This window comes from Dama dama, chromosome 12 (assembly GCF_033118175.1).
Source record: "Dama dama isolate Ldn47 chromosome 12, ASM3311817v1, whole genome shotgun sequence".
Lineage (NCBI taxonomy): Eukaryota > Metazoa > Chordata > Mammalia > Artiodactyla > Cervidae > Dama > Dama dama.
The window spans coordinates 82,102,287-82,390,644 of record NC_083692.1 but is presented as its reverse complement, the minus strand read 5'-3'; the positions used below and the strand labels follow the sequence as shown (position 1 = coordinate 82,390,644).

Sequence of the window (288,358 nt, the reverse complement as noted above, 5' to 3'; positions counted from 1 at the left end):
GGATCGAGCCTGCATCTCCTGCATTGCCTGGTGGATTCTTTACCACTGATCCCACCAGGGACGCTTACCACCTAAGTTCAAAATACAAATGTGTCATAAGAAGCCCTCACAGTCAAAATATGTTGATTTTATCTCCATGACATGCCTTTTGCTTTCAAGGAATATAGGGACTCATGTTATTTCAGGGGGAAGGAGGTCTAACAACCCAGATAAGAAGAAAAACCAGACTTCAGAAAGAGCAGAAATCAAGGGCCTGACTACGCTCCCATCTCCCTCTCCTTTATGACTTCTGTTCTCTGAGTATAGACTCCGCTGGTCAGTTTTCTCTTCGCTTGTCAAGTTACTTGAACTTCTTTATAATCTCTGTTCCCCTGTGACTTGACATTCATTGCACAACACCCAAAATTTTCCATGACTTTCCATTTCGAGAATCCTCTCATTCTCCTATCTATGCCTCTGGAGATCCCACTATTTTCTAAAGCTCTGTGCAAATCAAGATTTTTTTTCATTGTGCTTTCTTTTCTTGCCTTGCTGTGCAGCTTGTGGGATCTTAGTTCCCTGATGAGGGATGGAACTCGGGGCCCGGGCAGTGAGAGCACCCAGTCCTAATTACCGGATCACCAGGGAAGTCCCAAATCAAGATTCTTCTGATCGCCCTGGAAGAATAGTGTGCATGTTTCATAATCTAACCAGTTACCTACAATGCACACCTAAGTTGCTTCCAAGTGTTCTCAGTGCCACAGGCAGTGCCACAATGACATTTGTACACTGTACCCTCTACAATTTTTAGAGGGTACTGGTTGCCGAGCTAATGTGTTTTCGTCCTTTCTCACCATCAATACCTTGCTTTTCATTTGGAAATTTGATCCATCAGTTTGGTAGCTTGGATGAGGCTGAGCTAGCCCTGGTTTAAGCCACGTAATTAGGGTTACCTCCCCACCCCCTCAGTATATGTTGAGCATCTTTTCATGTGTTTGTTAGCCATCTGTATGTCTTCTTTGGAGAAATGTCTGTTTAGTTCTTTGGCCCATTTTTTGATTGGGTCATTTGTTTTTCTGGGATTGAGCTTCAGGAGTTGCTTGTATATTTTTGAGATTAATCCTTTGTCTGTTTCTTCATTTGCTATTATTTTCTCCCAATCTGAGGGCTGTCTTTTCACCTTACTTATAGTTTCCTTTGTAGTCACCCCCTCAGTATAAATACTGAGAAGCGTAGGATAAGAATGTACATTTCCACCGATAATGTGTGAAAATGCTTATTTCATTACTGTCTTCCAACGTTAGTATTTACCTTTTCATTGATACTGTTGATGCCCTGAAATTAATTTTTAGCTTTAGCAAGATGCATGACTTCTACATCATTATAGAAAAAGAAAGTGGGTCATTCTGGAGAAAATAAGGAGATAGGAAGAAGTAACATGAATATATAATTAACCAAAAATACAAAGAATAAATGGATAGAAATAAGCCCAAACTATCTAAATCTATGTAAATAGGTTAAAATGAAAGTGGCTATACAGTCCATGGCATTCTCCAGGCCAGAATACTAGAGTGGGTAACCTTTCCCTTCTCCAGGGGATCTTCCCAACCCAGGGATCAAACCCAGATCTCCCACACTGCAGGCAAATTCTTTATCAGCTGAGCCACCAGGGAAGCCTAAGAATATAGGAGTTGATGGCCTATCCCTTCTCCAGCGGAACTTCCTGACCCAGAAACTGAATCAGGGTCTCCTGCATTGCAGGCAGATTCTTTAAATCCCCCCATTAAAGGACAAAGACTCTCAAACTGAGCAAAAAAAAAAAAAAAAGCCTAAATGTTACTGTTAAGAGACACCTTATTTTGTTTATTTTTTGGTGCCTGGACAGGGACTTGAACCCTGGACCCTCAGATTAAAAGTCTGATGCTCTACCAGCTGAGCTACCCAGGCTGTTAAGATACATTGTAGATGAAGTCAAGATGATGACACTGAAAGAATGGTCAGAGATATACCAGAAGAATGCAGACAAAAAAGGGAGCGAGGAAGGCATTTATTAACATGTGAAAAGAACTCAAGACACACACAAAATTGAATAAAGCAAAGATGAATATTTTTAATGATAAAAGGTACAACTCACAAAGAAGATAGACATCAGAAACTGTTAGACACCTAACAACAAAGAAACAAATATACCTAAAGCAAAAATCAGAAGAAATATAAGGGAAAAGAAAAAGTTATAATCATAGTGAGACATATGAACATTTCTCTGAGATTATTTTATCAAGTGTAGAAAAAATAAGAGCATCTTGAATGATGTCATTAATATTTTAAATATAATAGATTTAGACTCTTATATCCTACACAGATATATAAAAATTTTGTATCTCATATGCTGTTATTAGCTGTCCATAGGACATTTAGAAAAACTGACAAAAATGTAAACATTACAAAAAGTAAAATTCTTTTTTTTTTCTTACTCAAAGTTTTCCAACTCATTTTGCAGTGTTTTTTTTTTTCTTACCCAGAGGTTTCCAACACATTTTGCAGTTTTTTTTTTTCAAGTAGAATTCTTATGGGATAGGTTCTTTGACCATAATATATAAAAATTGAGGAGGAAAAATCTAAACATGTAGATATATTTTTAAAATTTCAATAATTCTCGGGCAAACTATAAAAACAAATATGTGGTGTCCCAAAGACGAAAGAACAAGGTGAACAAGGAGGATCTTGGGATGCAGGAACAGAAGAAAAACAGATCTTTATCGTCTCCCAGGTTGTTAACTATTTAAGAATTTTTAGGCCCTCCTGAGCAGTATAACCTGTGTCCCCTCCTACCCCATACAGGGAGAAGGTATTAGCTTTACTCTTCCCCCACCCAGTATACTATCCCACTCCTTGTACCGAGGCTGTAAAAATGGACCAAGGACCCATGTTCAATGTCGGCTCTCCCAGACTATCAGGAAGCCGGCCCACTGTGCCAGCAGTGACTCTCCCTTCCCCTACTCGAATAAACTTTATTTTCCTTTCATTCTGCCTCGTGTCTAGAATTCTTTTCTAACCCTGGCATGGACCACAGCAAAATACTCCTAGAAGCATATCAGAAGAATAATGTCTCCTGTCCAAACATTTTATTATAGGAATGCAAAACTGGATAAACAATAGAAAATGCATTAAGGCAAAGTTTATATTAAATAGCTTGAAAGAGAAGGACCATATTCTAGAAGTTAAGAAGGAAGTTGAAATGGCTATTCTAAATTAGACATCTTGATGAAATAAAAATAGAATGGAACTTCTTTAACAAGAAAATGAATGTACATATGAAACAAAAGGCAATAGAGTTTGTTCCATGAAAGCCAAGAGTCAAGAGCCACTATCCTTAATAAAATGGACTGGAATGCATGAATTTAACTCAGGTGACCATTTTATCTACTACTGTGGGCAGGAATCCCTTAGAAGAAATGGAGTACCCATCATGGTCAACAAAAGAATCTGAAATGCAGTACTTGGATGCAATCTCAAAAATGACAGAATGATCTCTGTTCGTTTCCAAGGCAAACCATTCAATACCACAGTAATCCAAGCCTATGCCCCAACCATTAATGCTGAAGAAGCTGAAGTTGAATTGTTCTATGAAGACCTACAAGACCTTTTAGAACTAACACCCAAAAAAGATGTCCTTTTCATTATAGGGGACTGGAATGCAAATGTAGGAAGTCAATGGAGAAGGAAATGGCAACCCACTCCAGTATTATTGCCTGGAAAAGTCCATGGACAGAGGAGCCTGGAGGGCTGCAGTCCATGGGGTTACATGACTGAGCATGTGTGCACGAGGGTGGAGGGAGATGGGTTGGTAGCAATAAAGTGGTAGAACTAAAAAAAAAAAGTAGGAAGTCAAGAAACACCTGGAGTAACAGGCAAATTTGGCCTTGGAATATGGAATGAAGCAGGGTGAAGACTAATAGAGTTCTGCCAAGAGAACACACTGGTCATAGCCAAACACCCTCTTCCAATAACACAAGAGAAGACTCTACATATGGACATCACCAGATGGTCAACACCAAAATCAGACTGATTATATTCTTTTTTTTCCCATTTATTTTTATTAGTTGGAGGCTAATTACTTTACAATATTGTAGTGGTTTTTGTCATACATTGACATGAATCAGCCATGGAGTTACATGTATTCCCCGTCCCAATCCCCCCCCACACACCTCCCTCTCCACCCGATCCCACTGGGTCTTCCCAGTGCACCAGGCCTGAACACTTGTCTCGTGCATCCAGCCTGGGCTGGTGATCTGTTTCACCCTAGATAATATACATGTTTCGATGCTGTTCTCTCGTAACATCCCACCCTCGCCTTCTCCACAGAGTCCAAAATTCTGTTCTGTACATCTGTGTCTCTTTTTCTGTTTTGCATATAGGGTTATCGTTACCATCTTTCTAAGTTCCATATATATGCGTTAGTATACTGTATTGGTCTCTATCTTTCTGGCTTACTTCACTCTGTATAATGGGCTCCAGTTTCATCCATCTCATTAGAACTGATTCAAATGAATTCTTTTTAATGGCTGAGTAATATTCCATGGTGTATATGTACCACAGCTTTCTTATCCATTCATCTGCTGATGGGCATCTAGGTTGCTTCCATGTCCTGGCTATTATAAACAGTGCTGCGATGAACATTGGGGTGCACGTGTCTCTTTCAGATCTGGTTTCCTCTGTGTGTATGCCCAGAAGTGGGATTGCTGGGTCATATGGCAGTTCTATTTCCAGTTTTTTAAGAAATCTCCACACTGTTCTCCATAGTGGCTGTACTAGTTTGCATTCCCACCAACAGTGTAAGAGGGTTCCCTTTTCTCCACACCCTCTCCAGCATTTATTGCTTGTAGACTTTTGGATAGCAGTCATCCTGACTGGCGTGTAATGGTACCTCATTGTGGATTTGATTTGCATTCTCTGATAATGAGTGATGTTGAGCACCTTTTCAAGTGTTTGTTAGCCATCTGTACGTCTTCTTTGGAGAAAAGTCTGTTTAGTTCTTTGGCGCATTTTTTGATTGGGTCATTTATTTTTCTGGAATTGAGCTTCAGGAGTTGCTTGTATATTTTTGAGATTAATCCTTTGTCTGTTGCTTCGTTTGCTATTATTTTCTCCCAATCTGAGGGCTGTCTTTTCACCTAACTTATAGTTTCCTTTGTAGTGCGAAAGCTTTTAAGTTTCATTAGGTCCCATTTGTTTAGTTTTGCTTTTATTTCCAATATTCTGGGAGGTGGGTCATAAAGGATCCTGCTGTGATTTATGTCGGAGAGTGTTTTGCCTATGTTCTCCTCTAGGAGTTTCATAGTTTCTGGTCTTACATTTAATCTTTAATCCATTTTGAGTTTATTTTGGTGTATGGTGTTAGAAAGTGTTCTAGTTTCATTCTTTTACAAGTGGTTGACCAGTTTTCCCAGCACCACTTGTTAAAGAGGTTGTCTTTTTTCCATTGTATATCCTTGCCTCCTTTGTCAAAGATAAGGTGTCCATATGTTCATGGATTTATCTCTGGGCTTTCTATTCTGTTCCATTGATCTATATTTCTGTCTTTGTGCCAGTACCATACTGTCTTGATGACTGTGGCTTTGTAGTAGAGTCTGAAGTCAGGCAGGTTGATTCCTCCAGTTCCATTCTTCTTCCTCAAGATTACTTTGGCTATTCGAGGTTTTTTGTATTTCCATACAAATTGTGAAATTCTTTGGTCTAGTTCTGTGAAAAATACTGTTGGTAGCTTGATAGGGATTGCAGTGAATCTATAGATTGCTTTGGGTAGTATAGCCATTTTGACAATATTGATTCTTCCAATCCATGAACACAGTATATTTCTCCATCTGTTTGTGTCCTCTTTGATTTCTTTCATCAGTGTTTTATAGTTTTCTATGTATAGGTCTTTTGTTTCTTTAGGTAGATATACTCCTAAGTATTTTATTCTTTTTGTTGCAATGGTGAATGGTATTGTTTCCTTAATTTCTCTTTCTGTTTTCTCATTGTTAGTGTATAGGAATGCAAGGGATTTCTGTGTGTTAATTTTATATCCTGCAACTTTACTATATTCGTTGATTAGCTCTAGTAATTTTCTGGTAGAGTCTTTAGGGTTTTCTATGTAGAGGATCATGTCATCTGCAAACAGTGAGAGTTTCACTTCTTCTTTCCTATCTGGATTCCTTTTACTTCTTTTTCTGCTCTGATTGCTGTGGCCAAAACTTCCAAAACTATGTTGAATAGTAGTGGTGAGAGTGGGCACCCTTGTCTTGTTCCTGATTTCAGGAAAAATGCTTTCAATTTTTCACCATTGAGGGTAATGCTTGCTGTGGGTTTGTCACATATAGCTTTTATTATGTTGAGGTATGTTCCTTCTATTCCTGCTTTCTGGAGAGTTTTAATCATAAGAGGATGTTGAATTTTGTCAAAGGCTTTTTCTGCATCTATTGAGATAATCATATGGTTTTTATCTTTCAATTTGTTAATGTGGTGTATTACATTGATTGATTTGCAGATATTAAAGAATGCTTGCAATCCTGGGATAAAGCCCACTTGGTCATGATGTATGATTTTTTAAATATGTTGTTGGATTCTGTTTGCTAGAATTTTGTTAAGGATTTTTGCATCTATGTTCATCAGTGATATTGGCCTGTAGTTTTCTTTTTTTGTGGCATCTTTGTCTGGTTTTGGAATTAGGGTGATGGTGGCCTCATAGAATGAGTTTGGAAGTTTACCTTCTTCTGCAATTTTCTGGAAGAGTTTGAGTAAAATAGGTGTTAGCTCTTCTCTAAATTTTTGGTAGAATTCAGCTGTGAAGCCATCTGGTCCTGGGCTTTTGTTTCCTGGAAGATTTCTGATTACAGTTTCGATTTCCTTGCTTGTGATGTGTCTGTTAAGATCCTCTTTTTCTTTCTGGTTCAGTTTTGGAAAGTTATACTTTTCTAAGAATTTTTCCATTTCTTCCAAGTTGTCCATTTTATTGGCATAGAGCTGCTGGTAGTACAGACTGATTATATTCTTTGCAGCCAAAAATGGAGAAGCTCTATACAGTCAGCAAAAACAAGACCGGGAGCTGACTGTGGCTCAGATCATGAACTACTTATTGCCAAATTCAGACTTAAACTGAAGAAAGTAGGTAAAACCACTAGACCATTCAGGTATGACCTAATCAAATACCTTTATACAGTGGAAGTGAGAAATAGATTTAAGGGACTAGATCTGATAGACAGAGAGCCTGATGAACAATAAACAGAGGTTTGTGACATTGTACAGGAGACAGGGATCAAGACCATCCCCATGGAAAAGAAATGCAAAAAGGCAAAATGGTTGTCTGAGGAGGCCTTACAAACAGCTGTGAAAAGAAGAGAAGTGAAAAGCAAAGGAGAAAAGGAAAGATATTCCCATTTGAATGCAGAGTTCCAAAGAATAGCAAGGAGAGATAAGATAGCCTTCCTCAGCAATCAATGCAAAGAAATAGAGGAAAACAACAGAATGGGAAAGACTAGCGAGCTCTTCAAGAAAATTAGAGATACCAAGGGAATATTTCACACAAAGATGGGTTCGATAAAGGACAGGAATGGGATGGAACGTAACAGAAGCAGAAGATATTAAGAGGTGGCAATAATACACAGAAGAACTGTTCAAAAAAGATCTTCATGACCCAGATAATCACAATAGTGTGATCACTCACCTAGAGCCAGACATCCTGGAATGTGAAGTCAAGTGAGTCTTAGAAAGCATCACTACGAACAAAGCTAGTGGATGTGATGGAATTCCAGTTGAGTTATTTCAAATCCTGAAAGATGATGCTGTGAAAATGCTGCACTCAATATGCCAGCAAATTTGGAAAATTCAGCAGTGGCCACAGGACTGGAAAAGGTCAGTTTTCATTCCAATCCCTAAGAAAGGCAATCCCAAAGAATGCTCAAACTACCACACAGTTGCACTCATCTCACACGCTAGTAAAGTAATACTCAAAATTCTCCAAGCCAGGCTTCAGCAATACGTGAATTGAGAGCTTCCAGATGTTCAAGCTGGTTTTAGAAAAGGCAGAGGAACCAGAGATCAAATTGCCAACATCCGCTGGATCATCGAAAAACTAAAAGAGTTCCAGAAAAATATCTATTTCTGCTTTATTGACTACACCAAAGCCTTCGACTGTATGGATCACCATAAACTGTGGAAAATTCTGAAAGAAATGGGCATACCAGACCACCTGACCTGCCTCTTGAGAAACCTGTATGCAGGTCAGGAAGCAACGGTTAGGACTGGACATGGAGCCACAGACTGGTTCCAAATAAGAAAAGAAGTACGTCAAGGCTGTATATTGTCACCCTACTTATTTAACTTATATGCAGAGTACATCATGAGAAACACTGGGCTGGAAGAAGCACAAGGTGGAATCAAGACTGCCAGGAGAAATATCAATAACCTCAGATCTGCAGATGACACCACCCTTATGGCACAAAGTGAAGATGAACTAAAAAGCCTTTTGATGAAAGTCAAAGAGGAGAGTGAAAAAGTTGGCTTAAAGCTTAACATTCAGAAAACTAAGATCTTGGCATCTGGTCCCATCACTTTGTGGGAAATAGATGGGGAGACAGTGGAAACAGTGTCAGACTTTATTTTTGGGGGCTCCAAAATCACTGCAGGTGGTGATTGCAGCCATGAAATTAAAAGACGCTTACTCCTTGGAAGGAAAGTTATGACCAACCTAGACAGCATATTAAAAAGCAGGGACATTACTTTGCCAACAAAGGTCCGTCTGGTCAAGGCTATGGTTTTTCCAGTGGTCGTGTATGGATGTGAGAGTTGGACTGTGAAGAAAGCTGAGTGCTGAAAAATTGATGCTTTTGAGCTATGGTGTTGGAGAAGACTCTTGAGAATCCCTTGGACTGCAAGGAGATCCAACCAGTTCATCCTAAGGGAGATCAGTCCTGGGTGTTCATTAGAAGGACTGATGCTGAAGCTGAAACTTCAGTACTTTGGCCACCTCATGCAAAGAGTTGACTCATTGGAAAAGACCCTGATGCTGGGAGGGATTGGGGGCAGGAGGAGAAGGGGACGACAGAGGATGAGATCGTTGGATGGCATCACTGACTCGGTGGACATGGGTTTGAATAAGCTCCGGGAGTTGGTGAAGGACAGGGAGGCCTGGCGTGCTGCGATTCATGGGGTCGCAAAGAGTCGGACACGACTGATCGACTGAACTGAATAAAGCTGTCTAATCAATGAAATAAGATACATTTTGTAAAGGAAGAAACAGAATTATCTTTATTTGCAGATAATAGTGATGTCTACTTAGAAAATTCGAGAATTATCCAACGAAACTATTAGAATGAAAATAATTTCAGTCAAGACCTGATAAAAGATAAATATATAGAAAAAGAAATCTTTTATATTTATATGTTAGCAATAACACATTAGGAAATCAAATGGAAAATTTTGGTTCACAAAGTCAAGTAGGTTAATATATGTAAAACACCTAGCACAGTTCCTAGTAGATAAGGTTATATGAATAATCTGTAACAATAAAATATTGATTTTATAGATTCCTAGAGGTGAACTTACCAAGACAAAAGATACATTTTAAAGATTCTTGATTTTAAAAAAGATTCTTGATATATGTATCTAACTTTTTATTAAAGTATAATATGCATATAGAACTCTAGTAGTCAGTGTCTAGATCAAGAAATAGAACATCTCCAGCACTCCAAAAGTCCTCTGCATGTCCCCTCTTGGTCCCTAGTCATTCTCCTCCCAAGGGTATCTCTTTTTTTTAATTATTCTTTTAATAGAAGATTGATTTTTCTTTTTTAAAATATTTATTTATTTATTTGGCTGCACTGGGTCTTAATTGTGGAATGTGGGATCTTTAATCTTCCTTGCAACATGCAGGATCTTTAGTTGCAGCAGGATTTTTTTTTTTATAGTTTCAGCATTTGAACTCTTAGTTGTGGCATGCAGAATCTAGTTCCCTGACCAGGGATCGAATTCGGGGCCCCCTGCATGGCGTCTTAGTCACTGGAGCACCAGGGATGTTCTGCCACAGTATTTCTGACTTCTGACCACACTGATTAGTTTTGCTAGCTTTAGACTTTATTTGAGTGGAATCATACCTATGTACCATTTAAGTCTGGCTTCTTTTGCTCAGCATTACATTTATGAGATTTATTCATATTTCTCATGTGCTTGTAGATTACTCATATTGCTATATACTATTTCCTTGCATGAGTTTACCACAAGTTTCCATTTTTCTACCCAGCTACTAGTACTTTCCAACTGGGGGCTATTATGAAAAGTACTAAAAAAATAAAACAGTACTGCTGGGAAAACATATGACATGTATGATACCTGTCTTTTGGTAGACATGAGGACAATTTCCTTTTGCATACCTGCCCTACCCATGGCTTCCCAGGTGGTGCAGTGGTAAAGAATTTGCCTGCCAATGCAGGAGATGCATGAGATGCAGTTTCAGTCCTGGTCCAGAAGATCCTCTGGGGAAGGAAATGGCAATGCAGACCAGTTTTCTTGCCTGGAAAATTCCATGGACAGAGGAACCTAGCGGGCTACACTACAGTCCATTGGGTTGATAAGAGTTGGACACAACTGAGTGACTGAGCACACTCACACACTAGATTGAAAAGGAAATGTGCTTATTCACCTCCAGAAGATACTGCCAAGCAGTTTTTCAATGTGACTATACCAATTTACACACCAAAAGACACATATGAGAGTTCAGTTGCTACCCATACTTGCTGATGCTTTTTCATTTGAGTCATTCTGATGGAAGCGTAGTGTTATTGCATTATGGTTTTAGTTTGCATTTTCCTGATGACTAATGAAGTTGAGCTCCTTTTTGTATGTTTATTGCCCATTTTGATATATTGCAAAGCATCAATTGCCATTTTCCTAGTAGGTTGCTTTCTTTCCTATTGATTTGTAAGAGTTTTTTTTTTTTTCCTTTTGGTCTGCATCAAGTCTTAGTTGTGGCACACAGGATCTTCCTTGTGGTGCATGAACTCTCTAGTTTGGCTTAGTTGCACCTCGGCATGTGGGATCTTAGTTCCCTGACCAGGATTGAACTCTCATCCCCTGCATTGCAAGGTGGATTCTTAAACACTGGACCACCAGGGAAGTCCCTTGAAAGAGTTCTGAATATATATTCTTGCTACAAGCCCTTTGTTAGATATAAGAGTTGCAATATTTTACCCCACTCTGTGGATTGTCTTTTTTCTCTCTCAATGGTTATCTTCTGGTGAACAGAAGTTCATAATTTCAGTATAATCTATCAAAATTTTTCTTTGTAGTTAACACTTTTTCATGTCTTGTTTTTTCCCAACCAAAATTGTTTTTTCAGTACCATAAACTTATTTTATATCTTTTTCTCTGCGACTAAATACACAATGATAATGAAAGTAATGTGTTTTTCTGTTGTCAAGATGGGTGCGTGCTAAGTCACTTCAGTTGTGTCTGACTATTTGCAACCACATGGACTGTAGCCAGTTTCCTCTGTCCATGGGATTCTCCAGGCCAGAATACTGGAGTGGGTTCCCATTTCCTTCTCCAGGGGATCTTCCCGACCCAGGGATCGAACCCACATCTCTTATGTCTCCTGCACCAGCAGGCAGGTTCTTTACCACTAGTGCCATCTTTGATGCCAAGATGGATAGAATATGTTAAAATCCACCTATTTATTGAATTTCTTTAAATAGTCCTCCAAAGAATCCTGATAAAAGGCAGGAAGTTTTCACTTTTGCTTTTGTGGAAGGATCCAGAATGCCTTAAGTGCAAGTGTGCCTGGCTAGTAATGACATATATTATGTCTCTCACATTTTTATCATTGGTCCTTCTGTAGAAAGTTCTCTTGTGAAATACCACATGTTGTATTCATCAAACACACGAATATCCAAGGGAAGGAACATCATCCTTCTGCTACTATGATAGTACATTGCTCTTTCTTTGTGTGATGCAAGGACTTATTGCAGTGGCTTCTCTTGTTCCCCAGTACGGGGCTCTAGAGCACACAGGCTAGTTGTGGGATGCGGGCTCAGTAGTAGCGGCTCCTGGGCTCTAGAGTGCAATCTTGATAGTTGTGGCATATAGACTTAATTGCTCCGTGACATGTGGGATCTTCCTGGACCAGGGATCAAACCTGCATTGGCAGGGGGATTCTTCACCGCTGAGCTTTTGAGAAAGCCGATAGTACTTAGCTCTTAAGCATATGACAATACCTTGTGCTTTTCCAGTGTCATTTGCAGCGTGAACTGCACCGAGACTATATACCCAGTATTTCTAGTGTTAAATAAAGAAGAGAGCTCTGTGTGTTTTCATCCTAATTTTCCGGTTTCTACATATTATTATATACTTTGTCATCCAATTTTTTTCTTCTTCATCAATAATTTTTAGAAGCCATTTTTGATCAGATTATGTCTTTTGACAGCAGCCTCCCATCCACTTTTCCCTCTCAGTGACCAGTGTGGGGGCCTGGTTTTCTAACCTTACTGGGGCTATGTGAAGTCAGTCTGGGGCCCAGAAACAGGGCCTGCTTTGCTGGTGCGCAGACCTTCCACAGCTCAGTAGCCACAGGCTAATGGGGTGGATTATCACAGTATATATAGTCCACAGTTTTTGTTTTGTTTTGTTTTGCTTTTCAAAACTGCATTCGCATCAGTCCAATTGTTTCCTCAGAGACCGAGTCTTTAACCAGCCTGATCTAGTTCTGCATTGAACTCACTCAGTGCAAGAGCAGAGCTCTGGGATTCTGCAGGGAGCAACAGGGAACATAAGCAGCCATCATGATATTGTTTCCACAGCTGCTCCAGGTAGTAGCAGCCTATGCTCAAGCCACTCGCTCCACTGGCCGTGGCCATGCTCCTCTCGGGTCCCATGAGTCTGGAAGGTGGAGGTGGTAGCACACACTGGGGATCCCAAATTGCTGCTGCTCTTTTTATTTTTTTTGGCTGCACCTCGTGGCATCTTGGTTCCTTGATACCCACCCCTTGCATTGGAAGCATGGAGTCTTAACCACTGGATCACCAGGCAAGTTCCCCAAACTATTTCTTAAAGTAGGTGAATTGCAATATACACAGTCATTGTTGTTCAGTCACTAAGTCATGTCTGACTCGTTGCGACTCCATGGGCCGTGGCATGCCAGGCTTCCCTGTCTTTCACTATCCCAGAGTTTGCTCAAACTCATGTCTATTGAGTCAATGATGCCATCCAACCATCTCATCCTCTGTCTCCCCTTTCTCTTCCTGCCCTCAGTCTTTCCCAGCATCAGGGTCTTTTCCAATGAGTCGGCTCTTTGCATCAGGTGGCCAAAGTATTGGAGCTTCAGCTTCAGTCATTAGATGTGAATAAATGCTCATTTTGTCATATTCATCCCAGGTTTTAGCAAGTTCCCAGCTGGCCTGAACATCTTGCCTTTTGGTAGTACTGAGACTTGAATGGTGCCTGACTTACTCTGTTACTAGCTAGAGAGTTGCATCATTTACCAAATCAGATACTGTTCACAGAATGCCCACCTTACATCAATAGCATCTCTTTGGTAATGTGCTTCTCCAGGGCTACTTCTGGAGGGGCGAGAGGTTGACACATTCTTTCCATTAACATATGTATGTCATGTCTCAGAATGGCCTGTGCCAAGACTGTGCTTGAGGAATCTTGGAAAGACAGTTTAAAAATAATAATAGTATTTAGCAAGCACTTATTAATTGCTCACTATAGATAGTATATTTATCAGTAATATCAATATCCATCAATGATAATATTTATTGTGCAGTTATTAAGGCACTATGCTCAGAGCTTTGTGCGTGTTATTCCATTTCATCTTCACAGTAATTCTGTGAGGCAGGAAAGCTTTTTATCCCAGTTTTAGAGATGAAGGAACTGACGTTCAGTGAGGTTAAGGAAATTTCCCCAAGGAACTTGGCCTGTAAGTGTTGGAACTAAGTAAATGCCCAAACAGGATAGAAATGCAGGTCTGCCTATTCACAGCCTATATTAGCTCTCTGGTCATACATGTGTATCTAACAGATGTGCTGTGCAAGCCAGTTTGATGCAGCTGGAAAAGTCTTTCCTATAATTTTTGCAGTAAGGTTAGAATATTCCAGCAATTAAAACTTCACAATACTACTCTCCCAATTCCTCTCACCCTCCCCTTCTCCTTCTGCATCCACAGTCCATTCTCTACAGCTGTGTCTCTATTCCTGCCCTACACATGGGTTAGCCACTACTGTGGATAAAATAGATAGTGGGAAGCTGCTCTTTAGGAGGGAGCTTAGCTCAGGGCTCTGTGATGACCTACAGTGGTGGGGTGGGAGGTGGGGAGGGAGACTCAAGAGGGAGGGGATATATGTTTACATATAGCTGATTCACTTTGTTGTATAGCAAAAACTAACACAACGTTGTAAAGCAATTATACTCTGACAAAAGACAAATAAAAGGCACTGAAAAAAACTTCACAATACAATTGCATAGCATGGCATAAAAGACTATTTGTGATGTAGCCCCGCCCCGCCCCGCCCTGCCAATAGAACCACTCTGCTTATAGTGCCTTCAGAACTTCATGGTATTTGTGGCTTTCTGCCTTGAGACAGAAAGGGCATGTTCTGTTTCAAGTGCCCTTCCACGCAATTATTTGTCAAATTCCCTTAAAATTCAGCTTAGACAGCGTCTTTTCCATCTAAACCTCCATTTAAACATCTAAATCTTCCCTAATTTCCCCCTGACAGCATTAACTCTTCTGTTCTCTGTATCATCCTCTTGCATGCATGCTAAGTTGCTTCAGTCATGTTTGACTCTTTGCAACCCTGTGGACTATAGCCCACCAGGCTCCTCTATCCATGGGATTCTCCAGGCAAGAATATTGGAATGAGTTGCCATGCCCTCCTCCAGGGGATCTTTCCAACCCACAAATCAAACCCCCATCTCTTATGTCTCCTGCATTGCAGGGGGGGTGGCTCAGTTGGTAAAGAATCTGCCTGTGTTGCAGGAGACCCCAGTTCGATTCCTGGATTAGGAAGATCCCCTGGAGAAGGGATAGGCTACCCACTCCAGTATTCTTGGGCTTCCCTGGTGGCTCAGCTAGTGAAGAATCCGCCTGCAATGCAGGAGACCTGGGTTTGATCCCCGGGTTGGGAAGATCCCCTGGATAAGGGAAAGGCTTACCTACTTCAGTATTCTGGCCTGGAGAATTCCATGGGTTGTATAGTCCATGGGGTTGCAAAGAGTCGAACAAGACTGAGTGACTTTCACTTCACTGGAGAGGCTGATAGACTTCCTAGGTAGGGCACTACTGGTAAAGAAGTGAAGTGAAGTGAAAGTCACTCAGTCTTGTTCGACTCTTTGCAACCCCATGGACTATACAGTCACTGGAATTCTCCAGGCCAGAATACTGGAGTGGGTAGCCTTTCCCTTCACCAGGGGATCTTCCCAAACCAGGGATCGAACCCAGGTCTCCTGCATTGCAGGCAGATTCTTTACCAACTGAGCTAGCCGGGAAGCCCCTCTACTTAATATGAAAATGTGTTGCTCACTCATTCATTCGACATGAAATACTATTCTTTTCAGGCAGTAGGCTAAGTTTTAGGAGACAGAGAGTCAATTAACACTTTTGCAGAAGAAGGACTATATGCTAAAGCACGGACAAAAACTAGCTATTAATAGTGGCTCTCACTGGCTGAAATAAAGAATAGGTTTCCACAAGTTGGGATGGGTAGGGAGAGCATATGGTAGGAGGAAAGTGTGTGGGGATATTCTGATTCAGCCCAAACTTTGGAAAACAAGAGCTGGTGATCCAGCTGGGCATTTCCTGGAATCAAAGTTCACGCTGTGCAACAGGATGACATCTGTTCAGCATCTTGGGTTGGTTTTGAGTCCTTGTGAGGAAAGGAGTTAGGACCAATGCCGAGAGTTGTCTGAAAAGGAGACTTTGAGATACTCTGGGCATATGTTGTGCTGGCTGTGGAACCAGGGAAAGGCTATTCTCCCCAATTCCACGTGGAACTCAACACTGCTGTATTATCTTTCAGCACATTGGCTGGTAGCCCCCTGGGGTAGGGACACTGGCATTTTCACAGAGCCCTATCTGCAGAGGCAGTGGCAGAGGCTGCACCTTGAATGGCTTCATGAGTAGAGGACATTGAAGAGGGGAAACTAGAGCAAAAAGGAAGAAAAAGGTGGATGCTGAATGAAGGACTGTGGCTGACAGACTGATTCCTGCATCTATTGAGACACACTGAGGTCTTCCACTTAAAATGGGGGTGAGAATATGAATTCTGAACTGCTGAGATATCTCTATACATAAACATATTTATATTCCGATCAGATATATAATCTTAAATTATAACCACAAACTACTGAGTCCTGGAGACAACAGAGTATATTTTTTAATTTGCTTTTAGGGAACTACATCTCACTTATCTTTATGTCCCAGGACCTATCACAAAACTTGACATGTAGCAACTGGTGACAAAATAATTGAGGATTTATTTAACAAAGGAGTTGGGAGGGGTCAGAGAAGGAGGGTGCAGAGCATCACACATACATGCTTAACACTTGAGGATTTCTTCTCAATCTGAGCAGACCCAGAATATGAAGCAGAAATGGAATGTTTGCCAAGGGGTTTCCAGCCCCCTTTGAATTCTGCCCAGTGTGTATGAGGACGTACCGAGACAAGTTCCGTGGCAGTTAGAAAGTGAACTGGCTGCCAAGATGGAGAGGGAGGAGCAAACAGTCTTCACCTTCTACTATCCCGAGGTTCCCAAAGTCAAGGGGGACCGGAGATACAAAAGGGTGAGGAGATACCTAGTTGTAGTTCAATGGGAAGAAGAGGACTTGTTTAGAGGTGGGTCTAGACAGAGTGTCCTAAAGACAGGGAAAAGATGACCCTGACCTGTTTTTATGGAAGGGGTAGGGAGAGATGTCCCAATCTCACATGTGGGGGTACTTGAGGTAGAGAAGAGCAGGAGACCCAGGGGATTAAGGGTTATCTTCTTGGGTAGGCAATATCTCCCTCATCCCTCGCCCTTGTAGCCTACCCTCCCCACGCAACATCCGAGTGCCTTGATGCCACCCAAGAGGCGACAGCAGCATGTGGATCAGACACACGGCTACATCCGAATGTTCTGTGGCAGCCTCTGTGGCTTTAGCCTCCTAGTGCTGATCTGCATGTCCCCACTGAACTGGGTGCAGTTCCTGGTGATCAATGATGGCCTTGAGCTCTACGCAGGACTCTGGATCTCATGCAACCATGAGCTGTGCTGGAGCCACACACCCAAGCCACCCTGTGAGTGTCACTGAATTGAATGCTGCAGGCCCCACAGTTCCAGAATTTTCTGCCACATTGGCTCTTCGTCTTTTTTCCTCCAAGATCTTTTGACCTTCACCTCTCTGAGTCCAGAAGGGATCTCAGCCAGACTGTGAACATGGACGTCCTTTTCTCTGGTATCCTCGGTGTACCCTTTCTCCTTCATACCTCAGGTCATTTCCTCTCCCAAATTATGAGCTGATAGTCTTTTACTCTCTGGGAAGAACTTGTTTCTCATTTATGAGCTGTTCTTGTGATGCAATGAGATTGTTAGTCTAATGTGGTTTGCAGAAATAGGAGTGCTGGATTATAGCTGGAAGATAGAGCAAAGTGTCTCAGCCTCCGTCAATTTTAACTTTCAAGGTCAGTTTTTTCTGCTAACTGTAGAAGAGAAGTTGAATGTATATCAGATATGTAGTATATCAAATGCCAGATATTTAGAGAATAAATTGTCAAATTTTTGTGAATTTAAGTAAATCTGAAGATGCAACACATAATATTAAAAAATAAATTTCTAGAGGAACTTCCCTGGTGATACAGTGGCTAAGAATCCCAATGCAGGGGGCCCAGGTTCAATCCCTGGTCAGGCTACAAGACCTTGCATGCCACAACTAAGACCTGGCACAGCCAAAAAAATAAATATATTAAAAATGAATTTCTAGGGCTAGAAGATACCATATGCATGAAGTTTTTCAACCAGAACTAAGACTTAGAGGAAAGCAAAAACTGTACTATACAGTTTCCCCAACATCCACCAAGAGATATATTTATACAAAAAAACAGGTACTGTGAAAGAAAGCATACATGAGTAAAGTGTTTATTTCTCCGAAGATGAACAGGAGTCCAAGATTTGGGGGGAGGGGGCATCTATCCAACCCTGAAGTGGAGTATCACCTATTTGGCATGGGCTTATATTTAGTATGGGTTTCCCAGGTAGCTCTAGTGGTAAAGAACCCACTTGCCAATACAAGAGACATAAGAGACGTGGGTTCCATCCCTAGAGGAGGGCACAGCAACCCACTCCGGTATTCTTGACTGGAGAATCCCATGGACAGAGGAGTGTTGGTGTGCTACAGTCCATAGGGTCGCAGAGTCAGACATAACTGAAGCAACTTAGCATCCACGCACACATATTTAGTATCTGGAACTAAGGGATAGGATCCTAAAATGAGATCTTCAGAAGGAACTAAAATGAAACACAGGCAGAAAATTCAGCTACATCTTCAACTAAAACTAAAAACTAGAGAAAATAATTGCAACAAATATGAAAGATAGAAGGTTAATGGCCTTAATATATATTAGATGATATACAAGTTTTTATTATAATAAATAAAATACCTCCATAAATAAATTTTTTGTAAGTGATTTACAAAACAGACACTACAGATGTCTAACAAACAACCTCGATCCGTCATTAAAGAACAGCAAATCAAATGAACAGTGAGATAGGTTGTTTAGCCATGATATTAACAGAGATGTGTAAATGGTAATATCCATGCACAATGCACTCTCACATCATGTGTGCACTCTCACACCATGAGGAACAACCAAAGCAGATGATAAGTGCATCCAGAGATTTACGCTCACTAACTTCATTTCCAGAGAAATAGAGTGAGAGATACAGGCATAGCGACTTCCCTAGTGGTCCATTGGTTAAGACTGCTTCCACTGCAGGGGACACGGGTTCAGTCCTTGGTCAGGGGAACTAAAGATCCTACATGCCTCATGGTGCGGCCAAAAAAATAAAAATAAAATAGGTATAGGCATAAACATTAAGCTGCAATTGTATTTATGTTACTGGGTACCCAGGCTAAACCTCAGGCTTTGAGATTATTGTTTAACATTTTTTAATAATTTGATTGGTTTATTTTTGGCTGTACTGGGTCTTTGTTACCATGTGGACTTCTCTCTAGTTGCGGTGAGTGGACATCTCATTGCAGTGGCTTCTCTTATCGCAGAGCGTGGGCTCCGGGGCATGTGGGCTTCAGGAGGTGCTGCGCATGGGCTCAGGAGTTGCAGCTCCCCCGCTGCAGAGCTCAGGTTCAGTACTTGTGATGCCTGGGCTTGGTTGCTCCACGGCCTGGGGGATGTTTCCAGACCAGGAATTGAACCTGTGTTCCCTACATTAGCAGGTAGATTCTTTACCACTGAGCCACCTGGGAAGACCCTATTTAAATCTTTAGTGAATCAGAATCTTGAAATGTTGTCACTTAAAGCAGTAGTTTATTTCTTGGAGCCTTGAATTCACCTATGAGGCCAACTGTTGTTTAGAGAAGGTCAACCGAGTTCTTTAAGTACATAGTTGTTAAGTCAAGTATCCACCCTATTTCCAATGTTGTGCTGTGCTGTGCTTAGTCGCTCAGTTGTGTCCGACTCTTTGCGGCCCCATGGACTGTAGCCCACCAGGCTCCTTTGTCCGTGGGCATTCTCCAGGCAAGAATGCTGGAGTGGGTGGGGATCTTCCCAACCCAGAGGTCAAACCCAGTTCTCGCGCATTGCAGGTGGATTCTTTACCAGCTGAGCTACCAGGGAAGCCCATTTCAATGTTAACTAGTCCTAATTCTAGGTCAGTAATTAATCTGCAATACAGATTTCATCAGGAATGCCCCAAATGTTATCAGTATGTCTAGGTTTCATCAGCCTGTAATAATAACATGCAATTGTAAGGCAAGTGCAGAGAAAAAGGGAGCGAGCCAGGCAGTCAGGCAAGAAAAGGGAAACTTATTAGAGGGAAAAGAGAGGGTGAGTGGCCCTTAAGGAGAACCAGCATCCTCCCTTTCTGACGGGGTCCTTCTTATACCCCACCAATGAAAAATTCTCTGAAGGGATGGTCACGTAGCTGGAGGTCTGGAATCTGGTGGTCTCGCAGCTTTGAGAAGATAGGCACCAGTGAGATAACAGGATGCCACTTGGGGAATTTGGTCAATCTCAAGGATCACTGTGATTTATTCTTTGATTGCGAGGTCGACATAATGAGCCATCCTATCAATGAGACTCCATGTGGACTCTATCATTCCAGCCTTTTTGATTTAAGATAAGGGCCGAAGGTCAATCTTCTGTAACTGCTTCCTGCAGGACAGAGACATCGTGGAGGTGAGATAAGAAAAGGCTGGAATGTGGGTCAAGGGGATTTGTGTGAGGTCGAAGTTTTTGATAACCTGAGTGAGAAGTAATTTGTGGATAGCTGGGTTGGTGAAGGCTCGTAAATGATCCTGCCACTGTAAGAGTTACACTGGGCTCCATAGAGGTGATAAGAGTTGGGGTCTGGGGCCCTGGGCACCTTCAGTCTTCAGCGGTGAGTCTGAGGAGGCTGAGCAGAGCTGGGTTGAACTCCTGCTCGGGACCAGGAGGGGATGTCCGGATCCCTGGAGAGGGAGTTGGGCAGTGGACCTTCCAATGTCCCTTGATGCCACAGCTGGGACATGGACTTGGAGGAAGCCTTGGCTTTAGGCATGAGCGGGCCCAGTGGCCTTTGCTGCATTTGAAACAGGGCCCAGGTGGCTTCCTTTCTTTGCTGGTTGATGGAGGCTTGGAGCTGTGTAGGACAGTGGCTAAAAGATAGTATTTGGCCTGATCTTGTTGGGCCTTTTCTAGTTTTGCCTGTTCTTCCCAGTTATTGAAAATCTTAAAGGCTAAATTTGAAAGGTCTCGTTGAGGGGTTTGAGGGCCTACTTCTACCTTTTTTGGTTTCTTTTGGATATCTGCGGACGACTAGGAGATAAAATATGTCTAATTTTGTATATTTTTGTAGCGCTTCCATTAAGCTGGCTAGAAATTGTGCTGGGTTTTTGCCTAGTCTTTGAGTTATCTCCCAGAGCTGAATCAAAGTTGATGGCTTTATGCCCTTCCTTTTGAAGGCCCACAATGAGGCAAGCAATCATATGATTACAGGCTGCTCCTCTGGGTCTCCCTGCCTGATAATCCCAGCTGGGATCATCTCGGGGGCGGGGAAGCTGTGGCCCCTACAGGCTGAGTGTCCTCTGTCCTGTGTATCTCATCAGCATGCGCCTGAGAGGCTTGGGCAAAGAGTCGGGGAAAGGATGATGTAAATATCATGCCAGGTTAAGTCATAAGACTGGGTAAGATACTTGAATTCTTTTAGATTATTATCAGGGTCTGAGGAAAAGGAGCCAAGACGCTTTTCAACCTGAGATAGTTCGGTGAGGGAGAATGGGACATGAACCCCAACAAAGCCTTCTGCTCCAGCTGCTTCCCATAAAGGGAGGAGTGGGGCAGGGGAAGGAGTGGGGTCCTGCGGTGAAGCTTCCTGTTTTAAAGTTGTTCAGGACGGGTACAGGGAGGGGATCTAGGGAGGTAAAACCTTGGGACCCTCAGGGTAGAGGGTGGGGCTGAGGTCTGGGGAGGGGGGTTGGGAGCTGGAGGCCTGTGCTTGAGAAGGAGGAAGGTAGGAGGGTTTGTAAGGTAGAGGTTGTGGAACTGGATCTGGAGCGGCTGCAAGGGGATCGGGAGTGCTCGGGGGTGGGTTGTGGTCAGCAGGGTCGAAGGAAGAAGAAAAGTCTGAACAGGGATCAGGAAACATTGTATTAGGAGGATGTGGCCCAGAGTGGGCTAAGAGTATTTGAGAAGTAGAACAGGATTCACAGAGGGGGTCAAGAGCGAAGAGCAAAGAAAGCCTGGACGTAAGGGATTTCTAACCACTTACCATTGTGGCAGCAGAAGTCATCAAAGTTCCGCAGAGGGTTTTCATTGAGAGTTCCATTTTCTGGCCATTGGGACGTGTTATCAAGTCTGTATTGTGGCCAGGCAGTGTTAGAATAGTAAATAAGTCTTTTTGGTCTGATCTCCCCTTGGAAGCCCAAAGCTTTTAGGTTTCGGTAAAAGGCATCCTAGAGGAATAGATTTTGAGGGCAGGGATTGAAAATTTCCCATGCGGCTGAATAGGGAGGTTAGACAAGGGCGAGAGAAAGCGAGGAGAAAGATCCGAGAGAAAAGGCATCCCCATTCTCAGGATTTTCTCTGAGAGTAACAATAGTCTGCTTTGAAATGGGCGTCCCCTATTTCAGAGTCAGACGGGGCACAAGGTCCAGGGCACAAGGTCCAGGGCCCGAGGGCAGTGGGGATCCTCCCGCCTAGTACTAGGACTTGGAAATGAAGTGAGAGAGAGAGGATCCGAGGGAATGGGATTTCACTCACCCTTGTAACCCATGGATGAAATGTGGGCTGGTGTGTGGATGTCAGTCCAGCAAGGCACGTGGAAAGTCCCATCCCGGAGTTTGCCTCAGTTTCTCGTCCAGGTCCAAGGGAGGGGTGGGCTTGTGACAGGAGCCCACCCAGTTGCGGTGGATCTTCCCTCCCCGCTTTCGGCGCCAGAATGTAAGGTGAGTGCAGAGAAAAAGAGAACCAGCCGGGCAGTCAGGAAGAAAAGGGAATTTATTAGAGGGAAAATAGAGAGTCACTGACCCTTAAGGAGAACCAGCGTCGTCCCTTTCTGACGGAGTCCTTCTTATACCCCGCCAATGAAAAATTCTCTGAAGGGATGGTCACATAGCTGGAGGTCTGGAATCTGGTGGTCTCGCAGCTTTGGGAAGATAGGCGCCAGTGAGATAACAGGATGCCATTTGGGGAATTTGGTCAGTCTCAAGGTTCACTGTGATTTGTTCTTTGTTTGCAAGGTCGACATAATGAGCCATCAGTGAGACCCCATGTGGACCCTATCATCTATTATTGCCCAAGTTCAAGAACTACAAACTTTTACCTACTGAATTGCAAAAATTTAGCCACCTCTCCCATGGTGTCCCCAGTCAATTCTGAGACTTTCACTGGGGCTATCTCAGATGGGCTCAAAAGCGTGTGTGTTCATGCTCCTCCGTCCTAGACTTACTTCAGGCCGTTGTTACTCTACCTCTTTCCCTGGTTCTAGATAACTGATAACCTCTGTGCTGTATTGGTGATGGGATGAAGAAAGAATGGGGGTAAAGGATGCAATCCTTCATTTCTACTACTAGGTCTCAGCATGCAACAGACCTTTCTGCTAATTTCCTACATAACATAAGTGAGATCAGACCATAACGTAAAGGAATGTGTGTTGCCAATGAGAGGAACTTGAACTGTTTTGCAGAGGGTAGAGAAGAAAGCCTGGGTCTTTGGTCCAGATCCAGGACTCTGGGAACCGTCACACAATAAACACCCACAAGCTGTGTAGGGATGTTGATTCTGGCATATCAACCAAGTACGAGTGAATCTAAATACAAAGAACGTTTCAGAACTTCCTTTCCAGAGTGCTAGGTATCCATCCAATATCTCCTGTGTTCCAAAACCACCTCCTTTGGGCACTTCCCCTGAGCCTGGGGGAGTTTTGATCTTATGCTCCTGGAATGAAGGCACCATGGCAGCAGCTTGGAGGCTTAAATTTGGCTAAATAAGTGGACTGATTCCTCTGCTTGTCTCTGGCAGCACCTTCCTCATCCTCAAAGTCAATGTCTACTTCCCATCTCCATCCACTCAATCTGGCTCCTTCAGAGTTGAAAGGGGCTAGATCCCTTTGGAGCACTGTACCCTGTCCTGGCTTTGATTTTTGCTGAAGGAACTAGAGTGAAGTGAGGGGAGCCCTCTTGGAACATCTCATTACCAGATGACTTCACTACTCTGCTCTTTCTTCTTCTTCTTTTGTTGTTGTTATTGTTGGAAAAGGAAGGTTTGCTTTATTGAGGAACCTAGCAACCTGGGGAGAAGGTGGACATGTGTCCAGACACCAGCTCTGAAGATTCCGCTCCACCATGAAAGCTTCTCAGATGGTAAAGAATCCACCTGCAAGGCAGGAGACATGAGTTCAATCCCTGGATCGGGAAGATCCCCTGGAGAAGGGGATGGCTACCCACTCCAGTATTCTTGCCTGGAGAATCCCATCGACAGAGGAGCCTGATGGGCTATAGTTTATGGGGTCGCAAAGAGTCAGACACGACTGTGTACATAATTTATATATTTTATATCTATGAATGTTTCTAAAGGGAGAATCATTTGGGAAGGAGGTCAGAGTCTTCATTATCTTCCACTGTGTGCAGACTTTTTTTTCTGATTGGTTGGTGCTGAGGTAACAGGGTGGTGTTTTAGGAACCTTGTGCTCAGGCTGAAGTCACTATCCTCTATGTGGGTGGGGGCCTTAGTTCCTAGTTTCAGGACTTAATGAAGCTCAGGTTCTTTTTTTGTTTGTTTTTTGGCTGCACTGGGTGTTTGTTGCTGTGCGTGGACTTTCTATATTTGCGAAGAGCAGGGGCTACTCTTCGTATGGGCTTCTCATTGTGGTGGCTTTCTTTGTTGTGGAGCACAGGGCCTAGGGCACTCAGGCCTTCAGCAGTTGCTGTATGTAGGCTCCAGAGTGAAGGCTCAGTAGTTGTGGCCGAGGGGCCTAGTTGTCCCTTGACATGTGGGATCTTCCCAGACCAGGAATCGAACTGGTTTCCCCTGCATTGCAAGGCGGTTCTTAATCACTTGACCACCAGGGAAGCCTGAAGCTTGGGTTCTTGACATCTCATCACAGAAAGAATTCAGGGAAAGACAAAGTGATAGGTAAGAAGTGGATTTATTTAGAGAGAAACACACTCCACAGACAGAGTGTGGGCCCTCTCAGAAGGCAAGACCAGCATGCTCTTTCATCTCGTGTTGTCTTTACTTCCCCACTGCTTCCTTTTGGAGTGTCAACAGCCTTAAAAGTGATGAGCATCTCACGTGAACCAAGCCTATTTGTTCACAAGAGTGGGGTGGCTTACAGCCCTACACCTCTCACTTTCCAGAAACTCTTGGGCAAAGTTTTACTTTCCTAATAATGGAAGGGGATCTTGCCCATCAATTATAAGCTGCCAAATGGTTTCTCAATTCACTGAGAAACACTACTTCTTTCTTGTTGGCTAGTGCCCCCTCCTGTCCTGGCAGCTTTTACATGCTACCTGGTGGTGCTCTGAAGTACAAGAATCACTGATTGGGATGATACTAAGAATACCAGCAAGGGTCTTACCAAGTTTTTCAAATGATTTGGACTTCTTCTCTGCCAAATTGAAAGTGATGTCTCTTCCAGCTAACATCTTCCAGGATGTTAGCTTCATTGTCTTCCTTAACTGGGAGGCTTGTTTTGCTATTCCTGCAACCTAAGTCCACATCAACGCATGTCCTTAAAGAAAGCTTAGAAATGTTTGGGTACAGGTGACCCACATGGGTGCTCCTTTTATCTAGGGCACTCCTCTGTGGACCAAGATTTCTTACTGACATGTACAAGTAGGGACTTTTGTAACCAGTTCTAACATTTTTGAAACATTAACAGATAAGTTGCCATATACACTGTTGGTTAGGGCTTCCTTGGTGGCTTATTGGTGAAGAATAACCAGCCAATGCAGGAGACACGGGTTCGATCTCTGGTCCTGGAAGATCCCACATGCCATGGAACAACTAGGCCTGTGTGCCACAGCTACTGAGACTGTGCCCTGGAGCCTGCAAGCCATGCCTACTGAAGCCCACACACCCTAGAGCCGAAGCTCTGCAATAAGAGCAGCCACCACGTTGAGAAGCCTACACGCCACAATGAAGAGTAGCCCCTGTTTGCCACAATGAAGACCTAGTGCAGCCAAAAATAAATAATTTAATTTTTAAAAATTGTTGTTTAAAAGCTAAAATATGATTTCTTCTTACAGGATGTAGAGGTTTGAATTCAGCTTTCAGACCTTGGTTTTGTTACATGAATTTTTAAAAAAGGCTATGAAGTTAGCCAAATGCAGCTGTTTTAGACTCTGAAGCTAAGTGCTTAGTTTGGTTAGATAATTTGTTGCGTATCATTATGACTGGTAGACATGATTCCTGTAAGGGTTTAGACTATACTATGCTGCACATCTTTAGTTGTTCTCATGGAATTGTGAGTGATCTTGTTTATGGAGTTTTCAGGAGATGAGAAATTGAGACTGAAAAGATGGTTAAGAAGAACGTGAAAGTAGTCTTCCCCTCGTGGTAGAAGAAAGACTAGACTGTAACATCTTAGACAGGAGTTGGACTGGGTATCTTAGTCCTCTTTTGTGTTTTAAATATCAGAACTCATATGAACCAGCATAAGCTGAAGAGTGAACTTCTTTATAGAGATTCAGAAGAATCTCATAACTCCCAAAGGCAGGAAGTTTTCTGGACCTCAGGGGATTCCAGAGGAGACTGTGATCTCAGGCAAAGAAAATCAAGCCAACTAGTCATTCAGTCTCTCCTGAACGCCTTTGTCACGTCACTTTGTTTATTTTATCTCTACAGCTCAGTTTTTCCTGTTTTTTAGTATATAAGTGCCTGGAAAGAGGGATATCCCAGGCTAGCTTTATATCTTCTTGGTTCAAGCAAGCAAAAGAGGAAAGTAGTATCAATCAGTCCCAAATCCAGATATCCAAGGAATTATACTGGTACCTTTCCTTGGTCCTACTAATGATAGTCAAAGGAGTTGTAGGCAAGGGTCCAGGGCTTGAGACAAGGGCTGTGAGGGCCCATGGAAGACTACAGGCTCGATACTGCAAAAGATGCTTATCACACTGGGCTTCATGCAGCTCAATCTAGCTGATGGCTCTAGCTGGCTAGTTCTGTATATAATTTTATTTATCTATTTTTGGCTGTGTGAGTCTTTGCTGCTGCATGGGCCTTTCTCTAGTTGTGGTGAGTGGAGGCTACACTCTAGTTGAGGTGCATGGACTTCTCTTTGCGGTGGCTTCTTATTGCACAGCACGGGCTCTAGGGCTCTTGGGTTTCACTAGTTGTGACACAGGGGCTCAGTAGTTACAGCTCTAGGGCTCTAGAGCACTGGCTCAATAGCTGTGGAGCAGTGGCTTAGCTGCCTCCAGGCATGTGGGATCAGGGATTGGACCCACGTCCCTTGCACTGGTAGGTGGATTCTTTACCACTGAGCCACCAGGGAAACCCCTAACTGGCTAATTCTGAATGACCTAGTTTTCAGAAAATGTGCTGCCCTTGGGTTATCATGTTTTAATGTGGCTAACTTGTTGGGGCCATATAGCACCTGACCTCTGTGGGTAGGAGGGTGAAAATGAAAGTGAAAGTGAAAGTTGCTCAGTCTTGTCTGATTCTTTGCGACCCCTTTGGAATTCTCCAGGCCAGAATAATGGAGTGGTAGCCTTTCCCTTCTCCATGGGATCTTCCCAACCCAGGGATCAAACCCAGGTCTCCCACATTGCAGGTGGATTCTTTACCAGCTGAGCTGCAAGGGAAGCTCAAGAATATTGGAGTGGGTAAGAGGGTGGTTTCTCTTAATGGAAATTACTGTTATTGATTTTGTTAGCCAGTGGTATGTTCTAGACAAAATAAAACTTAAGAGGCAGTTTGTGGACTAGGATAAGCTTAGTAGTCTTCTCTTTAAGGTTACTTCGAAGCTGGACTTGGCTTTTTAGGCATAAAAGTGCTTAGAGAACTTTTCCTGGTAGGGATGAGCTGGTCCTTGTTACAGTGAGACAGAAAATAAGCTAGACGAGGAAGCACCTTATAAAGAAATTGAAGATATTGGTAGATCTGCGGTACCTCAGTAAAGATATATCTACTTGTAAGTTACTCCATTTCTTAATTCTTCTGTAAAACTGGGGAAGATAAAATACAGAAGATTTCTTCTGTATTGCTGAGGAAGTCAAGCGAAGGATCTATTTCATGTTAGGGATATAGTAGCAAAAAGTAAGGGTTGGCGGGGCTTCCTAGGTGGTCCAGTGGACCTTGCAATACAAGGGACACAGGTTCAATCCATCCCTGGTTCAGGACAATCCTGTGCTGAGGAGCAACAAAGCCCGTGAGCTGCAACTACTGAACCCATGTGCTGCAACTACTAAAGCCCACTCACCTAGAGCCTGTGCTCTGCAGCAAGAGAAGCTGCCACAATGAGAAGCCTGCACACCCCAACAAAGAGCCCCCACTCGACTCGCCACAAGTAGAGAAAGCCTGAGGGCAACCATGAACACCCACCACAGCCAAAAAATAAAATAAATAAGCAAATAAATCTTAAAAAAAAAAAAAGTAAGGGTTGGCATGTTCCCTCTTCTTTCTTACCGAACCCAGTCTGAAGGGGCAGAACCAAGGAGATCAGTGCCCTGGAGCCAAAAGATGAGCGAGAGGAGTGTTATGGCACCAGGGTAAGGGCACTGGAGCAAAAGAACCTTAGCAGACCTATCCTCAAACACACATGAGATGGGGCCTTGAGAGACTCAGAAAAAAAAAAGGAGATATTTGTGGAGTGTTAAATGCCTGCAATCCAGTCAGTTGGGGGCTTGAAATCATTATGATATGGGAGTTAAGGTAAATGTGATTTCATTTTATAGTCACAGGATGATTGTTCATGCCAGATACATTTAAAAGAGAAAAATAAATAGAAACGAACTCCAACAATGGTAAAATCATTAAGCAAAGTATGTTGATATGATAGACTATCTTGTAGCCATTGAATGTGATGTTTACAGCAGATGATCTGAGAAAAATCTTACTGCATAATCTCTTTTAAAAAAATCACTATTCAGTATCATGTCGACTATGTACAGGGGATAGAAAAATACCAGAAAGAAACCAAATAAGATGCTAACAATGGTTGTCTGTGGGTAGCTGGAATAGGGCTGATATTATTCCTGCTTCTTGGCACTTTTGTAGTCCCGCCAATGTTATATTGAGTATGTATCACTTTTAGAATTAGAATTAGGAGCAAGAAAAAGTTTAAATATGTGTTGTAATATTGGTCACACCTCTTATAAGCTGGTCTACATCTAAGTTACTGTGTTAACGTACCCAGAACTATTTTTATATTATCTTTAGTTTTACAGTGAAGGTTTTGCCTTCATAGTAAAAAATTCCAACTATCAATGAAGAGCTGGGAAAGATTCTTACTTGTGCCCTGGATGCCACATAGCAAGTTCAGTTTCATCCTCTTTAGTCTTCACTCCCTTCTCTAAGACTGTCTGGTTTTTTTCAGGAGAGGTTCCCAGCTGGATTAACCAAGCCTCTCCTTCTCTTTGGCAGATTACCTCCAATATTCCAGGGCCTTCTTCCTCATCTCTGTCTTCACCATACTTGTTGTCCTTGGCTGGCTCTTCAGTTCTTGCCTCCCTAGAAGAGGAAGGATGACTGGTAACTTGGATCTGAAGGTATCCATGCTCAGCTTCATCTCAGGTACAGACCTAGATGGCAGGGTAGTACTGTGGCAAAATTGTTGAGGGAACAAATTTCCTCTGTGTGGGTTTTTATCCTCTTTTTCTTGTTCCCTTTCTCTTCTTCATTCCATCAAGTTGCCAGCTACCTGCCCTGTCTTACTGTATGAAACACATTAGTTAACTTAACCCAGGGAAGAGGCCTCACCTTGGTCAGTCATCTTGGTTAGATTTTATCTCTTTGATCCTTTCTATGTAATATGGTGTAGGGGCTTCTCCAGTGGCTTAGTGATAAAGAATCTGCCTGCAATGCAGAAGACGTGGGTTTGACCCCTGGGTGGCGAAGATCCCCTGGAGGAGGAAATGGCAGCCCACTCTAGTTATTCTTGCCTGGGAAATCCCATGGACAGAGGAACCTGGCAGGCTACAGTCCATGGGGTTGCAAAAATGTTGGACACGACTTAGCGACTAAACAACAATGACAAATAATATGGTGTCTGGAAGCAGAAGAATTGAGGGTAGCAGTCAAGGCAAATTAAAGACACCAAGGGATGTGACATGTTTTCTTCTGGTCCTAGCCTCCTGCTTGCTGCTCTGCCTCATCCTGTTTCTGGAACAGGTCGACTTGTATAGTTCGGAAACGATGGAGTCAGCTCTCCTATGGCCCTATCAGGTTAATTGGGGGAGTGACTTCATATACTTGTTTGCGGGTGAGTCAGTCCCCTTCCTGCCTTAAGCTAGGAGGATGGAAGGGAAAATCAGTTCTCAAAAGGGAGGGGGAATCTAGGAGAAATAGAAGCACTAACCGTTCCTATTAAGAACATTCATACCTCAAGAGGCAGTGTGGTATGGTAAAGAAAACATGCATTTTGGAGTCTGAAAAAAATCTAGAATTAGTAACCTGTTCTACTAACTGTCTTCTCTGCTGGCTCAGACGGTAAAGCGTCTGCCTACAATGCGGGAGACCGGGGTTCAATCCCTGGGTTGGGAAGATCTCCTGGAGGAGGAAATGGCAACCCATTTCCATTTTGCCTGGAAAATTCCATGGTCGGAGGAGCCTGGTAGGCTACAGTCCATGGGGTCGCAAAGAGTCGGACACGACTGAGCGACTTCACTTTCACTTTTCTACTAACTGAGGCACAGATGGGTTGAGACACTTGCCAACATCATACAGAAAGTAGGAACTATGATTTGCACCCAGGAGGTTCAAGCTTTTTCCTAACCATGGAAGAAGTACAGAAATGAAATGAGAGTGCTGGCGTGGGGCAGGGGTGGGCAGGGGATTGACTTCACTGAAAAGAGCCCTTGTGAGCTGAGTATTGAAAGAATGAGTTAGAATTTTCAAAGCCAAAAGACCATCTGTCTCTTGAAACTCACCAAGAATTCTTCTCTTCCCCTAGGGATTGTCTCCTTCCTCAATTATATAACTTCCAGATCTCCTCCTCTGGATCAAGACATCACTGCAGTTCCTACAGAAAAGTCAAGGCTGGGATTTGGTCCAGTGACTCTGCCAGTTGAAGATGACCAGTCAGAGCTTCAGACAGAATCTTTGAGTGAGACCAACACCCATCAAATATAGAACTGTGACTGATAAGACAACCGAACTATTGCTTGACTTAAAAACAGGGGAGAAGCTAACTGAGTAGGGAATGATTGTGCAAATTTGAGAAAACTCTCCTAATATCATGTCCATATTACTGAAGGGGACAGCATTAAAGCTGATGAAATGTCCTTTGTGTATGTTGCATCCAAAATGTGTATGATAGTCATAAAGCAAATAATGAGAACTCACAGAAGAAAAAGTTGCTAAAAGAAAACATCAGTGTTTAGGTACATAGATGAAAGAAACTAGCAATAGATGGCAGTGCATTGAATCAGAGCTCTCTTGGGAATCAGGGATTTCACAGACCAGAATGGTGCATGCAGGAAAATGTCACCAAATTTTGTTTGAACTTTTCTTTGCCATGTGTGGCCTTGGGAATACTCAGGATGGAAGGCATTTGCACACTACTGTTGAATCTGAATTGGGCATCATTACCAGAAATGGAATGAATATCAGTGGAGATATTACCTACCACCCAAAGGAGTTGAGACGTGCTGGATAGATTTAGAGGAATTTATGACAACCCCCCCTTTCTATGAGGAATGGTAATTTGAAACCCTTATAGTCTATTCGGTAAACTGACAGCTTCTTTCTAAGCTGTGGGATATGTGAACCAGACATCTGTAAACTCTGAAGTTCTTTTTTTTTTTTTTTACTCTGAAATTCTAAACAAAATTCTTGTGTGCTCTTTTCTGCGAAGAGGGCCATACTGTCCTTTTTAAATTTATTTTTAATTGGAGGATAATTGTTTACAATGTTGTGTTAGTTTCTACCATACAGCAACGTGAACTTCATCAGATTCTTGATAGGGCTCTGACCCTTCTGATTCTTTAGGGATCTATTATGTCTTTACAAGTTAAATGAGGCTAAAGGACTTTCTTTAGCCTAAGCATATATGTGGACCAAGTTAAAATTTTTCTCCATGTTTTATATACTGTGTAAGACAAGTAAGGGTGGGGGCATTCAGGTAATCACATGAATATTTTGATGGCTAGAGATCCCTTTTAAACTCAGACCAGACTCCATGCAGAAGGTCCCGGGACATTCATCCTGTCTTTTATTTCTTTAGTAGCTGCTGCTACGCTTCCGTTAGTTGAGGGCCATCCTTCTTCTCCTCAAGCCTGGCAATAAGATGGAGTAGTGGCCAGTTTCACCCCTTGCTGCTCTTAAAGATAAGCCTTGGGATCCTTTTGTTTTAAAGATTCATTGATAATCATTGTAGAAAACAAACATAACAGCTCTAATAATCCTGGCACCCCCATCAGTAATTCCCAATCATTTCCAGATGGTAACTGGAAGACTGTTAGGTTAATACTTCTGCTTTTATTCTTAAAGGTCAGAGTTAAGCAGCACATGCATGTGTATACCCACCCACAGAGACACACACAAACGCATGTATATAGACACACCTCATTTTGACTCTGCCTTAGAAGACCCTTCTCTCCATGTTGGTGGTCTTAGTTATGGCAGAGTCTAGTGTCTCCCTACTTCCAGGGGCCTCATTTCAGAGGCTCTTCAGGCTATTCCTAGGCCTTTGTCTGGTTATTAGATATGGAATTCAAGTCCAACTCCCCCTCCTCTTGTCACCACTCACACTAAGTATACCCCACATGTTGACTAATTCAGAACTTGGTGTGTTCACAAGTTTTATTTATTTGTATGATTTGAAGACTGTAATTATATGACTAAACTGACAGGGAGTTGAGTACTGGTGACTCTTCAGGGAATCGAAATTTTAAGTGCAGTGAGAAAGAGGAAGCAGGTGTGAATGAGAAGGAAGGATGCTAGCTATTCAGAAAGTAACCATCAAGGCCCTGGTTATTACCAGAGGATAGGAACTAAGTTTTCCACTTTGCTATTAGAGAACTATCTTTAAGCATAGAGATCCCTTCATTGCTCCTTTAGAAACTGAATGCTTGGGACTTTTCTGATGATTCAGTGGTGGTGGGATTTTTCTGATGATTCAGTGCCTTCCAATGTGGGCAACACGGGTACCATCCCTGGTCAGGGGACCAAGGTCCCACATGCCATGGGGCAACTTAGCCTGTGTGCTGGAGAAAAATGGTGCACCACAATGATAGATCTTGTGGGCCATAACCAAGACCTGACTGAGCCAAATAAATAAGAAGAAACTGAATGCTCTATTTTCTTCTTACTCTCTTTCTTTGCTTGCAGAGAATCCCTTTAAAAAGCTTAAATAGACTTCCAATAAGATAGCTCACAGGGGGCTTTCCTCATGGTCCAGTGGCTAAGACTCTGAGCTCTGAATGCAGGGGGCCTGGGTTCAGTCCCTGGTCAGGGACATAGATCCCACATGCCACAACTAAAGAAGTCACATGACACGAAGAAGTTCAAAGATCCCACTTGGCACAACTAACAGGTGGTGCAGCCAAATAAATACTAAAAAAAGAAAAAACAAAGGTGGGGGATGGCTCATTAAATGACCCTTTGCTACATCCCCTCTGCTCCAGATACATTACATGACAGATGAAGGGAGAAGGAGAGAGGGAAGGGGGAAATACACATGTATAGCTAGGTCAAAACAAGACAAGCATTTTCAAAAAACAGAAAAATAACAAAACCACAATGCAGTGATTGAGTTAAGCCAAAGACTTATTGGGCTCAAAGTCCAAAAGTTTGGCAGAGGTGAACAGGAAGACAGTTCCTGTAGAGTGAAAAGAACTAAAAGTGCTTCTCAAGATATGGACTAGAGCCAAATTCCCAGCTCTAGTTCAAACTAGGGACTTAAAAGAAGCTGACGACTTCCCTACTGGCGCAGTGGATAAGAATCTGCCTGCCAATACAGGGATCATGGGTTCTATCCCTGGTCGGTGAAGATCCCGCATGCCGCAGAGCAACTAAGCCCCTACACCACAGTTACTGAACCGGCGGTGCTCTACAAGGCCATGCTCCCGAGCCTGCCAGCCTCAACTACCAAGCCTGTGTACCCCCGAGCCTGTGCTCCACAACAGGAGAAACCACGGCGATGAGAAGCCCATGCATCACAACTAGAGAGTACCTAGAGCAACTGGAGAAAGCCCAGCCCATGCAAAACAACAAGGGCCTAATGCAGCCAAAAAGGAATAAATAAATTAATTTTAAAGATATTTTAAGAGAAGAAAATCAGGGCTGCAGTTTATTTGGAACTACAGGACCAAAGAGGTAAAAGGACACAATTACAACGTTGCTTTACGAAGCGGTGCATTGATTCATTAACTGGGTCATAACAGAACAGGAAATCTGAAACATCTTATGAGACCTGAGCCTGTACTGGGATCTTTGGCCAAAATAAGGAAATCCCAAAACTGTCAGATGGAATGAGCATACAAGAAGAAAAAGAAACAAAAAGAGCTAGGAAAATTTTTTTGGTGCCTGAAAATAGGAATTCTAACCATATAAAGAAATGTTCATTTCATTTCATTGATTATCTGCTCTAAATTTTATTAATTTTTTTCTTCGATTTACTTTGCATTTAATTCACTGTTATTCCAGTTTCCTAAGGAGCATAGATTATTGATTTTAGATCATTTTTCTTTTTTTTTTCATTTTTCTTTACTAATATATACACTCAATGCTATAAATTTCCCTCTAAACCCTGCTTTCGCTGCACCCCACAAATTTTGGCAAGATCTATTTTTCATTTTCATTTAGTTCAAAATATTTAAAAAATTTAAGTTCTCTTGAAGTTTTTTCTTTGATCTCTGTGTTACTTAGAAGTCTGTTATTTAATCTCCAAGTGTTTAGGGAATTCTCTAGTCATCTTTCTAAAGTTGAATTTTAGTTTAATTCCATTGTGATTTGAGAGCATACACAGTATAATTTTAATACTTTTAAATTTGTTAAGGTGTGTTTTATGGCCCAGAATGTGGTCCATTTTAGTGGATATTCCACGTGAACTTAAGAAAAATTCTCCTGTTGTTGCCCTGAAGTGGTCTATCATTGTCAGTTATATCCATTTGGTTGCTGATGTCCTCATTAATGTTCTACTTGCTAAATCTGTCCATTTTTGATGAGGAGTGTTGAAATTTCATGGGAAACAGATGGGGAAACAATGGAAATAGCAACAGATTTTATTTTTGAGGCTCCAAAATCACTGTGGATGGTGATTGCAGCCATGAAATTAATTAAAAGACGCTTGCTCCTTGGAAGAAAAGTCATGACCAATCTAGACAGCATATTAGAAAGCAGAAACATTACTTTGCCAACAAAGGTCCGTCTAGTCAAAGCTATGGTTTTTCCAATAGTCGTGTATGGATGTGACAGTTGGCCTATAAAGAAAGCTGAGCACCGGAGAATTGATGCTTTTGAACTGAGATGTTGGAGAAGACTCTTGAGAGTCCCTTGGATTGCAAGGAGATCCAAACAGTCCCTCGTAAAGGAAATCAGTCCTGAATATTCATTGGAAGGACTGATGCTGCAGCTGAAACTCCAATACTTTGGCCACCTGATGGGAAGAACTGACTCATTTGAAAAGATCCTGATGCTAGGAAAGATTGAAGGCAGGAGGAGAAGGGGACGACAGAGGATGAGATGGTTGGATGGCATCACTGACTCAATGGACGTGAGTTTGAGTAAACTCCAGGAGCTGGTGATGGACAGGGAAGCCTGGAGACCTGCAGTCCATGAGGTCGCAAAGAGTCTGACACAACTGAGTGTCTGAACTGAACTATTGAAGTTTCCAGCTATGATAATGAATTAATCTATTTCTTCTTGCAGTTTTATCAGTACGTAGCTCATGTCCTGTTGTTAGGCACATACACTTTAAGGATTGCTGTGTATTAAGGGACTGACCCTTTTATCATTATGTAACATTCCTCTTTATCCCTTACAACTTCCCTTTTTCTAAAGTCTGCTCTGTCTAGTTTTATTAAGAAACTATTACTAGTAGTAGTAGGAACTATTACTTCCTACTTTCATTTGATTAGGGTTAGAATGGCATATCTATCTTTATCCCTTTACCTTTTATCTATATGTGTCTTTATTTTAATTAGGCTTCTCTTAGACAACATAGAGCTGGGTCTTCTTTTTTGACTCACTCCAAAAATCTCTGTTTTCTGATAGGTATATATAGACCATTGATGTTTAAATTGATTATTGATATAATCGGATTGATATCTACCATATTTGTCACTATTTTCTACTTGTTGCCCTTGTTCATTGTTCTTATCTTTGTCTTCCTCTCTATTTTTGTCTTTTGTGGTTCTAATTGAGCATTTTATGGACTTTCCAAGTGGCACTAGTTGTAAAGAACCCACCTGTCAATGCAGGAGACCTAAGAGATGTGGGTTTGATCCCTGGATCGGGAAGATCCCCTGGAGGAGGGCATGGCAATCCACTCCAGTATTCTTGCCTGGAGAATCCCATGGACAGAGGAGCCTGGTGGGCTACAGCCCACAGGGCTGCAAAGAGTTGGACATGACTGAAGTGACAGCACGTGCATGCAAGAGCGTTTTATGTGATTCTGTTTCTGTCTTTTCTTAGCATATTAGCTATACATCTTGTATTTATTGCTTTTTTTTAGTGGTTTGAGTTTGCAAAATCCATTTACAACTAATTCAACTTCCATTTTCAAATAACACTATGCCACTCACAGGTAGTGCAAGTACCTAATAATAACAAAATAATCCTAACTCCTCCCTCCTGTTATTTATATCATTGCTGTCATTAATTTCACTCATACATGAGCATATATAAGTGATACATTGTTGATGTTATTATTTTAAACTATTATCTGTGAGACCAATTAAGAATAAGAAAAATGAATGTGTTTATTTTACCTTCACTTATTCCTTTTCTTATGCTTTTCCTTTCTTTATATAAAGTTTCTGACCTGTATCATTTTTCTCCTCTCTGAAGAGCTTCATTTAAAATTTGCTGCAAGACAGGTTTATTGACAACATATTCTGTCAGTGTTAGTCTGTCTGGGTAAGTCCTTATTTCTACTTCACTTTTGGAGGTAATTTCACAGGTTGCAGAATTCTAGGTTGGGTTTTTTTCTCAATACTTTAAATATTTCACTCCACTCTCTTCTTGCTTGTATGGTGTCTGAAGAGAAGTCAGATGTAATTTCTTTGCTCCTTTATTGGTAAGGTGCTTCTCCCTACCCCACCCCTGGCTTCTTTCAAGATTTTTTTTGCTACCTTTGATTTTACGCAGTTGAAATATGATATGCCTAGGTGTAGTTTTTCTTTTCTTTTGGCATTTATCCTGCTTTGGATATTCTCGGAAACTCCTGAATCTGTGGTTTGGTGTCTGACATCAATTTGGGGAAAATTCTCAGGGTTATTGCTTCAAATATTCCTTTATTCCTCTTCTTTTTCCGGCATCCTGACTTCATGAATGGTACCTCTTTAGTAAGGTGTCCCACAGTTCATAGATATTCTGTTCCATTATTTTCAGTCTTTTTTCTCTTCGTATTTCTTTTTGGAGGTGTCTATGATATATTCTCATGTTGAGATTATTTCCTCAGCCATGTCCTGTTTACTACTCAGCCCATCAAAGACATTCTCTGTTTCTATTACTGTGTTTTTCATCTCTAGCATTTCTTTTCAAATTTTTTCTTATGATTGTGATCTCTCTGCTTACATTGCCCCTCTATTCTTGTGTGCTGTCTGCTTTGTTCACTAGCACCTTAGTGTATTAATCATCTTTGCTTTAATATGTGTGATAATTCTAACATCCCTGTCATATCTGAGTCTAGTTTTGGTGCTTGTTTTGTCTCTCCAAACTATGTTTTTTGCCTTTTAATGTAGCTTGTGATATTTTCTTGATAGCTGGTCAGGATGTACTGGGTAAAAGGAACTGTGGTAAATAAGCCTTTAGAAATGTGATGATACCATTACAACAAAAAGAATAAAATACTTAGGAGTATATCTACCTAAAGAAACAAAAGACCTATACATAGAAAACTATAAAACACTGATGAAAGAAATCAAAGAGGACACAAACAGATGGAGAAACATACCGTGTTCATGGATTGGAAGAATCAATATTGTCAAAATGGCTATTCTACCCAAAGCAGTCTATAGATTCAATGCAATCCCTATCAAGCTACCAACGGTATTTTTCACAGAACTAGACCAAAGAATTTCACAATTTGTATGGAAATACAAAAAACCTCGAATAGCCAAAGTAATCTTGAGAAAGAAGAATGGAACTGGAGGAATCAACCTGCCTGACTTCAGACTCTACTACAAAGCCACAGTCATCAAGACAGTATGGTACTGGCACAAAGACAGAAATATAGATCAATGGAACAGAATAGAAAGCCCAGAGATAAATCCACGAACCTATGGACACCTTATCTTTGACAAAGGAGGCAAGGATATACAATGGAAAAAAGACAACCTCTTTAACAAGTGGTGCTGGGAAAACTGGTCAACCACTTGTAAAAGAATGAAACTAGAACACTTTCTAACACCATACACAAAAATAAACTCAAAATGGATTAAAGATCTAAATGTAAGACCAGAAACTATAAAACTCCTAGAGGAGAACATAGGCAAAACACTCTCCGACATAAATCACAGCAAGATCCTCTATGACCCACCTCCCAGAATATTGGAAATAAAAGCAAAACTAAACAAATGGGACCTAATGAAACTTAAAAGCTTTTGCACTACAAAGGAAACTATAAGTAAGGTGAAAAGACAGCCCTCAGATTGGGAGAAAATAATAGCAAATGAAGAAACAGACAAAGGATTAATCTCAAAAATATACAAGCAACTCCTGAAGCTCAATTCCAGGAAAATAAATGACCCAATCAAAAAATGGGCCAAAGAACTAAACAGACATTTCTCCAAAGAAGACATACAGATGGCTAACAAACACATGAAAAGATGCTCAACATCACTCATTATCAGAGAAATGCAAATCAAAACCACAATAAGGTACCATTACACGCCAGTCAGGATGACTGCTATCCAAAAGTCTACAAGCAATAAATGCTGGAGAGGGTGTGGAGAAAAGGGAACCCTCTTACACTGTTGGTGGGAATGCAAACTAGTACAGCCGCTATGGAAAACAGTGTGGAGATTTCTTAAAAAACTGGAAATAGAACTGCCATATGACCCAGCAATCCCACTTCTGGGCATACACACTGAGGAAACCAGATCTGAAAGAGACACGTGCACCCCCATGTTCATCGCAGCACTGTTTATAATAGCCAGGACATGGAAACAACCTAGATGCCCATCAGCAGATGAATGGATAAGGAAGCTGTGGTACATATACACCATGGAATATTACTCAGCCGTTAAAAAGAATTCATTTGAACCAGTCCTAATGAGATGGATGAAGCTGGAGCCCCTTATACAGAGTGAAGTAAGCCAGAAAGATAAAGAACATTACAGCATACTATCACATATATATGGAATTTAGAAAGATGGTAACGATAACCCTATATGCAAAACAGAAAAAGAGACACAGAAATACAGAACAGACTTTTGAACTCAGTGGGAGAATGTGAGGGTGGGATATTTCAAAAGAACAGCATGTATACTATCTATGGTGAAACAGATCACCAGCCCAGGTGGGATGCATGAGACAAGTGCTCCAGCCTGGTGCACTGGGAGGACTCGGGGGAATCGGGTGGAGAGGGAGGTGGGAGCGGGGATCGGAATGGGGAATACGTGTAAATCCATGGCTGATTCATATCAATGTATGACAAAACCCACTGAAAAAAAAAAAAAAAAAAAGCTTTTGCACTACAAAGGAAACTATAAGTAAGGTGAAAAGACAGCCCTCAGATTGGGAGAAAATAATAGCAAATGAAGAAACAGACAAAGGATTAATCTCAAAAATATACAAGCAACTCCTGAAGCTCAATTCCAGGAAAATAAATGACCCAATCAAAAAATGGGCCAAAGAACTAAACAGACATTTCTCCAAAGAAGACATACAGATGGCTAACAAACACATGAAAAGATGCTCAACATCACTCATTATCAGAGAAATGCAAATCAAAACCACAATAAGGTACCATTACACGCCAGTCAGGATGGCTGCTATCCAAAAGTCTACAAGCAATAAATGCTGGAGAGGGTGTGGAGAAAAGGGAACCCTCTTACACTGTTGGTGGGAATGTAAACTAGTACAGCCGCTATGGAAAACAGTGTGGAGATTTCTTAAAAAACTGGAAATAGAACTGCCATATGACCCAGCAATCCCACTTCTGGGCATACACACTGAGGAAACCAGATCTGAAAGAGACACGTGCACCCCCATGTTCATCGCAGCACTGTTTATAATAGCCAGGACATGGAAGCAACCTAGATGCCCATCAGCAGATGAATGGATAAGGAAGCTGTGGTACATATACACCATGGAATATTACTCAGCCATTAAAAAGAAATTTGAACCAGTCCTAATGAGATGGATGAAGCTGGAGCCCCTTATACAGAGTGAAGTAAGCCAGAAAGATAAAGAACATTACAGCATACTAACACATATATATGGAATTTAGAAAGATGGTAACGATAACCCTATATGCAAAACAGAAAAAGAGACACAGAAATACAGAACAGACTTTTGAACTCAGTGGGAGAATGTGAGGGTGGGATATTTCAAAAGAACAGCATGTATACTATCTATGGTGAAACAGATCACCAGCCCAGGTGGGATGCATGAGACAAGTGCTCCAGCCTGGTGCACTGGGAAGACCCAGAGGAATCGGGTGGAGAGGGAGGTGGGAGCGGGGATTGGGATGGGGAATACGTGTAAATCCATGGCTGATTCATATCAATGTATGACAAAACCCACTGAAATGTTGTGAAGTGATTGGCCTCCAACTAATAAAAAAAAAAAAAAAAAAAGAAATGTATGCTCCTCCAGTTCTGGAGGTTAGAAGTCAAAAAAAAAAAAAGAAATGTGGTGATAAGGTGTGGAGGAAGGGGAAGCACCCGATAGTCCTGCGATTACATCTCAGTCTTTTGTTTTTTTGTTTGGTTGTTTGTTTTGGCCGTGCCACACAGCTTGTGGGATCTCAGTCCTCAGCCAGAGACTGAACCCACGCTGTTGGCAATGAGAGCAGAGCCCTAACTGCTCAGCCGCCAGGGAATTCCCAGCCTTTCGGTGAACCGATGCTTCTAGACTGTGAGCTTCATAAGTGGTTCTCAGTTCCCCCTGAGGTGCAATCGGCTGATCTGAACGGGCTGAAGTTGGGAATTTCACTTCCCTCACAGGTCAGAACAGGCTGGAGTTTGACATTTCCTTTCCCCCAGATTGGTTAAACTCTGATAAAACCCCAGCAGTTTAGGCTCTGATCAGATAGTTTCTCCTCAGGGAAGTCCTTGTTAAGAACAGAATGTTTTGGTACATTTTTGTAAAAAGTATTTATTTTTAAACTGAAGAATAATTGCTTTGCAGAATTTTTTGGTTTCTGCCAAATATCAACACGAATCAGCCATAGGTATATACATGTCCCTCCCATCTCCCTCCCCACCCCACCCCTCTAGGTTGTTACAGATCCTCTGTTTGAGTTTCCTGAGCCATACAGCAAATTCCCATTGGCTCTCTATTTTACATATGGTAATGTAAGTTTCCATGGTACTCTCTCCTTGCCTCTCACCCTCTTCTTCCTCCCCACAACCCTGCATGTCCATAAGTCTGTTCTCTATGTCTTTTTCTTCATTGCTGCCCTGCAAATAAATTCACCAGTACCATCTTTCTAGATTCCATATATGTGCATTAGTGTATGATATTTATCTTTCTCTTTCTGAATTCTTTCACACTGTGTAACAGGGTCTAGGTTCATCCACCTCATTAGAACTGACTCAAATGAGTTACTTTTTATGGCTGGGTAATCTTCCATTGTATATATGTACTTCAGCTTCCTTATCATTCGTCTGTTGATGGACATCTAGGTTGCTTCCATGTTCTAGCTATTGTTAAATAGTGCTTCAGTGAACATTGGGGTACATGTGTCTTTTTCAGTTTTGGTTTCCTCAAAGTATATGCCTAGTAGTGGGATTGCTGGGTCATATGGTGGTTTTATTCCTAGTTTTTTAAGGAATCTCCATGCCGTCTTCCATAGTGGCTGTATCAATTTAAATGGTTCCTTTTCCCCTCTCATGGGCCAAAAGTATGGGATTCTCTAATATTCACTGCAAGAACCTAGTTAAGTTGCTGGAAGTAAAAGCCACTAAAGTGTGTGGACGTCTCTATGACTGGGTCCCATTGTCTATTTTTTCTTTCTTTACTCATGGTTAATGGTTTATTACAAAGGATAATAAAGGACAGGAATGGATAGTCAGATGAAAAGTTACTCTAAGACCAGGTAATAGGGGTTTCTGTCCCTATGGACTTTGGAGTGCACCACCCTCCCAGTATGTGGATATGTTTTTTTTTTTTAATTGATGTATAGTTGACTTACAATATTATATAGATTTCAGATGTACAACATGATGATTCACGATTTTTAAAGTTCATAGTTATTTTAAAATGTTGGCTATATTTCCTGGCTATATTGCTGTACAATATACCCCTGTACCTTATTTACTTGATACATTATACTTTGTAAGGGAGCCATAGTTTTTAATCTCTCAGACTTGTTCACACTGAACCTTCCAGCGCAGATTTTCCTATTCTGGTACTAATTTCTGTAGCTGTTTCTGCTCTAGTAAGTTTTAATTTCCTATATTTGCTTTCTGCCTCTCCAGTTCTGCAGGGTCACAGTTTGTGATCTAAGAAGAGTTGTTGATTTTTTTCAGCTTGTTTAGCTTTTTTACTTGTTGTTATAATGGAGGGACAACTTCCAAGCTCCTTGCATGCCAGACTGGAAACCAGAAGTCCAGTCTTTCTCTTTTACGTTTCTAATTTTCAATCAGGAAGCATCACCTATGGACTTCCCTGGAAGTCCAGTGGTTAAGACTCTGCACTTCCCCTGCAGGGAACAAGGGTTCCATCCCTGATCAGGAAACAAAGATCCTGCATGCCACGTGGTGTGGCCAAAAAAGAATAATTTTTTAAAAAAAGAAAAGAAACAGCACCTAATCCTTATGATGTTCCAAGCACTGATGTTGAGCATACACAGCTGAACAGGCTGTGTCCCTGCTGCTGAAGGAGGCTGTAGGCCAGGAGGAGACACAGACAGACAAATTGCGAAACTATGCGATGAAGGTTATGAAAGGCCAAGTACAAAGTGCTGTAGGAGCATAAATTCTAGGATTGAGGGCTGGTTTCAGAGAAGGCTCCTCTCAAAAGTTAAGAGTAGAATGACTTTTTAAATTTATTTTAAAAGTTTTCATTGAAGCACAGTTGCTTTAAAATGTTGTGTTACTTTCTACTGTACAGTAAAGTGAATTAGCCAAATGTGTACATATAACCCCTCTTTTTATGGATTTCCTTTCCATTTTAGGTCACCACAGAGCACTGAGTAGAATTCCCTGTGCTATATAATAGGTTCTTATTAGTTATCTATGTTATAAGACAAGAATGACTCTTGACTAAAGTTAATAAAGATAGGTTGGGAAGTGTGATAGGCACCATGTGCAAGTTAGATAACATTTGTGCCAAGTGCAAATGAAGGACCATGTTGGGTTAGGAAACTGCAAGAAGAATAAAATGATTTGGAGTACAAGGTAAGAAGGAGGGAGAGAATGAGCCTAGACGTCACTAAGCTTTTTGTTCCATGGCATTAAGGACCATGTCCAGTAGGAAACAGATGGCTTTGCTCAAACTGATTCTAAAAGACTTAAGGGACTATTTACAAGGACCCCTAGGACTGAAAAAGATTTTGGAAAACCATCAGTGAGAAGAGCCATTACCACCCCTAAGACTGATCATGTAAATGAAAGGAACACATGACCAGAATAGAAAAGGGTGAGTCTGTGGAGAGGACTAGCCTATCAGGAACTCTCCTTAGGGAAAGGGACATGGACAACCCTTGTAGTACTCTGTTAAGGAGAGAACCGGTGAAAAAACACATCGATCTCTACACCTCTGATCTTCTGCCCATGCCTGCCATTGGTCAAACTTAATCAGAGGCTGGATGGCAAGAAAAGCCCAAATTGGTCAGCTCCTTGAACAATGATGGGAGCGGATCTGTAGGGGCATGTGGAAGATCTCCAACAAATGACTGCATCTCCCAGTACCTGACACAATACCTCACACAAATGAGTGATTGGATGACTGAATGAGGTTGAATAGTGAGCAGACACTCCATCTTGTTGGATTTCACTGATTCATGCGAACATAATTTTACTACACAGCGGTGGGGAACAATCAGAGAATTTAAGCGAAAGAGAGACACAATCAGATTTGTATTAACAACATCAATCTTGGTAAATCAGAAAAAACTGAAGGAGAGCAAACCTGGTAGCAGAGAGACCAGGTACAAGGTCGTTGCAGCAAATCCAGGACTGAGATGACATATCCTAAAGAAGTGGAAACAAAAATACAAGGTGGGCTTGAGAACATTAAAGAGGTAGAATTGGCAGAACACATTATGATTGACTGGTGGGACATAATAAAAGGCTGTGGGGGACTTCCCCAGTGTGGTGCAGTGGCTAAGAGCTGAGTTCCCAATGCAGGGGACCTGGGTTCAAGCCCTGGTCAAGGAACTAGATTCTGCATGCTGCAACTAAAGATCCCACATGCCCCCAATGAAAACTGAAGATCCTGCATGCTGCAACTAAGATCCTGTGCAGCCAAATAAAAAGAATAATAATAATAAATAAATATTTTAAAGAAGAAAAAGGCACAGGATGGGGGTTCAGGATGGAAAGAGGATGACTCCATTTCTTACAGACCTCTTAGGTGTTGATGTGTCTGTGAGAAATCTGGGGTCAGCGTGCAGATTGCTGTAGACTCTGGAGTTCAACAGAGACCTGGGTGGGAGTCTTGGACTGGATCAGATCTGGCAGATGAGACAGAGACACAGTACCCATGCTTTGCGTTCTGACTCCTGCTGTTTCTGTCCCCTGGGTGGGGGAGGGGCAGGAAAGGGTGTTGGGAGGGGGCTAAGTTCTATGGCAGTTGACTAGAGCAGTGAGCCAGAAGCCAGGATGGAGAGAAGAGAAGGAAATGAAACGGCCTTCCAGGGCATTTACGTCAGCAGAATGAGCTACCCAACCTACAGGGTGTGTGTGTGTCTGCATGTGTGCTCAGCTGTGTCTGACTGATTGTGACCCCATGGAGTGTAGCCCACCAGGCTCTTCTGTCTACGGGATTTTCTAGGCAATAATACTGGGATGGGTTGCCTTCCAGGATGGGGAAAGCCTTTTGTGAGCCGGGTAGGGGTTGAAGTCCTTTGAGAGGCAGCAGCTTGTGTGTGTCATGGGGCAAGTGTCGAGGTAGGAGAGGCAAAACTCACTCCATTTTTTAAAAACTGGGGAGAGATGGAATATTTTTTTAAATTAACTCAGTATTGAATGGGGGATTTTTGCTGAAACAAATGCCCGTGGCGGGCGATTTGTTAGGGAAGTGAATGTTGAAACGTCTCCAGTCAATAAAGTTCAGGTCAGGAAAGATGTATTAATACATCTCGGGTCAATAAGTTGTTAATATTGAAAAACGGTTGTGGGAGGCTGGGGCCAGAGGAGAAAAATACCCTGAAGTGTGGAGGGAGGAGGATTTATCCCCAGCACAAGTCAGGGCTTGACTTCTCTGTAGATGGAGATGGAGACGCCTGGGTTGAGATTCCTTCCGTGATGTCTTCCTCCCTTCCACACCGCAGCCAGTTCTCCCCCAATCGCACCGCTTCTCTTCCATACCACTCCAGCAGAAAAGCCGCAGCTACATTCGCCATCTTTGTGTTTGCTCAGCGGGCTTCAACTGCGTCCTGCTGCTCTGCTTGTCCCCTTTACACTGGGTGCAGATCGGGGTGCTGAAGCACAGGCAGAAACTCTTGGCGGGGCTCTGGACCTTATGCCACCATGATCTCTGCTGGGGCAACACTCCGAAGGCCCCCTGTGAGTACTTTCCAGATTCCAGCCGCCTCCTTTGGTACACCCACCCTCTCAGATGCCCCCACCGCTCACCACTCCCCTTTCTCCTGGCAACCCTGACCCACACCCCCTCACTGATTCACAAGCATGTATGGACAGCGCCTCCAAGCAGGGCACGCTTGCGTGAGTTTGTCTCATCCAAGCTTCCTCAATGACTTAAAAGCCAAAGCTCCTTTATTATTGGAAGCTAATGCCTACTGACCTTTGCACTCACAACTTCCCTCAAAAAAAGAGATATTAGGCATTTTATGCCTTTATGTGAGAGTAACTTCATAACATGCCCCTTAAGGTTGTGGTTCTAATTTCAGCTTTTCCCTCCTTGTGGAGTAAATTATTTCTTTCCTTGTTAAAGGAATTCCATATGTCAATGAGGAGGGCGAAAGAGGGTCCTTTTGGGTGCCTGTGAAGCATCCCCCCACCGCCCCAACTTGGGGGCTCCTTACTCTGACTCCATTGCATGTAAGACAAGCCCTGATTCCGTCGGCCTTTGTCCCTCACCCCTTCCCAAGACCCTGTCCAGCCTTCTGTAAGGGCAGGTGTCCTTCATGCCAATCAAGCCTCTCCTTTTCCCCTTCCCCTGGCAGACTACCTCCAGTTCTCCAGGGCCTTCTTCCTCATCTCTGCCTTCACCATCCTCGTTATTATTATATGGCTCAGCATCTCTCTCACCAAAGGGCCAGGAGACAAAACCTACATAGATCTGGGCATATCCATCTTCTGTTTCATTTCAGGTACAACATGATGACATTGGAAAAGTTTGTCCCTAGAGTCCTTGTATTTCTTTCCCTCCCAGTGCTATCATTCCAAGCCTTACATGATACTGTTATCATAAGACCCTCATCTCTTCCCAAAGGGAAGAAAGTTTTCAATAAACTTTTACTCCAGACAGGGCTATTACCTCTGGAAGAAGGGATCCAGAAAAGATAATGCTTAATCCAATGGAAACATTTCTAAGGGTTATCTGTGAGACTACAGGGGAGATACAGGCTGGAGGCCCTTCTGGCACCCAGAAAATTACCATGTCGCAACTTGCTACTTGTTCTGTCTCCATTTTCTACAGGCTCCACCTTGACAACTTTACTCCAGTCAAAGCAGGAGGCCTTTGCCAAATGGGTCTTCCCATGACCACTACCATGTAATAGGTCTCCATGGCATAATAGAGGCAGTTGAGGGTGACAGCAGGTGCAAAGAGAGGGAAGAGGGTGGAGGCAGAAGGAGGGCTATCATAGGTAGTAATAGCTTTCATTCTGATCCCAGGCACCTGCCTACTTTTCTGCCTCATCTTTTTCCTGATGCAAGTGAAATTGTACAGTAAGAATGCCTTGGAAGCCCGTTTCCTGATAGTCTACCGCATCAATTGGTTGGGCAGTGTCTTCTACATGATGATTGGTGAGTTAAAGCTCTTGTTAGCTAGGGAAGGCACAGAAAATGCAATTTTACATGATTGCTCTTCTATCTCCTGTTCCCTTTCTTTGGGTTGTTTGTTTGGTATATTAGAATCTCATAATTTGGAAGGATTCTACAAGTGTCATTTTCATGTCAATGAACAATCCTAAAGCAAGAGCTTCCAATTTATCTAAAGCATTTTTTCAATAATGATACCTGACCCTGAACAGATGTATTCAGGAAGTAGAGAAGGTAAAGATATAACTGAGCTATTCATAGTTCTGCTCTTTCAGAAGACAGTCCCTTAGTTCCCCTCTCCCTTTGTCATAGCAAATAAACTCTCTACCTTTATGGATCTCCAGAATAAAGCAGAGCAAAAACACTGAAGTTTGCCGATGTGACACTTCTCCTATAATCTTTCTAAGCCACCTACTTATCTTCATTAACTGCAACAGTAGTCTCTAAACCATTGCCTCACACAGTCTCTTCATAAGACCCTTTTTAGCAAATATTCCAAAAAGATATAGGTTTATAAAATATGCACAGGTACTTCATTACTAATATAGGCATTACATTGTAAAATACACTAAAAAATAGAATTTAAACATTATTTGTTAAAAATATAAAAATAAATTATTATTTTCTTCCTGTGCCCCAGTAAGCTGGTTTGCATACTGCTGGAAAACATTGTATTACAGAAAAACTGGGACTAATGTTTTGAATTCCAAGCCCCTAAAGATAATGAACAGGATATTCAGAAATGTATTATTAATCAAACCCCATTATAATTAAGTCAGTGTTACTCTTCATGGGTGTTTGATGACTTGAGATTTTATCTATTACTCATCCACAGTGCTGACCTTGACCTTTTCTTTTTCTCTAGGGTTCCTCTCTGTACTCAATCACTTAAGTTCTCAACTTCCTCCTCCAGATCAAAACCTCCTCATGATCCCTATAACAAGGATAAGGGTAGGAAATACAGCCAGAGTGAAACTGAATCTACCTGTGGGACACTCAGGTGTTTCTTCATGGGTGAGTAAGGCAACAGAAAGACAGCTAAGTTCAATGGTAGAATCAAGGGCCCAAGCAGAAGCCGAGACAGAGACAGAGCCAGAGCCAGAGACACAGACAGGGCCAGAGATAGGAAGTAAGTCAGTAACATGGGATGGGTTAATAGTTCAGGCAAGGTCAGCTACTGAGGTAGAACCAGCTGACACAGCAGAGCAGAGGATTGAGACAGAGAACACAGTAATGACTGTGAATATGTCAGGCAATAGACCTGACATTAATGAAAAGAAAATGAAGACCAGGGTGATGAAGACAGACTCAGTTGAGAAAAATGATGATAACAAGACAAAAAAAAGTTAATATTCGATCCAGGGTAGTAGAGGGCAGAGAAAAAATAAAAACAAAACAAAACCCTGCAGAGAGATTTCCCTTCAGAGCTGAAGATATTTGGCTGATTCTGTTTGAAGACAAGTAGAGTATCAGAGGTAATTCTGAGAGGACAGTAGGATGACTGTTGAACCCCCCTCCCCCAACTAGATTATGCCTCACTCACTGAATAGGTTGATATTATGGATGAAAGAGAGTCATTGTATGGTTTAGGTCAAAGATGCCAACAACCTACAAATCACAAATAAAGCTTACTAAAAAAAGTTTCCATGTAGTATTGTATTCTGTGACTAAGAAGGGCTGCAAAAGATGGAGCACCCAATCCTCTAAGCCTTTCCAGATTTCCATGGCCACAAAATGGAACATCTCAGCAGAGTGGAAAGAGCACTGGGTTCGGAAATCCAAACTCTCATTTTGGGACCTCCCTCCCCTAATGAGCTAGACTGACTTTTGGCAAATATTTAACTTTCTTTAGCTTTGACCTGCAAGGCTCTGAAATTTCTAGTGCTGTTTTGGCCATAAATGGTGAACAATAGAGAAATGATTCCTGTTGGCACATACAACCCAAGGTTATTTTAGTAAGTAACTTTCTAGTCAGAGTAATTAAATTTAGTTCTCTACCTCCAAGGCTACTTTTGGCAAGTCACTTCTTATTTTTATTCAGCTGGCCCATTAAAAAAAATGTAGGTGATTCCCATGTTTTTTGACTATTTTTAGGAACTGGAAAGGAAAGAAAAAGATAAAAGCAAAAGGAAAACAGACTCTGAAAGAGAGTATACCATCTAGACTCAGAATTTCATCGAGAGTTTAAATGGTTTTGCAGAGGAGTTGTGGCCTTTAAAATCAGAAGCTAGTTTTTTTGGTTGCCAATATGAGTAGTTCACCATGAAAACTCACTCTTAACTCCTTAACCAGTCAATATTTTACTACTTCTGCCTGCCTGTACCTTTGTGCCTGCACAGTCACGTCTGAGTCTTTGTGATCCTACAGACTGTAGCTCACCAACCTCCTCTGTCCATGGGATTTCCCAGGCAAGAATATTGGAGTGAGTTGCCATTTCCTTCTCCAGGGGATCTTCCCAACCCAGGGATCAAAGCTGTGTCTCCTGCATCTCCTGCATTGCAGGAGGATTCTTTACCATTTGAGTCATTGGGGAGGCCTGTACCTCTTTCTAGCTAAATTCTATGGCCTTTAATTTTACCATTTAAATATGGCCTCACTGTAAAGCAATTATCCTCCAATTTTAAAAAATGACCCCTATTTTAGTACTTTTATTTAAAAAGCAATATATTTCTGGAAAACAAAGCTGTTGATGAAATAAATTTAACTGCAGCAAAAAAAGGGGCCTTAACAAATAGTATCCCCATTCCACATATTTTACTTTCTAGAACATTAGATAAGGGACCAGGATTGAGAATAAAGGGTGAAAAAGGGTAGGGAGTATTAAAAGTATTCCAGTATTCTTTCTGAAAATAGGAATTAGCAGATGTCCATATGAAAGAACAGACTCTGTGAGGACAGTTAAAATTTTAGATTACTTAATTTAGATTACTTAAATCGATTAGATAATTACATAACCAAATACTACTAAGCAGATGTTTTCATGGTTGAGAAAAACCATAGAGAACATTTAGAGATACCAAGGGAACATTTCATGCAACGATGGGCACAATAAAGGACAGAAATGGTACGAACCTAAAAGAAGCAGAATAGATTAAGAAGAGGTGGCAAGAATACATAGAAGAATTATACAGAAAAGATCTTAAGGACCCAGATAACTGCGATGATGTGATCACTCACCTAGAGCCAGACATCCTTGAGTGCGAGGTCAAGTGGGCCTTAGGAAGCATCACTACCAACAAAGCTAGGGGAGGTGAAGGAATTCCAGCTGACCTATTTCAAATCCTAAAAGATGATGCTGTGAAAGTGCTGCACTCAATACGCCAGCAAATTTGGAAAACTCAGCAGTGGCCACAGGACTGGAAAAAGTAAGTTTTCATTCTAATTCCAAAGAAGGGCAATGCCAAAGAATGTTCAAACTACTGCACAAATGCACTCATTTCACACACTAGCAAAGTAATGCTCAAAATTCTCCAAGTGAGACTTCAACAGACATGAACCGAGAACTTCCAGATGTTCAAGTTGGATTTAGAAAAGGCAGAGGAACCAGAGATCAAATTGCCAACATCTGTTGGATCATAGAAAAAGCATGAGAATTCCAGAGAAACATCTACTTCTGCTTTATTGACTATGCCAAAGCCTTTGACAGTGTGGATCACACAAACTGGAAAATTCTTAAAGAGGTGGGAACACCAGACCACCTTACCTGCCTCCTGAGAAATCTGTATGCTGGTCAAGAAGCAACAGTTAGAATTGGACACTGAACAATGGACTGGTTCCAAATAGGGAAAGGAGTATGTCAAGGCTGTATATTGTCACCCTGCTTATTTAACTTATATGCAGAGTACATTATGCTAAATGCTGGGATGGATGAAGCAGAAGCTGGAATCAAGATTGCTGGGAGAAATGTCAATAACTTCAGATATGCAATGACACCACCCTTATGCAGAAAGCAAAGAACTAAAGAGTCTCTTGATGAAAGTGAAAGAGGCGGGTGAAAAAGCTGGCTTAAAACTCAACATTCAGAAAACTAAGATCATGGCCTCCGGTCCCATCACTTCATGGCAAATACATGGGGAAACAGTGGAAACAGTGACAGACTTCATTTTCTTGGGCTCCAAAATTACTGCAGGGGGTGACTGCAGCCATGAGATTAAAAGACACTTGCTCCTTGGAAGAAAAGCTATGACCAACCTAGACAGCATATTAAAAAGCAGAGACATTACTTTGCCAACAAAGGTCTGTCTCATCAAAGCTATGGTTTTTCCAGTAGTCATGTATGGATGTGAGAGTTGGACTAGGAAGAAAGCTGAGTGCTGAAGAATTGATGCTTTTGAACTGTGGTGTAGGAGAAGACTCTTGAGAGTCCGTTGGACTGCAAGGAGATTCAACTAGTCAATCCTAAAGGAAAGCAGTCCTGAATATTCATTGGAAGGACTGATGCTGAAGCTGAAACTCCAATACTTTGGCCACCTGATGCAAAGAGCTAACTCTTTGGAAAAGACCTTGATGGGTCTTTTTGGGAAGGATTGAACGCAGGAGGAGAAGGGCACGACAGAGGATAAGATGGTTGGATGGCTTCACCAACTTGATGGACATGAATTTGAGCAAGTTTCAGGAGATGGTGAAGGACAGGGAAGCCTGGTACGCTGCAGTCCACGGTGTCACAAAGAGTTGGACATGACTGAGCAACTGATGTTTGGTTTATAATATTGTGTCAGGTTTAGGTATACAGCAAAGTGAGCTTTATATATATATATATATATAAAACTGACTATGTATATATATATATATTTTTTTTTTAAGGATTCTTTTCCCATGTAGTCCATAACAGAGTATTAAGTATAGTTCCCTGTGCTATACAGTAGGTCCTTATTAGTTGTCTATTTCATATATATTTGGTAATGTGTATATGTCAATCCCAATCTTCCAATTTATCCCTCCCCCTGCCCCCACTACTTATAATTTTTCACAGCCAGTCTAGCACAATTTCCTGGTCAAGTATTTAGGGATCCCTGCATCAGATTTTTTTTAAAGACAGTTTAAATTTACAAATGGACAACAGAGTGGACAGAGCATTGAACTAGAAATTAGGCAATTGCAGTTCTAGTGCCAGTTCTGCTGTTGGTCACTTTGGTACTGGGCAAGTCAGTTTATTCTGTTGAGCCTCTGTTTTTCCTTCTGTAAAATCAGGACTTCTAAACTCCCTTCCAGCTCTACATCCAGTCAGTTCTACTTGTCTGGACATTCTGAGGAACCAAAAGCATATTGTAAAGATTCTGATTCCCAATGCACTCTGCTGTTTATGAGAGATTATGCATATGAAGATTATGTATAACCCCACTGTAGAAGAAAAGTTCTATCTAGATGAGGTCCATAGAACTCTTAGGAGTGCTGTTATTGTTATGGTAACTTTGAACAAATCTCTGGAAAAAATGGTGACAAAATGCCGTAAACTCTTGGAGAAAAGCCTCTTTGTTTACCAGTTACAAACAAGTATGCCTGCAGCTACCTACCATTCTGATGTTGTTTTGGCTCTGACTGCACGACATACTTTTTGGCCTCCAACTGTTCGCTAAGACTTTAAGGCTCACAATTCCAACATAGCCCAGATCTTGAAAGAGATTTGGGTCCATCATTTACTTAAAATTCTCCTATGACCCCATTTCCTTCTGGTTATCTTGCTCTAACTAACTCATACTAGTTTGTTTCCCTTTCCAGCCCATGCCCGCTTCTCTTTTTCCAGGCTTGACACACAAATTCAACTTCTTTCACCCCTTATTTTACAATTTTTCAGTCACACTCCTGATGATCATGCGATCATTTTAAAACTTTATTTACACTGAATAATATATAGACAAATTAGAACCGGAAATGGAACAATGGACTGGTTCAAAATTGAGACAGGAGTACGTCAAGGCTATATATTGTCACCCTGCTTATTTATTTAACTTGTATGCAGAGTACATAATGTGAAATGCTAGGCTAAGTGACACACAAGCTGGAATCAAGATTGCCGGGAGAAATATCAACAACCTTAGATAGGCAGATGATACCAATTTAATGGCAGAAAGTGAAGAGGAACTAGAGAGCCACTTGATGAAGGTAAAACAAGAGAGTGAAAAAGCTGGCTTAAAACTCAACATTTAAAAAACTAAGATCATGGCATTTGGTCCCATCATTTCATGGCAAGTAGATGGGGGAAAAATGGAAACAGTGACATATTTTATTTTCTTGGGCTCCAAAATCACTGTGGATGGTGACTGCAGCCATGAAATTAAAAGATGCTTGCTCCTTGGAAGAAAAGTTATGACAAACCTGAACAGTGTATTAAAAAGTAGAGACATCAGTTGGATGGTTGGATGGTATCACTGACTTAAAGGACATGGGTTTGGGTGGACTCCAGGAGTTGGTGATGGACAGGGAGGCCTGGCGTGCTGCGGTTCATGGGGTCGCAAAGAGTTGGACACGACTGAGCAACTGAACTGAACTGAATTTTCTGGTTGGTATACACTTCCTGCCTATATATAAATTAATATTATTGTGATTTAATTATTCACAGAGAATTAGTTAAATTTTGCACAGAAAAAGTTGAAGATGATTAGGGTGGGCTGAAGTTGAAATAATTTATAAATTTGAGTTTCTCTTTCAAACACATCATGGTTATAGCTTCAAATTGTTTTCCATTTTCTCTTTCCCTTCCCATCACACAGACTATATTGTGAATATACTCTTTGGGCAGTCAGACAATGTGGCAGCTCTGACCTTAGCCATGCAAGTACTCACACAAGAATATACACAATCATCTTATTTTTTTGATCTAATGTTGTGGGCTTTATTTTTAACTCAGGAAATTCAATTTTTAAATTATATTTAATCTTTGGCAGATACTAAAAATCTGAAACTGGAATTTGACTGTCAATATTAGACTTTGAAAGTGATAGCCTTAGCTAAGTGCATATTTTCATCATGGGCAATATTGCCTCCGAGGGGGCAGAAATTGGTTCTTTGGTGTATGCATGTGTGTGAAAAAAGTACTCTTTCTAAGTATGAAGTATAGGTCTAATACATTACATAAATAGATATATAGTATTTCTGTGGTATTAAAATTTCATGAGGGAAGATGTTTAGGATTAAAAGGTCTGAAAAATTTCCTTAAGGGATGATAATGAAGAAAGATAGTTGAGAAACACTACCTTAGTGCTAAGCTTAACAGATAAACTGCCTTGTATGAAGTTTTCCAGTAAGTATCATTTCCTGTATTAGACTGTAAGCTTCTTAGGAATAAGAAATGTAACCTGATTTGTATTTTCAATAATGTCTAGCACAATGGTTTATATCCAGTGGCATTCAGTAAATGCGTATTTAATTAAACTAGTATGGAACACATCTTCTCCTCCTTGAACCCAGCCTATTGCCCAATAGAATCCAAATGTGATGATCAAAATGAGTTTAGTAAAGCAAGCAACCTGACATAATCTCACAAAAATGCTAGGAAAATAATGACAAGCCTTGTTAAAAGAGTGAAAAATCTTCAAAGTAGCATAGCAGGAGGAGCTCAATCTCTGGAAATGGAGGAATTGAGGCTTTGATTTCTAGCTCTACCATTTGCAAACTATGGACTTTAGACATGTTACCTGTGGAGGAAGGGGAGAGAGGATGAAAAAGAATGAGAAAAGGGAAACCAATATAAGAAGGGTACAGAGAAGAGACAAGAACATTGTCCAAACAGGCCATGATTCAAATATGCCATATTGTTTCTTATTTATATGTACATACAACACTCCTTCTTTTCCATCATTTATTTTTTCTCCAATTCTTAGCTCAGGCCACACCCTCCCTAGGAAGCACTCCTTGACGCTCTGTCTGCTTCCCACACTAATATGCCTTATATTCTCGCTACCCTAACATTCAGATCATACATCATTACAGTACTTATCATGTTATAATGTAATTAGTAACTTCCCTCACTAGTCCAGCTTTGTCTTCTTATTCTCAACATCTAGCACATTGTCTGAGATACTGTTAGTGAACAACTGTCTTGTTGAAGCAACTAATAAAAATACAGGCATACAGGAGGAGTATAGCAACATTTTTCAATAATTTGACAAATGAATAATGATCTATACTTTTCAAAGGACAACTGCTTTAAAATTGACTGAATAATTTTCCTTGTATATTCTCAGGTCTAAAACAAAACATGGTACATCTCCTATGTCCAATGATGGTATTGCAAAGAGTCCTTCACAGTTAAGTCAGGTAATCCTTATAATGCAAGGAGGAAAATCCTATTCTTTTTTTTTTTTAATGGGAAAACAGGCTCTTAAGTGATTAAGTAACTTGCCTAAGGTCATATACTTAATAAATGGGGCTTCCACATCTGGAGCTTATGGGGCTGTCACACAATACTGCATCTTAAATTAAAGTTAGCTGAGTAAAATTTACTCTTCTAAAACATCTGTTTGACCATCTTTACCTGCAACCTCCCACATACAATCATCCAGAAGAAAATAGACTCATAGCTCATATATGCAGTTGTTAATTGTTCACAGAAAATTGTCTGTATATACACAGTTTTGCATTATGAAAAAATGTACTAATCATTAACATGGGGTAACTCTTTGGGACTATGCTATTTTAATAACATTTAGAGACAATGTTATACTTTTATTTTTACTGACCTTTCAAACTCTTTAAAATGAGAACTCATTCAGTGCTTCAGCATCTGAGTGTGTCAAAACATGCAATCAACATACTAAACTGTCTTCTCATGAAAGCAAAATGTGAAGCAGCTCATAAAGAATTCTGGACATAAAGTCGTGTATCACAAGCCCTCCATTATTACTTTACTGATGACGTCTGTGAGGGTACAGTCAGGAAGACAGAATTGAAAAACCGGTTCTTGGCACATTGCAACATAACTCTAAGGAGTGGCATCTGGTTCCTGGAGCTGGAAGAGATGACTATGTCCTTTAAATTATGGTATTGTTTCAAACAAAACAAGGGAAAAACAAACAAATAAACAACAACAACAAAACCCAAGAGAGAAACAAAAAAATAAAGGAGAGACAAAAGAAGAGTGTTAGTTCCTGAATGCTTTGGAGCCAGGTGGGCCTGTCAGATGCTACTGTTTCAGGGTCCCTCAGTTACTCCAATCTTCAACCCCTTAAGGCTTCTCCATTTGTTCCTTGCTACAGTCCTTCACTAACTCATGAATAGGCAGCATTGTACCAGTTGTGTCCAATGGGCTGAATTCCAACATCAATCCTGTCTTGCCATGAACTATTATTAAAAGCTGAGGTACCCCTGGGGATGTGAGAAGTGGGTTGGGCATTTGCACTAGAGAAACTCTAGATGAAGGGAGCCATGGAGAACATGCACATCAGGTCCCCTCCTCCTCTTGCACACAATCTTCAAGTTTTCATGGAGACCTAGAAGAATTAATAGGTAAGAACACTAATCTTGATATAATGTCAGCAAGATTCAAGCAATACATTTTGAGGTAAGAAGACAGTGTCTATTGGTTTTTAGCTTTGTTGTTGTTTAGTAGCTGAGTGGTGTCCAACTCTTTTGCGACCTCATGGACTGTAGCCCACCAGGCTCGTCTGTCCATGGGAATTCTCAGGCGAGAATGCTGGAGTGGGTTGCCATATCCTTCTCCAAGGGATCTTCCCAACTTAGGTTTAAATTAATTCATTCCAACATGATCAAAAGTTTGGAAGTGTGTCAGTAACGGGTGATACATAGTAGTCTTGAAACATGGGTTAGTTGGGGGTAGAGTGATTGGAAAGGATGTCATGCAGAGGAAATAAGTATATGTGCATGCTAAGTTGCTTTAGTTGTGTCTGGCTCTGTGACGCTATGGAATGTAGCCTGCCAGTCTCCTCCACAGGATTCTCCAGGTAAGATTACCGGAGTTGTCATGCCCTCCTCCGGGGTCGGGGAGGGGAGTGGGGGGCGGGGCGGGTGGTGTATCTTCCTGACCCACAGATTGAACACATGACTCTTGTGTCTCCTGTACTGCAGGCAAATTCTTTACCATTGTACACCTGGAAAGCCACTGCTGTCTTAGAACAACTCAGTTTAGTGACTTCTGCCTTTGCAAACTCCTCAGCACTTAACATGTGTGCCATTCTTCTTGTTTTGTCATAGTTACCATTTTTATCATTAAACTTTCCTTTAAATTTGTCTCCTTCCCTTAAACAATGATTTCTTAGGTGTTCTCAGGGTTCTTCCTTTTCAAGCTCTGTAGAATGCTTAGGTGCTTTGCACTGAATAGTCACTAATAACCATTGTTTGACAAAAAAAAGTGCCATGTATTTTAAAACATATTTTATTAAAAACAGTAAGACTGTATCTGTAAGATTAAAGTGGGACTATTTAAATTGAGGATAACACACCTGTTTATTCACTATTCTATTTTTATTAACTGTTTCCAGGGGGAAAAAACACTGCGTACTGTCAACGTTTACGCTGCCAGTCTGGACAAGTAGGCTTGATAGCAATTACTCAACAAATACAAAGACATACTTTAGAAAAAGGAATAAGATCTTATTACAATTACTGAGAATTATGTGGAAAAAACAGAGGGCTTGGACTCTGTAAACTTGGATATGAAAGCGCTGGTGAAACTTGGCAAATTACTTTTTGTCTTTTTCCTTACTTTTAAAATTAAGAATCTCAACTTCTAGATACAAACTATTTCATTTAGAATGGATAAACACCATAGTCTATTGTATAACACAGGGAACTATATTCAATCTCCTGGGATGACCCACATGGAAAATATGGAAAAAAGAATGAATATGTGTGTAAAACTGAATCACTTTGCTGTACAGCTGAGATTGACATAACATTGTAAATCAACTATGCTTCAATTAAAAACAAGAATCCTCAATTCATGAGATCATAAGGAGTAAATTCAAAATATACATGCATTCACTCTAGCATACAGTAGACAATAATATATTTGCTCACTTTTTGCCCATTCATTCAAATGCATCCACAAGGCAACACAATAGATACAGTAAATCAGAGAAGCCATTCTTTTGCAAATTGTTATAAAAACAGTTTTTTCATCAAATGATTAAATCATTAGGACAAACATATGTTCACTTCCGGGGTGGTGGTGATCATTTGCTATTTTTTTTTGCTGTAATAAGTACACAATTAGGCCAAATACATGTGTTTTGCAATCATGGGAAACATAGACATTTGTACATTGTAAATTTTGTCTCCTTGTAGGAGGGCATGCATGTATTCTGCTTCTAGATCCAGGATTATCTTACCACACATTGTAGATAATTACTTGCATAAAATCTCTGGTTCAATAATAAAATCTCTAATTCTGTATGCCAGAAGAAAAAGAAAGGTAGAGAGTGTATCTTAGGGTGTTGCAGTCAGAAATATCAGGTTCCATTTTTGGTTATCACTATTTCTCCGAGACTTCTAATGAGGCATACAACCTCAATTTCTCTAAGCCTTATTATATTATTTACCACATAGAACTGGTATGAAAAGATCTACCTGTCAACAATGGTGTAACATTTAATTGTTGCTTGTAATAAAATACAAAGTACACAGATGGTGTTAAAGAAATGCGAAGTATTCAATTAGCTTATTAGAATCTCTTTGCACTTTTGCTAAAATTGAATTTTAAATTAAATTTATATTAAAATTTCATTTTCTTACCTCCTGCCTGATAAAACACAGAAACAAAACATAAAAAAAAAAAAAGCAAAAAGTGGTGCATGACAAAGTGCTATTTCCATTTAGTTTTGGAAACAGTGTTTTGATTAAATCATATAAGAACTTTGGGGGAGGTGACCACATCCCAATTTGTGTGAGATTTCCCAGTTTTAGCACTGAAAATTCCACATCCCAGGAAACTCCCATTTTGTGCCAATAGGGACACTTGGTCACTCTAGTGCCCTGCCATTGCTAGAGGTTTTTCCATAGCTTACAGCTCTATTATCTGCCCTTTGAAAAAGTCCAGTGCTATTTTAATTTCTATTTATCTGAAAAGCACTTGCATATTTTTCCTGCTGGAATTTAGTTCATAACTATTTGGTATGCATATAAATATTTATGGAGTTTTACACCATGAGTAGGTATTTAATAAATATATACTAAAAAAAAAAAAAAGACATGGGGACAATGTGAATACCTAATTATAAAGCAATTATTCTTTTGGCACCAAGGAAATATTAACTTGCCTATTTTTTTCAAGCAACTTGTTTTAACCTCTTGTTTACAGACTCTTGTACTTCTACCCAGTAATCACCATACCTGAGGAAGCAATGACACAGGCAATACCTTTAAGATCAAGTCACTTAAAAAATCATTGTATGTGGGTCATCCCTTGGCCAATTTGGGGCCAGAGAGAAGTTGTTATACTGGTTTCCTTTAATAGCACTATACAATAACCTGACTCTAAGATACTTTTAAAAATATCAATGGAATATTGCTGAAAATCTCATTATACCTGTGAATAGGAGACCCCAAAGTTCAGAAGCACTATGATTTTGACCAAAAAGGAGTCATCAAACTGTGGAAACAGTTTCTGAGAAAAAAGCATGCCAATTTTCTTCCCTGGAAAATAAGGATGACATAGGCCATATACATACATGTAAAATCAAAATAAATTCAACTACAAGGTTATAAATCCAATTTACAGTTTTTTTCCCCCAAAGATGCAAGGTGACTTACGACACTTTTTAAAGTTCTAATTTTGTGAACATATAACTATGTGCCAGGCACTGTGTCAAGTGTTTTAAATATATTATTCCATTTGATACTCATAAATAATTCTATGAGAATAGGGAATTATCCTCCAAAGTGAAGCTTGGGCTTCCCTGGAGGTTCAGATGGTAAAGACTCTGCCTGCAGTGTGGAAGACCTGGGTTCAATCCCTGGGCCGGGAATATACCCTGGAAAAGGAAACGGCAACCCACTCCAGTATTCTCGCCTGGAGAATTCCACGGACAGAGGAGCTTGGCAGGCTACAGACCATGGGATCAGAGAGTAGGACAGGACTGAGCGACTAACTTCACTTGAAAGTGAAGCTCGGAGAGGTTCAGTAATTTGTTCAAAGTTACAGACAGCAGCTGGAGGGGCAGAGGTGAATTCTGCTCTGTTCCTTCCTATACTGCTTCTCAACATTGTTGACATGAACACTGGTGAAATTCTATCTAGCTCTACCTTCTCTTGACCTTCAGCCTTGTATATTAGTATGTGGAACGGCCTTCTCAGTATCTCTACCTCAATATCTAACAAGCAACTCACTTTTAACTCGTTTGAGTAAACATCATTCACCCAGTTGCTCAAACCCCAAATTTAGGAGGCATCTTCATCCTTTATAAACCTCACAGTCAGGCCATCAGCTAATCTGTTGGCTCCACTTTCAAATTACACATGACTCTGACCACCTAGCCCCACTGTCACAACTCTAGCCTAAGCTGTTACCATTATTCACCTCGCCTTCTGAGATAACCTCCTAATTGGGCTCTGATTTCATAGTCTATTCTCCAAAAAGCACCATTATTTTTTTAAAAAAGAGCATATTTAAAAAAAAAAGAGCATATTATTTCATTCTTCTGTTTAAAATCCTTTAATGATTTCCATTGTAATAATGTAAATGTCTTAAGATGCCCTACAAGGTCTTACTGGCCCTCTACCTTGATTTGTCTTCTCTGACTTCATCCTTTAACACTTGATTTTTGCTCAGCATGCTTCAGTCACAGAGGTCCTTATGATTTCAAATTTCTGTGATGTAAAGTCATGTACTTTGAGCAGATTTGGAAGGCAGGGTTGGGGATTTGAAAAAAAAAATGGTGACGATTTCAAAGAGTTGCCTAGAGTGGCAGAATAATTTAGAAAAATCTCACAGGGCTGCTGGGTGGTGTTGAGGCATCAGGTGTGGTAGGTGATTGGAATTTAATAACAGAATGCGTGTGATCATGCAAATTTCTCCAGTAGTGGTCAGCTGCTCCATATCAAAGGGGAGGATATGGATGGTAGGGTTCAGTCAAGACAGGAGTGGATGAAAAGAAAGATGACGTAAAGGAGTTTAGGGTACTGTCAAGCCTTGCTGAATTTTCTCTGTAGGTGTGTAAGAACAGGGATGGGGTGGAGAGAAGGGTTGCTAGTATACTTAGGTTGCTCCAGGTGTGGCAACTACCTAGAGCTGCTAAAATAAAAACAAGAAAGGACCAAGACACAAAATATTAAGTTTTAATTTGCAAATCCTTGGATTTTATTTTAGGAAATCTTATTATTTAAAAACTTTACAAAACGGACAAATTAATAAGGCTTATTTCCATTATAAAGGTATTTTTCACTTTTCAAAATCAGATTCCAAAGGGAAACTGTATGTTGAAAGGTAAGATTTATCAGCAAATTAGGGATTCAGACTTTAAAAACTTTCCAATCTGGGCAATCCAAGTTATCCCAAGAGGAAGTTTTCTCGTGCCTCTTCTTCCTTCAGAGTATTTCTCCGGCTTTTCTGTCCAATTTACAAAGATTTATGTCTACTAGAATGGTGTAAAATACTCTTCCTCTCCTGTTCACAACTTGCTTGATATTTTGTCACTTACCCTCCTTGCATTTTAAGCTCCCTGAACTAAACTATTTTACCCCTACTGTGCTTTCGCTTTTGTTATTTTCTCAGGCTAGATCATCTTCCCTATCTTCTCTGTTAAACTCCTGGCCGTCTATTAACACTCAGCTCACACATTTCCAGATAGGAGACAGGCATTATCTCTCTGCTTTATTTGGTCCCTGTATATATTTCTATTATTGTCTGTATTGTATTATCTTACAGCCCATTTGATATATAATGCAGCATATAATACATATTATGCATTTTAAATTATTTTTATGATTGCTATTTAAGGTCACCTAGATGCTAAAACATAGGACAAGTGTTCCGTGGCCTTCCTCAAGTCTCTTTCACTTTCAGTCTCAGGTATAAAGTGGGTACTGTGGCTCCACGAAGATAAGAAATATGTATGTAAAGATCTTACACAGTACTCAGTTAAGGGAAGCCATGACTTTAACAGTTTAGTGCCTTGAATAAAGTGCTTGATAACCTGAGTTCAGGAAACGCTTCTTTTAAATGACGTCACTGTAGGCGACTTAAAAATCACAGCACGTCCGGAGTACACGATCTAATTACTTAAAACGGGGTTCACCAGCAACACAGTTTAGAGGTTCTGCATAAAACAGAACCCACTGAGTAGCCCAGGCTAGAGAAACAGGAGCTCAACAGCCGAGGTATTCCTGGAATCACTCCCGGGCCGGCGGGAAGGGTCTCTCTGGCCCTGGGGGAACGCCGCCTTCCCCAAAGGATTGCGCGGGGGGCTGGATCTTCATGGCCTGAGGAAAAATCCACCACCTGGGAGGACCAGGCCCCCTCTCGCTCTCGGCGACCAATGGTCACAAGCTCCTCCAGTACTCTGTTCTCTGCTGAGGCTCCAAACAGCGACCGCAGCCGGAACCCAGCCTGCGACTCCCGCGGCGCCGCGCTCCCAGGGCACACCGAGGCCGTGGGGTCTCCCCGCACTCCACGCAGGGGCGGCGGGGCGGGGCGTGATGACGTCAAGAGCAGTGACGCGCCGACGCAGCGCGACGCGGTGACGCACGCCCCTTTGTTGGCTCAGTAGCGGTAGCAGCGGCCGTGGAGGTGGCGCTGGGGACTGTTTTCTCTCGGAGGCCTGAGCGGAGCCGCGTCTGACTGAGGCGGGCGGCAAGCGGCCCCCTCGCTCCCTCCCTCCCTCCTCCGCGCCCTCCCCGCCGCCGCTAGCCGCCAACCGCCAACCGCCGCGCCCGGGGAGGAGCCGCGGCCCGCGGGGCCGGAGCCAGGCCTGCGTCCGGACATCAGCCGGAGCCGGAGCGAGAGCCGGGGCCTCGGCGTCCCCGCCCTCTCCCCGCCTCAGGGCCAGCGTCCGCCGGGCCTCTGCGCGTCGCGCCATGGACTCGGACGAGGGCTACAACTACGAGTTCGACGAGGACGAAGAGTGCAGCGAGGAGGACAGCGGCGCCGAGGAGGAGGAGGACGAGGACGACGATGAGCCGGACGATGATAACCTGGATCTGGGCGAGGTGGAGCTGGTGGAGCCGGGGCTGGGCGTCGGCGGGGAGCGGGACGGACTGCTGTGCGGGGAGACGGGCGGCGGCGGCGGCAGCGCTCTGGGGCCCGGAGGTGGCGGCGGCGGCGGTGGCGGCGGCGGCGGGCCGGGGCATGAGCAGGAGGAGGATTACCGCTACGAGGTGCTCACGGCCGAGCAGATTCTGCAACACATGGTGGAATGTATCCGGGAGGTCAACGAGGTCATCCAGGTGAGTGTGGCCCCCGCGCCAGCTTGACCGAGCCGGACCCGGGAGCGGATTCGGGCGGTCCGCGCGGCCCCGAGGGGCAGGCCAGGGCCTGGTGCGCAGCCTAGCCTGGTGCCTCCCGGCCCTGTCTTCTCTTCTGCCGGGGATAGAGCAGACATTCGCCGGGTGTGGGGAGGTGCGCTAGGGGCGGTGCTTTCCAGGTCCTGATATGGCGGAGGCCTCCGGCCGCCTCAGACTTCTCTTGCGGGCAATTGCTGCGGGTCCCTGGGCACGGTGTCCTTCCTCTGGCCTCAGGAGAGCTTACAGGGGCGGGGCGGGATGGGAGGTGAAAATCTGGGCTCCTAAGACGGCTTCCCCGGCTTTCAGTCTCACTTGAGCACTTTTGGAAGGGGTTAGAGTAGGCCTAAGGGCTTGCTTGGTGTACAGTTGCCCCAAGTGGGCACCGGTTAATAAAGAAATGGATCTGCTTGGCAGTCTTAAGTGCCTACTTAAAAGTGGGGGAAGGGAACTATTTCTTGGAAGAGGTGCTGATGGATCTTCTTTTCTAATGGTGAGGCTTCTGCTTGTATCTTTCTAAACGTTTGCTGTTCGTTTGGGTTCTAACTGCTACTCTTCTCAGTTGTAGCATACTTGAAGCTGTTGGCATAGTTGCTGCAACTTGCATACCCAGCCTTTGCAGCTCAAACAACAGCAAAGCGCAGTGTTATTGTGTAATATTGAACAAGAGTCTTATTGTGAGTTAGCAAGTTAGAGACTTTCTGCTTCTGGACTCCTTTCTCTGACAATTTGTATTTCATTGTCGGTAAGTAGGACTCGGTTTAAATTGATAACCGCATCTCATCTAATCTTCTTGTGGGTCATATTTTGCGTTTTGAGCTTTAGAAAATGAAAAGTTTTAGTTTATTCAGAGAGAACAAATGAGGGGGTCAGGGGTGCGACTGCAGAATAAAAATGGAGTCTTGATTCAGTATAACTCTTAGAAAACACTAGTTTCATGGAAGAAAACAGTATAGGTGAGCAGCAGGTTATTATTGCCTTCTTGTATGTGATTTTTTTTTTCCCTCTTAAAATTGGTTGACTAGTGTTCACTGGTAAACAAGCAGTATGTCACTGCGTGCTTGTTGAGCTTGCATGATTAATAGATTCTTTTTATTAATTTTTTTTACAGTATTTAGTAAAAAAGACACTTTCTTTTGAAAATGAAGCCATCTGTTTAGGCCTGTTTGAAGACAGTGTTTTAAATAATAGTAAAAAAAGAAAAACTGTGACACTTAGTGCTGTTACTAAACAGTGGAAATCTCAAACTTTCGTATAGATAAATGTAGTCTGAAGAGGAAATTGAAGGGTTGTAGAAGGAAGATAAGTTTTATAGCTCTTTCTGATCTACAGATACAACACTTAAGTTCTTAGGTCACTAAATGGAGAAATTTTTTTTTTTGTTTTGGGGAAAGTTGAATTTACAGTGAAACCTTGAATTCCCTTTTCGTTTATTTACTACATAAAGTATATACTAAATCTATATTGAATCTGATGCTTTCAGACCTATCACCTGGCTTATTCGCATTTTTAGTTACCTTTTAAAATTCATGGATGTTTATTATTTAACTTCTTGTAGTATGTTTTCACGTAGTTAAATCTCATTCAGCCTCTTAGGTGTGTCCTCAATCACTGAGGCCAAACCCTACAAATTCTTTATGTCACTTCTGGAACAGAGATGTAGCTAATGCATGTGACATCATATTTTCTTTGTTAGTTTAGAGGAAGAGGAATAAACATGGATAACCTGAAATAAGAACTACAAAATACTAGAGGATTTTTTTTAGGTGTCCTACTTTAACCATGTTTTCATGCTGATTTTTTTTTTTTTTTTCATGCTGAATTTTTGAAACAACCCTTTTTCCCCTAGTTTTCTACTTGTTAAGGGTGCTCTTAAGTAGGGCTGCTGAAATGAGTGTCTTTCCTTTGTTAAAAGTTCATATTTAGAAATATCAGTAGATCAAAGGATAGGATTTACCCCAGATCTTCTTTCTCGAAATGGTATACACTGGGCAAATGATGCAGTAAACTAGGGTTTGGTTATGTTATAGATTATTTATGTTAATAGATTTAAACTTAAGTTTTACAGGTAACACATTACACTGTAAGAAAAAAACTGATGAGGTAAGGAAAAAAAGAGATAAAATAATTATTTTGCTTGCTGCTGAGAGAAATACACCAGAATCTGAACTGTAATAATTGTTCCAGATCTATATATCTGGAATGAGCTATACATGTTATACATGGATGTATACATGTATAACATGTATTACATGTGTATACATGTTACACATGGATGAGCTATACATGTTAAAAAAATAATAATTACGGAATAAAACTATGTTCTTTTTATGTTTTCAGTAGAAGAAAAGCAGGTTGCAAAAACCGAGGGAAGGCCGACAACTTTCTCCTATCAATAAGTAACTATTTTTCAAGTGCTTACACAATTACAGATCTAAACTAATTTAGTCAGTCTGTTATTATTGGTCTTCCGTTTTATTGTCTAGTTTTCATCTTTTATAAACCTCACTAGGAGTATTCTTAGAGATAAATGTCTGGATGTTTTATTTTGATAGGATAAATTGCTGAGCCAAACAAACATTTGCTTATTTTCAACCATTTAATAAATATTAGCACATTGCTTTCAGCAAGGTTATACTAGTTTTCCCTCCATGATCCTTGATTGGTCATCATTTTTTAAATTTTTTTTTTTTAAACTAATGAGGTTGAATTTTTAAAGTTTTTTGGGCATTGGTATTTCTTTTGTAAATTGCCCTTTGCTTTCGCTTATTTTACCCCCTTTTGGGATGTTTATCTTTTTATTGATTAATGAGACCAATTTATATTCATAGAGCATTTAAACATCAGTCATACAGGTTTTTCAATTAAATCTAATGTTGGTTTAATATATAGTAAGTTCTAAGTAAGTTAAAAACCGTTGTTTTATTAACTTAGTTCACATTGGGGAGCTTGCTGTTAATTCTAAAAAATTTAAATCCCCTTCTTCCTGGTAACTGCTTTTCAATGTGAATCACGTATGTTAGTGAATTTGAAAATAAATGTGCAGGAGAAAAAGATTGAATGTAAAAAAGTTTGCCAAGTTAATTGATTCTTCCCTGGGGGAATTTGATTACTTTTTCTGGGCAACAACAGATGAATACTGTTATTTGTAGATATCTCCTGGTTAGTTCTAGTCTTCAATCAAGTTAACACTTTTTCTTTTAGAAAGCTCTTGGTTTTCTGGCTCTCTAACTTTTGTTTGTTTAATTTGATCTTCTTGTATTTACACTCTGTGGCTACTTACCTTTTGAACTTTAAGATCAGGGGTTTTCTGTAACATATCTTAAGGGTAGAGAAGTGCTTAAAGTCCTTTATTTACCCAGCTATATTTAACTAGCATTGTTAATATTAAGATGGTTAATAATATTACAATGGTTATCTAATGTAGTTGTCTAAATATCTAAGTAATTTATTAAACTAACACTACGTAACTCTGGAATTCAAGAATGTTTAAATCTGCTGTTTTTTGTTCCCACAGCATTCTTTGGCAAATGTTGATTGTGCCTTGTGTGTGTGCTGGTCACTGTAGAGGACATGGTTCTTGCCTAAGAAGCATATAGAGGTGGGGAACATAGAGATTCTTGGGCTGAATTCCCAGAGATTGTTATCCATTAGTCAAGTCTGAATTGGAGCCTAAGCATCTTGTATTTTTAGCCAGTCCAGTGATAGTTCTGAACGACTGGAATGTTCATAGTTCACCCAGTGTCATGATTTTGACTCACTCAGGGAGAATGAGTAAGAAGGGCAAGTAACCCTTAGGAATACCACATTTAAAGGATATGCTGAGGAAGAGGCACATGGAACTGTTGGATGTTGATCAGAGAGGAAGCAAAAGAGAAGTGGGTGGGCTTCTTGCTATTAGAAGAATTATTATTCTTAATAAACTTTAAAAGATAACAAATTTTCTGTTGGCTGTTGATATGAAATCTTTAATATTTTGCCCATTTTATATTTAAAATATTTGAGGTATATTTAAAATATTAGAGGCAGTATAGTCCAGTGTAGTATGTACTGGTTCAAGAATCAGTTCTACCCACTGCTTTTCCTAACTGGCAGGTTAATTTTCACATCATAGAACCTTCAGTTTTTGTCTGCTCCCCCCCACCCCTTTTTTAATATCTGGAAAGTTAAACAGGAGTGTTGGACTACTAGATTGGTCTTTTTTACATTAATGCTTAATTTTTCTAATATCCTTTTAAAAAAACCTCAGTGAATTGGAGGTCCTCCTTGTTTCAATGAAATTGAAGTCAAGTGGGCATATCAAGATAAATTTAGATTGGTTAACTGGGTTGGGGGGGGGATTGTGTGTGTGTGTGTGTTGAAGCCATTGCAGTGTTTGGTGTAGTTTATTCCTCTTGAACTCCCCCCCCCCCCCCCCCCGCAGCTGGTCTTCTTTGAGTTACAAGCTTTATGTTCTTTTTGAATCACTTATGGCATTAGTCATGAATCAGGAACTGTGGGGGTGGGATGCAGCAGTCTGTTTTAACAAGCATTCCAAGTGATGCTGATGCAAGCTAAAGTTTGAGAACTACTGGTCTAGTTGAAATTTAACAGCAGTGTTTCTCCATGTGTAGTGACTAGTGATGAATTACTATAGAGTGGGTTAATGATGGAAGGCAAATTGTTTAAGAAACTAATAAAAGGAAAATTTCAAGAGCCTGAACAAGTACTAGGAGAGAGAACTAGCTAGAGAGAGCCTACAAGTAACAATTAATAGGCTAATCATGGAAGGGATTTGTTATCATTACTGTTATTCTTCAGATTAGAGTGGTCTATACTCAGTTATTTCAAACATGCAAGTCAGACCAACGACAATCTCATATTCTAGGTTGGAACATTTAGGTTTTCTTCCACTCTTTCTCACCCCCGAGGTATTTTATTTTTATTTTTTAAAAATAAAAATAGTTGAGAGAATTTATTTATTTGATACACTGGAAGGGATATAAGGAATTGAATACTGTAAATGCAGTTGCTCAGTACTGTACAAAATGTTGAAGAAAATGTGAGACTTACTCTTAAGCAGTTTATGGTCTCTGAATTTCGACTCTTAAAGTTGTTAGATCAGTGCTAAATGGATTGTAATAGGTATTCATGGAAGAGATCTGTGAGTTTTATCTGGAAGATGTCTAGGATTTAGATGGATAGAAGAGACGGATAGAAAGCCATTCTAAGAAATTGAAATAAGAATGAGGAAGCTGTGTCCCAGTGATGGTAAGGTCACCTCAGGTAAAACAGTTTGTTAATTATAAGTGATAATGTTGTAAAACCTGGGAGGTTTGATACTCTGAACAAAGATAGGCAGAAGTTGTCAGATCAGATTACTTTCTTGTGGGTTTGTCCTGTGGGACCAATATGTATTATTTTTAGCCCTGTATTTTCCTCAAAACTTAGTGGCTTAAAAACAGCAAACATTTATCTCACACTTTCTGTGGGTCACAATTCTGACTTCAGCTTCGTTGGTGCCTCTATTTCAGGGTGTCTTATAAGGCTACAACTCAGCGTACTGGCTAGATTGCAGTTACCAAGGTTTGACTAGAGGAAGATCCCCTTGCGAGCTCACTCATGTGACTGTTGGCAAGCCTCAGGATTTTTCACTGGCTGTTTTTTGGCCAGTTCCCTGCCATGGGAGCTTCACTGAAAAGTGGCTTACAACACAGTAGCTTCTTTCCTTTGGGGCAGGGGGTTTCTGATAGAGACCACCCCCCCCCCCCCCCACCAGATGGAAGCCACACTCTTTTGTAACACCATCTCAGAAATGACATCCTATCACTTTGCCATACTCTACCTGTTATAAGTGAGGAACTAAAGAGGAAGGGATTACACAAAAGGAAGATGAGGTGGTAGATCCTGGGGGCCATTTTAGAGGCTACTTACTATGATACATATAATCTGGCTCAGTTAAGAGGTGAATGAGAACTATAGTATAATGCTTATCCATCCAGTCAATTTTATACTAATGGGAGTGTATAGTAATTTGGATTTTTTATTTTAGAATAACCGTAAATTATTTGTGTTTGGCTTTGCAAAGTATTATATCTTTAAATGATAAGTATTCCTAATTACCTTCAGTGGCTGAGATTGAAAGAATAGTTTGCAGCTTCTTGGAATTATTAATAACTGGCAGGAATCTGAGATTCTCCAGTCTGTTGGTTTTTTTTTTAAACTCTAGCTACATAGTGGAATCATCTGGGAATTTTTTCATCACATTTTAAATTTTGAGATAACTGTAGAGTCAAATGCTGTTGCAAGAAATAATGCGGAGAGATCCCCTATACCCTTTACTGATTTTTTCTATGATGATAACATCTTGCAGAACTAGTATATAGTATCATAATCAGTATATTGATACTGATGCAGTTTACTCATTCACACTTCTTTACTTGAGGATTTAAAAAAAAATTTGGGACTGATAACCCAAGGCGGAGCAAATGAATTTCTAGGAGTTTGGACCAGGCATTATAATTAAACAGAAGTTTTCCCTGGTTTATTGTAATACACAGCCAGGGTTGAAAGCAAAGTCATTGTTCTTGGCCAGTGTCTTTAATAATCCTCTCTTTGTAACATTCCAGTCTGCTTAACTGTGAGTAAATGACAATAAACTAGTTTGTGATATAGCTCATTCTAACTCTTGATTTTTGGAAAAAAAAAATGGAATTAAACTGTTTACACTTTAACTTTGGTCCTTTATTGCTAGGCTGGCCCTCTGATATTTTTAGTTGTTTTCTTTTTTTAAAAAATTATTTATTTTTGGCTGCACTGGGTCTTCATTGCTGCTCTCAGACTTTCTCTAGCTGCAATGCAGAAGCTTCTCATTGCAGTGGCATTTCTTGTTGCAGAGCTCAGGCTCTAGGGTACAAGTACTTAGTTGCTAGGTGGCATATGGAATCTGCCCTGCATTGGCAAGCAGATTCTTAAACCACTGGACCACCAGGGAAGTCCTGTTGTTGGTGTTGTTGTTGTTGTTGTTTTCCTGTTGTTTTCTTAACAGTTATTGTTTGGAAGCATGAAGGAAAAACTTTTTCTTGAAGTTAATCAATCCTCTTTTCTTTGTCTCTTCTATGACAGTGAACCTGTATCTTTGATTATGCATGTTGCTTACTTCTCTAATTTTCAATTATACATTGCCTTTCTTAGGTATAATATCACAGGCCCATAACTTTGTTAAGATCTTGGCTATTTATACAGTTCATCTTTTAATACTGATGCTATATCAATATCAGGTTGATGATATCAGTAACCTTTGGTTACTATGTAACCTTACAAGTAGATTAATTATTCCCTTTAACTGATGGGATAAATAGAAGAATGAGTGGTTAGACTGACATTTGATGATCACTTACTAGGTGAGAGAATAATCTGTAATCCGATGGCTGATTCATGTCAATGTATGGCAAAAACCACTACAATATTGTAAAGTAATTAGCCTCCAACTAATAAAAATAAATGAAAAAAAAAATCTGTAATCTGAAGCTGCTTCTAACCTGGGATCGCTGAATCCTTTGGGACCCATGAGATGGTAGTGGCAGTCCTTGCCTTATTTTATTTTCAGTGTTTCAAAAAGCCTATTGTGTTTAGGACAAAGTAAATCAAAACTGCCTGAGCTAATTAAAATGTGGACCAGTGTTGGCTCTTCAGTTCCAAAAGAATGGGCATGTTTTATAGCATCAGTAGATTTCTACGAGCTTGTATTTTAAGTTTTTGAAATGGAGCAGGACCCTACTGGGTCCTTCCCCAACCACATTGTTTTGTCTGGAAAAACTTTAGCCAAAGAATAGGTTTAATCAGATAAGTGAGAAGATACAAAAACAAAGGAAAACAGTCCAACGAAACTGTTGTTCAGTTGTTCAGATTCTTTGCAAGCCTATGGACTGCAGCACGGCAGGCTTCCCTGTCCTTCACCATCTCCTGGAGCTTTCTCAAACTCATGTCCATTGAATCAGAGATGCCATCCAACCATCGTGAATAGTATCTCATTTCTTAATCTTGCTGTGTGGTAGATGTCAGTTGGTGTTTGAATTAAATTAATGGGTAGTTTGGTATCTTAGAAGGCAGTTTTAAAGGGTCTTATTGAGCTAGCATCTGCTCTGGCAGATTAACTTTTCAGAGGCCCTACTTTTTCTCATTTTTAAAAATGAGAATACTAGTATTAAGGTCAAATACTGTATTGGGAGCTTTTTCATGTAATTTTTTTTCCTTAACGTAAACTTGCTGGATAGCATTTTCCCCTTTTTCTTATGTTCCATTTAAAAGAAGTGTCACAAGTGACCTAATAAACTTAATACATTTTGGCAAAAAGTACGGCAGATAATGAAGTATTAGGTTACATTTCCTTATTATTAAGACATTTGTTTAGACAATGCTAAGAATAGCTATAATCCCAGACACTTCTCCCCAGACTTGCTTTGCTATCTGCTTTGAAACTGTCATACTTCTAATTCAAATATTAACTGATTCCAATTACATATTATACCCTTTCTCAGTCACAATTGTACAGTTTTTTAGGGAGTAAGTATATGCTAGAGACTGAGAAGTATTTTCTGATTTTCTTAGCAAGTATTTATAAGTAAAAACCTCTTATGTGGACTCATTGAAATTTGTGACATTTTGGACAAGTCTCTGAAACCCATTTAAAAACAAATTTATTGCCTTTTCTCCTTAAGGCTGTTCTTCCTTTGATTGATTTACTAATCAGCCATTCTTGGAATTTGAAAGTCAGTGATTCTTTTTTGCCCCAACATTTCCTGTATCCAATTAGCCCTGATCAAGTTACTCTGAAATTTGTTATTCTTCTTCTTTTAACTAAATAGAGAATACACATTTTCTATTATATGTCTAGCCTAGATGCTTTAATATGGTGTTTGTGCCTTCCTCACCTTGATTTCTGGTAACTTTTTCATTCCTCTTTGCTATTGTTTCTAATTTTCCCACCATTCCCAACTGCACTACTTATAATTTCTTACTATATAAATGCACACTGATGTTTTCCTATTTTTGTTCATGCTGATCCCTCTTTTTGTGGTTGCTCTTTCTCTCTCTCTTTTTTTTTTTTTTAAATTATGTTTTGTTTTTGGTTGCGCTGGGTTTGGTTGCTCTGGGTCTTCGTTGCTTTCAGTAGTTGCGATGAGTAGGGGCTAGTCTTAGTTGCCATGCATGGGCTTCTCATTGCAGTGGCTTCTCTTGTTTCACAGGCTCTAGGCGCAGGGGTTTCAGTAGTTGCGACTTGAGGGCTGTAGAGCGATGACTCAGTAGTTGAGGCACAGGGGCTTAGTTGCTCCAAGGCATGAGAAATCTTCCTCTCCTGGGTATAGAACCCACGTCCCCTGCATCGGCTGCTGTTGCTGTTCAGTCGCTCAGTTGTGTCCGGCTCTTTGTGACCCTGTGAACTGTAGCCCACCAGGCTCCTCTGCCCACAGGATTCTTCAGGCAAGAATACTGGGGTGGGTTGCCATGCCCTCCTTCAGGGGATTTTCCCGACTCGAGGATCGAACCTGGGTCTCCTATATTGCATTGGCAGGCACATTCTTAACCACTGTACCACTAGGGAAGTCTTCTTTCTCTTTTTAACTGCCTGATATCCTTCTGCTCATACCCTGCTCAGATATTACATATCTCTTACCAGGTCCCTCTTCCCTACCATCACTGCTCTTTTACCTGTGTTTGCATAACCCTTTATATGGGTAATACAGGAGGCTGTAATATGGCCATCCCAATACCTAAGTCACTAGCTTGCTATGAGGGTTTTGAAGGTAAGAGCAGAGTCTTCTTCCATAGTGTATGTCACACTAATAGTCTTTGATGTAGCAGAAACTCAGTGAATACATGTTCGTTGAAGTTTGTCCCTTGCTTCCTTGGTTTCCTTATCTGTAAACCAAAGAGAGCTGGACACGATTTTTTTCTGGCACTAATTATTTTATGATTTCCAGATAATACCACAGTAGTAGTGTAAGGTGACAAGAAAAAAGTGTTTGAATTCCAAGAATGCAAGCTTTTTAAAGCCTCTGAATATACAGCAACTTTTTTAGATTTAACTTTCTTATCTGCATGTAGTTCTCTAGCACTTTATATGAATTGAGAATTACATTAAAAATAACTGAGTCACTCTAATGCAGTAGTTCTCAAAGTATGGTCCGTAAGAGAAAAACTTTTTAGGACATTATTTGTCTGTTAACATGCTGGGATTTGTACTGATAGTGCAGAAGCAGTAAAACCATGGGAACCTTAGCACAGATCAAGTCAGAGGCACTAATTATACTAGTGCTAGTTATTTTTATTTTTCATTGCCACAGTCATTAAAAAATGTTGATTTCACTTATTGTCCTGGGTGAAGCAGTAAAAATTATTAGTATTATTATATCTTATCCCTTAAGTACACAATTTCTTAATGTCTTATGTGGCACTTCTGCATACTGAAGGACAGAGGTTGTCTTGAAGAAAAACAAAGGCTTCTGAGCTGAACAAGCTGCTTGATGGAACACCAATTTTACTTGGAAAAAACGACAAACTGATTATTCAGACAAATGGCAAATAAACATGTGATAACTATTTCTCCAAATACACCTGTTATTAAAACAAAAAAAGCTGCTTATAGTATTTGTTGCCAGTGATAAATATTTAAAGTTTTTAAGTGCAAATTAGAATTTTGGAAAACGTATCTGCCACTGTGAGACTGAAACTGACAATATCCTGGTGATGAGATCCTGTATAATATATCAACATTTGGAAGATCTGCTTTTAACATAATGAGCCAGTATTTTTCAAATAACTAATTTTTCAGTGACCATTTGTGATATTTCACAATCATATATTGGTAAGTGATCCATTCAAAGTACAAGATAGACCATTGGATTTTAATATGACGAGTAAGAAAAGTTCTTTGATATGATTTCAGATTCTATTTTACAACTAGCCTTTAAGAAACTACCACCTTTTGAGTTTTGGTGTAGTATAAAAAAATATCCACAGTTATCTGAAAAGACTATAAAAGTTCTTCTGCTTTTTTCAACTCTACATATCTCTGTGAGACTATCTTTTCTTTTTTCTTTAAACCAAATAACATGTTTGAGGATTGAATGCAGAAGCAGATATGAGAATCCAACTGTTCTCTATTTACCCAGATATTAAAGAGACTTAAGCCGTGCACTTTTTCTCTCTGTTGTTTTAGAACATAGAGTTTATTTTAATAAAAATAGGCTTTATATTAACAAATGGGGTTTATTACTGTTATTTTTAATGAATTAATAAGTATTTTAACAATTCTGTTTTGATATCTAACATAAATACTGATAGTTATAATTCACATGAACAAAACTCTTTGGCACCTTCAGTAATGTTAAAGTTTAAAAAGCGTTCTGAGGCCAAACAGATTGAGAGTTGCTGCTTTGATATTCTGAAATATTTCTGAATCACTAAGGAAACATAGTATTGGCTTGCAAACAGGAGATACGACTAACCAATATATGACTAACCACGCTGTGTGTTTACTTTAAATTAGTGATGGGTTATATATGACAGGTTAGGAATTCCTGCTGATTACTCAGAAACATACATAAGCTATATTAGATTCTGTGCTAATATGTAACAGAAATATTAGAAATGTGGATCATAAAATATGACTAGTTCTGGAAAGATGTTTGGAAATGGAATGGGATGCTTAATTTTTTCAGGGAGTAGCTAGTAGAGATATCACCTGACATATTCCATTAATTTGTTTATATTCTGACTTCTTACATTGAAATGAAAGCTCTATGAGAGCAGTGGCTTTGTTTTATTCATTGCTGTAGTTCCAGTGCCCAGAACAGTACCTGACACTGTGAGTGCTAAGTCGCTTCAGTCGTGTCCGACTCTGTGCGACCCGATGGATTGTAGCTCGCCAGGCTCCTCTGTCCATGGGATTTTCCAGGCAAGAATACTGGAGTGGATTGCCATGTCTTTCTCCAGAGGATCCTCCCATCCCAGGGATCGAACCTGCTTTGCTTCTGTCTCTTGCATTGGCAGTCGGGTTCTTTACCACTCTGCCACCTTGGAGGCCCACCTGATACATAGCAGTCACTTAGTAAACATTTTTTGTGTAAACGTTTTTATTTTACCCCCGTTCTTTAATATTTTGCTATGTATATAATTCTAGGTTGGTAGTTTTCTTTCAGCACTTTACAGATTCTCTTGTTTTCTGGCTTCTGTTGTTTGTGGTAGGAGGAAGCTAAGGAACCTTTTAACCTCGGTGTTTGTAATATTTTTGACCTTGTGTCTAGTTATGGCTTTCTTTGTGTTTATTTTGCTTTGTGTTTTCAGATCCTTTTGAATCTTTGGGGGTGATGTCTTATGGGTTTGGGAAGTTCTCAGTTTTGCCTTTATCCCATTTCCTCCAGTTGCACATATATTAGAGCTTTTTATTACGTTCAATATGTGTTCGACACTCTTTTGTGTATCTTATATCCTTTTTTCTCTGTGCTTCAATTTGACTGATTTCTATTGATCTGTTGTCTGAATCTCTACATCTGTCTTCTCCTTTGTCTGGTTTGCTATTAAACACCCCTCAATTATTTCAGGTACTATATTCTGGAGTTTCCATTTAATTCTTTTTTACTGATGCTGATTTTCTAGTGATATTTTTCTTTTTCATTTGTGTTACATCTTCTGCATTATTTTCTCCAGCGTATTAAGAATTTATTACTAAAAGTTCTGTCAGTTAACTTCCAACATCTGAATTATCTAGTCTCTACATACTGTTTTGTTTTCAGTCACGTGTTCTTGTCATTTGACATATTTTGATTACATGCCAGTACCTCTATATACAGTATTTAGAGATTCTGAATGATGATGGATTCCTCCAGAGAGGATTTTTATTTTTCCTTCTGCTTGACAGTGAGAGTGGTGAGTCGTTGTCTTAATCCAGTAAGGCTGAGTTCTAGCCCTGTTCAGTTCTAGTCTGTCTCTTAGCTGCAGTTGGCTTTTTTTTTTTCTTCAACTAAGAACTGATGTTTTTTCAGCAGTCCCTCTCCTAAGGGCCCCCAAACTTTATTTCCTTCCCAGACTGCTGGAAGCACCAATCTGTATTTCAGGGGCTCTAGATTTTTAGTCTTGGCCCTGTGTGACCCCAGGATTCAGTAAATATTCTGAGTGGAAGACCAGCCGTTCCTCTACCCATTGAGATACCTCTTCAAGTCTCAGTGTTAGTTTCCTTTTGTTGTTGTAATAAGTTAACACAAAGTTAGTGACTCTGAACAACAGAAATTCATTATTTTACAGTCGAGAAAGTCAGAAGTTCCCAGTGAATCTCACTGGGCTAAAATCAAGGAGTTGGCAGGCTGCGTTCCTTCTGGAGGTCCTAGGGGAGAATCTATTCCCCTGACTTTTTTTTTCACTACTAGAGGCTGCCTACATTCCTTGACGACGGCTTCCTAACTCTCACCTCAAAGTCAGAAAAACATAGCATCTTCAGATCTTTTCTCCACTCTTGCCTCCTCCTTTTAAAAAGACCCTGTGATTACATTGGGTTGACCTGGAAAATCTCTAAGGCAGCTAATTAGCAGCTTTAGTTACATATGCAACAGTAATTCCTCTCTGCCATGTGTTATAAATTCACAGGTTCCAAATATTAGGATATGAACATCTCAGGGTGGGGGAACCACTTTTCTGCCTGTCAGTAGCACCCCTCTGTGGTAGATTATCAGTCTTCTGCTTTGCTCCCAGAATTCTCAAGTGCCTCCAGGTAAAAATCACAAAAGTTGTAAAATTACCAACACCTGTAGTTTTTGTTGCCTTCACAGCTCTCTGCTGTTTTCAGACATGATTTGGGGATATTATCCAGCTTTTCTGGTTCTGGATGGGGATGGTTGTTTATATCTTAACTATATTCTACCTGAAAATGGAATAATATTTTAAAAAATCAGTCAGTATCCTTAGTCTATCAGATCTGTCTTGGAGATTTTTGAAGCATGCTTTCCATGGGTGCATACAGCCACACTGTGAGCTTTTGAACTTCAATTCCAGCTAGCAAGTATGACAGTTTAAAGATTGGAGTAAGGGAATGTCTGAGATTTGGAAAAATAACAGGATAGAGGGGGAAGAAAGATCTAATTTACTCATTTTTATGTAAGGAAAGATTTATAAACATAGAAGTGGTAATAATCGCTGATATTTATGAACTATGCTAGGTGTTTTCATTCATGTTTGTTAGTTTATTACAAAGTCCCAAGAAAGTAGCACTGTCTCCATTATTTAGATGAGTAAACTGAAGTTAGAGAAGCTGAGAAATGAGTTTCTCAGGGAATCTCAGAGTTTCTCTGTTAAGACTGGTGGAGGACATTGAAACTGTGTCTTTTTGACTTAAAATAGAAATTCTTTCTGCTTTACCAAACTTTTTCAGATCTTAGTTGGACTTTATGACTGAGTCAAATCCTCATACTTAAGTTTTCTTTGTATGCTGAAAACTTTATAGTACTAAAAGAATCTTTCATTTTGGCTAATTGACTAATTTTAAATGTCTCTTGTATTAGTTATCTGTTGTTGCATAACGCATTACCTAGAACTAGGGGTTTAAAATAGCAAACATTTATTATAGTCTTAGGTTGTTTAGCTGGGTGATTCTGGGTCAGGGTCTCTGATTAGGTTGTAGTAGTCCTGCCAGCCTAGGATGCATTTATCTGAAAGCTTGGTTTGTGTTGAAGAACCGCTTTCAAGATGACTCCCTCTCGTAGTTGTTGGTAGGAGACTAGTTCTTCATCACATGGGCCTCTTCACTGGCCTACTTTAGAGTCCTCACTACAAGTTAGCTTACTTCCAACTAGACCAAGTAGTAGTCTAAGGAACCAAGACAGATACAGTGAATGTTTTCATGGTTTAGCCTTATTTTGTGATTTCTGCATTGTCCTATACAGGGCTTCCCGGGTGGCTCAGTAGTAAAGAATCTGCCTGCCAAGCAGGAGACCTGGGTTCAATCCCTGGGCCCAAAAGATCCCCCGGAGAAAGAAATGGCAGCTCACTCCAGTGTTTCTGCCTTGGAAATCCCATGGACATAGGAGCCTGGTGGGCTGCAGTCCATGGGGTCACAGAAGTGTCACGACATGACTTAGTGACTAAACAACAGCAGTTGGTTACAGTCAGACCTATTCACTGTGGGAGGGAACTGCACGTATCCCAGAGGGCAGAGATCACTGGGGGCCATCTTGAAGGTTGGCTACCACACATACTATGTGAAAAGGAAGGGAAAGATACAGGACTGTGGTTATGACACTTTATTTTATTAGTTCCAGGATCATGAGATTAAAATTTCTTTTTTTACATTATGCTTAATAAATAACAAAAAATGAACTTGAAAGCTCCCCAAACTGGGTGTATTTATAAAGCTTTTAAGTACATAATAATTACTTTGTCTATTTAATTCATATTTCTTATCTTATAAAACTTATACCTCATCTAAGACTAGAGTCTGACCCATCTGCATTGCTATGTGACCTAAGACTAAATAACTTGGGTTATAGTCTGAACCTGCCCTTGCAGAAGGAAAGGTTTAGACATGATGATTTCTTAAGCTCCTTTCTAGGTATAAAATTCAGGTGACAAAAGATAATTAGTGTGAATGCTTTCAAGATAGGAAGCTGAAAGACCAAAGCCTCCTTTCCATCTGATCTAATGGCCCTGTCTATCTTGAAATTGGTCCTCTTGGATTTTATAACACTATTCCTGAAAACATTATACGTCTTCCTGTCACCATGTCTGCCAAATCTGTACTGAACTTTTATGTTCATGTGCTTCCCGTTGGTGTGCTTTGGCAGTAGGTGTACAAAGATGATTGGAGAATACTTTCCTTTCCAGGGCTCCTAGTCTAGGAAGGGCAAACACATAAATAAATCCTTGACAGTAAAAGCAGTAACTAGGACCCATAATACCTGCTTTTATCCACTTGTAGCTTAATCTCATTTATATCCTATTTCTTGATTTGCTCTGGCCTGGTTTTCATAGTTGAGTATCTTGGTGTATTGCCATTACCCAGAAATCCCACACCTACCAGTTTGTCTTTTGAGATGTTATTTTTTCACCAGGTCAACCCTGATGTGTTTTCACTTTTGTTGTAGTTAGACCATTCTTTGCTGCTTGGTTAAGGGAAGCCTTGCCTTCCGAAGACACTAGCTGGTTTTTAGGAAAGAAGGAAAGTAGTCCTTTGAATAAGTCTTGCTAGAAGATATTAGAAGTTATTAAAAGGTTCTCATTGGCAACATCAGAAAAATTAAAAGAATGAAAAGGGTGATATTGATGGAAATGGGGCCTTATGAGTGTAGTGTGATTACCACAGATTTTTTAGGAAATGCTGAATGTCTCCTTTTTTTCTGAGTGGTCATCCTGTTCAATTTTATGACAGTGTCAAAAATGTTCATACTTGGTCTGTTTATGGCCTAAGAAAGTACACGGTATTTTTACCAATCTTGATAAGCAGTAGAAATGGGACAGGAAATGGTGCTTATGAGGAACCTACTAAGCCTAGGGCTTCTTGAGCCTAGAGGGTTCCATTAACTAGGTTACCAGAGGATGCAGATTAGGATAAAAGATCCTTAGCCTGATAGATCAGACTTCTCATAATTTGACCTCTATCTACTGTACCCATCATTTCTTCACACTCATCTTGACACAACAAAATAATGATAATCCCTGTGAAATTTTTCTTTCTGACTTTGTCTTTTTTCCTTTCAAATACTTTTCCTCTAGTAAACTCATCAATACTTCAAGACTCACCTTTAACATCATTTCATCTTTGAATCTTTCCCTTTGAGTGGGTCTCAGAATTTTGTATATATAATACTATTATTTTAAAAATAATCTGTTATTCTCTTGCTAATAGATTTTGAAAATCCTTGATCAGTGTGTTAACTTTGGTATTCTCATTGACTCACACATTTCCTGGAACATGGTTAATAAACATGGATTTGAAGAGTCAAAATTAAATGTGAATGAGTTTTATTATTGACAAAAGTAAGTCTTGGTACTACCCCTATGTTTTTCCTTTATGAATGGTTCACATTCCTCTTCTGTTGACTTCATCGAATTAAATCTTCTCTCATTCTCTGATATATTTTCCATTTTTTTTGTTTTGAACCAGTTGTTAAGAGAATGTTAGTCATCACAACAGTTCTCTGAAGTAGATGGTGTTTTTACTATTTTATGGATAAGGAAACTGAGACTTAGAAGAATTAAGTAGCTTGCCCAGGCTTTCATGGTTGGGGTTGGAACTCAGTATTTTACATCATTAAATATAAATAAAACATATATGACTGCTCTTGTCTTAGTGCTGGGTGTTTTCTGTTTGTCTTTCCAGATCTGCTCTACCTTTCTGTCTCCAACTCTGTATGCCCCAGGAAACTAACTTGTTCAGTCAGTCAGTGGGCTGTTTTATGACTTTAGTGCTGTTGCTTATGAATCCAAATAAATAATAAACCAGTGTGGGGATAGAGGCAGAAGTCTACTATGTATCCCATTTAAACTTTGCATCCTATATATGTACCATCTTCAAGAAAATTTCAAGCCAAAATTGATATTTATAATATTTACTACTTTCCATTCTGATTTAAGCATTAAAAACAAAGTTTTAACATTAAATAATTTTATCGCTTGATGTATCTTATAGAATGCACACAAGTATAATGTAAAATTTATTCGTGATTTATATATGAATTACAAACTGAGACCAGTTGTCTGCAAAGTCTGCATTCTCCTGACAGAAACATTAAGAGGTTCTAGGTGAATGGCGTTTTGAAATTATTGTGGATGCACTAGATAACAAATGCTTCATATACTTAAAGGGATATTAGCTGATTTGACTTATTTTGTTCAATAATGAGAAAATGTTTCTTTTGTGAAGTTCTTAGAGGACCTTATTACTGATAATGCACCATTTAAATGGTGCATACTTAGAAATCTAAGTATGTCTTTATCTTTCAACCTCTGTTCAGTTCTTATAAAACAAAAACTTAGAGTGAGCCTCATTGTTATTTAATATGAAAGTAATACTCCTTTGAAAAGAAAGTATGTATGTGTATATCTAATTTTACTTACCAGTCTGACTTTTTAAATATAATCATTACATTTCATTGGCCCTAAACATTTTCTTTGTTTTGTATTAATATAGTCATCTCAACTCATGTTGCATTAATACAGTTACACTGGATCCTTGGAATATATGAATATCTGTAGCTTGATTTATAATGTTGCATTCCACTCAACTATAAAGCTGAAAGGGTGAGGATAGGACTTTAAAATTTACAAAAGTCCTCTAGTCATCTTTAGGAACGAAAATGTAATATATAAACAGTAGTTAAAGAATGAAGGATGACAGTAAACTTGTCAAATATTTGATATCAAAGTCAACACAATTTTTGACTCATGTAGAGTAAGATTAATAAGAATGAAAAAGATCTTAAAGGTTATGCTGGACAGCAACTTACCAAGTGTCCTGTCTCCCTGTTAAGTGATCCCTGAGCCTATTCTTAAATGTCTACCATGACTTAAACACCCACAGCTGCTCTAGAAGTAAGTGCATTTCATATTTGAACAGCTCTGATTTTGAGTTTTTCCATATGTTAATATCTGTTTCTTTGTAGCTTTTTTCTTGAACCTACCTGATTCTAACCCTTCCTCATGATAGCCCTTCTGTAATTTTTAAAGAGTTATTTAGCATATTGGAGATTACCAGTGCATTAAACTATATCTGGGCTAACATTTTTGTGTGTGCAGAATCTAGAATAAAGCTTCTGCTTTAGTTTTTAAAAAAAATTTATGTTTTAATTGAAGGATAAATGCTTTACAGAATTTTGTTGTTTTCTGTCAAACCTCAACATGAATCAGCCACAGGCTTACATATATACCCTCTCCCTTTTGAACCCCCGCCCGTCTCCCTCCCCACCCCGCCCCTCTAGGTTGACACAGAGCCCCTCTTTGAGTTTCCTGAGCCACACAGCAAATCCCCGTTGGCTATCTATTTTACATGGTAATATGTTTCCATATTACTCTTTGCATGCATCCCACCCTTTCCTCTCCTCTCCCCATGTCCGTAAGTCTGTGCTGTATGTCTGTTTTTCCTTTGCTGCCCTGTAAATAAATTCTTCAGTACCATTTTTCTATATTCCATATATATGCATTAGAATATGATTTTTATCTTTCTCTTGCTGACTTCACTCTGTATAATATATTCTAGGCTCATCCATCTCAGAACTGATTCAGTTATTTTCATTTTTATGACTAATATTCCATTACGTATATGTACCACAACTTCTTTATCCATTCATCTGTCAATGGACATCTAGGTTGCTTCCATATTCTAGCTATTGATAAGAGTACTACAGTGAACAATGGGATGCATGGGTCTTTTTCAGTTTTGGTTTCCTCAGGGTATATGCCTAGGAGTGGGATTGCTGGGTCATATGGTGGTTTTATTCCTAGTTTTTTAAGGAAATCTCCATACCATCTTTCATAGTGGCTGTATCAATTTACATCCCACCAACAGTGCAAGAGCATTCCCTTTTCTCCACACCCTCTCCAGCATTTATTGTTGGTAGACTTTTTGGTGAGGCCTTTCTGACCGGTGTGAGGTGATATCTCATTGTAGTTTTGATTTGCATTTCTCTGATAATGAGTGATGTTGAGCATCTTTTCATGTGTTTGTTAGCCATCTGTATGTCTTCTTTGGAGAAATGTCTGTTTAGGTCTTTTTCCCACTTTTTGATTGGGTTGTTTGTTTTTCTGGTATTGAGTTGTATGAGCTGCTTATATATTTTGGAAATTAATCCTTTGTCAGTTGTTTCATTTGCTATTATTTTCTCCCATTCTGAGGGTTGTCTTTTCACCTTGCTTATAGTTTTCTTTGCTGTGCTTCACTTTTTATGGATTGTTGAAGATTATTATGAACTGGTATTTTGGATTCAGACCTGTCTGTCTGCTCAGAGTTACAGAAAGTACGATACTGCTACAGTACTTACGCATCCTGTACCGTTAAATAAATGCCAGGCAAAGCGGAAGCAGATATTTCTTCATACCCTCATTGCAGACATTGGCAAGTTTTGCATAACAAGTGAATAGCTAACTCATCCTGATGTTACTCTTTTATTAATAGTCACTGTTGATGTTATATATTCTTGCCTTTAAGGGAAAAGAATAAAGATTTGCTGACAGCCAAAGTCTCATTCAGAAAAATGAAGCAGCCATACTTAGGTTTAGAACAGAGACATCAATTTGCATTTTGACCTGTTCAGTGACTGTCTTCCAGCAAAGAATAGACAATTCTTCAAAATTATACACAATTTTGCTAATTAGAAATCTCTTGGAGACTCTTACTGCCATTGATTTTCAACTAGCATCAGGTATTTTGGGAAAGTGTGTCTGGATATTTCAACTCTTGTTTAAACAGAATGTGGCCTTCCCTGGTGGCTCAGTGGTAAAGAATCCTCCTGCCAATGCAGGAGACATGGGTTCAGTCCCTGAGTCAGGAAGATCTCCTGGAGAAGGAAATGGCAACCCACTTCAATATTCTTGCCTGGAAAATCCCACGGACAGAGGAGTCTGGTGGGCTGGAGTCCATGAGGTCGCATTAGAGTTAGACATGACTTAGCAACTAAACAACAACTATTACAATATTTCCTCTGACTCTGCATTTATATAAATAAAAGCAGTTGCTGGACAGTATTAACTGGCTGTCTGATTAAAATGTTTTCTGCTGCCTTTTTTTACACTTCTGAATCAGTTAAAGTGAAGACTATTATGAAATTGTGATGGAAATTTCTTACCTTTGTTAATCAGGGTTTTCTTCATACTGTGTAACCAAAGCAAAATACAGAAATAAGTTGCATACTGAACTGTAGGCTCTGATTAAAAAAAAAATTTTTTTTTAAACAGCCTTAGTATTCTAAGACTGTTGATATGCTTTTTAAGGATTAGACCGTTATTTTTTTGTTTGACCGTGCATATATTTTCTTGTCTCAAAATTCAAAAAGTTCAAAAGATAAAGAAAATTTCCCACCTTAATATCTTAACTACCTGATTCCCTCCCTCAGAGCTAATCACTACTATTATTATCTTTATTCTTAGTACTTTTCTTTTAAAAGAACCCCCACAGTTCTCCTAACCTGATTTTTATCCTCCTCTTAAGATCCTAAATATGATTATTTTATGAATTTCTGAGATTAATGGATTCTGAAAATAATGCTTCAGTTTAATTGAGAACAGTATATAAGTTGAGCACTTCATTGATTTTTACCTAATTTTTTTTAGCTACACTGTTCTGGGGGACTATAGATAATGGACAGTTCTTTAAGGTGGCTTGTATAAATAAATTATAATACGGTGACATGTCCAGCAGTAGAATTACAGGAATCAAAAAGGAATGTTTAGTGCTATTTTCTGAAAAGTAGTGACAAATCTTGGTGGAAGTGGGTCTGAAGCTGAGTTTTGAAAAATGAATAGTAACTTACTTAGGCAGATGGGATTGGAGATGGAATTCCAGACAGAGGAGGAAGAGCAATAGAATGTACAAAAGGTAGAAGCTATTAATGGTCTAGATTGTTGAATGAACAATAAGGATTGGGAAGTAGTGTGGTGAGAGCTGGAACTAGACAGGTTATCCATTTTGTGAAAGGTTTTAGCATAGTGCTAAATGAGATGGGGCCAGTTGAAACAACTGTAAACTCTTAACATAGGATTAGTGTTGAGAAGAACCACTTTGTTGGCAGTATAGGGAGTAAATGAGAACAGGATGACATTAGGAAACAGGGAGAGTAGTGAGAGATGTATTATAATCTGGGCAAGAAATACATGATGAGGTTATCAAAGCAGGGATATTCAGGTATTAGGAGGTAGAGATATTCAGGTATTAGGAGGTAGCATCAGTGAGAATTGAATCATTTTATTAAGAGACAAAATAGTTTAGTGGTTAAGACGGACATTGTATAGAACTTAGTTCCAGCTATTTTTTTTTTTTTTTTACCTTTTATCAGCTCTGTGACTTTCTGTCAATTATATATTTTTAATCAATTCCCTTTCCTCATCTATTATAGTGTAGTTGAAGCTTTAAGCAGCCTGCATTTAACTTTCTGAACTAATAGTTCCTTTCCATTCCCCCAGTAAAGCAGACTTAATTGATGTTCATGGCAGGCTCTCGGCTTGTTGATCTTCCTAGATAAGTAAAACTAAATGTTGAAATTAACCAGTTGCATAGGAGTCATCATACTATATGATGTGTCTAGAATAGGCAAGTCCTTGGAGACAAAAAACCAAGGCTGGATGGGGAAAGAGGAGAACAGGGAGTGACTGCTAGTGAGTATGAGGTTTGTTTTGGGGGTGATGAAATGTCCTAAAATTGATGGTTAACACACCTATGTGTCACAACTCTGAATGTAATCAAAACCACTGAATCAAGTACCTTGAATTTTATGGTGTATGGATTTGAGATAACAGGAAAACTCTACATCGCTTTTAAAAATACTGTTGATAGTTTTGTGTATAAGTGTTTTACTGTATCTTAGAAATTGGCCTAAATGACACTAACACATTCTTTTAAGTCACCCAAGTAATCTGGATGTGGTGTGAGCAAACATTTTTACATAGTCACAAAAATACACAATAATAAAATGCTGGAATATGACTTTCATTCAGTGATTCCCACTAATAAACTTGGATCACACAAGCCCTGGCACTATAGTAGAAATTTTTGTGTGTAATACGTGCCATTTTAATATTTCATAGGAAGTCTTTGGATGTGATAGCTTCTTGTGTGTTAAAGAGCAACCTCTATTTGAAGAAATTGTGTGGCGTGGTTACAGAAGTACCTACTGTATCTGTAACTGCTGATGGTATTAAAAATACTGATTATTTTGCCTTTGGCAGTGGTACTATTTCTACTTGAAAGGGAATAATATGGAAGTCAAGAATAGTTTATTTGGTATGTGTATGGGAGAGTTGCAGATACGAAATTTAGGTATTTTACTATAGAATGTAGGTATGTTTTCTGGTTCCTCCCTCTCCTGTATATACTTTGATTTTAATTTTTATCAAGTCTGTCTATCTGGCCTTTGCCGCTGTGGCCCATTGATCTGTCCATCTGTCTGTTACAGTGCATATTGGGTACTTCCAGACGTATGAATTCAGTGATGCAAAGGACAGGAGGGCTGCAGCAGCAAAGGTAGGACAGAATCATTCCAAAGACAAGTTATTAAAGGATCATTAACATTATGTATGTGTGAGCACGTATTGATAGCAGCACCTAGTTATTTAAGGGCATACCGTTTATCCTATAAATGGATACGGAAAGCCTGTTCTGACATGACAAATTTGACATATCTGTTTATAAAGGGCACAGTTTTACTGTTTTTTAAGCCAGAAGTTTACTTGGTATTCAGGCAACAAAGTAAATTGATATTTGCCACTATATTTTTAAAAAATGACAAATAATAGAAATTATTAAATGGAAGATCTTTATGATGCTTGCTTGATTCATGGACCTGGTTGATTTTCAGAAGCTATGACAACAGAAAATCCCATTTGTAAAACTGGGAGAAGAAGCAGGAAAGATAGATTGATCTGGCCATGCATATATATTTATCTATTAATGTTATATATCTGATCCTATTTTGATGAAAATAATTAAATCCTGGTGGTTCTTTTAACTTATGTAAGGAACCTTAAGGATTTTTACTTAAATAGTTGTACCATTTACAAATATTTGTATCCATTTACTTGCTAAATGATTACATTTGTAATAGCTGTTCCTGGCTTTTTTTGGGAAAATGTTGGATTAAAATGAGAGAGCAACAGCACTTTCACACTGAATCCTAAGAGCTAAATCACAGCCAAGTTACAAGCACTTAGGCAGTACAGTGCAAACATTTGAAGAAAAAGAAGTGAAAGGCTTATATATTGTATAATATGGTAAAGTGTTGGATTGCTTATTTACTACTCTAGTATTGGTTGTAAAGAGAGATTTTATAGAGATAACTGAATGATACAGATATTTGCATCATTTTCTTTGCTGTTGTGCTTCCAAAAGACAAGGATTGTTTTTCTAGCAGGTAATTATAGTGCTTCTCAAGGCTTCCTGAGTGAAAAGGCAGATAAAAATTGGCATTTGGATTTCAGTGAAGATTGTGAGATGTTCAGAATGACTCTAAAATGAAGATCTTAGATATCAGTAGCATAAATTCTGGCCCCAAAAGTTAATAGTGACTTTAATAAACTCTATATGCTATATTGAAGAGATCTAGTATACTGTCACTTGAATGTGAAAATGTATTTTGAAGTGACGTTTCATGGTATACTGTAGTAGAGATATCTTCAGTCAGTAGCGTTGAGGTGTTTCAGTGTATTTTAAGATCTTCCCCACACACACTGGGGTTTTTTGATCTTAGAAACCTTTTTGGTTAACTTTTTAAAACTTTCATACCTTCTTTCAAATGTTTTTTATTATGTATTTCATGATGTAAAATAAATCACAAAGTATTATGTATCTTTTTGTGTGGCATGAATATTAGTCATGAATCTATAGTTTCTTCAGAATTGTCAGATCTAGTAGTCCAACTCAGTATAAAGAAAAATAGTTCTGAATTTCACAGACCTAAGTATGTTCTAATGCTGACTGCCACTATTGCCACTTCAAAAGTAACTTCTGCTTTTTGGTTTTCGCTTTTTAAAAATGCATGTTGGTAGTACCTTTACAAAATCTAATCTCTGTCTTTATGAAAAGGAATTCTTAGTAAGGGGTGAAGATGAAAGTGTTTAACTGTATCTAAATCATTGCTAAGATTTGATTCTTTAAAGTTGTGCTTGTTTATGCTTTTGTCAATAAACTTTAATCTACAACTGACACTATTAAGAATCCTAAAATTTCCATTAGTCTGATAAAGAAAATATTATTTGGGTGTTTTAATTTAACATTTTTTTGAATTGCCGTTTCATATCCTTTGTGCCTTTTCTTATTGAGTTCTTAATATGATAGTTTTTGTAGTTCTTTTCTCCCATCTGTAATTTGTGGTTTAAAGTAATACTCAACATATGATAACAGATAAGAAAGTAAAGAGCTATTATGTCTTCAAATGATTACATTTATACACCTGTTTCTTTTCATCACCTTTTCCTCTCCCTTTTCTCACCTTTGTGGATCATAATTTATGCTAGCTATATTTTTATGTTATCAAAGTTCTTTTGTCTTGTGATAACCCAGTCTTAGTTGGCTCATAGCTTGATTTTTAAAGTGACACCACTGAATTTTTGTTTTTATGGTTATATCACTGACAGTCCAAGTAGTCCAATTTATGCCTGGGTCATATTTACACTTCTCCAGGAGCTGTCCATTTTGCTCTTCCCAGGATGCCCTTCCCACTAGGCATCTTGTAATAGCCATCAGCCATGAACTTTTACATTACTATTCTGTTCCTGTTTCTTGGATCTGTCTTTTTTCCTTAATACAATCTCACTTTACTGGACTACATCCTTAATGTAACTCCCATATACCTTTTCTACACTGACTCTGATAATGTTTTCAGTTTGTCTTTATTTTTTTTTCTTTTTCTTTTTTTTTTCAGTTTGTCTTTAAACTTGGTTGCTAGATTGGCTAGTCAGGAAACTTCTAGATTGAGATGTTTATGAAAGATACTGCCTTCTACACTCATGGTTGCTAATCTAATACCAGTTTGCTTCCTATTTCTTGATGACTTTTTAAAAAAGTTTCAGCATTTTCTCTTTATCCTTTTGTTCTGAAGAGACATATAAATGTGAATCTTCTGATTGTGTTGGGCCCTTATTGGACTCTTTAAACTGAAATGGCTTGTGTCCTTTTAAAACTTTAAGAAATTAAGTTTTAATATCGCTTTGGTAATTCTCTCCTCCTCTTGGAGTTCCAGTTAGTTGATTGTTAAAAATAGTGAGTAGTGACTTTTCTTAAAAACTAAGGTAAAATTACATAAGATTGATTTCAGAGAGGGTGCCTGTAAGAGTGCTGAATCTTCAACTTTCACAAGGAATGTGGTAATATCTAAAATGGAAAGATAGTAACTATATGAGCATAAGCATATTATTTAGGATAAATTTAAAAACAAGGAGAAACAGCTAAAAGAATTTTAAATGGTTGCCTCAAAGGACTGGAAATCAGTAGCACCTGGGATATGGGCAAGATGGTTGTTAAACTTTGACGTTACCATTAGCTTCTAAAACTGTGTACAACTCTAAAACTTAAAAAAATTAAGTGATTCAGTGCAGTCCCATCATTAAAGGTCCACATTTAGTGATACCTTCATTCTTTAAAGCCTCTGTAAATATGTTCTTAGTCCAAGCCTTCATGAAGGAAAATTCCAGTTGTATGTATCACATGGTACTTTTAAAATTCTTAACCATTGAGCTGTGTATTTTGAGGATAATTAGCAAGAGAATGTACTGGAGATGTACATGACCTGTTACAGCTTACTTGTAAAACTTCCTTTAAATGATACAAGAGTATAATATATTTTTGTCTATTTCAGGATCATTTGCATTTATGATCTTTAAAGACATTTACAATCTCTTTATTTTCAAGTAAAGTTTTTCATAGAAAAGTTTGTAAGATGCTTTAAAATTTTACTTAAAACTTTCACGACTCAAAGTATAAGCCCTATGATTTTCAAATAATCTCATGTCTATATTCTGCAAAATTTTGTGTACCACATACACATGTGTAGGGTTTGAATAAGTAAGAAGTAATCAGTCAGTTGTTAATCAAAATCCTACCACTTATCAATAGCTGTTTTGAGTTGCTGTGTTGGGAACAGAAGGATATTAGTTAAAAGAAATCACTTAAAGCACTAGGTCAGGTACTGTTTTAAAAAAAACAAAAATCAGTAGTAGCTGGGTATGTACATGTGCGACTTTTTCTAAGTGCCTCCGCGTGAAGAGGTAACTCCATACAAGACTGCTTAATGAGAACCTGCTGTGTAGCACAGAGAACTCTACCCGTTGCTCTGTGGTGATCTAAATGAGAAGAAAATCCAAAAGAGAAGGGAAATGTGTATATGTATGGCTGACTCACTTTGCTGTACAGCAGAAATTGACCCAGCAAGAGTAAAGTGACTGTACGGCAATTTGAAAAACCAAAGACTTAATATTAATATCAGTTTGCATTTGCATCATAGAACTAATTTTTGTATGCCACCTTTAGATAGTTTGAAGATGGCTGTTAGTGTGAGAAGGGACAGTACATTGAAGTCATTCAGATGTTCTGTTTCTGTGTTTGGTGGAACACTTTCAGTATGTGCCACATAGCTACGTGGAATGCTGATACTTTGGGCTTGACCGTTGGAATCCAGAGGTGAGAATATGAGTAGATAACTCAGGGTTGCTAAATAATCTTAATTATTTCTCACAGTTTCAGAGTTATGAAAAAAACAGTAAAATAGGATAAGGTGGTCTATATATAATCTTCATTTGTGTTTTAGATTAGCTCCATTATGCCAAGATAGTTTGGAATTGGAGTTACCTGGTTCTTGGCCTTGCCTTTTAGATTTTTCTCCCCCTTGTAATTAGAATTTTTAAGATCTGTTCTCCTAGTAGCTTTCAGATATACAATATGAAATCAACTGCAGTCATCATGTTTTTTTTCTTTTTCTTTTTTTTGCAGTCGTCATGTTGTGCATTATATCCCTGTGATTTATTTTGTTTTTTAAAAACTTTATTCTTTTATTTTTGGTGTCGATGGGTCTTTGAAACTGTGTGTAAGCTTCCTCTAGTTGGGGTGAGCGGGCTCAGAAGCTGTGGCTCCTGGGCTTAGGTGCTCTGCTGCATGTGGACTCTTCCTGGACCAGGGTTGGACTTCATGTCCCCCGCACTGCCAGATGGATTCTTATCTGCTGTACCACCAGGGAAGTCCTAGTTTCTTCTCTGCTCCTACCGGCAGTTAGGAGACTGAGGTCCACCAAAATCTTGCCTGAATGGGGCCTCAGGCCTCAGTGGTGAAGATTTAAAAGAGTTAAAAGATTTAAAAAGTTTAAAAAGATTTAAAAGATTGTTGTGTGACTCGGCTGTTGATCAGCTAGATGTGAAAGTGAAAGTGAAGTCACTCAGTCCTGTCTGACTCTTTGTGACCCCGTGGACTGTAGCCTACCAGGCTTCTCCGTCCATGGGATTTTCCAGGCAAGAATACTGGAGTGGGTTGCCATTTCCTTGTCCAGGAGATCCTCCCGTCCCAGGGATTGAACCCGGGTCTCCCGCATTGTAGGCAGACGCTCTTACCGTCTGAGGTCATGAATTTGTTTTCCTGTTGTAAAAAAGAAGTTTTACATATTGTTTCTACTGTTCATGTAAATAATATTCCTTCCATTACCCAACCTGTTTGGTTTGCATTTGAATTTTTATGGAAGAATTTAAGTGATTATACACAGTTTAGTATCCTTCCATTTATAGAAACATTTGTCTTATTCTTACTAAACTCTTGATGTTCTCTAGAGGTGAAATCTTTGACTCTTCAAATTTGAGATGACATAGAAGTAATTTCCATCATAAAATGCCTATACAAGGGCAAGTGAAGAAGAGCAAAGTCGAATTTGAAATGTTACTTACTGATGGGTGGTTGGCTGTGTGCATTCAATAACAACTTTTGGTACATCAAGATTAAGTTTATAGTTCAGATGCATACCTCAGAAAACTTTCAAGTAAAGTGTCATGGATCTGCAGAATTACAAATAGTCAACTTGTCAGTGTTAAATTTTTAAAAAATAATATCAAAGGGTAGTGAGTAGAGTATGAACTTCTTCTGAAATAATCTCCAGGAAGCACTTCAGTGAAAAAGTATCTCAAGAACATTACCCTCAACATTCCCCGCCCCCACCCCCCTTTTTTAACCTTCCTTCTGATAGTTACTTAGACGTAAATATTCAAAACTGGAAACTTTGAGGATTAGTGTTGTAATTTTTTTTTCTATGCATATAGCATTTAAGCCTTCTGAGAATTCTGTGATGGTCTTCCTCATCCTCCTAATCCTCTGTATAATTAGGAGGATGCATTAGAGAGCCAAAAACTTTATTTCTCAGACTGTTTCGGATTTAGGGTTTTTTAGATGTGAAATAGTTGCTGCCAATTATTTAATAGATACATGTGTGTGAGGTTTGAAGGAAGTTCATCTTTCTTCCCTTTTCTGCCCCCCATCCCTCCCTGCTGCTTTTTTCTGGGTTTGAAAATGTGAGATTTTTCTGCAGTAGCAGAAATGCAGCATTGCATTATCCATTCTTCACCTTTCTATATTATCAAGAGGCATTTGTAGCAAAGGCAGCAGGTAGGCTCTTGTGTACATCACCTTGTTTCATGGTTATCTGGAGGCAGTTGTTGGCAGTGTCAGTGGTGACTCTTTGATCCCTTGGATCACAGTTAGCTGCCCTTCTTGAATTTAGTGGCTCTGTTGGTAGCTCAGTCAATAAAGAATCTGCCTGCAATGCTGGAAACCCACCTTCAGTGCCTGGGTTAGGAAGACCCCCTGGAGAAGGGCATGGCTAGCCACTCCAATATTCTTCCTTGGAGAATCTCATGGACTGAGGAGCCTGGTGGGCTGTGGTCTGTAGGATCCCAAAGAGTCGGACAGCACTGAAGCAGCGGAGCACACGCATGCCCGTTGGTGGCTTAAGGGGAGAGAGTCCCTTGTGCTTCAGTTGTCTGGTGTCCTGGTGTCACAGTCCTTGTAGACAGTCATAGCCTTACAGCCCTGTTCTTCCAGTCCTTGCAACTATTAAGTACCCAATTGCTCTTACTAACTCTCCCTTTCCTCAGAATACCTAGTGCTTTCTATTCCTGGCACCTATCCTGATTGATCAAAGTCAAGAGTGTCTTTTGATGACAGGATTCTACTCTTTAATTTTGTATATGGTACACTGTGAGCTTTTGGTACCTAGAGAATTTATTGTATTTATTATATGTCATTAACTGTTAATTGTATTGCAGTCTTTAGTGACTCTTAGTATAAAGTTCTCAGCAGTCTTACATACTTTTAAAGGGAAGACATTTATACATGATAATTTTTTAGAAGGAAATCAGGTATTTAATTAAATTTGAGAGTTTGGAAATGAAACTTTTTACAGTTAGTGTGACCAGCTCAGAATGTTGCTTCCTTATATAGTTTGTATCAGTGCTTCTCAAATTTTAATGTGCATACAAATTAGTAGATGTGGATTGGGATTTAAGATTCTGCATTCCTAACTAACTCTTGGGTGATTATGATTTTGTGGGACGTATTTTTGAAGTATTGGGTTGGCCAAAAAATTTGGATTGGTTCGTAACCAGAACGAACTTTTTGGCCAGCCCAGTAGTAAGGCCTATACTACTGTAAATTAAGGAACATTTTACATTTCTATTCATATGATGATAAAGTAGAAACAAATCTTTTCCCCCTTCTCCCAAACCAGCCCCTGGGGATATAATTCTCAGGGACAGTTTTCTACACTTTTAAAATTGCACATTCAATAGGTCATGGAAATTTACTTAAAAAAAAAAAACACAAAAATGGAATATTGTGCATTGCTCAGGAACTTGCCTTTTTCAGTCAGTGGTATCTCAGTAATATCCTTCCATTTCAGTGTTCACAGGTCTATTTTGTTTTTTAAATTGCTGCATTATATTTTAAGTACGGATATAGCATAATTTATAGGCAGTCTTTTGGGGGAATATCTTTGATTTATTGCTGTTTCAAATAACGTGCATGTGTACTTTCTTATTCTTACCCTTTTACACTTGAAGATTTTTTTTGGGTAGGTTCCTAAAAGTGAAATTTCCAGGTGCATTTTAAGTTTTGATCAGTTCTGCTAAACTGTTGTTACAAAGGTTTTAAGAGAGTTGTCATCTCACTAACATGTTGTGGGCCATTTTCCCACACTTTGTTTCCAAATATTATAATTTTTTAGGATCTTGGCCATTGTGCTAGATTAAAAACAGTCTGTACCTATATTAAGGAGATCGAATGTTTCCTTTTTGGCCAGTTGTATTCTTCGAATTCATAAACTGCCCATTTTTGTTGGATTATTTGTCTTTTATGGACATACATGTTTATTTACCTTTTATTGTAGGTGTTGCAAATATTTCTGTACAGAAGTTTTTGTACTTTATGGCTTTTGGGTTTCTAACACTGCTTTAAAAGGCACATTAATAGCCTGTAAAATTTAAATCGGCGGTAGCTGTCTTAAGGAGATCTGACTCTTTGAGACCCCATGGACTGTAGCCTACCAGGCTCCTTCATCCATGGGATTTTTCAGTCAAGAATACTGGAGTGGGTTGCCATTTCTTTCTCCAGGGGATCTTCCTGATTCAGGGATCGAACCCAGGTCTCCTGCATTGCGGGTAGACGCTTCACCGTTTGAGCCATCTGGGAAGCCCTCTTAAGGAGGTCAGATTAAGCTGAATAGAAACATAGAAGCATGAACCCATTCTTATGTAGGAAAATTGTCAAACTGAGTTTTGAAATGGAATCTACAACCTGTTGTATTTGAGATCAAATTTTGAGATAAAGCTAGCCTTTGTGGGGTCTTTTCTATGTATGATAATTGGTTGTTTTTTTTTTTTTTTAATTTTTTTGCTGTTTCATCTTAGACTGCTGTTTCATATGATAAAACACATTCATCTAATATTTAGCTTTCCCCTAAAATAAGAATTTTCTGTTGAGACTTTTCAAAAATAGTTGCTTCTCCATAGTACTAATCCTAGGAATGTCATTCAATAGCTTGGTTGATCTGCCAGGAGATTCTGTCATACCCTAGCGTGTGGGCGTGTCTGCATACTGTATGCATGTACCTAGAACTGTGGTTCTCCACCTTGGCTGCATGTTGGAATGCCAGGAAGCTTTCAGTAAATGGTAATGCCAAGATTTTTCCCTTTTGCACCCAGTCGCCTCCTCCACCACTCCTCCCTTACTTTGTTTCTGATGTATTTAGCTTTGGATGTGGCTTGCACATCAGTTTTTTAAAGTGCTTCATATGATTCTAATGGGCTGCCATAGTAAAGGACCATGTGATCAAAGGACAGAGGATGATAGTGCATAAAGTCAGCTGGGACAGTTGTCATATTGAGACCCACTTTTTAAAAATCCAAAAATGGAACTTTGGACATACTTTCAAAGCAAGCGCTACTGCTGTAACCCTAGAATGTAATTTTCTTCAAATTACTAAAACACTAAGCCACTGTGTTCATATGGGAGTTCTACACACACACGTTTTCAGAGCCCTCATAGTGGGAAACTGTTTAGGGCATTGGTTCCTAATTCTGGCTGCATATTACTATTGTCTGGGGGAACTGTAGGTTATAGTTGGATGAAAAGTACACGTATCCATGTCCCATTCCAGACAGTTGAAACCACATTGCTGGTGCTGAAGTCATGTATTGATACTTTCACATTTCCAGAGGAGATCCTAATATGTAGCCAGAATGGGAAAACCATTGTTTTAGAACTTATAACTAGAGATCATGTGAAATTTTAGATTGCCTTATTGTCCTAAAGGTTAAGTGTATTGCTGCAGGTTATTAGTTTTCTAATTATGGTGATTTTGCTCATTAACTGATTTTGTTTGGCTTGTTTGTATCTTTTTTTTTTAAGAAGCACCAATAAGAACAGGATGAAGAGCTCTTTATGTTATCCAAGAGCTTGAATTGATTAAAATAATGGTTTTATGAATTTTGGCGGTGGTAGCCACCATACATAGGTGGGTTTCTTTGACCAGGCCCCAGCCTAAAGCAATTAAATCAGAATCTTTGAGGGTGGTGCTATAAGCATAAATTTTTATAAACTTCTCCTAATATTCAGGTCCTATTAACTTACTTCATCTTGGGTCAGTTTTATCTATCTATGCCCTCATCTGTAAAATGTAAATAATGCTTGCTTTGCACAAAATATTGTTAGGATTAAATGAAATAATTATTTAATGTATATAAGGTGCCTGGCACTAAGTAATTTCACATCTGTGTTCTTCTGTTTGAGATTGCCCTTTTGATGCTCACTGTACTTTTTTTATAAAGCACCTTATCCTTTTTTTTTTGGCTCTGTGTGCTGTAGCATGTGGGATCTTAGTTCCCCAACCAGGGATTGAACACGTGCCCCCTGCAGTTGAAGTGAGGAATTTTAACAACTGGACCCTCAAAGAAGTCCCATTCATCGTAAATGCAATTTTTTAAAGTCCCACTTTCTAAAAATATGGTTATTTTGTAAAAATTTTTTGTAAAGGTTACACTCCATTTACTGTTACTACAAAATACTGGCTATAGTCCCTATGTTGTACAATACATCCTTGTAGCCTGTCTTAGACCCAATAGTTTGTACCTCCCACTGTCTCACCCCTATGTTGTCCCCCCACCCCCACCCAGCCACTAGTTTGTTCTCTGTATCTGTGAGTCTGCTGCTTTTTTGTTAGGTTCACTCATTTGTTGTATATTTTAGATTCCACATACAAGTGAAATCACACAGTATTTGTCTTTGTCTTTGACTTACTTCTCTTAAGGGTAGTGACCTCCATTGAGTTAGACAAGGCTGTGGTCCATGTGATTAGATTGGTTAGTTTTCTGTGATCGTGGTTTCAGTCTGTTTGCCCCCTGATGCCCTCTCTCAGCACCTATAGTCTTACTGGGGTTTCTCTTACCTTAGACGTGGGGTATCTCTTCATGGCTGCTCCAGCAAAGTGCAGCCACTGCTCCTTACCTTGGACATGGGGTATCTCCTCTCTGCCGCCGCTCTTGACATTGGATGTATAGGGCAACCCAAGATGGACGGGTCATGGTGGAGAGTTCTGACAAAATGTGGTCCACTGGAGAAGGAAATGGCAAACCACTTCAGTATTCTTGCCTTGAGAACCCCATGAACCGTATGAAAAGGCAAAAAGATAGGACACTGAAAGATGAACTCCCTAGGTCAGTAGGTGCCCAATATGCTACCGGAGATCAGTGGAGAAGTAACTCCAGAAAAAATGAAGAGACGGAGCCAAAGCAAAAACAACACCCAGTTGTGGGTGTGACTGGTGATAGAAGCAAGGTCTGGTGCTGTAAAGAGCAATGTTGCATAGGAACGTGGAAGGTGAGGTCCATGAATCAAGGCAAATTGGAAGTGGTCAAACAGGAGATGACAAGAGTGAACGTCGACATTCTAGGAATCACCGAACTAAAATGGACTGGAATGGGTGAATTTAACTTAGATGACCATTGTGTCTACTACTATGGGCAAGAATCCCTTAGAAGAAATGGAGTAGTCATCATGGTCAACAAGAGTCTGAAATGCAGTACTTGGAGGCAGTCTCAAAAATGACAGAATGATCTCTGCTTGTTTCCAAGGCAAACCATGCAGTATCATGGTAATCCAAGGCTATGCCCCAACCAGTAACACTGAAGAAGCTGATGTTGATCGGTACTATGAAAACTTGTAAGACCATTTAGAACTAACACCCAAAGATGTCCTTTTCATTGTGGGGGCCTGGAATGCAAAAGTAGGAAGTCAAGAAACACCTGGAGTAACAGGCAGATTTGGCCTTGGAGTACAGAATGAAGCAGGGCAAAGGTTAGTAGAGTTTTGCCAAGAGAATGCACTGGTCATAGCAAATGCTGTCTTCCAGCAACATTGGAGAAGACACTATACATGGACATCACCAGATGGTCAACACCGAAATCAGATTGATTATACCCTTTGCAGCCAAAGATGGAGAAGCTCTATACAAACAAAAACAAGACTGGGAGCTGACTGTGGCTCAGATCATGAACTCCTTATTGCCAAATTCAGACTTAAATTGAAGAAAGTGGGGAAAAGCACTAGACCATTCAGGTATGACCTAAATCAAATCCCTTATGATTGTACAGTGGAAGTGAGAAATAGATTTAAGGGACTAGATCTGACAGACAGAGTGCCTGATAAACTATGGACGGGGAGGTTCATGACATTGTATAGGAGACAGGGATCAAGACCATCCCCAAGAAAAAGAAATGCAAAAGAGCAAAATGGTTGTCTGAGGAGGCCTTACAAATAGCTGTGAAAAGAAGAGAAGCAAAAAGGAAAGATATACCCATTTGAATGCAGAGTTCCAAAGAATAGCCAGGAGAGATAAGAAAGCCTTCCTCAGCGATCAATGTAAAGAAATAGAGGAAAACAATAGAATGGGAAAGACTTAAGATCTCTTCAGGAAAATTAGAGATACCAAGAGAACATTTCATGCAAAGATGGGCTCAATAAAGGACAGAAATGGTACGGACCTAAGAGAAGCAGAAGATATTAAGAAGAGGTGGCAAGAATACACAGAAGAACTGTACAAAAAAGATCTTCATGACACAGATAATCATGATGGTGTGATCACTCACCTAGAGCCAGGCATCCTGGAGTGTGTAGTCAAGTGGACCTTAGGAAGCATCACTACAAACAAAGCTAGTAGAAGTGATGGAATTCCAGTTGCACTATTTCAAATCCTAAAAGATAATGCTGTGAAAGTGCTACACTCAATATGCCAGCAGATCTCGAAAACTCAGCAGTGGCCACAGGACTGCAAAAGGTCAGTTTTCATTCCAATCCCAAAGAAAGGCAATGCGAAAGAATGCTCAAACTATCGCACAATTGCATTCATCTCACACGGTTAGTAAAGTAATGCTGAAAATTCTCCAAGCCAGGCTTCAACAGTACGTGAACTGTGGACTTGTAGATGTTCAAGCTGGTTTTAGAAAAGGCAGAGGAACCAGAGATAAATTGGCAACATCTGCTGGATCAAGAGAATTCCAGAAAAACGTCTATTTCTGCTTGATTGACTATGCCAAAGCCTTTGACAGTGTGGATCACAATAAATTGTGGAAAATTCTGAAAGAGATGGGAATACCAGATCGCCTGACCTGCCTCTTGAGAAATCTATATGCAGGTCAGGAAGCAACAGTTAGAACTGGACATGGAACAGTAGACTGGTTCCAAATAAGAAAGGAGTACATCAAGGCTGTACGTCACCGTGCTTAGTTAACTTATAGGCAGAGTACATCATGAGAAGCACTGGGCTGGAGGAAGCAGAAGCTGGAATCAAGATTGCCAGGAGAAACATCAATAACCTCAGATATGCAGATGACACCACCCTTATGGCAGAAAGCGAAGAAGAACTAAAGAGCCTCTTGATGAATGTGAAAGAAGAGAGTGAAAAAGTTGGCTTAAAGCTTAACATTCAGAAAACTAAGATCATGGCATCTGGTCCCATCACTTCATGGCAAATAGATGGGGAAACAGTGGAAACAGTGGCTGACTTCATTTTTTGGGGCTCCAAAATCACTGTAGATGGTGATTGCAGCCATGAAATTAAAAGATGCTTAATCCTTGGAAGGAAAGTTATGACCAACCCAGACAGCATATTAAAAAGCAGAGACATTACTTTGCCAACAAAAGTTTGTCTCGTCAAGGCTATGCGTTTTCCTGTAGTCATGTATGGATGTGAGAGTTGGACTGTAAAGAAAGCTGAGTGCTGAGGAATTGGTGCTTTTGAACTGTGGTGTTGGAGAAGACTCTTGAGAGTCCCTTGGACTGCAAGGAGATCCAACCAGTCCATCCTATAGGAGATCAGTCCTGAGTGTTCATTGAAAGGACTGATGCTGAAGTTGAAACTCCAATACTTTGGCCACCTGATGCAAAGAGCTGTCTCATTTGAAAAGACCTTGATGCTGGGAAAGATTGAAGGCAGGAGGAGAAGGGGATGACAGAGGATGAGATGGTTGGATGTCATCACTGACTCAATGGGCATGACCTTGGGTAAACTCTGGGAGTTTGTGGTGGACGGAGAAGCCTGGCGTGCTGCAGTCTGTGGGGTCGCAAAGAGTTGGACACAACTGAGCGAGTGAACTGAACTGAGTGACCTCCAAGTCTATCCATGTTGCTGCAGATGTCAAAAATTCATTCCTTTTGTGCCTGAGTAGTATTCCATTGCACATATATACACCACATCTTCATCCATTCTTCTGATGACGGATGTTTAGTTTGCTTCCATATCTTGCCAATTTCATGTACTGCTACTGTGAACATTGCAGTGCATGTATGTTTTTGAATTAGTGGGTATCCTTGACGTACTCCTTTCTCAGTTTGGAACCAGTGCGTTGTTCCATGACGGTTCTAACTGTTGCTTCTTGAGCTGCATACAGATTTCTCAGGAGGCAGGTAGCGTGGTCTGGTATTCTCATCTCTTGAAGAAATTTCCATAGTTTGTTGTGATCCACACAGTTAAAGGCTTTAGTGTAGTCACTTTTAGGTATATGATTCCATGAGTTTTGACAAATGCCTAGAGAATATAAATTCCATCTCAGCCAGCTTACAGAACAGTTCCATTATCACCCTCTAAAAGGGTCTGTTTCTATACCCTGTTTGTCCAAATCCTGCCATCCCCCAACCCCTGGCAACTAGAAGATTTGTATACCATCCCTGTATTTTGCCTTTTCTACCTTGTCATAAAAACAGACTCTTGCAATAACGTGTAGCCATTTAAGTGTAGCATCTTTCACTTAGAATTTGCATTTGAGATTCATATGTACTGTTGTAACAATAGTTCTTTGTTGGTGAGTAGTTTCCAGTGAGTACATTCCATCCAGTGGATGTACCACCATTTGTTTATACAGTTCCTAGTTGCAAAATGTGTAGGTTGTTCTCAGTTTTTACCAGGTACGAATAAAGCTGGTGTGTGTGTGTGTGTGTGTGTGTGTATGTGTGTGTGTGGGGGTGTGTGTGTGTGTGTGTGTGTGTGTGTGTGTGTGTGTATCTGTATCTGTAGAGGAAATGGCAACCCACTCCAGTACTTGCCTGAAAAGCCCATGGACAGAGGGGCCTTGCAGGCTATAGTCTGTGGGTCGCATAGGCTTGGACACAACTGGTGGACTGACATACACACACAGTCATTTTCATACAGGTTTTTGGGTGAACATAACAGCATGAGTTTTCGTTTTACTTGCGTAAATTCCTAGTAGTGAGATTTTGGGGTTAAATATGTTTAGCTTTGTGAGAAACTTTGAAACTTTTTCTGGTTGGCTGTATTTTTGGCTGTGCTGGGTCTTAGTTGCAGCATGTAGGATTTTCTAGTTGCGGCATGTGAATGAACTCTTAGTTGTTGCATGTGCGATCTAGTTCCCTCATCAGGGATTGGACCTGGGTCCCCTGCATTAGGAGTGCAGAGTCTTAGCCCCTGGACCAGCAGAGAAGTCCCTTGTTTAGTCCTTGCTTGCATTCTCTTCATGTTTAGTACAGCTTTTGGTTTCATTTATTTTCTCTTGTTTTTCTGTCTTCACTTTTACTGACTTCTTTTTATTAATTCTTCTGCTTGTGTTAGGTGTAGTTTGTGCTTTAAAAAAAAAATTTATCTTTCTTCATTTCTTATGTAAGCATTTAACACAGTGAATTTCTTCCTAAACAGCATTAGCTACATTTCACAAATTTTGATGTTTTGTATTTTCGTATTCCTCAGTTCAAGGTGTTTTCTAATTTTCTTGAAGACTTCCTCATTGACCCTTGGATTACTTAATAGAAGATGGTTTATTTTCTGAATCGTCTGGTCATTGGATTACTGAGAGAGGAGTTTTGAAATCTCTAAGTATAATAGTGGATTTTTCTGTCTTTCTTCAATTTCTGTCAGTTTTTGCTTCATTTATTATGGGACTTTATTGTTAGGTGCATGTTTTCTTGGTAACTTGACCTTTCCATTGAGATTTCTGTTTATCACTGGTAAATTTTCTTGTTTTGAAGTTTACTTTGAGAAAAAGAGCTGCTGCAACTTTTGCTTGATCTGTGTTTTGCATAATACATCTTTTTAAAAAATTTTTACTTTAGTCTCTGTATATCATTATATTGGAAAATGGGTTGTTTATATAAACAATATATAGTTTTGCCTTAAAAAAAACTAAGCTGTCTGTCTCTTGTCTTTTATTTTCATTTAGCAACACAAAGATTTCTTTTTTTAATTAAAGCATAATTGACATATGACATCAGTTTCAGGTATATAACATAATTTGGTATTTGTATAGTTACCTCTGTCTTTTAAATGTTTTTTTTGTTTGCTTGTTTTTTTCCCCACTTTTAACATTTAATGTAATCATTGATGTGGTTGAATTTTGGTGTTTTAATTGATTTTTGTCTTTGGTCCTCCTCTTCTGCTTTCTTTTGGATTGAAATTCTAAAAATATTCGACTTTATGTATGTATTGGTGCTTTTATCTCTCTTTTTAAATGGTTGCTCTAGGCCTTATATACAAATATTTCACTTCACAGTCTACTTAGAGTTAATATTTTTCCACTCCAAGTGAAACATAGAAACCTTATAGCTATACAGATAACATTTATATCTGTCCCTTTGTACTGTAGTTGTCATATGTGTTACATTGGTATACATTTACCCTTTCCCCTCACCATAACCTGTTATAATTTTCATTTTCAGCAGTTCTGTATATTTTCCAAAATATAAGAGGAGAAAAATAGACTATGATATTTACTCATTTACTCTTCCTTCTTTCCTGAAATTCTAGGTTGCCCTCTGCTGCCACTCCCTTTCTGTTTGGAGAACTTCTTTAGCAGTTCCTTTAGAGCAGGTCTGTTGGCAGTGAGTTCTCTTGGTTTTCTCCTGTCTGAGAATATCCTTTGCTTCAGTCCTGAACAATACTTTCATTGAATATAGAATTTTAGGCTGGTAGCTTTTGATATTATCCCACAGGGCCCCAAGACTTCATACACAGCCACACACTCACTCACTCACTCGTTCATTCTTGTTATTGACATATCTTTGAGTTCACTGACCTCTCTGTCATCTCCTCTGCTCTTGAGCCTATCCAGTGGTCTTAGAGCTTTTTAGTCCTAAAATTTTCCATTTAGTCCTTCTACCCTTTTTTTTTAAATAATTTGAGCTTCTGTCCTAAGAATTTTTTTCATTCATTTTAAGGTTCACCCTTACCTAATGTTCATGTTTTTAACAGCTGTTTCAAAAGTCTTTGATAATTCTAATATCTGGGTCATCTTGGGGTCAGACTCAAGTGTCTTCTCCCTTGATAGTTGATCAGATTTTTGTTATTGTTTTTACTTTGTTTCTGGTAGTTCTGTGTTCTCTCCTGAGTGTATAGTATGTTGTGTGAGATTTTGTGTCTTCTTAAAATCCTTTCAAAAATGGTAAGGATCTTTTATTTGTTTTAGTAAACAAGTCAACCCAGTTAGGTTCTACCTGGAGTTCTTTCTCACCTTATGTACAGGTTGATTGCATTATCTGTTCAGTTTTCTAAATCTTTGCTGTGTTCACTTTGCCCCTCCCATTCCCACTAGGTTGATCTAGGATTTGGGCAACTATTTATTCATAGTTCTGTTCTGGAAGCTTCTCCTGTTCTTCTTTGGCTGTTCCACACATGGATTGATGGCATGTGAGCCCAGGACTTGGTTCATCATGGAGTTAGGAATCTGCATCTGCATCTCTCTCTCCTGCCCTCTGTCTCCCAGGGCTCTTTTCTTTATTCCTCTACCTGAATGTGTGGAGTTCTCTGTTTCAGTTTTCTGCCCGTCATGCCTTGAGGTGAAGTGGCAAGAGAAAGAAAGGAAATAATAGGGTTCTCACGCTTTTCACAGCAGAGTTCTTCCTTGTTCCTCTGTTTAGAGCAGTGGGTTTTCCCTGGTAGTTTTCTGTGCTCTGCAGTATGTAGTTTCAGGGCTGGGACTGGTCTCAGGCCAAGGCTGGGAGAAATAAATAAAGGAAGATGAAAAGTATTCTCTCTGACTTTCCCAGGGGCATTTGCCCTAGTCCCTGACCAAGAAGGTGCCCTTGTCTCAGTTTTTGCCGATCATGCCTATTACACAGTTATGCTTATTTGGCCCACCCTTGTGTCCAAGCCAGGAAATAAAGGAGATAAAACAAACAGGATGGTCATTACCATCTGTTTGTTGTTCTTCCCTGTTCTCCCCAATCTCCCTGCTGTTATTTAATTGTTAGAGGACTCTTGTTAGTTGTATTTTGTGCAGTTTTTAGTTGTAATTGGTGGGAAGGAGATGCCAGGACCAAAAGTCAGATTGTTCCGTTTTTAAATAAAAATAAACATGATTAGTGTGTAACTTTTATTTGACTAAAACTACCCATTTTTAAGTGTATAGTTTGAGTTTTGATAAAAATTTTCCCTCATATAACCAACCATCACATTTTTCAGTCCCTCAAATGCCCTTGTGCCTTTTAGCTTTCTGTCATCCCCTCCTCATCCTGCCTTGAATTACCCTGTTGTGGAGGATATAAAAGATATTTAAACCTATGTAAGTAAGATCTTTAATATTCCTTTGGGTTCTCCTACATGGAATAAATGAAGGAATATTAGATCCAGATTGTCCTGGGCTAGAATATCCAACCATTGCACTTAATTAGAGGTATGATATTGGGTAGTTTTTGTATACTCCTGGAGCCTAGTCGTAGTTCTCTCATATTTAAAATAGGAAGTAAGAATATTTACCTTACAGAGTGCTTTGAGAATTAAATGAGGTATATAAAATACTTTGCTGTGCATGTGTGCTCAGCCTCTTAAGTCATGTCCGACTGTTTTCGACCCTATGGACTGTAGCCTGCTAGGCTCCTCTGTCCATGGGATTTTCTAGGCAAGAATGCTGGAATGGGTTACCATTTCCTCTCCAGGGGTTCTTCCCTACCCAGGGATTGAACCCACATCTCTCATGTCTCCTGCGTTGGCAGGCAGATTCTTTACCACTGGCACCAACTGGGAAGTTCTTAAACAGGGTCCGGAATACAGTAGATGTATAATAAACATTATTTTTCCATCACCTTTCCTTATATTCAGTGCACATAAATGACTTGATCCAGCTGGACTGAGATAGTGATGCAAAATATTTATCTAGTACTGTGAAATATTCTCTGCCCTGAAGTGTAGCTCACTGGCAAAATATAGCTATTTTGGCATTATGATGTGGTTTAGCCAAATTTTCCAGTAGTATTCTTCTGGAAAAATTTTCTGGCATGTACCTCCAATAAAGTATGTATGTTATTATTTTTTTAAGTCTTGATTGAATTTTTTACAGTATTGCTTCTGTTTTATGCTTTGGTTTTTTGGCCAAGAGGCATGTGGTTAGCCAAATTTTCCGGTAGTATTCTTCTGGAAAAATTTTCTGGCATGTACCTCCAATAAAGTATGTACGTTATTATTTTTTTAAGTCTTTATTGAATTTGTTACAGTATTGCTCCTGTTTTATGCTTTGGTTTTTTGGCCAAGAGACATGTGAAATCTTAGCTCCCTGACCAGGGATCGAGCCTGCATCCACTGCATTGTAAAGTGAAGTCTTAACCACTGTACAGCCAGGGAATTCCCTGTATTTTGGGTTTTTGGCCCTGAGGCCTGTGGTATCTTCGCTCCCCAACCAGGAATTGAACTTGCGGCCCCAGCATTGGAACGTGAAGTGTTAACCACTGGACTGCCAGGGAGGTCCCTGTGTACATTACTAAACAAACACATTACACCTACACAGAAGTGTTTGAACAGCCAAAACCAGAAAGATTGTCACGCTTTCTTCATCCTGGGGGCCACTGGTCTAATGTTCTGAATCCCTTTGGCAACAAGCACATTTGGGAGTGGAACCTAGGAATTGGTTTTTTAACAGAACATTCCATAGTTATTTTTGAAGAATCAATAAAACAGGTTTGGAATCTCTGGAGGAGACCAGTTTTTGATGTGGGACCTCAAACACAGAAAAGGCACTTAGCAGCATTAGGTCAAAGAGGGCATTTCCCCACCTCTCCCATTTTTCTGTTTGCAAGTTGAGACTTAACAATTCCTGAAAAATTTTCCCCAGTGGCAGAGAATGTATAGTGTGTTGGATATCCCAGAGTTATAGTTGCAAAATCCCAATGACTACTACGAAATTTCCCCAATTGATGGCATTATTGCCCTTATTTTAAATGTGACTGAATAACTATTTCAGTTATAGGCAAGTGAAACTTGCTCGGTCCTGTCCGATTCTTTGTGACACCATGGACTGTACAGTCATGGAATTCTCCAGGCCAGAATACTGGAGTGGGTAGCTGTTCCCTTCTCCAGGGGATCTTCCTAACCCAGGGATTGAACCCAGGTCTCCCGCACTGCAGGTGGATTCTTTACCAGCTGAGTCACAAGGGAAGCCCACAATCCTACTGTAAAAGAGCTGGATATGTGGTACTATCTGTATTCTATACAAATATTATAATTTAGGGTGAGCTCATAGGTTTCTTTTCACTTACTCTTATAGACTGACAGTGTTTTTCTCAAATGGTGTGTTGAAGGAAGGTTATTAAGGAAGTCTGGGTCTAAGAAGTAAGGAAAAGCCAGATGGATTAGCAAAATGTGCCTGGAGCAGAGGGTTGGGACTTACCATATCTGCATCTTTGGCTTTTTTGCCAAAGGTGAGTCGGACACAACTTAGCAACTAAACAACAGCAGCAATGTGGATGTCTGAATTTTTGTGACAAATGTTATTACTAAGAATAATTGATAGGGATTTCTTTCATGACATTTTTATACAGGATTGCTTTTAAACTAAATCAGTAGATGTGTGTTATTAATTCATCCGTGTCTGACTCTTTGCGACCCCATGGACTGCAGCCTGCCATGCTTCTCTGTTCATGGAATTCTCCAGGCAAGAATACTGAAGTGGGTTGTCATTCCCTTCTCCAGGGCGTCTTCCAGACCCAGGGGTCAAACCCAGGTCTCCTGTACTGCAGGCGGATTCTCTGCTGTCTCAGCCACCAGGGAAGCCCAAACACTTACTGTGCCGGAACATTGCTGTCTTAACTCTGGTGAAATAAAAGTGGTTTATATGCAGAGACCATTTTTGAAATGTTACTTGATATAATAAAATCATGCATAAAGTACAGATAAGCAGACTCAGGTTTGAATTTCACTTCTGACATTGTAACTAGCTCTAGTGTCTTTGAATAAGTTGGATATCCTTCATCTCCTAGGCCCCATCATCTTACTGAGATAAAACTGTTCACTAGTTTCATGGGAAACGGGAGGGTCTGTGACATCACTGGATGATGATGGGGCAGTAAACTTTGGACTCTGGTTTCCTTTGAGGAATGAAATAGTGGTTACAGATGATACTCTATAGATTATTTCACAGTGCAGGTATTTTGTCTTTTTCATTAAGTATGGGCCTTTTGAATTAAAAATGGTTTGGACTGATTAGAACATATTCAGTATATAAAATATTAGAAATTTTATTGATTTACAGTGTGTTGATGTGGCAGTCTATTAAATCTAATTGCAAAAAAGTTCACTTTATTAGTGCTTGATTTAATACAGTAGTTTTTCATTTAATTTCTTCTTGTCTTATTGTGAATTCTGCTTTAGAATCTCATAGAAACATGACATATTAGTGTGACAAACTATTTGTAAATAGTCTTGATCTTAAAATTTTGTATTTTCTTAGGGGAATAAAGAAATATCTTAGGAAAGGTAATTTGGGTGGGGTGTTATAGAAGAGTAAGTTCAACCTAAAAAAATTCACTAAATGTCAGTAAGTGCTATTACCTTAAAATGACTTTTTTTCCCCCCCTTTAGAATCCAGCAACTATCACAAGAATACTCCTTAGCCACTTCAATTGGGATAAAGAGAAGCTAATGGAAAGGTAAGGAACTATATTGTGAGCTTTATACTTAGAAGTAATTGTGGAAAGCCTGTTGCATGAGTTTATGAGACACAAGTAAGGGACTGATTTATACACTTAGTGAACAAACCCGTGTATGAGTAGTATTTGCTTTGATATATTCCCCATCTGTAAGTTTTGCAATAAACCTAGTGTTAAGGGAACTCAGGCTTGTTTCTTCTTTTACTTTGGAGGTGAGGTGTGGGGACTCTACTTCAATATCTTCTATAATACATCCTCTTGAGTACTGAGAACTAAAAGGAGGTGTTTTTTTTGTTTGTTTGTTTTTTAAGGACTTGATATAGTCTTAAAACACATGAATAAGATCTTCCTTTAATTACTTAAAACTTGCTTGCCTGTAAACTTTTAAATCTACTGTAGGCATAATAATGACATTTCTTCACTAAATATAAAGAAGTTGCTCAGGGTATCCGTACCACTGAAACAGCTGTTTGGGGTGGTTCTCTGGTTTCAGCGCAGAACTGAATCCCGTTGGGTATTTTCTCTCTGGAAATGTTTCTGGTTCTAAAGGCAAGAAATTACTAGGACTGGAGAATGACCTTAATAGTGCTGCCTTTATCTTTTTCTCTTTCTTAGATTGGAAATTTGGAGCACTTGGTAATAGGATGAGAGCCGTTATTTATTCTGTCAGTCTAAAATTAGCAGTTCTAATTTTAATTTTAAAATTACATACAGTTTTTGTTACAACCTGAGAATCCAAGTATTATGAGAAATAAATGGAGAGTATTTCCCGTGTGACTTTAAAATCAAAAATTCTTTGCAAAACAGATGTTAATTAATACCAAGAATATTACGAAGTTTCTCACATCTTGCACTGCAATACAATTTAATAGTAACAACAATAATTGTTAATTATTGAGCCCTCTGTGCCAGGCATTATTTCATTTTATCTTAGTGATAGCTTTATGGAGCTACAAATTATTATCCCCACTTAATAGTTTAGACCCTAAGACTTAGAGCTTGATATATTTGTATGAGTTTTGTAACACAAGGAGTTATTACTTAAACTCAGATTTGTTGGACTCCAAAGCTTATGTTCTTAGACACATACTGTAGAACTTTCCCAGGTGCTTGAAGAAGAAAATGCTCTGTGGCTAGTGTGGTGGTTCCCCCGCCTCCCCCCCAATTTTGCATGGATCTGACCTTCTTTTTTGAAAAAAATCAGTGGTACTTTTAATTTTGGTCAAGTTTGGTTTCAAACTTACTTTATGACACCTCTGTTAGGAAAAAGGTAGCTTTCATTGTTTACATCTGATACTCCTCTGCTGATCTAGACTTATTTATAGTTTGTTTCTTATCAGTGTATCTCTCTAAAGACATTCTCACATTTGCCCTATAGCATGGCTGAAATGACACTGTTGAAAGCATTCTTAAGTTAAATACTATACTTAAGTGTGATGAGTGTGAATTGAAATAGGTAACTTCTGGAAACTTCTAGTATGTGTGAACATTTCAGTTTCGCCTTGTAATTCCAGTTTTTGTTTTGTGTATTCTGGAGATATATTATTGAGTACTTGTAAATCTTTAGTGTTTTTAGATCAATATGCAATACCTTTTTGTCTCATATAATGTTCCACATTATATCCTGTTGTCTGATAGTAGCACTGCTATACTTTATTTTGTAATTACTAATAAGTTTAGATTTAGTTATTGATTTCCTTGATTTGTGCTTTATATTTACTATGTTTTCTGTTGAGTTATTTGGCTTGTTCAAGTTTCCTTTCCCTTTTTTCCCCCTAATAATGTCAGAGTTATATATTTTATTTCAGTTTTTTAAGTGATCACCCTTATAGTTTGTATATGCATACTTAACTATAAGTTTATAACAGTATACTATTTATATTCATGTCCTACACAAGAAAAAAACTGTAGCATAATTTTCTTCTCTGTCCTCCCCTTTTCCTCTCTCAGTTGGATAAGTTGATATATTTGAAGTTTTTATTTAATGTTAAGCATTTTTACTGTCAGTATATTTAACTTTGTTTTTTGGCTAATTTTTTTTTTTTTTTTGCATTCCACTGTTTTCTCCAGATTTACTTTTTTCCTCCCTCCAGAACAATACATTCTTTAGTGCTCTAAGAGAAATTCTTTTTTTTTTTTTTTTTTAAATTTTAATTGTAAGATAATTACTCTACAATATGGTGATGGCCTCTGCCATACATCAACATGAATAGGACGTAGGTATACATGTGTCCCCTCCCTCAAGAGAAATTCTTAATAGTTTGAAATTGTGGAGTAAGTTTGGAAAATATAGCTCATTGTGTACTTTAAGTCTGAGGACTCATGTTTTTAGTTTGGGAAATTCTTAGCTATTATTTGTTTAATATTACCTTTTCTCCATTCTCTTGTTGCTTTCTAGAATTCCTATTGGTTATATGTTGAAACTTCTGGATCTCTTTTCCACCTTTTTAAAAAATGCTTCTTCTGTACTTGTCTCTCTACTTAGGTCTGTGAAAGTCCTTCAGGTTTACCTTTAATTCACTAACTTACTTTTCTTACTGCATCAGCTGTTTAGCCATCTTGAATTGTTTAACAGTATACAACTTATTCATTTTAATAACTTTATTCTTGTTTTGTGGGTGCTGTCTCTAGGCTGGTGTCAATAAATAAACTTAGAGTTTAAAATATGTATTGGTATTTTGTGTATCCTTCAGAGTATGTTATTTTCAAATTGGTCACATTCTGGGCTATAATACATTCCAAGAAAAATTAATACGTTGGTTCTATTTTCACACTTGCAAAAAACTCAGAATCCAAAATTGAAATTATTAAAATAGTTAGAACTAAATAATGGGAGGACAGATGTGGAATGTGGCTGAAGAGGTACAGTGAAATTTACAGTCAGTATCTATAAGAAAAGATAAATAGGTAGAAAACAAACTGAACCTTTGAAACAGGAAGTTAGAAAAGTATATAAAATAAACTCAGAGAGTAGAATAATTATTTAAGATAAAAACAGCATTAGTGAACTAGGAAACAGAAGTAAACTGATCTTTGAAATGGATAAAGGGAAATAATCAAGAGAATGAGAAAACAAGACCTAGGGAGAAAATATTTGCATACCTGTTACCTGAAGTACATAAAGAATTCTTGGAACTCAGTAGTAGGCTAAAGACCCAATTGTAAAGTGGGCACAAATCTTAATACTCACCTTATCAGAGAAGATATACAGATGTCAAGTAAGCATATGAAGAGATATTTAACATCACATATCATCATTAGGGTACTGCTCATTAAAATGGGATTGTTGAAATTACCACTACACACCTTGATTAGAGTGGCCAAAATCCAGAAAACACCACCAAGTACTGATGAGGATGTGGAGCAGCAGGAATTTTCATTCATTGCTGTTGGGAATGCAAAATGGTCCAGCTACTTTGCTTCCAATTTGGAAGTTTCTTGCCATATAATCCAGTCACGCATCTTAGTAGTTACCAAATGAGTTGAAAACTTGTGACCACCAAAACCTGCACATGGGTAGTCATAGCATCTGTATTCATAATTGCTAAAACTTGGAAGCAACCAAGATGTTCTGCAGTCGGTGAATGAATGAATGAACTGTGGCACATCCAGACAATGGAATATGTCATTGCTAAAATGAGGAGAGCTATCAAGCCATGAAAAGACATGAAGGAACCTTAAATGAGTATTGGTAAGTGGAAGAAACCAGTCTGAAAAAGTTGCATACTTTTTGATCTCAAGTGTATGACATTCTAGAAAAGGCAAAATTATGTAAATAATGAAAAGATCAGTGGTTGCCAGAGGTTAGAGGGATCCAAAAGAGTCTTTTGGGCAGTGAAAGTGTTCTTCATGAAACTGTTAAGATATGTCAACTATACATTTACCTAAATGCATTGAATGTACACCAGACCTCACACCTAATGTAAACTTGCGCGTGACAGTGATGTGTCATTGTAGGCTCATTGCATCAGATGTACCACTCTTATGCGAGATGCTGATGGAGGGGGAGGTTGTGTGTGTGTATAGTGGCAGGGGGTATATAGGAAACCTCTGTACTTTCAACTTTGAGCTTAAAATTACTCTTTTTTTGGGGGGGGGATTGCTCTTTAAAAGGTAAAGTTTTTTTTGAAAAAGAGGGAAATAAATCATTGGCAAATGTGATTGGGGTAAGAGGAAGAGGCACAAATAAACAACATTGGAAATAATGTATAATTATGGTTAGGAAAACATATTTCAAAAATTTTAATTAATACTGTGTATACCACCACGGGGCTTCCCTGGTCTCAGTTGGTAAAGAAACTGCTGCAATGTGGGAGACCCATGTTCCATCCCTGGGTCGGGAAGATCCCCTGGAGAAGGGAGTGGCAACTCACTCCAGTATTCTTACCTGGAGAATTCAATGGACTGAGGAGCCTGGTGCGTTACAGTCCATGTAGTGTCAAAGAGTCAGACATAACTGAGCAACTTACACACTTATATCACTTGTACCATTACATTTGAAAGCTCAGTAAAGAGATTACCCATCTCCCATCTCCCAAAGAAAAAATTAGGAAGACAACTGTAGGAAAATGTAAATACACTAGAAGATCCCTCTCCTTTCCCAAAAAGCACCAGATGATTTTATGTTCAAGTTCTATCTTAATAAACCTTTAAGGAGCTACTAGTTCCTATTGAAAATTATTTTAGAATGTAAAAAAAGATAAGGCATCATTATTTCATGTTAGCTGAATCAGAATAAATCTGGTTATGATATTTGACAAAGACAGCATAAGAAAACTACCTTTGTTTTGAACATAGCTTTTGATTTCATGAATAAAAAATAATTGAATTGAAGTAATAATAGTCTAGTAGGATTTCTCCTAAGAATGCAAGAATGGGTCACCTTTAGGAAAAAAACTTGTCTGTAGCATTTACTACTTTTAACAGGTTGATGAAGAGAAGCCAAAAGGTTATATAAGTGCCAGCAATGTATTAATAATATTGTGTACTTAACCCCTGAGTCAGAAAAAAACAATTTTTTGGAAACTAAGAAGGTAATTTCTTAGATTAATAAAGGATATCAACTAATAACCTATAGCAAAACTATACTTAATTTTGAAATATTAGAAATGTGCCAGTTAAAATCAAACAAGGTTATTGGCAGTCACCACCATTTAAATGTATTGGGAGTTCTAATACATAAAATAATACATGGAAAATTAAATAAGTGACATGAAGATTGTTTTGGGGATGGGAGGATTATGGATTTTTAAAAATTCTTTATGCTTTATTGTATTCTGTGAATTTCCCTCAATAATTGCAGAAAAACTTTATAACAGAATAATTATTTAATTCAGAAAATAAACATTTATTTGTAATGAAAGCACTTTTCTGTTTTAAAAAAAAAGAAAGACTTCTCTGGCAGTCCAGTGGTTGACTCTGCACTTCCAGTGCTAGAGGCGTGAATTTGATCCCTGATCGAGGACCTAAGATCACGTGTACTGTGCAGCATGACCAAAAGAAAATAAAACATTAAAAATAATTCTTTTACTTAAAGAGAAATTCATATTAGAGAAATTCTGTGAAGACAATATAATCATTACCTAGGAGACTCAAGACAAGCAATTGGTAAACTATTAAAATACATAGAAATTACCTAAGAATTTTTGTAAATGCCAATGCCCGGACCCTTTTCCATTCTTACCTCTCCTCTCACCCCATTAATACGCTTGAAGAATGGAAAGAAACATGGAATTATAAGGAGACTTCAGTGACACTGTGTGTCTCCCAGTTCTTAAGTATAAAAGTGAAAGTTACTTGTATGGTAATCTTATAATATTTAGGATCCCAGGAATCACAAGCAAAGATAGATAATATGGCCAGTAAATTTTGTTACATAGCATTAAAAAAAATCTTGTTTTCCAGTTGGCGACACAAAATGAATTCAAGTATTATTTCTATTCATTTTGACATACTTAAAGATGATTCTTACCTTAGTAAAAATTGTGAAGTTTTAAATTTCTTCCTCTTTCTTTTCCATGTACTAAGCATATAAATATTTCTTGTGTTTATTAGTGAGCCATAGTCCCTGTCCTAGAGGAGGGAATTCATGGCCCAGCAACAGCAATAAAGGTATAAATAGATTCTTAACAGGAATTCTTCTTACTTGCCTCCTGGACTTCTAGTCCACAGCTTAAACAGATCTGTCCTGACCCTGAACATGAGTGATTTTTTCTTTTGAAAAATAAATTTTGGTCAGGGTGGGGAGGGGCTGGTAGAAAAGGGACCATTTTAACTTTCTGGTCTCTCGTCTCTCATAGCAGCTTTCCAGACTTTTGCCATTTTCTTTCTTATGTAGCCTTCTGCTTTTTAACTCTGCAGATTTCTTTCTTTTCTGTTTTACAAATTAAATAGAATTTTCTCTATTCACTCGGCTTCTTCCCATGATCCTCCAGGTGAAGAAATCAGAGAATCAGAAGTGCAGCAATAACAAGTCTGTCTTTCTTTAAGGCCAACCTTTCCATCTGGGCTTAGATTCTATCATAATTTTCGTGGGGTGTTGCTTTCAGTATTTCATTTGTCATCTTGAACTGTCTCCTTTTCTGGTGTGTCAGTTAGGGTTTTTAACTAACTCAGTTTTTAAGGTAACTCAGTTTGTAAGCAAACTGAGAAGTTAAGTGGAAAAGACATTACATATTGAGAATCAGCCGTGAAGTCTGAGTTCAGGTAAATGCCAAACTATTTTAGTGGAAGAGCTGTTGCTGGTGCCTTAGGGCACAGGCATCACAGCTGGTAGCATCAAATATTGACTGTGTGACACCATGACTAGTAATTCTGCTATTGCAGTCTTTGAAAATTGAATATCTCCTTACCTCGAATAGAGTAAATTTCTCGTTGATCCTTCTTCAGTTCTCTGCTTGACAGAAAAACTGTGAATCACCCTGCATCTCCTAGGCACTACCTTCCCAGCAGGAGAGACTGAGAAAGTGAGTTCTCCTTCTTCCCTTTCTTTTTATTTAGTTACCTTCTGTCTGCTTTTCTGAGTCTTCTCTTTATTTCTTATATTACACATTAGAAGTATAAAACTTTTAAAGTGATCACCAACTTTTTGTGTTGCCTCAACTTTGGAAATGTTTCCTTTATCTGACCACAGGTCTTCTGTGGGTGCCAGTGTAGGCTGTTAGCTGTGCAGTTCTAGAGAGTTCCTTTGTTTGTTTTTTGTACCCATATTTAACCGGAACACTTGTGTCTGACTCTTCACGACCCATGTACTACAGTCCACCAGGCTCCTCTGTCCATGGGATTTCCCAGGCAAGAATACTGGAGTGGTTTGTCATTTCCTACTTCAGGGGATCTTCCCAACCCATGGATCGAGCTAGAGTTCCTTGTGTAGAAAATACCTCACTAATCTTTCATTCCTAGCACTTAACACAATTCCTAACATATATAGTGTTCGGTAATTACTTTAAATTCAGCCCTTTCTAGCTTTTGTTTTTCTACAGTAGAACTTTTATTTAATGTATGATATGCATATAAATCATACTTCAGTTTGTCAGGAGTTTGAGACAAATCCACCTACCACCACCACCCTGTGCCAAATTAAGCTCCTTTACAGTTAGTAGCAAGTAAAAAGTTGGTTACTTCTTTTCTTCAGCTCAGATTTCTTTTTTTATAGGTATGTTTTGTTAAATTTTAAAACTCATTGTAGTCAGTAATATATAAGGTGAATGTTAGTTAATAAGTTAACTGGCCTGTCTGAAGTGAGGAGCAGTACAGGTGACTGATGACTACTTTTAATGGACAGGTGTGATCAAGAATCTTAAAAATGGCTATCAATCTTTTCCACCCTGTGTTGCAAATAGCTTTTCACTTTTCATTCTGAAGCATTAACACCCATTTAGTAATTAAGTATGGGGGTTAGCCCTTGTATATTGTTATGATAGTATGTAGCTTGCCTTAACCACATTAATAATAGTATATTGTTTCACAGTTAACTGCTAGAATGTGAAAGTAAAGTTGATTTGTCAGATGGCAGACTTTTGTGATAGCATCCATCACTGTTCTACAGTATAGCAGAGATTTTCCTCTTCAGACAACTCAGGTGTTAGTGGGGAGCAGTGTAGAGAAAGCAACAAGTGTATTATCTTATTATTGCTATTGTGGTTAAGAATTTATTCATGAGATAGCATTTGATTGAACTTAGAAGGTCAGGGGAATGTGAGAACCAGGGTATTACAGGTTCAGAAAATAGTTGTGTGGGAGGTGTTTAAGGAACATGTGTTGAATGATAATTAAGATTTACATGAAGAATAGAGAGGAAATGATTGGATGTGTTTAGTGGAAAGTACATTTTCGAAGACCTTGAATGCTTAGCAAATAAATTTTGACTTTCCCACTGTTAAGTGGAAAGCCCTTAAAATTTTTATGGAGAAATGTAATATAAGAACTTTATTATAGGAAAAAACCAAACAATATGAGCTGATTGAAGGCAGGAAGACCAATTGGAAGACTGTTTCAATAATATAGATAAAAGAAAAATGTTGACTTGACTTAGGTTGGTGACAGTTAATTGAAAGCAGAGTATTGATGGAGAAGATGTGAAGGAGTTTAACAGAAAATAAAGAAGACTGGAAAACTTCTGGGAATCATTCCATCCACTAAATACAATAACAAAGAACATCTGATAATTAGTAAAATAAGAATTAGAGGGTTAAAACCCAAGAGAACATGGAAATCTAGACAAATGAGCCAAGTACCCCAGTCCGCTGTGCCCTAGAAGCATATGCTAATCCAGAAGAGGTAGCCAAGAGACTGAGCTGTGGTTTTTGTTGGCCTTTGGTTAGTGGGAAAAAAGTTGGAGTTCTCATCTCACCAAGAATGAGGATTAGGTAAACTAGCTCTCCTAAAGACTGAAGATAGTATTCAGGTCATCTGAGTGGCCCTGAAAACATCAAGCCTCAAAGTTGAAATAAGATGGTTCCAGACTGTTAGTGTACCCAGACTCCTGACAGAACCAAGTATAATTTTTTTCTAGGGAAAAGCAGCAAGGCCTCAAACTACTTCCTCAAATTATTTTTTATAATTAAAGTATACTAATTTGACATTCCATATATTAGAATTAGTCACACTAAATTAGTAAACTAAAATAGGTATGCTTTCATCAGGGAATTAGAATATATGAGCTGTCATACAGTTTTGGAAGAAAAAAAAGCTTATTAAACAAAATAAGCAAAATTAACTCAGTGAATTAGTTTAACAGCAGATTGGACACAGCTAAACAGGTTTAGTGTACTATTAGATTGGTGCAAAAGTAATTGAAGTTTTGGATCCTGAATTTTAAATCATTATAACTAGGCTCAAACACATGTTCGTATTTATTAAGCAAAATAGGAACTGTTACAATCAACACGTTTTTGCCAATGAGAAATAAGTTTGTTTATTCCTGTAGTGTAAAACTCCATGTCCTAGGAGTTGACGAACTCTTGGAAAGCCATTTTCTGCTTCCTGCTGGTTGTGGAAGTGTTTTCCCTGCAAAAACTTGTCGAGGTGCTTGAGGAAGTGGTAGTTGGTTGGTAAGAGGTTATGTAAATACGGCTGAGGTGAAACTGTAGCGCAGTTCATTCTGTTTTTTTTTTTTTTTTTATTCATGGATTTACATGTATTCCCAATCCCGATCCCCCCTCCCACCTCCCTCTCCACCCGATTCCTCTGGGTCTTCCCAGTGCACCAGGCCGGAGCACTTGTCTCGTGCATCCCACCTGGGCTGGTGATCTGTTTCACCATAGATAGTATACATGCTGTTCTTTTGAAATATCCCACCCTCACATTCTCCCACAAAGTTCAAAAGTCTGTTCTGTATTTCTGTGTCTCTTTTTCTATTTTGCATATAGGGTTATCGTTATCACCTTTCTAAATTCCATATACATGTGTTAGTATGCTGTAATGTTCTTTATCTTTCTGGCTTACTTCACTCTGTATAAGGGGCTCCAGCTTCATCCATCTCATTAGGACTGGTTCAAATGAATTCTTTTTAATGGCTGAGTAATATTCCATGGTGTATATGTACCACAGCTTCCTTATCCATTCATCTGCTGATGGGCATCTAGGTTGCTTCCATGTCCTGGCTATTATAAACAGTGCTGCGATGAACATTGGGGTGCACGTGTCTCTTTCAGATCTGGTTTCCTCAGTGTGTATGCCCAGAAGTGGGGTTGCTGGGTCATATGGCAGTTCTATTTCCAGTTTTTTAAGAAATCTCCACACTGTTTTCCATAGCGGCTGTACTAGTTTGCATTCCCACCAACAGTGTAAGAGGGTTCCCTTTTCTCCACACCCTCTCCAGCATGTATTGCTTGTAGACTTTTGGATAGCAGCCATCCTGACTGGCGTGTAATGGTACCTCATTGTGGTTTTGATTTGCATTTCTCTAATAATGAGTGATGTTGAGCATCTTTTCATGTGTTTGTTAGCCATCTGTATGTCTTCTTTGGAGAAATGTCTGTTTAGTTCTTTGGCCCACACACACACAGCAATCAGAGCAGAAAAAGAAGTAAAAGGAATCCAGATAGGAAAAGAAGAAGTAAAACTCTCACTGTTTGCAGATGACATGATCCTCTACATAGAAAACCCTAAAGACTCTACCAGAAAATTACTAGAGCTAATCAATGAATATAGTAAAGTTGCAGGATATAAAATTAACACACAGAAATCCCTTGCATTCCTATATACTAACAATGAAAAAACAGACAGAGAAATTAAGGAAACAATACCATTCACCATTGCAACAAAAAGAATAAAATACTTAGGAGTATATCTACCTAAAGAAACAAAGGACCTATACATAGAAAACTATAAAACACTGATGAAAGAAATCAAAGAGGACACAAACAGATGGAGAAACATACCGTGTTCATGGATTGGAAGAATTAATATTGTCAAAATGGCTATTCTACCCAAAGCAGTCTATAGATTCAATGCAATCCCTATCAAGCTACCAACGGTATTTTTCACAGAACTAGAACAAAGAATTTCACAATTTGTATGGAAATACAAAAAACCTCTAATAGCCAAAGTAATCTTGAGAAAGAAGAATGGAACTGGAGGAATCAACCTGCCTGACTTCAGACTCTACTACAAAGCCACAGTCATCAAGACAGTATGGTACTGGCACAAAGACAGAAATATAGATCAATGGAACAGAATAGAAAGCCCAGAGATAAATCCACGAACCTATGGACACCTTATCTTTGACAAAGGAGGCAAGGATATACAATGGAAAAAAGACAACCTCTTTAACAAGTGGTGCTGGGAAAACTGGTCAACCACTTGTAAAAGAATGAAACTAGAACACTTTCTAACACCATACACAAAAATAAACTCAAAATGGATTAAAGATCTAAATGTAAGACCAGAAACTATAAAACTCCTAGAGGAGAACATAGGCAAAACACTCTCCGACATAAATCACAGCAAGATCCTCTATGACCCACCTCCCAGAATATTGGAAATAAAAGCAAAACTAAACAAATGGGACCTAATGAAACTTAAAAGCTTTTGCACTACAAAGGAAACTATAAGTAAGGTGAAAAGACAGCCCTCAGATTGGGAGAAAATAATAGCAAATGAAGAAACAGACAAAGGATTAATCTCAAAAATATACAAGCAACTCCTGCAGCTCAATTCCAGAAAAATAAATGACCCATTCATTCTGTTTTGAAGCCTTGGTTGTATAGCGTGTGGTCAGGCATTGCCATGGAGAAGAATTGGGCCCTTTCTGTTGACCAATGCTGGCTTCAGGAATTGCAGTTTTAGGTGCATCTCATTGATTTGCTGAGCATACATCTCAGATGTAATGGTTTCACTGAGATTCAGAAAGCTATAGTGGATCAGACTGGCAGCAGACCATTGAGCAGTGACCATGATCTTTTTTTGGTGCAAGTTTGGCTTTGGGAAATGCTCTGCAGCTTCTTCACTGTTCAGCCACTGAGCTGGTTGTCACCTGTTGTCATATAAAATCCACTTTTCATTGCACTTCACAATCAGATCAAGAAATGGTTTGTTGTTATGTAGAATAAGAGAAGGCACTGCAAAATGATGGCTTACAGTCAGCTTATGAGGCACCCACTTACCATACTTTTTCACCTTTCCAGTTTGCTTCAAATGCCAAATGACCATAGAATGATTGACAATGAGTTCTTTGGCAACTTACCCCGTAGTTTTAAGAGGATCAGCGTCCATGATGGCTCTCTCGGTTGGTCATTGTCACCTTCCGATGGCCAGCCAATGCACTTCTTATCTTCAAGGCTTTTGTTTCCTTTGTATAACCTCTTGAACCAGCACAGCACTGTACATTCCTTAGCAGTTCCTGGGCCAGATGCGTTGTTGATATTGTGACAAGTTGTCTCCACTGCTTTATGACCAATTTTGAACTTGAATAAAATCACTCGAATTTTCTTTTTATGTCTAACATCATTTCTACAGTGTAAAATACTTATAAAATAAACAGCAAGTAATAAGTCATTAGCAAAAAACATAAAGCAAGAACTGTGCATTAAAATGATGTATAACATAACCACATTTATTTTAGAATGTATTCCAATATCAAATTGCAAATTTCAGTGGTGCAAAACTGCAATTACTTTTGCACCAACCTAATAGGAAATCAAAACACTGTTCAGAATTATGCACACACACTGATTGATGGAAAATAAACAAGAGAAGAAACATAAAAGATTCAACAAGAAGGTCTCCACTGAGTTTAGAAAAAGAAAATGGGGCAGAGGTGATATTTGAAGGTTTAGTGACTAATTTTTCTAGATTGGTAAGAGAATTTAACTGTTCCCATGCATAATAGTATTCATTGGAAGGACTGATGTTGAAGCTGAAACTCCAATACTTTGGCCACCTGGTGCTAAGAGCTGTCTCATTTGAAAAGACCCTGATGCTGAGAAAGGTTCAAGGCTGGAGGAGAAGGGGATGACAGAGGATGAGATGGTTGGATGGCGTCACTGACTCAGTGGACACGAGTTTGAGTAAACTCCGGGAGTTGGTGATGGACAGGGAGGCCTGGTGTGCTGCGATTCATGGGGTTGCAAAGAGTCGGACACAACTGAGCGACTGAATTGAATTGACTGATGCATAGTAAAATGCTGTTTTATTGATTCTAAGATGTAGTTTTTCACACCTTAGATATCTGTCTGAAATCTAAATGCATCTTTCAGTTGATGGCACCTTACAGTCCAACAATATTGATAATTTGACTTGTGTGAAAAATTTCCCATTTCACTTTCTGGTCAGATCATCAATTTTGGTGCCAAAGCATTTTATGAAATATGGTAAAAAGAAATTACATTTTAAAACATCATAGTAAACGTGTAAACTTAGACAATCATAAAAGCAGTAAGATACAAGAAAGATTACCTGCAAAAAGTGAAACTATGTGTGTGTATATATATATAATGTATGTAGAAGGAAAAATAGATAATTGAAAGTATATATTATATTCTTCCAGAGGATAGCTGACTTCCCAGTACTAAAAGTGGAAGTGATGGTAAGATGATCCCTCAGTAGATGAAAGAAAATAAGTGCTAATCTAGAATACTACCTAGAATACTGTAGTCATGGAAATGTGTTTAGAAACAGTGCTATCTTTTAAAATTAATATTAAAGTGGCTTTATGTTGTACTTAGCGTTTGTATTTTTTTAAGCCAGTATTTCACATTCTATCCATGTTTGTTAAAGTTTCAAATATTCATAAGTGCTATTTAAGCAACTATTTGAATGTTAAGGGAAAATAATTGTAGACTGCTGCCTAATTTGTGCTAAAACATGTATAAATACATGTAAAGTGCATGTATAAGAATAGTAATGAGCTAAGCATTCATCTTAAGTCTCAAGTTAATGAGCTAGATATGTCAAATAGAAAAAGAAGAACAAAATAAATTCAGAGAGAGTATGTACAAGAAGAAATACCAGGGGAGACTTTAATGAAATGGAAAAGAAACATACTGTAAAAGGGATCAAGAAGACAAAAGATGAGATTAGTCAAGAAAAGAAAGCACAAATTATCAGTAATGAAAGGAATATCCCTTTGAATCCTAAGATACTTTAATAAAAAAAGATACTGTTAATAACTAGGTTGAAATTTTACATGAAATGGATAAATTCTTAGGAATTTGCAATTTACAAAAATTTACATAAAGTCCAAGTGCAGATTGGATACACTGGAAACTTTGACCAACATTTAATGAGACAGAAATTCTCACCTTATAATACATAACTTTATATTCTTTTAGAGAACAGAAAAAGAGTTTGCTCTACCTTCTTGAAGCTACCACAACCTTGATACTAAAGCCCAAAGGAAAATTACATGTCAGTTTCTATCATATACATGGATGCCAAGGGAAACAAAAGCCCCAAATATTTGCACATTGAATCCAGCCATACATAAAAAGAGTTAATAATCCAGCATGGCCAAGATTTATCCCAAAATGCTAGGTTGGTTTAACTTGAAACAGTCAAATATGGTCACTTGAACAAATAAATGAGAATAATATTTCAGTAGATGCAGAGGAATAGTTGCTAAAAATTAGCAATTATTCATGACTTTAAAAAGAAACACCATTAGCAAAGTAGGCACAAAAGGAAACTTTCTTAATCTAAAAATCTATAAAAGCATCTGTAGGAGATATAGTTCATGATGAAATGTTGAATATATTTCCCTTTTATATGGAGTTCAAGACATGGGTGTCTGTTATCTTTGCTCATAGTCAACATTATACTGAAGGAGATCCTAGCCAGTAGTATACCAATAATAATAAAGTACAGTGGTTGTAAGGCAGGTACTAGACAGTTAGTAATCACTGATGTGAATGGTGTATATTGTAAATCCAAAGCAGTCTACAGATAAATTGTTAAATGACTTTAGAATTATAAAAATTTCTTTTTCAATTAGCAGCAATACAATTGCATATCTTTGACCCAGTAATTCCACTCCCAGATACATAGAGAAAAATAAGCATGTCTAAATTGAAAGTTATATGTAAGTGTGTTCATAGCATTGTTACCCATACCAGCCACAAGCTACAACAACTCAGGTGTCTATAGATAGGTAACTGTGGTATGTTTATATAATTCAGGAATGAAAAGCAAAGTAGCACAACAACTGACTATATAGATGAATCTTAAAAACATTATATTTGGTAAAAGGAAAACAAACTCAACAGAATACCTAGCCTCAATATGGTTCTGTTTATATGAAATTCAAAAACGGGCAAAAACAAGTTACACTGTTTGAGGGTGGATATTTAGGTAGTAAAATGGGGTAGTGATTACCTCTGGCAGGGAGCCAGCTTGTTACTAAAAAAGAGGTGTTTGGAGGGTTTCTAAAGTACTAGCGGTGTTCTAGCTCCTGACCTGTGTTGTATGATCCCCCCCCCCCCCCACCCCGATTGCCTTATTCCCTGAATTCTTATCACATTTAACATAAGTGGCTTTTAAGAAAAACTCATAATGACAAAATTATTGACATGGCAAACAATGATGCCAGTCATTTGGAATTCAAGAAGACGTATTAGTCAGCTATATATATATACTTCTATAACCAGACTTAGTTTTTAAGCTGTTATTGTTCCTGCCTTGAAATTTAATTCATATTACTTGATATATTTCTCATATTCAAGGAAAATGAAAAATTTAGATCTAAATATTCTGGAGAGTTGGCTGATTAAGTGCCAGTTTGCTTAACTATATTTCTGAAAACATACTGAATGACTTCCCTGGTGGTCCAGTGGCTAAGAATCCACACTTCAGTACAGAGGGCACAGGTTTGGTGCCTGGTTGGGGAACTCAGATCCCACAACTGCACACATAATGAATGAACAGAAAGAACTATAGGGTGAGGGTATATAATCCTTACTGAAGACCCTCTCATGTTGCTCTTCTGACTTTTTTTGCTGCACTGCACAGCTTGCAGAATCCTAGTTTCCCAACCAGGGATCTAATGATGTTCCAGCATTGAGAGCATGACGTCCTAACCCCTAGACCATCAGGGAATCCCCAGCCCTTCTAACAATCTTAATCTGGAAAAACCTAGGCCTTGTGAGAGATGGAGTGGGGATACTGAAATCATTATGCCCTTGCCCCACCAAAGAAAGTCCCAACTGAAGGAAAAGAGCAACACTGCCATTATGTTCTTTTCATCAGTATGATTTTCTCAAAAGGATAGTTAGATTTTGTAGGAAAGGAAGATAGTATTGTTCTACATAATCTTTGCAGTTGTGTACTGGAGTCAGTGAAGCAGAGAGAAACGTGTGTGTTAACTCATTAAGCAAGGTACTTGAACTAAATTGCCTTACATTGAATTAGTCTCTTTTTCTCTTGGTCTGTTTTGACCAGCAAGGATGTATGTAAAAGCCAGCAAACTGAAGGAACTTTCAAATATGTAGTGACCCAGGTATACAAAGTCTGAGAAGTTAAAGAATCCAGTATATTCTTGAGCATAGTAGTCCTTATAAAACTGTCATAATTAGCAGGTTGAAAAAAAGCTTCTTTGTTCTTTTAAGAAGATTAAAGTAAGCAATAGACTTTGAGATAAGGGATCAAAGATAAACTGCTGAAATAACAGAACAAGATGAAAAGGAAGCTGACAGAACTAAGGAGGGAAAAAAAGGGACAAGCAGTAATCTTGCAGAAGTTAACTCGTTATTGACCAGAGACATATTAATATGTCTTTTGTTACCTGAACATTACTGACGGGAGACCTTTCAAGTATTCACTTGCATAACAACTTGCGGGCCACAGGTGTTTCTGCAAAAATCCCCTGGTCAATAATGTATTGAAAGCATGTTGTCAATAGCCAGAAATAGAGCAGGTACTATGGAAAATGGAGACATGTAAGAGAAGAAAAGGACAAAGAAGGAATTAGTAGATGGTAGGTAAGGAGGACAAATGAACAAAGATTGGGTGTAAATCCAGCAGGTCTTAATAGCTAAAAGCTCTTGATATAATTACTACCTGAATTGGCATTTTGAAAGAGAAAGTTAAATGCTAAGATCAACCCTATAGAACTAAACTTCAAGAATGAAGAAACGTTGAATATATGTCAGTTGAAAAATAATTTGAATTATAAAATGAGAATTATTTTTACTAAAGACTTCAGTAACAACAGGTACCAGAAGAAATGGAGGTTGTCATGGGTAGGATTTTGGCTAAAATGAGCATTTGAATACAATTAAACATTTTAGGGACTTCCCTGGTGGTCCAGTGGTTAAGCATGCACCTTGTGGTGCAGGGAACATGGATTTGACCCCTGGTCACATGCCACAGAGGACTAAGCCCTTGTGCTGCAAGTACTGACCTCTTGCACCGCAGTGAAAGATCCTGCACAGTACAGCAAAAGATCCATGTGCCAAAACTCAGGCCCGAGGCAGGCCAATAAATTTTTTAAAACCCAACATTTTAATTATGTCTAAGTAATTAGGGCTGTCAGGCTTAGGAAATAGAAAGCAGTTTTTACTATTCTTGAAAGAAAAGCTATATAATGTAAAAACAATGTAATTAGTGAAAAAATTATGTAAAATGGTAATCAACTGGGAAGAGTTCTGGGAAGTTCCAACCTAAACTATAGAGTATAGGGTATTATATAAGGACAGTCAATGTATTATTTACAGTTGGCAAAATTGGTTTAAATAGCCATTTTAAGGTATGTCTATAAAAATAAATTAACTTCAGTGTCTTTCCAAATAACCATAGCAAAGTCTTTGGTGGACAGAGCATGTGATGAATAAAAATTTTAAATGTTACATTTCTGTAAAATGGAACTTAATTAAATGAACAAAATTTCTTGGCCTGCCTGCTATGACCAGCAATATGAGTTGATTTTTCACTTCTCCACTCTGTTTACCTGGGCTGTATTTGGAAGTTATTTGCCTTCTAGAATGGACCAAAAACTATAAACTATAATATAATATAAATAAACTATAAATATAAACAGAACAAACATAATTTAAATATAAATATAAAATATAATGTAAATATAAACTATAATATATTGCTATCTTTAAGAAATAGTCTTAAATAAAGAAATTCAGATTTATTATTAATTATCATTAAGAAGTTATTCTTTATTCTCTAAAAAGAAATTGACCGCTTATAGATACTAGGGCTACTACAGTAATAAAATAGTCCTCATGGGGTTTACATTCTAGTAGGGAAAACATAAAATAGTGATCACAGAAATGGCAATCCACTCCAGTATTCTTTTTTTTTTTTTTTACACTCCAGTATTCTTGCCTGGAGAATTCCATGGACAGAGGAGCCTGGTGAGCGATAGCTCACAGGGTCACAAAGAGTTGGACACAACTGAGCTACTTTCACTTTATCTTTCGCAGGAAAAGCATAAGTAGTGATTACAGGGTTAGTAATGTGATTTGTTACACAGGAGTACAAAAGACTGTGAGGATGTAATACAGGGAGCCTTACCTAATTGGAAGAGGAGGAACTGTCAAGATTTAAGAAGATAAGGTTTAAATTGATACCTTTAAGGTAGAAGGAAGTGTTTCAGTAGTTGAAACACCCTTCAGTAGTGACTAGCCATTTGGCTTAAAATTAAATGGAACCCCTGCTTTCTTCTTATTGCACAAAAATAATTTCCACGTAAATCAACGGTTTTAATGGAAACAGTTTAAAGGAAAGGCCTAAATCATGAGTGAATTTCTGTAGTCTTTGCATATAGAGATAATTTTTTTAAAGTTTATGAAGCCCGTAAATCACAACAGTGTTGCATGGTACATTCGCCTACATAAAAATTAAAAGTGGCAGTTAAACATCGTTAAACAATATTCAAAGGCAAGTTAGAAACTGGGAAGAAAGCAGTCTGTAAAACAAAGGATTACTCTTCATTTACATGCTGAACTCATAAACTGAATTGCAGTATCTTCACAGAAAAATATATTCAGCTTCACTGATAAAAAAGTACAAGTCTAGATATATTTCCCCCATCAGATGGAGCAGGATTTTAATCTAGGATTGTCTGTATGTGGAACATCTCTAAATATCTTTCAGTATAAGGTTGGTAAAGTGTATTATAGTATATACCTACAGAGAAATATTAATGCAACAGTGAAAAATAATGTAGCCCCATGCTCATGGACAAAGGTGTTGTTACATATCGTTTAGTGAAGAAAGCAGGTGATAAGCCTGGAATGTGAGATTATATCAAATGTGCACATGTCTATTTGTGTTTGCATAGAATGCTGTCTAGACTGTTCACCGAAGTATTAGTTGTTAATTTTCAAGTTTTGGATGACTGGAGTTTGTGTTTCCTTGTGACCACAATTTTTTTTTTTTAAATGAAAAACAAAGGGTTATTTGGTATACCTATTCATATTTAGTGTTTTCTTCATATGTTTCAACTTTTCAGATAAAACTTATATCTTATGTGTTTTTCAAAGATAACTTTTGTAGAAAAGCATTTGATTTATCTGCTCTGTATATTTTGATTAGCTGCATCATCAGAGACAACTTCATATCGTTCCACTTTTATATTAATATGTTGACATTTTGATTGCTAACACGACCATTTCATTGAAACATAATTGTAGTCAAAGCATTTATAAAAGGATATTTATTTGTCTTTAGAGAGTGATGGTGGTTCTCATGAGTGATGTTCTGGAGATGGAGTAAATGCTTTGACACAATGCCTGAACAAGACTTTCATGAAAACTATTGGGAAACTCTTTTGAGTATCTGTTAATCAGATTCCATGTTAACATTTTTGCTGATTAAATTGAAAGTTTTTTCTTTAATCTGTTGCTTTTCTGTGTAGAATATTAAGATATTTCAGGAGACCAAAGACCATGTCTTAACTGTGTTAATGGGAAACATTGTGCTAAGTATTTACCCCTATCTTCTGTCAAGAAGTTTACAGTTTAGTTGAAACTCTCTAGCCTAGTACTTGCAATACTATGCTTTTGATATCTTAGTGAACTACTTCTGTATATATACATACATACTTTATATGAAAAAATCAATATATAGATTATTTGATATAAAAACTTTTAAATATGTACTTTTTTGTTTCCTCCTTCTTCCCCTACCCTAATAAATTAAAAATTATTTTCAAAGAATATTTAGGAAGCAAGTCTTTTGTAGAAAGAGACACATGTAGTAGTTTCATTTTTAAATGATTTGTGGGATAAAGTATGCTTTGTGGGTAGTTTACTTGCTAGTATATTTAAACTGGTAGAACTAAAATTATTAATAAAATTAATTCATTGGTATAAAATATAGCCTAGCCTATTATATTAAAACACACTCTTCATAAGGTACCGCTAGAGATAATACAACATTTATTCTTAGATTTTAGGTGTTGTGCTGTTAATATACTAATATCTTAACTTCTCAGGATAAAAACAAAGTAAAAAATGTTAAAATAGCAAAAATTCTATCTGCTTTCCTATACATATACTTCTGTTTGCTACAGTTTGTAGCCATACAATACATTTTCTTTGAGCAAGAAAGAATATGGTCTTGGTTTAATTCACTTCCTTGCTTTTCCTTATAGAAAATCAGGTTTTTGAGAGCTCTAACAGTGTGCTGTTACAGGGCTCTCATCCTTTCTGTTTAAATAATGCAGGTACTTTGATGGAAACCTGGAGAAGCTCTTTGCTGAGTGTCATGTAATTAATCCAAGTAAAAAGTCTCGAACACGCCAGATGAATACAAGGTCATCAGCACAGGATATGCCTTGTCAGATCTGCTACTTGAACTACCCTAACTCGGTGAGTATCTGGCCAGCACTGCTGACTCTCTACTTCAGAGCGTAAATTGACTTTTCATTATTTCAACAAAGGCAGTTCTGGGAGTCTGGGATTGTAGCAGAGCAGTAACATCTATATATTAAGAATAAAGAAGAGTGAGAGTTTGTCTCTCAGCCCCTCCCCATCCCCATTTGCTTTTTAAAGCTGCAACTTGTCCAAGTTGTCATTGCACACCTAAATCTTTTTATTTTACCTCTATGGGAGAATTTTGTAATAGGTAAGCAGCAAATAGAATTATTTTTATCCAAATTAAAATAGATTTAAAACTAAGTTTTTAGACTATCCAACACACTTACAAAATGTCTTTAATGCTATTTCACTAGGGAGCTTTCAGGACTCTTCTTAACAAAAGATTTTCACACATTCAGATCCATTCCAACAGCGATTCTTTAGTACATGTATCCTTCCTAAAACCTATTGTATTTAGATGATTTACTTTGACTTATCTAGTGAAGAAATGTTATGCTTAAATAAACACAGTCTTCCTATGAAAGCACTTTATTAGTAACCATAGGAAAATTACATTTGTGGCCAAAAAAATGTATTTAGTTACTCAGAATTCACCTCTTAAGATGTTTAAAATATCTAAGGCTAATTTAATTCTCCAACAATTATAACCATCTTGTTCATATTCTCTACTGTAATAGTTCAGCAGCTTTTTCTAGTAATTAGTATATACCAGGTCTTTGTCTCCAGTATTATATATTTTAACGTATTGAAGGTTTTTTGTTATTAATCTTAGAATTTGACATGTGTACCTTTAAACATTCTCATTTGAAGGAAGTTGATTTGTTCGCACATATAAGTGCTTAGAAGAGTTTTAAAAGAAAGTTAATTATATGCTCTTAGAGAAGTGGAAAATCAGAGTTAAAATAATTTAGTAGGAGCATTTCTTTGGTGGTCCAGTGCTTAATACTCCTCATTCCCAGTGCAGGGGGCACAGGTTTGATCCCTGGTCAGGGAACTAAGTTTCCATATGCCACATGGTATGGCCTAAAAAATAAATCAATTGATTTAAATGTAAAATTTTCAGTCAAAAAATTTAGTAGGTAAAATATTAAATTGAATTTCCAGATTTTCAAGTCATTCTTAATTTATTTTCAAATTAAAAAAAAATTTTTTTGGCGTTGCCACGCGATGTGCAGGATCTTAGTTTCCTGACCAGGGATCAAATCCTTGTCCCCTACAGTGGAAACATGGAATTTTAAACTCTAGAGTGCCAGGGGAAGTACCCCATATTCTCAGTCACAGCTGTAACACTAGCTTTTTGGCTTTGGGTAATAAATGATTTAATCTGGCTGAGTCTCAGTATTTTTTAACCTTTCAAATAAATTGAATAAGATTGTTTCAGATTGCTTGTCAGCCTGAAACTATATTCATTTCTCTACTTAAATCACAATCCTAACTTAAGTATTTAAAAAGAGCAATCAGTACTGCTATTAAAAGTACATTAGTTTTGTGTTTTGGCCATTTTATTATGTTTCTTTAACAGATTCTCTTTACCAGTGGACATTTATATAGTGTATGTAGTTTATAAATGGTTCTATGAGGTAATACTAAGACTCAAAAAGTTTGTTCTGGATTATAAAAGGTTTCCTTACTCCTTGGCATTTCCCTTCCCGCACTCTTACAGCCAGATACTTTTTAGTGTAAACCTTAAATGTAAGTACTGAAGCTAGCTGCTCACAAATATCTGCTATAAATTTCTCAGTGCCCTTGGTATTGTCTGACAGTCTGAACAAATTAGAATTGAAAATCAAGTAGATATTTGCAGTGTAGATTGTGCTATACTTATAACTGATAGTGGAGGAAACAGTCTTCATTTATTCAGCAGACTCGACACAGTGCTAGCTTCAGAGAAAGTAATTGAAAGGTGAGTTTGGAATTAGCAATAAGAAGTTGACTGATGATCCTGAAAAGTAATTTTATGTATTATGGTAAGATGGGAAACCAAACTACATGAGCTGAAGAGTCATTGACTTGAAGGTGGGGAAGGAAGTTGAGGCAATAAACATAAATTAGTCTTTCAGAGGAAGTTTGGCTTTGTAAGTGACAGAACGAGAAAGTGCACAGCAGCATTGGTTGGAAGGTAAGTTAAAAGCGTTATGGAAACTGTGCCAGGTGTTAGGACAAAGTAATCTCGGTGAAACTGGGACTTCTTTTCTCACAGTTTTTGGGCTAATGAAGGATAATTTTAACCTTTGCAATTTTTCTAGTGAATGTCACCTGAGATTCTTTATTTAGGCTTTATTAATTGGATGAATGGTTTCTTTACTTACATTATTTACCTAACTCCCATGTATCAGTTTCCACTACTCTTCAAACACTGATAACTTGCCTTTTATTATTGTTTATCTTCAATATGTTTATCCTTCTAGAAAGCAACTTTGCTTTATATAGTGCCACATGAAAACAGGTTTTTAAGTAAATGCTTCTGACAGCTTAGTTTATATAATTGATACTTTGGAGCTATTTTGGGTGGTCTCTTATTTAAAAACAATTTCCTGAGATTTTGGAACACTTTTAAGTTCAGAGATTCCTTCTCTGTCCCCCTGCCCCCTTGGGTTGTGTCCAGTTCAGGAATTTCTTAGCCTTGGCAACAGTTACTTTATATAATAATATTATTTTCAATCAAAGCATAAGATTTAGCTCTACTAGGAAATATAGCTTGAGCTATCATATCTTTTTTATGAAGTAAATCATTTTATACTTTCTAAGAATAAGGTATATTAAATAGATAAAAGCAAAAGGAAAGATTGTGAGAGTTGCCACCCTCTTTTTGCTTTACCTTTGGACATGTATGTGTGATTTATTTCTCTAATTTATGTTGTTTAGTCTTGTTTTCTGTTTAATTAAAAAAGTTATTGGAAAGGGGAAAAAAACCTTTGTTTTTGTCTTTTTATCTTATCTTAAAAGAGCCCTGGTGTAAAAGTCCCCAAAAGTAGAGGTGTTACCTATAGAGATCACTGAGGAACCCTCGGGGCCTTTAGTCAGTCAGTCTTTGGGAAAAAGAGTCAAGCACGTGGGGATGTGTGTGTGGTTTTAGGTTATGAATAAGACATTCTAGAATTACTGATACGACTTTATTATATTTGTTCTTTATAGAATGCGCCCTCATTATAACATCAAAAATCGAATACTCTCCTTTAGTAAACTGGCAATGGGTTAATGCCAGAACTCCTTCACTGTTGTGAGTAGTAATAAGAATAGATTGTTTTTATTTCTCAGATCTTTTGTTTTTGGATGAGAGTATTGATTTCCCAAATATTTATCTTCACTTATTTTTGACTCAGGTAGAATCATTGTCACTCTCTGAATAGTAACATATTTTAACCTTGGTATTTTCCATGTTATTTGGTCTGTAAAACCAGTATCAGGACTCTGAACTATTTTCTTCCCCAGCTACTTTCCAAGTATATATTATATAGTTGGTATGCTATAATATTGTATCTTATTTGCATTTATATCTCAAAAGCAATATCAGGAATTTTGTAAGCATATCTCAAATAACAGCTAATTAGAAAATGTTATAGAATTTAAAATGCCGCTTTAATAAGAGCCACAAAATGAATAAAAGAGCTAAGAATAAACTTGGCAAGAAATATGAAAGACCTATATGAAAGGAAGGGGAGATAAATGAATGACAAGTATTTGGAAAGATAAAATATTAGTGAAATAAAAAAAAAAAAATATTAGTGAAATAAAGCAAAGAGTAGGTTGATGAGGGTAGAGAGGAAGCTAGTCTTACCAAATTCAAGAATAGGCAGTGCAGTAAAGCAGAATAGAGTCGAGCATTGTTTAGTTGCTAAGTCATGTCTGACTGTGCCACCCCATGGGCTGTAGCCTGCTAGGCTCCTCTGTCCATGGGATTTCCCAGGCAAGAACTGGAGTGGGTTACCATGTCCTTCTCCAGGCAATCTTCCTGACCCAGGGATCAAACTTGGATCTCCTGAATTGGCAGGCGGATTCTTTATCAATGAGCCACCAGAGAAGCCAGAGTCAAGTATATTTGTGGAGAATTTAATATACAACAGAGACAGCATTTCCTTTAAGGAGGGTTATTTAATAAATGGTGTTGGAACAACTCAAAGGCCATCTGGAAACTTAGATTTCTACCATACTCCTTGTATCAAAATTAATTTAGGACTCTTCTGGTGGTCCAGTAGTTAAGAATCTGCCTGCCAGTTTAGGGGACACAGATTTGATCCCTGGTCTGGAAGATTCCACATGCCATGGGGCAACTAAGCCTATGAGCTGTAACTACTGGAGCTCTTGCACCCTAGAGCCTGTGCTCCACAATGAGGGAAGCCACCGCATTGAAAAGTCCATGTACTGCAACTAGAGAGTAGCGCTGGCTTGCTGCAGCTAGAGATGCCTGTGCTCAGCGACAGAGACCCAGTGCAGCCCCCAGCCCCCCAAAAAAAGCACAACTTTTTTTTCCCCCAGGTTTAAAAATTTATTTGCACATATTGAAACAAAATAATCTTTTAACTAGTTTTTCCTTTGTATGTCTTTTAAAAAAAATTTTTTTTATTAAAGGATGATTGCTTTACAGAATTTTTTTGTTTTCTGTCAAACCTCAACATGAATCAGCCACAGATATACATATATCCCCTTCCATTTGAATCTCCCTCCTGTCTCCTGCCCATCCCACCCCTCTAGACTGATACAGAGCCCCTGTTGGAGTTTCCTGAGCCAAACAACAGATTCCTGTTAGCTGTCAATTTTATATATGGTAATGTAAGTTTCCATGTTACTCTTCCCACACATCTCTCCCTCTCCTCCGTTCTCTGCATGTCCATAAGTCTATCACAACTTTTTTTAACTTAAGAAGAAACTAATTTAGAGGCCATGGATTCTAAAGCTGATACATTTTGCTATATATGAACAAAGAGCTTCTGCACAGCAACAAAATGTATTGAAACTGGGAGAAAATATCTTCCACACTTAAAAACAGTCAATTTTCTAAATAAGTAAAAAAAAAGTACAAAAGCAATAAAAATTTAAAAAAAAATGTCCAGAGGAAAATTTGGCAAAATAGGTGAAGAAAATACACAGAAAAAGAAATATACAGCCTTAAATCTTTTTTCAAATTTTTAAGCTTCACTCAAAAGAAGAAATTAAAATCAAAACTATTGGTAGTTAGTTCATTTTCACCTTTACTGGCAAAGATCAAGGAGTTTAAGTGTTCTGGCATGGGTGTGAGAAGGCTTTCTTCAGTAGTGTAAATTGCAGCAACCTCTTTGAACAAGCTCTTTGTAATAATCAAAATGTATACTGTTAGAATTTCACTTGTACAAATTTTTCCTGATATACATTCATTTGATCACAAAGATAATAATGATAAAACCAAGATACAGAAGAGAGTTTGTGGTACTTCTACCATATATTGGAAATAGTGATTACTTCTGGGTAGAGAAGTAGAGGACAAGGTAGAAACAGATGGAGATAAGGGAGACTTTTTTTTAAACATAAACTCATATTGTTAAATAATTGTCTTTAACTATAGCCTGCATTATATTAATTTAAAAAGAATTAGGTAGTAAATATAGTAAAATATTTTTAAAGTAAAATATGATAACCATATTTGTCTTTTGAAAATGGAGTCCTCTACACTCTTAATACTACTTAAAGTACCTGCTTTTAATCTCCCATTATAGAATATAATAAGGTTCATTTAACCTGCCATCAAATTGAAAGTATTTCAAATCATATAAGTAGTATAACATTAGGCCAAAATGTTACTATTATTCTTATTATTCAAGTGTTACTACTATTCTGAAGAAGTATTTTGGTTTCCATAAGGTTTTATTTTCTAGGTTAGGTATATTCCAGTGCAGCTCCATGAAGTGTGGTATCTGTGTGGCATTTTAGAAATAACACCTTTGGGAGCTCCCTGGTAGTCCAGTGGTTAAAACTTGGTGCTTTCATTGCTGTGGGCCTGGGTTCAATTCCTGGTCGGGGAACTAAGATCCTGAAAACCAAGCAAGCAGTATGGCCAAAAAATAATAATAAAGTAACAGCTTTATTGAGATGTAATTCACATACCATAAAACTTGCTTATTTAAAATGGTCTTAAGCATAGTCACAGAGTTGTGTAGCCATCACCATAATTCATTTTCAAACATTTTAATAATCCTCCAAAGACCATTATCTTTTTATAGTCACTTCCTGTTCCCCTCAAGCTTGTTAGCCTTAGGCAACCACAAATCTACAAGTGAAATAAAAAAATATGTGGTGTTTTGTGATTGGTTTATTTCACTTAGAATGTTTTCAAGGTTTGTCCACATTATAGAATGTGCTTTACTGCTTTTTATGGCTGAATAATTTTCTGTTATATGGATATTCCACATTTTGCTTATTTATCAGTTGATGGACATTGGAGTTGTTTCCAGTTTGGAGTTATTGTGGCTAATGCTGCTGTGAACATTTGTGTACAAGTTTTTATGTGGGTATATACCTAGCAGTGGAGTTGCTGAATCGTTTGGTAATAACTTTTAATTTTTTGAGAAACTGCCAATGTTTTCCGCTATTCCTGTACATTCCCACTAGCAGTGTTTGAGGGTTCTGATTTCTCCATATCCTTGTCAGCACTTTTATTGTGTCTTTTTGATTATAATTGTCCTAGTGGGTGTGAAGTGGTGTCTCATTGTGGCTTTGATTTACCTTTCCCTGATGATTATGGATATTGAGCATCTTTTCATATGCTTATTGGTACAAACTTGTGTGCCTTTCCTAAAAATTATAAATATCTAATGTAGATTCATCTCTCATTGTTTTGTGTTTAATGAATTTGTGTGTATAGATTTTGCCACTTAGAAATTCGTTTTAGGAGCCCATTTAGTCCTTTCAATTGGACATTTTAACCACTATGAGAAACATGATCTGATTGGTTCTTATTGAGTCACTATAGTGATTCTTCTGATAATTTCTTTTGAAAGTCCATATATTATTTTTGTTGCAGTATTTCACTGGCCTTGAATGTGGACATAAGTTTTGTATGCAGTGCTGGAGTGAATATTTAACTACCAAAATAATGGAAGAAGGCATGGGACAGGTAAAGATGCCAATTTGTTCTTGAGTTTTTGTTGAATTTCTTTTAAGTGTTTAGACTGTTACACAAATATAAACAGGTAAAGCATTCTGGGTTGTGAATTACATGTGACTCTTTTTTCTAGGTTAAAACAACTAAAAGATAATTGAGATTTTTTTTTTTTTTCTATTTACAATGTGATATTCCAGTTAAAAATCCAGTGCAGGTAATGTTTTCTCAGCAGGCATTAACATTTGTATTTATCAGGATAAACTTATTGAGAATTTTTGTTATATCTCTTGCCTTTGCCAGTTAAGTTTAATCTTGAAAAACCAGTTGTTTGGGTTAGCAATTTTAGTTGCTTTATGGTGGCAAATACTCACATACAGGTTTCCTTTAAAAGAAAGGAAATGATTAAGGTCCTATAAATGTTAAGGTATCCTCAGAACCTAGCAAAGTTCCTGGCAGTGGTAAACATTCAGTAAATATTTGTTGAATGAAGACATAGTTTAAATTTCGATCTTTTCCAGACTATTTCGTGTCCTGCTCATGGTTGTGATATCTTAGTGGATGACAACACAGTTATGTAAGTACTTTTGATAGATTCTGCATGTTGGATATATATTAGTTGATTAAGCCAAATTAATTTTTGCTCAACACCACACCGGAGGTGAACATTTAAAGTCTGGAGAGACTTTCTAACCTACATTTCTTTGTAGTACACGAGCCTGTTTGTAGCCTGGTTGAATGCCCAGTCAGTGTCTTGTTAAGTTGGCAATGCGTGATAGCCAGATTTCAGCAAACCTTGCAGTTGGAGAATAGGTTATGTCAGTGTGGCAGTTGATCTTCTGAGAAGCAGAGCCAGGACATAGTTAAAAGAGGAGGGGCTTTATTGCGGATTGCATCTATGTAGGATGAATAGGAATAGGAGGAGTAGACAGACATGATACAGTTCTGACACCTGTTGAGAAAGAAGGAAGAAGAATTCAGTGGGAAGAGACTAAGATGGTGTGCATCTGTGAGGGTCTCTGTCAGGCCTATTGGGAACTCCAGTGCATAGATTTCCCACAGAGGAATACTTCGGTCAGCAGAAATGGCCAGGCCCTGGTACCAGTGTCACGCCCAGCCTCTCACTGGGAGCTAAGCAGGGGGGATGTGGCCTCATCTGGAACGCTGCTACGAATCTCAAAGGCACTGCAGCTGGAGGCTGTTGGCCAACTACTGGCCTTGTGAAAGGTTCCCTTTTGAAGGAGAGAAAGAAACTTGAAGAGGTATCATTAGCTCCTGTACATGGGATAAAATCGAGAGTTGCTTAATTCCTGAGTCAGTGCTGTTTTTATAACCTCAGGCAGCCTAATTGATTTTAGTCTAGGAAGATAAATAGATTGAGGGCCTGAATGATCCACACACAGGTTTTATAATTAGTCCTGGATAATTGCCTGTATAGAAGGGTATGTCTGCATTTAAGTGCTGGGATTTGAGAGTAATAAGAGTAAAAGCAGTCATGGGTTTTAGTGAGCAAATTCTTAACCTAATGAAGCCGTAAATTGACTTAACCAGCACAGTTCATAAAGCCACTGATTCCACTTTGTTAATCCCAACCTACTTTGGTTTACTAAAATACATTTACTCTTGTCAGCCTGTCTTTCAGTAAATCTTATTTCCATTAACCATATATGGTCTTAAAGTACCACTATCTTTCCAGTTGTCTTTATCTTGTCCTCTGGTACTTTAATTCTTTGTATTCTTTCATCAGTACAGGTCACTGTATCTTTTCATTCATTCCACAAACATTTACTCGGAGCCTGTTTTAACACATATACCTAGGAGAACAAATTAAGATACATTTCCTTTCCCCAAGAGGTTCCTAATAACAAAAGCATAGTTTACAGTTGATGCATACATGTTTGCCAAATCGTTTCAGTTGTGTCCAACTTTTTACGACCCTATGGACTATACCCCTCCAGGCTCCTCTGTCCATGGGGTTTCCCAGGCAAGAATACCGGAATAGGTTGCCATCCCCTTCTCCAAGGGATCTTCCTGACCCAGGGATTGAACCCCTGTCTGTTGTGTCTCCTGCATTAGCAGGCAGGTTCTTTACCATCACTGATATCTGGGAAGCCCATTTTATGTGTAAATGTATGTATAAAGTACAGTTACGTAGAAACACATTACCTAAAGAATTAGGGCATCTTAGGGAGAGATATCAAGGATTAAAAATTTTGTGTGGAGGGTAATAGTCTGTGAACTTCTCTTTGATGTATTCTGTCATGGCTAAAGCACAAAGTAACAGATTACTAGAGATGAGGATGAAAAGAGTTTGACAGTTTGAGTTTTGTCATATAAGGTTATTAGGACTGATGAGATTTGCATTTTAGAAATAACCTATGTAGGTAAAAGGAGGATAGTGTAGAGTAGGGAGGCATTTGGGCAGTGAGATGTGGTTAGAAGATTATTGTTTATAATGCCTGGTTAAATAAATAAATGTAAATCAACTTTAGATATTCTGACATTAAACATCTTTTTATGTTTATTTATTTGGCTGCATCTTAGTTATGGCACGTGGGATCTTCGTTGCAGTGATGCGGGATCTTTCTCTGTGGCCCTTGGACTCCATAGTTGTGTGTGGCACAGGCTTAGTTGATGCATGGCATGTGGGATCTTAGTTCCCTTACCAGGGATTGTCGAACTTGTGTCCCCGGCGTTGAAGGCTGATTCTTAACCACTGGACCACCAGGGAAGCCCCTTAATTATTTTTTCTTTTTTTAAAAAATATTTAGTTATTTGACTGCGCCGGGTCTTAGTTGCAGCATGTGGAATCTAGTTCCCTAATCAGGGATCAAACCCATGTCGCCTGCATTGGAAACACAGAGTCTTAGTCACTGGACCATGGGGGAAGTCCCATTATTTTTTTAATGATGTAAATTTCTCATAACATAATATTTATCTTTTTAACTAAAGTACGCAGTTCAGTGGCTTTTTGAATACTTATGTGATGTTGTGTAACCATCACCACTGTCTAATTCCAGAACATTTTCATCACCTCCAAAAGAAATCCCATATCGACTAAATAGTTACTCTTGATTCCCTCCTCTCCCTAGACTCTGACAACCACTCACCTTTGCTGTCTGCATGGATTTGCTTACTCTGGACATTTCATTTAAATGGAGTCATATAGTATATGACCTTTTGTGAATGGCTTCCTTCACTTAACATAATGTTTTCAAAGTTCATTCATGTTGTAGCATGTATAAGGACATCATTCCTTTTTATGGCTAAATGATGTTCCATTATATGGATATTCCATATTTTATTTCTCCATCAGTTCTTGGACATTTGAGTTTTTATTTTTTGTAGAAATCTTTGTTACTATTTGAATATTTGTGTGCAAGGTTTTTATTGAACACCTGTTTTTAATTCTCTTGAATGTTTATACCTTGGAGTGGAATTAATTATTGAGTCATATGGTAATTTTGTGTTTGGCTTTTTGAGGAACAGCCTTGTGCACTAATTACTTTTATCCCTCAGTTTCAATGTGTGCAAAATCTGGAGGTTTACTCATTTGAAAAGTACTTACTAAATACTTTCCACAGGCCAGGCAGTTTATTGGACATAAGAGATCCTTTCATGGAGCTTATTGTTTGGTTGAAAATAGGGAATTAGGGAGGCAGATATTAAAGAATGATTATATGATAGCTATCTGTTGAAAACTTTGACACATTCTGTAAAGAAATGTATAATTTGCCATGAGAACTGAAGGGGAGTGGTCTACATCTAGACTGGTATGGTGAGTTGTCAGGAAGGGCCCCCTTGAGTGAGTACCAGTACATCTTAGCTGAGTGAAATAATAATGATGGTGATGAATTCAGCTTCATCTAATATTTATTGAGTGCTTACTATTTGCCAGGCACTATGCTAGTCTCCCAGCTCGATTTCTGCTATCCATTTTACAGATTAGTAAACTGAAAACTGGGCTTCCCAGGTAGCTCAGTGGTAAAAGTCCACCTGTCAAGCAGGAGATGTGGATTCGATCCCTGGGTTGGGAAGATCCTCTGGAGAAGGAAATGGCAGCCCACTCCAGTATTCTTGCCTGGAAAATCCCATGGTCGGAGGAGCCTGGCAGGCTACAGTCCTGAAATGGGTTGCCATGCCCTCCTCCATGGGATCTTCCCAACCCAGGGATCGAAGCGAGGTCTCCCGCATTGCAGGCCGTTTCTTCACTGTCTGAGCCACAGGGAGGCCCTGAGGAAGGAGGAGCGCAGTGAGAAGGGCACAGGACAGGCGGGGGGCTTTTGGAAGGGGGGTGGGATGAGACTCAAGACGAGATTGGACTTCACGTTTTTCTGATACTGTTCTTAATAGCTTCTTTGGTGGTTACTCTTTCTGCTTTAATACCGTTTTCGTATAATACCCACAGGAGTGTTTAACTAGTGAAAATTAAATTTCAAGGTTCTTCACTTTCATGAGTTCCTGTGAGTTCAAGACATTCTTGTGAATTACAGTATTCTAGGTGAATAAGGAAAGCCAGGTTGCAATTAGTAGGCATTTCTAATAAACTACCAAAAGATTTCAGAAGAAGGAGGCTATCAGAATTATATGTGCAAAACCTATATCCATTTCTGAACATTCCTGTCAAGATCCTTTTATTTCACACACTTGATTTTAGGGGAGGAGATCATAGGAAAGGTGGCTGAGAATTGCTGCCTTAAGGCAGGAGATGAGAGTCAGAAGACTGAAAGGGGCCTAAATTTGGCAATAGTTGGTAAGTCATTAGACTACAGCACAAATACCAGTTGGGTAAAAATAGAATATTTAGAGTATAAGAACCAGGGGGGTAACATCTACCAAAATAAAACTATAGAAACTTTGGAATTATCGTTTTGGTTCCTATAGTTATATATGTTGACAGTTTATATATATTTTAGTACTTTCAATTTAAAGCAGTTTTCATACCAGGGCATTGAGATTTCATTTTATGAGTGTGGAAAATACCCTTAGCTGAAAACCTCCTAATAAACTATTTTTATTCTCACTTTCAGGCGCCTGATCACAGATTCAAAAGTTAAATTAAAGTATCAGCATTTAATAACAAATAGCTTTGTAGAGGTAAGTGATTTCTCATAAGTTTTCATTCTTTAAATAAAAGAAATTCTGTTTATTAATAGAAATAATCAGTTTAACTTACGTAAGAAACACCTTTATGATAACTTCAGTTACTGTCTTTTTATGAAGCATACCAAAATACGTTTATTCTCAAAAGAATGTGGCAAATCAATAAATAGATGTCTTGTCATAGATCTTAAGCTTTGATAAAATTATTTTTATAGTCTTTATCCTTAGCAGAGAACCGTAGCTGATTCTTAGTGGTGTCGTGTTTAATCATGTTTGATACATTAGCCCTGCTGTATCTATGCTTGTTTTACCTTCCTTCCGTTACCAGTAAACTTTGTTAAAAAATACTTGTGTAGTGTTTTTTGTTTGTTGTTTCAAATATGGCTTAACAGAAAAGAAGTTGTCAAACCACGGCCTGCCTGCTTTTTGTAAATAAAGGTTTATTTGAACACGCCTGTGTATTCTGTGACTGCTTTTGTGCTGCAGTGGCAGAGTTGAGTAGTTGCTAAAGAATGGCCAATGGAGCCAAATATATCTACTCTCTGGCTCCATGTGGAAGAAGTTTGCCAGCCCCTGTGTAAGAGCTTCAGTGTAACTTGGTATTTCACTTCTAGAAAGTAATTTTAATTTTTATTAGCAGTTAAACTGAAGGTCTTCTAGAAATAGCATTTTTTAAGAATAATACTTTTTTTAAAATGGTCAATAAACTTGAATTCTGATGGAGTGTTCCTTGAGCAATGTTTTGTCCCATAATAAAAATGTATCAAAAGTTACATTTCTTTTGAAGAACTAAAATGCAACCATTGCTGTGGTTTAGGAACTGGTTTTTGTTCGTAGAAGAACTTTTTATGGTCAAAGAGAGAAGTTCCATGTGTATTCTTTAGCTTGTTTCATATAGCATATGAACTCCTTCCCTGAGTAGAAGCATTATCTTATTTTTTTGCATCTTTTAAAATTGCCCTGAAATAGAACCATACACAAATGATGTTTGTTAATGATCACATAATGGTGATCATTTATTTTAAAGTTTCTCAGTGGGATTTTGAAGATAGAACAAGAGATAGTTTATAATTCCAGGTATGCAAGTGATCTATAATCTTAGAAAGACAGTACATCCAAAAACATTGCTGTAAAAGACTATTGGTGTCAAGGTTTTATACGCTTGTGACACCATCCGCACTTTATGATAGTGAGGAAGTAGTCTACATAATTGCGTGGTGTACTGGGAAATCTTGCATCATGTTTAATTTGCTGTCATGTTTTAACTTTCTAACCTGTATTTCAGTGCAATCGACTGTTAAAGTGGTGTCCTGCCCCAGACTGCCACCACGTTGTTAAAGTTCAGTATCCTGATGCTAAACCTGTTCGCTGCAAATGTGGGCGCCAGTTTTGGTAAGCACGTGATTTCCTAAATTGGAGTAGTATACATAGCTTTTCTATTTATTTTTGGTAGTGAAATAGAAAAATTTCTTTACCTCAGGTAGGTGGGTGATAACTGATTATAAATAGCATATATTTCTTTTTTTTTTTTCATATATTTCTTTTAAATAAAACTTAGCTTAAAAAGTCTCATATCTTAAGATAATTTTTCCTCTTTCTATGTTGCTGTAAGTTTTGGATTTATTTTGTTATGGGAAAAAAAGTGCAGCTGTAATCACTTTTTCTTGTATCCTCCATTGGCACATATGTAGGAGCAAACTTAAAGATCTGGGACAAGAACTCAGCTCTCATTTCTGATTAACTGCTTATTTTATCACATTGTTTTTTGTTCCCTTATGGCTCATGATTAGTTTTCAGATTATCTCTTAGGAAGTACAGAGTTAGGTGTTTTTAATTTCCTTTGTTCTTATGAGTTTAATCTTGGTCCTAAAAAATATGTAGCTAAATTTGGAAAGATAAAACTTGGTTGATTAGATGTTGATTAAATCTTTTAGTTGTTGATTAGATCTTTTTTAACTAAGAGTTTTTCTCTGGGGCTTCTGGCCACAGCTTTCCTGGTAACCTGGATTCTTGGAGTAGCATAGCCTTTGAATTCTAGGTTCAACTTAGCAGGGAATTTCCATTAGTACACATTAGAGACCATTCCTTTATGGATCTTTTAGGAATGAGAAGCTGTTCAAACCAAAGGGCTCTATAGCTAGCAAATACACATTTTATTGGTTTTCCATATCATTCTCTTTTTGTTGTTTTGTTTCTGTTTTGTTCATGGGTATGCATTTTGTGGGATCTTAGTTCCCTGACCAGGGTTTGAACCCAGGCCCTTGGCAGTGAGAGGATGGAGTCCTAACCACTGGCCCTCTAGGGAATTTGCTCTGTATCATTATTTTTTTCCTCCAAACAGCAATAGAATTAGTCTTAGCATCATTAATACTAAATATTTCCCAAAAGAATAAGTAAACTCATAGAGATTGAGTTTGTGTAAAATACATGCTATTTTGGTAAAGGTTATACATTATCAATTTCAGAATTTACTGTGTAGACAGAGTGTGGAGTCTTAATTTCCTTCCCTGCTTTTAAATATATTTTGTGTATGAAGTATTTCAAATACAGATTTAGTGTAGAGAATAACAGCAATACTTAAATACTTATAAAGTTACAGCCCTCCTTAATCAAAATCAGTTTGTTTTTGTCAAGAAATAAAACATGTAAGATACATTTGAAGCTTCTTGATGTTCCCTTCTCTATTCCATTCCCCGTCTTCTTTTCCAGAAGTAGCCATTATCCTGGCTTCATTTAAACTGAGAGCACTTTATTCTTCTAATTTGCAAAGGATTTTTGGCATTCCCAAAGTACTTGATTAGCTAATTGATCAGCCATTCCACGGTTATTTTTTTCGCAAGCATTTGTTTTCATTCTTAGTAGTGTTAGTTGCTCAGTCGTGTCTGATTCTTTGCGACCCCGTGCACTTTAGCCTGCCTCGCTCCTCTGTCCATGGAATTTTAAGGCAAGGATACTGGAGTGGGTTGCCATTTCCTTCTCCAGGGGATCTTCCTGATCCAGGGATAGAACCAGGGTTTCCAGCGTTCCAGGCAGACTCTTTACCATCTGAGCCACAAGGGCAGTGTTTATTCTTAATTTGTACTTTTTAAACAAATACATATACCATGCTCCTAGAAAGCAGAAAGGAATTAGCAGTTAACATAGTCTTGGAGAATATGTAGTCATCATCTTTTGTCTTGTACCTTGTTTGGCGCACTATACTAGGCTGAGGTTCATTGTTTGGATCTTGCAAAAATATGTGACCTGTTTCCCACATACTGCTTACTGTGCATTAGTACTAAAGTATGAAATTACCATACAGAGTCAGACTAGCTCTTCATCTGGAATGTTAAAATATTTAATATATGCCTATGAAGCCTTGGTTGAAATTTAAGTTCAGGTTATTGAACATGATTTCATTTTAGTTCAGTTAGTGGTTGCAGCAAGGAATTACACATATTAAAAACTATCAGAAAAATACAGCTCTAACTAAACTGACTGTATTGTCTTAACAGTTTGGTCTGGAGAAGGGCATGGCAACCCACTCCAGTATTCTAGCCTGGAGAACCCCCATGGACAGAGGAGCCTGGCGGGCTCTAGTCCATGGGGTCGCAGAGAGTTGGACACGACTGAGCGGCTCAGCACACAGCACACAGCAGTTGGGTAGCTAGTCAGTCATTTATCCTGTAATCGTCATGATAAACCGTCTTCATCCTTCATTTCGCACACAGACGCTCGGTATGTGCTGGCCCTAGTACTAAGTGCTAAATAAATTACTACGGAGTAAAATAGACATGGGTCCTGTCCTTGTATTTGCCAGTCCCTGGAAACTGGTGAGAGTACGGAGGTACTGTAAAGCATGAGGTTGTTTGTTTGTTTACTCACAGTAGGTAGGACTTAATTCTTTAACTCTTGTGTCACTTAACAGCTTTAACTGTGGAGAAAATTGGCATGACCCTGTTAAATGTAAGGTGAGTGTGCCTGGCATTTTCATTTTTAAATAAGGTAGTAGAGTACTTCTAAGACTTGATAACTTTAAGTCACAGCCCACATTTGTTATTTATTCATTGGTAGTCGGAACATGGTATTTTGTCCTTTTTATTTCGTGTGATCTTTGCAAATATTCAGGGAACATTCCTTAGGAATAAAGTCTTCTCCTAATTATCAGGATGATGAGGGTTAAGGCACCTCCCTTGGAATGCTTTATAATTAGCTAAGGGGAATGACACACCTTACATCTGGGCTTCTTGTTGGGCTCTAGGTTCCCCACTTAGTTGCAGCCAGAGAAAGTCCTCCTTTGGTTGATTTATTTTTTTTTTTTAATGTACCTGGACTATAAATGAGAATCACAGGATTTCTTGGAAAGGCAGTAAATCCAGTGATAATCCTGTCTTTTGGCTTTTATGTTTAAGCTTGACTATATGTTGATGTCATTTGCTATCCTTAAGTCTTCTGTTGTGCTGTAACAGTTCTTGTTTTCAACAGTGGTTGAAGAAGTGGATTAAAAAGTGTGATGATGACAGTGAAACCTCTAATTGGATTGCAGCCAACACAAAGGTTGGTATCTTCCTTCAGTAAACCCTTGGTTTTGAAACTGAGCAGAATAGGTGTATCAACTTCAAAAGCAGTAAGTTTACCTACTAAAGGACCTTGTTTTCCCTTTTAGTTGATTAGAGTTTGTTTTTTGTTTTCAGAATGCCTATTAATGATTATCCTTAGTTTTACTGTTTGAGTTTGTTTTATTGAATACTCTACTGTAGTATGTGTAATACTCTGCTTTAGTTTTCTTCCATCAGAAAAGTAGTGGTTGCTTAATTAGTTTTCTACCCTGGGGTTTGATAATATCTTTTCATGTAAATTCTTGGCTGCCTTCTAGTATACCAATGTAGAGTTTATTGTATCTAGCCTTTTTTTTTTTTTTTTTAAACTAGGCTATATTTCTGCCTCTTAAAATCTCCAGGGTTTAACTTTTAAGGAGTTATTCTTTAGGGGGCAGTATTGAGTCAGAGTAAATGAGTAACTTTATTATGTAACTGAACTGGGCTTAACAAATTTAACGTTTTTAACATGTTAAACTTCCAAAATATGATTTACTAAAAGGCTTGATTCCTGAAAAATGGAAGCTTAAGGATAACATGAGTATCCTTGGTTTTGGGGGGTTTATTTTTTGAATTCATTGGTCGTGATACTAGTTTCAAAGTTCAGTATCTTTATGACATAAACCATGTCTTAAACCCTAGAGGAATGTCTTACAAATGCAAATAAACTTGAACACCCTTCTTTTCTGTCCCTAAGTGGTAAGCATTTGAATCCAAACTGTGTACCCAGCCAATTTTTTGTAGGAAATTGTATAAACATCCAATCTTATCTCCTATCTGAATAGGAAGAGTGGTGAATAATAGTGTTATTCATGGGCTGTTTATGTTTATTGTTGTCTTTCACATATGATGATGATGCTTTAAAGAATATTGAGTTGTCTGACCAGAGTTAGTTATAACTTTGCAGTCTTCCATCACTCAGTCATGGGATAATGATAAGAATAAGGAGTGCTTAAATGACGGCCAGCACATGATTCTATACCACTGATACCCTGCTCTACCCCAAAAGATTAAAACATGTGTACATTTCTGTCTCCCAGAAAGCATTGGCAATAAAACAGTCCTGTTGCATAAAACAAATACCCACATCTTTGGGGAATGTAGTTTTGAAATTAGCATTTCTATGTCTCTGAAACCAGCATGATAAACATACCTTATGGCACTTAAGAAAACCTTACTATAATGTCAGAAGATGGTTGCTTTTTTATTTTTTAAAAAATTTCCTGTTACTCAGGCATTCTTCTTCAAAAATTGAAGATTTCTCCACCAGAAATGTTCATTAAAGTCCTAGATCCTTAAATATGCTGTCAGATTAGTATTTAGAATAGAGCAGTTGTATTTTCCCTAAGTAGTTTGATTATAAACTACACTCTTCTGCATCTGGAAAATCCCTACATACTCTAAATCCCCAAGATATTTAAAATCGGGAGTATAGGTTTGAATATGCTTGACTTTGTTTAGAGGGTAGATTATTAAGTAAGAATGGCAATTTGTAATAATAGATTTATCTAGTTGGAGGTTTTGAGATAAAACTGAGGGTTTTTCTGAAATGGAGACATGCAGAAGCTTATTTTGTTACCAGATTTGCAGGTTGTTGTTATATTAAGAAATCCATACTATTTAGTTAATTATAGCAAAGATATACAGAATGAAACATATTTTAAAATCTCATGGTATTGACCTCTTTTGAATTACTATAGTTTATGGACAGTAAAGTCTGTTCACCTTAGCTGAATTATACAAATATTTTGTTGGGTGATACTTTCCTTCCTTACGGGCGTAATAGACATCAACACAAAAACATACAGCAAAAATCCAAGCTTTACATCTTATTCATAGTTTTATTAAAAATAATGAGTAAGTTTTGTTCTCTAAATTTTTCAAGAGGAAAAAAATTAGATGTGCCCACAGGGTAATGACTTTGGCTCATTAGCAACCAAGAAAACGATACAGACTTGGGCAGGGGGATGTAATCTCTGCAGCACGGTTATAAAGGAACCACAATGAAAAGATGTTAACAAGGGTATTTGGCAGAAGAAAGTTGGGAAATTCAGTAGCCACAAAAAGAATTATCAGTCTTGCTTGCCTGACTCTTAAGGCCAAATTGCTTGGGTTTGAATCCTAACTCTACCGTTTCCTACTTGTATAACCTTGGATTAGTTTCTTTAAAATTTTCTCTTAGTTTATTCATCTGATGAATGGAAATGGGAGTAAGACCACTATAAGGATTATGAGTTAATACGTGTAGAACACTGAGAACAGTGTATGGGATACAGGAAGTATTCAATAATTATTTCCAGATGGCACTAGAACAATATGTTTACAGGAACAAAATGTTTAGCCTCTCATAAAACTATTATTACTATGTGTGTGGTTAAAAGTACTTAAAATGTTTTTGTCCCCCAACCCCACTAAAAAACAAATCCTTAAATTGTCATGCATCTTAAGAAACCTGTAATAATAACTCATTTTCAATAGTACTTAAGTGTTTGACACTGTTCTAAGTGCTTTACATGTATCAATCACAATAAATCACAGTATTAATTTAAAAATAAACCAAATCTAGAACTGGCTTCTCCTCAGTGTAGCATTGACACCAACTTTATAGTTTCTCTTCATAGGAATGTCCCAAATGCCATGTCACAATTGAGAAGGATGGCGGTTGTAATCACATGGTCTGTCGTAACCAGAACTGTAAAGCAGAGTTTTGCTGGGTGTGTCTTGGCCCTTGGGAACCACATGGATCTGCCTGGTAGGTTGGGGAAATGAAGGGAAGGACATGTTCACATAACTGTGTGATGTATCTGCCTCATGTTATGAATAAGGTTTCTGCCTCATGAAAATCACCCTCTAACTTGGGACTAGATAAATGAATACAGGGTGTGATCAGTGTTAGAAGTGTATGCAAGATATCCAAAGAGAGAGTTTAATTAGGTTTATTTCACAGAGCAGGTAATAGCTGAGTTGACTTTAAGGAAGACTAAGAGCTCCATTTGTTCAAAAAGTGGCAGGAAAAACATTCAGGTCAAAAGGAGCAGCATGAGCAAAGGTAGAAGAAGGTGATAGTATATGACTTACTCAGAAAAGAGTTGTGTTGTCTAATATGTCTCTAGACAATAATTAAAAACTAAGAGACTTGGCAGAACCCAATCCACAGTTGTGTTTTAGTTATCCTGCATGCCATTAGACAAAAAAATTGGTCCCAAACTTTAAGAAATGGAAAATTACCCAATGAAATCCAGAGTTTTAGCATTCATTGAAACATAAGAACAGGCCTGCATTTCTTTTAGACAAAAATCACCTGGAATTGGTTGGTTGCTTTTTAGATGGAGCCTTTACTGCAGTTTAATGTTTTCCCTAAGACCAAAGCTTATTGGCATTTTCGTGTCTTATGATGGCACATTTGGTAGTGATACATACCTTTGTTCCCTGCATGTTTCTTATCATGCATGTGGGGGAAATGCAAGTTAGATTGAGGATGTCTTGTTGCATTTTTCTCAAAACAAGAAAAATGAGAGCTAGCGCATCTCCTGGTAAATGTGAAAATATTTCTGGGAGTTATAATGTGCAGATTGCCCTTTTCACTAGTTTATGTTATTTGCATTTGTCTCCTGTTGGTGTTTGAGTTTGTGGCCCCTCATAAATTGTGGGGAATAGGAAAAGAGAAAGTAGACTGGGACCTGAAGTAGTGGACAATTACCAGAAGTATTTTAACTAATAGTAACAACATTAGATCTGTAGTTTAGATGAGAGTGCTCTGTATTAGGTGCTTTCCATACCTTATCTGGACATTGTGGCTGCTTTGTAGAGAGTTGGGGGGAGGATTGCAAGCTCAAGACAAGATGAGGAGAGTCTGAACTTAAGACAATGGCAAGCCTTCCCTTTTAGTTACTTTGGAGTGTTCATTCATTTCATTGATTAGAGGAATAGTAAGAGGGATTGTCTGAAATTGATTCTAAACTAGGTAAAAACTAATTGGTTAGGTGAAAAAAAGAAAGTGATTTTACTACTGTCAGAGCCAAGGAAAGATATTTGGAGTTTAGGAATGCAAGCTGAAGGATTAGCATGTTTCCGGAAACTAAATTAATTTGAGTGTATATAAACAAGTTTAGTGAAGAGGAGAGGGGATGGGGGAGAAGTATTAAAGAGACTTTTGTGTGTATATAAGGAAATCTCTGATCACAACTCAAATTGTAAATGAACTGGGTTGAAAAATGAAAGGGGTACAAAACAAATGGCGACTGCAAAAGCATGAAGAGTGGCCCGGACCCGGGGTGTCAGAAATGTTGCCTGCGTCTTGCCTTTCCCCATGGCTAACACTGCGAATGAATCCTTGCTGTGCTTTCTTGTTTAAATCGGAAAATATCTCAGAATCTTCAAAGTAACATTCCAAATAGCACTATCAGTCATCTCAGCTGGAAATAGAGATGAGCCCTCCTTGCTTTCTTGACCTTAAAATTCTTAATGTTGGCAGAGTAAAGCCCAGAGTGAGTTGAGGCTTAAAAATATCTAACAAATATCAAAAGGAAAGTTTTTGAGGATATATCAGTTAGGAAGAAAATGTGTTAATTGTTGACCAGTAGATAGAGAGGAGAGGCATCTTCAGGCTTATTTGTGAGTGGAATAATTATTGGTAAGAGAGGATTACTAATCAAGGTGGGGGACAATTAATGTCTCTTGACTCAGGTGAATTGTGTTCTGGGTTACTTTAAAAACTTCGAGATGTAATCAGTGAGGTAATAGATTTGTGTCTTCCTAGTGGAATGCTTTAAGGTTTGCTGAAAGGCTTTGTCCACATCTTTTTTATTCACGTAAACTATATACTGCTTTTCTGTTCAGTTGTACTGATGATTTTCTTGAATTAATATAAAAATTTTATATACATTTTGGGGTTATATCAAAAGAGGGATGTTGAATATATAAACCATTTTAATATTAAAGGATTTGACAAGCTGGAGTAATAAATTCAGTTTAACAAGATTTATATTAAATTCAAAATTCTTCTAAAAAGGTCATCGTTAAAAAGATTCTGAAGATATGAATCCACTAGTTAAGAGCATGGGTCTCAATTGGCAGAAGGGCATCAGATTAATTTCCACCTCTGAAACTCTTCTTTTGTGATCTTAAATATGTTGCTTATCTTCTCAAAATTGGATTCTTCATCTGCTCAGTGAGGATAATGATACATATTTCATAAGGTAATTGAGGGGATTAAATGTGATAGTACAGTTAAAGTCTTTAGTAAGTGGATAGAATATAGTATATGTCAGTTGTACTCATAATGTAGGCTCCCATAAAATAAAACGGGTAATCAGAAGAAGGAGAAGTGCCCGTCTTACACATCTCCACTCTGAGCTGACTTCTCTGGGCAGATTTCCCCTTGCTCCTCATTCTGCATATTGAGTTTTCGGGGCGTCTCATAAACTGTTAGGAGCATATAAAGCACGTAGCACAGCACTTGTTACACAACAGTCTGTCAGCAGTTGGTTCTCTTTGGTGTATACAGGTGAGGGTAACAAGGTGAGTAATCCTGGGAAGATTGAAAATATTTGGCTAAATAACAGACAGTGTAGGAGATGAGATAGTCTCTTTCTTCAAAAAGTGAATTAGAAGTTCAAGCTACGGTTGGTAAATGGAAGAATAACAATGTTTGCCAATGATTATCAGTAAACTTATTGGAGTGGACTACCTCAGGGGGTGGGAAACTGCTTATTACTAATAGAGAAGAGACACACTCTTTTGGAAGGGATTCAAACACCTAGGGGCTTTTTTTTTTTTTCCCCTCCTCATTTTATCTTTGTAAAGGAGAATATCGGCTCTACATAATCGCTAAATCCAGGCTAAAATTCTGTGATTTGTTCCCTTTTCATTGATTTATGGCTTTATGGAATCCTCTTTACTTACTTCAGGTACAACTGTAACCGCTATAATGAGGATGATGCAAAGGCAGCAAGAGACGCACAGGAGGTAAGTACATTTATTTTCAGGTAACAGGTGAAGAGGAATGTGCATTATATGATTAGGGAGTAATTTAGCAAAAGAGTTCAATTCTGAAAGATTTGTTAAAGGATACTCCAATAAATACTGTATATCTGTGTACATGTAGAAAGGGAATCTTATGCAAAATACATATTAGGAGTATTCCTATTTATAGATGTGTTTGCATTTAAAAAAAAAAATCAATCTAGTCATACAGCATACGCCGGGTTTCAGTAGTCTTCAGTAGTAAGATTTTCCCTTCCCAGCAAAGAGTCTAAAGAACAGTATTTGTTAAATGGCACTGCTGCTACTTATGTGCAGCCTCACTTCTTTTTAATTAATTAATTAATGACTTCATTGTTCATCAAGAAGTTCTAAAAAAAAAAAAAGAAGTTCTAATGATTTTAGGTAACTTGGAATGAACTGTCTCAGGAGGTAGGGATTTCCCTCTTACTGAATAAGGAAATAACCCACTTTTATAGAAGAGGGGATTCAAACCCTTGGTGTGGATTAGATTCAGTAACACTTTGAATTCCTTTCAGCCTGGCAATTCTGCCTTAATAATAGAATTCTAGAATTTAGTCATACCTTACATTCATACATTCTGTATTGAAATTCCCCATTTCTCCTCCCAGAATCTTTTAAAATGACTTGTCTTGCCAAGATGCAAGTCAGAACACGACCTGTTTGTTATTATTTCACTTTTCAAAGGCTCCTTTAAAATTTCTTTAAATTACTGTAAATACAAAAGAATATATTTACAGAACCTAGGCTATCATATTACAGATGTCTACAGTACTTGTGATCCTTTTAAAGGGGGGAAAAAACCACAGATAACAATGTTGGTTTACATTATATTCATTATAATATTACTATATTAACTGTGTTTAAAGTAAAACCAGCTGGACTATTTTAAGCAGCTATACAACCAAATGAAGAAACCCACAACCAGTGAAACTCAAGTAAAAACTAATTAGATAAGTTATTTGTTGAAATTAAATTACTGTTGATAGCTAAGACCCAGAATTTTTTTATTTAGTGCTACTATACTACTATAAGTACCACATGCTAATTTGTTCTCCCATCAGTTTTCTATATATCAACCATTGCCTTTTCACCCCCACAGTGCATCAAAATTTGATTTGATTTGATCAGAATTTATTATTAATGTATTTCCTGTCACTTATTCTCAACTCTGGTGCAGTTAAAGTAATACGGCTTAATACCAATTTTAGCCATTTTACAAATGTAAGACCTAAAAGCACTGATTCTGGTAAGTTTATTCAGGTGGTCCAGAGTGTGTTTTCTTCAGGTTATTGTCAGATTTTTAATATTTAAAAATTTCCATAGTCTGTTTAAATGAGATCATTTGGCACCCCTACTCCAGTTCCCTCTAGTACCCTTAGGCTATAATTTGAGAAACATTGTCCCATGTAACCTTTGTATAAAGAACTCTACCATGAGAATGATGCCTTTCCCACCCTCCGTTTTGAATTGATTCCTCTCTTCCATTTTTATTCAGCCCAGTTTGTCATTGCATATCCTTCTGTTTCAGGTTTGTTTGCTTTTAAATCTTAGCTTTTTCCTCCCTTCTGGCTTTCTGCTTTTGTCCTAAAGTTTTCTTCTAATTTTGATAATATTTTTTTCAATCCATAAAGAAATGCTGTTTTTCTCTTATGTATAGCATTATGTTTTTCCTAATTACCAGGGTGGGCTTTTAGTTTTTGTGTGCTAAGTTGCTTCAGTCGTGTCCAACCCTTTGCCCAATCCATGGATTGTAGCCTGCCAGGCTCCTCTGTTCATGGAGTTCTCCAAACAAGAATACTGGAGTGGGTTGCCAATTCCTTCTCCATGGGATCTTCCCGACCCATAGATGGAACTTGGGTCTCTTACGTCTCCTGTATTGGCAGGCAGGTTCTTTAGTACTAGCTTGATCTAGCCAGAATTTGCTGACAATGGAAAGTATATGGGTTATCCTTGACCTGGTAAGTGTTTGGGTGCTGGTAGAATTCCTTTCTGAGATCTGCAGGGAGGGTGGATTATTGGACATAGCTTCTCAGCCCTTTTAATGTGTAGATTGTAGACATTAGATTGCATTATTTTTCTAGGTCATGTATATATTGGCCTAAACTAGGATCTTGTGACCCTGCGAGTGCACAGGGAAAGGGGTTTATATGAGTTGACTGTATTTGTTTATTTAGTAGGAGCCATACCTCCCAGAATGGAGCACACACCTAGCTTATTCCTTCCTCACTTCCTCTACTTCCATACTCTGGCCTCGTGTTTTCTGGCAGTTGTAGTTCTTTTTTTTTAAACAGTGGTTCATAGCAGCTTTATTTGTTATAGTCCCAAACTGGAAACACCTAAAATTTTGCTTAATTGGTGAATGATTAAACAAACCATGGTAATCCATACTGTGAAATATTATTCAGTGATAACAATAAATGAATAAATGTTGATCCACATAGCGATTTAGATGTCATGGGCACCATGCTGAGTGAAAAAGCCAGTGTCAACAGATAGCATTCTGTGATCTCTGTCACATGATTCTATTTATGTTATATTGTTGTTGCTAAGTTGTGTCCGACACTTTGTGACCCCATGGACTGCAGTGCGCAAGGCTTCCCTGTCCTTCACTATTACATTCCCTGTGTTTGCTCAGACTCATGTCTGTTGAGTCAGTGGTACTGTGCAACCATCTCACCCTCTTTTGCCCACTTCTCAGCAGTTGTAGTTCGTTTGTTTGTTTTCCATTTTTAGGCGGTTGTAGTTCTTAAAAAAGTGCTAGAAGGTTGGCACGCAGTACAGAAAGAACATAGATGGTAATTTTTTCTTTTCTTTTTTCTTTTCTGTAACCACACTGTGTGGCTTGTGGCATGTTAGTTTTCCAACTGGGGATTGAACCTGGGTCCCTGGCTGTCAGAGCACAGTCCTAACCACCGGATTGCCAGGGAATTCCCTAAATTTTCTTATCTACTAACCCGGAGTCAATATACCTGTGTGAGTGGTCAGCTTAGCAGACCATACAGTCTGTTAGAGTTACTTAGTCCTGTCCTTCTCCTGTAATGCTTGCTGACTCAGCCATAGACTTAAGGGAGTGGACATGGCAGTGTTTCAGGTTAACTTTGAAAACAAAAATAGGCAGCAGCTGGATTGCCTGCCCGTTTTCTAAGCAATCAGGTTATTGTTTTGTGTGTTTTTCCAAAGCGCTTTCGGGACATTGCATTTCTCAATCCAGATTCTGGCATTTGATTTAAAAATGGGTATTATTTGCAGTGGTAGTATGGGTGTTGTTTTTTTTTTCCATATTGAATTTTTAAATTATTTTAATAATGCAAGCTGTTTGAGAATTCTTAGTCATATTAAGACCTATAACATACATTTTAATGCATGATTTAGGTTTTCCATTTCATCTTGGGTATTTGATAGGCTTGAAAATATTAGTGCTTTGTATGGAGGTAAAATGCCAAGTAGATTATTCTTTACATATTCTATTTTTAGAAATAATTGGCATAATTTTATTATATATAATCATATCTAATAGCAATACTATTATTTTTGTCTAATAATGAAGAGATGTAATTGTCATAGTATTTTTAGATATGATTGGCATAATTTTCCATTGTGTAAGCATTGATTTAATACCTACCTGACTGCTAAAATAATATGACTTGTGTAGGTTTTTTTAGGTGTTTCCATGTTGTAAGATACTGGATCATGTGGTTGGCTAGTTGTGTGGTTCAGAGTTAGTGTTTCTGAGCAAGAGACCAAGTATAGGGCCTTGTAGTATCTGTACTGTTTGTAGGCCTTAGGCATGAGGAAAGGAAGAGGAGATGATGGTTAAAGAAAAGAAACACATGTGTGTGGTAAGAACTCTTCTATAGTAGTTACATTTAACAATCATTTTTTAGATACTAAGTACTAGAGTTATAACAAGATTGCTTTTTTTTAATCTTCTTATGTCTAGTGCTTAATATGAAGAAAATGATATTTTTGGTTGCTTGTGGAATCTTGCTCAAACTCACGTCCATCGAGTTGGTGATGCCATCCAACCATTTCATCCTCTGTCGTCCCCTTCTCCTCCTGCCTTCAATCTTTCCCAGCATCAGGGTCTTTTCCAGTGAGTCACTTCTTTGCATCAGGTGGCCAAAGTATTGGAGTTTCAGTGAAGCCTGGCATGCTGCAGTCCATGGGGTCGGAAAGAGTCGTACATGACTGAGCGACTGAACTAAACTGTGGAATCTTAGTTCCCTGACCAGGGATCAAACCCATTCTCCCCTGCAGTGGGAGCTCAAAGTCTTAACCACTGGACCACTGGACAAGTCCCAAGATTACTTTTTTAAAAGTGTATCTCCTTAACATTTACAGTATAATAAGAGAGACCCATGTGAATTATTTTTGCAGTATGATAAACAATATAAAACAAATTTAGACCTGGTATCATATTTTTAAATACTTCATCATATTTTAATACTTCATTTTAATACTTCATGTACTTTAAAAGACTTTTCATAAAACTGTAGTAGTTTATATTTGTATATTTATTATGTTTATGTTTGTATATTTATTATGTTATTTTATAATTATGCTATATATTTATTATATATTTTTGAAGCAGTATTTTGTTAATATGTGTTCCAGTGTTCCAGTGTCCCCATTTTATCTCATAAACTTTTTTATAATTGGTTCAAATGAGGATTCATATAGGTCCACAAGTTGGATGTGATACAATCTGTAGGTCCTTTCATGTTTTGGGGCTTTTTTTTCTTCTTCCTTCTTCTTTATTTGCCATTTATTTGTTGAGGAAACTTAAGTTTCCTAGCACATTTTTGTGCTGTAGCATTTTTATATTCTGGATTTTCCAGGTGTAACTCCCTGGTTTTATTTAATAGGTTCTTCTATCCCTAAACTTGCTGAAACTGGTAGTTAATTCTAGGTACTTGAATTCAGACCATTTGGTGAGGGATGTGGAAAGAACACAGAACACTTAACTGGTGTTAAATGTACTGTGTAGTTTCTGTTGCATTATATTAGGTGTTATATGATATCTGGTTGCCTCTCTTTTGTTTTTTACTTTAAAATATTGATGTACCTTATTGCACACTGCAGAACAGAGCTATCCAGTAGAATATTCATAATGATGGAAATGTTCTTATTACCACTGTCTGATTTGGTAGACATGGACTGCAGCAGTAAGAAACTGAATTTTTAATTTTAATAGCCATATGTGACTGCTGGCTGCTATATTGGAAAGTACAGCTATAGGACTTTCAAAAAATATTAAGTAACAGAGGTAGCAATAGATGTCTCTTTGTTCTTGATTTTAGCCTAAATTCCTATTCCATTTCATCAGTAAATATGATATCAGGTTTTGTGTGCCTATAATAAATTTGTTATAACTATGTGACCTTAATTTTTCTTAATGGGACAGAGATCTAGGGCAGCCCTGCAGAGGTACCTGTTCTACTGTAATCGCTATATGAACCACATGCAGAGTCTCCGCTTTGAGCACAAACTATATGCTCAGGTGAAGCAGAAAATGGAAGAGATGCAGCAGCACAACATGTCCTGGATTGAGGTGCAGTTCCTGAAGAAAGCAGTCGATGTCCTCTGCCAGTGTCGTGCCACACTCATGTACACTTATGTCTTCGCTTTCTACCTCAAAAAGAATAACCAGTCCATTATCTTTGAGGTAGGAATGGTTACTGAGTGGGTAAAAAAAACCACCTGTGTGTCATAGGACTACTTATCTTTTATAGATAAGAGTTTTAAAGATTACTCATTGCCCCCGAATGTGGATCAAAAGTTTAGTGTTTATTAGGAAGGTACAAAAAAATTCAGATATCTTGCTGTAAACTACATTCAAATTGGTGTGGTTTAGCCAGCTAGTGATTAAGTGTGCAGGCTCTGGAATTAGTCCTGAATTTGAATCTTGATTTCATTACTTTTTAGCTCTGTTGACTTGAAGCAAATTACTTAACCTCTTCTATATCTCTGTTTTAGAATGGGGATTATACTTTTCTAGAAATGTTAAGATGTTTAAGTGAGACAATCCATGTATAATGCTTATGTAACACCAGGCACATCGTAAGTTCTTTCAAAAGTCTATTCAGGTAAAACGAATAACACAGTATTAGAAGTAAATATGGTGCTTGTCTTTTGTGGAGAAGTAGTGACTAAAAGGGGGCTTTCAGCAGTAAAGTTTTTTCAAGTAGAGATGCTCATTTAAAATTTATGCATGCAGTATTGATGTGGATAGATGGCTAGACAGTAACAATGACTAGCAGATGGGAATTTAGATGGGTAAATGTACAGAACTAGCTATACTAGTAACAGATAACAAAATTTTAATCTTCCATACAGTGTTTTCTGATAAGATTAGGTATCTAGCTAGATAGAAATAATAATGCGTTTCTGTTTGTTCCTTAGGCTTTAGCATAATAGTTTTCAGAGCTAGAAGATTTCCAAGAATGTTTTCTTAAAGTTCTTTCAAATTGTACTTGGTATTCTTCCAGAGGTAATGGATAAATCTTTGGTTCTTTTTATAGTTAAAAAGCTCTTCTGAGAGAAAAAAAGAGAAAACAAATTGTTAGAGGTGGAAGTAATGAAGGACTTCAGAGGTGCAGTTGACCACCTGTGAAAACTGGTGTTGAGTACAGTCTTATCAAGGAAGCAGCTAAGATGGCTTGTCTCTTAGCTTTCTTTTGAAGGCAGAATTTACTGTATGTTCTTCTTCCTCTTGCAGAATAACCAAGCAGATCTAGAGAATGCCACAGAGGTGCTCTCGGGTTACCTCGAACGAGATATTTCCCAAGACTCTCTGCAGGATATAAAGCAGAAAGTACAAGATAAGTACAGGTAAGTTTATTTTTAGTTGTTGAGCAGAGATGTCTGCCACTGGTGGTCTGGTATGCCGTAGTGGTGAAGTTAGATGATGGTGAGACTTGGGTTTAGCATATTCAGTGACTGGCCTGCTGCCATGTTTCTCACAGATTGCTTCCGTCCTTTGGGCATAGGGAGGAATTTGTCCCACTGGCTGATCCTGCTTCTTCCATGTGGCTTTATCTATGTAGTTATTGCCCTGACAGGAAGAAGGAGCCCAAAAAGGGCAAGTGACTATTAGGATGAGGGGTGAGAATAAGATGTTGGCCCTGGCCTAGGGATCCTGTGGATCGTGGCTCTTGGCAAGTGAGCTACCCAGACTTTTTAAAGATTTTTTTCTAAGATTGGATTTTCCAAGGAGAGATTTACTTTGTCCTAGGGATAGATGATACTTTAAGAGATGTCACCTCTTAAGCAAAAGATGCAAAATGTTTGCTTTCTCCCATAGAGCTCTTTCTCCAAAAGTTATTTTCTGGCAAACGTTGTTTTCTCTTTAATAGTAGTAGAAACCTCTGGGAGTTTGCAAGACTTGAAAATTTAGTCCTGAGTAATATTTTCACTTCCCTTAGCCAATTATAGCAACCGCTAGTACTTTTAAGATTTTACAGTTGTGAATAAATACCCCCTGAAATTACTTCTTCCTAAAACTGTTTACTTACCTGTAGAATGATAAGATTGAATCAGATAATTTCTAAGCCCTTTTTATTGCTCTGGAATTAATTTCCCCAAACTAGAAACTCCGAAAAATACCTTTTGAAAATTAGAAATTGTCATGTCTTTACATCTAGATCTAAAAATATGCCTTTTAAAAACAGGTGCTTGGTTCTATGTCTGGATAAACTATAGGGAGCCCTACAAAACAAGTAAATGCCTCTTGTAAAGAAAAATTATTGGAGGCTGACAACAGGTGTTCTTTTTTTTTTTTTTTTTCTCTTTGATTACAGATACTGTGAGAGTCGACGAAGGGTTTTGTTACAGCATGTGCATGAAGGCTATGAAAAAGATCTGTGGGAGTACATTGAGGACTGAGAATGGCCCTGCATAAAATGAACTCTGAAAATTTTACCATCTAGAGTGCTCATGCAATTAAAACAAACAAAACAAACACAAACAAGGAGGCACTAAGCCTGTTCTGACACTGCTGGTCTGTAGAACCAGAATTCTGTTTTGTTAACGGAAAGTTTAAGTAAATTATATTGTAATAAAAAAAAAAGGTAGATAAACCATTGTACAACAGTATTCTAGGCCGCCAACAAAAGTGTGACAGACACACTAAAAGCCCTCCAACTTTAACTTGTAACGTAGCTTCATTCTCAAAGCTGACTCCTTTTTTTCATTTTCTTTTTCCTGAGTGTAGTACAGTTAAAATTTAAAACAGCTCCTTGACACTGCTTTTCATGTCCAAACCAGCCATTTTGTTGTACTTTGGTAAAGGACCTCTCCCGTTTCTCCCCTACACATACAGATACACCCACACACACAGACTGTCTCTCTCTCATACCCCAAGGTCATGAGTGAATAATGATTAGTTCCTTGTAAAGAAAATTCTTGGGGCGGGGAAGAGGGTAGGCAGAAAGAGGAATTAAACAAAAAAACAAAAAAAACTTTGTATATGACTTTTAAAACAAGAGGACAACACAGTATTTTTCAAAATTGTATATAGTGCATATGCATGGACAAAGCAAGCGTGGCACGTGTTTGCATAATGTTTAATTACAAAAAATATTTATTCTTTAAAAATCTTCAAGATTATGTCTATTTGCTGTGCATTTTCTTTCAGTTTGCTTTATCTTTCCAGGGTTGAGGGTTGGGATAAAAGGTGTGTTGGTTTAGCACCTCTGGAAGACCTAACTCGAGTTCTTTGATTTCCCCTTCCTGAAATTACTTTGCCCTCTCTGGTTTTGATGTATTTGTTGCTGGCCCTGGGTCTCATGCCCGGAATTGCCAGCCCCTGGTCGAGCACAGAGGGGTCAGGCTCTGACTAAATGCCGTGGCCTGGTAAGGGCTGCAGCAGGGAGCTTTGTTGCTGCCACTGAAGAGTGACCCAGTCTCCAACCTCATCCCTCTCCACAGCCTCGTACATCTACGGAAGCCTTTGTGTGCCCGTGTCAGACACACAGCTGAAGGCTTCCTCGGCTTCCTGTCACATCCAGAGGAAACATTTCAAAAATTTGTCCCTTTAATTGCTGCTTTGAGCCTTTTAAGATTTTTAGTTATGGCTCTTCTCTCACCCCTTCTTTATGTTAGGGTGTCAAATAGGACATTTTTGCTTTAAGTATAAATATAAATAAATAGCCATTCACTTAGATTCAGATTGTGAATTAAAAATGGCAGATACTGAAATTGCTTGTGTGTGTTGCTGTGGGTTCAGTTTGAAGGCAAACATCCTAGAACTTGATATTCCCATCTAGTGCATTTAAATAGAAATCACTGTTTGCTTCTTTTCTATTTGTCAACAGATAGGAGAATTAATAAGGCGTTTTAGCTGTGATGTCCATTTTTATGAAATTTCTACTAAGAGCTATGTTAAAAGTAAAGGATGGTGGTGGTTTTATTAACTATGTATCTGTTTAGGCCATTCTGGCTGTGGTATTTTTCATCCCTAAATCTGTCAGTTTTATACAGGAGTACAGAGTGAACTAGGCAACTAGATGAGGTCTTAATACTAAATACCACTTCTGGCTGAAGGACCTCTTTGTCTTCCTCTAAATGTCTTGCGCCTAGGGAGTGTTTACCTTTTGTGAGGCAGCTTTGTCTGCTCTTGCACCATACATCTTACTACTCCATTGGGAAGTCGGTTCACTTTCCTCTGGCCTTTTGCCTAAGTTAGGCTTTGCTAAATCAACCCTACTTTTCCTTTTAGAAAAGGTTGTTACATGAGATGTCCTTGCAACTGTTCTTTTCCCATCAGAAATCAGTGAATGTTTGCTGAGTATATTATGCTGCTTCCTTAAACCACTTGTCGCTCTAGGATCAACTTTACCTATACCTTTTATCCTCCCCTCCCTTGCCACCTCAGGTGCAAATCTGAACTCAGTGTCTGCTTCTTCGTTATTCTCTTTCTCCTTCCCTTTCCCTGTCAACCATTTGATTTTATTTTAAATGACTGCATCAATCTTAAAAGGCATTTATCAAAACTAAGGATTTTTTTTTTTTAAGAAAGCTTGAATAAGTTCCTTTCCCTGGTAACTTTGAAAAGCAGCCAGAGTTGCTATCTAGATATATGTGGTCCCCTTAAAATGTTTTGCGTATATGTGGTGTTTTAAGAAATATCTTACATGGTTAACTACAGTATCTAGATTTGAGTGTCATAAATCCTTTTTACACGCTCCCCTTACAAGAGGTATCCAGAAACAGTGTGTGCACTTCATAATAACAGCCCCCACCCATGGAAGAACAGTGCTTTTTAGAGCTGTTTTCTAGTTGCAGTGTTGGCATATTTACCTGAGGGTATTGCAGTTGTGGGTGCATTCCCTAATATGTATGGATCAAGATGCATTGGCCTTTTCCAGTTCAAGCTTTTAACAACTATCTCCATATCTGACAGAACTCCCATCAGTTAATCACTTTCATTGTCAATAACTTCAGTGATCTCAGCTGGGGTAGGTCTTAAGCCATATGATATGATGGCTTCCCTGTTTCACCTACCTAAGTCTTTCTGTCAGAGGGCTCTATTCATGGTCAGCACCAGGGTCTCCCTTGTCTTCTTGAGGTCTTCTGAAAACTGCATGCATCATTTGAACAATTCATTGAGCAGTAGATGGACTTAAATAATTTACAATAAAATTGTTGATCCAAAGCGCAGGACTACAAACCACAGTGGTAAAATTGAGTGGCATATATCATCAGACTCTAAATTCTGTGTAATCCGCTGCAACCCAGATTGTATGTGTTTTATGTGTGTTTAAATAAATACATTAAATACACATGTGTATACATACACACAAATATAGCAGATCCAAGACTGACTGACTTGATTTGAAGTGGTTGAATCTGCAGTGTAAAATGCAGATCAGCCATGATTAGGAACTGAAATTTAGCATAAGAGAGAAAAGGACTTGATGTACAAAAATCCCGGTATAGAGCACTTGGGGGAGGGGGGGGGGCGGGTTGGTGAGACAATCAGATCGGTAAATTGATTAAATGCTCCTAACCCTGTAATTTTGTGCATAGAGCACACTGTGCTGTGGAAATAACTGTTCTTAGATTTTCATTGTAACTGGACTGTTCAGGTTGCCCAGAGGGAAAGAACATTCCTAATTCTAATAAAATAAACTTTTATTTTGTTATTTCATTAGTTACTTATGTTTATTTTTATATTAAGAAAAAGACCTTGGTGGCCTAAGAGTCACCTATATTATGTGCCTTATTCACTGTTCCTACTTAACATAAAATGTCAAGATTTGGTTTAGTTTCTTTGCAGGGAACTGTGAATGAGACTCTCCCCAACAATAAACTTGGTTAATGAAGCCTTCAGAGCATTTTCTGGAAGCTTTCCAAGTTCTGTGTCTTGAACATTGAACTTAGATTGCTATTCATTTTATAACAGTGATGCTAGATGCTCAGTAGATCTTTGTCAATTTATAGAGATAAAATATTTAAAAGTCATTCTCAGACTTGAAACTCCTTCACAGTACTTCCACTTGCACTTTTAGAAGCTGATATCTCCTGCCAGAATGAGGGGAGAGTTGTCTTAAAGAAGGTCCCAAAGTTGAGATCTTTGTCATTAATATTCAAGGCCAGATTTTAGGACAGTTTAATTTGGTCTTATTTGGATTTACAATTACCAGAGTTCATTTATCACTTATATCTTCAGAACACTTTAACTTGTATCATTGTCTAAAAGAAAGGTAATATTACTCAACAAGATTAAGCAACTTGTCCAAGATTTCACAATGTCTCCTATCTCAAACTTAAGCTTTATTCTTTCTGAGCAGCATCATGCTACCTCTTTGTATCAATATTTTGTTAATCTGGTTTCAGAATGAGGTAGCATTTGATCCTGAGAGGTGGTTCTTATCTAATCTGTAGTGTACTTTTGAACCTATCAAAGACTATAAATACCTGTTACTGTTCCTGTTAGAGGAAGGCTATATGCTACATCTGATCTTTAATTTGCTCTTGCAGGATTTGCAACTAATGTGGCTCTCTGTTTTGCCTCATCATAAAAATCAGCCATGGATAGAAGAATAACCCTTCCCATCTTGGTGACTGGGACTGGCACCATGAGAAGACTATTACACATGGTAGTTGAGAGTAGAGAGTTCAGCATCATTTGATTTGATCAACAGTGGCCAAGTAATTTGCAGTTGTAGGTCTAATTATTTGTTAAATGAATTTCCAGTGTGAAAATTTTTGCATTGTCCATTGGAACTTGTAGGAGAATTTGTTTTATAACTGAAAATGCACAGAAAAGTGTATTTCCATCTGTTTCTCAGCATTTCTCCTGTGGAACCTGTGAAACTTTTCAGAAAATAAGTAGTAAGAACTGGGGGGAGACCTTGGCTCATTTAGAAACAGGAAAAAGCGTGAATCCTCATATTTTTTCAGGGTTCTTTGGGGATAAAGTTGGTGTGTTTCTGGTTCATTTTAAGGAATTTGTTTCTCCACTTAATTACCCAAGATGAAATAGCTAACTCGGAAATGTTCAACCAGAAATAATCAAATAATGCCTACTGCAGGAGCAGAGACCAGTAGCTTTTACAGCAGTGAAAATAATATATGAGATTCTTTTGAAAAACAATTTTTAGACTATGATTAAACTATATATAATGTTTGTTTAGGGCCATTTTCAGAGTGGAAGCCAATTAGAATATAAATTAGTCACATACTGATAACATAGCAGCTCTAACAATGCCAAAAGCACAACTTTATTACCACAGTAATCCATGGGTCTCAAGTGATACCAATACAAGAGTCAAACTCAGATGTCTACAAGAACCAAGTAAATATTTTAATAGTCTGCCCTGGGCTAAGAGGGCTCTGAGAGGAGCCTCTCAATTTTGAAATGTTGGTTATTAAAATATTATTAAATATGGGTCAGAAAAGAGCTGCGCTTGGGCCTGTCATTTTCCAGCTTGTGTTGCAACTAGAAGTCATTGTTCATTTTACACATTGAAATCACAGATAACTTCAAAGGGACAAGCCAAAAAAAAAAAAAAGAAAACTATGCTTGAGTTTCACCCCATAGAAGTCATGATTTAATTGCTCTGGGTTGTGTCCTGAGCAGTGTTAATTTTTAAAGCCACACCCAACCCTGGTGCTTGTCCAGTGCCGTCTGAGACCCATAGGCAAGGCTGAGTCCATTGATGTAGATACTTAACATAGTTGCCAAGACGAGCATAGCTGAGCACTGTATAGTCAGATGGGACAGTAGGGCTTGTGTCAAATTCACAGGCTCAGGAAAGGGCCATGCTGTATGCTCTAGCTGAGTGGGTTTTGTGGAATGCTGCCTCCTAAGTGTCCAGTGCGAAGTGCCCAATTTGTTATTTTTTTTTGTTACTGGTGTTTTGATAAGTGGTACACCTTGGAGAAAATAAATTCATGAAACCAAAAGTACTGTAGAACTGACAACGTGAATAGAATATTCACATCAACTGGCAATACGTTTTCTTAGTAAGAGAAAGAACCCTGTCTGGAAGTAGAGTGAGCAAAGGATGTTGGTTAAGCTATCCATTTCAAGTCAATGCACAATTTCATTTAATCAGTTAAATTCAGAGCACTTGAAAGTCACAAGCTTCTTGGCCATTCCTTTTTCATTCTTTGGATCAACTTGGATGTTTTAAGACAGTGTATTTTCTCTTATTTTTATTCCGAGTGTGGTTGGTGCAGTAGAAAGGATATCTGTATTTCTCAGCCACAGTTTTCCCTTTGTAAGATGGGGATACTGGTGGCTCAGACAGTAAAGAATCTGCCTGTAAGGTAGGAGACCTGAGTTTGATCCCTGGGTTGGGAAGATCTCCTGAAGAAGGTAATGTCAACCCACTCTACTATTCTTACCTGGAGAATCCCATGGACAGAGGCGCCTGGCAGGCTACAGTCCATGGGGTTGCAGAGTCATACATGAGCAGCTAACACTTTTGCTTTCAATAGGAGCTATAATTTGAGTGCTTCTTGCCAGATGCCTTACTTAAATTATTTGTATCTTCTGGGCAGCCCTAAAACAAAGTAGGGATTGCTGTCCTATTTTATGAGAAGAAAGGTGTCAAGACTAGCAATTCAAACTTTAACAGCATTTATGGTGGTGTCGTACTTGTCTGATTCCATGTGTTCATTCTCTCATAATATATATATATTTTTTCCTCATAATATTTTTTATAGGAATGTTGTGAGGATCAAAGAAAATCAGCAGAAAAACAAAGCCTGTTACAACTAATGAGCATACTAGTACTAATTTAGGGAAAAAATAAGGATGCAAAGTTGTCTCATAGACTCCCAGAGCAGGATGAGATTGGATCCAGGAACTAGAAAGCCAATTTGGACTCCTAAAACTGGCATTGTCTGTATAATCTACATCATTCTAAAGGCTTCTGCTTTTCCTCTCCACTACCACCATAGCTCTAGGTGTTACATGTTAACTGTCACAGACACATGTATAGAAAACCCAACAGACCCTTGGGACATTATGATTGGTACAAATGTGACTTTGGGGGGCTTACCCCTGTGGATGAAGAAGCAGATCTTAGAGATAATGTTTTGCTGGCTGTACATCACAAGTGTCCTCAACAACACCAAAATGCCCTGAAAGTTCTCTTTTTAAATAAATGTAAAGAGTTTGTATATGATAGATACTCATGTCTAACTTATTTCGTGTTTACTAAATGCTTCATGTCCGTGTTTTTGAAACTCAAAATCATATGAGATAGTTACCATCTCCATTTTACAAGTAAGACGATAGAAGCTCAAAGAAGGTGGGTTCTCTCTCTCAGACCATCTGTAAGTGGCCGAATGAAGATTGAAACCTAAGGTCCTTCAGTCAGCACCCGCAGTGTTGGGAACTGTTTTACCATGGTGAAATAAAGCAGTCTGTCTGAAGCACTTTATCCTGATTCCACGTAGAGCTTCCATGGGTTGCTCAAAGTCACCTAGCCAGTTAATGGCAGGTCTGCAGGCACATTTTGACTCCTAAGTTCATTTCATCACTCTAGCTGCTTCCCAAACAACTTTGCCAAAAGTAATTGCTAAACTTATACAGACTAGTTAAGGGACTTCAACCTCAGATTACTCAATGACCAATTCTTTTTGACTTTTCTCTATTCAAAACATGTCTTTTTGTTGTTAACCTCAGATACTCTTAAGAAGGACCCAAAGTATGCCTTTTTCTCTCATTGCAGAGCCACCCTGACGTTTTAATGAGAGTTTAAAAGCAAGCCTCTTATTTCCCAACCCTCTCCAGAAAGCACATCTCTTACCTATTTTGAGCTGATGATCTGGCTTCTTATGCACAAAGTAACATTTCCTGATTTGATGTCTTATTTAGCACCAGTATATCCCTCCTCCGGATTCCACCTATGTAAAAGTTTGGTATTTAATTTTCAAGCTGCCTGCTTTTGGCAATGGAATATTCAAGTTTGTTTCAGAGTGGGAATTTGGAAGGTGATTATAGAGAATTCTCTATGGTAGATAATTGTCTGGAAAACTGTCTAGGCTGAAAACTTGCTTCTATAGATTTTAGATTTCTTTCTGATGGTTAAAATTGGTTTCTGTATGCTTAACACCAAAGCAGTGCCTGAGAAACTACTTCAGTGCATGTCCAATGACAGAATTGTGAATCAGGATCTGATTCTCTGGAATCAGTTGGCCAAATGAGGTTCCTAAGGAATGAGGAAGAAAACATGCAGTCTCAAGTTTTCTGAGGGACCCTATCCACAAACATCACTACTTCCTGAATTCCCCAACTTCCTCTTGTAGGGAGACTCCTATGTGTACTCCCACCTATGTAACAGGTCACATCCTTTTCTCAGGGAGTGCCACATAAAATGATTACCAGAATTTAGGAACACCTCTTGTGGATCTACTTGGCAGTAAACATTCTAATAGAATGCTTTAAAATTGTAAGTTCTTGCACCTGCTCTCAAGTCATTTATAATCTAACCAACTGGTCTTCCTGATATGAACAGAGTTGTTTGCTTGTTAATAAATTCCTACCGTATGATCCTGACTTGTGGTTCGTTTCTCCATAACTAGGGCAAATACTAAGTGTTTTCTAACAAAGGAGGAAGCATCATCTGCATGTCCACCTGCTTTGAATAGGAAATAAATTTGTATCCCCAAATCATGTGATTGATTTAGAGTATTGTAAAGGTCATGACAGCAAATATCAGAGAGTGGGTTTAATGAAGAGTAATAGTGTTCTACATGCCTCTGAATGATTTTTATTCCATTGTTTTAACTACCTTGCAATAGGGTAAGTTATGTGTTACAGCACCTATTCATGTTAAAATCACATTACTACACATCAGTGCCTTAAAATAGTCAAATGGTTGTTCACTAACCAATGGCAATAAATTGTTGGTTCCACAAAATTGCTTCACGGATTACAAATGCTACTTCTTAGGTGCACTAAATTGTGTGCCCTTTACGATAAATGCTATAATCAAGGGCCTAGCCCTGAACAGATTGGAGCCCAAAGATTGCACTGAGGAGAAAAATCAGATAGGTCAGTAAAGGGTTGGGAACAGATGCTCTTGGAGTAGGTATCCGCAACCCATCTTTAGTTTAAGTTGATCTGTAGAAATAAATTTATTATAAAATGTGCACTGTTAAGTGTTCACATTAATGTTTCAAGAGTTGTATACATCTGTGAGATAACCCTCCTCAAAGAAGATATAGAATGTTACCATTAACTCTTGTGCATCTTTAAAATTATCCCTGCTCCACTCTACTCCAGTGATCATTTGCTGATTTTCTAACTATATATTTATTTTGCCACTTTTGGACTTTATGTAAGTGAATCATATACTCTTGCATCTGGCTTCTTTCACTTAAAATGCTTTAAAGACTTCTCCATATTGTATGTATTGTTAAATTATTCTTTATTGCTGGGTAGAATTTCATTCTAAAATATACCACAGTTTGTTTATCCATTCTGCTTTTAGGCTGTTTGATTTGGGGCAATTATGAATAAGGCTGCTATGTATATTCTTAAGTTATATTTTTTTGTTTTGTGGATACATTTTTATTTCGCTTGGATAAATACCTAACCATAGAAAATTGCTGAGTCATATGACAAGTTTTTAAGAAGCTGCCTTCCTGTTTTCCAAAGTGGTTTATCATTTTGGGCTCTCATTCGTGATGTATGAGTTCCAGTTGCTTCACATGTTTGTCAGCATTTACTGTTGTCTATGTTTTTTATATTAATTGTCTTGGTGTGAAAGAACTCTGATTTTAATTTACATTGCATTTCCCTGATAATTAGTGACATTGAGCACTTTTCATATGCTTAATTTACATTTGTATATCTTTCATTCTTTTATGAAATACCTTTCATGTGTTTCCCATTTTAAAATTGAATTGTCTTTTTATGGTGGTTTTTCTGTGAAATCTGGATACACGTTCTTTGATGGGTATATGTGCTGTGATTTTTTTCTTTTTTGTAGATTATGGTTTGTTCACTTTCTTACTGGCATCTTTTGATGAGCAGAAGTTTTTATTTTCATAAAGTCTACCTTATCAAGTTTTTCTTTTGTGATTTTATGACCCCCAAGCTCACAGAGAATGTATTTTCTTCTAGAAGTTTTATGGTTTGGGTTACGTCTACCTATAATCCATCTCACTGGTTTCAGGTTTTACATTTACGTTATAGAGTTTTATATTTAGGTAAATGTAAAACTCAAATTAATTATTAATTTCAAATTATTTGTACAGAACATGTTTATTTCAACATAGATATCCAGTTCCAGCAAAATTTGTTAAGAAAGATTTTCCTTCACCCATTAGATTGATTTAGCATCTTGGTTGAAAGTCAGTTTACCATATGTGTGTGAGTTATTTCTAGACTCTCTGTTCTGTTCCCCACAGAATACTTTATTCCTCACAATACTTCATTAATACTGCTTTTCATATTTTTCCAGCAAGCCTGATGTTCCATCTGGTGGTGGTGTTATTCTGTCACTAAGTCATGTCTGACTCTCTGCGACCCCATGGACTCCAGTGTGCCGGGTTTCCCTGTCCTTCACTATCTCCTTGAGTTTGCTCAAACTCATGTCCATTGAGTCGGTATAAATTCCCTTTAATCTGAAAAACTTTGTTTTAGCATTTGTTCCATTGCAGCTTTTCTAGAGATGAATTCTCTTGGCTTTTATCTGTCAGAGATTATATTTTACATTTATTTTTGAAGGTTATTTTAGTTGAATACAGAATTCTATGTTGACGTTTTATTTCTATTTTCAGTTCTTTAAATTTGTCCTCAGTTCTCATTTGTTTCTGGAGAGAAGTTGTCCATCATTTTTATGTGTTTGCCTGTCTATACTGTGTTTTTTTTTCCCTTTGATGGTTTTATCTACTCTTTATCTTTGGTTTTCAGCAGGTTGGTTATATGTCTAGGTATGTTTTCCTTTGTATGGGGATTACTGAACCTGTTGAATCTGTATTGATGTCTTCCATTAATAATGGATATTTCTTGTGGCTATTAGCTCTTCAGTTATTTCTTTTGTTCCGTAGTCCCTCACCTATCTCTCCTTCTGGGACTCCAATTACATGTGTATTAGGTTATTTGATTTTATCCTGCAGATCTCAGGTGGTTTCCCCTCATTCTTTTCCCTTTTTGTTTTTTGCTGTCATCAGGTTCCCTGATGCTTTTCTGTTAAACCCATCTGATGAAATCTTTATTTCTGATACAGTACTTTTTACTTTTAGCATTTCATTATATTTGTGTAGTTATCATGTTTCTGCTTTTTAATTTTTCATGTGTATTGTCCACATTTTCCACTAGACTTTTTAAAGCATTTTCATCAGTTATTTCAAAAATCCTATCTTATGGATTCTGACATGTTGGCCTCTGCTAGATTTTTTTTAGCATTTTGCTTTTAGCCAGAGTTACTTTAAAGATCCCAACTGATAATTCAACATCTGGGTCATTTCTTATTCTGCTGCTCTTGAACCTTTCTCTGTTACCATGGATCTTACTTTCTTGCCTTTGCACATGTCTTAATGTTTGACTATGCAGGGCATTTTGTATACGAAACAGGAGAGACTGAAGTAAGTATTACTTACCTTGAAAGTGGGGCATGCCCATTTTTCTTTCAGCCACTTGCGTAGTGACTCAGTCAATCTGATATTTATTTGAACTAGATCTGGGCTCTTTTGCATCTTTAGCTTGATTCAGCTCACCATCAGCTTCAAATATTTTGAACCCAGAATCAGAACTTTCCCTTCAGTAGGGCCTGCTGAAAATAGGTTTTGGGCATGGTCAAGATCCCAGAGATCTGACTTTGCTTCATAGCTAAGGTGTCAGCTTTTGGAAAAGTGAGTGAGCTTTCCTTTCTAGTGGGAATTGTAGATAAACCAGCCTAGCTAACTTGGTCAGTGGAATAAATGGCTGGGAAGGTATTTCTCTCAGTTCTTTTTGTTTTCCTTTTAGTTGATTATTTTTAGCTATACTGGGTCTTCATTGCTGTATGCAGGCTTTTCTCTAGTTTAGGTAGGCAGGAGCTACTCTCTAGTTGTGGTGTACAGGCTTCTCACTGGGGTTGCTTCTTTTGTTGCAGAGCACCGGCTGTAACTGTGTGGGGTCAGTAGTTTCTGCACACAGGTTTAGTTGCCCCATGGCATTTGGAATCTTCTCGAACCAGAGGTCAAACCTGTGTCCCCTGCATTGGTAGGCAGATTCTTAACCACCGGACCACCAGTGAAGTCCTCTCTCAGTTTTACTGTGTGCCCCACCCTTCATCTTTTCCAGAGGAGTGCCTGCAATGCCTGGGGGTTGGGGTCTCAGCTCTCCTGCCTCCTGTGTCCCTCTTAGCCTTCAAGAGTATCTCTGGTGGATTTCTTAGCATTCCTGTGTTGCCCCCTCATTTTATGAGCATCTTGCACTTGGGACAGGCTCCACTTACCCCAAGGAAAAGAGAGATCTCTCTCAACTCTTCTCCTATACACGCCCTGTCCCACTTCTGGTCTTCTACCTCCCTGTACTTTTTTTTTAAGATCCAAGAGGTAAGATTGGTAGGTGGGTGCAGCTCTCTTTGTGAATTTGAGTCCTCTAGATTCTGTTGTCATGCCAGCCTCAACGGGACTGTTACATTTTTTGTTAAGTTCAACTGCCTTCTCTTTATTCCCCTTTGGTGGATTTATCTTCCTAGCATAGGAATATAAGCAGCCATGTATCTTCTCTCTCCAATGAAGGACTTAGCGCTTTCTGGAGGTTGGTTCACTTAAATTTCTTTATGTCCTCAGCTCTCTGATGAATTAAAAATATGTTTGATTTTCAAGCTAATCTAGCCTTTGTTTGCTCGGGTGAGAGAGATATGACTTGTGGTTTTCTGCATCCAAATGAGTGAAACCCAGGAATGGGAGCTTTAAAAAATGGTTTCATCTACATATTTTTAAAATAGTTTTTAAAATTAAAACTACATGGATAATAAAAAGCTAAATTTTACAGAATGGTGAACAATGAAAAGGGAATTACCTTCCCATTATAGTCCTCTCTACACCCTCTGCAGAGACAAACATCATTACCAGTTTCGTGTGATAATTTCTCAAAATTATATTTTCAAAAAGTATGCATATCCCTCCCCTTTTTAAATTTTGGCTGCACCACATGGCATGTGGAATCTCACTTTCCTGACTAGGGATAGAACCTGTGCCCCCTGCAGGGGATGCTCAGAGTCTTAAACCACTGAAGTTCCCCCTGGCGACCCCCCCCCCCCCCCCCCCCCACTTTTTAAACACAAAGAGAACCACACTGTCTTCTACATTTTGCTTTTTTTTTTTTCATTTAACTATTTCACCATCTTAAAGTTGTTTACAAACTGCATAGTATGCCTTTGTTTGTTTGTTTGCTGCCGCTCTGTACTGCATGCCAGATCCCCAACCAGAGAGAGAGCAAACCTGTATCTCCTGTGTTGGAAGTGCAGAGTCCTAACCACTGGACTACCAGGAATGGGCATGTTTACCAGAAAATACCAGGAATGGGCATGTTTAAAATGCTTCAAGAAGCTCCTGGAGCTTCAGGTTATATCAAGGTGTTTCCCGTGCTGGCTGGGCTCTCGGAAGTTAGTGGTATGGGTTTGGGGAAGACTGAATACCGCAAAAGAGGTATGAGGTGCTGGAGAGTTGCCCGGCAGGTAGAGTCAGAACAAAGTTAGTTGTAGACCCAACCAGAGTGGGAATGACATATTGAAGTATTTAAAATGTAGAAACTCAACTACAATTCTTTTATATGTATTTTGGGAATGTTAAAAAGTTACTGATGCCTGATTCTTCTCTTGCCTCATCAACTCTATCATGGGAAAAAGAAGATAAATTCCATTTTGTTTGGAATGCCTTACCCATCTATATGACTTGAATGATCCTGGTAAACAAGATTACATCCAAGGAGGTTTTCTAAGGGAAATGAAGACTTATGTGTTACATAAGAAGCATTATCTATGTGATTCTGGGATCTTCCCTGGAAAATACTACATGTTTATTACATGTTTTGAAATTTTTCTAATTATCTATCTAATTAGCACATTAGATTTAGTTATTGACATTTGAGAAACCAACATTCTTTCTCATGAGAAAGGCCCTTGCACAGAAAGTGCTTGATCTTCTCATCTCGGGGGTCAAAGGAGAGATTTTTAAACATGTGCTAATGACTTCTCCTTACTTAATAACAAAGACATACAAAAAAGTTACTTACTTCTCACAGGGCCCCTTTCAGGGAGATTTTATATATTGGGAAATATGGGTTTTCCACCAACATCATCTTCCCTGAGGCTCCCCATGTCAGTAACTGACTGTGCTGTGCACTCCATTGCTTTGAAAGTTAGAAATGCAGTCATCTTTCTGAGACATCTCTATCCCTTTCCCTGATTCCCCCATATCCAATTCTACACCATAGGAAATTCGTTTTACCTCGTAAAATTCTTCAGAATACAGTTACCTTTTCTCCATTTCTTTCTCCCATCACTCCAGTCTAGGTGAACTGTTTTATTCTTTTGCAGATTCTTTTAGTCACCTCTAGATTATCAATTCTTGTTTTCCTCTCAATTCATTCTCCACTCATTAACTAATATACATTCATTAAACATTAATTCTGACTATATCACTCATTGCTCAAAACTCTCTAGTGCCTTCCCAATGCCCTTAGAATGAAATCCCTCACATGGCCTCTGTGGATCTGCACCACTAGTCTCTCCTGTTGTTGTTCAGTTGCTGAGTAGGTCATGACTAAGTCGTGTCCAGCTCTTTGTGACCCCATGGACTGCAGCATGGCAGACTCCTCTGTCCTCCACTATTTCCCAGAGTCTGCTTAAATTCATTTCCATTGAGTTGGTGATGCTATCTAACCATCTCATCCTTTGCTGACCCCTTCTTCTTTTGCCTTCAATCTTTCTCAGCATCAGGGTCTTTTCCAATGACTTGGCTCTTTGTATCAGGTGGCCAAAGTATATTGTCATCCTGCTTGTTTAACTTATATGCATAATCTCAGTTCAGTTCAGTGCAGATATATACATAATACATCAGGTGAAATGCCAGGCTGGATGAATCACAAGCTGGGATCATGGTTGCTGGGAGAACTATCAACAACCTCAGATATGTAGATGATACCACTCTAATGGCAGAAAGTGAAGAGGATCTTAAAAGCCTCTTGATGCGGGTGAAGGAGGAGAGTGAAAAAGCTGGCTTGAAATCAACATTCAGAAAACTAAGATCATGGCATTCAGTCCCATTTCTTCATGGCAAATAGAAGGGGAAAAAGAGGAAGCAGTGACAGATTTTTTCTTGGGCTCCAAAATCACTGCGGAGGTGACCTCAGCCATGAAATTATGTCTTTCCTACCTCTCCACCAACTGGAACCAACTCCTCCCCCTTCCTCTTTCCATCTGTGCTGATCTTCCTGTGCTACGAACTGGCCAAGCTTCTCCCATCCTCAGGGCCTTTGCACAAGCTTTTCCTTTGCCTTAGAATTCTTCCCTGGCCTACCCACTTCCTCATCCCTCTTCCCCAAGTTAATGCCTTATCCTTTAGGTTTCATTTTAAACATATCTTACCCAGGGAAACTTCCCTGTCTAAATAAGTCTACAGTGGATCTCCCTGTTATTTGCTTTCACTGTTTCTCCTCAGCATTTACCCCAATTCTAATTATACAGTTAGAATGCTGTTTTATTTATTTTTTTAAATTATTATTATTTTTTTATCTTTTGGCTGCGCTGCACTGCTACACTACACATGGGATCTCAATTCCTCAACCAGGCATCGAACCTGTGTCCCCTTCATTGGCAGCGCAGTCTTAACTACTGGACCACGATGGAAGTCCCTTATGTTGTTCCTTTAATTTTCTCTATTATTGGAATATCCATTTCATATAAAATTTAAATTGTAACAGGGTATAAAGTCTCTTCCCTTCCCTGTCTCTCTGCTACCAATTTCTCCTCCTTACAAATACTTAGTTTTAGCATTTTGAATATCCTTTCAGAGATATTTTGAGTATATAAGCAATGATGTACATAATATTCCTCTTTATTTTTGCCTTCTCTTCTATTAACACAGATCTTATGTACATTTTTCCACACTTTGTTTTTATCTGTTACTAATATATTGTGGCAATCTTTTATATCACTATGTAAATAGTTTATTTTTCATGTACCATATGGTATGGGCACATCATAATTTCTTTAGCCTCAATTTTTAGGCATTTGTTTTGTTTTCATGCTTTGGTTATTACAAACAATGCTGCATTGAATAACTTTGTATTTAAGGCCATTTCCCACATTTATACCTATAGTATATATTCCTAGAATTAAAATAAAGAAATTAAAGGTTATGTGCATTTTTAATTTGGGAAGTAATTCCCAAACTGCTGTCAATGGAGGCTGTAACAATTCACATTTTCTCTAGCCGCAGAGGAAGAATGCATGTTTACTCATAACTCAGTGAAAATTTTGTTCTCTGCCAATGTAAGAGGTAGAAAATATCTCTTGGAACCTTTAATTTGCATGTTTTCTCTTCCTCGCAAAGTTATATTTTCATATGTTTAAGACGCATTTGTATTTCTTCTTTAGTGAACTGTTTCTTCATAAACTTTGCTTATGTTATTATTTAATGTGTGACTTCCTCAATACACTCTAAGGCAGGGGTCCCCAACCTCTGGGATCTAATGTCTGATAATCTACGGTACAGCTGATGTAATAATTGAAATGAAGTACACAATAAATGTAATGCTCTTGAATCATCCCCAGACCATCCCCCCTACACTGGTTGTGTGGGAAAAACTGTCTTCCATGAAACAGATCCCTGGTGCCAAAAAGGTTGGAGAATAGTGCTCTAAGGTCAGAGATCCCCTGTATTTTGCTCATCGCATAGTTCTTGGTACTGGAATGAATGAAGCTGGAAGAAATGACTGGCTCATGTTAAGCAGTAGTTAAATTTAGAACTCATGTTTGACTCCATAGCCCACGTATTTTCACAATCACTCCGTGGAAAGACGAAGCATTTAATTCACCACACCAGGGGCTAGAAAGGTAAAACGGCCCAAGTGTGCTGGGAAGCCAGGACTGTGGCAGAATGGTGAACAAATGCTACCTACAGTAGCAGCCAATTTTCAGATCTGTTTTACCATCAAGCAGGACTGCACACCTATTGTCGGATCTTTATTTACTCTGAGGCCAGATTTCTGGCTTTCTTAAGAAATCTCCTAATTTTTTAAGTTTCCGATCAGTACAAGACTGCATTTAAATACAGCCCACCGGCAGGATTTGCAACCTCTAGCGTAAACAGAAGTGGGAGGCTGATGAGGCGGGTAATATCTTAGCTGGATAAAGACAGTCAAGAAAACTACGAATTTTTATGTAAGGCGAAAATGAGGTTCTCAGCCGTAGGGTCTGGGCTTGGGAGCCGGGACTCCCAGAAGAAGGCTTGAAATAAACGCTGGGTGGCGTCAAAGCTGAGCAGGGACAGGAGTGGCTGTACCCAGCGCTGTCGGGGGGTTTCTCAAGGAACGTCCACACAAGGGCGTGAGGCGATAGGGGCTGGCAGGGACGAAGGCGACGACTGGCTGCGCATTCGCTCACCGGCTCCTTTAGAGCCAAGTGGACCGCACGAAAGCGCTCGACCAGTTCCGACATTCTAGAAGATCCTCAACCTCCCAGGCAAACCCTTCCGCTCGGCGATCTACTTCTTTCCCTATTCAGGCCCCTCCCCTCTCCCCCAGTCCTACGATTTCCGTTTGCCTGGTCGTCTGGGAAACCAGCAACTTCCGGCCTCGCAGCGGTGGGCGGAGCTAAGATGGCTGAAGAGAAACTGTCTGTGGTAAGCTTCGAGATTCTGTTTGGCGTGTGGGCCTGTGGCCGGGGTTGGGGTTGGGCAGGGTCGGGCCGGGCGGAGCGGAGAGGCGGGTAGGCGGGTGGCCTGTGTCCCACGTAGCGGCCGCTGGGGAAATGCGGGGCTGGGACTGGAACACCTCGGGTCGGGCGGGGTGATGCGGTCGGGTTCCGGGGAATTGCTCGGCCCGGGTCCCGGCTGAGATCTTTCCAGCTCTGGGCCTGTGCTAGGACTGGGGTTGCTCTTGGGGTGCTCCGGACAGAGAAAGGAGGTTTTCATTAGAAAAGGCTTTTTTACTCGCCCCATGCTTTCTGTCTTATGAGGTTAGGAAAGGAAACACTGTCACCTGTGCAGAGACAATTTCTGTTAATCTCTGGATTAGGCAGTGAGACAAATCCTGAAAGCTTTCTTCTGCGTGTGGGTCGGGACCGTGTTTTAGCGAATATAGGAATTCAACTAGTCTGAGTTAAGCGTTGATTAAATTCCACAGAACTGCTAATACAGAGTAACTCAGTTGAATTCAGGATGACCCAGTAGTAGTTATTTTGGAGGCGTAAATTCACAACTGGCTCTAATTTCTATAGAGTTCCAAGTGTGAGACTGTGTTTCCCTTGTTTTAATGTTGAATTTCCAAGGATGTTCTGCGGGTTTGTTAAAATGACTTATTTGTTGTTGTTGTTTTAGTGGCTAAGTCGTGTCCGACTCTTTTGCGACCCCACTCGGAATTTATTGCCCTTTTAAAAAATGTAGGAGGCAAAATAGCAGTCTTTGACAGACTGTTTTATACCTTAGTTTTGGCTGCTGAGGAGCACGGCCAGTAATACCTGTAGGGGGTCTGTTTGTTTTCTAGTCTGTCTTCAGAGAAATCAAATTATATTAGTATAATGAGAAAACTCTGTGTACAGACTATGAGGCCCAAAGCAATTTGTTAAGCTACGAATTAAAAAAAAATTAAAAGCGTTATTAATGTACCTAGAATTTAGACATTGAAAACATAAGATACTTAAGCTCCATAATCTTAAGTGTAAGGTATAAAGGGTAACATGACATTGCTGCAAATATAACTTATTCTTCCGTGCTCATTGCAGTTGTAGGTAGGTATTCATGAGCAGAATATGAGTGTGGTGGCAGAATTGTCTATACTTTTGAATCCCTGGTAGTGTATTAAAGAGAATGGTTTATTTTGATATGATTTAGCGCTTTGGCTGCAAGTTAATAATTTTCATTATTATCATATTTATTGCTAGCAGTGTTACGTTTATAATAACTCATTTTTCAGGTTAGGGCTGAATGGAAATTTGAATTTCTATCCTCTTTGGAAGTTATATGGCATCTTGTAATAGTATTAAAAGGACCTAGCCATGCCTCTCCATCTGTATCATGTTGAAATAAAAGCACACCATAAGCACCTGGTCCACTGGTGTTCCTTGTAGTACTGTTTATAGTGACAAAAAGCTGGAAACAGAGTGAATTCCCATTAGTAGGGTAATGGATGGCTTCTGATATTCCCATACTGAGGAATATTATGCAGCCATTAAAAAGAATGTCCGAACTATATATGTTGATGTGAAGGGATTTCTGTGGTGTACATTTAAGTAAAAGCTAGTTGTGGAGTGGGGTGTTAAAGAAAATTCAGAGTAAATTTTCAAGATTGTATTGGCTTTATTCAGTGATATGGCATCCAGTCTAGGAGACAGAAAGGAGCTCTGAGGAGCTGTACAAAATAAAATACTTTCATAGGCAAAAGTGAGCAGGAACAAGGAAGTTATAAACAAAAAGAGGGTTGGTTATGGCAAGGTGACTTTCCTTCAGGGGATGGCAGAGGTCTGTCAGTTATAGTATATAACTAGTGCTGATCAGAGGACTCCTGATTGGTTTAAGATTCCATTTCTGGGAGAGCTAAAACTAAGTTTTGATTTGGTGACTTGGGGCTTAGCAAGCAAACATGACTCCATGTTGTGCCTGTTGTTAACAGGGATATATTGTGTGATGTTAATTTTGTGATGCAAAGGAAAAACATGTAGATCTGTAGATATGCATTTATAGAGGAGGAGAGAAGACGAAGACTTAAAATTCAGAATTTTGGACACATTTGTAAGGAAAAATCTAAGAATTCTGCAGCAAAGACCTTGAGGCTAAGAGACATCCCAGCAAAATGAAGTATAACTAGTCCAGTGTGGAACACACAGAAATTGTAATATGCTACTGAAACTACTGAGGATTATTACTTGTTCCTTAGGAGAACTGGGGACTGATATAGAATATATAATAAATAGTTTAGATAGCTTGACAAAACAAGTGAATAACTCTGGTTTCCTGGCTTTATGCTTAAAAACATTTTTATAACTCCCCCAAATTCCTGGGGTTTTTTTTTTGGTGTATTTGTGTAAATACCCATCATTCTTCCTGTAAATTAGAAGATTAAACCTTTCAGAACAGAAAGCAAGAATTACTGCTTGCTACTACTTGCTCAAATATAGTGCCTAGCATATATCAAGTGATAGCATATATCATCTAACATGAATGTTAGGTGAATAAATGATCATAGAACTACTTAAAGATGAAGAAAGAACCAAAAAAAAGTAAGGAACTTACTATATATATATCTCCCAGTTATGAATGAGATTGAGTGGGCTAAGAGAATCCTTTGTATTGCAGAATGTCCTGGAAGATCTTTTGAGACAGAGACTCATCAAAAAATTGTAATTTATTTTAATTCTACTTTGTGCAGAAAGAAGCACTGCTGACTAATGAAAGTGCTTTCTGACCATTTAAGACTCCTTAATTGATATGTTCCCCAAAATTAAAATAGTCCCAGATAGATTTTAAAAATATGGGGTTCTTTAGCCAGCTTTGTTGAGGTATAATACACATACCATAAAATTTACCTATTTTAAGTGTACAATTTGATCAGTTTTAGTAAATTTATATAGTTGCACAACTGTCACTACCATTCACTTATGTCCATCACTCCCGAAAGTTCCCTCAAGACCTAACTACAGGTATACTCCTAACGCCAGCACATGTCTAATCTGCTTTCTGACTGCACAGTTTTGCTTTTTCTACAATTTCATGTAATGGAATCACTTAGCATGTAGTTTGAGGTTCATTCATATTGTATGTAACAGTAAAAGTTTGTTAACTTTTTATTTCTAAGCAGAATTGATGGATATTTAGATTGTTTCCTGTTTTTGGCTATTTGAATGATGTCACGATGATTATTGGCATACAAGTCTTTGCATGCCTGTGTTTTCATTTCTCTAGGAGAGTAATTGCTATGTTATATGGTAAGTTTATGCGAAACAAAACCTAAAACTGTTTCCTTAAGTGGCTAAACTATACTGTTTAACATTTCTGTGAGCAGTGTATGAGGAATTCAGTTTTTTCACATCCTTGGTTAACACTTCGTATTGTCAGCTTTCTTGAATTTAGCTCATCTGGTGGATGTGTAGTAGTGGTTATTGTGATTTTAATAATGGTATTGAATACTTTTTTATGTGCTTATTCATCCATATCTTTTTAAAGTGTCTCTACAAGTCTTTTGCCCATTTAAAAATGGATTGTTTCTTTGATTAAGATTTCTATGTTTGTTCTATCAAGATAATAAAACAGCTAAAAGAACAAATTATAAATTCTTTTTTAATTTTGAGGTTTTTTTTTTTTGGTTGTTATGAAAGAATAAAAGGTTATTAAAAGTTTTAAAGAGCAGTCTTGTTGATCTTTGAACACCATGGGGATTAGGGGCACTTATTCTCTGCACAGTTGAAAATCTAATTTACAGTGGCTCTGTCTATCCCTAGCTCCCTTGCATCTGTGGACTTAACCAGTCTTGGGATATATTTATATTTTTACTACTGAAATATACTTAATATTTTTACTATAAATATTCAATATATAAAATATTAAGCATTTAATATATAAATTATACCAAATTTAAATATTAAATTTAATATTGTTACTATTGAAAAAAATCTGTATATAAGTTGACCCTCAGAATTCAAACCCTTGTTGTTTGTCAACTCTATAATGGAAACTTGTACTCATACTTAACATGTTAAGAAATGAGTTATTAAAAACAAACTTACCTAAATGTCTCTTCCTTGCTGCATTTTTCTCTTTTTTTAATCAGAAATGATCTTGTTCCTTAATTTTTTGTTGTTGTTGTTCCTTAATTTTACGTTAATTATTCTTTGGTTTTTGTTATAGCTTTTATCATACTTAATATCCTTAAACAATATATTGATTTTTTTTTAGTTAATGTTTTTTCATTTTTTAAAGCTATGAGATATCTTATTATAGGGAAATGCTACCATTTGTCCATTCTGTTAGATAGAGATTTGGGTTATTTCTGATTTTTTTCCAGTTTTATTGCAGTATAATTGACAAATAAAATTGTTACATATTTATAATATACAACGTGATGATTATACACACACACACACAGTGAAAGGATTCCCATCACTGAGTTAATTAACACACCCATCACCTGTTTTGTATATGAGGACAGTTAAATTCTATTCTCTTGGCAAATTTCAGTTATTCAATACAGTGTTATTGAATATAGTCACCATGTTATACATTAGATCCTTAGACCATATTCATCCTATAACACCTGGCAAGCACTTTTTTAGTTTCTGTTTCCGTGAGTTCAGTGTTTGTTTTTTTTCCTTTCTGGTTTTTAATTAAAAAAAAAAAAAAAGATTGAAAAAAAAAAAAAGAATGCTGCTGGGAACAGGGCCAGGACTAGAGTAAGGCAACTGAAGTATTAAGGGTGCAGAATTTAGTAATATCTCAGACCTGGCTATGAACACTTTTATATCTGTCTCCTGATCTAAGAGTTTCCCCCATGGTATTCCTCGAAATGGATTGATTGCTGGTTTATGGGCTACATACATCTTTAACTTTGTAGCTTATGGGAAATTTTGAGATGATTGTAGCTATTTACGCTTCTACCACCAGTTCCCATTGCTCACATCCTTGTTATTGTTAGAGCTTTAAATTTTGTTAACATGGTGGATATGAAATCTTAAATGATAGTAATTTACATTTCCCTGATTAGTAATTAGTATTGTTGGTTGTCTCCATTTCCTTTTCTCTGCAATGCCTAGTTATTGTGTTTTATTTAATTTTCTACCTCAATATTTGCTTTTCGTACTGACTTGTAATACTTACAGTTACTGGCTGTTATTTGTCTTTTTTGGCTTTGTTTTGTATTGTATATATCTTCCCTCAGTCTTCAGTCTTCACTTCCTTTTTGGAACAAAAGTTATTATTTTTTGGCTGTGCTGCGCAGCTCAAGAGGTCTTATTTAGTTCCCTGACCGGGGTTGAACCTGAGGCCACAGCACTGAAAGCGCCAAGTCCTAACCACTGGACTACCAGAGAAGTCCCCAGAAGTTATTAATTGCAATGGAGTTGAATGTTTCTGTCTTTTCTTAATTGGTTTGTGCTTTTATATCTTGTTGAAAACTTCCCTACCCTATATATTTTTTAAAGGCTTTAAAATTTGCCCTTTCCATTATTAGTTTTCAATCTATTTTAATTTGTTTTCGTTTTCCTGATGAAGCTTTTTTCTTGAAGTCTGTTTTGTCTTGTCTAAACGTTAATATTGCTACTTTTCCTTTTTGCTTCTGTATTCCTGTTATATCTGTTCTCCCTTTTACTTTGTTTTCCTTTGCCCTTTTATTTTAGATGTTTCTTTATACAGATAGCATATATCTAGATTAAAAAAAACATTCTGGCAATCTGTCTTTTAGCTAGAGAATTTCATTTTTTTCTCCTCCTTTTCTGACTTTCATCTTCCTTAAGAGAGTACTTAGATTTTTTAAATAATATATATTTAAATGAAAGTTCATACTAAACCTGAATAATACAGGGATCATCAAATGTTTTATTACCCGTTGCTTCCTGCCAATTATGCCATTGTTCAGTTTTTTAGTTCTTGTATTTCTCAATTCAGCCCCACAAATTATACTTTTTGTTTTATTTAGTAAGTAGATGCTTATACTTCCATATTTTACCAGTTCCTTTCGTTGTTTTACTCCTTGCTTCTGAGATTATTTTCCTTTTTCCTATTGTATGTTCGTTAAAACTTATTTAGGAATTCTAAAAATTCACATTTTGTCTGAAAGACTTTTAAATTTTGCCATTGTTCTTGAATGTTAGTTTTGATTGGTGTAAGAGTTCAGATTGGGAGTTGACAAACTGTTTAAGGGGACAGTTGTAATATTCTGAGCTTCATGGGCCATATATTCTCTGTCACAAGTCAGTCAGTTGTGCACATATAGTGGAGATCATCCATAGGCAATATGTAAACATGTGAGTGTAACTGTTCTGATAACATTTTGGTTCTAGACACTGAAGTTTGATTTTTATATAATTTTCATGTGTTCTAAAATATTAAAAAAATTTTAATATGTAAAATGTATAAGTCATTCTTAGCTTGCAGGCCATAGAGCATAGGCTGGATTTGACCTGTGAGCCATAGTTTGCTGATCTCATGTCTAGGTTAATATTCACTTTACTTAGTATTTTACTCTTGGGTAAGGTACATTAGTACCTAATTATTCTAATTATTCTTAGAATGTCAATGATATTATCTTCTGTTTTTAATTGTTGAGAAGTCAGCTGTCAGTCTAATTGTCGTTTTGTTGCAGATAATCTGGTGATACATTTTTTACTTTGGCTGGTTTTAAGAATTTATTGTCACTGCTGAGGTCCTATGATGTATCTAAGTGTGGATTTATTTTAATTTAACTTGGTTAGAATTGGTTGAGCATCCAGAATCTAAAGATTAGTTTGTCTCATTACCTCTGGAAATTTTCAGCCATTATTTTTGCTTATTATACAACATACATGCATGCTAAGTCGTTTCAGTCATGTCAGACTCTGTGCGACCCTCTGGACTGCAGCCTGACAGGCTCCTCTGTCCATGGGATTCTCCAGGCAAGAATACTGGAGTGGGTGGCCATGCTCTCCTCCAGGGATTCTTCCTGACCCAGATTGAGCCTGCATCTCTTACTTATACCCTGCATTGGCAGGCACATTCTTTACCACTAGTGCCCCCTGGGAAGCTTCTTATACACAACATGGGAGGCAGGTTAAAAAAAAAATTCATTTGAAGATTTTCTGCCAAGTTATAGTATAGAATAGTGTGCCTATGATATTAAATAATGACTCTTTAAAAATACTCCATCCTAGAATTGAGTGCTAGATCATCTCTGTGTAGATGACCTTATAAGCTTCCTCTTATCAAAATTGTCACTTTTTTGGTTTAGGTGCTAAGCAGTATAGCATTAAGTATAATACTAATATGTTTTATAATACTAATATGTCTAAGAACTTAGCACATTTATTTATATACTTTATATCATACATTACAGTTCTATATAATAAATGCATATTGTAAGTATATATAATAAATATTGCATATTTTGCATAATTATGCATTATTAATAGTTGGGACAGCAAAAGTACAACTTGACATTTGATTTTTAAACCATATTCAAAATAATTCTTTGTACTTTTATGCAGTTAACGGATTACTTGCATGATTGGAGAGCTGATGATGATTTTTATTTGAATGCTTCTTTAAGCTAGCAAGATTTATGATGGTGCTTTAACACAGGCTTCTTCATTTCAGAGAACTCAGGTTCCTGCATCTGCTGAATCTCAAAAACCCCGGCTGAAAAAAGGTCTGTATATAATTTCATTGCGTCTGTATATTTGCACAGATTTCTCTGTCTTATTGATTCTTCTATTCTGCCATAACTAGCTTTCATTTTGTGAAGTTGTTAGATATTAGGGGATTGATTTTACCTAAAAGTATGTTTAAGTGGAGTTTTATTTTAATATATAAATGTGTACTAACTTTCTACTTGTGGAAAAACCACTATAAAGTTCCTATAGTACAGATCAGGCCTCAAATAATCTCATGTAAATGTGTGTTGAATAAGTGTGAGGTTTTATAAAAAGTCTGGGAAGCCTAACTTGGTGAGGACTCAGCGCTTTCACTGCCAGGGGCCCAGGTTAGATCTCTGATCAGGGAAGTAAGATGCTGTGAGGTGCAGCAAAAAATAAAATTAATTAATTAAAAAAATCCAACAGAGGTACGTATTATATAGAGGAATAAGATTTCTTCATTTTTTAACCTAGGAAGTCTTAGGAGGGTTTGCATTGAGTTTGTCAGTGACTATACTGGATGTTCTTCCATGTTCACCCAGTTCTAAAGGACTGGGTGTCTTATCAACTTCCTAGGCATTAGAAAATACCTGAACTCTTTGTTTAGCAGGAGAGACTATCTGTTTTATTGTTTATTCATTTATTTATTATCTGCTAGATGAAGAAACATGTAAGGGGTGTGAGTTGCCCAGGGTCTTGTGTGTTGCTCTTGTTATATGCCGTTTTGCAGCGTGCGTTCTCCTGTTGTTTGCTAAGAGTTTTGATTTTGTTAATAAAGTGTTTATTTGGGGCATTTCTGTTATTCTGTTATTCTTTGAAATTATAATACAAGTTGTTGGAAAATACTAACTTTCAGGAATTTATTTTCAAAGGGTTTTTTTTTTTTTTTTTAGGAAAACAGCTTTCATTGAAAGAACAGTACATCTACAATGTAGATTATTTGTGAAATTTAGATGAATTCTGCCAGTGTCTAGCATCATTGCTAATTTTTTTTTTAAATATTTATATGTTTTTATTTGGCTGCACTGGGTCTTAGCTGTGGCATGCAGGATCTGTAGTTCTGGCATGTGGGATCCAGTTCCCTGACCAGGGATCAAAGGGCCCTTGCATTTGGGAGCAAGGAGTCTTAGCCACTGGACCACCAGGGAAGCCCCCATTGCTAATATTTTAAACTCCATTTCTGGACATGAGAATCTTCTTGCTGTGATATCTGTTCATTTAATCAGTAGGGTGTCTTGGGACTTGTGGGTATTGTAATCATCTCTCCAGTATTCTTTCCATGCTTCCTCCAGGGTCATCCTGTGTGGTTCAGTTGACTTCCAGTCCAAGAAAATTGTAATTAGTATACACCAATCAAGAATTGGCCCATGCCCAATTCAGGCTAATGAGATGAAAAGTTTATAGCTATTGGAAAAGAGACATATTTGACAAGTATGCTATAAAATTTAGCAGTGCCATAGTGCCCTTTCCAATCAGTTCTTCCTCCCTTCTCGACTGCATAGCAATGACTTTGTGGTTTCTGGTATTAAAGTTGAGCTTTTCCTGTTCTTGAACCCCTCATATGTGTGAGTACTTAGCAGGTTCCAAGACCAGTGATAGGTATTTGGAATGCACAGATAAATAGGGCATGGATTCTGCCCTCAGGGAACTGACAGTCTTCAGGGCATAGGGAATATAAGCAAATAATTAAAGTGCAGTGTGTATTCCCTAGGTCCATCCTTCTGAAGGTTAAACATTTCCAGTTTCAACTCTTTCCATGTGAGAGTTCAGAACTCATTTGCCATTATTGCTTTGGCTCTATAGTTAAATTTGTTGGCCCTCTTGGAAGTAGAGCATTTAGGACTAAATAGAATATTCCAGGTATGATGTGAACAGGGCCTATGAAATGTCTGGAAGATAAAATCTGTTGATCTGGATCTTTATGTTAATCAGCTAAGGTTCCTTTGCCTTTGGGCAAACATTTTACACATTTGCAATACCATTGTATTGCACAGTGTCAGGGGTATGATTCATATATAAATATAATGCATTATAAATGATGCCTTTGGAGTTGTTCAAGGTGGTGACACAGGCTTGTAAAATATCAAGGGTATAACCTGCTCTTGTCCTTCCCTTAATTTCTGGCTTCTGTAACCCAAGATTTTATCTGCTGATACGGTGAATCACATTGATTGAATTTTGGAATGTTGTGCCAGCCTTGCATTCCTGGGATAAACCCCACATGGTCATGGTGTAGTAAACTTTTTTATATATTGCTGGATTCGATATATATATATACCGAATCAACTTTTGATTTTGCTAATATTTTGTTAAGTATTTTTGCATCTGTGTTCATGAGGGATGTTGGTCTGTAGTTTTTTTTTTTTTTTTTCTGCAGCGCTTTTGTTTGTTTTTGGTATCAGGGTTATGCTGACCTTAAAACAAGTTGGGAACTATTTTCTCGTCTGTTTTCTGGAAAATTGTGTATAGAATTAGTGTTATTTCTTAAATATTTGCTGGAATTGGACAGTGAAGCAGTCCCAGTCTGGATCTTTTTGTTGTTAGAAAGTTTTTAAGTTAAGCCAAATTTCTTTAATAGATGTGGGACTATTAAGGTTACATATTTCTTTAGACACTGGTTTGATAATGTTTCTCTTTCAAAGAAATTTGTCCATTTCATCTTAGTTATTAAATTTATAGACGTAAAATTCATAATACGTCTTTATTTTCCTTTTAAGGTGTAGGATATATAGTGATGTTCTGTTCCTGAATTTAGTACTTTATATTTTCTTTTTTTTTTGCTTGATCAGTCTGGTTAGATGTTTATACATTTTATTGATCTTTTCAAGAACCAACTTTTGATTTTATTTTTTCTCTATTGCTTTTTTGTTTCAGTTTCATTGATTTCTGCTTTTACCTAATATTTTCTTGTGTTTAATTTGCTTTTCTTTTTGCAATTTCTTAAGGTAGAAACTTAGATCATTGATTTGAGATCTTCTTTCTTCTGTTATAAGCATTTAGTACTTACATCTCTCTCTAAACATGGCTTAACTGCTTCACATACATTTCAAATGTTATGTTTTAACTTTTATTCAATTCTAGATATTTTAAAATTTACTTTATGTTCCTTCTTGATCCATATACTATTAAGAAAAGTATTGATTGATTTCGATATATTTGGGAAGTTTTCCAGACCTTTTCTCCCCCTGCTGCTGCTGCTAAATCGCTTCAGTTGTGTCCGCCTCTGTGCAACCCCATAGACAGCAGCCCACCAGGCTCCCCCGTCCCTGGGATTCTCCAGGCAAGAACACTGGAGTGGGTTGCCATTTCCTTCTCCATTTCTCCCCCTAGGTATCTTTTAATTATTGGTTCTTAGTTTCATTTTATTATGATTAGAGAACACACTTGTTTTATGGCCCAGAATGTGTTTCATATGTCTTGAAAAGAATGTGTTTTCTTCTCCTGTTGGGTGGTGTATTCTCTAAATGTCAGTTAAGTCTACTTGGTTGAAAGTGTTATTCTGTGTACTTACTGATACAGATACTGTTGTCCTTAATGAGAGGAAAGTGTTGAGGTTCAGTTCAGTCGCTCAGTTGTGTTTGACTCTTTGCGACCCCATGAACTGCAGCACGCCAGGCCTCCCTGTCCAACACCAACTCCCGTAGCCTACCCAAACTCATGTCCATTGAGTCGATAATGCCATCCAACCATCTCATCCTCTGTCGTCCCCTTCTCCTCCTGCCCTCAATCTTTCCCAGCATCAGGGTCTTTTCAAATGAGTTAGCTCTTTGCATCAGGTGGCCAAAGTATCGGGGTTTCCACTTCAACATCAGTCCTTCCAATGAACTCCCAGGACTGATCTCCTTTAGGATGGACTGGTTGGATCTCCTTGCAGTCCAAGGGACTCTCAGTCTTCTCCAACACCACAGTTCAAAAGCATCAATCCTTTGGCACTCAGCTTTCTCTATAGTCCAACTGTCACATCCATACATGACCACTGGAAAAACCATAGCCTTGACTAGACGGACCTTTGTTGGCAAACTAATGGCTCTGCTTTTTAATATGCTGTCTAGGTTGGTCATAACTTCCCTTCCAAGGAATAAGCATCTTTTAATTTATAATGAGAAAATCAGCATAAGCTTATAGAAATTTGGAAAACATAGGGAAGTATAAAGAAAACAGAAAAAAATCAGCCCTAAGGATTAGTGAACTTTGACAAATTAAAAATCAATGTAGTATTTTGAACAGAAAGCCTCCATATTTCACTGTGCAATCCTTAGATGTCTCACAGATGGCCAGCAGGCACATGTAAAGATGCTCCTAATTACTAAGTATTAGAGAAATGCAAATCAAAACTATGAGGTACTGCCTCACACTGATCAGAGTCTTCATCATTAAAAAGCCTACATATAGTAAATCCTGGAGAGAGTGGAGAAACGGGAGCCCTCTTACATTGTTGGTGGGAATGTAAATTGGTGCAGCTGCTATGGAAAACAGTATGGAGGTTCCTCAAAAAACTAAAAATGGAGTTGCCATATAATCAAGCAGTTCCATTCCTGGGCATATACCTAGACAAAACTCTTAATTCAGAAAGATACACGCTTCCCTGTGTTCATAGCAGCACTATTTACCAAGCCAAGACATGTAACGAACCTAAGTGTTATCAACAGATGACTGAATAAAGAAGGTGTAGTGTGTGTGTGTGTGTGTGTGTGTGTGTGTGTACGTATATATATGTGTACATACACACACAAAATTACCAACCATTAAAAAGAAAGAGATAATGCAGCAACACGGGTGGACCTAGATATTGTCATACTAAATGAAGTAAGTCAGGAAGAGAAGGACTAACACCATATGATATCATACATGTGAAATCTAAAATATGGCACAAATTGGTGTATCTATGAAACAGAAGCGTACTCACAGACATAGAGAATAGACTTGTGGTTGCCAAGGGGCAGGGAAGTGAGGGAGGGAAGTATTGGGAGTTTGGAATAAGCAGATGCAAACTACTACATATAGAATGGATAGACGAGGTTCTACTGTATAGCACAGGGAACTATATTCAATATACTGTGATAAAGGCTTATCATAGTATATGGAAAATCTAGTATTTTGTTGAAATAGTATATAACATAGTATATGAAATAATATGTATTTAGTATATGAAGCAATATATGTCATAGTATATCGAAAATCTAGTATGAACAAAATCATAGTATTTTGTTCAAAATCTTGGTAAAGGTTTATCATAGTATATTGATTTAGTTCCTTGTGCTATAGAGTAGAACCTTGTTGTCTATCCATCCTATATATAGTAGTTTGCATATGCTAGTTCCAAACTCCCAATACTTCCCTCCCTCACTTCTTTGCCCCTTGGCAACCACAAGTCTGTTCTCTGTGTCTGTGAATACGCTTCCCTGGTGGCTCAGCTGGTAAGAATCCGCTGGTAATGCCGGAGACCTGGGTTCAATCCCTGGGTTGGAAAGATTCTCTGGAGAAGGGAATGGCTACCCACTCCAGTATTCTGGCCTGTAGAATTCCATGGACTGTGTAGTCTATGGGGTTGCAAAGAGTCAGACACAACTAAGTGACTTTCACTAAGGTTTCACATGGTAAGCCATTATGGAAAAGAATATGAAAAAGAATTAGATAAATAGATATAAATGAGTCACTTTGCTGTATGGCAGACATTAACATTGTAAATCAACTATATTTCAATAAGAGGCTTCCCAGATGGCACAGTGGTAAAGAATCTGCCTGCCAATGCAGGAAATGCAAAAGTGGATTTGATCCCCTGGTCAGGAAGATCCCTTGGTGTAGGAACTGGCAACCCACTCCAGTACTCTTGCCTGGAAAATTCCATGGACAGAGGAGCCTGGCAGGTTACAGTCCATGAGGTTGCAAGGAGTCAGACATGACCGAGCACACATACATACTTCAATAAAAATTTAAAAATCCTTAAATATCTTTTTAATCTCTAATTTGGATTTTCTCAATCTTGGTACTATCGACTTTTTGGTCAAGATAATTGTTTGTTGGGGGAGCTGTCCTGTATATTGCAAGATGGTAACTGCATTCTTCATCTCTACTTAGTAGATGTTAGTAGCACCCAGTTGTGACAACAAGAAATGTCTCCAGGTATTGCCAGATGTTCCCTAGGGTACAAAATTGTTCCTGATTGAGAACCACTGCTGTAGTTAAAGAGTATGATACTTCAGTAGAAGGTAGAATATAGGAAGTTGGTAAGTTTAACATGGAGACTTACACATAAGTTGAATTAACAGGCAGAGAAACTTTATTTGAACAAGCAGCAGCCATGGCATTTTAACTGAGAAGTTCTGAGTCTGGATTTGGATGTTGTCTCCCACACCCTTCCCTCCTCAGCTTGAGAGGCCAATATCCTAGCTTGACTCCAGTCTTAAGGGTAGTGAGTGCCAGCTCACTGGAGGAGATAAACAATTTTCTATTTGGCATTCTTGTCTAAATATATTAGGACTTTTTCAAGAACAAGCAACTTATTTGGAATTGTTTACAGAACTACTTGATGGTTCTGAGAAAAAATATCCTACATGGGGCTACTTACATCCTCTTCATTTTCCTCCCATGCTATGACCTCAGATAACTCAGAAAACTTTCTTCTGGCTTTCAGTTGAGGTGAGTTAATTGATTTACCTCATGGGCTTATTTCCTTCCTTAAAGGAGTCTTCATTGAAGACCTTACCCATTTTGGAGTGGCTGCATAGCCTAGGATGAATTTAATTTACAGTCTGAGACAATCTATTTACTAGGTGAGAAACTTGGTCTCAGCTTGTGGTTTGCTTTTAAAATATCTTTTAATAAATGAAGTTTTAAGAAATTGTGGCAAAACATACATAAAATTTACTTCTTTAATCATTTAAAAGTACAATGCAGTGGCATCAGTGGCATTCACCATGTTGTGCAACCATCACCATCATCTATTTTCAGAACTTTTTTAGGACCCCAAACAAATTCTCTAACCATTAAATATAAACTCTCCATTTCCCCTCACCTCTAGCCCCTGGTATCCTCTATTCTATTGGATTGGCCAGAAAGTTCCTCTGGTTTTACATTTTTCATTTTCACCGAGAACTTTATTAAACAACGTATTCACTGTTTTGTTCCACTGTCTTCTGCCATTTTTCAGGCAACTTCATAATTTCATCTTCCCAAAACTTTTTATCTTTTTGAGCAAAGAACTATTCCAGGTACCTTTTACAGTCTTCCAGGGAATGGAAATTTTTTCCATTGAGAAACTTCTGTAAAGACAGAAATAAATGGAAATCCAAGGTCCAATGCCTGGTGAATATGGTGGATGATTCAGAACTTCTCAGCCAAGATGTGACAGTTTTTGCCTGGTCATCAAAGAAACATACTGGAGAAGGCAATGGCACCGCACTCCAGTACTCTTGCCTGGAAAATCCCATGGATGGAGTAGCCTGGTGGGCTGCAGTCCATGGGGTTGCAAAGAGTCAAACATGACTGAGCGACTTCACTTTCACTTTTCACCTTCAAGCATTGGAGAAGGAAATGGCAGCCCATTCCAGTGTTTTTGCCTGGAGAATCTCAGGGACAGGAGCCTGGTGGGCTGCCGTCTGTGGGGTTGCACAGAGTCGGACACGACTGAGGCGACTTAGCAGCAGCAGCAGCAGCAAAGAAACATACAGTCTTGCTTTATCCTGATGAAGATTATGCATTTTCTAGTGATTAATTCTGGAGACTTTTCATCAAGTGCTGCCTTCATTTGGTCTAATTGGGAACAGTACTTGTTGGAATTCATCATTTGGTTTTCCGGAAGGAGCTTATAAATAGAGGACTTGCTTCCAGTTCCACCATACAACATATCACCTTCTTTGGATGAAGACTGGCCTTTGGTCTGGTTGTTGGTGGTCGATTGCACTTGCCCCATGATCTCTTCCATTCCACATTATTGTACAGTATCCACTTTTTGTTGCTTGTCACATTTGTTTTATGTTTTATTTTGTTTTTTTTTTTATTATTTTATTTTATTTTATTTGTCATACATTGATATGAATCAGCCATAGATTTACACGTATTCCCCATCCCGATCCCCCCTCCCACCTCCCCACATTTGTTTGAAAAATTGAAAATTTTCATTATGTTTAAGTAAAGAATCACAAATGGAAATACAGTCAAGAAGGTTTTTTTCACTTAACTTAAGGGGAACCCAAGCATCAAAGTGATTAACATAGCCAAGTTGGTGCAAATGATTTTCATTGATTGACATAGATATTTTGAGTATGTCAGCTATCTCCTACGTGGTATGATTTGATCACTGTCAATTTCAATTGGTGTATCCAACTGAGCATCATCTATCGAGAAATCTACAGCATGAAACTTTGCTAACCATTTTGACGTGTTTGATTTAGTCATAGCATCTTCTACACTGCACGAACCTTTTTTTGTGTGTCTTAGTTGTGTGTACCTTTCTTGAAATAATAAAGCATAATCTGCCAAAAATGTTGCCTTTTTCCCTTCCATCTTTAGTATTAAAGTGGCTACAGAAAAATTCACCAATTTTGATAAATTTTTTAAAAATGCACACTGATATGACAGTTGTCACAATAGAATCTAACAAAATTGTTTTGAATAATGTTAAAGACAACTAAGTGCAACTAGAGCCATCATACAGAAAAAAACAAATGAACTTTTCAAGCCAACCCAATACTGTCTCTATGAATTTGCATATTCTCGATGTTGTACATCCTGTTGTTTCTGACTTTTTTCACTTAGCATATTTTCAAGGTTCATCTGTGTTATAGCATTTTGAACAGAATTTCATTACTTTTTAAGGCTAAATAATAATCTTTTGTTTGTACATATAGTAAATATTTTGTGTATCCAGTTATCTGTTGATGGACTTATAGGTTGTTTCTGCCTTTTCACTATTGTCAGTATCACTGCCATGATTGTTGATGTATAAATAAATACGTTTGAGTACCTACTTTTTTTTTTCTGTTTTTTATAGGACTTCAGCTTTTTATTAAATATGTTACATAAGAGATTTAGTCAAAAAACTCATGTTGTCGTTGGACTCCTCCTGTTCTTCTTTCTCTGCCTTCCACTTCTCAACTGGAGAGCAATGGTGGAGGGGCAGGACTTCCTGGTAGGGCAGATCCATCAGCCCCCACATTGCAGATGAGGCTTCCGTGTTGACAGTGCTGGAGCCTTTGCACACTGGCCCTGCCAGAAGTGTTCAACATTTCTGTTAGCTGTTTTAATGAAAACATTGATCTATCCTCTGTGAATGAATGTCACCTCATTGTGGTGTAGGATGAGGCCAGTAGATGAAGATGAAAGTGCCCAGTTGGTGGCTGCCCACCTCACTGCTATTCAGGGCCTCACCTCAGTGTGGCCTTAACTTCCTTGGAATCCTTTTAGCACCACTGTAGAAAGGGGCTCCCTGCTTTCAGCTCTTTTGGGTATATACTCTGAAGTGGAATTGCTGGCTCCACTTAATGACGTAGTTTTGTTTGATTTTTTTTTTTTGTTGTTGTTGTTTTGTTTGATTTTTTTTGAGGAATAGTGTTAACTTTTAATTTGAATAGAAGGTACTATATACATCTTATTTTTCCCCAGTGATAGTAAAATCTACAAATTTTAAGTGTCCAGTTTTTGAATTTTGACAAATAACATATGTAGTCATCACCTGCTGCTAAGTCACTTCAGTCGTGTCCAACTCTGTGCGACCCCATCCCTGGGATTCTCCAGGCAAGAACACTGGAGTGGGTTGCCATTTCCTTCTCCAATGCATAAAAGTGAAATGTGAAAGTGAAGTCGCTCAGTCATGTCTGACTCTTCGTGACCCCATGGACTGCAGCCGACCAGGCTCCTCCGTCCATGGGATTTTCCAGGCAAGAGTACTGGAGTGGGGTGCCATTGCCTTCTCCAAGTCATCACCTAGGACGAGTTAAATATTTTTATCACCCAGAAAGTTTCTTCCTGCCCTTTCCCAATCAGCCCTTCCTTCCCTTCCCTAGAGGGAACCATTGTTCTGATTTCTGTCCCTGAAAGTAAATTTTGTCTGTCTGTGCTTGAACTTCTTGTCATGAAGTCATACAGCAATGCATCTTTTGATGATCACAGCTCCGTTACAGCCCAGAGTTTTATTTGGCAAGCAAAGGATAGTATACCCTCGAGGTGTGAGAGTGGGCTGACCCCAAAGGAGAGGCCTCAATTCGTCTTGCCTCCTCTTTTTATACATTTTGTCTTCTCCCCGCTGAGTCTGCTCTATGCAAATTGCGCTAGCCAGGAAGGGGGTGTGTTTGTTTCACCTGAAGTTCGCACTCCTATCCGTGGGTTTTCTTTTGTTCCATTGTTCCATTTTCGAGGGCTTTTCCCTTTCTTTGTCTTTTAGCCACCGCTATTTTGGACCCTTTTTTTGATCAGAAGTTTTAATTTTGATGAAGGGTGATTTATTAATTTTTTTTCCTTTATGGTTAATGCTTTTTGTGTCTTGCCTAGGAGATCTTGACCCTTACCCTCAGACTGAGTTGTGTGCCCCCACCTCTTCTGCATTGGTATTGCAGAAATGAATCTTTTTGGTTGAGGAGGTGTTTAATTTGATTCTTGACACTTTTTTATCAACATATACCATATATACAGAAAAGTGCATAATTGTACAGTTTAATACATTTTTACAAAGTGACTGTATTCATGTACTCACCACCTTTTTTTTAAACATAAACCCAATGTATTTATTTTTAATTAATTGATTATTTTATTTTTGGCTGCATTGGATCGTCATTGCTTTGTGCAGGCTTTCTCTGGTTGAGGGGAGCTGTTCTTCCTTGTGGAGTGTGGGCTTCTCATTGCAATGATTTCTCTTATTGTGGAACTCCAGCTCTAGGGCGAGCGGGCTCAATAGTTATAGCACACAGACTTAGTTGCTCCACCGCATGTGGAATCTTCCTGGACTAGGGATCGAATCTGTGTCCTCTGTATTGCCAGGCGGATTCTTATCCACTGTGTCACCAGGGAAGTCCTTGCTCTCACCATCGATTAAATTATAGAACATCATCAACATCTCAGAGGCCTTCCTCATACCCCCTACCAGTCATTACTCCTCAGAGTAGTTACTTAGGTGTTTAACTTCTACCTTATAGAAAGGGTTTTACCTACTTTTGAACTTGATATAAGTGGATGGAATCATTCAGTGTATACATTTCAGTATCTGACTTCCTTGCTCAGAATTATCTTTGTGGTATTCATGTATCTTGTTGCATGCAGTAATAGCTGTTTTTTTCCATTATAACATAGTATTACATTATGGGGTGATACCCCTGGTTTATTCATTTTACTTGGAATGAACATTTGGGATACTTTCATTTTGAGATGTTATGCATAATGCCATCCTTAAAGTGTATGTTCTTTGGGTACACTTATGTACCTAGTAGCAGGATTACTGGATCACTGGGAAGAATGTATTTAAGTTCGGTAGATATGAGCAAAGTTTCCAAATATGTTTAATATAATCCCCTTTGTGTATGTGTGCACTTTCCCATACGCTTAATTATGCATAGAAATTCCTTAGAAAATAACTCAATTTCTAGTGAGGAGGAGGAATGGACAGAGCCTAATACTCTCTCTGTCCTTTCAGTTTTATTTTTACTGTATGTATTTTTTTTTTTAATTGAAAATCTTGCTACCATAATATGTCAAAAGTCCTGTTCTGTTTTGGTTATAGGAAAACTTTGATATCATTATTAATTTGTGTTGCTAAGTTACTCATTTAACCACACCAAGTTTCATCCCAATTATAAAGGACTTTCCAGTTTTAAAATGTGTAAAGTTGGAAAGTTCTTTACAATTGGGACAGAAACTTGGTGTGGTTAAATGAGTAATTTGGAGGCCTGGGATATAGCCCTGCCTCTTCCATTAATAAGCTCTTGAATATAGGCAAATCACTTAACCTCTGGCATCTTAATTTCTTCATTTGTGAATAGTCCCAAAATTGTATGACTCATTAGCCTCATGGGAACATTCGGTGGAATAATAAGGGAGAAAACGCTTTGCTATAGATATATATATATATATAAAAATTAGTTCAGTTCAGTTGCTCAGTCATGTCCGACTCTTTGCGACCCCATGAACCACAGCACGCCAGGCCTCCCTGTCCATCACCAACCCCTGGAGTCCACCCAAACCCATGTCCATCGAGTCGGTGATGCCATCCAACCGTCTCATCCTCTGTCGTCCTCTCCTCCTCCTGCCCTCAGTCCCTCCCAGTATCAGGGTCTTTTCAAATGAGTCAGCTCTTCGCATCAGGTGGCCAAAGTATTGGAGTTTCCACTTCAACATCAGTCCTTCCAATGAACTCCCAGGATTGATCTCCTTTAGGATGGACTGGTTGGATCTCCTTGCAGTCCAAGGGACTCTCAAGAGTCTTCTCCAACACCACAGTTCAAAAGCATCAATTCTTCAGCGCTCAGCTTTCTATATAGTCCAACTCTCACTACATGACCACTTGCCTTGACCATAGCCTTGACTAGACGGACCTTTGTTTAATGTTCATATTATTATAGATATAAGTAAACCATATAAATATATCTTACGTAAATATGGGGAATTAAGTTTTGATTTTAGAAAGTAAGATAGTTTGAAATAATCTAGGGTATGCAGTAAGGGCTTCCTCAGTGGTGCAGTGGTAAAGGATCTACCCACAATGCAGAAGATGTAGATTTGATCCCTGGGTTGGGAAGATCCCATGGAGGAGGAAATGGCAAGCCATTCCAGTATTGCCTGTAAAATTCCATGGACAGAGGAGCCTGGAGGGTTATAGTCCATGGGATCAAAAAGATTCGGACACAACTAAGCACACATGCACACAGGGTATGTAGTAAAACCATAATCTTCTATGTGAATTTTTCCTTTCTTCCTCATCCCATTTTAAGTTCATGAGAGGCAAACCTGTTGGATAGGTAGCAGTTTAATATTTTTTTTATAAAGCTATCTTCTAGCACATATCCTTGGGTGACTGCTGAGTCAGTCTAGTTTCTGCCTTCTTAATCATCATTTATATTCCTGAGCAGAGTTGGTATTTCTTCTGATCCTGGACCTGTTTGCCTCAGATCCATTCCTCACCCTTCCCTTCTCTGCTGAGTATTGTGAGGAGCACACCCTTATGGGCTTCATTCCTTCTCAGACTCTGGTGTTAGCACAGTTTCTGGCTGGATTAGCAAGTGAGGGGAACTGTCAGGAGATTGGAGGGTGGGAGGAAGGAGAAGACAGGGCTTTCCTTTCTTTCTCTCTGCTTTGGGAAGTTGGAGGAGTAGGGTGGTTTCTGAAGTGTCTCTTGTTGCTTCTGCCAGTCAGGCCATATGCTTTCAGCTTCTTCCAGGTAACCTCAGCCTTAGATACTGGTAGCAATACATTCCCTCCATTTTTCCCCTCAGTTCAGAGGTGGTAGTGACTTGTTCCCTTGCTAACCTCTGATTTGCATCACTATTCCTGTTGGTTCTCATTTCTTCCCTCACCTTCTGTTTTAAATCCTAAAGTAGTTTCTGTTTCCTCATTAGACCTTGTCTGATACAGAGCTCAAATTGATATAACAAAAATGCCTTCCATTTTTCAAGATTTGTTATTTCTTTTGATGTCCCCAGTAATATACTGAGGTAGAAAAGTATTATAGTTCCTATTTTAACATGAGGAAATTAACATTTATTGAATAACCACTTTCAGATTTTTCATAATTTTCTCCAGTGAAAATTATAGGGGGAAAAATGGAGGCCCAGAGACTTAAATTATTTGCTGTAAGTCCCACCACAGTCTCTTACTGATTGAAGATTGGACTTCTACATGTAAAAATCCTATGTGCTATGTGTCTTCTCCTTAATGAGATCTGTTTCCAAAGAAGTGTTCATTTATAATGTACTTAGAAAAACCTTAGTCATTTTAGAAAATTTTTTAATTAAAGATTCAAAGCACAATAATTTTCTGCTCAGCATCCCCGATGCTGGCAGAAGGAGCAGGGGGCAACAGAGGATGAGATGGTTGGATGGTATCATCAACTCAATGTACATGAGTTTGAGCAAACTCCCAAGAGATAGTGAAGGACAGGGAATCCTGGTATGCTGCTGTCCATGAGATTGCAGAGTCGGATGCGAATTAGTAACTAAACAAAAACATTTGTATATCCAGGATGCTGTTCACTACCATTGATCAATTTAAAAGTTTTGAATTTTGGTTATTTTTATGAGAATAAAAATACAGTAGGGCGAATTACAGGGAAGAATTCTTGTGATGTCATGTTTGTTGGTTATGTAATTGTTTAAGATGTGTCTGGTGCATTCTTAAGAGGAAGAAAGAAAGAGACGTCACAAAAGAGTGGAATGGGGACAGGAGAAGAGACGGGCAAGGGAATGTTGTTGCCAGGTCACCAGCCTTCCACCCCCACTGCCTTGGTGAGGGTGGGGAGCCATGTGGGAGCTGGGGATGTGAATCAGGTCTTTTTACAGTCACCTGAAAGGCTTTACCTTGTCTTGATAAAAAATGGGAGGGGCAGTGTGCTGAGTGAGATCTTTTTTACAAACAGCTGAAAGACTTACTCATTATCTCATCAGCTCATTACCTGACCTCCATGGTAATATAGACTCCTAAATTTAGTGTAGCATGGGAGATGACTACCTTGCTCTGATAAAATACAGGAGGAGGCTCTATTTTGCACTTAAATTTCTTATTGTTTTTAGGATCTATCAAATAGGTAATTCTCATAATACTTGGGAAAGCATGTATGAACCAATATCCCTGTTTGTAGGGGGAATTTGACTGAGCAATGATCTGGAGTACAAGAAATTCAGCTTATACATTTACCGGTAAAATTCTAAGTAAATTCAGGATTCATAAGGATTTCTGTGGTATCTAGAATTTCCTCATCTTCAAAACTAATAATAATGATGATAAAAATAACATCAACAGCTAGCACTTCTTTAGGGCTTACTGGGTACCAGACATTACTCGAATCTCTTCATATGTATTGTCATTCAGTCCTCACAACTCTGTGGGGATATTTTATCCCCCGATCCTTCTGTTTTAAGTGTGAGAGAAATATCACTAATAATGGGTATCTTATTATCATCTCTACCTTCTGCTAGCACTCTCTTACCAGCCCCCAACTCTGCCCTGATTACAAGCTCCCCGGAAGCTTATAATCAGTTTTGTTCACTTTTGTATCCTCATTGCCTAGAACAGTGCCTGGCATGTGGTTGGTACTCAGTGAATATTTGTTGAATGAATGAGTTTTTATAGATGAGGAAACTAAGTTTTCCAAGATTACACAGTAATAGGACAATATGTGGCATGGTAATGATTTATAAAGTCTTTGGTGAACCTAGGGTTCTTTTAACTTTTAGACAAACTATCATCAAGAGTGTGAAATGACTGTTAGGCACTTGAATTTGGTGGTGCTTTCCCTTCTAATTCCTACTCCATTTCATGAGCCTCTGGGCCCTGGAGATACCTTACAAATTGAACTTTTTTTTTTTTTCCTCCCATTCTTCACCCATGGAACACAAAAAATAGTTCGTCTTTTATTATAAAGATTTTAATAATATTGTGCACGTGTGCTAAGTCGTTTCAGTCATGTCCAGCTCTTTGCGAACCTTTGGACTGTAGCCTACCAGAGTCCTCTGTCCATGGCATTCTCCAGGCAAGAGTACTGGAGTGGGTTGCCATGCCCTTCTCCAGGGGATCTTCCCAACCCAGGGATTGAACCTGCATCTCTTATGTCTCCTGCATTGCCAGGCAGGTTCTTTATCACTAGAGCCACCCAGGAAGTCCAAGATTTTAATAATAAGAAAGACTCAAATTTGCATTTTATAAATTTTCTTTAGGCTATAGAAGCAGCAATAGTGATATTATAAACTCAAAGGATTCAGTGTCTCCTGTCTTTTAGAAAAGGGGTAGGTAACAGTGAGGTAGGTCATACAGTTGAGACTTGCTTTAAGATTGCACGCACACCCACTCATATCTGCCTTTAAGCTTGATGATTTGTGTGGTCTTTTGTAGGAAATTTAATTTTGGAAATGGTTAGTTAGGCAGAACAGGAATGGCTAATATCTGATGATTGATGGGGGCTCAGGGGAAGAGAAGAAAGGAAAAAAAAGTCTTTGAAGAGTCTCACATAAGCCCTACTGACTAGAAGAAGGGTGGTCCCAGTCAGAGAATGTGGGTAATCAGAAGATGAAAAGTTAGGTTGCTTAACATTTAATCTTTTTTTCTTTCTTCTTATTTATAAAATCAGATCCATATTTCTGTCATTATTTCACTTTATAAACTCCATTGTTATTCCCTATTGGAAAAGAAAAAAGCATTCTTAATTGTGGCTCAGCTGGTAAAGAATCATCCTGCAATGTGGGAGACCTGGATTCGATCCCTGGGTTGGGAAGATCCCCTGGGGAAGGAAAAGGCTACCCACTCCAGTATTCTGGCCTGGAGAATTCCATGGACTTTATGGTCCATGGGGTCATGAAGAGTCAGACGTGACTGAGTAACTTTCACTTTAAACGTTAATTCTGGGTCACAGTAAGCTTTTTTTCCTTCCCATCATATTAATATTATGCACATGTAAGTCTTGGGTTTTTTGTTGTTATATCACCTAAGGTTCTGGAACAGAATGATTACAAATCATTTCCCTTCTTCCCCTGGTGTACCCTTTCTTTTACATTTTTAAAAATAAGGGAACACCAGAACTTCCCTGGTGGTCCAGTGGTTCAGTCTCCACTGCAGAGGGTGCAGGTTTCATCCTTAGTCTTGGAACTAAGATCCCATATGTGGCATGGCACGGCCAAAAAAAAAAAGTGACCATTAAAATAATCAGGGAATACCTCCAACATGTGTTAAAATGCATAAAAAATAACAAATAACCCATGTGCTTACAGGCCAGATTTAATAAATAAAACATTTAGCCATATATATTTTAGAGCTTTTAATTTTTTTGATAGCTAAAGCATTAAAGAGTTTAATTCTCCTTTTTATTGATTTCTAATTCACTCTTCCTTCTTCCTTGAGGTCTCCACTGTTCTGAGGTTGGTGTGAATATCTGTCTTTTTACCATAGAAAAGTTAACTTCTTAATGAATTTTTACCTATGTTTTAATTGAATTCAAAGGAATAGTAACTCATAGTTTCTCTATCGTGAATCATTTTCAGTGTCTGAGGTGTCTGAAATATTTTTCTTCTTGTTGACTTCTCATTACTGGGCAGCAGTATAATGTTTCACATTTGAGCTATTGCTAAGACTGTGTTTTGCTATTTTGGGGCCTCTGATCTGTCAGATGTGATATTAACTGTGTTATATATATTTTGTTAGTAACACTCCTGAAATATCTTTTGGAAAGTCATTTTATTCACCTTCCAAAACCAGGAAGTGAGAGAAAGGAAAAGAGGGAAAGAATGATTCTGTTTTTCCCTTCAGGCAAGTTATCAGTTGAGAAACTGATGTTATGAACCACACAAACTGTACAGGAATATATACTGAATGTGTGTATTAGTAGGACAAGTATCTCAATGTAATAATCCACACATTTTTAATACATTGGTTAAAAATGGTCAGCAGCATGAAGAATTTAACATGATATTACAGCCTCCTTTTGGTTAGTTTAGACATGAGGACAGTGGTCAAGGAGAAAACCTAACAATGACTGTTTGTTTGTTTTTGTCAAAATATGCTACCCAGCTCCAGAGTTTCCTATTTTGGAAAAGCAGAACTGGTTGATACATCTCCATTATATCCGGAAGGATTTTGAAGCATGCAAGGTGAGAGGCTGAAGTGATAGAGAACATGAGAGGCAGGCTTTGATTAAGCATCTGTGTCTGTCACTCAGTTTGTATGGCAGGTAATAACCCATTATTTTAATAATGTGTGAAATCTTGTTTCTTCACATTTTGTGTATTAATTAGCTTTTGCTGTGATAATGCTGCTTAACAAACAACCTCAAAATGTCAGTGGCCTTATTTATTACTCATAGGCCTTCAGATTGGCTATAGGTTGGCGGGGTTTAACCACAGTCTGTGGATCAGGTTCCAGTGTGCTCCATGTGTCTTCTCATTTCAAGACCAGGCTGAAGGAGCCGCTACTCTCTGGGACTTGTTGGTCTTATGGTGGAGAGCAGATGTTCAAAGCAGCATAGTGTTTAACTTTTTGATCTCTGGATAGATGAAAAATGGTGTTTCACTTTTATTTCATAATTCTTGTGGTGAGCTTGATCCTTTGTATATTTTAAAACCATTTGTATTTTCTTTTCTCTAAACTGTATCTTTGGTGATGGTATATATGTTACATGCTTGCTGGCAGAGAATAGTATCATCATGCAAAATATATCCTTGGTATTGTCTTTTTATGGCATTCAGAGCTTTGTAATGCTTTTAAGGTTGTGATTTTTGTACCTGTCACATTTGTACCCACAGCAGTGCAAAGAACTAGCAGTGTTTAGTTCCAATATGGATTTGGAAAGGTTTTTTTTTTTTCTTCTGTGATACTATCCTTATTTCCTCTTTCCTTTATTGACCACTTTTTCTGTTTCCTTTTTTTTGGCTTCTCTTCCTTTGCTTGTTTCTTAAGAATTGGGGCTGTCCCTGTGTACTGTCCTTGACTGTTTTCTCTGCTTATTCTGCACACTTCTTCCTGATTGCCAGATCAGTCTGATGCTTACTGAATGCTTCACAGACATTTCAAATTCAACTTTTCTATAGCCACATTTACCTGCTTCCTTCCATACTTATTGCTTCTCCTTTTTCCCTATCTTTCCCTATCTCTTGAGTCCTTACATATACTCCTTGTCCATGTCTTGTTGTTCAGTTTCCCAGTCATGTCTGACTCTTTGTGATCCTGTGGATTGCAACACGCCAGGGTTCTCTGTCCATCACCATCTCCCAAAGTTGGCTCAAGTTCATGTCCATTGCATCAGTGATGCCATCCAACCATCTCATCCTCTGACGCCCTCTTCTCCCTCCACCCTTAATCCTTCCCAGCATCAGGGACCTCTCCTGTGAGTTGGCTGTTCGCATCAGACAACCAAAATACTGGAGTCTCAGCCTCAGTCTGTCCTTCCAGTGCATATTCAGGGCTGATTTCCCTTAAGATTGACTGGTTTGCTCTCCTTGCTGTCCAAGGGACTCTCAGGAGTCCTCTCCAGCACCACAGCATGAAGGCCTCAACTCTTTGGCACTCTGCCTTCTGTATGATCTACCACTCATAACTGTATGTGACCACTGGGAAGACCACAGCCTAGACTACTTGGGCCTTTTGTCGGCAGAGCAATGTCTCTGCTTTTCAACACACTGTCTAGGTTTGTCATAACTTTCCTGCCAAGAAGCAAATGTCCTCTGATTTCGTGGTTGCAGTCACCATCCACAGTGATCTTAGAGCCCTAGAAGAGGAAATCTGTCACTACTTCCACCTTTCCCCCCTGCATCTGCCAGGAAGTAAAGGTGCTGGATGCCATGATCTTATTTATAATATTTAGTTTTAAGCTGGCTCTTCCACTGTCCTCCTTCACCCTCATCAAGAGGCCTTCCAGTTCCCCCTCGCACTCTGCCATCGGAGTGGTACCGTTTGCATATCTGAGGTTTTTGATGTTTCTCCCACCTATCTTGATTCCAGCTTGTAATTTATCCAGCCTGGCATTTTTCATGATGTGCTCAGTGTATAGATCAAACAGGGTGACAGCAGACAGGTGTCCATGTCTTCCTTTACTTAAAAACACTTGAAGACACTTAACCACTACTCAGAAGTATTGTTTGTTTCTTTTTCAGGCTGTTATCAAAGAACAGCTTCAGGAGACTCAGGGGTTATGTGAATATGCTATCTATGTCCAAGGTGAGTCATATATTTCTTCTCTTCTTGGTAGAGAAGTGCACACTCTGCCTAGATTCTGGAAAAAGAACAACTTATGAAATACTTAAATTCAAGTAAATGTTCCACAAATCTCTTGTTTAGTATTACTGTTTTTTTGAAATCAAAACATAATTATTGTGCTGGATTTGGCCTCAGAAATGACTGTTAATGTTCTGAATGTTCTGTTAAACAGAAATGTTCTGTTAAAAAGCTTGCTACTGTCCTTCACCCCTATTCTAGTTTCTGGCTAGTGTTTTTCAGAATTGTTGTTAGGGTTGCTGCCTCCTGCAGCAATGTTGGGCCCAAAAGAGGCTTTTCGAGAATTCTTTGTAGTCAGGCTAGAAGAGATGAGAAAAAGCTTGAGTAATTTTTGTATGGTGAGTCAGGATGAGGGGAAGAAGCCTAGAGGTATACAGGACAAAGCAGAGAATAAATGGAAGTCATCAGAAATCAAATATTATAGGGACTGAATAATATAGAGATTAGAGGGACTGGCTGGGATTTTACTCTCTGGTGCCCAAGTAGCATCCTTGTTTGCTACTTTCGCACCAGGAACTTTCTTTTTGACTCTTTGACATAAATGAATCATTTTGTTTCCCACTCTGCATTGTAGTCTTCAGATTAATATGCAATTTCTGACATAATTGGTAATATATTAACATATCTAGGACATTGTGGCAAAATAATGCTCATTTATTCCCAATATCACCAGTTCCAGACTTACAGTGCCTCATACTACTTAAGCATGTAAATCTTCTGAAAGCTTAGGTCTAGGAAAAATGATTGATTCTGATTGGTTGCTAGACTGAGAACCAGCTCTGAAATATTACTGCATTCTTTGCCAGCATCTCCTTGTTGGACTTGGGTTTTTGATTGCACATGCCCCATTTGGGTGTACTCTCTGAAAACTATCAGGTGAAGTTGGAATTACCATGATTAATAGAGTATCTGATAGGATCTATAAGAATGTTCTTACAGTGGAAAGTTTCTGGAATAATTTACAAGGCACCCAATTATCTGCCTGTTGGAAGCTGGGAGTGGAGAAATAGGTAGGTCCCAGATACCTTTAAAAAAAGGTTTTAGCTCATCACCAACTTTGCTGCTTGTTTCAATCCATCTGAAGTCATATCTGATTGTATTTTAAGACACAGTTATCCAAAGGGTTTCTTTGGTAAGATTTCCTACTTCCCTCTTTCTCCAGTTTTTCACATCAGGCTCCATTCTTAGAACATGATTTTATTTTCTGTGTTTTCTCTCTCTTGGCAGCTTTGATACTGCGTCTGGAAGGAAATATCCAAGAATCCCTAGGACTTTTTCAGATGTGTGCAGTTCTCAGCCCTCAGTGTGCTGATAACCTCAAGCAGGTGGCCAGATCTCTGTGAGTACTGGCAGTCTGGAGGCCAGGGTGCTGGTGGAGGATAGTGGAAAGTGCATTCTCAGGCTGGGGCTTGCTTAGAGAGAAGTGTAGCGAATTCACTTTGAAGAGTGTGGATTAATTTTGAAGTTTGAGAAAATAAGATAACTGGTATAAAGCAATTGAGTATTTCAAACACTGCATATTCTAGTTTGATAGGAGAGCACTGATAGTATTTCTCAAGTAGGAACATCTTGTGCTTCAAGTACCCTAATCAAATTGCCAACCCATGGAATTTTTCTTGTCTTCTGTTCCAATACTTAGCATACTACTATATACACAGTAGTTTTGTAGTGTTTGTTAAGTGAATGCTCTGAAGGCTCCTGGCTTCTGGCATTCTCTAGAATCTTTTATAAGCTTTTAAGTACTAATAGCTTTACTATTCCAGAGTAATAGAGTGATCTATGGAGCTTCCACCCTTTCTAACCTGCAGTGTCATCGATACCTACACTGTCTTTGCACAGAGGCTGATTTTCCCCTGTGTCTCCAGAATTAGTATAAGGAAAGAGACTTAGTTTGGAAGAGAAGGGCATGTCTCTAATACATGATGATGAAAAATTGTGGCAATTCTTGTTTAACGTGGAATTAATTTGGCTTGTTTCTTGGTCTACATTTATTGTACATTGGGAAAATAAATTACACAAGACTTTCATTAAAACTGGGGCTTCCCCGGGGGCTCAGTTGGTAAACAGTCCACCTGCAGTGCAGAAGACACAGGATACCTGGGTTCATTCCCTGGGTCAGGAAGATCTCCTGGAGAAGGGAATAGCTACCCACTCCAGTATTCTTGCCTGGAGAATTTCCAGGAGGAGCCGGGCAAGCTATAGTCCATGGGGTTGCAGAGTTGGACACAACTGAGCAACTGACACTTCCACTAAAATTGGTATAGAATGGGACCAAGGCCTTGGCACAGCTACCAGCTCTGTCCCTACCAAGAGCTTCTGCTGTTGGTATATAAGAGTCTCACTGGCTAAACCTGCACAAGCCACTCATAAGGAAGAGGCTTCCAAAATTCTCTGCTGGCTGGAACGTGAGTCAAATGTGGGACTAGTGGGGTTGGTCTTATAAAAAACTTTATGTTAATAATTACAGAAAATGTGTTTATTTCCCAGATTTCTTTTGGGAAAACATAAAGCTGCCATTGAAGTATATAATGAAGCAGCTAAACTTAATCAGAAAGACTGGGTAAGTAGGGAACTTTGTTCTTTGTTATTAGTAATATGCTGACGGTTTCATTTATCATATAGCTATCATTTGTATTTATTACTGAGTTATTACATGCCAAAACTGTCTTTATTTTATCCTAACACTTGATTGATGATTTGGGCTAGGTATAAGATCAAAAATTAGGTTTCTTCATAACTCAGCAGACAGTGCTGCCAAGCTTTCTTGGTCTAAGTGTTGTTGATGAGTAGTCTGTTACTAGTCTGATTCTTGTTGATAACCCCACTCTCCTGTCTAGAAGCTTTGAGGATTTTCTGTTTATTATTGGAGTTCTGAAATACCAGTAATAGTTGTCATGATGTGTTTCTTTTCTTTTGCATTCAGTTGGCTCTTTCACTTTGAAGACCCTTGCCTTTGGATAGAGAGGTGGTTTTTTTTTTTTTTTTTTTTTTTTTGAGCAGTTTGATTATTTTTTCCTCTCCATTGTCTGTATCATTTAGGGATTGTGTGTAACTGTAACAAAATATTAAACACTGACTTTACAAATTACCATTTTATTTTTTTCTTATGTAACAAGAAGCCCAGGAAAGTAGTTACTGACATTGATTTGACAACAACACTGAGACTTTTTCTTCATGGCTACAAGATGGTTGCTACAGCTCTAACACCACATCATTATTCTAGTAGGGAGAAAGAGGAGGCAACAAAGAGAAAAAGACATAACCTTTGTGGAGAAAGTATAACTTTCCCAGAAATTCCCGACAGACTTCCACGTACGTTATATTGACTACCTGTTTTGTAAAGAAGAATGGGAAATATAGTTTTCAAGTTGAACACATTGTCACTCTAAATGTAATTAGGTTTTTGTTAGTAAGGTAATCAGAAAGAGTGAATATCAGGTAGATAACTAGCAGCTTTTGCCACACAGTTTTCTACTCTCTATTACACGTGTTCTGCATCTGTTCTCCTTGTCTTGTAACTTGCCTCTCATATTTTCCACATCCTTGTCTTTGCTGTACAGAGATATTTCCTCAATCATATCTTCCAAGTCATCACTTTTGTTTTTAGCTATATTCATATTCAATATTTTTTATTTCAGTAATTATATTTTTAATTTTCAAGAACTCTGTCTTTTCTTACGGTTGCCTCTTCATGTCTGTGACCCTTTGAAGTTCTCTTCTGCGTTCCACAATTATCTTTTTCTTCCTCTCTTTATTTTGGTTTTTTTTTTTTCATGCTGATGGTTTTTTCAAAATACCTGTGATTCTTAGAAAGATATATCTAAGAATGAAGGAGATTCTTAGATATATCAAACAGTGAAGGATTAGATTGATTAGTAGAAAGAGCTAGCATGGGTTTTGCCTGCAGTTCTTACAGTCCTGTTATTTTTTAGATGTGTTTGTCAGTCACTTTTCTGCTGCAGATCTGAAGACTGAGATGTTTAAGTCTTTTTGCCATTGAGTATTTTATAGCCACAGGCCAAAGTAAAGCTACAGATAAAGGAAAAGTGAGTTACTCTTTTGTTCATTTAGTCACTTTTTTCAACAAGTGAATGTCTGCTGTGTGCCAGGCACTGGGCTGCAGATGCAAAAGATGGATTGGTGGTTTATGGGACAATCAACCCAGAAATAAGGAAGGAAGAGAGGCAAGTTAGGGGAGAGGGTGGTGATAACAAATTAGAATTAAATCGTATTTTCAGAAGATTATGGACATGGTGAATTGTAGCTTCTGGTAGGATATCTAAATTGAGATGTATCCAATACATGGCTGTATATAGAAATCTGAAGCTCAAGTGTTCTGGGATGATCCATGTTTTGGAGTCAACACAAAGGTGATGATTAAAACCATGAAATTGGATGAGATCACTCTGCAGTGAGCTGAGGATGGAATCCTGGAAAAAACAAGTTTGAAGGGCTGAGCTGAAGAGAAAATGAGTCCATAGAGGGAGATAGAGAGGAAGTGAGACAGGTGAGCTCAGGGATGGGATTGGGGGGGAAAGGGAGAATGTTTACCAGTCTGTCCAGTTGGTTGAAAGAGTTCATTTGGTATTACTCATCTGGGATAACAAGTCCATTGGTGCCAGTAGAGGTGGTCATTTCTCAAACATCCATTCTCTGTCCTGATGCTTCATGAATGCCTGTGGCCTGTAGAAAACCTGTAGCTCTACTTTCTTGGACTCATCAGGGTATTCCACAGTCTAGCTGCAGCAGGAGAATAATAATTCCTCTTGCCATGATCTCATTGGAGCAGCTGTTAAGTAGGGAGGATTTCCTGTACTTTTAGATGAGGAAGCTGAGGCTTTTGGAGATGGAGTGACTTGCTGAAGGGCACACAGTGAGGTAATGGCAAAAATGGTCCCAGAATTCAGGTCTAGAATCCAGGATTCCTCACTTTAGGCCTGTAATTTTCCCACTGTATCAATTGCCCTTGCAGGATGTCTGCTGCATCCTCTCACCCCATGAAAAACAGAACTTAACTCTGATTTGTTCTAGTTTTCTTTACAAATTCAGAAGTTTCCTTGGCTGTCAGTTTGTTTAAGGCATATTGCTGCTGTTTTGCCAAGTAATAACTATGGCAAATATTTTCAAAAGGGTAGGGGCATTAGTTACCTTCCAGGACATTAAAGGACAAGTAGACTATATTTCTCCTCTCTCCAGCTCTGTGTGTACATTCTTAAAGGGTGATGAAGTGGAATGTACTTGTGGAGTTGGAAAGAGGAGAATTACAGCCCTACTTTTAGAGATAGGCCTGGGTTCAAATCCCACTGCTTGGCAATATGTGGACATATTTTGGGTTGTGATTTAAGAAAAATTTCTTGTAATGTGAGTCATTTATCAGAAATTGGAACATGATTCAATATCAGATATTAAGCAGTAACTAATTTTTTTTTCCCCAAGTATGATAATGGTATTGTGGGTAGATTTTAAAAAAGAGAGATCTTATCCTTTGGAAGTACATACCGAGGAACTTCCCTGGTGGCTCAGTGGTAAAGAGTCTGCCTGCCAATGCAGGAGACACAGGTTCAAGTCCTGGTCTGGGAAGTTCCCACATGCCGAGAAGCAACTAAGACCGTGCATTGTAACTAGTGAGCCTGTGCTCTGGAACCTGGGAACCACAGCTACTGAGCCACGGGGGCCTGCGCGCCCTGGAGCCCGTGCTCCGTGACAGGAGGGGCCGCCGTAACGAGTAGACCGTGCAGCAGAGAGTAACCCTCACTCGCCACAACTAGAGAAAAGCACGGGCAGGAGTGAAGCCCCAGCACAGCCAAAAATACATACATAGACAATAAACATTAAAGAGAGGAATACATACTGAAATGCTTGTGGATAAAATGTTATATTATCTGGTATTTGCTCACAGAAGTAGTGGGATGGATGCGGGGGTATGGATTGGATGGTTGTTGGAGCAAGACAATGAGTACGTGGTGATTCTTTACATATTATATATATTGATATTCTTTTTTTTTTTTTATTTTTTTTTATTTATTTATTTATTTATTTTTTCTGTTAAACAATGATTTTTATTGCTTTAGTACAATAGACAAATTTATGCAACCAGGGCAGAAGCTGTGGATGACTCGTATTTCCAGTTGGGGGGCAGGACTCGTTTGGTCTTGTAGTATCGAGCCAACCGGTGAATACGGCTCTCAATCAGAATCAGACGGAATTTAGCATCTTTATCCTTTCTGTTCCTCTCCAGATGCTTTCGAACAGCAACAGCTTTCTTAATTAAATGATAGAGATCCTCGGGGAGGTCAGGAGCAAGTCCTTTGGACTTAAGAATTCTCAAGATTTTGTTGCCTGTCACAAAACGTACTTGTGCAACACCATGAGAGTCTCTCAGGATCACACCGATCTGGGAGGGAGTCAGGCCTTTCTTGGCCAGTTTGTAGATCTGCTCCTTCACGTCGTCAGAAGTGAGCTTCAGCCAGGTGGGGACGCTGCGGCGGTAGGGCAGAGCCGACTGGGACAAGCCCTTCCCGGGAGCGTGCATGCGACCCATGATGGCGGCGGTGTGGCAGCAAAAGGCTCTTTTTTTTTTTTTAAATAGTCCCTTCTTAGCAATCTGAGACCATTTCTTTTCTTTCTTTTTTTTTTTTTTTTAACATTTATTATTTTGGCTGCACTGGGTCTTTGCTGCTGTGCTCAGGCTTTCTCTGGTTGCAGTGAGCAGGGGCCACTCTTGATTGTGTGTGCAGGTTTCTCATTGTGATGGCTTCTCGTTACAGAGCACAGATTCTAGGCATGTGGGCTCAGTAGCTGTGGCTCAGGAGGCTCTGGAGTGCAGTCGCAGTAGTTGTGGCGCATGGCCTTAGTGGTACCACAGCATGTGGAATTTTTCTGGACCAGGGTTTGAACCAGTGTCCTCTGCATTGTCAGGCTGATTCTTGGCCACTGGACCACCAGGGAAATCCTTTTCTTTCTTTTTATCAGCTTTATTGATATATAATTCAAATACCATACAATTCACCTAGTAAAAGTATATGATTCGTTGTTTTTTAATATATTTACAGAGTTGTGCAATGGTCATTACAGTCTTACTTTATTTATTTATTTATTTTTTTCCCGCCCCCCCCCCCCCCCGTCCTTACTTTATTTTTATTGGAGTATAATTTCTTTACAGTGTTGTGTTATTTTCTGATGTATAGCAAAGTGAATCAGCCATACGTATACATATATCCCTTCTTGAATTTCCTTCCCATTTAGATCGCCAGATAGCATTGAGTAGGGTTACCTGTGCTATACAGTAGGTCCTCATTAGCTGTTTTTTATAGTAGTGTATAGATGTCATTCCCAATCCCCCAATTCATCCCTGCCCCCTCCCCTCCTTGGTAGCCATACATTTGTTTGGTATGTCTGTGTCTCTGTTTCTGCTTTGCAAATAAGTTAATCTGTGTCATCTTTCTAGATTTCACATGTAAGTGATATTATATAGTATTTTTTTTTTTCTCTTTCTGACTTGCTTTACTCTGATTGACTATCTTTAGGTTCATCCAAGTCTCTGCAGATGGCACATTTTCATTTTTTTATGGCTGAGTAATATTCTGCTGTATATATGACCATGTCTTCTTTATCCATTTCTCTGTTGATGGACATTAGGTTGCCTCCATGTTCTTGAAATTCTTTAAGATTTAAAACTAAGAAAAAAGAAAAATCCTTGTGCTGATGCTTTCTGTATTAAGCAAACTGCTTAACTTCTCTGAGCTTCAATTTCCTTATTCCTAAAATCAGACTTGTTATACTTATGTTTCAGATTTGCTAGGAAAATTAAAGTAATATATATGAAAAACATCTGGCATAGGATCACTGATTGCAATTTTGTTGTTATTTTAGGCAACTTGGAAAACATTAAACAGTTGTCTCTAAGACCTTGAAGGTTCATATTTCTTCAGAGAGGGACACTCCTGGGTCTGCATGTGCTTCTGCACTTCCTCACTTACTGTTTCCCAAGAGCAGTTTCCTCACCCTTGCCTCTTCCTTTCTTTAAAGCTGCGTTAAATAAAAAAAGATTTAATATAATGGAGTTAAAGAGATTATATAGAACACAAGGTCAGGAAATACAGATTGGTCTTGCAGTGAACTAGAACTGGAAAGCCGTCAGCAACCAAGTCAGCTTCTCTGCATTTCTGCTGTTTTTTTCTTTCTGTAGATCAGAGGTTGGCTTTTTTGGGGGGAGGGGGTGAAGGTCAGGTTAGTATATATTTTAAGCTTTGCAGCTTTATACAGTCTTTGTTGCAATTACTTAACTCTGAAGTTCTATGAAAGAACCATAGAGGATACATAACAAGTGGTTGTGACTGTGTTCTAATACAACTTTATTTACAAAAAGGGGCAGAGGTTGGATTTGTCCCCTTGGTTGTAGTTTGCTGACCTGTGCTGCAGACTTCTGCAGATAAGCCCCAATTACATATCCAATTACATATCTGTAATTGGAGCCAGTCTGCAGAAGCCTGCAGCACAGGACCATGCAGGAAACCTGGATTTGATCCTTGGGTAGGGAAGTTCCCCTGGAGAAGGGAATGGCTACCTACTCTAGTATTCTTGCCTGAAGAATCCCCTGAACAGAGGAGCCTGGTGGGCTACTTACTGTCTGTGGGGTCACAAAGAGTCATACAGGACTGAGTGACTAACACTTTCACTTTTCACATATCTGTACTCCATCGTAGTGGCCTCCAGATGGCACTGTCAGCCTCCAAGTCCATATCACCTAGTGCGTGAATTCCTAGATTCCTATGAGAAGAAGTCTGACACCCACACCCACACCCCTCCTTAGAGCTGGAGAAGGAATTGTGGTAGTTTCTTCTGAGAAGAGGGCACAAAGGGTTTGTTCTGTGAGCAGCTCTAAGAGAAAAAAAGGTATAGGAATGGGCTGGGTATGCACCCAAAGGTACTACATAGGCCCAGGAAGATCACCAGTTTATTCTGCTTTTATCTCTTATAATCTGAATAAGATTCAAGTGAAAAACTAACCATAGTGCATATTTTCAAGCTTAAATATTGTCAAGCAACAATAATCTCTAGATGCCTGTTCACACTCTAAAATTACTGTGGAATTTACACTTGTTTTCTTTTCTTTTGTGTGTAGGAAATCTGTCATAACCTAGGAGTTTGCTACATTTATCTGAAACAGTTCGACAAGGTAATCTGTAGAAATGGTGGTGGTGGTGGTTGAGCAGTTGTCTGGGGATTTCACTGAGGGTACACTTTTTACACAGGTCCCATGGATCATTTTGTATTATTCCTACTGCTTGCAGAGACTTTTAGAAGTAAAAAATGAAAGTTCCATATACGTTTACTCCCATTTTTATTCTCATTTGTCACATTTCATCTGATTTTTTTCCCCCTGCTTTTAACAAGAAAGTGACAAATTCTAGAAACAGAGGAAACGGCAATCTCATTTCTTTCTTCCTCTCTTATTTTCCACACCTTAGTTTAATTTTCCAGAATAGAAACACAAATGTTTAATAAAATTTAAATATAAAAAAGTGGATCTATAAGTCTTAAAAGTGTAATTATGGCCAAGTGAGCTATCTTATATTTCAGTTTTCAGGTCATTGGAAATGTATTTTTAATCTAAAGTAGTTTGACGTGAGAGTTTCCGTTTTTAAGGTTATTTTCCACGTGAGATTGTTATATTTCATTGTGATTAGGCTGTAGTGCCCAAGACTCTTATGATCAGATAAAACTTTTGAGCTCACTCTGATACTCAGATAAAGGGGAAAAATGTATATATCTTAACTGAGGGGTAGACCAAATTATTGAGAACTCTAAAAGTTAATGACAGTGGGGTTGGTCAGTTTCCTTCATAATGCTCCCACTTAGTGACTGAAGTTTTATTCTCTTTTCTCCAGTGCTGACAGGACTGAGAACCTGAATTAGTTGATACTCATTTGATAATATTTAATATGTACCAGTTCATAAACTGAAACAATCTAATCAATCCCTCAGGGTTAAAAAAAAAACAAAACAACTGTACATCAGCATTTGAGGTGTGAGAATAACTTTTGCTCTTCTGAGATACATAAAAAAATACCTGTATCTGTGCAAATACAATCTACATATTTAGTTGATATTTAGTCGATTAGGTTTTCTGGGCAGATCTGACTCTTCAGTGTTATATACTTGGTTAGGAGGTTTTTCTCTTCAGAGAAATTTTAAGCAAGTACATATCTATTCATGGGATTATTCTGAGCCAAGAGAGAGCTGGATTTGGTTTTTGGTCAGACCTGAACTGAGGAGGAAAATTATATTTAGATTTTACTGTAAAGCTAACAGGCTAAGCAAATACAGTAGTTGGCATTTATATAAATACTTGTTGAATCAGTGAAGGACTAAACAGCCTTTATCATCATCTACAAGATAAGCTCTAACAGAGCAAGGAGTTTTCTCTGTTAGCTTTGGTATACTAGTACCTAGAGCAATAGGCACTCGATGATACCTACTGAATGAATAAATGAGTATTCATTCATTCATTTATCCAAATATTGGTGAGGAAAATGAGGTCCCCCATGGAGAAGGGTGTGCAGTTGGTCAGTGGTGCAGCTGGGGTCAAGTTTGGGGCAGTACTCTCTATGTACCATGATATCCTTCCTTGACATATGGAATATGAGTCATGGAATGGATATCAAAAAGCAGGAAACACTCAAAAAGGTTAATCCTCTTGTACAAGCCCCCCAAGTGGCACTAGAGGCAGACATTTCATGTTTCCAGCTGTCCTACGAGAGCACAGTTTGGGTATGTTTTAGTTTTTTGGGCGATGGGACATTTGCTGAAGTGTGATGTTCCTACTTGAGTACAGCAGGAGCTCTTTCTTTACATTAGCCGTACAGTCATTGTCCTTTCCTGATTGTGATTTGGTTCTCTGTACTCTGTCAATCTTGTTAGGCACAAGACCAGTTGCTCAATGCCCTACATCTTAACAGACATGATCTGACTTACATAATGCTGGGCAAGATCTTCTTGCTGAAGGGAGACTTGGACAAGGCCATCGAAATCTACAAGAAAGCAGTGGAGTAAGTGTGTTGGTTCCTTTAGAGCAATGAGAAACTAAAACAAAAATGGGAGCAGACGTGATCTCTCATGCCTGAGAGAGGACATGTGTGACTGGTTACACATTGTATGAGTTCTGTGAGTTAGAGTAAGTGTTAAGCTAAAGTTTAGAGCTCCCAGTGGCTTAAATAAGGCTGACTTGTTTCTTTTTCACCTGTCAGTGTGGATGGTCCTGGGCAGCTCTCTGCTCCACAAGGTCAGTCAGGGATCCAGGTTCCTCCCCTGTTAAGCCATCATTCCATAGGTTGTTGCCTAGCCCCTGTTGATAATGGAACTGACTGGCATTTCCAGTATGGTATTGTTTCTCCTTTCTAGGAAATCTTTTCTGCCTAGATCTTGTCTGGTTTAAGTGGGATAGCTGTAACAAAATGCCTTTGTCTCATTTGTTTGGTCACTTTATAGAATGCGTCCTCTGGTTCAAGGCAACAAAGTCTGTTATTCCCGATAATAAGACTTTGGACTAAACTTAGACTTTGGACTAAGTGAAATTACTCTTGTCTTCTACCATGATAGTAACTTCTCTAGTTACATTAGTCACAACAACATTGCTTCTGGAATTTTTTTCATATTTTATATCTAAAAAGACATAAAAAATCCTTTGATTTGTTAGGCTGCGAGAAAGACTTCTGTCATCAAGAGGCTACTTTTACAGGGACAAGTAGGTAGGCCATATGTTGAATCTTTGTGGTGCTGAGTGGAAGTCTTGACCCCTGACCCCTACATTCAAGACATTGGCTGTTTGAGCTTAACTCACATTAATTACATTAGCTTACACATTCTTCCATGGAAAAACAGACTGGTTCCAAATAGGAAAAGGAGTACGTCAAGGCTGTATATTGTCACCCTGCTTATTTAACTTATATGCAGAGTACATCATGAGAAACGCTGGGCTAGAAGAAGCACAAGCTGGAATCAAGACTGCCAGGAGAAATATCAATAACCTCAGATATGCAGATGACACCACCCTTATGGCAGAAAGTGAAGAGGAACTAAAAAGCCTCTTGATGAAAATGAAAGAGGAGAGTGAAAAAGTTGGCTTAAAGCTTAACATTCAGAAAACTAAGATCATGGCATCCAGTCCCATCACCTCATGGGAAGTAGATGGGGAGACAGTGGAAACAGTGTCAGACTTTAATTTTTTGGGTTCCAAAATCACTGCAGATGTGACTGCAGCCATGAAATTAAAAGACGCTTACTCCTTGGAAGGAAAGTTATGACCAACCTAGATAGCATATTAAAAAGCAGAGACGTTACTTTGCCAACAAAGGTCCGTCTAGTCAAGGCTATGGTTTTTCCAGTGGTCGTGTATGGATGTGAGAGTTGGACTGTGAAGAAAGCTGAGTGCCGAAAAATTGATGCTTTGGAACTATGGTGTTGGAGAAGACTCTTGAGAGTCCCTTGGGCTGCAAGGAGATCCAACCAGTCCATCGTAAAGGAGATCAGCCCTGGGTGTTCATTGGAAGGACTGATGTTGAAGCTGAAACTCCAATACTTTGGCCACTTCATGTGACGAGTTGACTTGTTGGAAAAGACCCTGATGCTGGGAGCGATTGGGGGCAGGAGGAGAAGGGGACGACAGAGGATGAGATGGCTGGATGCATCACCGACTCGATGGGCATGAGTTTGAGTAAACTCCTGGAGTTTGTGATGGACAGGGAGACCTGGCGTGCTGCGATTCATGGGGTCGTAAAGAGTCAGACACGACTGAGTGACTGAACTGACACATTCTTATGGTGTCTGGCTAAGGATTTAAGTCACTGAAATCCTCAAATGAGAATTTGGAGGACAGCTGAGCATTTGAAGCCTTACTGAGATGATAGAAACCATTGTTTATGGCCCACAGCTTCAGAGAGAGTAGTCATGTTTTGGTAGGGGGAAGGGTGCCACTAGAATCATAGAAATTACCTACTTGGTTGAGGAGAGGAAGGTGATCAGAATGGGAATTTATGGCAGAAAATGAAGAGCAAATACTTGGTTGAACTGAGTAAGCTCTATCTGGCCAGCTCAGGCCTCCCCGGGCAGGGGCTTTGCCCCTGTGACTCTGGTCTCCCTATAGTAACCTGCACCCTACCTCATTCCTTAGAAGCAGGAGATGTTCTTTACCTTTTGCCATTTTCGCTGTTGAAACTGTCTAACGATCCTGTAGTTAGATCATCTCAGCTCAGTGTTGCTTTTGTTTTGGGACAAAGACAGATGCCAGTGAGGGATTGGAAAGGCAGACAATCTTTTACTTAAGCCAGTGTTAAACTCCACAAAGCCAATGGCCAGTTCTTTCCTAGAGCTGGTATATGTCTTTCTTTTTCAGTCTGTCTGTTTAGTGTGACTTTTTTGTTTAATGTGGAGAGCAGGGTATCAGGGGCCTTGGGATCCTAAATTACCCAGGAAATAATTACGCTGGCTGGCATTGTGAATACAGTGAAAACAACAAAAAATCTCACAAGAGGGAAGTAGCTAAAATCGTGTGTGTTCTAGACTGACTTGGTTTACAGGGCATTATTCTTGAATTCTATTAGTGTAATTAAGACAGTGGCACAAAATATTCCATAGGTTCTGAGGACTTTGGCTGTAAGAAAAGGTCCTGATAAAGGAGTCTGGGTTCTAAGTCCCATTTCTGTCTTGTTGAGCAGTCCTCCCTATAGCCGGGTTGACGTACTCTTGAAGGAAATTCCCAAATCCCTTTGAGAGTTCTTATGGGGAGTGGGAGGTGCAGTTACTACGTGTGTATCTCAGTATTGCTCATATACATCTTGGTTTCCTCTGAGCATCTCTTGTGTTGTAGGTTCTCACCAGAAAATACAGAACTTCTTACAACTTTAGGATTACTCTACCTACAGGTAAGAGGACTTTGCTTATCCATGCATTGATGTTAGAAGTGCTTTTGGGGACTCCCCTAGTGGTCCAGTGGTTAGGAGTCCTTGCTTTTACTGCAGGGACACAGGTTCAATCCGTAGTCAGGGAACTAAGATCCTGCAAGCCACACAGCCAAAAAAGGAAAAGACACTGTTGGGTTTGTGTGTTGTGTTTCCTGCATTTTTACTTTAACACAATTTACTAAAGGTCATAAGAAGCACATAAATTTTACTCTATACTTGATACCCTTTGTCTGCTAAAGGAATGAACTTAATTTTCAGCATGCAAATCAGAAGCAAATACACCTGTTTGAGCCTAGTCTTAACCCAACCAAAGAAAGAACATATATGAGAAACAACTTGTGGTCAGGGAGACTGGCGTTTTGTGGTCGAAGTACTGTGGTGGTATTAGGGCTTTGGGGCAAAGGCCATTTCCATTGTTCCTTCTTCCCAGCCAGGTTAGGGTTAGAGAAGGCAAAGCATTGTCTAGAATAAAAATCCTGCCTCCAGCTCTGCCTCTGTGGTGTCCTTGTTTCCTTTTTCTCTAAGGAGCTTAATCCTGGCCCTTCCTGGGCTTTGGCTTGGGAGGTTGGCCCCAGGGGAGAGGAGGCTCACCAGCCTGTTTCCTGCCAGGAGTCCTTAGTCTGTGACCACACCAGTATGGCAGAGATCGTTCCTGGCAGAGAGCTACTTTGACCTTATTAGGGGACAAGTCAGTGAAGTAGGAGGGAAAAGAAATGTGGGGCCCTTAGTTTTCTAAGAATTTGGTATCTGTAGCTTTTGTCAGAAGAGCCCAGAAAAGTCAGGGTGTATTTGTTGAGGCTGTGGTTGGCCAATCTCCCTAATGCCATCTCCCCTGATGTAATTCTCTGGTTTGCTTTTTTCCAAGCTCGGCATTTACCAGAAGGCATTTGAACATCTTGGAAACACACTGACTTATGACCCTACCAACCACAAGGTATTGCTAGCTATCAAACCCCAGAGCCTTCACACACAGGTGGTCCCACTGCTCCTAGAGGTGATCTGGCCCTAGAATGCATTTCAAATAGCCAAGAAAGTACTTTTTTCTTAGAAAAGTATTAAGTAAATGTGGTTCTTATTTGAAAATATTATAAATTGTCAGTGCTCTGCTTCTTATCTTCTAAAAGAGCACATTTGTCATAATGGGCCTGTAATTTATACAGACAGCAGAACTGCAGTGGTGGTGAAGTTGTATGTGTTAGTTAGGAAATTAGAGCCTCCACATGCTGAAATGACCTTCAGATTCCTCATGAACCGGAGACTACAACTCTTGTCCAGTTATGACTTTGGGGATGAGAAGATCATTGTGTGGATAAGTCATTGAGGGAGATGCAGCCAAACAGGCTTGTTGTTAAGGGTACAGACTCAGTCCTTTCTTGGAAGTCATATTAGCCTGACTGAGAGACATGGAAAGCTGGACTGAGGAAGCCTAAAGCTGACTCACCATCTGTCCTGTGGCAGAAGGAGCTGCATCTTCAGAGGCCAGCGACAGGTGCACTTGAGTCATCTAGAGCACTTGGTGTGTACCAAGCAGGGGCGGCAGGGTTAAAGGTGGTTTTTACTTAAAGGGCCCTGATACTCTAAGGTAGTGACTTCCCTGGCTACAAGTAGGAAACAAAAGAGCTAGGTAGTCAGAGACTTTTCTTTATTACAGCAAAGAGCCACAGTGTGGGGCGTGAGAGTGTTCTTCTTGAGCGTTTGTTCCAGTGGATGTATAGGTCCCTGGAAGATGCTTTTCAATCCCATCAGTGTTGATGGGCCTACTGAGTGTCTAGACTCAGGAAGGCTACTTCACTCTGACAGCCTTTTGAGAATGACTAAATTATGAACTTTCCATGTTTTCAGGCCATCTTGGCAGCAGGCAGCATGATGCAGACCCATGGGGACTTTGATGTTGCCCTCACCAAATACAAAGTTGCAGCATGTGGTGTTACAGAAAGCCCTCCACTCTGGAATAACATTGCAATGTGCTTCTTTGGCAAGAAGAAATATGTGGCAGTGAGTGTCTCCTCCTCTTCCTGGTTTGTGTTCATAGTTACTGGGTCTGCTGAGCTTGCCCCAGCCCCTCACCAAGTGCCCCCTCACTCTTGCAGGCCATCAGCTGCCTGAAACGAGCCAACTACCTGGCACCTTTAGAGTGGAAGATTCTCTATAATTTGGGCCTTGTCCACTTGACTATGCAGCAGTACGCATCCGCTTTCCATTTCCTCAGCGCAGCCATCAACTTCCAGCCGAAGATGGGGGAGCTCTACATGCTTTTGGCTGGTAAGAGACATTTCTGTGGAGCAGCCCTCTGCAGTCTGTAATGAGGGAGAACTGAATTAGGATCATGGCAGGCCAGTAGTTAAATATTCCATAGAAGCCATTCCCTTGCAGATCCCATAGGTGTCTGGATGACACTCGTAGAGTCTGAAGAAATATGAAACAGAAAGATGACAGAGCACCTGGTTGCTTCTCACTCAGAGGCCGGCAGGTTAAATAAGGTTCATATGTGGTTCATCTTTTAACAGTGGTATTCCTTTGGCTTGACAGTTCATATATTGAGTCCAACCATGTTCTTAGTTATCAACAAGTGTTAAGATCGTGGGCTTTAGATATCATCAGGTGTTATTAAGATCCTGACTTTAGTGCTTACTGTTAACAGCTGTATCTCATACGGTTGATGAGAGGATTACATGATTAGAAAATCAGTGAATGTTAACTTGGTTTTGCTGTCATTATATAATTAGTCTTTTATTGTTGTTAGTGTAATACAAAACTACTGACGATTCTTTCTGGGGGATATTTCTCCTTACACGAAATTTACTACATGTTTAAGAGCAGTTTCCATGTTCTCACTGACAGTCTTCAGGGGTTTTTTTTTTTGTCATTACTGTGGGGTTCTATATAAGTAAATCGAGTGGTGATTATTTGGGGGCTGTCTGAATACAAAGATAGCCCAGTCATAAAGGGATACAGGGTTGTAAGTAAATCACTATAGGGCATAAGCAGCAATTCTAGAACAGAGTAGAGATGGTCTTCACACTGAGTTTTGAAAAATAAACTGCAGTTCAGTGGCACATAATGGCTGAGAAGCCCTTGAGGAAAGGCATGCAGCTGTGAAACTGCAGGCAGCACCCGGCAGGTAGTGGTAATAGTGTGGTAGATAGAGCATAGTGGGAGGTAAGTCAGGAGAGGTGGTCTGGGGTCAGTGTGGAGGGCTGTGAGTGCAGAGCTTCTGTTTCCCAACTGTATTCCTGGATCTCCTCTAGTGTCTGGAGGAAGTAGATGAATGGTTGTGGGGGAAGTGGAGTGGGCATGGCTTCCAGAGCAGCTCTGTTACTGTCTGGTTTATAGATCAAGCTTCCAGAAAATACTGATTAAAAAAGAGAGAGTGTTCTATTGCTTTAAAAAAAAAAAGTTTAAAGATCATAGTTATAAGTGGTGGAGAACAGTGAGGATTCTTGAGTAGGACAGTGAGGTGGTCAGATCTGTTAGCGAGATCCTGGGTTAGCGAGATCCTGGCAACACTGTGGCAAGTAGATGGAGGCAGGTGGACGGCGTCCCCGGGGAACAGAATGGAAAACCTGACATGACTAAAGCCAGGGCAGTGTCACCAAAGAAACTAAAAAAGGGAATTCATGGAACCTGGCAATGGATTAACTGGAGAGGGGACTGTTGAAGATGACACTAGGAATCCAAGCTGAGTGACTTGAGTAGATGGTGGTGCTAGGAGCTGAGAAGGTGCAGTAAGAGTTACATGTGTAACATTTCCTATGTTTTCATGCTGGGCTCTTCAGCCATAGCATTCACTCTCTCTGTTGCAGTGGCTCTGACCAATCTGGAGGATACAGAGAATGCCAAGAGAGCCTATGAAGAAGCAGTCCGCCTTGATAAGTAAGCTGCCCTGCTGAGGATGGTGTCAGGGGGCTAGACTCCGCAAAGCCATGAGGTGGCGCCAGGGCCCCGGTGTTGCCCGAGTCAGCCCAGGTGCTTGCTCTCCACATGCCTCTGTGCACAGCAGGTCTGTGTGGAAGGACGTGGTTCCTGAGCACAAGCACTCAGTGCTTCAGTGGGACCTGGCCCTGGCTCTGAGAGACCTTGCTGTGGCATGGAGATCTGTTAAACTAGTTTTGTTTCTGTATAATGATAAGGATTTGTTGCAAAGCCCCAGCTTCACAGAGTCCCTGTTCGTCTGTGCAGGTGTAACCCTTTAGTGAACCTGAACTATGCTGTGCTGCTGTATAACCAGGGCGAGAAGAGGGGTGCCCTGGCCCAGTATCAGGAGATGGAGAAGAAAGTCAACCTACTCAAGTATAGTAGCTCTCTGGAATTCGATCCGGAGGTAAGTCTTAAATCCAGGAGTCATTAAGCAAGCTGTCAGGAGACTTTTAAATCAAGCCCAAATAATCTAGATATAATGTATGTTTATGCCTGTTTTGGCTTTGATGTTCCAAGCAGCATGAATTCTTCAGTTAAGGGCCAGCTTGAGAAAAAACTTTCCTGAAAGAAAATAGAGGAAATTTAAGCTTACTGAGTTGTATCTATTATTGGTAATACAACTCATTTATGAGTTGAGATCTGTGTCTCTTTGTAGCTTCCTCCCACTTCTCCTCACACAGAAAAGGCAGGAATTTAGTCCATTAATGCACCAAACTTAAAGAATTTCCATGCCATCCACTTAAGGCAGTGTGTTCTCTGCTGTTTAAGAATCATTTCTTTGCAATCAGTACTTCCTCCCTCAAATGGTAGCAGACACTATGTCATCTAACCTCGCCTGCCTGCTAAAGGCCTAGGATGAGGCTTGTCTCTGCTTGTCATACCTGTGACTTTTGTTTTTCTTCCTTCCCACATGGACACAAGATGGTGGAGGTAGCCCAGAAGCTGGGAGCTGCTCTACAGGTCGGGGAGGCACTGGTCTGGACTAAACCAGTTAAAGATCCCAAATCAAAGCACCAGACTGCTTCAACCAGTAAAGCCGCCTGTTTCCAGCAGCCTCTGGGCTCTAATCAAGCTCTAGGACAGGCAATGTCTTCAGCAGCCACATACGGGAAGCTGCCCTCAGGTAGGAAGCTACACACCGCTGTGGAGACCTATGGGAACAGCCACGTGTGCCTGCAGAGATTACAGCTCTGAGTGAGGCTTGTGCGTTTCAGACTCATAACATGTCCAGTGTAGTGCTGCCTAGAAGGGGGAAGAAAGCCCAAGGGTGTCCAAACTGTCTCTTGTTTTAATTTTTTTTCCCCCAATTTTATTAGTTGGAGGCTAATTACTTTACAGTATTGTAGTGGTTTTTGCCATACATTGACATGAATCAGCCATGGATTTACCTGTTTTCTTAAGGCCATTTGTGTAAAAGTTCCCAGCTATTGGCAGACTTAGGTGGATGGTCAAGACACTGGGTGTTCACGATCTGCAGGTTTAGAGATCCATTATGGTATCCTTTGTTATGGAGTCTCAGTTTAATTTTCACTGCCTTATCACAAGTCAGCATGGCACAGGTAATGAATGATTTCTTTTAATAAGGTCACTGAAGGCCCACCTGACTGACTTTATCCAGTTACGGTCTTCCTTCACAGCTGCACAGATATGCCACAGTCCTACTAATCCCAGAAAATAAGCTTCGAGAAGAAAAATGGTAACTGCATTTTGATTTCTTCTGGAACCAGGGCACTGAGAATTCAAGCTGTTTGTTTTGTTACTAGGTGCTGGAGGAACATCCCAGCTCACAAAGCCACCATCCCTTCCTCTGGAGCCAGAGCCCACTGTGGAAGCACAACCCACGGAAGCATCAGCACAAACCAGAGAAAAGCAGGTGTAGGATGACCCTGGAGCTGGGCTTTCTTTGGCGAGGACCTACCAGATTAGGAAAGGTCCCATGACACAGGCAGCATATACAGGAACGTGTGATGATGATCACCAGGATGCTGAAGCCTTCACAGTCCCTGGCTGCGCCATGAGCTAGGAAAGAGGAGATGGCCCAGATGAGTTCTCTTAAGAACTGAGAGCAAGGCTTTGGCTCTGTATGTGGTGCCAAGAGCCAGCAGGGCACGTGACACTGTTTGCTGTGGAAAGGATTTACCTCCCGCTGACTGAGCCCTTTGTGGAAGAAAAGTCTGAGACAGACCTCTGCTGGCATGACAAGGCCTTGGCTTAGCTGAGGTGATCCTTGGGCTGTGTGGTAGGTATATTGGCTACCAAGGCAAACACAAATCTTGAATTAATAATCCAGTTCTAATAGTAGAAATTAGAAGATGGAAAAAAAAAAAAAAAGCTCTTTAAATTGTGGCCCAGTCTATTGAGTATTTAGCTGCACTTGCCCAGAAGAATCCAGAAAAAGCCCCTATAGGCTTGTTCTTGAGTGAGGTTAGAGTGCAGAGCCAGATCATGTCAGTATGAAAAGAGATAAAGGGCTGGTCTGGTATCAGCACCAAGGACTGGGGAAAAAAAAAAGGAGGAGCTTCTTAAAACCTCCTCAGTTAAGACATTCAGTGATAGCACTGACCAGATGCTAGCAATACATTATATATCCTTTTCAGAATAAAGATTATGTATCATCCCTTTGGGAAAAGTTGTATAAGGGATCACAATAAAATGTTTCTGGAAGAATCTTGTATCTGCCGAGTCTTGGGGCTTCTGGATTTCTAGTTTCTCTGTTAAGAAAGGAGCTATTCCGATTTCTAGTATGGTTGTTACTCATGTCATCACAATTAGAAAAATGAGGCTACATACACAATCACAAATATAGACATGGTTTTAGATGGCTCAGATTAGAGGCAAGAAAGAACTAGCAATGGGAAAAGTGCCCTTCTTACTGAATAATGTTAATACAAAACAAAGTAGAATTCTGGAGTGTGTGATTACAATGATTATTTTGTTCTTAAGGAAAAAAATCAGCACTGACTGATAGTTAAGTGGCTCACAATGGACCAGTCCTCCCACAGACAACAAACAGTAACCAGTAGGTAAATATAAAGTACGTAACTGTTCCAGGTACAGATTATGACATTATATATATAACTATAAAGATTTTCATATTTTACTAATTTTAAATAGTTTGTAAAAAGTTAATGCTGTATATATTACAATCTTTAGAGCAGCCATTTGAAAGAAGCATAGCTCAAAAGACAGTAGAGAAGGGGAAAAAAATGGAACAAAGAGAAAACAAATGGCAAACTATAAATCCAGTCATATCAATAAAATGTAACTAGACTTAAAAATGTAACTGGGCTAAACAGTTAAAAAGCAGAGAATGATAAAAAACCTCTTACTGTATTAATGTTAGACAAAGTAGAGCTCAAAGTCAGGGGTGTTACCAGAAAGAGGAGCATTTCATAATGATAAAAAGTTCAGTAGAAAAACAATCATAAACATGTATGTACCTAATGATACTTCACAATACATTAAGTAAAAGTTGACAGAATTAAATCTATATACTTGCATATGTTAGCAATTTTTCTTTTAGCATTTGATAGACAAAAAGTGTAAAAGAATATATTGGCCAGCTTGACCTAATTAAACACCACAAGCAGTAACTACAGAAAATACATTCTTTGCAAGTACACACAGTACATTTAGCAAGACAGACCAAATGCTGGACCGTAAGTCTCAAAAGTCAATAGACTGAAATTTACAGAATATGTTCTCAATACACAGTGTAATTATATTAGAAATTAAAAGGAAGATATCTATTACAGAAAACAGCATATTTGGAAATTAAACATATGCTTGGAATAACTCATAAGGAAGAAATCAAAGAGAAACTAGAAAATAGTTTGAATAATGAAAACAAAATTTGCAGGGTTCAGCTAGGAACTATGCTTAAAAGGAAACTTACAGCTGTAAATGTTTCTATTGTAGCAAATGATTGTTGGTAAAGGTTTCTACCTTAAGCTAAAAACAGCAAAATAAACCCCACATTTCAGGAATTATTAAAGAAAAATCTAAAAAGGCAAAAGTTTTACAAAAAAATGCATATGGCAGAAAGTTGACAAATCCCTAGCTAAACTTAGATAAAAAAGAGACAAATTACCAATATCAAGAATGGAAGAAGGGATAGCATTATAAAGAGACTATAAGACATTAAAAAGAGAAAGGAATGTTAGAAGGAATTTTATGACAATAGAACTGGCAACTTGGATGGAACAGACCAAAACTGAAACAAGATGAAATGTAAAGCCTTGAGGCCTATCAAAGAAATTGAATCTATAAATCAAAAGCTACCCTTTAAAGCAAACTCCTGGCTCAGATGATTTCACCAGTGGATTCTATTAAACCCAATCTTACAAAAATTTTTAGAAGACAGGGAGAACTTTCCATTATGCCATGAAGAAAACAAAAATCTACAGATTGAGAATATATTCTAGAAGAATAGATTCACAAAATACATCTGACAAAGGACTTGTATCCAGAAAATATTTTAAAAAAACTACAACTCAGTGATGAAAACTATTGGGTTGGTGTAAAAGTTCGAGTTTTCCTGTAGGATGTGGCCAACCCAAGAATAACCCAAACAACAATATACACAACCCAACTGAAAAAAAAAGGTAGGTAAAAAATTTGGATACCTCACAAAGATACATGGCCATATTATACCGGTCACATATGAATGGCCAGTAAGCACGTGAAAACGTGCCCACTGTTTATCATCAGGGAAATGCAAAGTAAAACCACAATGAAGTACCACTAGGAACATGTCAGGTGCATATCAAAATGACTAAAATTAAACACAACTCCAAATGTTGGCAAGAACAAGAAGCAAACAACAACAATTGTCATCGATTATTGGTGGGAGTGTAAAATGGTCCATCCACTTTGGAGAAAGGTCTCTACCCATCCCATGATATTATATCCATCTCAGCAATTCTACTCCAATGGAGGAGAATTTTTACTCAAAAGTAAAAATGATTTTTACCCAAGAGGAAGAAAAATGTCCACACAGACTTGATAACATTCATAAAAGCTCCAAATGGAAACACTGTATTCACAATACTATTTAGTCATAAAAAGCAACAAACTACATACAACATAATCTCAAAAACATGCTGAATGAGAAGAGCTTTATACAGCTATGGTAATTAAAATTGTATGGTACTGGCAAAAAAACAAATCTAGATCAATGGAATAGGATAGAAAGCAAAGAAATAAACCCATGCACTTATGGCCAATTAATCAACAGAGGAAGCAAGAATATACAGTGGACACAGAAGTCTCTTCAAATGGTGCAGAGAAAACTGGACAGCTACATGTGAAAGGGTGAAAACTCTCTAACATGGTTATACAAAAATAAAACTCAAAATGGACTAAAGACCTATATATAAGACTGAATACTATAAAATTTCTAGAGGAAAACATAAGCAGAACACTGACATAAATTGCAGCAAGACCTTAAAGTAATGGAAATAAAAATAAACGAGCCCTAATTAAACTTCATGGCTTTTGCACAGCAAGGGAAACCATAAAAAGACAAAGAATGGGAGAAGTATTTGCAGACAATGTGACCAACAGGGATTAATTTCCGGAATATACCAACAGCTCGGTATTAAAAAAAAAATTAAAAAAGAGGCAGAAGACCTAAATGGACATTTCTCCAAAGAAGATGAACAGATGGCCAAAAGGCACATGAAAAGACTCTCAACATCACTGATTAAGAGAAATGCAAATCAAAACTAAAATGAGGTATCAACTCACACCAGTCAGAACGGTATAATGTCAAAAATTCTACAAATAACAAATGCTGGTAAGGATGTGGAGAAAAAGGAACCCTTCTACACTGTTGGTGGGAATGCAAATTGGTGGAGCCACTATGGAGACCTGTATGGAGGTTCCTTTTCATGCTGTTCACGGGGTTCTCAAGGCAAGAATACTGCAGTGGTTTGCCATTCCCCTCCTCCAGGGGACCACATTTTGTCAGAACTCTCCACCATGACCTGTCCATCTTGGGTGGCCCTACATGGCATGGCTTACAGTTTCATTGAGTTAGACAAGGCTGTGGTCCATGTGATCAGATTGGTTAGTTTTCTATGATTGTGGTTTTCAGTCTGTCTGCCCTCTGATGGAGAAGGATAAGAGGCTTATGGACGCTTCCTGATGGGAGAGACTGAGGGGAAAGTGGGTGTTGTTCTGATGGGCAGGGCCATGCTCAGTAAATCTTTAATCCAATTTTCTGTTGATGGGTGGGGCTATGTTCCCTCCCTGTTATTTACCTGGGGCCAAACTATGGTGGAGGTAATGAAGATAATGGCAACCTCCTTCAAAAGGTCCCATGCACAGACTGCTACACTCACTGCCCCCAATCTTAGAGCAGGCCACTGTTGACCCACGCCTCCACCAGAGACTCCTGGACACTCATGGGCAAGTCTGGGTCAGTCTCTTGTGGGGTCACTGCTCCTTTCTCCTGGATCCTGGTGCAGACAACGTTCTGTTTGTGCCCTCCAGGAGTCTGTTTCCCCAGTCCTAAGTTCTGGTGGCTCTGTGGTGGGGTTAATGGCATATTAACCCCACCTTATGCCATACCCAGGTCTGCTGCATCCAGAGCCCCTGCAGCAGTCCACTGCTGACTCATACCTCTGCAGGGGACACTCAGACACAGCTCTGTCTCAATCTCTGGGGAGTCTCTGGGTCCTGGTGCACACAAGGTTTGTTTGAGCTCCCTGAGTCTCTGGCAGGTATGGGGTTTGATTCTAAACACGATTTCACCCCTCTTACCGTCTTGCTGTGAAAAGAAGAGAAGCAAAAGCTAAAAGAGAAAAGGAAAGATATACCTATTTGAATGCAGGTTCCAGAGAACAGCAAGGAGAGATAAGAAAGCCTTCCTCAGTGATCAGTGCAAAGAAATGAGGAAAACAACAGAATGGGAAAGACTAGAGATCCCTTCAAGAAAATTAGAAATACCAAGGGAACATTTCATGCAAAGATGGGCACAATAAAGGACAGAAACAGTATGGACCTAACAGAAGCAGAAGATATTAAGAAGAGGTGGCAAGAATGCACAGAAGAACTGTACAAAAAAGATCTTCAAGACCCAGATAATCACGATGGTATGATCACTCACCTAGAGCCAGACATCCCGGAATGCGAAGTCAAGTGGGCCTTAGGGAGCATCACTACGCACAAAGCTAGTGGAGGTGATGGAATTCCAGTTGAGCTATTTCAAATCCTACAAGATGATGCTGTGAAAGTGCTGCACTCAGTATAACAGCAAACTTGGAAAACTCAGTAGTGGCCACAGGACTGGAAAAGTTGTTTTCACTCCAATCCCAAAGAAAGGCAATGCCAAAGAATGCTCAAACTACCGCACGATTGCACTCATCTCACACGCTAGCAAAGTAATGCTCAAAATTCTCCAAGCCAGGCTTTAACAGTATGTGAACCATAAACTTCCAGGTGTTCAAGCTAGATTTAGAAAAGGCAGAGGAACCAGAGATCAAATTGCCAACATCCACTGGATCATTGAAAAAGCAAGAGAGTTCCAGAAAAACATCTACTTTTGCTTTATTGACTATCCCAAAGCCTTTGACTGTATGGGTCACAACAAACGAAAATTCTTGAAGAGATGGGAATACCAGACCACCCAACCTGCCTCCTGAGGAATCTGTATGCAGGTCAGGAAGCAACAGTTGGAACTGGACATGCAACAACAGACTGGTTCCAGATCTGGAAAGGAGTATGTCAAGGCTGTATATTGTTGCCCTAATTATTTAACATATATGCAGAGTACATCATGAGAAATGCCAGGATGGATGAAGCACAAGCTGGAATCAAGACGGACAGGAGAATTATCAATAACCTCAGATATGCAGATGACACCACCCTTATGGCAGAAAGCGAAGGAAAGAGCCTCTTGATGGAAATGAAAGAGGAGAATGAAAAAGTTGGCTTAAAGCTCAACATTCAGAAAACTAAGATCATGGCATCCGGTCCCATCACTTCATGGCAAATAGATGGGGAAACAGTGGAATCAGTGGCAGACTTTAATTTTTTGGGCTCCTAAATCACTGCAGATGGTGACTGCAGCCATGAAATTAAGATGCCTGCTTCTTGGAAGGAAAGCTATGACCAACCGAGACAGTATATTAGAGACATTACTTTGCCAACAAAGGTCCGTGTAGTCAAGGCTATGGTTTTTCCTGTAGTCATGTATGGATGTGACAGTCGGACTGTAAAGAAAGCTGAGCACTGAAGAATTGATGCTTTTGAACTGTGGTGTTGGGGGAGAGTCTTGAGAGTCTGTTGGACTGCAAGGAGATCCAATCAGTCCATCCTAAAGGAGATTAGTCCTGAATATTCATTGGAAGGACTGATGCTGAAGCTGAAACTCCAATACTTTGGTCACCTGATGTGAAGAACTGACTCATCTGAAAAGACCCTGATGCTGGGAAAGATTGAAGGCGAGAGGAGAAAGGGACAAGAGAGGATGAGGTGGTTGGATGGCACCACCGACTCAATGGACTAAGTCTGAGTCAACTCCGGGAGTTGGTGATGGACAGGGAGGCCTGGCGTGCTGCAGTCCATGGGGTTGCAAAGAGTTGGACACAACTGAGTGACTGAACTTAACTGATGGATATTCCTTACCGTACGATCCTGCAATGCCACTCCTGAACATATATCCGGAGAAAAATATAATTTGAAAAGATACATGCACCCCAGTGTTCACTGCAGTGCTATTTAAAATAGCCAGGACATGGAAGCAACCTCAGTGTCCATCCACAGATGAATGGATATAGAAGATGTACACACACACACATATACACACAGAGGAATATTACTCAGCCATAAAAAATGAAATAACACCACTGGAAGCAACATGAATGGACCTAGAGTAATATACTGAGTGAAGTAATAAGCCAGATGGAGGAAGACAAATAGGTTGCTTATTGTGCAATCTAAAAAATGATGCAAATGAACTTACTTACAAAACAGAGATTCACAGACATAGAAAACAAAATTATGGTTACCAAAGGGAAAGGGGGGAATATAAAATAGGGAGTTTGGGATTAAAATATATATACTACTATATATAAAATAAATCACCAACAAGGACCTACTATACGGCCCAGGTTACTATACTCAGTATCTTGTAATAACCTATAATGGAAGAGAATGTAAAAAAACCCAAAAACTACATATTTATACACGTAGAACAATCAGTTTGCTACACACCTGGAACTAACACAACATTGTAAATCAACTCTTCTTCAATAAAAGTTAAAAAATCAAAGTCAGGAAGCATTAAAAAAAAAAAAAAGAGAGAGCCTTATACAAAAGGACTAAATATTGTGTTTCCATTTCTAAGAAGTTCCAGAACAGACAAAACAATTTATGGTGAAAAAGATTATGATGTGTGCTTCGGGGGTCAGGGCTGAGGCTAACCTGGAAGTGGCCTGACGGATCTATGTGGGTGATGGAAACGTTCTGTATCTGGACAGGCACTCAGGTTAGATACGTATATAGATTTCCCAAAACTTACCACGTGGACTTGAAATTTCTACCGTTTCATTGTTTGAATGAAAATCTTTACCTAAAAAAAGATCAAAAGATGTTAAATGATCACTGTGGTAGTGTTTCAGTGATTTTCAATTATTTCTAAGGAGACCCAGGAAATGGCCTGTTCTGTTGTAACTGACAGTTACCCAACTTTTAAATACGTGCCACATACTGTGCTAATATTTTGCCTGGCATTCCTTTTTAATTAAAAACACTATGAGGGTAAGGACCATTACAGGTCTTTACAGATGAGGAAAGGTGAGGCTCAGGAAGGGTGCCAACACCACACGACACGTGCCATCTTAGGCCCTGCGGAGAATTCAGATTTCTTCTGCTGATGAATAATTACCCCACTCAAACCTGACAGAGTGAGAGCATGGAAACTGAATCTGCACAGTAAATATTACTGATTTTTGGTTGAATTTTTATGTCTCCTAACAGTGTTCTGTGTGCTGCAGCTTTTCCCTGAACACTAAATCAGTTTTAAGTGAATGCAAGAGTGAGTGTTAGAAGTTTTTTTAGGAAGGATCTTTTTTCACCAGGCTCCTTTCTAGTCCAGGGGATTTTCAAACTATTCTTCTTCATACAAAATCATACATGGAAACCTTTGTAAAATACAGATCAAAGCCATGGGACTAGCAGCTCCATCTCTTCAGTTTCTCCAGTCCTTCCAACTCACTTCTGCATCATCTGTCCATCCTCAGTGACAGAGCCCAGTTAGTCTTCCCCCCCAAAGCTTAATGTGCTTGTAGAAAGGTGGGACGTTCACAGAGGGATGCATGTACATTCATACCTACATACACACACTCAAGGATATAGTTTTATAAACAATACTTAATTTTCCTATAATGTATGATGCATTTTGATACTTTATAACCAAGTTGATTTAGTGATGATTAATAGTTCAAAACCCACCTTTTGAAAAACACCGCTGTCCACACCTCCTGATCCTCTTCCTTGACATCACCAGTGAGAACTGGAGAACTTGTTGAGAGTGTACTTAAGGACAAGGGCTGCCTGTAGGAAAAAGGTCACACAGAGAGCATTGCCGCTTAGGGTTAGAACATAAATGATGAGCTATTCTGACTTTTCTTGGGAAAACAGAAATTTCTTCTCACTGAAGCTTTTCTAATAAAAACAGAAGATTGTTGAATTATTTTTAATTGAGCTTTGAGGCAGACTGATGAGGTAGCAGCCAGAGATTTCCTTAATAAACTACTTGGCTTTGAATTTCAGCCTGCATAGTTCTCTAGCCTTAAGTTGTCTTCAAAGCAGTAATCAAGCTGTTCCTTCTCAGCCAAACCAGGCAGGAAGGTCAAAAATTGAGAACGTGAGGTGGCTTTGAGATTCCAGAAGCTGCTGCTGTGAGCCCAGCGTGAATGATTACCCCTGACCCAAGAAGGCCTGCCACCCATTGACCCATGTCCCCACTGCTCTCTGAACAAATCGAGAAGGCTCTTCACACACATTTTCAAATTACTGGGTCATATTGGCTTGACTGCTTGCAACTAGTATCATGTCACTTTAAACCAAAGGATAGACCTATAGCTCAGACTCAATGTGATGGGGAAGACAAGATAATCAAACACCTCAACAGCAGAAGAACGTGTAAGTCACAAGTCAAGATCGAAATGATTTACATTTTATCTGGCTCCAGAATCATGGTAGAAATGAAATCAATCACAGACAGACTTAGGATTTCTGAAATGTAAGTTGTTTTTAATATATTTAAAAGCACGCTGAAGTCTCCTTGATTTATAAAAATAAATACATAATATGACAAATTTATTTATGATCCTGGGGCTCTTAGGAGGTCGAACTCTTTAACAGATGTGATGTATCAATGTAAAACATACATGATCTGTTATACACCCAGAAGCAGATTCCAGTTGTAAAAGTAAAATTCCTTCAAGGATCAGAATGGACACAGATCAGTCTTCTGCTATAGAAAGCATGTCCAGAGCTGGGCAGTGAGGGTGGGCCCAGGCACAGCAGCCTCTGACCAGCCAGTCTACAGTTAAGGAGCCAGGGCAGGAAGGTGCAGCCCTTCAGCTCACAGCGCCACCCTGCAGGACAGCGAGGCCCCTAACTGCAGAGTGACTCGCTCCCTCAAGGGCTCCATGAGGCACCCAGCCTCTGCTGTGTCTCTGAAGCACAGGAGGGCTATTTTGTCCTTACCTGTGGCTCTGTCTTAATTTGGGAGCAGAAAACTGAGAAGGCGTACTCACTGAATATTGTCATTATAACACTGAATGGAAATTATGATCCTGTCATGGGCGCTGAGCTGAGAGGATGCAAGAACTCACACTGGGCTTTCAGAGACGGGGAGGACGGGTGAGTGAGCATGCACATCTGAGGTGGGCAAGAAGGGAGTGCTTTCTCCAACCGACATGCTCTTATGGGCAAAGGAGTCTGGCCTAAAATACCTGAAAAGGGGGTTGGAGAATCAAGTTTTTACCCCTGTAACACACAACATGAAAATAAACAACGAGAACAAAAATCCAGTCTTGTTAGTAGATAGCTGAATTGCGATTAAAACCTGAAATGTTTCTGTGTAATTGTCAAAAGGCTGGAATGTATCTGGTACAGTTTAATCTGCTGTTGTTTCTTTGGCTGTCTTTCAGTTCGATCAACAGAAATGGTTTTTGACACTCTCAATCCTATTTCCCAGACCACTGAATTCCTGTCATTTTTAGGTTGGCTAGTTTTCCTTCATCAGAAAAATGACCCCAACGACCTTCCTACAAGTGAGGGTGTACTTCTGAATAGAAGAGTCCTTCGGCTGAGATGGCATCTCCGAGGCCCACAGTTCGAACAGGATCTTTACACACTAACACGGGTGTGAAGTGGAAGGACACGCCCTCTCTGTGCCATGCGACCACTGGCTCACTTGGGTTTAACACAACCCTGGAGCCAGCCTCCAAACGGGAGGTCATGAACTCGTGGGGTGCCTTCAGAGACACTCGGCGGGTGTCTATGGTTTCCGTTGCGCAGGCCTGTGTCCCAGCCACGCGGGCTCCTGCAGCCACGGCTGCCAGCTGGTTGGCCCAGTGTCCATCCACAGTCGCCAGGATGTGGTAGGCCAGCGTGTGGAAATGGATCCTGCTGAGGTCTGAGGCTCTGCTTTCACTTTTCCCATGTTCCTTCAAGATCCAAAAGAGGATGTCGCTGACCACGCCCACGTCAGGAACACCATTCCAGGAAGAAAGAGAAGAGTGAGGTCCAGATGCCGACTGGCTGAGAAATAACAGCTCCTGTTCATTCAGCCCCAGGGAAGTCACGGCAGGAAAGACCTGCTAACAGAAACAAAATGGGGGTCTCTTTCTGATGGACACCTAGCTCCTAACTCTCCTAGGACATGGCCAGTGATGGAAGGCAGGGCCAGAGGACTTCCCTGCCCCTGAGGTCACCAAGTGACGGACCAAGGTCACTGTCCTGGCTCTCGCACCTCTATCCCCACTCGCAGTATCAAGCGCAGTCACGGGGAAGGCGCAGTGATGCTGTATTAGAGCCAGCCTCCGGGTACACGCTGAGGACAAAGCAGTGTGCCCAGCCTCTGCTCTGGCACGGGCAGCAGAGCCTCTCACCACTGACGGGGCCTGACTCAGCTCCCGAACACCAGCAGGTGTTACACACGCACAGTGGAGAAGAGCCCACCCCTCGGCCAGGGTTGCGAGGAGAGTGCCCCGTATCAGATCTAAGTTTTTTGAGCAGGTGTGGGTTAGGAAGACCGTTACGCGATAATAACACTGTGGAAAAAGGCAACGAACAGGAGCCAGGTCTTCTACCTTGAGGGGAACCACGATGTCCACCTCACTGTCTGTCTTACTTAGCACTTCCTTTCTCAGAGCAGGGACCTGCAGAAAGTGAGTGTCTTTGCAGAGGAGCCCTGTGTGTGTTTATATAAAAACCAGGGGTGCTAATGTAACAGCACTTCCATTTGCCGCATGGTCTATGTCAGATGCCAAGCTAACGGCTCTATTTCACTCACTTCTTGCTGTAACACTCTGAAGGAAGGAAGGGTTGCCTCCACCTTACAGATAAGGGGACAGAGGCTTAGAAAGGTCAGGTAGATAGCAATGCAGAAAATGAAACAAACATGGCTTTTTAAAGAAGTGAAAAAATAACCTCAAGAAGAGAAATACATGAATAAAAATCATACTGAAAAGCACCAGGCGTGAACCCTGATGTAAACTATGGACTCTACATGACGACGACTTAGTGTTGGTTCACTGACTGTGACAAATGTCCCATCTGCGGACGGGGGAGGCTGTGGCTGGGGGCGGGGGGTGCAAGAGCTATGTGGGAACCTACATCCTGCTCACTTCTGCTTGAGCCTAAAACTGCCCTAAGCACGTTTCACATGTCAGACGGGTAAGAAAGCACATTTAAAAATCACGTTTCAGCAGCAAAGATATGAGGAAAAGAGCACTGTAAAGAATTCTAGTAGAAGTAAACCTGTGCTGTGCTCATGGATGCCAGCTTTGCAGGATCAAACTGACAAATGATTTTTATGCCCCCAATCTAGCAGTTCAACTTCTGAGAAGGTATCATCCACATGTACCTGGTCATGGGTCAAGTTAAACTCATGTAAAAGGTTATTCACTGTAGGAGCAGAAAAGGGCAGTGAGCCCAACACTTGGCTCTGGCTGGCACTAAAGACCCTGTGTGCACCACCGCAGCTTCTACCCACGTGGCGGTGGGGAGGCTGATGACAGAGAAAACATCTCCAAAATGCATCCAGTGGAAAAAAGCAAAGTGTACAACAGTCTATGCAGTGTGCTGTGCTATCTGTTGGGAAAAAGAGGGATGAAATAATAAGGTTGTATTCCCTATTTGCTTACATATGCACACAATGACTCTGGAGGGATGAGACAAAACTCTTAAGGAGGTTACTAACAGTGGGTACAAGGGCAGGAGGGAGATTTCATTGTGCATCTTTTAATATTTTGTGAATTTTGAACCATATGTTACCCATGAAAGATGTTAAAAAACAAGAGGTTAACTAACCTGCCTAAGTTCACAGAGCTACAGAGTGGCAGGCAAAGCTGGCATTCCAATCCTGGTTTTCAAAATCTGTGCTCCCAAACATCCCACTCTTGGACTTATCTGATCATTGTTACTGTCCAAAGGCTGAACACCTGGGGGCCTGATGACGAGGGAGTGTAGCGTCCCCCAAATTTCCTTTCTCTGAGCTTCCTGAAGTTCAGCTGAAAGCACTGGGGTTGGGTTTTTGGTTTTCTCCTTTGGGTTCCACTGCAAAAGGCATTCACTTCCAACCTCCACATGCTGGAAGGAAAAAGACACACTACGAACCCGCTGGTAACACGCCCGTGAAACACATCAGTAACTCCGCCAACATCAGACTGATTATATTCTTTGCAGTCAAAGATGGAGAAGCTCTATACAGTCGGCAAAAACAAGACTGGGAGCTGACCATGGCTTAGATCATGAACTAATTGCAAAATTCAGACTTAAATTGAAGAAAGTAGGCAAAACCACCAGACCATTCAGGTATGACCTAAATCAAATTCCTTATGATTATACAGTGGAAGTGACAAATAGATTCAAGGGATTAGATCTGATAGAGTGCCTGAAGAACTATGGACAGAGAGGTTCATGACATTGTACAGGAGGCTGTGATCAAAACCACTCCCAAGAAAAAGAAATTCAGAAAGGCAAAATGGTTGTCTGAGGAGGCCTTACAAATAGCTGTGAAAAGAAGAGAAGCAAAAGGCAAAGAAAAGGAAAGGTATATCCATCTGAAGACAGAGTTCCAAAGAATAGCAAGGAGAGATAAGAAAACCTTCTTAAGTAATCAATATAAAGAAATAGAGGAAAACAACAGAACGGGAAAGACTAGAGATCTCTTCAAGAAAATTTGAAATACCAAAGGAACATTTCATGCAAAGGTGGGCACAATAAAGGACAGAAATAGTATGGACCTAACAGAAGCAGAAGATATTAAGAAGAGGTGACAAGAATACACAGAAGAACTGTACAAAAAAGATGTTAAGGACCCAGATAAACATGATGGTGTGATCACTCACCTAGAGCCAGACATCCTGGAATGTGAAGTCAAGTGGGCCTTAGGGAGCATCACTACGCACAAAGCTAGTGGAGGTGATGGAATTCCAGCTGACCTATTTCAAATCCTAAAAGATGATGCTGTGAAAGTGCTGCACTCAGTATAACAGCAAACTTGGAAAACTCAGTAGTGGCCACAGGACTGGAAAAGTTGTTTTCACTCCAATCCCAAAGAAAGGCAATGCCAAAGAATGCTCAAACTACCGCACGATTGCACTCATCTCACACGCTAGCAAAGTAATGCTCAAAATTCTCCAAGCCAGGCTTCAACAGTATGTAAACCGAGAACTTCCAGTTGTTAAAGTTGGATTTAGAAAAGGCAGAGGAACCAGAGATCAAATTGCCAACATCCATTAGATCATAGAAAAAGCAAGAGAGTTCCAGAAAAGCATCTACTTCTGCTTTATTGCCCACGCCAAAGCCTTTGAGTGTGTGGATCACAGTAAACTGTGGAAAATTCTTAAAGAGATGGGAATACAAGACCACCTTACCTGCCTCCTGAGAAATCTGGTATGCAGGTCAAGAAGCAACAGTTAGAACCAGATATGGAACAACAGACTGGTTCCAAATTGGGAAAGAAGCACGTCAAGGCTGTATATTGTCACCCTGCTTATTTAACTTCTGTGTAGAGTACATCATGAGAAATGCTGGGCTGGATGAAGCACAAGCTGGGATCAAGATTGCCGGGAGAAATATCAATAACCTCAGATATGCAGATGACACCACCCTTATGGCAGAAAACAAAGAGGAACTTAGCTTCTTGATGAAGGTTAAAGAGGAGAGTGAAAAAGCTGGCTTAAAACTCAACATTCAAAAAACTAAGATCATGGCATCTGGTCCCATCACTTTATGGCAAATAGATGGGGAAACAATGAAAACAGTGACAGACTTTGTTTTCTTGGGCTCCAAAATCACTGCAGATGGTAACTGCAGCCATGAAATTAAAAGATGCTTGCTCCTTGGAAGAAAAGCTATGACCTACCTGGACAGCATATTAAAAAGCAGAGACATTACTTTGCCAACAAAGGTCTGTCTAGTCAAAGCTATGGTTTTTCCAGTAGTCATGTATGGATGTGGGAGTTGGACCATAAAGAAAGCTGAGCGCTAAAGAATTGATACTTTTGAACTGTGGTGTTGGAGAAGACTCTTCAGAGTCCCTTGGACTGCAAGATCAAACCAGTCAATCCTGAAGGAAATCCATCCTGAATACTCACTGTAAGGATTGATGCTGAAGCTCCAATACTTTCGCCACCTGATGTGAAGAAATGACTCCTTGGAAAAGACCCTGATGCTGAGAAAGACTGAAGGCAGGAGGAGAAGGGGACGACATAGGATGAGATGGTTGGATGGCGTCATCGACTCGGACATGAGTTTGAGTAAGTTCTGGGAGTTGGTGATGGACAGGGAAGCCTGGTGTGCTGCAGTCCATGGGGCAGCAGAGAATCAGACATGACTTTTTAGTTTAGTTGGCTAAACTGAACTAAACGAACCCATCAGTAACTCTGCCGTCTTCCTAACTCAGCAGGAGATGCTGCTCCAGGGCAGTCCTGGCTCCTGACTTGGATCTCGTGGACCAGGTCGGGGTGAGATGACACCCACGGCACCTGAGCCCCGAGTGTGGCCGGTGGGTTACCTGGTGCATGATGTTGCTCATGAGCTCCTTGTTGGTCATGCTGGCCAGCTCCAGGTGAACTGGAACACCCGTAGGGATGTCAGAAAGGGAGGTCACGACCTGCAGAGACAAGAGGGGACCACTGCCATCAGAAACAAGGAGTCAGGCAAGAGGGAAGGATGGGTCCAAGAGGCAGTGCAGCCTCTTGAGAGCTCCTGGCTATGTGGGCGACCACAGTCTCTGTGGACAAGGGAGGCTTTGCCCAACAGGGACAACTAGGTTCTGCTGGGAGGCGCTGGGGTTAAGGACTTGGAACGCACCAGGAATCCCCCCAAAACGTTCACACAGCCAGCTTCTTCCTAGTGACCTAAACTGAGCAATCGGCTTCAACTGCTGTGTGAATCTGCAACACAGCTGATGTGAATGAGATGATACGGAAAACATGAAGGACACAGACCACAAACACTGCAGCCATGTTTGGTTCAGCACAGGAAGCAGAGGCTCGGGCAAGATGATGTTCTGACCTGTCCTACTCAAGCTGCCGCCTGCGCCTGAAAGAACACCGTGAGGCGCCCCGCTGCAGTGGGAGGCAGGCTTCTTGGCTACCACGACCCATCCCGGGAGGCTGGGACCTAGGGCAAGGCAGTGCAGGCTGCAGAGGCCGAGAGAGGCGGGAATCCGAAGGAAAACATGAGCTGCGATCTGTGAAATTCTGTAACAGTGCCACCATTACCTCCAAGAGCCTCTTCCTCTGGAACTCCTTGCTCTGTCCCTCCATCATGTGCAATCCAGAGAGGACCACCAGGTCTGGCTGAAACTCCTCCAGGCTAGACACAAAGACCTCCAGCATATTCATGGCCCCGTTGGAGAGGTCGTGGGAGAAGATGAACCGGTTGGCATGGGGAGCTTTTAACTGGTCCCACTCCTCCCCTGGAAAAGCCCAGTCAACACAACGGGAAGAAAAGGAAGAGGCTTTGAGTCTCTGAGATGTGTGGGGACGGCAGGGCGTCACTGGAGCCTTGGCTCGGGGCAGGCGGGCTTCTGGTTGAGTGAATCCCAGCTGCCACAGGCTAAGGGGAGCACGGCCGTGGCCAGGACGGGGGTCAGCAATGAACCAGAAACCCCAACCCCTCAAAAACACAGTATGGGTGCTAGTGCCATGTGCCTTTGTCAAGGGCTGGCAGGGTCACGCCCCTCGAGTCTCGGCAAAGGTCTCCTGTCCCCTCAGTTCTCATACCCAGGAGCCCGTGTCCCTCCCCACACAGATCATGACTCCCAAACACCAGTGTGCAGTATACCGTGTGGGTCCTGAATGCAGGACAGGCTGCCTTTCCTGAAGCAACTTCCACCTCTCAGGAGGGCCCTAGCATCTGTTATTTCATTGGGACCTAAGGAGGCTGGAATTCCAAGAGCCAGGCTGACCACACCTGGCCCCCAGCCTTGCTGCCCACTGGTGATTTCTGGGCATTTGATCTGGAAGCTAAGAGTAAATGGCTGCTCTAGCCTCCTGTGAGCAAGCTGCTGTGGAATAATGACTGTAATAAGGAATAAAGGCTCCGATCACACACTATTTCCTCCCTAAATGGTTGAGTGTAGCTGGCAGCCCCACTGTAGATCCCGATGTGCAGTTAGGTGGTGAAGTACCAGTTAAGACGGCTCCCCCAACCCCCAATACACAAGCTGCCAAGCACTCGAGGGGAGGGTGCTAGTGCCTAAGTCCTCAGGGAGGGGGCGGTGTGGGGGCAAGAGGCTTTTCCAAGCTCATTCTGCGCCATACCACGCGGATCCCACACTCCTCAAAGTCTTGAAAATCTCAAAACTCAGCCTAAGGGCTGCCTAGGCAATTCCTTAGAGGCCAGGGCCCCCTGAGCACCAGGGGGAAGCAGTCACCCCCAGCCTGGGGTGCTGCCAGAAACTGGCAAGACTTATGACCCGGGTTTACACAGCTTTCCTTCCATGTGAAGCATCTGTCCCATTTACAAAATTGAAGTCCATATGATGGAACCTAGTTTTTCATTGGTTTCATCATTTACTGGCTCTTCCTTCAGAAAGTTTTTCCCCAAGGCAGACTAACCCTGGAGGAAGGTCTGCATGCTGCAGGCTGATCTGTCCCCTGGGTCAGCGCCCCATTTCCTTCCTTCCTCCACTGGGCCTCTTGTTTTTTTTTTTTGGGGGGGGTGGCAGCCACCCTCCCCTTGCTCTGAGTTCAGCTTTACTGAATCCATTCCTCTGAAAAACATTTTATATGTGGGACATGTGTACAAAAATCTATGAAAGCAGGAAAGAAAACATCACCAATTTCCTAAAACCTGATGTAATGGTTCTATTTGTTAAAACACCACATTCCTTTCTTAACTCCTAACCCATATCTTATTATTTGTCCAAAGAAAATGCCCCATGGTGATCCACAGAGCTGACGGCAGCAGCCCCCTCTGCTTCATCGCTGAAGACCCAATGCAGGCGGGCCTCACTGAACTGTCAACCTCCGAGCAGACACAATTCCGGTACCTTCTTCCCTGGGCCACTGCTGTATTAGAGGACTTGGCATGCGACTGTGCAATCATTTATTCAAGAGTCCACCTCCTGTAGTGATGTGTGGGCTGAGGAAAGGGCCTGTGTCTTCTTTTACCAACACACTTCTACTGCCTCACACCACACCTGGCATTTAGCCACAAGACGGAATCAGCAAAGGAACAAGTGAGGAAGAGGACAGATCAATGAGCAAGTGCCCATGACACAAACGATGTGGGGTATGCACGCTAAACCCACACCTGCCCAACCAACAAGATTCTGTACAATGGTAAAAACATGCAACCCAGGTATTCTCCTCAGGACAAGACCTGGAACTGCTACTCAGAGCAAAACTATGCAGAAGCACGACCTAACTTAACCTAGGAGAGAAGAGCCACACAGCATTCAAAACAAACTAATTTCCTCAGCAAAAAGGAGAGGGAGGCAAAATAAACATGCTTCCGCAAGGCAAAGACAAGGAGGGATGTGGAGAGCCGACCGCTGCCGGTTTCCACAGGACTGATGGCGCGGCCCGAGAAGCAAAATGACTGAAACGCAGACAGGGTGAGCCTCTGTCTCTTTTCTAAGTTTTGAATTTATTTCCTTAAGTGATCCCTTCTCTCAGTTTATGATCCTGCCCTTCAGCCAGTAAGTCAGCAAAACCTATGCAGTGACTCACTGGCCAAAAGGCTGAAAATAAGCTTCTCTGAGGAGGTCTTGTAGGAGAGAAGGAAAAAATGTTGACAAATCCCCTCTGGGAATTTACCCATCTAGGTTAGAGAGATGCTGGGGATGGATTTATGTTACGAGAGCTGACCTGAGGGCTGCTGCCACTAGACTAGGTTTCCTCCAGAGGCTGATGAAAATATAACTTCCCATTGAGCTGACTGGAAGGCCACTGCTTAGTACTAAGAAATAAGGCATGGAAAAGAAAAACTAAAGTGGGAAGCTTGTAAACCCAAGGATGGAGGCAATCTCTTCTCAAGATAAGCTGTGCTGTCTTCTTTACCACATACAAGTCACAGCTATCAAAGGCACCAAAGGCTTGGTGCTAGTTCTCTCCACTCTGCCATCACCAGGGAAGATGACTGGAACAGGGACCACAGGTTCTGAATGGAGCACCAACAAGACGGATATGGAACTAGCAGCAGTGGTAGTAGTACCCCAAAGGCACAACTTCAGCCATTCTAGACCCTTCCGGCCAACAGACTGACTCATGCCTTTCACCAGAGCGGTTCACTGCTCACCACTACCTTAAGGCACTAAAAGCCATTACTCTGCTTTCCCATGAAAACTGAGAGAAACTCAAAAACTGTGCAAATGGGAACTGCCCAGTCCAACATTCTGGCTCTAATTTTCAGACCCTGCCTTTCCTAACCCCCTCAATTCTAATAAGCCTCCAAAAGAGAAACAGAAACAATTCTCTTTTTGTACTTGGAGGAAGGTGTAATTTTTATATCTTAAAGTCAATTACTCTAGTAGGTAAGGGTTTCTTAAGCATCAGACTTGGAAGCACTTCGCTAATGCTTATTAACTAAGTACTGCTTTAAGGTACCAATTAGTCTATTTAGATGCTTAAATCTTTACCTTGAGTTAATGATGTGATGAATTGGAAATTCAAGAGTTCTATGCACAGGAAAGACACACCAGCAAATATATGGACTCAGATAAGCAATTAAAATACATTCAGGTATTTAGGATCTCTCAGAAATCAGATCTGTGTTCTGTGTAACACATAAAATCTAGTTGGGGTAGGGTAGGATGGGGTGAATTTGGAGTTATAAATCTTGCAATATTATATAATGGGAAATAGTATGTTGTTAAATATAAAACACTTCCACTAATGCACCCAAAGGAAAGGAAAATCCTTCAAAGGAAGTTTGTCAGAGGCCTGGAATTAATCCTGAGCAGCCTGGAACAGCTGGCCAGCAAGGCCAAGGGCAGAACCCCGCACAGAGCTTAGAGATGTTACCTGCCCTTCTCTTTTCTTTGTAATGAAGGAAAACTTTATATACATGTGCTTCACACATTATCAGCTCAATAGGACCAGGGACCAGGAAACCTGTGGTGGGACAAGAATAGGGCCCTGCCAATTTACAAAGAAACATTTCTAGCACATTCATACCCCCACCTGACAACACACAGCCTTCTGACCAGGCTTAGGCCATTACTTACTCATTTCCTCTTACCTGCTTGATACTCTAAAATGAGGTGGAACTCATCCACTTCCTGCAATGACTCTGGTGGGACAAATACATTGTCATCAAGAAGCTCATGCAGCTTTGGACCAACTGGGCCACAAAGAAGAACCTGGAGAAGCAATATGGAGTCTATCAGGAGATCTGCCCCCTTTCCCGTGAAATCTGTTCAGTAAGGCACATCCAGCGCTTTCATTTGTTTCAACAGAGAACACTGGACTCCAAATCCAATTCTGAAAGCTTTTGGTTTGGAGGTATGGACTGGAAGAGCTACTACCAGGGTGTAGGCCTGGAGGGTATGGACACAATGTAGCCAGAAATGAGAGGCTGACAAAAGACCCTTGTCAAGCATCCGCCTGTTACACAGGCACTCATGCTGCTGCCGAGTCCCACGCACTCCCTTAGGGGCTGAAGGTCTGTTCCCCACCCCATCCCCGCCCCCCTGGTTGCCATGTGGAAGTCTAACCGTCAATGTGATGATACTGGGAAGGGTTTTCAGGAGGTGAATGAGGTCATATGGGTGGGTTTCTAATTCAATCGGACTGGTGGCCTTAGAAGAAAAGGGGGAGAGAGAGAGATTGCTCTTTCCCCACTACATCCATTAAAGAAAGGCCCTGTGAGGACACACAGGCAGGCAGCTGCCTGCAAGCTGCAAAGAGAACTCTCATCAGAAACCAGACCCTGCTGCAACTGTGATCCTGGGGCTTTCCAGCCTCCAGAACTGTGAGAAAATAAATTTCTGTTGTTCAAGCCACCTGGTCTACAGCATTTTGTCATCAGGGCAGCCTAAGAAGACTAAGATGCACTGTACCTCACTTTCTTTTCTTTACTGACTCATATCCTGTGTAAGTAAAGAGATACAGGGTGCTGTCTGCTCAAAGCTGCCAGACAAAAGCAACCGGTTGACTTTTACACAGTATAGAAAAGAACCTCCGGGTCACAAGACTCTAATCAACCAGTGACCTAACTTTCGGGGTCGGGCTCCCTACTATACTTAGCTGCCTTGTGAACAGGACAGACTCCCCAGCAGAAGAATTAAAAAGCGCTTCAGTTCTTAAAGTTTGGGGGGAGGTATGCTGCAACTTTTAAAAAACATTTTCTTCAACCCCAACCTGGCCTCTTCCTGGCAGTTCCCTCTAGAAGCCATTTCACCCCTTTTGCTGTTTCTGCCATGCCAGCTCTGGCCCCACTCATGACCAGGCCACCTGACTCAAAACCACTGAAGCATGAAGGCTTGGACCAGGAATCAAAGGAAAGTCCTCAGAGATGATCATCACCATTTCAGGTTTAATATGCCCTACCAGAAGCTTCCAAAAGTATTTTTTACTTGCTAATTAATCACTTGTTTGTACCGAGGCATCTTCAAGTATTTAAGAAATCCCAGCTTCTGGGCAAAAGTACATCTCCCTCTCCTTGACACATGTCTGCTATTTGCCAAATCTGAAAAGTCTCACCCCTGTAATTTTATTTATTTTCTCTAATTCTTGGCTAGAATTTTGGCTTCCAAGGTGAGACAACAATGGCCAGATTTACCCTCCTGCTTGAAACATAACAAAACAGATAAAATACATGAAACAATGGTTTTCAGAACATTTGGGCGCTGGGCAACGAAGCACAGTGATACCTGTGAAACAGAAAAAAACTGAGTGAGCCCAAAAGAGTGTTCACATGGTCAATACCAAAATCAGACTGATTTTAGTCTTTACAGTTGAAGATGGAGAAGCTCTATACAGTCAGTAAAAACAAGACCTGGAGCTGACTGTGACTCAGATCATCAGCTCCTTATTGCAAAATTCAGACTTAAATTGAAGAAAGTAGGCAAAACCACTAGACCACTCAGGTATGACCTAAATCAAATCCCGTATGATTATACAGTGGAGGTGACAAATAGATTCAAGGGATTAGATCTGGTAGAGTGCCTGAAGAACTATGGAAGGAGGTTTATAACACTGTACAGGAGGTGGAAACCAAAACTATCCCACAGAAAAAGAAATGCAAGAAGGCAAAATGGTTGTACGAGGAGGCCTTACAAATAGCTGAGGAAAGAAGAAAAGTGAAAGGAGAAGGAGAAAGGGAAAGATATACCCATCTGAATGCAGAGTTCCAGAGAAGAGCAAGGAGTTAAGAAAGCCTTAAGTGAACAACGCAAAGAAATTGAGGAAAACAACAGAATGAGAAAGACTGGTGATCTCTTCAAGAAAATGAGATACCAAGGGAACATTTCATGTAAAGATGGGCTCAATAAAGGACAGAAATGGGAAGGACCTAACAGAAGCAGAAGATATTAAGAAGAGGTGGTAAGAATACACAGAAGAACTACACAAAAAAGATCCTAACAGCCCAGATAACCACGTTGGTGTGGTCATTCACGGAGAGCCAGACATCTTGGAGTGTGAAGTCAAGTGGGCCTTAGGAAGCATCACTACGAACAAAGCTAGTGGAGGTGGCAGATTAGCTATTTCAAATTAGCTAATAATTCAAATTATTTCAAAATTTCAGATTAGCTATTTCAGATCCTAAGATGATGCTGTTCAAGTGCTGTACTCAATGTGCCAGCAGGTTTGGAAAACTCAGCAGTGGCCACAGGACCAGAAAAGGCCAGTTTTCATTCCAATCCCAAAGAAAGGCAATGCCAAAGAATGTTCAAACTACCATACAATTGTGCTCATTTCACATGCTAGCAAAGTAATGCTCAAAATCCTTCAAGCTAGGCTTCAACAGTGGGTGAACCGAGAAATTCCAAATGTACAAGCCAGATTTAGAAAAGGCACAGGAAACACATCAAATTGTCAGCAACTATTGGTTCATAGAAAAAGCAAAAGAATTCCAGATAAACATCTGCCTCACTGACTACTCTAAAGCCTTTGACTGTGTGGATCACAATAAACTGTGGAAAAGTCTTAAAGAGATGGGAATACCAGACCACCTTACCTGCCTTCTAGGAAACCTGTATCCAGGTCAAGAAGCAACAGTTAGAACCAGACATGGAACAATGGACTGGCTCAAAATTGGGAAGGCAGGACGGGAAGGCTGTATATTGTCACCCTGCTTATTTAACATCTATATAGCATCATGAGAAATGCTGGGCTGGATGAATCACAAGCAGGAACCAAGATGCTGGGAGAAATATCAATAACCTCAGATATGCAGACGACACCACCCCTGTGACAGAAAGCAAAGAGGAACTAAAAGCCTCTTGATGAAGGTGAAAGAGAAGAGTGAAAAAGTTGGCTTAAAACTCAACATTCAAAAAACTATGACCATGACATCTGGTCCTATCACTTCATTGGAAATAGATGGGGCAAAAGAAGAAACAGTGTCAGATTTCACATTCTTGGGCTCCAAAATCAATGCAGATGGTGACTGCAGCCATGAAATTAAAAGATGCCTGCTCCTTGGAAGAAAAGCTATGACCAACCTAGACAGTGTATTAAAAAGCAGAGATATCACTTTGCTGACAAAGGTCCATACAGTCAAAGCTATGGTTTTTCTAGTAGTCATGTACAGATGTGAGAGCTGGACCATAAAGAAAAAGCAGAGTGCTGAAGAATTGATGCTTTTGAACTGTGGTGCTGAGAGTCCCTTGGACACCAAGGAAATCAAACCAGTTAATTCTAAAGGAAATCAATCCTGAATATTCATTGGAAGTACTGATGCTGAAGCTCCAATACTTCGGCTACCTGACACTGGGAAAGATTGAGGGCCGGAGAAGGGGACGACAGAGGATGAGATGGTTGGATGGCATCACCAACACAATGGACATGCGTCTGAGCAAACTCCAGGAGACACTGAACAACAGGGAAGCCTGGGTGCTGCAGTCCATGGAGTCATAAAGAATCAGACGGGACTTACTGACTGAACAACAACAAGATACACAGAATCTGAAAGAATTAATCACCAGCAGACCTGCACTACAAGAACTATCAAAGGAAATCCTTCAGGCAGAAGGAAAATACCAGAAGGAAATACTAAACAAAGAATGCCAGGAATGGTACTCTGTATAAGTACATAAGATCTTTTTCTGATTATTTAACTGTCTTTAAAAGACAATTAACTATTTGAAGAAAAGTACTAACAGCATAGTGTGAGATGTACAGTCTGTGTAGACGTAACAAACATGCCAACAGCAGTATGAAGACTGGAGGGCAGACATGAAGGCGCACGACTGTAAAGCTCTCACATCCTGTCTGGTGGTTTAATAATGTTATTTGAAAGCAGACTGTGATAACCTAATAATGTACATCATTAGCCCTCAATCAACCACTAAAAAAACAAGCAAGCTGTGAGATTTAAATTTAGCCTGATATAACAACAATGACACTAAATGAAAATGGTCTAAATACCCCAATTAAAAGACAGGGAGAACTTCCCCGATGGTCCAGTGGTTAAGAATCTGCCTGCCAATGCAGAGGACATGGGTGTGATCCCTGGTGGGAAGACTCCACACGCTGAGGGACAACTAAGCCTACGCACCACATGCCCTGGAGCCCTTGCTTTGCAACCAGAGAAGCCCGTGCACCCCAACTAGAGAGCAGCCCCTCCTCGCAGCAACGAGAGAAAGCCCGAGCACAGCAACAAAGACCTACCACAGCCAGAAAAAAAAAGATAAGGAATGTCAAAGTGCATTAAAAATCAAGCCTCAACTGCATGCGGCCTTACAAGAAACATTCTAAATATACAAACAGGTTAAAAGCAGACGAATGGGAAAAGATATATCATGATGACACTAATTGAAACTGGAAAGGCTATTTTAATCAAAATTGATTACAGAGCAAAGAATATTATGAAGTTATTTTCTTTATCCCTGGTAATGATAAAAAAAAGTCATTTCTAAACAGTTATGCATCTAAAAAGAGGCTTAAAAACACATGAACCAAAAGTACAGAACTTCAAGGGAAACAGACAAGTCCATAATTATTGTGGAAGATGTCAATATCTCTCTCAATAGTAGATAAATCAGGTAGACTGAAAATCAGAAGACTATAGAAGACCTGAAAAACATTATCAATCAACTTGGCCTAACAGACATTGATACAACACTCTACCCAAGTGCTCACCAAGATATTATATATGCAAGGTCATAAAAGTCTCCATAAATTTAACAGGAATCAGAAAAGCATATTCTCTGATCACAATGGAATTAAAATAGAAATCAATAATATAAAAAGATGTGGAAACCCTCTCAGTATTTAGAAACTAAATAACACTTCTAAGTATTCCACAAGATAGAGTACTAAATACCTCCTCTCAAGAAATCAAAAGGAAATCAGAAAGCATCTGGATTGAATGAAAATAAAAACAGAGAATCAAAATCTGGAGGATAGAGCTAAAGCAGTACTTAAGGGGACATTTACAGTACTAAACACCCTGCATCAGAAAACAAAGGAAGTTCTCAAATCAGTGACCTTTGCCACGACTTTAAGAAGCTAGAAAATGAAAGTTAAATTAAAAGCAAATAGAAACCAATGAAATAGAAAAGAAAAAAAATACAGAAAAAAAATCAATGAAACTGAAAGCTCTTTGTTTTTTTTGGAAAGCTCTTTATTTATTGGAAAGATCAATAAAATTGATAAACCAATAGCCAAACTTATCAAAGAAAAGGAAAAAGATATAAATTACCAGTATCAGGAAAGACAGACCATCACTACAGATTCCACTGTAGTGGAGTGGAATCTTTAAAGGAGTAAAGGAACATTATAATTAACTTCAAGCCAATAAATTCAACAGTTTAGATGAAATAGACACATTTCCTGAGAGACAAAACTACCAAAGCACACTCAAGAAGTAGATAATTTGAATTTCTTTTTATCAAATCATTAAACACGTTCCCACATCAAAAACTTCAGGCCTCTACATGAGAAAAAAATTTTTAAAAATAGTTAATATATGTGTAACTGATATACTTTGTTGTATACCCAAAACTAACACCACATTGCAAATAAACTATACTCCAATAAAATTTTTAACCCCCACTCCCCAAAACAACAACAAAATGAAATGGAAAAGTAAAACACTAAAAACCAACCAAACAGCAGAAAAACCTTATGCCTGGAGGGCTTCAGTGGTGAATTCTACACAAACAGTTTTTTAAAAAAATCTAAATACTCCCCAATTCATTCTATTAGGTCAGTATTACCCTAATATTAAAATCAGACAGACATATGAGAAAAGAAAAATACAGATCAATATCCCCCAGGGAAATTGATGTAAAAATTTTAAACAAAATGTAAGTAAACTGAATCCAACAATACATAAAAAGGGTAATACATCAGAAGCAAGTGAAGCTTATTCTGGGATACATGGTTCGTTTGATATTTGAAAAATCAGTCTAATTACCATTTACCAAAGTAAAAAGCAAAAACCACACAATCATCTCAACAGATGCAGAAGCAGAATCTGACAAGATCCAACATCTCCTTCTTGGCTAAATTCCAAAATACATTTCATAAAGACTGCTCTCTTCTGCTATCTGGCTTCTATTTCACCGTTCCATAACATCTCCCTTTATTATATTCACCAGGGTCTATTTCTGAGACACAACATAGTTTGCTTGGAAACAGCTTGGACTCTGGAGCTAGACTACTTGGGTTCAAATTCCAGCTTCACTCCTTACTTGGTATGTGACTTTGAACAGCTTTAACTTCTCCATGCCTCATTTTTCCTATCTACAAAATGGGGATAATAATAGACTTCCCTCACAGGGTTTTTTGAGGATCAAATAGGTTAATATAAAGTAAAGCACTTAAGACAGTGCCTGGGAAACAGGACTATGAAAATGTTAATGATTATTATTACCTATGGAAAATGCTGCTGCTGCTAAGTTGCTTCAGTCATGTCTGACTCTGTGCATCCCCACAGACGGCAGCCCACCAGGCTCCTCTGTCCCTGGGATTCTCCAGGCAAGAATACTAGAGTGGGTTGCCATTTCCTTCTCCAATGCATGCATGCATGCTAAGTCACTTCAGTCGTGTCTGACTCTTGTGACCCCATGGACAGAAGCCCACCAGGCTCCTCTGTCCATGGAATTCTCTAGGCAAGAGTACTGGAGTGGGCTGCCATTTCCTTCTCCTTAATCTGTGGTTGTTTTTAGATGATCACTTTGTCATGTTGAGAGGCATTTCAGCAAGTTAAATTGAATCTGAGATAGCAGTATAGGGTGGTGAGGTCAAGGCAGAGCCTGGTGTTTGAATCCTGGCTTTATTATTTTATCACCCACCATCAGCTGGGTGACCCTGGGCACATTACTTAACTGCTCTGGACCTCCTTTCTTTAAAAGGATGGTAATACCTAAATTCATCAGATTATTGTGAAGACTATAACAATCTGATGAAGGAGTAACAGATACCCTTTTCTTTCCCTCAATCTTTTACTAAGATCAGACTCTTTTTTTTTTTTAATTCCCTTCCCCTTTTTCTTATCAGAATACTTTCCAATTGGACTGGTCTCAGGGCCAGCTTCTCCAGTGACCAATAGCAAATACTGGTCTCAGAGGAGGAAACACTGAAAGGAACATCTAACCTAGAACTTCCAGGGACAGAATTAAATTACTTCTCAGGGTCAAGAGGGTGTTCTTTTAGGGACCGGATCAAATGCCCAGGATTCTGATGCAAAGGGCCTGGGTCCTCTCCAATGAGCTTATGATTGATCTTCTCTTCCATCCATTAGCTGGCAATACTTCTAAAGATCAGCTTTGGAACTTCTAATATTCTTCTTTTGGGAGTTTATTACTATCTATAAAGATAATGACTCTTAAAAAAATTTCCCACTGTAATCTTTTATGAAAACTTTAATCCTTATAAAAATGTGAATGTCCGTACTTTAAGATGCTCTCTATATCTAAGCACATCCATCCCTTGGTGTATGCTGTGGGTCCATATGAATTTTGTCCCCTCAAACTGTTGATCATTTATCTGTGTTTCTGGGTCCGTCTCTGCACTTTTGATTCTGCACCCCTAAGAACTGTTGGTTCCCTCTCTCCATTGTCAGTAGTCACATCTATTCTGCACTTCTCAAGATCACTTACTTCAGAACCATCTCTGTTAAACTTACCTTATTTGTCCCTACATATGGTCTATCACCAAGTGATTCCACTAGGCTTTAGATAGACATGTTTCTCCTCTTCTGGTTACTCGAGCCAAAGCCAGCAAGGAGGTTAGTGCTATAGTCTTGCTGTAAAATGATTGCTTTTACAAGACAACAGCAATAACCTCCTTGCTGGCTTCCCCTCTCAGACCTATTCCACTTGCAGCAAAAGAACTTCTTACTCAGAAGCTATTTTGAAAATAGCAGTAATTTTAATTCTATTTAAACCAAATGATTTAAGACTTAAAGACATGACCCTAACAACCCCCATCCAGTGGCCTTTAACACTCTGGATCCAGCCTCAAGAATCAGTCAACTAAGTCTTTTCTCGTCACTGCACAATCCCCAGCCTCAGGCACTGACTCCAGAGCCCACACGCTCTTAATGATTACATGGTAAGGTATTCGAGGACATGGACTCTGGGGTCCTAGGTTACAACTGTCTATTTGTTCAATACAGTTGTTCTAGCTATAAACCTCTCTATGTCTCAAGCTTCACGTAGAAAGCATGACAACAAGAGTACCAACAACAGTACCGATGACCTTATAGGTTATTGCAGGGATTAAATGAGGTAATCTGCATCACACACTGGAGACAACATCAGACATGTAGTAAACATTTAGAAATCATTAGCTACCACGCCTCTCCTTCGATGACTATATTCCTAACAAGAGTCCCAGGCAAGCTGAATCAAGGAACAGACAGGTACTCAGTATTGCCCCTAAAATTACTGAAATACTAGTGAAGGACATAGGTTTTAATCTGGGAATCTGACTTACCTTTAAATCTGAGTTGGCTGCAAACTTCTGTCCAATTAAAGCTGCATTTCCTCCTACATAGTGCTGTAAGACAGTTCAGTGCTATTAGGCAGTTTTTTTAGCGTAACTATGCTACTCAAGCTTAATAATGTTTTGATTTAATTACAGTCCATTTTTTCCCCCCCAAAAATTTGAGGTGACAACAAGTACACACAGATGGGGTTAATAACAACATTAACCCCACAGATGAGGAGACAATGAGTTATAAGGAAAGGTGAAGAAAAAAAAAACCAAATTGCTACCTTTGGAAAACAGTATAATTGCCTTAACTGTAGATCAACCTTGGCCTTGAGCTTCCAGGCAGCCAGAACAGATAAATGAAACAAAAGGAAATACGACAAGTATGGACAGACTTTATCTTCTGCACTGTGATCCTTCTAAAATGAGGGTAGGACTATGTCAGTTTCCTCCTGAAAATCATTCGATATTACAATGATCTAAAATCCAACTCTCAATTTTTTTTCCTGATGTATATTTGATATATAAATTACAACAGTACAATGTAGTGATTCACTTTTTCAGTTATATCCCATTTATAGTTATTATAAAATATTTTCTATATTCCCCATATTGTATAATGTATCCCTGTAGCTTATTTTATACCTAACAGTTTGTATCTCTTAATCCCCTAACCCTTATATTGCCCCTACCCCCTTTCCCTCTCCTCATTGATAACCACTAGTTTGTTCTCTTTATCTGTGAGTCTGTTTCTTTTTTGTTATATTCACTAGTTTGTTGTATTTTTTAGATTCCATATATCTAAGCAATATCATATAGTATTTGTCTTTCTCGGACTTTATTTCACTAAGCAAAATACCCTCCAAGTCCATTCATGTTGCTACAATGGCAAAATTTCATTCTTTTTTATGGCTGAGTAATATTCTATCACATGCATGCACGTGCACACACACTACATCTTTATCTGTTGATGGACACTAAGGTTGCTTCCTTATCTTGGCAACTGTAAATAATGCTGCTGTGAACACTGGGATGCATGTATCTTCTTGAATCAGTTTTAAAATCCAACTCTTAAGTGAGGTACATAGGTCTTTCTTTATCTGTCCCCTGCCTTCCTTTCTGCTTCCACCTGCCTATAGCTCTCCAAGTCTGCTTTCCTCTCTGTGTCTATGCCTTTAAGCACATGCTGCTTCTTTGACTAGGATGCCTCCCCTTTCTCATTCATTGGTCGGGTGATCACTTTTCAAATATCAGCTGTAACATCACTTCTTCTATACTGCTTTCTGTTGCCGTTTTCCTATGGTCACCTCCATCTCCACAATCCTCCTTCTAGAGAGGATTACATATTCTTTGCTACTTGCCACCTCTAGACTCAGAACAGACCTCCACTACAGCCCTTGTCCCCTTGAGCTAGTGTCATCTGGGGACATGTCTAGCTCCTTCAGGGAAAGGACTGTCTTCTTACAGTAAGTGTTCAGTAACTGCTGCTAGATTATGAGAAAGGAAGAAACACACATTGATGCATCAGGAATTATAAAAGCTTTCCTGGGAGTAAAATTCTAAAGGTAATGGGTTCTGAAAGAAGACACACCACATCTGTCAGCTGAGGACCTAAAGGAGAGGAGCAGAGAATTCAAGTCTAGTATTCGTTTATGGTAAGGGTGGATTCACATGCTCTGGAAACCTGACAAATAGGAAATAAGGCTGATGCTCTATTATGTAAGCTGAGAAACTTTACCAGCAGCTCTGTTTGGGAGGACTGAATGCTATCACCTTACCTCTCTAGTCCCTAGCCCCATGCAGAGGCATAGACTTAAACAACTCAATTCTAGATGCTCAACAACACTTTTAGCCCAACCAAGTTTTGTGTTGACGGATCATTGGATTCAGATGGGATGGTAATGGCTTTCTATAGATAAATTGGAAACTTTGTGATATACAGGTTGAAATTTGCCCTTTTAACATGTTAACCTTAGTTTTTTATTTAACTCTGATGGCTAGAAGAATTTACTAAAAATCCCAGGGGAAACATTAAGATTCTATGTAATGGATTTGAGAGTTTTCATATGCTAGTTATTATTAACTGCTATTTATCAGTCCATCTGCCTTATAGTTTAAAGGAGTTTGACAAGGTACCAAATGAAGTGCCACACTAGTGGAAGATAAATAACACATTTTAGGTTTTATAATGTTAAGAAATAATTTAGATGATGTAAAAGATAAAATTTCTGTAGAAAAAATGTTTGCATTATGAAACAAAAGGCCAAAGAGACTAGAACAGAAAGCAAATTGGTGTTTTAGATACTACAGTCTTAAAGACTTTTAAGCAGTAGATTTGCCATCTTGTTAGAACTATCAAGACTATTTCATAAACGATCAGAATCTTGGGAGTTCCCTGGTGGTCCAGTGATTAGGATTGCATTGGGGGAGTGAGATCCCACAAGCCATGCTGCGTGTACAGAAAGAAAAAAAAAAAAAGACCAGAATCTCATTACCAAACTCAGCTATCAAAATGACTATCTGAGGTCTTAACAGCTTGCTGTCTCCTTGAGAAATTCAGCTGGGAAAGGCCTGTGCCCACTGCTAATGTTCAAATGGGTGGCTTCCAAAGGAATAAAAAAAACTTTAAGAGCTCCCCAAATGAGAAGTACACCCAGACTGGGGTGATGGGTAAGAGAAGATTTTAGGTAAAAATTGGGGATGAGATGCAGTGGGCACTGGAGAGAAGCTTAAACAACAAAATCCTGCCCTTAAGAGGTGTGAGGGCAGGGGAATTGGCAGGTGTGTGAGCCTTGAGGAAGTGTCTGGACCATGTAGGCTCCAGAGCCTTGTTCGTGATCACCAGGTGGGCGTGGAGACTCCTAAGTTCTATCTTTGACAGTCTTTACCCTGTAGACCAATGGTTCTCAGAACAAGGTGGTCAGAATAGCATCCACATAACCAGAAAACTTGCTCTAAGGGTAAATTCTTGGGACCACCCCGTAAGTACTGAATCAGAACTCTGGAAGGGCGGCCCAGGAATCTGTGTTTCAACACCCTTCACGTGACTCTGATGCACATTCAGGTCAGAGAGCCACCAAACTAGACCAGTGGTTCTCAATCAGGGTGATTTTGCATCCCTTCTCTCCCTGACCCTGGAAACATCTGACCATGCTGGGAGACATTTTTGATTGTCGCAATATGGGAAAAGGGGGAGTGATACTGTCACTATTTCTCTGCGGGTTTGGCCTTTTTTGGTTTAGGAAGAACTGAGCCGTATTAATATTACTGCAAGGTATCAGCCAAGCAGTACCCAAACAACTCTGGAGTAGACATTTTCCTACTTTAAACCTGAGTAACATGAAAAAAGAGTAATTTCATGGATAACCCAGGACTAAAATTTTAGTAAGCATGCCTCATTAATGTTGGCTGAATTGAAATGACTAGCAACAGCAGAGTTAAAGGAAGGTCAGATACACACTTTCCCAAAAAGAGAAAAACACTGCAGAATTGTATTGCCAACAATCATCCCCTATGGGCGAACTGGAGAAGAGTTGCTTGGTTGCTTCTAGAAACCATACAAAGTGTCTTTTCCCACCCTATCTTAATTTACCACTGGTAGACAGACCTGGGCTTCCGGGAACTCTGATGCAATCTGGGCGATGTCATGGAAAGTTTCCTTATCACTGAAGAAGCGTTCAGCAGCTGCTCCCTTCCCCATGAAGTGAACGAAGGCTTCTTCTAGATCATTCCTCGAACGCAGCTCGCTGTGATCTTTCCCATTCCCAGGGCTCAAGCCAAGTGCCCGCAAGAGCTTCACCCCTGACAGCACTACGTCTACACATGCATTGACGCTGGAAGGAAGGAAGGAAGAGACGGTGTGAGAGAAACCGAAGCACTGGGGCAACAGCTTTGCATTTAACAACAGGGAAATGTTTCAGAAACCTGACCTGGAAAGCAAATAGCATATGGTGGAAGGAGGATTACTTTATCTGAATATGTATGTCTTATCCTGGCAAGAGCTTGGTAGACTTTTACACTCATTACAAAGCGAGAAGACAGGTGCTCAGCATTTCAGAACAAAGTATCATAACACAAATACACCATTTCTGAGAAAATAATGGCAGAGGCACAGTTTGGATTAACCCTGGCTGTGTGACCTGGCCAAGTCACTTTAATTTCTTTGTCTTCAGTTTCCTCCTCTCTAAAATCGTGTAATACGAGTATTTAACTCATAGGGCCATTGTGAAGATTAAATAAGATAATACATGTTTAGGAACACTGCTTGTTACAGAGAAAGCAAAGTAAAAGTTTTGGTCAAGAGCCACCTTCCCTTAAAAGACACCTGAGGATGGTGGTAAAATACACTGACTACTTCTAGGTGAAACTCTGAGTGCTGAGTGATGTCTTGAAGACCTAAGCGCACCTGCAGCCTTGTAACAACTCAACACTTGGCAGGTGTTCATCATCATGGACTTTACAGACTAGTCAGTCAGTGTGGTGTCACCTGGTTAATGCTTACAGATTTATAAAATACACATGAGGCTGTCTGGCCCCACCTCTCCCATGCACGCATGTAGAAGCTGTGGCTTACATTTTCAGTGGTTTGTGTGTGTGTGTCTTCCAAAAGCCATTCCTTTTTTAAAAAGAAGTTCCAAATACTTTGGGCAGGGGGATGAGGTCCCCGGGCACCTTTATTCCTGCCTCTGCCATCCCTGCCAGTGGGGTTGGATGACCAAATGAAACAGCTTTGGGTGAAAAGGGTGGCTGCCCATCCAGGCTAGTTCCAAGTAGTTCCAGCTAGTTCCAAGCTAGTTCCAACTACAGGGAAGTTGTGTGCTTCCCTGGTAGCTCAGATGGTAGAGAGTCTGGGTCGGGAAGATCCCCTGGAGAAGGAAATGGCACCCCACTCCAGTATTCTTGCCTGGAAAATCCCATGGAGGGAGGAACCTGACAGGCTACAGTCCATGGAGTCACAAAGAATCAGACACAACTGAGTGACTTCACTGTCACTTTTTTTTTTTCACTGTCACTTTTCATGAAACCAGAAGGTAAATTAATCAACCAACAAGGCCCAGTGGATTGGATTCTGGTGTATGATACATAACCACAATGTCTCCCTTTAAAAACCTCTTATCACCAGATTGTTAATGGTAGCCAGCTCTAAAGATGAGGAAAGAGACTGCAGTAAGGGAGAGGAATTTTATTTTTCATCAGATGTATTTTTAATATTTATAAGCATACATTACTTTTAGAACTGAACAAATAATTCTTAAAAGGTCCTCATGTGGGCTAGATATTATTTACATCACTCAAGGGAGGTTTACAAGCGCCGGAAGAGACACAGCCCTCCTCACAACACAAAACTGACTACATTCTCGTTAAGATTCTATTATTAACTCTTCCCTTATGAATCCCAAATTTTTGAAAAGGTTTTTGCCTACCATACAGCATTTAAATACTGGAATGGTCTTATTCTCTTAAAGTCAAACATACATAATTACTCTGATCAACTGGGAAAGCATAACCTCACAGTAAGTATACCTTTCATACAAAGCACATAAAACACACTGACATGCAAGTGGCAGGTTCTTACTCATATAAGATATTCCTTTCACAGCCTACATGATACGAACCAACACATCTTGTAAAGTGGTCTCAATGCCACCTCACACGGAGTGTCCTTTATTTCTACTGGACGTCACATTAGACGTCTGAAGGGTAGAAGCTTAAAAGGAATACGGGTATCCCTGGCTCTCAGACTCCGGAAGGCTCCCAAAGTTCAGACAGTGAAAGTTTGGATAGTGTGGGACATTATTTCCATGAAGTAACTAAATGGATTTGGGTCCTGAGTCTGCATAGCAAAGGTTCAGATACCAAGGGATGTACCCATATTTGGAAATAACGACTTCAAAATAGACGTCAATAAACACATCACTTCCATATCTAGTTCTGCTGAGAACTTAAGGAGAGTTTGATTTCTTAAAGATGAGAATGGAGGAAGTTCCAGTTACAAAAAACAAAACCAAAAAGAACAGTTTATTTAGCACATTTTGCAGCACAAGACAAAACCCAACTGAACTAATTTTGAGTTAAAACAATATAACTACCATAGGAACATTTTCCATCCCCCACCTAATCATGCCATGAATACTAAAGGGGAAAATCTTAAGAAAAAATTTACATGATAGCTATTAAAATAAAATAATTGTGCCCTACTATGTGCCAGATACCGAAGTACTTTTACCTCTGCTTTCTAATTATATTTTATAATACTTCAAACAGAACAGGAATCTTTCTCTGCACTTACATCAATTCAGCAGCATACTAAAATGTAAACAAGCATGCTACTAATAGGGAAAAGAAGTGTGTGTATGTGAGTGTGGGGGGGGTGGTCAGGGTGGAGCAAAAAAAACCAGAAGACAAAATTACGTTCATTTGACATGCAGAATTTCACAGAAATGTATCAAAGATTACAATGTGAGTTTTGAGAAAACACAGACACAGATAAAACAACTGTAAGGTAAAATGAGGGAACAGATGCTGAATGCCTACACAAGTGGCGATGCTAGCAGAGGGCGCTGGGAGCCAAGGCTGCCAGGCATATTATTAAAGATCTGGGGTTGGGGTGGGAAAGAGGAATAGTTTCTTCTAGTCTGTAAATTCCTTAAAGACAAGAACGGTGGTTCTTATCACCTCCCTTCTGTTTTATCATCTGTAAAACGTTTCTTAAGGTTCTTTTCAGCTTTCACATTATGCCTAAGATAGTATGAAAGCTAATCATAATCACTCTAAGATACAGAACCACAGAGAAGAGAAACTCAAGAGGGCAGGATCAGTAGTCCTTGGGCCACACCCTAGATGATGCTCTGGACAGAGAAGGCGGCAGACATTTTCAGGCAGACCACACCAATCTGCAAAACATTCTAAGACAGGGAAATAGTCATCACTGCTTTCAGCTGAGAAAAGTAAGGCTGGGGGTTAACTAACATTCCAAGGTCAAGACTGGAGGAGCCTACATTCAAACCCAGATTTATCTGATATTGAAAGCCACAAGGAGCACACACAAGCAAAGACGCAGAAGAGATTAACCTTGTGTCTGGATACAACAGGAATGGTGATCCAGTTAGGAGAGTCTGAACATGGTCTGAGAAGAGCAAGGCAGGTTTCAAAGGTCAGAGTGAAGCCAGGTGAGAGAGAATGTGTGCTAAAATGAGGGGTTTACCATGCACCCAATGAGTCTTAGGACCAGAGCCCGATTCTGAAGCAGAGGCAGCATACATTTTAGAAAAATGTGGCTGTGGGCTTGCCATTGACCATCTTCTTGAAACCATTCCTTTATTTCTCTGGTCCTTTCCCACCAGGCCCTTACATGGCAGTGCCTGCCCCTCATCCCACCCTTGCCATTTACCTTCCCTTCTTGTTCTCTTCCTGGGTGATGCTATCTAGCCTCTGGCCTCAGTCTAGGTGCTGGAGTCCCTACACTGCGACCATGCTCCTCAACTACAGCCTATGGCTGTCAGTAGCTGAGGGCCCAGCTTGCTGTATGATCCTACAGGAATGTACATTTCTCCCCTCTGAAGCCAAACTGGTTACCTTTCACCACAAACTTGTTACTTTCTTAATCTCTCTTCATGGCAACAATGTGGCACAGAGAGCCACAAATGGGTTTCAGCTGCACCTCTGGCATTTGACAACTGTGAGATCATGGGCAAATCAGTATTTCCAAGCCCCAGTTCACTCTCTGTGAAAACTGGATGACAATATTTATTGTTGCTTTAGTTGCTAAGTTGTGTCTGACTCTTGTGCGACCCCATGGACTGTAGCCCACCAGGTTCCTCTGTCCATGGGATTTCCCAGGCAAGTATAGGGAGTGGGTTGCCATTTCCTTCTCCAGGGACTGAACCCACATCTCCTGCATTGCAGGCAGGTTCTTTACCACTGAGCCACCAGGAAAGCTTGACAATATCTGTATCTGCCTACATGAAGTTATAAGATCCCCAATACTAAGAATCTGTCATTTGCAACTGCCTCTATTTACTCTACCACATCTAACCTCTTGTCAAATCTCACCTGTTTAGCACCAATGGCAAACAAGAAAAAGCTCTATGGCTTCAGAGCTAGTGTCAGGGTCTCAAGACTTTCCTCTTTATTAGTCTGTTACCCACAAAAATAATGTGAAGCAGTCAAACAGGTCAGAACCACTGCTCAAATTTTCCATTCCTCCAGTTAAGTCTGTGAAAAGAACTTAGCATCATTTGTGTGTGTGCACACCCATTCATGCTCAGTTGTGTCCAGCTCTTTGCGACTCCATGGACTGTACCTGCTCATAAACTTTTATGGTTTCCCCATCACCCACACTGACACACAAGGCTCCTTTCAGTATCATCTCGACATCTATCATAAAGGCCTTGCCCTAAACACAGGATCAACCTGCTATTGCCAAACAAGCCAAATACCTTTTCACATTTGGTTCTCTCTTCCCAGGGGGACTTATTTCCCAGCCTTCTTGTGGATAAATTCCTTTTTTCTCCAGAGCCTGACCCATGCAAGTCACTGTAGCAGAATATATTTTCCAAGATGGCCACAAGATGCCCTGTCCCACATGTTCATTTTACAATGAGACGCTGACTCTCCTCCCTCCCAGGTGTGTTCTATGTCCCCTCTCCTCAAAACCATTTGGACCTGGGCCTATGAGAAGTGACACTGTGTGCTTTTAAGGTTAGGTGGTAGAAGGCATTAATGCTACTACCCGGTCCCTTTGGTGAATCCCTCCCCTAGTCCAGTCATCCTGAGGTGAGAAAGCTAAATAGTTACAAAGAGAAACCACCTGTATGCATTCAGGTAAAACCACAACTGAGGTCACAGCTGACAACAACAATAAACACCTTGAGATGATCCCAGGCCCGGCCATCACCTTCCTGAAACCGCACGAAACCCCAAATGAGAATCGCCTAGCTGAGCCCAACTGAACCTCAGAATCATGGAATAAAATGACACTGGTTTAAGCTAAGTTGTGGGGCAATGTGTGATGTAGCAGTAGTAAATGGATTGTCAGCTTCTAGATGGAGCTTCTCTTGAAACCTCATCCTGGGAAGAATTACTATTCTCTGGGACACAAGAAAGCACTTTTCATAATTGTTATGGACAGTATTGTGTCCCTCTCCCCCACCCCACCCCCCATTCATACTGAAGCCCTAACCACAAATGTGACCGTATGTGGAGATAGGGACTATTTAAGGAAGTAATTGAGGTTAAATGAGGCCATTATCCAGGATTCCCAGGTGGTGCAGTGGTTTAAAAAAAAAATTGCCTGCCAGTGCTGGAGACAAAGGAGATGAGGGTTCGATCCCTGGGTTAGGAAGATGCCGTGGGGCAGGAAATGGCAATTCAGTCTTCTTGCCTGGACAGAGGAGACTGGTGAGCAACAGCCCCTGGGGTCACAAAGAGTCAGACGTGACTGAGTACGCATGCACAGCCATTACCCAATAGGACTACTGTCAGTTTAAGAGGAAGAGACACCAGAAGTGCTCATGAATGGAGCAAAGGCCATCTGAGTGACAGTGAGAAGGCAGCCATTCGCAAATCTGAAAGAGAGGACTTCCTCTTGGATTATCAGCCTGGAGCACTGTGAGAAAATAAATATCTGCTGTTTAAGCCCCCAGTCTGTGGTCCTCTGTTACCGCAGCCTAAGTGGACTAATACAATAATGAATATGTTTGTTTCCAAAAAATGAGGCTGGGACCTTGCTTCATCCATCCTTGGATCCTTAGAACTTAGCATGGACCTACTGCATACCATGTAGTTAATGAATATTTATTGAAAGCGTGTGCTTAGTAATGTCTGACTCTTGGCAATCCCACAGACTGTAGCCCACCAGGTTACTCTGTCCATAGGATTTGTCAAGCAAGAATGGCTCCAGGGGATCTACACAACCCAGGGATCGAACCCATGTCTCTTGTGTCTCCTGCATTGGTAGACAGATTCTTTACCACTGCACCACCTGGAAAGCCCATGAATTGAAGACTCACAAAACCAGGGAGGACAATTCAGCTGATAAGGATACAGGTGAAAGTGCCTGAATTTGAAAGAAGAGTTAAAAGAAAATGCACCTGAAGAAACAATAAAAGTGATATATATATATATATATATATATATATATATATATATAACCACTACCTAACATTAGCTGTCTGCTCTTTAAAGCAGACACTATGCTAAATAACAAAGATTATTTAATCTTCATGATAACTCTGCTTTACCTTACCCTTTGTGGTTCCGATACTCACAAGAACTAGTAGCGTACTTGGTAGAAGATCTGCTTTTGTGGCAAGATATTCGAGTCGAACTTAGACAAGAACTAAAATTCGTAGAGGGAATAACTTACTTACACGTGACAGGAGAATATGAAGAAAGGAGGCACTGTGATTTGTGAGAATCCTAAAATTGCAATGTCATTGAAATCTGGGGAAGAAAAGAGTTTCAAGGAGAAGGCATGCTTAACGTGTGAAAGGCTGCAGAAAGCTGACAGTGAAGACTGAAAGTGGAAGCTGATTATGAAAACCCACAAGGCTTAGATAAGCTTTCAGAGAGACGTTTCAGTAGAATGGTGGTCTCCAGACTCAGGAGCTAAAGACAGAGACCACACCTTCAAGTAGTTCAGAAGCAAGAGGGTGTCACTAAAATAGAAAGACCAAACATTTCTGACTGCAAAAGAGTAGCCTCCAGAAGAGCAGAGACTGGAATGAAAGCGACTTGAACTTTACGGAGTCAGGCTGAGAGGGATTTCCAAGAGGCTATTAGGCTGGTTCTAGGGGCTGGTCCTACCGAGACGAGGAGGGTGTAGGGGTCAGCCCAAAGGAAAAAGCAGTCTGGTGAGTCCCGGCAGCAGTGACGAATGGGGCTCGTCCCAGACGTGCGATGCTTCTCGCCAAGCAGGTAGCGTGGACACCAGCACCGAGGGGCCTCCAGGGGACCTCTAGGAACCTGTTTCCACGCCGGCTCTACCTCCCAGCTCCCAAGCCGTCTGACCTCCGCCAAGGTGGCCCTCAGAGGCCCGGAGCACCCGCACCTCCTGGAGACAAGCAGAGAGGCAGGCCCCGCAGGCACTCACCCCACGGCCACGCGGCGCCAACGCCGAGCCGGCCGCACGATGAGCGCGTCCCAGGCGGCTGCCAACCGGCCCTCAGGGGAGCCGGCTCCGGGGGGCGCGGGCGCCGGCCCCAGCTGCAGCGAACTCCACAGCGAGCGCAGGGCCGACCCTGGCAGCTGCGGCTCCAGCAGGAAGACGCAGCCCACCGCGAGCGCCAGGAAGCCAGCGTACGCGGAGCCGCGCCACAGCGCCATGGAGACAGAGGCGTGGAAGCGACAGAGAACACCTCCTTGCCCGGCCCTCGCCTCTTCCGGGCTCAACACGCGCCGACGTAGACTAGCGCGCCACGTCACGCCTGCGCGCCGTGGCCCCTCGGATGGGCGGGGCGCGGCGGGGCCGTAGATGTAAGAGAGGGGCGGAGACTCCTCTTCCTTGGTCGGAATCTTGGCTCTTGGGGGCGCGCGCGGCTTTGAGGCTCTGAGGGAGGTTGGACAAAGACCATAATGCCTGTCCAGGCGCTGTACCCTTTCCCAGAACTCCATCCGTACCCAAAAATAGAGAGGCAAGGATCCGTTTGTTTTCCTAGTAGGATGAACCAGACCGATTTTGAAGAAGCGGGTAGACCGCATGTCCGTCTTTGAGCCGGTCGGTGTTCCAATTTGAGCTGAACCAGCAGTTCCTCAGAGGGGCACAAATCTCACTCCCCCTGTTTTATTTATTTATTTATTTTTTATTAATCTTTTTTTTTTTTTAATTAGTTGGAGGCTAATTACTTCACAACATTTCAGTGGGTTTTTTCATACATTGATATGAATCAGCCATGGATCTACACGTATTCCCCATCCCGATCCCCACTCCCATCTCCCTCTCCACCCGATTCCTCTGGGTCTTCCCAGTGCACCAGGCCCGAGCACTTGTCTCATGCATCCCACCTGGGCTGGTGATCTGTTTCACCATAGATAGTATACATGCTGTTCTTTTGAAATATCCCACCCTCACATTCTCCCACAGAGTTCAAAAGTCTGTTCTGTATTTCTGTGTGTCTTTTTCTGATTTGCATATAGGGTTATCGTTACCATCTTTCTAAATTCCATATATATGTGTTAGTATGCTGTAATGTTCTTTATCTTTCTGGCTTACTTCACTCTGTATAAGGGGCTCAGGCTTCATCCATCTCATTAGGACTGGTTCAAATGAGTTCTTTTTAATGGCTGAGTAATATTCCATGGTGTATATGTACCACAGCTTCCTTATCCATTCATCTGCTGATGGGCATCTAGGTTGCTTCCATGTCCTGGCTATTATAAACAGTGCTGCGATGAACATTGGGGTGCACGTGTCTCTTTCAGATCTGGTTTCCTCAGTGTGTATGCCCAGAAGTGGGATTGCTGGGTCATATGGCAGTTCTATTTCCAGTTTTTTAAGAAATCTCCACACTGTTTTCCATAGCGGCTGTACTAGTTTGCATTCCCACCAACAGTGTAAGAGGGTTCCCTTTTCTCCACACCCTCTCCAGCATTTATTGCTTGTAGACTTTTGGATAGCAGTCATCCTGACTGGCGTGTAATGGTACCTCATTGTGGTTTTGATTTGCATTTCTCTAATAATGTCACTCCCCCTGTTTTAATCTGCCCCTCTGCCAGTCTGCCCATCCTCCATTGTTAACAAAGCTCACCGTCTTTCAGACCCGGGGCTTGGCGCTCCCCAGAGGAATACGATGGCAGCAGCGCTGCCTGTGAGCCCTTGGGGACACGAGTGGCAGGGGGATTCTGTCCCTTTGGAGGGTGACCGAGACTTGCAGCTGTTTGGGGGCGTTTGCCCTGATTGAAGGAAGTCCGCAGGGATTGTCCTCGCTGGATGATCAGCTTCGAACCTTAAAATAACCCTTTGGGGGCGCTGTTCCCTTTAACAACCTCAGAACATGCACAAATGCACACAATCTTGTGTACAACACAAGGGGTTTTGGACCTGCATTAAGAAACCCTGGTTTCTCCTCGTCTCCCTTGGTAATATGACTTAAACCCAGCAGACCCTGTCTTCACTATGACTCTTCTGTGTGTGAGCCTCCGTTGAGAGTCAGTGAAGCTAGGCTTGCTGCCAGCTCATTCTCAGCAGTCGTCTTGCCAGGCCTGGTCTTGTTCCTGGATGGTTTCCATTTTTCCAGTTCTGCTGGCTCCTGACCTTGGCTCTGTGTCCGATTTTCCACTCTGCTCCTGACCTTTGGACTTGGCAGTGGTTCTTTATTTCTCTAGCTTTGATCTTGGGCATTTGGCTTAATTTACCCCCAGCATTTCCCTATCCTGGTCATCTACCCTCCCTGTCTCACCCCACCCAGCCCACCTGACCATAACATTCCTTTCAAAGGAGATGTTCACACAGGAAGAGATCTGGGATATTACAGAAAAGAAAGGAGCCAGTGAGATCTGTGTGAAGCTGTCTTCACTAGAGTTACCTGTCCCTTCTCTCACCTCAGGGAGACATGTCAGTTAGTTCCCAGAGAAACTGCTCCCCCACATGACCCCCAGTGAGCAGGTTTTCCTGCCACCCTATAAGTGACTGAACCAGCATGTAATTCAAAAGCAGTGAATTCACTGACTGGCCAGAGACCATGTCTCTCCACTGAGAATTTGAGCCAAGAGTCAAGAGTCTGTAGCTAGTTGGTTTGGGTTGTGGACCTGCAAGGTCACATAACGTTGAAGGTTAGATAGGGCCAGTTAAATATATTCCAAGGTTGAGTTTTAGGGGGCAGCTGAGGAAGCTGAACTGTGGGAAGACCATGGAGTAAACAAGCTTAGAGGAAGAGGAAAAGTAATGTAAAGAGAAAGCCACCTGGGGCCGTCCCTTCTGGCTCCCAGGAGACTTGCTAAGCTGCCAGCACTTTGTACTGAATTCTTTTGCTTTTTCCTAGGCTTGCCAGAACTTTCCCCTCCTCCAGTTTTATTGAGATATAATTGACATATAACATTGTACAAGTTTAAGGTGTATTACATATACATTTTGTGCAATGATTACCACAATAAGTTTAGTGAACATTTATCACCTACATAACAATTTTCTTTTTTTTTTTTTCTTGTAGGACTTTTAAGATCTACTCTATTAACAACTTTCAAATATATCATACCAGAATTTGAGCTTTACTCACAGAGGCAAAACTGAGACAGGCTGGAATCTGGGACCCTTTACTGCAGTGCTTTTACCTGGACAAATGTCTCCTCCCCTCCTCCTGGAGAATACAAAGAAACTATGAGGGACTAAAAATAACTGCATACTTGGGGATTCAGGCAAATTATGAACTATAAAATACAAAGAGGCCAAAACACAACTGCCACTTCTTTTTTTAATTTAATTAATTTTTAAAAATATATTTTTTATTGAAAGTGAAAGTGTTAATTGCTCAGTGGTGTCTGACTCTGTGACTCCATGAATTGAGGCCTACCAGGCTCCTCTGTCCATGGCATTTCCCAGACAAGAATACTGGAGTGGGTAGCCATTCCCTTCTCCAGGGGATCTTCCCTACCCAGGGATCGAATCCGGGTCTCCTGTGTTGCAGGCAGATTCTTTACTAGCTGAACCACCAGGGAAACACCCTCCGCCCTTTTTAAATTGAAGTGTAGTTGAATTACAGTGTTGTTTTAATTACTCATACACAGCAAAGTGACTCAGTTATACATACATAATATGTACATTCTTTTTCATATTCTTTTCCATTATGGCTTACCTCAGGATATTGAATATAGTTCCCTGTGCTATACAGTAGGACCTTGTTGTTTATCCATCCTATATACACCAGTTTGCATCTGCTAATCCCAAACTCCCAGTCCAACCCTCTCCCATTCTCCTCCCCTTTGCCAGCTGCCACTTCTGAGGTGCTGGGAGCCAAACCAGAGTGCTGCATGTGATCCCTGCACACAGCACCATGAAGGGGGTGGGCAAACCACCTGAGCCAACCTTCCAACCAGACCCACCAATCCACCCTTACCCTCACCCCCCCTTAAGGGACCAGCTCACCTGTCCTCCCTTAGAGAGCCAGCAAAGGCATCTGTTACTAGTTTTCACTGCCTTATGCTACATCATGAGTTCCAGTTTCAGGCAAATTCCTTGCCTGAATTTCTCGTCTGGCCTCTTACTAATTTCTGTTGATTAAAGAGTTCAAGAACCCAGGCTGGTAACAAACAACAGCAGCTTGAACAAAACGGAAGTTGATTTCTCCTGTAAAAGTCCAAACAGGACTTCCTTGGTGGTTCAGTGGTTAAGACTCTGAGCTTCACCATGCAGGGGGCTTGGATTGGATCCCTGATTGGAGAACTAAGATCCCACATTCCATGAGGTGTGGCCAAAAAAAAAAAATGTCCAAACAGGGTGCTAATACTCTGGGCACCAGCAGCAAGCTAGAGATGCTCTGTGGCTCCTATTGGTTGGTCGTTCAGTGTCAGTTTGCACTGTGGGTGGTGATGAGGTGGGACATGGTGCTCACCTAATTCTAACTGAGATTCAGAGGCAGGAGCTGCAGGAATTGAAGAATATGAGTGAGCATTGCCCGTCATGGTGGAGCCTGTTGTGGCTTCTGGTCTCATGACAGTCACAGGGGCCTTGATTCTTTCTGCTCCTCCCTAGGGGCACAGGGGCAGGCATCCGGTGTTCTTGGTACTACAGTTCCTCTTGAAAGATTTCATTAGTGAGCAATAGTCATTTCAGATTTTGATCATCGATCTGTTTAATGACTCTGGAATGCTTTACAAGCCAATTGTTTTTCTTGAAGTTAGATTTCTGGGGAAAGTTATACAAAACAGCCCTAAGTGGATAGGTGGGGCTGCCCGTCCTGAACAAAGAGAAAAGGACTGTACAAGCCTCAAGGCACCCCTCCCCCAACCCAAATTGCTTCCAGACATGGCCTTTGTTATTGGTTACCTCTCTGAGGACCTTGAAATGAGAGCAAAAAGCAACTTTATTTCAGAAAGTTCAGAGACTCTAGAGGAAGGCTACAGGTGTCCCACCCAAGACCCTGACTGGGAAGGCCAAGGAGCAGATCTCATATTTATATAAGGAGTTAGCAGAGTCCTGTCAGTCCCAATAAGGCAAGGTCTTCCTTGATGGCTCAGAGAGTAAAGACTCTGCCTACAATATGGGAGACCTGGTTTGATCCCTGGGTTGGGAAGATCCCCTGGAGAAGGGAATGACAACCCACTCCAGTGTTCTTGCCTGGAGAATCCCATGGACAGAAGAGCCTGGAGGACTGCAGTCCATGAGGTCGCAGAGTCGGACACAATTGAGCGACTAACACATGCACACAGTCTTTAGCCTCAACATAAACACCAGTCCACATATAACCCAAGTGACATGAAGGGTTTTAAGAAGCAAGTTTGTTCCCACATTTGGAATAGAAACTAAAGTAGGACCAAACAGGCCTCATGAAAGCTGGGATAACCCACTTTTCCCATAGTTTCAAGCCTCTAGGGTTTGATCTAAGGTGCTTGCTGAAGTCCATTCTGTGTCAAGGCCTTTGCTGATGCCAGGACATCACCCAACACAGGTCACACCCAAAGGCCAGCATCAGAGCACAGCTTTGACGGTTATAGAAGACTCCCAAGAGACAAAAAAGAAGGAATAAAGGATCCTGGGATCCGAAGAGAGCAGGCTTTGTGTCTGGAGCCAGAGCTCTCAGGCTGTCAGACATCCTCCTCCCTAAGCTGCATCAGGAGGAAACTGGTAAAACAGAGGATGGGCTGCTGCCTGGGGCGAGGCGGCACCCTTGGAGGCACAGGAGCTGGGTAACAAGAATGGTGGCAGCCAAGCAGTGAAGAGAGGTATGCTGGCTCCTTGCCAGTAATCCAACCTTGCTGCATGGATTGGGAACTTCTTAGCGTGTGGGGATGTAACGGTGCAGTGGTCCTACATTTACACTTCAGGATGAACTGCTCAGAGAGAGTGCTGAGCAGGGGAAAGTGGGAGGTGCAGTGCTTGTGTCTGGCAGGGACCCAAGAGCTTCACAGGGCAAACTAGTCAACAGGCAGGTGAAGCACGGGCTGGTCCCATGGTGCTCTCTGGACACCTCAGGCTCCCTGGAATACTGCCATCACACTGCCTGGGGACTTCCTTGGTGGTCTAGGGGTTAAGAATCTGCTTTCCAATGCAGGGGACTCGGGTTTGATCCCTAGCGGGGGAACTAGGATTCCACATGCTGTGGGGCAACTAGGCCCCTGTGCTGCAGTTACGGGGCCCAGGCACCACAACGAGAGAGCCCTCACACCACAGTGAAGATCCCATGTGCCTCAACCAAGACCCAACGCAGCCAAATACACATATAAATATTTTTTAAAACTAGACAAACACTGCCTGTGCAGCCTTTTCGTGCATACAGGCCCTCCTGCTTGGTGTTCCTCTGCAGGCCATGTCCACCAGCCCTGTCATGCATCGTGCAGTATATGCTATAGTTCTGATTTGGGTTCTGATACTCTTGCAGCATATGTTTGGAAGGAAATGGAAAGAGTGCCTTGAAACTGCATTTCCTTCTTAATTCAAGAGCTTTAACAGTTCTCAAAGCATTTTGCCTTCGAGAGTTGTTTTCCAAACTAAAAGAAAAAAATAAATGAAAGGAAGCAAAAACTGATCTGGCTGGACACCTCTGCTCTCCAGTCATCAGGGGCCCAGACTTGTTCTCTCTTTTGCTCTGCCACCCCTAGGGGACAGCAGAAAGGTGGGAGTACATCATGACAAAATCATGATGGCTTTGAAAGAATCAAATCAGAGCTCTGAAAGAAAGGAGAGGCAGTGAATGCTTGTTGCCAGGCAACCACCGGTTTCTACTTAAATGGAGAGATCGTGGGGCTTGATGCTTGTGGGTTTTTTTTTTTTCCGGTTGTTGTTTGTTTTTGGCCAAATTACGTGGCATGTGGGGGATCTTAGATCCCAGACCAGGGATTGATCCTATGCCTGCTGTATTAGAAGTGAGGAGTCTTAACCACGGGGCCACCAGGGAAGTCTCTAATGCTTGGTTTTAAAACTCCACTTCTGCCATCCACTATCTGGGTGACCTCAGGCAAGTCATTTAACCTTTCTGTTCCTCAGTTTCTTTATCTACAAAATAATTCCTACTTTACCAAATGGTTGTGGGAGGTAGAGTTATCCTAAAAGAGCCCACCACATGTCTGCTACATGTTGACACGTGCCCAAACACTCCCTGCCATTGCTCTGATTGGTTCCTGAGAACTATATTTAATTTTCTTCTCCGGCCTCCTGGACTGCCGCTCTCTCACTTTAAGGAGGACCGGTGTCTCTGCACAGATCACTGTACAGTGACCTTTTCTAGTTTTTAGCTGCTCAGCCCACTACAATATTCCTGAATGAAAATATGGCAGTTTATTTATCAACTTTCTTGTGTGTAGGACATTTGTAATTTCCCCAGTGTTTTACTATTATGTATAATGCTGCTCTGCATACACTTCTGATATACATATGCAGATGCTCCTTTAGGGTATACACTAAGAGTTAAATTTCTGAGTCATACGCTAACCCTTGTCCTCCTCAACTTTACTAGGTAATATAAGGCATCTTTCCAAGTGGTCCATCAGTTTACCCTCCCACTAGCAGCATATGAATTTCTGTTGCTCCACATACATACCAATAGATTCTTAAAGTTTTGCTATTCTATCGGATGTGTAGTGGTGTCTTACTGTGGTTTTGACAAGGTTTTATCTGTTAGTTGTGAATATCTCATCCTCCACCCCTGTCACTTGTCTTTTCATTCTCTTCATAATATCTTTAGTGAATAAAGTTCTTAATTTTAATGTAGTTAATAGTTTCTTCCTTTTTATTGTTGCCTTCTCCTTTGTCATTGGTACTTTTTGTTACTGTTTTAAAAAATATTTTCTTACTTGGGGTCATGAAAATAAATATTCACCTATTCTCCTTTTCAGAGGTGTAAGTTTTTATGTTTATATGTAAGTTTACATGTTTATATGTTTAATCCACTTTGAAATTGATTTTTATGTGTTGTGGCAGGAATTTTTTTATAGATACCCAATTGGCACAGTGCCTTTTATTGGTCATTTCTCAACAACTCTGCATTCCCACCTTTGTCCAATATCAATTACCTACATATACGTGGATCTGTTCTGAGGCTCTTTATTTTGCTCCATTGGTCTATTCATTTATCCTCATCCCAGCACCTCACTATTTTGATATGAGAATGTAAATTTTTTAACCTTAGTTTGCAAGAGCAGCTTGGCTATCCTTGGCCTTCTTTTCATTCCTGAATACACTTTCAAATTGACTTGTCAACAACAACAACAACAACAAAACCAAACCAAAAAAACAGTTAAGATTTTCATCAGTTTCATTTGGGGAGGACTGACATCTTTGCAGTACTGTGTTGTATTTCCTAAGACTACAATATGTCCATTTATTTATTTAGACCTACTTAAATGTTTTGCATAATGTAATAGACTTTTATGTGTAGAAGCTTTGCATATTTTTAGCATGATTTACTTCTAGATGCTTAAGATTTTTAGTAGCTTTACTGAGATAAAATTAGCATACAATAAACTTCACAATAGAGTGTACAATTTAATAAGTTTACCCTGTATACACATCCCAAACCATCACTACAATTCAGATAATAAGCATATCCATCACCCTGAAGGATTCCTCTTGTCTGCCCTCTCATCCCTTCCTGCATAGAGAATCCCATGGACAGAGGAACCTGACAGGCTGCAGTCCATAGGGTTCACAGAGTCAGACACAACTGAAGCGACTTAGCATGCAGACTGTAGTGTGTATCAATAGTTAATTGCTTTTGGGACTTCCCTGGTGGTCCAGTGGCTAAGACTACACTCTCCCAATGCAGGGGGTTCCATACCTGGGAAGGAAACTGGATCCCACATGCTGCAACTGAGAGTTTACATGCCACAATTAAAGATCCCACATGCTGCGATGAAGATGGATGATCCTGAGTGCTGCAACTAAGACCCAGTCAAATACATGCATAAATATTAAAAAAAATAAGTTAATTGCTTTTAAAAGAACTTTTTTCTTTGAAATAGTTATAGATTCACAGGAAGCCACAAAAAAATGGTTCAAAGAAGTCCTCTGGACCCTTCATCCAGATTCTCCCTTGGATATCTACCTGCCTGGTTGCTGTCTGCCATTCATGTGCGTGTGCATGCTCAGTCACTCAGTTGTGTCCAACTCTTTGTGACCCCACAGACTGTAACCCACCAGGCTTCTCTGTCTATGGGATTTTCCAGGCAAGAATATTGGAGTGGGCGGCCATTTCCTTCTCCAGGGGAGCTTCCCAACCCAGGGATTGAACCTGGGTCTCTTGCATCTCCTGCACTGTAGGTGGATTCTTTCATTCATCTCTCTGCTGAAATACAGTCTGCTCACACAGAGCTTCCCTGAGCAACCAATGTAATCTCATGAGCTGGAGGACTGTCTCACCTCTCCCTCTTTTACTTTATGTCTAGAACTTATTCATATCTGATTTTCTCATTTGTTTATTGTGATCTCATCCAATTAGAATATGAATTCTGTGAAAACAGGGACCTTGTCTGTCCTAGTCTGTGACTAGGATAGTGTCTGGCATTCAATAAATACTTGCTGAATAATAACAGATCTTTCAGCAACTGCACAATATGAATATTGTTCTCTTCATGTCACAGATGAGAAACTGAGAAAGATTATGCGACTTGCCCCAAACCACACAATTGGTGGTGGTGATATGGACACTGGGTGCTGAGATTTGAATCTCTGATTTCTAAAGACACACTACCCTCTCTTCTTAAAAAAATTCTGAAACAGGAAGCAGGACAGAACGAAGGTGACTGCATCTATCTCCTTAACAGTAGCTCTGTTTTTTTTTTCCTTTTTATAACTTTATTTATTTATTTTTATTTTTGGCTGTGCTAGCTCTTCGTTGCTGCACAAGCTTTTCTCTAGTTGCAGTGATCTGGGGCTACTCTCTAGTTGTGGTGTGCAGGCTTCTCACTGCAGTGGCTTCTCTTGTTGTGGAACATGGGCTCTAGGGCATGTGGATTTCAGTAGTTGTGGTGTGTGTGGGCTGTAGCGCACAGGCTCAGTAGTGGTGGCACACGGGCTTAACTACTTCTCAGCATGGGGGATCTTCCCTGATCAGGGATCAAACCTGCATCTCCTACATTGGCAGGCAGATTCTTTACCACCGAGCCAGCAGGGAAGCCCAGTAGCTCTTCTTTATACCACAGACTTAGACCCTAGTGCCAGGCCAGGAGTAGCGAACATCCCAAGTTGTCAGTTCTTGGGGTCACTGGCCTCAGTAGCAGTGGCAGGGCCTGCAGGTCCCAATGTGGATGTTACTTTCCTATCTCCCAAAAAGGGCAGGCAATTCATCCCCCTCTCATGCTTATGTTTTTATTTTTGTTAATGAATTAATATTTCTAGCAATTTACTTCTAAACCATTCTTTAAAACATCATCTAAATCTTTAAAGGGCCATTATGGTTCATTACAATCTATTGCAAACCAATTTCTTTAAACAAGGCATTCCTGATGCTGAAACTATCATTTTTTTTTTTTTTTTTTAGTTTTTGGCACTATGTACTATTTAGAACAATAGAGAATAACTTTTCAAATAAAAACTGGGTGATACACTGGAAAAATACTGGGTAATACATTGGAAAAATTATTTTCACATGTAAAAATTCTGTATATCTTCAACTAAGGTTTATGAAAAAGTTAATTTCCAAAAAAGATACAAGCTTCATAAGTCATGATGAAAGTTAGCTGGCTTTCTTGAGAAATGAAATTAAAAACAGACTGCACTGCTTACTTTTCAGCAAATTCCACTTTGCCAAATTTCAGAAGGAAAAAGCCTAACGTAATTTCAGTGTTGTCTCCTTGTCTGGGAGAATCTGGATGACTTGCTCCTCTCTGACAGCCTACTTTGTCATCACTGCTCCCAATCACAGCTGAATCCATCAACAGGACGGCTTCACATGCTGATCATGCACAGCCAAGAATGACAAGCCCAGGTTGGTGCAGATAAATCCTCTACTTCTTCATTGGATCTCAAACATTGTTCTGTATGCTCCAGTCAATTTGCATGGAGCTGGTACAAGAAAGAAACCACATTACTTACTGCATATTCATCAACCTTCTGGAATCTGGTGCATTGGTCAGTTACTTTATCCAGTACAACTTGAGTGGGTATCCAGTAGCAATTTTTCTTCCAGAGCTCCTGATCTGTGGCCAAATGCATGATCCACTAAACTGAGTCATGCTGCAAACCGTGTTATAATCAACACTTTGGAAAATGTATCATCACTATCACATTCTTCAGAAGGAGCCGCTATTGGTGACCGTGATTCCTGTGGCTGTTCTGGCGTGGGCATAGGAAGGGCCCCCGTAATCCTCTTTCCTGCTTCCTTTATCCAACTTTTTTGGCTGCTCTTTCTCCAGTAAGTGAATACTGGACTTTTTCTGCTTAAAAAGGAAATCGTAAAACAATACATATTCAGTACATATCGTCTAGAAAATATAGAAAAGAATGAGTACTTTAAAAATCACCCCTAATCCCACTGATCAATGTTCAGTGTTTTGCTGTATATCTTTGCAGACTTAAAAAAAATACTTGTATGTATTTATTTTTGGCTGTGCTGGGTCTTTGTTGTTGCACTCAGGCTTTCTCCATTTGCAGTGATTGGGGGCCACTCTTCATTGCAGTGGGCAGTTTTCTCACTGCAGTGGCTTCTCTTGTTGTGGCTCCCAGGCTCTAGAGCACAGGCTCAATAGCTGTGGCCCGTGGGCTTAGTCTCTCTGAGGCCTGTGGGATCTTCCCGCACCAGGGATCCAACCCATGTCTCCTGCATTGGCAGGTGGATTCTTTACCACCGCGCCACCAGGGAAGCCCTTTGCAGACTTTTTAATAGAATGTGTGCACACCAATACATACATCTTCACAAAAGTGGAATTTTAATATTACATATTTTGCTTTGTAATGATTTTTTCTTAACAATGTAATGAACACTGTGATATCACCAATTTTTTAAATCCAATATGATTTTTCATGGCTGCATAGGTTACTAGTTATTTAATCTACTGGAAGAAAATTAGACCGTTCGCAAGTTTTTGCTATTACAAACCACAAAGAAGGAACATTCTCATGGCAGAATCTGCAGTTTCTTAAATGTCTCTTTAGGATAGAGTCACATCTACGGCCGAGGACACTTCCGATAATGTTCTCAGATTTGCCTCCATTAAAGTTGCTCTACCTTCCTCCTGCAGTAGCTAAGAATAACCCCACTCCACACACACTCTTGTTCACACTGCAGCCTTGCCAGCCCGTCCCAAGAAGGATGCTTCAGGTGACCTCTCTGGCTTCAAGAAACCGCGAAGAGAGGGCATGTAGAAAGGGACTCAAACCATGTCTGAGGTCACATCTAGGCTCTCCAGGGCAAAGGATGGGGTCCCTAGGTGGAAAAAGACGACAGAGGATGGGCCTCACGGTCCCAGAGACTCCTCTTGGTGTCCGTGGATGTGTCTTAGAATCCCGGCTTCCTTATCTGCGGAAGGAGGATGAGATCTCTCGGTAATGGAGGTGCGCGGATGTCACCTTCAGAGATGCATCAGAACCGAGGAGGGCCTGCAGGAGCGCTTCCGGCGCCTGGAGGGGACCGAGGACCGGACAGTCTGGCGGGCAGTCTAGGAGCGCGCGTTAAGCTCGTGCCGACGCCTCCGGGCTGGCCCGGGCCGGGAAGGAGAGCCGCTCGGAGCCCCCAGAGGGCGCCGCAAGCCCACCGCAAGAGCCTCAAACTAGCGAGGGTGGGGACCGCGCGAGCCACGGGGAGGGGGGTCCCGAGCCTCGCCTCTCAAGGGCTAGGCCCCTCGATGGGTCTTCATCTCCTGGGATTCCTTTTTCCGCACAACAAACAGAAACGCCATCAGCTCAACCTGTCCGCGCTAGGAGCGTGGGCTGTTTTCATTCCCTGCCCAGTTCCGCAGCTGCCGTGCGGTTTGCTCCTGGGCTTGAAGTCTTGGCTCCAAGGTTTTCAAACCTCAACGCAGAGGCCACCGCCTTAGGGCAGCTTTCCTTGACTCCGGCAGATCTCGGGGGCGTGGCGCCTGGAGCCTGGTCCTGTCCGGATGCGACCCACTTCCCATGCTGGGCTGTCTAAGGATGGGGCTTTGGCTGCCTGCTTGAACTCGAGCCCTTATCGCAACACCTAAGCACCACACTGCCCCTGGCCCGTGGTTATAAGTGAGGGAACCGCCTCTTCTCTCTGCGTGGCACAGTCAAGGGTCTGTGGGAAGGGATCACGCTCCAGTCCCAGCCCTTCAGCCGCTTTGCAGACTAGAACCCGTGGCCCAGTTGTGTGTGTGTGTGTGTGTGTGTGTGTGTGTGTGTGTGTGTGATGGGTGGGTCTTGCATCTGTGTGGGAGTTTTTACATGTCAGCAGAGTGTTTGTGCATGTGTGATTGTGTGGATATTTGGGAGAAAGCATTTTCTAAATGAATGACATTCTATATGGAGTTAAATATATGTCAGTGCGGACAGGATTTCAATCCTTGTTACTTGATGGTATAGGTAAAATGGACAAATTTGAGGGCCGGGATGTGTGTGTGCTCAGTTGTGTCTGACTCTGCGACCCCATGGACTGGGGCCTGCCAAGCTCCTCTGTCCATGGGATTCTTCAGGCAAGAATATTGGAGTGGGTTGCCATTTCCTCCTCCAGGGGATCTTCCCAACCCAGGTATCAAACCGGTATCTCTTACATCTCCAGCTTTATCAGGCAGATTCTTTACCACTGCTCCACCTGGGAAGTCCTTGAGGATTGGAGGTTGGTTCTATATTTGCAACCACAGGCACCTAACCTTGGGCAAAACTCCTCCTCACTGTCTCCACTTTCTTAAAAGATTGTTGTTTAGAAGGAAAAATCATAACTTATTAATATACAACATGAACACATGTGAGATTTTAATTAATTAATGAGGAAACCAGTGATGCGTTAAACATCTCTTCAGAGGACAATACAAAGACCAGTTACACATACTGGCACTCAAGAATAATGAAATGAATTTGTTAATTGATCCAAAATTGGCTTCTTCCACAGTAGGGGGAAATCAATTGTATCTCCACCTGAGAAAATTCATTTGCTGCTGTGGACAAGAATCATTTGTATAACTTTCAGTTTTCTACAACTTGTGGACTCAAAGACAATGACAGGTGAAGACTAGTGTGGGTCAGATAACCTGGAAGTTTCCACTAGCTCAGTATTTGATAGGGTACTTTTCCTCCCATTTCAGAAGACTTTCATGATTTTTCCTGACTGTACAGTAGGGTTGGGTGGCAAAGAGTTTCTTCAAAATTTTTGTGGAACTCTTTTCTAGGTGAAATCCTGCAGGAAACCCTAATATATTTTTTTTTTGTCTCAGTTAAAATAATTTATTATACAGTTAGTACATGTTCACTGTAAAAATGTCAAATAGTACAGAAGGTTCTTAAGTAAAAAAATCAGCCTCCCTTCTCTTCCCCTCCCTCCCTCTCCCCTTTCAATTCCAGACTTATCTACTGTAACAGTTTCCTATATACCCTGTAGGTACCTTCTATGCATGCACAAACGTGTTTTTTAAAATACAAATGGGATAAAAAGAATTTGTTCTTCTGTACTTTACTTTTTTTTTCAATTAAAAAATATATTGTGGGAAAGCATTAAGGAAGTTTCTAAAAAAACTGAAAATAGAACTGTAATGATCCAGCAAGTCCACTTCTGGAGATATATCCAAAGAAAATGAAACGCTAAACCAAAAAGATACATGTACCCTGATGTTCACACAGCACTATTTACAATAGCCAAGACAAGGACGCAACCCAAGGGTCCATAAACAGATGAATGGATAAAAAAGATGTGGTATATCCAATGGAATATATATGCAATGGAATATTAGTTCATGGTTTAGTTGCTCAGTTGTGTCCGACTCTTGCGACCCCATGGACTGTAGCCTGCCGGGCTCCTCTGTCCATGGGATTATCAGGTAAGAATACTGGAGTGGGTTGCCATTTCCTTCTCCAGGGAATCTTCCCGACCCAGGAATCGAACCTGGGTCTCCTGCATTGCAGGTGGATTCTTTACTGAATGAGCTACAAGGGAAGCAATGGAATATTACTCAGCCATAAAAAGAATGAAATAATGCCATTTGCAGGAACATGGATGGACCTAGAGACTCTCATACTGAGTGAAGTAAGTCAGACAGAAAAGGAGAAATACCATATGATATTCCTTACATGCAGAATTTAAAAAGAAATGATACGAATGAACTTATTTACATAGCAGAAAGACAGAATGAACTTATGGTTGTCAGAGGGGATGGATGGGGGAAGAGACAGGGAGTCTGGGATCGACATGTATACAATGTTATATTTAAAATGGATAACCAACAAGGTCCTACTGTATAGCACAGGGAACTCTGCTGAGTATTATGTGTCAGCCTGGATGGGAGGGGAGTTTGGGGGAGAATGGATACATGTATATGTATGGCTGAGTCCCTTTGCTGTCCCCTTGACTATCACAATATTGTTAATTGGCTATACCCCAATACAAAATAAAAAGTTAAAAAATGAAATTTTGCCATTTATAACAACATGGATGAATATGGAGGCTATTATGCTTAGTGAAATGAATCAGAGAAAGATAAAACTGTATGTTATCACTTCTATGTGAAATCTAAAAAATAAAACAACATAGTAAATACAACAAAAAAGAAACAAACTTAGATAAAGAAAACAAACTAATGGTTACCAGTAGGGAGAGGGAAGGTGTGAGGGGCAAGATAATGGTAGGAGAGTAAGAAGTATATTCAGAAGGAAATGGCAACCCACGTCAATACTCTTGCCTGGAGATTTCCATGGACAGAGGAGCCTGGCGGGCTACAGTCCATGGGGTCACAAAGAGTTGGACACGACTGAAGTGACTTAGTACAAGTAGTATCCCATGGTTTGTGTACCCTTAACTTTTTAAATTTAACTTTTATTGGGGTATAGTTGGTTTACAGTGTTCTGTTAGTTTCAAGGGTACAGCAAAGTGAATCAGTTGTACATAAATCCACTTTATTTAGATTCTTTTCTCATATAGGTAATTACAGAGTATTGAGTGGAGGTCCCTGTGCTCTACAATAGGTTCTTATTAGTTATTTATTTTATATATAGTAGTTCAATACCCTTACTTGACCAGTTTTTTATTAACAGATTTTGTTAGGTGTTTCTAATTTTCTGGTTTGCAAACAAATACTATAATGAATCTCCTTAATCACTATTTCTGTATGGTGATATTTATCTACATATAAGGTAAATTTTATGAGTGGAATCACTGGGTTTAAGGTTAGCTACATTTAACGTTTTGACATATATTGCCAAGTTACCTATCCTGGAAATTGTAATTTTTTTTTTTTTTTACCAAATGACCTATCTTTACACCCCCACCAACACTGGATATTATCAAACTTTTAAATCTTTGCCAATCCAATAGAGGAAAATGACACCTCATAATTTCAGTGCACTTTTCTACAGTTATCCCTAGCAGTTAAAAATCTTCCCTTTGGTGGGAAAATTGCTTCATTATTTGTGTGACTTCTTTCTGCAGAATAATTCACCTGGCATAATTTGAAAACCCGTGAGCTAGACTGATTCTCTGGGACCTCGTCCTCCAGGAGGCAGTTTCTGAGTGAGTGGGGGTTGGGCCCTGCTGTGTCCGCGTGGAGTTTGCGTGTCACCTGCGTGAGTCTGTGTCTGATGCATGTCTGAGCACAAACGTGTTCCTGTCAGTGAGTGTCCACGTTTCCCTGGCAGTGGAGAACAGAGGTCATGCAGGTTACAGGGGTGGGGGGCAGTTATGGCAGGGAATAGAGAACTCTCCCCGTTGGGGAAAAAAAAGAACAGCTGGGCCTTCTGTTACCTAGAACTGGAAATGGAAAAAGGGCAGAGGACAGAGGCGACTTCATGCTCTCTGTCTCCATCACCACACTCTGCTTCTCCTGGGATGTGCTCCCGTCTCTCCGTGGACTCATAAACTTGCCCAGGAGCCCAGAGCAGCCACCTCAGTCTGAGTTTGCTTGCCTTTCAGCTGAAGTGGCCTTTGCTATCTGGAACAACAACTCGGTTTCCCAAGAAATCAACCTTCCAGTGTGACGGGGGAAAAGGAGACAGCCACCAACAGGCTCTGTTTGCAGGGGCTTGAAGGAGTGACTCTCTGCTTCATCATATACTCCATTATTCGGAAAGCAGCTGGAAGCTCAAGTCACTGTCCGTGGACAGTGCCAGCAGTGTGTATGGAAGAGAGAGTAGGAGCTCAGGAAGGAGATAGACCTGGGTTCCAGTCTCAGCTCTTGCTAGCTATGTGACTGAGGGTGGGCCACGTGACTTCTCTGAGCTTCCAACCCTCATCTATGTGTGTGTGTCTGTGCATGCTCAATCATGTCAGACTCTTTGTAACTCCATGGACTATAGCCCGCCGGGCTCCTCTGTCCATGGGATTTTCCAGGTAAGATTGCTGGAGTGGGTAGCCATTTCCTCCTCCAGGGGAGCCCTTATCTGTAAGTTGAGATTAATGGCACCCCCACCATGAAGTCATTGTGAGGATTAAATGAAATAATAGATGTCATGGATCATAACGTATACTTCAGTCAGCACTCCCTGGAGAGTGACATTTTGATAATCACACTTTTCAGAATGAGGATCTCAGAGAAGGTCCTCCAACATCAGAAATGGAGGGGTTCTTTCCTCCTTTTGTGCACCCATTCAGCAGAGGCCTTGTGCCCACAGTCTCTCGCAAGAACTGCGAGAGCTGGTTCTGTCTGCCCTCCTGTGCCTCTTGCTGCTCACACTTTTATTTATTAAAAAAAAAAAAATTTGGCCATACCCTTCAATAGGTGCAATCTTAGTTTCCTGACCAGGGATCAAACCTGCATCCCCTATGAAGGAAGAGTCTTAGCCACTGGACCACTGGGGAAGTGCCACTATTCACACTTTTAATTTTAGTCAAACCATGCCACTTCATGCCTCTGCTCCTGCAGGCCCGTCAGCCTGGAGTGCTCTCCCCAGCCTCACTCCACCTGGCAGATGTCTACTTACACCTCAGAACAGAGCAGGGCAAAAATATATATTATTTAATCTAGCACATCTGGCTATTTGTCTGAAACAGAGTCAGAGTGGACTCCTATCTTATCAAATACAGGAATAAAGCTCCAGCTGAATTAAGGGCTTAAAATGTAAAAAAGAAAATATTAGGAGTCTGGTAAGACAAACTACAGTGCCACAGTGGCATGTACCTACCTAATGAAAAAGTCAGATGATACCAAGTTCTGGGGTGGATATAGAACAACTAAGACATCTCTTACATTACTGGTGAGGGGGTAATTGGTACCACTACTTCGGAAAACTGGCAATACCTACAAAGGCTGAATGTACACATATCCTGTTATCCTGAAATTACATTCTTGGGTAAATATCCAACAGAAATGCAAACATAAATTCACCAAAATTATGTACAAGAACATTCATAGCAGCACTGTTTGTAAAGGCTGCAAGCTGGAAGCAACTCAAAAGTAAGACAGATAAATAAAGTGTGGTGTATTTATGTATATATGAATATTATGTATATTCATATATATATATTCAGTATTCAGTATTATGAATACGGCACAGGAATGAGAATGAGTGGACTACATGAATGAATCTTATAAACACAGTGTTGAGTTAAAGAAATTAAACACAGAAGAATACATATGGATGATTCATTTAAGCAAACTTTTGACACTTCTATGATTTTAGAAGTCCAGGTAGAGGTTAATCTTTAGGGAGGGTGTTGACTGGAAGGAGACATGAAAGAGCTTCTAGGGTGCTGGGAATGTTCTGTTCCTTGAGCTGGGTCCTTGGTTGCATGAATGTTTTTACTTGTGAGATTTTATGGATCCACAAAAATATGTGTACTATTTCATATGTATGTTATGCTTCAATAAAATTTTTGGCAAGGAGGCCTCATATAAACTTAGGGTTAGAAGACCTTCCCAGCTAAGGTTGGAAATCTAGGGGATAAAAAAGATAGCTATTTTTGTATATAGATATTTTAAAATAATTTATATGGGGAAAGATACTGCAAGCAATGTCAAGAACAAGCATTTAGATTTGGAAAAAATATTTGTAATGCAGGTGATAGTCAAAGCTCTAATGTGTAAAGCACTCTTACCCATTGATAAGACAACCCAATGGAGAAATAAATAAAATGATACAAATGCAAGTCAGAGAAGAAAATTATTCAACTATATGGAAAAATGCTTAAATTCATTAGAATTCTGGGGAATGTAAAAGTAGTAATAAGATTACCAATTTGTAGCCTTTGGGCTGGCAAAATTATAAAGAGCTTCTATATCTATTGCATATGGGGGAAAAGTGTGCACTTAATCATTGCTGGTGAAGATGTAAATTATTACAATCTTCTTGGAAATCAATCAGGAAAAATCCATTGAAATTAAAAATACATATGCCCTTTGACCTAGCAGCCCCACTCCAGGGAATCTATTCCAGAGAAATGAACGTCTCCACCTAAGGGCCCATGTACAAGGGTGTTTATTGCAGCATTGATCATAGAGGTGCATGCATGGCGCCTGTGTGTGCGGACACGCATATACACACACCCTCCCGGGAATGAAGCAAATGCCTCTCAGCAGAGAAGTGGTATAAATGATAGTGCTTTCCCTCGGGGTTCACAGTCCAGAGGCCGCAGGGTAAACTGTGATCTTTCAGTCCATAGGAGGTCTTCACCTTGAGTGTGGGCGAGGGTGGACAGTTGTGGATGATCGAAAGCCTATTTCCTCCTGTCCTTAACCAGCAGCTTGGATTCCAGAGCAGGACTTGCAGGAGTGACCATCTAGGACAGTGGCATCCTCTCTCAGCAGGGCTCAGATCCTGTCCCTGCAGGATCAAAGAAGGGACACCCACAAAGGAGGATCACAGAGGTGGCTTTTATGGATATCCACTGTCAGTCACACCTACAGTGGCTTTTTAAAGTCAAAGTCAGGCAAAAATCTCTACTAACTGAAGAATAAATGAGACATGAGACAAATTGCAAAGAATTATTATCTAAAAGCTATGTTTCCCTTCAGATGTTTGCATTCAAGTCACGTCTCCATTCACCTGATGCTCCCTCTCTTAAAGGAATTAAAGTTTGAACTGAGCTCACTAACCTCCATTCAATTGCTGGGCAGCCATGGCTTAGCTCAGGAAGACAACTCTAAGCAGGTCTCTATACTAAATGGAGGCCCATGTCATACATGGGTAAATATTTAAAATTATAAGCCAAGCCAATCAACTATTAGATAAAAATATTTTATCCTCCTATCTTGAAAAATATACCTTCATAAGATAGAAAAATTAGTTACAGTATAACACTATGGTTTTACATAAATGAAAGTTGGCAAGCCAGTGAAGATTACAGAATTTATTTTTGCACATATTTGGATATTCTGTGTGAATATCCAAATATGGATATGACTGGCTGGTGAAGTTTAGATAAGTAATAAAATCAAGATCTACATAAATCATAAATTATTGTGTGGCTCAGCAGTAAAGAATCTGCCTGCGAATGCAGGGGACACTGGTTTGATCCCTGGGTCGGGAAGATCTGGAGAAGGAAATGGCAATGCATTTCATTATTCTTGCCTGGGAAATCCCAAGCACAGAGGGGCCTGGTGGGCTATAGCTCATGGGGTCCATCAGGACTTATCAAATAAACAACAACAACACACTTTTCATTAACTTTATTTTTCTTTCTTCCTTTATTGCAAAACTACTTAATCACCATTGTGCAAGATTTTTGCACAATTTATGCTCTATTGAAAATGATGACAAATTAGACTATCTTTTTTGAATCAATGCAATTCTTAGATAAATTTAAAAATTCATTTCAATTTGGAGAAAGTTCAATAATAAGTGAGATTGTCATCAAAATCTTAAAAACCACTTTTATTTATTTTTTTAAAATTTATTTCTTTGGCTGCTCTGGGTCTTAGTTGCAGCATGTGGGACCTAGTTCCTTGACCAGGGATTGAACTCAGGCCCCCTGGATTGAGAATGTGGAGTCTTAACCACTGGACCACCACAGAAGTACCCGAAAAACCATATTTAAATTTTGCAAGTGAACCGTGAGTTGTACAAATCCTGTTCAAATATTTTAACGAAGTTAAGATAAATCATATTATTGCAGAAAATATTATAAAATATTTTAATTTCACAATGTAAATTTTTACCTCTTACACTGTAAATTTTACTGTCTCTTAAAGGAATATTTAGGTTCATGCAGTGATGGGAAGAATTAGTGTCATGTATCTATATTTAACATATATACTGTTTTAAAGGTAAAATAAAGTGCGATTAGTGTAAAATGTTCCTCAGCCGCCACGTGAAACTGTGTAAACCACACTAATTCATGAGTACCCATTGGACCACAAACTGGAGCACAAAATGAAGCATGAAAATGGACAGATGGACCTCCTGGGAAACGGTGCTAAACCCTGCAAGAAACTACTACATTCATGCTATCTGAGAAAAAGGATTTGACAAGTTAATTAATTTGTCTTTTTTTTTTTTTTTCTTACTTAAGTGCTTCTGCCACTCAAATCTTCCTCTTATTCTGAAGCAGTGTCTGTCTCCGATGTTGGCAGAGGCACAGCCCTGAAACCTTTTGACATTCAGACATTGCTGCTCTTTGTGTCTAGGGCACAGGAAAGTGGTGTTTCCTGGGGCCTGAACTGTGTCACCTGCAGGCTGCGCTCTGCCCCTGTTGAGCACCAGATTCCAAGTGCTCCTTAATCCATTTATTTTTTGTGTATTTGTGATGTGTGGGAACTTCTAAAACAGGGCTTTGCAAACTTTCTGCGGTACAGGATTGCTTTTTAATTTTCCAATCCAATCCAAACCAATTCTTTTGTAAGAAATCCAATAAAAATAAATCACTAGAAAAATGAAATTTAAAAAATCCATACCAAATACAAGGCTGAATTTTTACAGATTCAACAGACATGAAATTACTCTTGGTTTCTGAGTGTACTCATCAAGAATCAGTAACAGACTGTGGACAGGCGCTGGTCCATGGACCACATTACTCAGAAAGTCAAGGGACTCCGGGTAGGGGGCCACTCTTGCTTCTAAGGGTGGCACAAGGACCCAGTAGCTTGAATCCTACCCCACAGTCTTTTTCAGTCTCTGTGTGAGCTTTCCCCTAGGTCATGCAGCTCTCATTTCAGGCCACCATCATCTGTTCTGTCACTGTCCTGACATAGATGCAAATGTCCAAGGTCCTATCATTTCCATGAGCCTCTACAGCTCCTAATTCTCCCTGAGTTACCCCACATCAGTGTATGAGGGGCCTTGAGTGATAAGCCTGGGGAGGGGCTTCCAAGTCAAGGACCACGCTGAGAGTGTGACGTTGCCTTTGACACAGCCAGGACCTCTCCTAGGCCTCTCCCCATATTGTTGGGATCAGGGTCAGGCTCAAGAGGGCCTTTTTGCCCCTTGAACTCAGGCAATGTGGCTACTTCTCTGCTCTGACAGGGCCAGAGGGCAGGAGCATTTCTGGAGCCGAGATTAGGCTATTTACCTGTCTTTACTCTTAGGGGCTGAGGCCAAAATTTGAGACTGGATTGTTTTAGGTATTGTGCCTGCTAGAGTAATCAGGGCCCTACATCCAGGGCAAATGGTAACCCATGCCATAGGTAATAGGAGATGTTTGGATATGAGGTGTTTATGACGATCAGACCATAAAGAATCCACCTGTAATGCAGGAGACCCCAGTTTGATTCCTGGGTCGGGAAGACCCCTGGAGAAGGGAACGACCACCCACTCCAGTATTCTGGCCTGGAGAATTCCATGGACTGTATAGTCCATGGGCTCACAAAGAGTTGGACACGACTGAACGACTTTCACTTTCATTTTCAGGATACTCTGGGTTTTCTCAGTGGAGGTAGGAACTTCCATTAAGCCTGGAGTCGAGAACTCACAACCTGCTTCCAGAAATTCTACATGGGACAGATATAAGCCTCTAAAATCAGTCACATGTTTTCTATCATCCACATATTTTTTCATGACCCAACTCAAATTTTCTGTTTGTCATTTAACCTTCTTATAGATAATTTTTGCGGTGGACTTAGTTTTATTTGTTACCAACTACCAACAACCGTCCATCTAAACTTTCTCCTTTAATGTTTTAAAATTACAGAAGGAATTCAGAAACATACAAAACGGAAGTCTATATTCATCATCCCCACATTTCCTGTGCTCTTCAATCCTCAATTCCATTCCCAAGAGTTAAGGTGTGTTTTTTTTTTTTTTTTTTACTAACTGTTAATGGTATGTCCTTCCCAATTCCTGCCTACATATTTGCAAATACTGTCTCTTTCTGCATGATTGGGGAAGCTCTGTAATGAGCAACCTATGGAGGTGCCCAAGTGGAGAGGAACTGAAGCCTCTGGCCAGCAGCCATGTAAGTGAGTTGAGACTCAGGTCTTCCAGCCCTTACCAAGCCTTCAGATGGGGCTGCAGCCCTGACTGGCCAGGACAACTTTGAGAAATTCCTCAGAAACTGTGTGAGATCATAAATGTTTGTTAAGTGGCTGTGTTTTGAAGTTATGGGTTATATGGCAATATCATTAACACAATGTTCATTTCTCCCCAATTCCTGTATCATTGTTTAGTTCCCTCTGATAGCAAAACTCTTCAAAAGAGTTGTATTGGGTTGGCCAAAAAGTTTGTTTGGGTGTTTTCATGAGAGAGTCCAGGAAAACCTGAAGGGATTTTGGCCAACCC

At 39.6% G+C, this 288,358-nt stretch overlaps 5 protein-coding genes, 1 long non-coding RNA gene, 1 other non-coding gene and 1 pseudogene across 15 annotated transcripts; 3 read left to right on the top strand and 5 right to left on the bottom strand.

Moving 5' to 3' along the window:
- Positions 1-1,853: 1,853 nt before the first annotated feature.
- On the bottom strand, positions 1,854-1,926 carry TRNAK-UUU (transfer RNA lysine (anticodon UUU)). The gene has a single exon. It is a non-coding gene; the product is annotated as a tRNA-Lys (tRNA).
- Positions 1,927-11,388: 9,462 nt separating this feature from the next.
- LOC133067114 (NADH dehydrogenase (ubiquinone) complex I, assembly factor 6-like) lies at positions 11,389-12,812 on the bottom strand (annotated as a pseudogene).
- Positions 12,813-16,710: 3,898 nt separating this feature from the next.
- TMEM202 (transmembrane protein 202) lies at positions 16,711-30,991 on the top strand. Its single transcript, XM_061158321.1, has 5 exons — positions 16,711-16,791; positions 17,032-17,284; positions 29,285-29,434; positions 29,991-30,122; positions 30,813-30,991. The coding sequence occupies exons 1-5, from the start codon at positions 16,711-16,713 to the stop codon at positions 30,989-30,991; spliced, it is 795 nt and encodes a 264-aa protein (XP_061014304.1).
- A 32,189-nt stretch (positions 30,992-63,180) lies between these two features.
- Positions 63,181-163,036, top strand: ARIH1 (ariadne RBR E3 ubiquitin protein ligase 1). 2 transcript variants are annotated; one of them, XM_061157923.1, is made up of 15 exons: positions 63,543-63,699; positions 86,883-86,950; positions 108,294-108,361; positions 128,976-129,120; positions 136,124-136,216; positions 136,723-136,778; positions 141,232-141,298; positions 142,590-142,696; positions 145,212-145,254; positions 145,769-145,840; positions 148,503-148,633; positions 151,791-151,848; positions 157,292-157,552; positions 158,606-158,718; positions 159,687-163,036. In XM_061157923.1, the coding sequence occupies exons 1-15, from the start codon at positions 63,669-63,671 to the stop codon at positions 159,769-159,771; spliced, it is 1,398 nt and encodes a 465-aa protein (XP_061013906.1). In that variant the 5' UTR covers positions 63,543-63,668; the 3' UTR covers positions 159,772-163,036. The 2 variants fall into 2 exon arrangements, with proteins under 2 accessions (XP_061013905.1, XP_061013906.1); XM_061157922.1 differs by lacking the exon at positions 86,883-86,950 and having other exon boundaries at positions 63,181-63,699.
- A 14,052-nt stretch (positions 163,037-177,088) lies between these two features.
- Positions 177,089-225,712, top strand: BBS4 (Bardet-Biedl syndrome 4). 2 transcript variants are annotated; one of them, XM_061157925.1, is made up of 16 exons: positions 177,089-177,192; positions 184,846-184,897; positions 202,581-202,660; positions 204,659-204,722; positions 206,007-206,118; positions 207,267-207,339; positions 213,904-213,957; positions 215,703-215,830; positions 218,647-218,701; positions 219,606-219,674; positions 220,583-220,735; positions 220,831-221,002; positions 222,544-222,613; positions 222,920-223,061; positions 223,580-223,781; positions 224,422-225,712. In XM_061157925.1, the coding sequence occupies exons 1-16, from the start codon at positions 177,169-177,171 to the stop codon at positions 224,535-224,537; spliced, it is 1,566 nt and encodes a 521-aa protein (XP_061013908.1). In that variant the 5' UTR covers positions 177,089-177,168; the 3' UTR covers positions 224,538-225,712. The 2 variants fall into 2 exon arrangements, with proteins under 2 accessions (XP_061013908.1, XP_061013907.1); XM_061157924.1 differs by lacking the exon at positions 202,581-202,660 and having other exon boundaries at positions 177,165-177,192; positions 224,422-225,399.
- Positions 210,816-211,345, bottom strand: LOC133067423 (small ribosomal subunit protein uS15). Its single transcript, XM_061158507.1, has one exon. It carries the CDS (start codon positions 211,318-211,320, stop codon positions 210,865-210,867), a length of 456 nt encoding a protein of 151 aa, XP_061014490.1. The 5' UTR covers positions 211,321-211,345; the 3' UTR covers positions 210,816-210,864.
- On the bottom strand, positions 220,898-224,679 carry LOC133066645 (uncharacterized). The gene is made up of 3 exons (XR_009695176.1): positions 224,577-224,679; positions 223,027-223,219; positions 220,898-221,037 (listed from the first exon to the last, which is right to left on the bottom strand). It is a non-coding gene; the product is annotated as an uncharacterized LOC133066645 (long non-coding RNA).
- Positions 225,713-233,899: 8,187 nt separating the features above from the next.
- On the bottom strand, positions 233,900-264,853 carry ADPGK (ADP dependent glucokinase). Of its 7 annotated transcripts, none has more exons than XM_061157914.1 (8): positions 264,560-264,853; positions 257,075-257,300; positions 253,471-253,533; positions 244,601-244,721; positions 240,634-240,830; positions 239,922-240,020; positions 239,503-239,589; positions 233,900-235,494 (listed from the first exon to the last, which is right to left on the bottom strand). In XM_061157914.1, exons 1-8 carry the CDS (start codon positions 264,790-264,792, stop codon positions 234,943-234,945), a joined length of 1,578 nt encoding a protein of 525 aa, XP_061013897.1. In that variant the 5' UTR covers positions 264,793-264,853; the 3' UTR covers positions 233,900-234,942. The 7 variants fall into 7 exon arrangements, with proteins under 7 accessions (XP_061013897.1, XP_061013899.1, XP_061013898.1 ...); XM_061157917.1 differs by lacking the exon at positions 233,900-235,494 and adding an exon at positions 235,504-237,490; XM_061157916.1 differs by lacking the exon at positions 239,503-239,589.
- Between the last annotated feature and the right edge of the window lie 23,505 nt (positions 264,854-288,358).

What these genes read in the sequence shown, in the direction of transcription:
- LOC133067423 (XM_061158507.1), bottom strand. Translation starts at nt 211,320, where the DNA reads ATGGGTCGCATGCACGCTCCCGGGAAGGGCTTGTCCCAGTCGGCTCTG.
- ARIH1 (XM_061157922.1), top strand. Translation starts at nt 63,331, where the DNA reads ATGGACTCGGACGAGGGCTACAACTACGAGTTCGACGAGGACGAAGAG. An exon ending in ATGACCCTGTTAAATGTAAG is followed by an intron (nt 145,255 to 145,768) that starts GTGAGTGTGCCT and finishes TGTTTTCAACAG; the next exon opens with TGGTTGAAGAAGTGGATTAA. An exon ending in GGATTGCAGCCAACACAAAG is followed by an intron (nt 145,841 to 148,502) that starts GTTGGTATCTTC and finishes TTCTCTTCATAG; the next exon opens with GAATGTCCCAAATGCCATGT.
- BBS4 (XM_061157925.1), top strand. Translation starts at nt 177,169, where the DNA reads ATGGCTGAAGAGAAACTGTCTGTG. An exon ending in AAAACCCCGGCTGAAAAAAG is followed by an intron (nt 184,898 to 202,580) that starts GTCTGTATATAA and finishes TATGCTACCCAG; the next exon opens with CTCCAGAGTTTCCTATTTTG. An exon ending in CTCTGGAATTCGATCCGGAG is followed by an intron (nt 223,062 to 223,579) that starts GTAAGTCTTAAA and finishes CATGGACACAAG; the next exon opens with ATGGTGGAGGTAGCCCAGAA.
- TMEM202 (XM_061158321.1), top strand. Translation starts at nt 16,711, where the DNA reads ATGGAGAGGGAGGAGCAAACAGTCTTCACCTTCTACTATCCCGAGGTT. An exon ending in CCACACACCCAAGCCACCCT is followed by an intron (nt 17,285 to 29,284) that starts GTGAGTGTCACT and finishes TCTCTTTGGCAG; the next exon opens with ATTACCTCCAATATTCCAGG. An exon ending in CTTCATATACTTGTTTGCGG is followed by an intron (nt 30,123 to 30,812) that starts GTGAGTCAGTCC and finishes CTCTTCCCCTAG; the next exon opens with GGATTGTCTCCTTCCTCAAT.
- ADPGK (XM_061157914.1), bottom strand. Translation starts at nt 264,792, where the DNA reads ATGGCGCTGTGGCGCGGCTCCGCGTACGCTGGCTTCCTGGCGCTCGCG. An exon ending in TGGCGCCGCGTGGCCGTGGG is followed by an intron (nt 257,301 to 264,559) that starts GTGAGTGCCTGC and finishes CCTTCCTTCCAG; the next exon opens with CGTCAATGCATGTGTAGACG. An exon ending in CATTTTAGAGTATCAAGCAG is followed by an intron (nt 240,831 to 244,600) that starts GTAAGAGGAAAT and finishes GGGCTTTTCCAG; the next exon opens with GGGAGGAGTGGGACCAGTTA.